The sequence below is a fragment of the Peromyscus californicus genome, unplaced genomic scaffold (assembly GCF_007827085.1).
Source record: "Peromyscus californicus insignis strain IS unplaced genomic scaffold, ASM782708v3 Scaffold_1__1_contigs__length_55948999, whole genome shotgun sequence".
Classification (NCBI taxonomy): Eukaryota; Metazoa; Chordata; class Mammalia; order Rodentia; family Cricetidae; genus Peromyscus; species Peromyscus californicus.
In genome coordinates, this window is record NW_026294492.1 from 52,858,834 (window position 1) to 53,147,191 (window position 288,358).

At 40.4% G+C, this 288,358-nt stretch overlaps 3 protein-coding genes, 1 long non-coding RNA gene and 2 pseudogenes across 9 annotated transcripts; 1 reads left to right on the plus strand and 5 right to left on the minus strand.

The window, feature by feature from the left end:
* Positions 1-13,335: 13,335 nt before the first annotated feature.
* LOC128115874 (uncharacterized) lies at positions 13,336-34,875 on the minus strand. Its single transcript, XR_008220313.1, has 3 exons — positions 34,584-34,875; positions 28,601-28,690; positions 13,336-16,865 (listed from the first exon to the last, which is right to left on the minus strand). It is a non-coding gene; the product is annotated as an uncharacterized LOC128115874 (long non-coding RNA).
* A 2,180-nt stretch (positions 34,876-37,055) lies between these two features.
* LOC128115869 (zinc finger protein 431-like) lies at positions 37,056-77,811 on the minus strand. 4 transcript variants are annotated; one of them, XM_052747001.1, is made up of 4 exons: positions 77,049-77,766; positions 43,180-43,306; positions 42,834-42,894; positions 37,056-42,292 (listed from the first exon to the last, which is right to left on the minus strand). In XM_052747001.1, the coding sequence occupies exons 1-4, from the start codon at positions 77,049-77,051 to the stop codon at positions 39,817-39,819; spliced, it is 2,667 nt and encodes an 888-aa protein (XP_052602961.1). In that variant the 5' UTR covers positions 77,052-77,766; the 3' UTR covers positions 37,056-39,816. The 4 variants fall into 4 exon arrangements, 3 of the variants coding, with proteins under 3 accessions (XP_052602961.1, XP_052602962.1, XP_052602963.1); XM_052747002.1 differs by lacking the exon at positions 77,049-77,766 and adding an exon at positions 76,696-77,030; XR_008220312.1 differs by having other exon boundaries at positions 42,180-42,292; positions 42,694-42,894; positions 77,049-77,811.
* A 34,347-nt stretch (positions 77,812-112,158) lies between these two features.
* On the minus strand, positions 112,159-193,241 carry LOC128115871 (zinc finger protein 120-like; annotated as a pseudogene).
* Positions 171,404-192,698, minus strand: LOC128115870 (zinc finger protein 431-like; annotated as a pseudogene).
* A 17,582-nt stretch (positions 193,242-210,823) lies between the features above and the next one.
* On the plus strand, positions 210,824-224,523 carry LOC128115872 (zinc finger protein 431-like). Of its 3 annotated transcripts, none has more exons than XM_052747005.1 (5): positions 210,829-210,933; positions 214,606-214,759; positions 220,153-220,279; positions 220,418-220,478; positions 220,999-224,523. In XM_052747005.1, the coding sequence occupies exons 2-5, from the start codon at positions 214,697-214,699 to the stop codon at positions 222,536-222,538; spliced, it is 1,791 nt and encodes a 596-aa protein (XP_052602965.1). In that variant the 5' UTR covers positions 210,829-210,933; positions 214,606-214,696; the 3' UTR covers positions 222,539-224,523. The 3 variants fall into 3 exon arrangements, with proteins under 3 accessions (XP_052602967.1, XP_052602965.1, XP_052602966.1); XM_052747006.1 differs by having other exon boundaries at positions 221,020-224,523; XM_052747007.1 differs by lacking the exon at positions 214,606-214,759 and having other exon boundaries at positions 210,824-210,933.
* A 49,455-nt stretch (positions 224,524-273,978) lies between these two features.
* Positions 273,979-283,537, minus strand: LOC128115873 (zinc finger protein 120-like). The gene is made up of 4 exons (XM_052747008.1): positions 283,443-283,537; positions 278,100-278,226; positions 277,836-277,896; positions 273,979-277,285 (listed from the first exon to the last, which is right to left on the minus strand). Exons 1-4 carry the CDS (start codon positions 283,443-283,445, stop codon positions 275,857-275,859), a joined length of 1,620 nt encoding a protein of 539 aa, XP_052602968.1. The 5' UTR covers positions 283,446-283,537; the 3' UTR covers positions 273,979-275,856.
* Between the last annotated feature and the right edge of the window lie 4,821 nt (positions 283,538-288,358).

Below are 288,358 nucleotides of genomic sequence, written 5' to 3' on the forward strand. Positions count from 1 at the left end.
TTAAGCTTTGCTGGCTGTGGGCCTTCAAGGAAAACTGTGCAGGGTAAGAAGACAGTGGAAGTCACAAGGAAGAAAACATCACTGAGACTTTACCATTAGTACCCAGCTGACCCCATTATAACACCACTTCCTATACTCTGGGCCTCTGATTCCCATCACTTTCCAATACCTGGTATGTTACAACTTTCTTGTATACCATCAACATAACCAGTGTCTATTCTACGAGTTCAGTCTGTATACAATGGCCAAACCATGTTTTTTAATACTGTCATAAACATTTAATTGAATAACAACAGCAAGCTGTGTAAGTTTAAGTCAGTGAGTGGCAGGAATCTCTATAAGAAATAAGGATCTGATGTGGTAGGGTAAGTGCCTTTCTGTGTATTTTCCCAGCATGCATTAATTCATACCCTACAAATGACAGCAAACTAAATTTGTTAGTGTACAATTTGGGAAAGTCACCTTGAGTCAATGAAATTCCCATTTAGGAAGGCCTATCCATTTCTCTGTGGTAGGCCCACACCCACTTTTCCCCCAGGGTACTCTTTAGGAGGGAGAAGTGAGAAATACTAGGTAGAAGCATAGAGGAGAGAGAAACAGAAACACAGGATAGCCTCAGGAGGGCCTGGATCAAAATCCACCAGCCCTTTCTGTCTCTTCTAAAGGGTTTTTTATAGAAATGCCAAGGGGTGGAGCAAGAGACCTCCCCCTACCTCAACCAAGTATAGACCCTTCCAATCACCTAGTAACCATGCACATAGTCAAGCAATCCTCTAAGGCCACCGTGCTGGGTAAAGCAAGTTCAGATCTCATTAGGAAACCTTTGTCAGCCTCCACAATTTCCCCTTCTTGATATACTAAAGGACCCCCCAGGCCCTTCAGATAGACTGTGCCTGTCTTAGTTCATCCTTCTTAAATAATCTTCCTTACCCATCTTGGAGATACACTATCCATCAAGCATACCCATCTTGGAGAGACACTTTCCATCAAGCATACTCCAGCTTAGGTTGGAAGCTATCAAGAAGATAGTTGCCTGTCGTTGGCTACTAGCCTCTAGTGTGTGTGTGTGGGGGGGGGTTACAGAGCTTAACTCAGCTCTGACCCAGATCCCTACTAAGACCTTGCAAACATCCACAGTATCTCCACAGCTGCCACACCTCACAGTAAAGAAGCAGAGAATAATAAATATGGAATATCCTTTTTGAAAAGGGTCTAAGGTGACTACAGCTTCACCAAGCCTTTTTCTAAGTCAAAACTCTTTCCTAACAGTTGTTCAATAAAATTTTCAAGAGACTATTTTGATTCCCAGGAGAAAACAGTCATTTCAAAACACTTTAAAGTATCCACTCAAGGAAATGAAAACCCATGCTAATTGTAAAATCACTTTTAGCTCTTTAGTAAGCTCATATATACATGTGTTCCTACGACAGCAGTAGAATTTCTGTACAAACTAACTCAAATATGGGAGGCCTTCCCCTTTGTGGGAGGCCTAACCCATTCTAAACAGAAACAGAGGAGGAGTGGAAACTTTTAGGAAGAAGACAGAAAAGTTCCCCTAATTATGAAACCTTCACTTAAGTTTTCCAGGGGCCACTGAGACCATAAAATTATATTTTGAGCTATCATAAAAAGTGTTCAAATATATCTAAAGCTAAAAGAGTAATAAAACTTCAAGATGCTTCTAATGTGGTTGATTTGGTTTATCCTTTAAAATTTAATGTTACCTGCCAGGCGGCAGTGGCATACACCTTTAATCCCAGCACTTGGGAGGCAAAGCCAGGCAGATCTCTGTGAATTTGAGGCCAACCTAGTCTACAGAGCAAGCTCCAGGACAGGACAGGCACCAAAACTACACAGAGAAACCTTGACTTGAAAAACCAAAATAATAATAATAATAATAATAATAATAGTTATCTAATTTGTCCAGACTAGACAGATATTGATGGAGTAATAAAAACAATTCTAATATGAAAATCACTATACAAGCTTACATCCAACATTTACACTTACATTCAACATTTACACTTTCTACAAACTTATGTTCAAAAGGAAACTCTATAGGACTATTTTAGAAACTTTAGCACATATCTAGAAGAGATTTTTTTAAAAATAACTATTTACCAAACTTATATTCAAAAGGAAGCTTTATAGAACTATTTTACAAACTGTAGCAAACATTTAGAAAGACTCTCTTAACTGAACTAACTTACACTAGAAAGAATCTCTTGACAGAAATATTGCATTTTCTTCCAACAAGATAAGAAGTACACAAATCATCCTTTTTTTAAAGATTTATTTATTTATTATGTATACAGAAGAGGGTGCTAGATCTCATTACAGATGGTTGTGAGCCACCATGTGGTTGCTGGGAATTGAACTCAGGACCTCTGGAAGAACAGTCAGTGCTCTTAACCTCTGAGCCATCTCTCCAGCCCCCACAAATCATTTCTAAAGTTTGGAGTTTATAGTCAGTTTTGATATCATTCTGAAAGTTTTGTTGAGAGTTTGAAGTCAGAGCCTAATTCATCAGTGACTCTAAGCTTGACTGAGGGTAAAATTCCTTCTTCTTAATTTTTTAAAGCTACTTTTTTAGACTTCCATGAGCTCTTTCAACAATTCCTTGTCTTTGATAGATTTTTATTAGCCCAATGTTTCTGACAAGGTTATTTGTTCACAGAAACTGCTACTATTCAAAGGAGTCAAGAACATAGATGGGTTGTTTTATTTATCATAAAACACATCTTTCATTAGCTTACTCTGAGGAAGAACATTTTCATGATTTAGTATTTTCACTTCATTCACTAGCTTCTCAACCCCTAATACCATTTTACTGGTAGCTGTGATACACTCTGATCATGAGTCATTCAGCTCCTACTGTAGTTGTAACTTTTCAACATTCAGTGCTTGGCACATTTTCCTGTCCTCACAAACATCAGTGCATTCACTAAGCTAGCATTCTAATTTAGCATTGTTTTCTTGTAGGGAACTTTCAAGTGAAGTAACTCTTTTTGTAAGAGAGCTAGATTTTTTTTTAGTTTGGTCCCCATCTACAAAGCAGTCACTCCTTTCTGAATCCATGCTTCCTTTTTCCCCTTTAGATTTGCAAAGGAATCACTCATTACAGGCTGCTGTTCAAAAGGCAAAGAACTTGTCTGGTTATCCTCATTTGTTAAGGGTTTCAAAATGACTTGAGAAGCATCATTAGGATTTTAATTGCCTCCTGACAAGCTTCACCTGTCTCTAATTTCCAGGAACCAGAGCCAAACTTTCCAGTAGAATTTTGGAAAATTTGATGCTTTGAGGTGAGAAGGCAGAGTTTTTTGGGCAGTGCAGTACCAGCATCTCTGTTACTAACTACATTTCCCAAACTGCCTTTTTCCATATTGTCACATTGTTATAAACTACATTATGGACTATATTACCCAAGCTGCCATTCTTTATATCATCATGCTGTTATTAAGGAACTACATTTCCTACGCTGCCTTTCTGGGTCCAGAAAGAAACTTCTGCTCACATGGTCTGTGTTCATGCTGAAATCAAAATCAAGCTTCTGCTTTTACCATGGGAGATTTTTGTCTTCCTTAAGCTTGCATTAGCATGCCTGTGTTACCAATTGACAGGTGTACCTCTCTAGTCAGATTCTTCACCTAACACTGTTCCCAGAGCCAATTGCATCTGTCCACCTGCATGCACTCAGACAGGGATTTGGTAACCCTTTCCCCCCCACACCTTACCAGGTCAGTGAAAAAGTAAAAAGAGTACTTGAAAAAAGAGCTTTCTTAGAAAGATCCCCCCATAGACATCCTGCTTGTCCCTGCTAGACCCTTCCCCAAAAATGCAGAGTTCCTGATGCCTTGGCCACGGGTCCAGCCCTGTTCTTTCTGTTTTAGGGGGGCTTATGTCCCCAGTTCTGTACAGTCAACATTTGTGTTAGCTTTTCTCATGCTGTCATTACTGCTAGCAACTTAGACCCTGCCTCCTTCAATTGCAGGGACAATTTCAAAGCCTCCACTGCTGCCTTCACATCAGCAACTTTTCCTCAGCTGCCATTCCACCCTGGGGAGTTTCTGTCCCTGCTCTGCTCTCTGCCTGTACTCTCCTGGGTGTCTATTGCTAAGTTCTAGCCACTGGGGACTCTGACTAGGGTCTAAAGTATCTGCTGTTTTTCTAATACCATCTTGAAGGGAAGAGAGGACTAGCAGAGAGGATATGCCATGTTCCAAGAGGTTTTTGTTTTTTCTAGGGCAATTGCAGGTGATTTTCCCATTCTGATACATATTCTTTCCAGGTGAATCTAATTTTGCCCTTACAGAAAGGAAAACATCTGAAAAGGAAAGACCTGAAAAGCTTCCAGTTTTTTAGAGGGATATTACTATTTTTTTTTTTACCAAGACTTCTGTTCCCTAAACTTGACTTCATGGGCAAGAGGAAACTAATTCTGATGGTACAACGTTTTAATACAGTGGCAATGTCAGCAAAGTGAAGGGTTTTATTTGATCCACATCCACCTCAGGGAAAATTCCACAGGAATCTTTTTCTGCCCGATTTTTCATGGTATATTTTCATTTCTCCAATTCTTCCCCAGGAGTTTTTAGTCCTGTGTTTATAGTCCCATATTTGGAAAATCAAGAACATAGCTCCTCTGTCTTGTTGCTTTTCTTACCCTAAGTTTTTTTGACACTGTATTTCTATATTCTACTCTTTTTTCCTTAATTTTTATAGATAAAAATTAAGAGAGAGAAAAAAAGAAACCTAGAGAGAGAGAGAGAGATACTCACTTCAGCCTACTTTTTTTGGAGCCAAGGATCGAACCCAGGGCCTTGCACTTGCTAGGCAAGCACTCTACCACTGAGCTAAATCCCCAACCCTAAACAGCCTACTTTTTACTTTGGCATTTCTTTCAGCCACCTTACTTTATCTATAATCCCCAAAATAGAATACCCCTGCCTTAATTTTACTACAAAATCAGACATGCCCAACTGCTTCCTACAGGGCCCTCAACCCTCCTTTTGCCAAGTCCCTGGTCTCTGTTTCTGATGCCATCTGTTAGAAGACCTACCCATTTCTCTGTGGGAAGCCTGCTCCCACTTTTTCTCCAGGTTACTCTTGAGAGGGGAGAAGTAAAAAAATATTAGGTAGAAGGATAGAGAGGAGAGAAACAGAAACACAGGATAGCCTTTGGAGGGCATGGATCAAAATCCACTGGCCCCTTCTGTCTCTTCTAAAGGGCTATTTATAAAAAGCCAAGGGGTGAAGCAAAAGACCTCCCCCTAGTTCAGCCAAGTGCAGACCCTTCCAATCACCTGATAACCGTGCACATTATCAAGCAATCCTCTAATGTAGCCCTGCTGGGTAGAGCAAACTAAGATTTCACTAGAAAACCTTTGTGGACCTCAATAGGAAATACTCTTATACTGTTAAGTGCAAACCAGGTGGGCTCACTTCAGCTACATGGTATTTGGCTATCACCTGTGTGTCTCATACAGCACTCAGCAGCTAACATTTTACAGGAGACATGCTCATATAGTTCTTTGTTATTGATGGCATTCCTTTTTCCAGAAAAAGGCTTAATCTTCTTCAAAATCAATATAGCTAAGTGTTCTATTAGTTATGTTCATCTCTTTTAAAAGTCAAATATTGGTATCAGTCTTAGTCAGTGTTCTATAGCTGAGAAAAGACACTGTGTCCATGGAAACTTTTATAAAGTAAAGCATTTAATTTGGACTTGATTACAGTTTCAGAGGTTTAGTCCACTGTCATCATGGTGAGTAGGATGGGGTCATGCTGGCAGACATGGAAGCTGAGAGCGCTTCATCTGGATCCTATGCTTCAGTCAGAATTTTCCCAGGAAAATGGATTATTTAAGGGCCACTGAGGAAATGCTGCAAGACTTACAGATCTTGGGCTACAGAAGTTCAGCTCAGAAAACCCAACTTTGTGCATCAGAGGCTACCTATCCTGGGTACCAGCAAAGGGGAGACAAAGGAGCAAGGCTCTGAAGAGGATTACGACTGTTCTTCAGATCCAAGCTTTAAAGACTAAGAGACAAGTTGGAAGGTTCCTCGGTGCAACTAGGTATTGATGCCTCTGGATACCACAGTTTCTGGATATAGCAAGGCCTCTTATCACAGAGCCCCTAATCTGGACTGAAACAACAAAAAACATTTGAGGCTTTCAGGATGTTTTGAAACATTTTTATATGATTTTCCATGGAACAAAACACTAAAGGAGTTTTAACTCAAATATTGGTCCACGGAAATGCTCCAGGACATACCTGTCCAAAGGACTGGACCTGAGAGCTATAGGATGGCCCATGTGTCTAAGAGTTGTGGCAGCTACTGCTAGTCTAATGAAAATTAAAATACAACTCTGGGTCATGATCTTATACTCACAGCACCCCATAATGCAGTTGAGGCCCTCCTAAAGGAGCACCAGAACAATGGTTCTCTACTTTCTGTATGACAAAATACCAGGCCCTATTCCTTCACCACCCTCAAGTCTGGGTTGAGAATCCCTTCACCATGTACCCTGCTCTTCATTGTTGACTGCCCACAGGGGCTCTACCTCAACTAACATAAGATGAAAGATGAAACCAGGTACATGAGACCTGCAATAACTACTTTAACTGAAACTATTTGGTCTCAAGCCAGGTACCTCAGCATAAAAAGCAGAAATGATCAATCTGACCCAAACTTTCAGATGGGGAAAAGGAAAGTTCTCCATCATATACCTGGATGATAACTATGCATTTACTACTGGCATGTCCACAATAGAGAAAGATGGGTTATCACAGCTGGGAAAAGTGGCACTAAAAATCTTGGTCCTCCTAAAGGCTACTTGGCTTCCCCTATGAATTGCTATCCTCCTCTCTGGGCCACTGACCTGGCTGCCCAACAAATGGCTCTAGGGCTGGTGGGGCCTATTGATATTCTGATAATGTATCCTGACTGGATACTGCCTGAGGCTCCATGGTAAAAAGAAAGGTACAGCTCAAAGCCACATGTTGATGGAGGACACAGAGGGAAAGATCATTCTCTCAGAAACAGCTGATAGGACTCTGGTAACTGACCTTTACCAGGCTACTCATCTGGGATCCTCAAAACATTCTGAGTTGCTCAGACCAAGGTTTGTTATACCTGGACTGGGGAGCCTAGGAGAGGCAGTTTCACCCAGATGAAAGGTGTATGCTCAAGTAACTCCTAAAGAGGATTCCTTACCCAGAAAGAGGTCCAAATGTGAGGACAACTGTGGTGGTACTGTGTTCCCCAAAATATTGTGCACCCTAATAAACTTATCTGGGGCCAGAGACAGAACAGCCACTAGATACAAAGGCTAGAAAATGGTGGCACTCACAACTTTAATCCTAGCATTCCAGAGGTAGAAATCCCTCTGGATCTGTGAGTTCAAGGCCACATTGGAAACAGCCAGGCATGGTGACACAGGGAGTGATGGCAAAAACAGGAAGATATATAAGGCATGAAGACCAGAAGCAAGAAGCATTTGGCTGGTTAAGCATTTGGCTAGTTAAGCTTCAGGCATTCAAGCAGCAGTTCAGCTGAGAGCCATTGGGATGAGGACACAGAAACTTCCAGTCTGAGGAAACAAGACCAGCTAAGAAGTTGGCCAGGTGAGGTTAGCTGTGGTTTGTTCTGTCTCTCTGATCTTCCAGTGTTCACCCCAATAACAGGCCTCAGGTTTGTTTTTATTAATAAGACTCTTTCAGATTCATGCTACATCTGGTGCCCAACATTTGTGGTACAAATTCAGGAAAAAAGCCTCTTGCCTGTGGTCTTGAGGGTCCCAGCTCAAACCCAAGCTACACTCAGCCAGTTGTGGTGGCACACTGGTTGGATTTGCTGAAGGAGGCAGAGGCAGCAGGATCCCGAGTTTGAGGCCAGCCTAGGAGGCTTGCTAAGGAGGAGCTTCAGCCAGGACCCAGCCACAAATGGTGACGAGACCATGGAGGCAGTGGCTGCTGCTCCGAGTTGCTGCCTCCTTCTCATTGTGTTGATGACTGCTGTGATGCTGCTAGCTGGAACAAAAGGTTTACTGCTGTTTGTTCAGAGAAGAATTGTCAGGACCATCATGTTACAAGAAAGCATTGGCAAAGGTCAGTTTGGAAAAGTTTGGCAAGACAAATGGTGGGAAGAAATTGCTGTGAAGATTTTCTCTTCTAGGGAAGAACATTCATGGTTCCAAGAGACAGACATTTATCAGACTGTGATTGCTGCAAACCACAGAGGAGGCACAAAGTCTGCAGGGAACCATGGCCATGCCTAACAGCAACTTTGAAATCTTCAAAAGGATGATGGGACCCCACAATGATGATTCTACATGGACTATGGTAAAACCATTAAGCCGATTAATACCACGGAAAGATTGATTTTGGCCTACAAACTGCTCAGGACAGTTTTGAGATGGCTAGCTGAGATGATCCAGACTGACAGACTACTTGAAACAAGCCCTGCACTTTCTCATTATGCAGAAACTGGACAAATGATACAGGACTTGACAATTAACCTAAACATTTTCTTTTCAGTATCCACTAAAGACATCTTCACCCTAAAAAGCAGGAAGTAATTTTAAGAAAACAATGCCCATATTTCCAAGAGATGGGATGGGAGGTTTTTGGTCATTTAATGAGTCATGGATATTGTCATTGTTTACAATGTTTGGTTACAAGTTGTTGATTGTTAATGGTCAGGAAAAAAAGCTGAACAAGGAGATCAGATTCAGAGGTTTTGTTTAAAAAAAAAGAAAGAAAAGGAAAAAAGAGAATATAAATATGAAGTAGATCAAATCTACTCTGAGAAAAAAGATAAAGAAATAATAGGATAAATGGGTAGATTACTGAATCTATTATGAAAAGAAAAAATACTTTTAAAAAGGAATTACTCGTTTTAAATAGGATAAGTAGTGAAATTTTTTGTCTGAGTTTATCAAATGTTACTGAACTGGACACTGTTAATATATACAATGGAGTTTTTATCTGAATCTGTCAAATGTTAATGGACTAGACATTGTTAATGTAATCTTGACTGTGTATATATTGTATATACTTATTGAATAGTTTTTCTTGTATTAGTTATAAGCTTTTTTTAATTTTAGACAAAAAGAGAGGAAATGTGGTGGTATTGTGTTCCCCAAAACATTGTGCACCCTAATAAACTTATCTGGGGCCAGAGACAGAACAGCCACTAGATACAAAGGCTAGAAAATGGTGGCACTCACAACTTTAATCCTAGCATTCCAGAGGTAGAAATCCCTCTGGATCTGTGAGTTCAAGGCCACATTGGAAACAGCCAGGCATGGTGACACATGCCTTTAATCCCAGGAAGTGAGCCTTTAATCCCAGGGAGTGATGGCAAAAACAGGAAGATATATAAGGCATGAAGACCAGAAGCAAGAAGCATTTGGCTGGTTAAGCATTTGGCTGGTTAAGCATTTGGCTAGTTAAGCTTCAGGCATTTGAGCAGCAGTTCAACTGAGAGCCATTGGGATGAGGACACAGAAACTTCCAGTCTGAGGAAACAAGACCAGCTGAGAAGTTGGCCAGGTGAGGTTAGCTGTGGTTTGTTCTGTCTCTCTGATCTTCCAGTGTTCACCCCAATAACAGGCCTCAGGTTTGTTTTTATTAATAAGACTCTTTAAGATTCTTGCTACAGACAACATGCTGGTGAACTCTGGGAAACTTACTCCATTAAGATCCACCCTACCAGGGCAGTATATGATGATTGCTAGTTTTTTGAGATACCTTTTCTGTATAGGTAGAAACATTCCATACTCAGACTGAAACTGCCTGAATAGTAGCTTTAAAAGCTCCTCCAGAACCTGATACCTTGATTTGGCCTCACCCTTTAAATGGGATCTGATAATGACCTGGATTTCATAGCCAAAATCTCTCAATTAATAGCTAAGGCTTAAGATGTAAATTGAAAACTTCCTTATGCATACAGACCTCAGAGTTCTGGGCATGTAGAAAAAATAAACAGGGTGTTAGAAAAACTCTAACAAAACTCTCATTAGAGTCCAGCAAAGTGTGGATAGGCCTACTTCCCTTGCTATGCTTTTGGCATCCTGGCCTCCATATAGGAAAGGATTCACTGCCTATGAAGTATGTTTGTAAGATCTCTCCCACTGCTTCCCAGGCTCAGAGTCCAGCACTGAGCAAATCTGTGTCACCCTTCCTTTCTCCAGTCACTGCAGGCCTTCCAGTTCTCTGCCATGGGTATTCATTGACTACCAAAGAGATTCAGACAGTCTCTGTGTCCACCATCTGTTTCCCCTGGCTTTGCGTCTAATGATACAATCTGGGTCAACTGTGTAGTCAAATGCGCCCAAGAACCAACACAGAAAGGACCATGTATGGAGATTCTCTCCACTACTATGGATGTGAATATAGTTGTCATTTCACCATGGATCCACCACACCCTGGTCAAGAAAGCAAAAGACACAGACACTGATCACCAAAGGACTATCTCTGGACAATGGGTGCATTGAATTAAGGTTTTATTGGGCTCCAGGCCCTTCTACTCCCTGCCCCTCTATCTCCTGCTGAGTCTTGTATTTTCTCCTGTGGTTGTGAGTATGGAGTCAGCGTCCAACCCCCACTGCCCTCAGGCCTGGACTGGAAAGTGAGGAAGAAAGATAGAAGAAAGTTATTAGCTAGTATGACTGCAGGCCAGCAACCCATATTCCATCTTGACCTTTGCTTCTTCATGCCCACTTTCCACATCTGCTTCTATTGCAAAAGGGGAAAATGTAGGGGGATTGCTTCTCTTTTGATGTTGGAATACAGACTTTACAATTTTATGCATGCCTTTTACTCGACCCCCTAATTACCACTAATAAGAGAGTTCCCATTGCAAAAATTGGGGTTTTGTAACTGAGACTTCCTAAAATAGCCATTACAAGGTTCTGGCCTTTGAAAAACAAGAAAAACCTGGGGAATCAGACTCCATTCCACAGGAAGGGGAGCTAGGGACAGAGTTAATCACTTCCATCTGCAAATTGGCCAAGATTGCTATGGTACTTAGACACCTGGGCCCTATAGTAAGTACATAGGGATAAGAACTAACTAGACTATCTGACCGTTGACTGACAAAGTTCATCAGAACTGAGGGCTGCCCATATTAACTTTAGAGGATTTATCCTGGGCAGATCCCCCTCATATTGATGTTTGCTATTCTGCCTTATGGATTAATTCATCTGGATAACAGCAATATACTGAGCCACTGAGACTACTTGGTGGGCATGTACTTAGGGATTGACTAAATGTGTGTCATCTGATGCTTTCCAAACTATATAGACAGTGTAATCAGGACCTAGAGGAATTAAATGTTTCTAATTCTGTATTAAAGCAACAATTAGATTACTTGGAGGAATAGACTTACTTCTCATGAGATAAAGAAATTATGTATGGCTTATGGATAAATCTGTTGTTTCTCTACTAATTGATAAGGAGCAATTAGCAAAAATCTAGTTATGACTGGGGAAAACTTCAAAAGAGAAAGTGATAAAGACATAAATCTGATCATTGGTATCAATCTTTGTTCTTTTGGTGCCTCAGGCTAACTACTCTGCTATTATCATTAGCTAGTTCTTTACTTCTTATTCTGGTCAGAACATTGGGGCTCAGCATCTTAAACTGTGTGGCTAACTATACATCAGTTCATTAAAATCAGTGGTTTAGGACCAACTACACCTTTTTAGAGCAGGATGAGTCCACGATTGGACTCATTTACTAAGACCAGTGGGAAATGTAACAGGGCCACATATCTTCATATGTTCCACACCTTAACATAACTGACTCCATGATGGAAGGCCATTCATGATGTAAAACTCAGCAAGTAGACAGCACTATCAGCCAAAACCAAAGTAAAGGCCAAATCCATTAACATCCAGAGTTCTTAGTCTCTGAATGTACTAAGCTTGCTTTTTGGCTCCTGTACTTCTGCTTTTATCAAACTGTTCTTGTTTATGCACACTGAGAAAGGCCTGGGGCTGCACTGGGATATGATTGCCCAGGGTAGTCACTGGATGGCTAATAATGACTTACTGTAGACTTAAACAGCTGACTGAGCAGTGTCCTCTGGTGGAAACTGTACAACATTTGGCACCTATGGCCTCTGGCAAGGATGAAGCTGCTAAAAGTCCCAATGACATTTCTGGCTTTTAATTAAGAAAGCAACTGGTTCATATTCTTTTTGAGGTCTTCTTTTTCTAAACTGCCTATCCAATTTCTACCTCCTGTTCCTATCTGACCCCATCTGAAGAGGTCTACTGGAATGGAACAACAACTGACCTGGTTTCTTCCAGCTATATCTGGCATGTCAGGTGGCAATTTTGGGGCACCCCACCAGTGGTCTTCTCTAAAAGATCCCAACTGTCAGATATAGAGAGGAAAGGTGGTCTTCGTTAGTGTCTTGAAAAGTTTAAAATATCCAAAATCCATTATGCTTTCTTGATAGGCTCACAAGAGCCCCATCTATTAAACTCCTAATTTTCCTTTGACTTCTAAGATTATTCTCCAGAGATGATGATGATCCCTCAATCATGTTCATGTCCTGCGATGGCTCTTCCATCAGCCAGAAGTGTGTATGATGCCCTTCCCATGTGGATTCTAGATATGGGAAGATAGATATTTACCATCATTTCACGTTTATGTTAAAACAAAACTGGCTGGTCTTCCTTGGCTGGAGGGAACTGCTTCAGAGAGCCAAAGAGTAACGTCTTACATATGGGCAACATGTTTTCATAAAAAAAATAATGAGAAATATTTGTGTAAGTAACATATCCTTCAGAGTTACATCTTATATATCAGTACTTTGATGCCTTGGGTTAACCATTTTTTAGTCTTTGGTTAAACTATCCTGCTGAGTGCTGAAGACCATGTAGATGATTAAAATTAATTTTTCACTCTGTATTCTCAAGTAGGTTGTGCAACTGATCCCCAGCTGTCTCATGGGATTGAAAGAGCCCTCAGATTTCTATAACCTTTTTTTGTTGTCCATCAATGTGAGGATAAGTCAAAAGCCTTGCTTCACCAACTGTGGCTTCATTTGAAACTGGCATTCATTGTCATTTTTTATAGACTGGACAATGTTTCAAATTCATTGAGTGAGCTCTACATTGCCTCTGAGTACAAGAGAATATGTGACTTTCCAGACTTAATAGCACATTGATCAGTGGCCCACAGCCCACTGGGACCTCTTTGACCCTGATGTGGAAATATGAAATGGAAAATATTCTTGCTGTTAATCCCTCTGACCACATTAGAATGGCCTCCAAGTGTGGGTACTGAATATCCAGAAGATCAGAAAGACACAAGTCCAGTACTTTTAACTATTCATAATATTTCAATAGTCAGACATTTTTAATAAACTTTGATTTCACATACATTTTGGCCAATCTTTGAAATACTTGATCTCTGACATTGACAACTTTAATTCACAGTACATCATGTCTAAGTTTCATTTTTTTATGTTCCTTCAATAACTTATTCAGAATCTCAAAACTTACAAAATGTTTTCTAATCTTTTATTCTGGAAAAATCCAACCATCTGCATCTTCATCCATCTAAATCCTTCATTACAAAGGCCATTTCCATATTCAGATATTTCTAACATTTTCTTTTACTTATAGTTTCTTTTCTGCATAACTATCAGACATAGGAATATTAACAAATAAATTTATGATCTGTTATGAGATTTAATCCTGTGCATGGAAGATGAAGGAATGTCTTTCACCTCCCTGTTAAATTCCAATTAGAAATAAAGGCACACTTTCACCAGAGTCTACCTTGTGGAACCAGTGAGTTTTTTGGGCTTACTTACTGATAATGGATGAGGGGATACTGACAGGAGTGTGAGTAACCAAAGGCAACCACATGGGAATGTCTCCACTTTGTTTGTATACTGACTTTTCTACAGTGGCGGGTGTGGAACATTTGTCTTCCCTACATATAAAGCCTAGCTGCTCCTAAACCCCATGATATCACATGAATCAGGGCAGAATTATATTTAATTTGTTGGGAGAGATGCTGGGTGCTCTGAATGATGGTCCAGTGAACCTCATTACCAGACATTGTTTTATAAAAGAAAATCAACAATCAACAAACCTGGTGATGGTCATCTCTTATACACAGGCATGGCTGAATTTAGGAAGATGGCAATTATTAGACTTATGATGACTCTGTGAAATACCACTTTAATAAAAGACAGCTAAAGAGAAAATACATAATAAGATAGGGAAATAAATTAAAGTTTCCTTGCTACATACATTTAAAATAAATCAGACAGGAAAAACAAGACATTGTCCATATAATACATGGCATCTTTATCATAAAAATGATTACAATTTTTAATTGTTGTCTATAACAGATACACAGAAGCAACAAATATATACCAAAACATCATCAAATTGATGTTTACAACATCCAACAAAACTCCACTATAAAATTCAAAATAAAAGTACAGTTGTTTTTACTACTGACATATTTATCTTGCATGTGAAAAATAGCAATATACAAAAGGGAATTGTCTCCTTATAAATTTCACCAGTTTAGTTTACATTCACCAAGAGGCTTGCTATTGAATTCAGAAACAATTAGTGGGACTGAATGAACATGTCTTCCTATTTCCTTATAACCTTTGTAGATTTGTCTAGATGAGTGTTATCATATGTTGTGTTGTGAATGGTGTACAGAGATTACTGTAATAAAAGTTAAAGTACTATATCAGACAAAACACTTGAATGTGAAGAGTCACCTCATACTTTTTTTAAATTATGCTGTGTGGCAGTCAGCACTCATGATCAAAGAAGTCAAAGCACATGAAACCACACAGGCTAAATTCTGCTTTTTAGAGATGGCTTTCTAAATAAATCAGGCTGTCCAGGTAAGAAAAGGTTCAATATAAATTACCATAAGTAATGTGGAATTAAGCAGTCATAGTTTAGAGATTTCAGGATGCAGAAAATAGAAAAATAAAATAAAATAACTGAGAATAGACAGATTTTTTTAATGTATGAGTTCCCTGTCTGCAGGTATGCCTGCAGGCCAGAAGAGGGCATCAGATCCCATTATAAATGGTTGTGAGCCACTATGTGGTTGCTGGGATTGAACTCAGGTCCCCTGTAAGAACAGCCAGTGCTCTTAACTGCTGAGCCATCTCTCCAGTCGCAATAACTGAAAATAAACAACATTATAATGTTCTTTTTCTGAGCAGGGTGGTCTTGACACATGCCTTTAAGCATAGCACTCTGGAGTCAGACGCACGTGGATCTCTACAAGTTCAAGGTCATCCTGATCTACAAAGTGAGTTCCAGGACATCCAGGGCTGCTGTGCGATGGTCTGTATGTCAAGTGTGTTGCTGATTGGTCAATAAATAAAACACTGATTGGCCATTGGCTAGGCAAGAAGTATAGGTGGGACAAGGAGGAGAATAAAGCTGGGAAGTGGAAGACTGAGGCAGAGAGACACTGCCAGCCACCATGATGAGAAACAGCATGTGAAGATGCCAGTAAGCCACGAGCCATGTGACAAGGTATAGATTTATAGAAATGGATTAATTTAAGCTGTAAGAACAGTTAACAAGAAGCCTGCCACGGCCATACAGTTTGTAACCAATATAAGTCTCTGTGTTTACTTAGTTGGGTCTGAGCGACTGTGGGACTGGCAGGTGAGAGAGATTTGCCCTGACTGTGGGTCAGGCAGGAAAACTCTAGCTACATAGGGCTACATATAGAAATCATTTATTGAAAAAATTATTTTCCATAGCTTGTTTATGTCAAAGAAACAAGAAAATGGAAATAAAAGCATGGGTTCCCAGGGCATGCTTGGGCAGACACAAGAATGAACATGAAAGGTACCAGTGCAGTCGCAAGAATATTAAGGAAGAACAGGCATGGTGATTCTAAGTAGGGGACATGGGCATGATTGGAGGCAATAAGACCCAGGATAGCTTCAATCTGTAGCCTCTGGATGTCCTAGATTCTCACTGGCAGAAGCTTGTCTAGCGCCCTGCAATCTATTCTTTTGACTCTCTTGGGATGGGTGATTTCCCAGGACTGGCTCAAGACTAATGCAAATTCACACGAGCCTTCTGACTGTAACCATTGCAAAGTGTTAGAAACTTCCTTTGATACTTGGCTAGTGCTGAAAGGACATGGTTAAGAAAAATCTTCACTCCCCTGTGTAGACCAGTAAATATATTAGGTAATACAATGTGTCAACAGTAAATCAAAACTAACACATACCACTGAAGTCAGATGTCATCTTCAGAGTCTAAATGGGGTAATCCCCTGAGAGCTAAGTTTCCATGATGTTTCTGGATGTTTTCATTTTGGTTCATTCTATGTGGTTTCAGTAACAAAGTAATCAGATGGCATTGGCCTGTTTTTAAAATTAAACCATTATCAAAAATGAGGGCCATGTCACATTACTGCATCCATACTAATAAGATCACAAGCCAATATGACAGCAAATCACATGGTTGCTTTCTGGTCAAGGTTAACTCAGCTTCCCACTCAAGTGAGTTCATCCTCAATTGGGTAAAAGTCTAGATGTGTTCCACATAGCTCAAGGGTTAAATGTACAGTGTTTTATCCATTTCTTTACAATGTCTCTATAGTGAGGTCAGCATAAATATAGGAGATGGCCCCTATGGCTTAGGCAAGTAGGCTCTAAACAGCAAAGGATGAGATGGTAGAATTTGTTGGCATCAAGCAGAGACAGTTGAGTCCATCCATATGTTACCGTAACTGTGGAAGCAAAGAGTTGTCATCCAGCTGTTCACCTCCTTCTCAGTCCCCAAGCACAAGATGTTGTCTGGAACCATTTTAACCCAGTTTCTTAAGCTCTGCTCTGAAATCAGTAGAAATATCATGTTGGTTATAGTGTTTCTTCACAATGAAAAGGTAAGGTGATTCCTAATTCCAGAAAACAACTTCATACAGAACCTGCTGCTGCTCTGCTCCAATGAAATCTGTTTAATCCAAAGCTAGAAGACTATATGGTAATATCATCTACATGCTATTTTTGGTCCTTGAAATGAGAAAGATACAAAATTTAAAGGTAACAGACTCTTCCACTGTGGCTTCATTTCAGCACTGTTTCTGCCACCTGTTTTGCAAAGTCATAGCCCCAGTGAAGAGACTCAGAGTTCATTGCACCAAGTCATGAGCATGAAGTCTGAGTTGCATTTTGAGACCACAATTATGTTGAGATACCAAACCGATGAGACACCTGCTGTGAATAGCTGCATGTAGGGAGTGGAAATATGCAAAGATAAGATGTGTTAGAAATTGCAGAAAGAATTTGAAATTTACTTTGAAAGTAAAGCCCCTGGGAACCTTTACCCATTTCTGCCCCAGTTACTGGCCAGCAGGAAAGATCCTGTGGGCAGGCTCCCCACCAAAACCTCCCACCAGACCCTGTAATCTACAAGACTCATGCCCAACCCCAAATCTACCCATCCCCCTGTGATCCTAGCAGCTTACTGAGACACAGAATCTGCCAGCTCCAATTAGACCAAGGGCTAATATTTGACCCAGAGTGGACCTCTGAGACACAGACACAACAAGCATAATTGGACCAAGAGCAGCTTCCACAGACACAGGCACCTCTTGCACCTGTTGGAGGAAGGGATGGGTAGACACCAGTGCAAAAATACATACAGCAACATAGAGAGCAATATGGCATCACCAGAACCTAGTGATTCTACAACAGCAAGACCTGAACATCACAACATAGAAGAAGCAGAAGAAAGTGACCTTAAAAATAACTTTATCAAGATGATAGAGGCCTTTAAAGAGGAAATGACAAATTCTCTTAAAGAAATTGAGGAAAAGGCCAACAAAAAATATTGGAAGAAATCAATAAATCCCTTAAAGAAAGCCAAGAAAACCATGAAAAAGCAATTAAACAGGTGAAGGAAACAGTTCAAGACCTGAAAATTGGAACAGAAAAAATGAAGAAGACACAAACTGAGGGAATGCTGGAAATAGAAAATCTGAGTAAACAAACAGGAACTATAGAAGCAAGCATAACCAACATAGATTTAATAACATAGATTCTTTTTTTTTATAACTGAGACATGTCTGCTCCTGGAAGCACCAGTCTCCTTCAGAGAAGATGATGAGCATTGAAGAAATTCCTTATGGAGTTTCCTTTCAGTGTGGCTAAAGTTAGCCACAGAGCAAGAAAGTGCCCTTGCCTAGACTGTCAACAGTATGCTGTCTAAAATGGACAAGAAGGACACAAAAGAAAGGAATGCCAATCCTTGCCAAGACAAGGTAGGAAGACTCATTAGAAAATCCTGCTTCACAGAAGAGTCTGTCAGATATGCTAAGCCTGTAAGCCAAAGATAGATGCCCCAATATTGTAGAGTAATCTTGGGTGACTTTTCAGGCAGCTAGCTGTTTCTGTCATTTCTCACATTTTTTGGAAGTCGCTTATTTGTACTTCCTGCTTACTTAGTTAATATTGTTTTCTTCTTGGGTCTCTGAGGGAGTTGAAGATTAGATAGTTATAGTTACAGCTTTCCTTGTTAACAAATTCAGAAAAGAAACTCACTAAAGAGGTGTAAAATATATAAATTTAAAAGACATCAAAAGGCAGTTTTCAATTAGCAATACAAGTTAGGGTAGAGACTCATGCCAGGGAAAGATGCACCCAACTCAACCCCAGTTGCCGGCCAGTGGGCAGGGCTCCTGTGGGAAGGCATCCCTTCTCCAAGACCCCCCAACAGACCCTGCAATCTACACACCCTGCCCCCACATCCATCCGCTCGAGACACCTGCCACATCCTGAGACTTAGAGACCAACCCCGAGCTCCCATCCGACCCAGAGCTCCCATCCGGCCCAAGACGTGAGTGACTCGGTTCATACCCAGGGAGGCCTGCCCCTAGGTCCCATCTCTGGGCCCAGCTGTTCCCGGGGAAGACCGGCCCAACTCAGCCCCAGTTGCTACCAACAGGCCAGCTCCTGTGGGAATGTTCCCCTTCTCCAAGACCCCCCAGTGGACCCTGTAATCCACATGCCCTGCCGCAACACCCATCCACCCGAGACCCCAGCCACTTTCCTGAGGCTTGGAGACCAACCCCCAGCTCCAATGAGGCCCACAGCACCATTCTGGCCAAGAGAGAGCTCCAATACAGCCCAGAGAGCTCCCATCCAGCCCAGAGCGCTCCCACCTGGCCCATAGAGCTCCCATCTGGCTCAGAGAAAGAGAGAGATCTCATTAGACAAAGAGCCATCATTGGACCAAGAGTAAACTCAGGAGACAGGGAATCTGCCAGCCCTGATTAGACCAAGAGTGGCTTTCTGAGAAGTAGAATCTGCCACCTCTCATTGGACCAAGAGAGGCTTCCTGAAATAAAGAGTCTGTCAGCTCTGACTGGATCAAGAGCCCTGATAAGACAAAGAATGAATCCGTGAGTCACAGAATCAACTAGCTTGGGTTGAGCCAAGAGCAGCTCACTGAGACACAGAAGCTGCCGGCTCCAATCAGACCAAGAGCTAAGATTAAACCCAGAAGGGCCCCCTGAGACACAGACACAACAAACACAGAGTGGACCAACAGCAACTCGCTCAGACACAGGCACCTCTTATACCTATTAGATGAGGAGGTGGGCAGATGTCAAGGCAGAAGTACATACAACAACATAAAGAGCAATACAGCATCACCAGAACCTAGCCCTCCTCCAAAAGCAAGACCTGAACATCACAAGGTGGAAGAAGCAGAAGAAAGAACCTTAAGAATAGCATCATGAAGATGCTAGAGGTGTTTCAAGAAAAAATGAAATTAAGGAAAAGATAAACAAAAAATGGAGGAAATCAATAAAGAAAATGAGAAAAAGTCAAACAAAAATGGGAAGAAATCTATAAAGAACTAGAGGACAAATAAAAAAGTAGAAGAAAACAATAAATCCCTTAAAGAAAACCATAAAAAAGCAATGAAACAGGTGAGGGAAACAGTTCAAGACCTGAAAAGGGAAATAGAAACAATGAAGAAGACTCAAACAGAGGGAATGCTGGAAATAGAAAATCTGAATAAATGAACAGGAAACACAGATGCAAACATAACCAACAGAATACAAGAGATGGAAGAGAGAATCTCTGGTGTAGAGGATACAACAGAGGAAATGGATTCGTCAGTCAAAGAAAATATCAATGCCAAAAAAGTCATAACACAAAATACCCAAGAAATCTGGGACACCATGTAAAGATCAAACCTAAGAATAATAGGGATAGAGGAAGGAGAAAAATACCAACTCAAAGGCACAGAAAATATATTCAACAAGATCATAGAAGAAAACTTTCCCAACTTAAAGAAGGAAATGCCTATGAAGATACAAGAAGCCTATAGAACACCAAACAGACTAGACCCCCCCAAAAAAAGTCCCCTCGCCACATAATAATTAAACCACTAAACATACAGACTAAAGAAAGAATATTAAGAGCAGCAAAGGAAAATGACCAAGTGACTTATAAAGGCAAACCCATCAGAATAAAACCCAATTTCTCAATGGTGACTTTGAAAGCCAGAAGGACCTGGACATATGTAATGAAGACACTAAGAGACCAGCCTAGACTAATATACCTAGCAAAACTTTCAATCATCATAGACGCAGTGAACAAGACATTCCAAGACAAAGCCAGATTTAAACAATACTTATCCACAAACCCAGTCCTACAGAAAACACTAGAAGGAAAATTCCAACCTAAGGAAGTCAGATACACCCATGAAAACACAGGCAATAGATAACACCACAGCAGTAAACCCCAAAGAAGAGAAGTACACACACACTACCACCAAAAAGATAACAGGAATGAACAATCACTGGTCATTAATATCCTTTAATATCAATGGACTTAATTCACCCATTAAAAGACACAGGCTAACAGAATGGATATGAAAGCAGGACCCATCTTTCTGCTGCATACAAGAAACACACCTCAATTTCAAAGATAGACACTACCTAAGAATAAAAGGCTGGGAAAAGTCTTTCCAATCAAATGGTCTTAAGAAGCAAGCAGGTATAGCCATCCTAATATCCAGCAAAATAGACTTCAAAATAAAATCAATCAAAAGAGATAAAGAAGGACATTATATACTCATCACAGGAAAGATCCACCAAGATGAAGTTTCAATTCTGAACATTTATGCCCCAAACACAAGGGCACCCACATATGTAAAAGAAACATTACTAAAGCTTAAACCACATATAAAACCCCACACATTAATAGTGGGAGACTTCAATACCTCTCTCACCACTGGACAGATATGCAAAATTGAAACTTAACAGAGGAATAAAGGACTTAACTGATGTTATGACTCAAATGGACTTAATCGATATCTACAGAACATTCGATCCTAACAAAAAAGAATTACCTTCTTCTCAGCACCCCATGGAACCTTCATTAAAATCGACCACACACTTGGCCACAAAGCAAATCTCAACAGATTTAAAAAAATTGGAATAACCTCCTGTGTTCTATCAGACCACCATGGTTTAAAGTTAGATTTCAACAATAACAAAAACTACAGAAAGCTTACAATCTCATGGAAATTGAATAATGCTCAACTGAATCACCAATGCGTCAAGGAAAAAATAAAGAAAGAAAGTAAAGACTTCCTAGAGATCAATGAAAATGAATATACCACACACCCAAACTTATGGGACACTATGAAAGCAGTGCTAAGACGGAAATTCATAGCACTAAATGCCCACATAAAGAAGTTGGAGAAATCTCACACTAGTGACTTAACAGCACACCTGAAAGCTCTAGAACAAGAAGAAACAAAGTCAACCAGGGGAATAGATGCCAGGAAATAATCAAATTGAGAGCTGAAATCAACAAAATAGAAACAAAGAGAAAAATAATACAAAGAATCAGTGAAACAAAGACTTGGTTCTTTGAGAAAAGCAACAAGATGGACAAGCCTTTATCCAAACTAACCAAAAGGCAGAGAGAGCATCCAAATTAGCAAAATCAGAAATGAAAAAGGAGACACAACTAACACTGAGAAAATCCAGAGAATCACCAGGTCATATTTCAAAAACCTCTACTCCACAAAACTGGAAAATCTAAAAGAAATGGATAATTTTCTGGATAGGTACCACATACCTAAGTTAAATCAAGACCAGATAAACTATTTAAATAGTCCAATAACCCCTAAGGAAATAGAAACAGTCATTAAAAGTCTCCCAACCAAAAAAAAAAAAAAAAAAAAAAAAACCCAGGACCAGATGGTTTCATCACAGAATTCCACCAGCTCTTCAAAGAAGAGTTAATACCAATACTCTTTAAATTGTTCCACACAATAGAAACAGGAGGAACATTATCAAACTCCTTCTATGAGGCTACAATTACCCTGATTCCCAAGCCAAACAAAGATGCAACAAAGAAAGAGAACTACAGACCAATCTCCCTCATGAACATTGATGCAAAAATACTCAATAAAATACTGGCAAACAGACTCCAAGAACACATCAAAACAATTATCCACCATGATCAAGTAGGCTTCATCCCAGGGATGCAAGGGTGGTTCAACATACGAAAGTCTGTCAATGTAATACACCATATAAACAAACTGAAGGAAAAAAACACATGATCATCTCACTAGATGCTGAAAAGGCATTTGACAAAATCCAACACCCCTTCATGATAAAGGTCTTGGAGTGATCAGGAATACAGGGAACATACCTAAACATAAAAAAGGCAATTTACAGCAAGCCAACAGCCAACATAAAAGTAAATGGAGAGACACTCAAAGTGATTCCACTAACATCAGGAACAAGACAAGGCTGTCCACTCTCCCCATACTTATTCAAAATAGTACTTGAGGTTCTAGCCTGAGCAATAAGAAAACATAAGGAAATCAAGGGGATACAAATTGGAAAGGAAGAAGTCAAGCTTTCTCTCTTTGCAGATGACATGACAGTATACATAAGTTACCCCAAAAATTCAACCAAGGAACTCTTACAGCTTATAAACACCTTCAGCAATGTAGCAGGATACAAGATTAACTAAAAAACATCAGTAGCCCTCCTATACACAATTGACAAACAGGTTGAGAAGGAAATCAGAGATATATCACCCTTTACAATAGTCACAAATGATATGAAATACCTTGGGGTAACTCTAACCAAACAAGCGAAGGACCTGTATGACAAGAACTTTAAGTCCCTGAAAAAAGAAACTGAAGAAGATGTCAGAAAATGGAAAGATCTCCCATGCTCATGGATAGGCAGGATTAACATAGCAAAAATGGCAATCTTACCAAAAGCAATCTACAGATTCAATGCAATCCCCATCAAAATCCCAGCACAATTCTTCACAGAACCGGAAAGAACAATACTCAACTTTATATGGAAAAACAAAAAACCCAGGATAGCCAAAAGAACCCTATACAATAAAACAACCTCTGGAGGCATCACGATCCCTGACTTCAAGCTCTACTATAGAGATAAAGTAATAAAAACAGCTTGGTACTGGCATAAAAACAAACATGTGGACCAATGGAATTGAATTGAAGACCCTGACATTAATCCACACACCTATGAACATACAATTTTTGACAAAGAAGCCAAAATTGTACAATGGAAAAAAGAAAGCATCTTCAACAAATGGTGCTGGCATAACTGGATGTCAACATGTCGAAGGCTGCAAATAGATCTATATCTGTCACCATGCACAAAACTTAAGTTCAAGTGGATCAAAGACTTCAACATAAATCTAGTTACTCTGAACCTGATAGAAGATAAAGTACGACGTAGTCTTGAATGCATTGGCACTGGAGATCACTTCCTAAATGTAACACCAGTAGCACAGACACTGAGAGAAACAATCAATCAATGGGACCTCTTGAAATTGAGAAGTTTTTGTAGAGCAAAGGATATGGTCAACAAGGCAAAGTGACAGCCTACAGAATGGGAAAAGATCTTCATCAACCCCACATCTGAAAGAGGGATGATATCCAGAATATATAAAGAACTCAAGAAATTAGACATCAAAATGCCTAACAGCCCAATTAAGAAATGGGCTACAGAGCTAAACAGAGAATTCTCAACAGAGGAAACTCAAATGGCTGAAAGACATTTAAGGAATTGCTCAACATCCCTAATCATCAGGGAAATGCAAATCAAAATGACTCTGAGATACCACCTTACACCTGTCAAAAAGGCTAAGATCAAAAACACTGAAGACAGCTTATGTTGGAGAGGATGTGGAGCAAGGGCAACACTCCTCCACTGCTGATGGGAATGCAAGCTTGTACAGCCACTTTGGAAATCAATATGGCACTTTCTTAGAAAATTGGGAATCAATGTCACCCAAGACCCAGCTATACCACACTTGGGCATATTCCCAAGGAATGCTCAATCATACCACAAGAGCACATGCTCAGCTATGTTCATAGCAGCATTGTTTGTAATAGCCAGAACCTGGAAACAACCTAGATGCCCTTCAACTGAAGAATGGATAAACAAAATGTGGTACATATACACAATGGAGTACTACTCAGCAGAGAAAAACAATGACATCATGAAATTTACAGGCAAATGGATGGAATTAGAAAATATCATCCTGAGTGAGGTAACCCAGACTCAGAAAGACAAACATGGTATGTACTCACTCATAGGTGGATACTAGATGTAAAGCAAAGGATGACTAGACTGCAACTCACAGCTCCAGGGAGGCACCTAGTAAAGAAGACCCTAAGAAAGACACAGGGATTGCCCAACAACAGAGAAATGGATGAGATCTACATGAGCAAACTGGTCATGGGGGGGTAATGAAGGACAAGGGTGGGGGGAAGAGAGCTTAGGGGAGCAGCAGATGCCTGCTGGATCAAGAACAGAGAGGGAGAACAAGGAAAGAGTGACCATGATAAATGAAGACCCCATGGGAATAGGAAGAAGCAAAGTGCTAGAGAGGTCCCCAGAAATCCACAAAGATACCTCCACAATAGACCTCTGGCAATGGTCGAGAGAAAGCCCGAACTGACCTACTCTGGTGATCAGATGGCCAAACACCCTAACTGTCATGACAGAACTCTTATCCAGTGACTGATAGAAGCAGATGCAGAGATCCACGGCCAAGCCCCAGGTGGAACTGCAGTTGTCCAATCAGCTAGAGAGAGGAGGAATTATATGAGCAAGAGATATTGAGATCATGATTGGAAAAATCACAGGGACAAATAGCCAAACTAGTGAAAACACATGAACTATGAACCAATAACTGAAGAGGCCCCATGGAACTGGATCAGGCCCTCTGGATAAGTGAGACAGTTGATTAGCTTGAACTATTTAGAAGGCCCCCAGGCAGAGGGACCGGGACCTGTCCTTAGTGCATGAGCTGGCATTTTTGGAACCTAGGGCCTATGCTGGGATACTTTGCTCAGCCTAGGTGAAGGGAGCAGGGGACTGGACCTGCCCCAACTGAATCTACCAGGCTGAACTGAATCCCCAGGGGAGTCCTTGCCTTGGAGGAGGTGGGAATGGGGAGTGGTTTGGGGGGAGGTGGGGGAGGGGTAGGAGGAGGGAGGACAGGGGGAATCCATGGCTGATATGTAAAATTAAATTAATTATAAAATTAAAAAAACAAGTTAGGGTAGAATGTGATTTAGGTACAATGTTTTGGACTCATCAAGATATGATAAATAATGGAGTTTTTGTTTGAATTTGTGAAAGTTAATAGACTAGACATTGTTAATGTAATTTTTGACTGTATATATTGTATATACTTATTGAACTTATTGTATATAGTTTCCTTATATTAGTTATAACCTTCTTTTATTATTTTAGACAGAAAAGGGGAAATGTGCTGATATATAGTGTACCCTAATAAACTTATCTAAAGATCGGAGGACATAGCCAGCCACTAGATTAGACATAGAGGCCAGACAGTGGTGGCACACATCCCTAATCCTATCACTCAGGAGAGAGATCCATCTGGATCTCTGTAAGTTCCAGGCCACACTGGAAACAGAGCCAGGCATGGTGGCACACACCTTTAATACCAGCACTTGAGATCTCAGGCCTTTGCTAGGGAAACACACATGCCTTTAATCTCAGGAAGTAATATGACATGACACAGAAAGGTATATAAGGTATGAGGAAACAGGAATCCACTCTCTTTTGGTGGAGGATTTTGTAGGGGTAAGAAATAGTGGATTGCTCTCTGCCTCTCTGATCTTTCAGGTTTTATGACAATATCTGGCTATGGGTTTTTTTATTAATAAAACCTTTGAAGTCTCCCAATATTAATGTGTGGGATTCAATGTATGATTTATGCTTCATTAATTTTTCTTTTATGAATGTGTGTCCCCTTGCATTTGTGGCATAGATATTGAGAATTGAGATGTTTATTGGTGAATTTTTCCTTTGGTGAGTATGAAGTGTCCTACATCTCTTTTGATTAATTTTTGGATGGAGGTCTCTTTTGTTAGATGTTAGGGTAGCTACACCAGCTTGACAGTTTATAAATTAACATGAATGAATACAGCCAGTTCCACTTGTTGAGCTCAGGAAAAAGAAGTATTAATAGATTGATGAATATCTGGACTATGAATCTCTCCTAATTCATTAGTGAGCAATCAATAAAATAATAAGTTTCAGGCTGTAGAATGAGAGAAGTTTGGACAATTTTTGTAATTACAAATTAAGGCCACATTAGGAAAACCCTATATTGACAGCTAGATAATGATTTCCTATCTTTCCATAGTAATGTGCAAATGATTTGAAAGTCCATGCAATTCTTTAAAACACTTCAACTGATTGTTATCTAATGGTAATATAATACAGCAACAACCAAATCTGTATAACTTTTGACATTTGGTCCTGCCCTGATTTACTAATTGAGCAAGAAATGTAAGGTAGGCTGCTAGTATTTTTACCCCTTATGGTATAAATAAATCCATTTCAAAGGTTCTCCTCTTGTGCTTTAATAAGTGTATGAGACAATTTGGTGGGTCAAATAAGTAAGTTTAACAGGGACCAAGGATACACAGGATATACAAATGCCCTTCTTAGTGTGGATAGGACTAAACAATGTGGCCTATCCTTCAACAATTTTAAATAGAAAGGTTAGTGTATCATTAGTTACTCCTAATGGAGAGCACAGCCAATTAATAGCCCCTAATAATTTCCAAAGTCATCAGATGTTTTTAAGTTATCTTCTCTAATGGACATTTTTGTGTTTGTGTGGTTTAACAGTTGTTCTAGTAACTAGTTTATCTAAATATTAGACAGGGCCTGATTATTGTACCATTTTGATTCAACAATAAATCCATTATTTTGTGTTTGTTTTCTGGCATCCCCTGAGTCATGTCATATATGAATTGTAGCTCTTCCTCTTTGGATCAAGTCACCAGGATATCATCTATATGCTGAATAATCTAAGACTAATGGAAGGCCTGCCACACAGACTCTAACATGTTTCCTATGTAGTCTTTATACATAGTAGGGGAGTGTGTCATGCCTTGAGAAAATAAAGCCCATTAACATTAGAGTAGATGTCATTATGTTTGAATAATGGAACAGAAAAGAGAAAATGCCTTTCCAAAGGTTTATTCTCTTGTGCTATAATACTTGTATATGACAATTCAGTGGGGTAAATAAGTACATTTGAAGGCAAGAAAGGATCCAAAGGATACACAAATACATCTTTGGTCTGGATTGAAATAGCTGTAGTTATTTTTTGCTCCTTGAGATAGTAAGCTAGAACAGTTCAATGCCATCTCTTGGAGTTTAAATGGATTGGTCAGTGAATAATTAGATGTTAAACATTTTGATTTTGCTGAAGTTTCACTAGAAATCCCAATTGCACCTCATGGAACCAGGATGGATTGGCAAATGAAGTCAACTTTATCATAGGCTCTCCTAAGTCTTCACCAAAATGGAGAGAATTCAAGATTAGATTTATCAGTAAATTACTCACACCATGCTTCAGGGTCATTTTCAGAAAATGGAGGATATGTATGTAAAGGAGGTTCCAGTGAGGGAGCTGAGGGAACTATCCTCTGCACACATATATGCGATGATATTTTTACTTTTGATTTTGCCTGAACAAGAAAAATCACCTCTTTGCCTCTTTTGCCAATTTAAAAGTTTGATCATGAAGTTTATATTCATTGAAGGAATTCACAATGAGTCCTATATGATTTATGTCCTCCTTATCTTTCTTAGTTTGATAGCAGTCCATGTTAATGACCAAAGGACACAAAATTGAACAGGGATTTTTTCATTTTTCTATGCCTTTTCAATATCGTTTTGAGCTTTACCCCATACTTCATCTAAAATTCCATCTTCTGGAAACCATGAATAATAATCATAATCAATTTTCAAGATATCTAACATTTCTATTTTTAATACTTGTGTGCCTCCTTTCTTTGAAAACATGATGCACTGAGGGTGAATGCTGGGGGAGTGGGAGGAAGGATGACAGGGGAATCCGTGGTTGATATGTAAAACAAATAGAAAATCTCTTAATAAAAAGAAAAATATGTACAGACACACAATAAAAAACCATGATGCACTATTTCAACATAAGGCAAAGCCTTCCCTAGTTTCTTCCCCATGATTCTCACTCACCTTCACTGAGTGTCATCAATCTCTTAATTTGTAGATGACTTCTGGTTTCTTCTCAAGTGCTACTTTTCATTGCTCTAGAGGTGGCAGGATCTGGAAGAATGGAGTTGATAAGTGAGGAGGACTAAAATATCATAAAATATCCAAATTTACTTATTAGCAAAAACAATTTATACTCTGTGAATTAAGAAAGGTTAGATGAGTCAAGTTCTCATGAGTTCAAGCTGTATACAATGATAAAAGTAGTTCACATGGGACAAAAAACATGTTTTTCCATTCAGGCATATAAAGAATAGCTTCAACATTTAACCAAATAAAACAGCAAGTAATATTAAGAAATCTGAAGTCAGCTCACATAAACATTCAGAACTCTCCTCAAATGACTCCTTTCCAGGACCATGCTCTGACAACACACCTAAATTAAATTTATTTTTTTTATTTTAGAAAAAAAACAAAAAATATACATGAATTCAAGCTTTTTTAAAAACATGGAGTCACATATGCATGCAGAGTGAGAAAGAGAGAAAGAAGTCCATCTTTTGCCATTTGCATAACTGGTGCCCAAGGAAGCCAGAAGAGTGCATCAGATCTCTAGCTTTATAAGTAGTTCTGAGCCATCAGATGTTGATGCTAGGAACCAAACTTGGGTACCAAAAATCACCTTTACTACTGAGTCAAATTCCATACTCCCAAATATGTCATTCTAATGTAGAAGATGAAGATGTACCAGTACTCTTTCTGTCTTCGATCACTTGGAGGTGCTGAAATTCCCTATTTGGTCACTGAAGGGTTGAATGAGTCCTATCCCTCTGTGAAGGGTCTCTGCACATTGCTTATTATATTGTTAATTGTTAATACGGTTCTCTTGATGTAAATGAAGACAACAAAAAACTTAGTTGAGTAAGAATGAGTCCAGATTATATTAAGGAAGATTTTGTAATGTGATATATTCTCTTTTAATAATTTATTTTTATTTTACATGCATAGGTGTTTTGTATGTATGTCTGTGTGAGGGTGTTGGATACACTGGAACAGGACTTACAGTTTTCAACTTCAATGTTGGTACTGGGAGTTGAAACTGTCTCCTCTGGAAAAATAGCTGTATGTTTAATTGCTAAGCCATTTGACCACAACCCTGATTTTGGATTTTTGAGACAGGAAGTCTTAGTATTTGGGCAATGTAAAGACCACAACAAAGAAGCAAGATAGGATAGAAGAGATTTATTTGGCCTACACTTCCATATTACTCTTCATCAGTTAAGGAAGTCAGGACAGAAGCCTAAATGGGGCAGGAACTTGGAAGCAGGAGCTAATGCAGAGGCCATGGAGGCATGCTGTTTACTGACTTGCTCCCCATGGCCTGCTCAGTTTCTTTTCTCATACAACCTAGGACACTTGCACATCAAACAATATTAGGAAAAGCCATTATAGCCAGTTCTAATGGATGCTTTTTCTTAATTGACTTTCCTTCCTTTCGGATAACTCCAGTTTGTGTGTGAAACTGACATAAGACTAGCCAGTACAATTGACCACTTGTCAACTTGACACACAAAACACATCACTGTTAAACCACAACCTTTCCTTCCTTATTCATCCACAAGATCTCACATTAAAAACAAAAATGATTTTAATAAGTCGAACAATCTTTATAAATTCAAACACATTAAATTTTCTCTTTAAAAAAATCAATTCTCACTAAAACTCCAAAATTCTTTTTCAAAGTTCAAAGTCTTTAGACTATGGCTCATGTAAAATTCAAAATTAAATTAAAATACCTTCAAGACCAAAGAAAAAAGGCAGTCACAATCTGAAAAAAGTAAAAACAAATTCCAACAGCATAAATAACTCTATATCTAATGATGGGATCCATTCATCATCTTCAGGCCTTCTCCAAAGGATTTGGGTCACTTTTCTGGCTCTGCCCTCTGAAGTACACACAAGTTTTCTTCTATGCTCTAAGCAGTTCCACTTCACCATGGCTGATGATCTTGGTAGACACCCAATGGTACTGAAATCTCTAAAATAATGGAGCCTGGTTTGCAAAGCTTTACCTCATTGGTTAAGTAAATGGGATTTTTCTCTAGTCAGTATTCTTTCATGTCTGTGAAGAATATTTTTATATGCAAAGGCTTTATCACATTGACTACATTCATAAAGTTTCTCTCCAGTGACTTCTTTCATGTTCTTTAAGAAAACTTGAATGTGTAAAGATTTTACCACATTGATTACATTCATAGGATTTCTTTCCAATGTTGTTTACGAATACTAGGATGTGTAAATCTTTATCACATTGGTTATTATTCATACTGTTTCTTTCTAGTATAAGTTCTCAGTACTTGAATACAACTGTTGAATACAACTGCATTTAGGCTATTGGTGAAATTATTAAGGCCACTCCATGTAGTTAAAAGGGAGTTTTATTTTGTGGGGTAACTTACAAGTAAAGGGATAGGTAACAGGGTCTGGGAAAGGTATAGCGAAGTCCAGCAGTGTTCTCTGGAGAACTCTGCTTGGTCTACCTCCAGCGTCCAGGGTCCAGGAACCAAGAGAGCCAGTGCATCCAGATCTTGGGTCTTCAGGGTCCTCTCTAGGGCCCGCCTTGTAGGCGTGACAGTTACTGAAGCCTTAATGGGGGTTGGAACTTCCAGATCAAAGCTGGAATGGCTACCCACTACAAAAGGCTTTATTACTTTGATTATATTCAAAGGGTTTAATTTTCAAATGTGTTCTTTAGTGTGATTGTAAGGAGCAATCAGATCTAAATGTTTTATCATATTGTTCATATTCATAGGGTTCCTCTTCATTATGGGTTCCTTTGTGTATTTAAAGATACCTGTGATGGTTCAAGCCTTTAGTAAATGGCTCACATTTATCACTTTCTGAGTCCTATTCATCATCCTGGATATTTGGGAGGGGGTCCCTGTGGCTTCAGCTTGCAGAGGTTGAAAGATGAAGGCTGAACAGCTGAGCTTTGTCCTCAGGGACCCTGTGCCTACAGCAGCTACATCTACAGGATCTAGTATGTACTTGCATGTCCTCATTGAGGTGGGGGCAGGGTGACAGGGCAGAGACACACCCTGGGGCACCTGCTGGATGATCCCCTGTCCCTGCAAGTCTCCTTAATCAAACCCAAGGGAGTCAAGAGTCCATAAGGTAGGTTCATGCACTGGGATGTTCCCAGAAATCACAAGGCTGTCCCTAAATATAAGGGGAAACTGAGGCTGAAGAATTGGCAGAGGAATGCTGAAGGAGGGTGGGCACCCCAAAATGGAGTCAGGAGTCAGGGGACTCATTGAATAGCATACAGGAGATGGTTTTGATATAAAGCCAGAATAACACCATGCTCCTGAGCCTCCTGTGGACACAGGGTGGAGGAAGGCAGAGGGACGAGGGGTTCAATGTTATCTTAGCTACATAGTGAATTTGAGGTCAGCCTGGGCTACAAGAGACCCCCATCACAAAAGAAAGGTGAAGAAGGAAGAAAGAAGGAGGGGAACAGTTGGGGAGCAAAGAGGCAGATGGGAAGAGTAGGGGAAGACGAGAGAAAGAAAAGAGGGGAGGGGAGTAAAGTAAAGGAATTGGAGGGAAACCTCTTTGTGTCCTAGCTTCCTCACTCAGTGGCACTGACCTGTATTTAGGAGGCTGAGACAGGAGGATCAGGAGTTCAAGAGCAGCCCAGGCAACTTAGACTATCTCAAAACACACAAACACAATTGCTGGTAACTAAGTTTTGTTGTTGTTTTTTATTGTGGTTTGTTTTTGAGATAGGATGTCAGTGTGCAGTTGTACATCACCAAGTCCACTATATCAATGTTTTCAGTTCAGGTGGGTCTCAGTGGGTAGAGGGCTGGCCCAGCATTCACTAGGCCTCTGCATAAACAGGGCATGATGACACTAGTCATCCAAGTACTGGGGAGGTGGAGGCAGGAAAGTCTTGAATTCAAGGTCTATCTGGACTACATGAGCCCATTATAAATATAAACTCTAGTTGGGCAGTGGTGGTGCATGCTTTAATCCCAGCACTTGGAAGGCAGAGGCAGGTGGATCTCTCAGTTACAGGCTAGCCTGGTCTACAGAGCAAGTTCCAGGAGAGCCAGAGCTACATAGAGAAACCCTTTCTTGGGGGCAGGGAGGGGAGGAAGAGAGTTGCCTAATTGGAAATTTCAGTGTCTCAAGGTTAAGCCTGTACTGCCCCCCAAAAAAATGGTTTAAAAAAAAAGACCAAGGCTCAAGGGATGGCTTAGTGGGTAAAGGCTCTCACAACCAAGCTGGATGGATGTGGTTTGGTTCTCAGAATCCATATGGTAGGTGAGAACTGGGTCCCACAGGCCGCCATCTGACTTTTGCACCATATGAGGGGAAGCATCCAGTGGCCTCATTTTTACCCATGCAGCTGAGGATGATCTCAAATTCCACAGCCCTCCACTGAGTGTTAGGATGACAGTCATGAGTCGTCATGCTTGGATGGAACCCAGGGCTCTGAGCATACTAGTCAAGCAGTCTACAAACTGAGCCACAGCCACAGCTTCTGGTTTCTTTCATGTGTTAATCTTAATGCCTCTCTCTGCACATCCCTCTGTTCCTCACACAGTGTTAATGTACCACACTTGGCCAAGGACTTCATGACAAATTCATTTACATTCTGGGGTCTTTTTATTTAATACACAAATGATCAAATATAGAAGTAGTCCTCCCTTAGGCTATTAGTCTGTTAGTTTTCAGGGACAAAAATAGGCACCTTGGCTCATGTCTCTAACATCATCACTTAGAACACTGGGGCATTTTACATATATTTATTTTTATTTAAATTGTATTTATTCCCTGTGGGCATATGTGTGTTCACACATGTATCAGGGTGGGAAGAGGCATCATTCCATTCCTGGGCTATGTTCCATCATCTCCCCCTTTTTATTTTTTAAACACAGGATATCAACAGTGCCTTTCATTAGGGATGTAGGTTAATTTTGGCTGGAGGCAAATTTTAAAAAATTGAGAGTAAATAAATGCAAGAATACCTTTTGGTGCTCCCCTTTTTGTTTTTATTACATTTTTCCATTTTTTTGAGACAGGGTTTCTCTGTATAACTCTGGCTGTTCTGGAACTTACTCTGTAGACCATGCTGGCCTTGAACTCACAGAGATCCACCTGCCTCTGCCTCCTGAGCGCTAGGATAAAGGGTGTGCACCACCACTGCCCAGTCCCCCCCTTTATTTTTAAATAATCATTGTTTTAATGTTCTATATGTTCTTTCAATTATATCCTGGCCTTGAAGATTATAAGAAATGCCTGTAATATGATTAACATTCCATTCTTTACAGAAGTTCTTAAATTTCTGTACTATACAAGAGTCCACTGCTAGATTTTATACAGGTAGGCACTCTCACAACAGCAAAAGTTTGTATAAGAGAAGAGCAAAATGCAGAAGCTCTTCTCTGAGGATTGGGGAACTGCCCAAAGAATCTTAGAAATAGTTAACACTGTATGCAGGTATGAGGCACAAGAGGAAAGTGGATGACATCCATATGCCTTAATTCATTAGTATTTTTAACTCTGGGAATAACTGAATTTAGCTACATGGCCATGACAGTGTAAGAGAGCACAAATAGGACATTCCTGCACAATTTGCCTCATTTGTTTAAGCATGATGTGGCACCATACGTGAGGTCAATTAGTATTAGTGTGTAGGTGTTGATGCCCCTGTTCTGGAGAAGTAAAAATCAGGCAGGTTAATACATAAACTTGCTTATTTCTCTCTGCAACAAAAACAGGGAGGTTAAAGTGTGCATGAGCAGATTAATAAACAAGGGATGTGTGGAGATGTGAACCTGATGTAGTTCCTGTAGTTATGGGAGCATGACAGGATGTGAAGACAAAACTAAAGCAGTTTCTATTGCAGGAAACAATCCAACTATATAAGCAGAATCTGAAACAGTAATTAAGGGTTAATGAATTAACCATAACTGATTAATCAAAACACCAGTTTCACCTGTTGAGATCAGGAAAAAGAAGTATTAATAAACTGATGAGTATCAGGACCATGAATCCCTCCTGTATCATTAGATAAGCCATCAAAATAAGTTTCTGCCTGTGGAATGGGAGAAAGTGGAAAATTTTTATAATCACAAATTCAGTTCTTAGAAGAAAATCTAATTGCTGGCCAGATGGATAATGATTACCCTTCTTTGGTAATCAACAAGTAAAATCTGAAAATCCATAAATTGTATAACACTCTTTTTAAATATTTTTTATTATTAAGAAATTTTCTGTTTATTTTACATACCAACAAAAGATCCCTTCCCCTCCCTCCTCTCACCCCCCAGCCTTCCCTCCCATTTCAACCCCCATTCCCACCTCCTCCAAGGCAAGGCCTCACATGGGGAGTCAGCAGAACCTGATACACTTAGTTGTTTACTGTGGATATCTGTATCCTGTGAATGTGTTGCTATGACTGATTGATAAATAAAATGCTGGTTGGTCAGTAGCCAGACAGGAAGTATAGGCAGGACAAAGAGAGAGGAGAATTCTGGGAAGTGGAAGACTGAGGCAGGAGACTCCCTCCCGCCATCCAGGGAGCAAGTAACAGGCACACAGGTAAAGCCACGGAACATGTGGCCACTTATAGATTAACAGAAATGGGCTGAGTTTATATGTAACAGCTAGGCATTGGTAGGCCTGAGCTAATGGCCGAGCAGTTTTAAATATTAACCTGTGTGTGTTTATTTGGTTCTGAGTGGCTGCGGGCCTGGGCAGGACTGGAGATAACTCCAGCTACAGTTGTTCTTCAATTTCTTTAAGGAAATTTTTCCTTTCCTCTTTGAAGGCCTCTATCATCATGGTGGTAGTCCAGCCTGCCTGTAGGAGAACTGCCTGCTGGCCTGAAACTGGGTCTCTTAGTCCAATCAGAGCTGGCAGGCTCTGTCTCAGGGAGAAGCTGCAGTCTGGGAGGGTGGGTGGGTTTGTGTGGTGGGGTGGGGAATGTTGGTAGTCCAGGCTGCCTGCAGGAGACCTGCCTGCTGGCCTGAGACTAGGTCTGCAATGGTTGGTGGTGTGGGGGCACAGGGTTGTACCCCTGACCCCAAAGCCTAGAGGGTGTGGTGATCATCTATGAGGACAAAGATTCACCTCAGTCTAATTGGCACTGGCAGGCTCTGTCTCAGAGAGAAGCTATGGTCTTGGAGGGTGGGTGGGTTGGGGGTGGTGGTGGTAGTCTGGCCTGTCTGCAGAACTGCCAGCTGGCCTGAGATTAGGTCTGCAATGGGTGGTGGTGTGGGGGTGCAGGGTTGTGCCCCTGGGCTCAAAGCCTAGAGGCTGGAGTGATCTCTGTATAACACTCTTAAACACTGATTGTTAGGGGTAATATAACATAGCAAGAAGAGTAAGGAGAGCACTTAATATTTTCTGACCAATATGGTATAAATATTTCCATTACAGAGGTTTATCCTCTGGTGCTCTAATACCAATAGGAGACAAGTTAGTGGGGAAAATAAGTAAGTTTAAAGGCAGCAAAGAATCCTCATAACACAAAAATGCCTCTTCTACTTTGGATTCAAATAGCTGTAGTTGTTTTCTTGCCTCACTGATATGTGAGGAGCACTGTGCAAGGAAACCTTCTAGGGTTTTAAATAGTTTTGGTAGTGCATAATTGGGCATTCCTAAAGTAGGATGTATCCAATTAAATACCACTAATAATTTCTGAAGGTTAACTGTTTTTAAATTGTATTGTCTATGGATTTTTTTTGTGGTTTAAGTCATTCTAGTAACTAGTTGTCCCAAATATTGCACATTATCTAATCTTTCAACATTTTCAGTGTAATAATGAGCCCATTTTTATGTAGCATATCCTGAGTCATGTCATATATGGACTGTAGCTCTTCCTCTTTGGGGGTATCTAAGACAATATCATACATATTGAACAATAGAAGCCTGAAAGAAGGCTTTTCACTTAGTTCATATTTCTTTTTCAATATTATTTCTGACTCTGTCCCACACTTCATCTAAAATTCCTTCCGGAAACCAGGGATTATAATCATAAGCAACTTGCAAGCAAGTTTTAATCATAGCTATGGTTTTGATGCTTGTGCTGCTCTTTTCTTTAAAAAATGATGCACAAGCTTGGCAAAGTCAGGGGCTAGAAAGATGGCTCAGTGGTTAAGACCACTGACTGCTCTTGCAGAGGACCCAGGTTTGATTCCCAACAGCCATGTGGCAGCTCACAACTGTAACCCCAGTTCCAGGGGACCTGACACCCATGGCAAAACTCCAATGCACATTGAAAGAAATTATTCACAAGCTTGAGAAAATAAGTCTTCCCTGGTTTCTGCCCCATCATTGTCACTTCCTTCTGTGAGGGTCCCCACACTCTTCTGTTGTAGTTGACCTGGCCCCTGATCAGGTATAACTCATCACCATTCTAGAGGGGATCTGGAAGAATGGAGCTGATAAATGAGGCAGACAAAAGTCTCACACCATAGACAACTTTATTCATGGCCCAACACACTTCATACTTGTAACTGAAAGTTTTCCTGTGCCCAGCTGGCTCCCATGTCCTCACAGTCCTGCAGCTGCTCAGACCCAAGTAAACACACAGAGGCTTATATTAATTATTAACTGTATGGCCTATTGGCTCAGGCTTCTCGCTAGCTATATCTTACAACTTACATTAACCCATTTCTATAAATTTATACTTTGCCATGTGGCTCATAGCTTGCCGGTATCTTTACATCTTGCTTCTCATAGCGGCGGCTGACAGTGAGACTCTGTTCTGCCTTTCTCCTTCCTCCTCTCTAGTTAGAATGTCCTGCCTAACCCTATTCTGCCTCACCATTGGCCAAACAGCTTAATAAATTGATTGATCAATAATCAATCAATCAGAGCAACATATTTTTACAGCACACAAAAAGATATCCCCCTATTTAAGTGTTAAGAAGGTCATAAGAATAAGGTTCTCATAACTTCAGCTGTATACAATGATAAGGACAAGCCAGACATGGAAAACATGTTTTTCCATACAGGCATATAAAGAATAGTTTAAACATTTAATTGAATAACAGCAAGCAATAATTAGTAATCTGAAGTAAACTCACTCTTATCTGCCACAAAACAGTTTCAAGAACAATTTTGTGTTTTGAGGAAACTGAAGTCACAAGACTCATTTCTTTTATTATTGGGAGTATTCTCATAAGCATTCAGAAATTTCACATGATTCAATTCCAGGACCATGTTCTGACAATATACCTAAGTTAAATTTTTATTTAAATTTGTAAAAAAAGAAAAAAAATGAAGAGAGCCCTTTTTACAATATGTAGTTTTTCTCACAGATGTATTTGAACTATACATAGATATGAATATATGTGTGTGTATGTGTATATATGTGTATATATATATGTATACATACACACACATACACACACACACATATATATCACACACACACACACACACACACACACACACACACACACACATATATATATATATATATATATATATATATATATGTGACTCCATATTCTTAAAAGGACTTTCTTCAAGTTTCATAATAGAAAAATTACAATATATAAAAAGTTTATATCTTTACACCATTTGCATATTTGGTGCCCAAGGAAGCCAGATGAATGCATCAGATCTCCTAGAACTGGAATTACAAGTAGTTCTGACCCATCTGATGTGGGTGCCAGGAAACAAAAAGGTGCTTGAATACCTTATACCATAAGTACTGAGGCAACTGTTCATGACCCAAATATGTCATTATAATTCAGAAGATGAACATGTCCCATGACTCCTTCTATCTTCTCTTACTTGGAGGTGATGAAAATCCCTGCTACATGGTCATTGAAGGACTCAATGGGTTTCTTTATTTCTGAGAATGGACTCTGCACATTGCTTCTTATAGTCATTTTTAATAGTTCTCTTGATGTGAGTGAAGACAATGAAGGGTTTAGTTGAGTAGAGATAAAGCCAGATTAAGTTAGGAAAATTCTATAATGTGATATATGTTACAGTTACTTAAATTTTCTTTTGGGTTTTTTGAGACAGGATCTCAATATATGGCCATGAGTATCCAGGATCTCATTATGTGGACCATGATAGCCTCAAACTCAGCAAGATCCATCTGCCTGTCTCCAAAATGCACCACTACACCCAGTTCAAATATGTTTATAAAATGACCTATCTTTCACTCAGAGACAAATAATGTAAGATGAAAACAGAAACTATCATTTTATTAAACAGTGACATGTCATGCAATGCTACAATGTATTTGTGTTCTCAATATTTTGGTTATTTTCTTTGCTTGTTAATTTCATCTCTTTAGAAATTTTTACCAGTATGTAAACACTTGTGCCATGTTGTGCATGTGCTAGGCAAAAGACAACTTACAAGTGTGTATGCGCTACTTCCACTATGTCACTACTAGAGATCAAACTGAGGTAGTCAAGTTTGGGAGCAAATGCCTTAAGCAGGTGAGTGATCTCACTAATTTCTTATTTCAATTTCAAAAATATTGATGTGTGTGGGTGTGTGCTGTGCATATGACCCAGCCCAAGTGTAGTAATCAGAGAAAAACTGGTATGAGTAATGTGTGTATCCCAGAGACTGAACTCAGGTCATCAGTCTTAGCAGCAATGACCTTCACACACTAAGACAATTCTCTGCCATTCATGTGTGTATCTGAGCAAGTGTTAGGAACAAGCATTTAGTCCTTAAAATAAACTAACACAATTAAAAAACTGGATGGCGGGATAAATACTATTTTCATTTGCAAAGAAGTGAAGTTGACACTTCAAATAAGTTTTATTATTCAATAATAGCAATTATTCTGTACTCCTCTATCCTTGGATGACAATTTGTTTACAATTTGAAAAAAGACAATATTTGACTGATAGAATGCTTCTACTAATCTTACTTGAGCACCAGTGAGACAGCTCAGTGAGAACAATGTATGTGGTGTGTGAAGCTTTACTTAATTTACTAGATTCATGATGTTTCTCTCCAGGAGTAATCCTGTTGTGCCTTTGAAAATGACTGTAACATAAAGAGGCATGATCACATTGATATTTATAGGGTTTCTCTTCACTATTACTTCTTTGATGTGTGAAGATTACAATGACCTGCAAAGTTTTACTGCATCAATTACATTCATTGGGTTTTTCTCCAGTATGACACCTTTCATGTTTTTGAAGGCTTTTGTGACTTGCAAAGGCAAGTCACATTGAATACATTCATAGTTTGTCTCCAGTATGACTCCTTTCATGCCTTTGAAGATAAATAATATGTGCAAAGGCTTTACCACATTGATTACATACATAGGGTTTCACTCCTGTATGAGTGCTTTCATGTATTTTGAGATTACTGCGACTTACAAAGGCTTTGCCACATTGATTACATACATAGGGTTTCTCTCCGGTATGACTCCTTTCATGTGTTTGAAGATTACGACGACTAACAAAGGCTTTATCACACTGATTACATATATAGGGTTTCTCTCCAGTATGAATTCTTTCATGTGTTTGAAGATTACTGCGACTTCCAAAGGCTTTACCACATTGACTGCATTCATAGGGTTTCTCTCCACTATGAATTTTGAAATGTTTTTGAAGACGACTGAAATGTGTAAAGCTTTTCCCACATTGATTACATTCAAATGGTTTGTCTCCAGTATGACTTCTTTCATGCCTTTGAAGATAAATGATATGTGCAAAGGCTTTACCACATTGATTACATCTGTAGGGTTTCACATCTGTATGAGTACTTTCATGTATTTGAAGATTACTGCGACAAACAAAGGCTTTACCACATTGATTACATACATAGGGTTTCTCCCCAGTATGAATTTTTTCATGATTTCGAAAACTAGTGAAATGTGCAAAGGCTTTACCACATTGATCACATATATAGGGTTTTTCTCCAGTATGAATTCTTTCATGTATTTTAAGATTTCTGCGACTTACAAAGGCTTTACCACATTGATTACATACATGGGTCTTCTCTCCAGTATGAATTCTTTCATGTGTTTGAAGTTTACTGTGACTTCCAAAGGCTTTACCACATTTATTACATTCATATAGTTTCTCTCCACTATGGCTTTTATAATGTTTTTGAAGATGACTAAAATGTGTAAAGCCTTTCCCACACTGATTACATTCAAATGGTTTGTCTCCAGTATGACTTCTTTCATGCCTTTGAAGATAAATGATATGTGCAAAGGCTTTACCACATTGATTACATCTGTAGGGTTTCACATCTGTATGAGTACTTTCATGTATTTGAAGATTACTGCGGCATGCAAAGGCTTTACCACACTGATTACATACATGGGGTTTCTCTCCAGTATGAATTTTTTCATGATTTCGAACACTAGTGAAATGTGCAAAGGCTTTACCACACTGATTACATTCATAAGGTTTCTCTCCTGTATGAGTTCTTTCATGTATTTGAAGATTACGGCGACTTACAAAGGCTTTATCACATTGATTACACATAAAGGGCTTGTCTCCAGTATGAATTCTTTCATGTGTTTGAAGATTACTGCGACTTCCAAAGGCTTTACCACATTGACTGCATTCATAGGGTTTCTCTCCACTATGAATTTTGAAATGTTTTTGAAGATGACTAAATTGTGCAAAGCCTTTCCCACATTGATTACATTCAAATGGTTTGTCTCCAGTATGACTTCTTTCATGCCTTTGAAGATAAATGATATGTGCAAAGGCTTTACCACATTGATTACATCTGTAGGGTTTCACATCTGTATGAGTACTTTCATGTATTTGAAGATTACTACGACAAGCAAAGGCTTTACCACATTGATTACATACATAGGGTTTCTCCCCAGTATGTGTTTTTCCATGATTTCGAAGACTAGTTAAATATACAAAGGCTTTACCACATTGATTACATACATACGGTTTCTCTCCAGTATGAATTCTTTCATGTATTTTAAGATTATGGCGACTTACAAAAGTTTTACCACATTGATTACATACATAGGGTTTCTCTCCAGTAAGGATTCTTTCAGGTATTTTAAGATTATGGCAACTGGCAAAGGCTTTACCACATTGATTGCATTCACATGGTTGCTCATCAGTATGTATTCTATGTACTTGAAAGCAACTGTAATGTTCAAAGTCTTTTGCACCTTGATTATATTTATAGGATTCCACTTCCAAATGAGTTCTTTGGTGTAACTGTAAAGAGGAATCAGATCTAAAGTCTTTATCATGTTGATTATATTCATAAAGATCCTCTTCATTATGGGTTCTTTTGTCTGTCTGAAGATACCAATGATGGTTCAAGTCTTTAGTAGGTGGTTCATATTTATCACTTCCTCTTCCCATATGAGTTTTATAACATCTTTGAACACAACTAGGAGAACTCAGAGTTTTACAACACTGATTGCATGCATAACATTTTTCTATACTGTGGGTCACACTACATTTGCAAAGTGAACCAGCACAGACAGAAGAATTCCCACATTCCTTGTAATCATAAGGCTTTTTTCCAGTGTGAGTTTGTTGATGTATTCCCAGTTTAGTTGGAAAACCAATTAATTGTAAACTTGTATCACATTCACCAAGTCTACTCATAGTGGGCACTCCGACATATCTTCTAACTGTTGTAGGAGAGAGAGAAGTACATTGCTTCTTCCCATATCCCTTATGTTCAAATGGTTTGTAGCCAGAAGGACAGATGAGATACCTATTAAAGGAAGAATAACAAAGAAAAAGTTTTCACATTGCATTCACACAATCTAACTTTTTGTTCCTCATAGAGATGTGGTATAGAGATTAAAGTTTCTCCACCATGACAACCTTCTTGGCTCTCATAAACTGCCCCTCTCAATAAACTACTATAAGTTTCTATAAGTATATGAGCAACACTAGCTTTACTATGGACTATTTGCTTACAAAAGGCCTTGGACATACATTGAGCCCCCTAATCAATGTGTGTGCCTATATGATACTTAAATGGTATGAAAGGGATAGACAGTTCTACAAAATGAATCTCATGGGGCTATGATTAAAGTAGTGCCATGTGTTAACACATTGTTTTATTGTCTTCTTTCTTACAAGAATGCCTTGGAAACATGGATCACCTACCTGACATTGAGGTGCATTGGTTTGTGAGAATTTATAGTCATCATAAAGCTGTGCTTACAGTGTTGTCTTTCCTTAAAGCTTCAGGGCACACTGAAATTTCTTCAGAGATGCATATGGATCATCTCACATATGTAAATTACCTTTCATGTCTTCTAGAACTTTGATAATGTTCTTCAATATTCTGGTCTTCCCATTTGTAGCCTAAAATACAGTACCACAAAATGTATGATATATTATAGGAAATTATACAAATTTTAAGTCACTATCTTTTTTGAACCTGAGAACCATGCCTGACTTATTCACCATGATATATTATAGGAAATTATACAAATTTTAAGTCACTATCTTTGTTGAACCTGAGAACCATGCCTGACTTATTCACCACGTTCTTCCTTTATCACAACTGAAATCACAGGAAAGCATCAATGATCAAGAAATGCTTGTCCCCTTCTTGGAAAAAGTGACAAAAAAAACTAGCATTCCTACCTATAGCAGTGAGGTTCCTGCAGGTTTCCAGCATCACATCTTCATACAGACTCTTCTGGGAAGGTTCCAGCAAAGCCCACTCATCATGGGTGAAGTTCACATGCACATCCTCAAAGGTCACTGTATCCTAAAGTATCCCACATATGTATGTAATAGAAATGATGAGACTGGCTGAAGTGTAAAAATACATTTCATTGAAAGTACATTTACATGATTCTGTGGGCTCCATACATTTATTCCATGTCACAGAATTTCAAATGCAGTCACCAAGTCATTTTATAAGGAAACAGAAAAGGAAGATCACACCTCTAGATTCTGTGCCCACAACAGTACATGGCATTGCAAGAGAAATGACTACTAACAGATATATAGACAGACATGCAAACACAGCAACACTACTCAGCATACATCAGCAAAACTGTATCAAAATTCCTAACTTCAAAAAAGAATGAACAAGATAGGCATGGTGGTATATACATTTAATTCCAAACCTCAACAGGCAGAGACAGGTGAATCTCTGTGATTTTGAAGCCAGTCTGATCTATGTAGAGATTTAAAAGACAGGCAGAGCTACACAGTGAGACCCTGTCTCTAACAAACAAACAAATAAATAGAATGATTAAGAATAAATAACAAATAAAAATGATTAAGAATAAAGAGAGATTAAGAAAAACCAGCATCACCCTCCAAGACCCCAGCTGCTCTCTAGGCTTTGGGCCCAGGAGCACAACCCTGTGCCCCCACACCACCACCCATTACAGCCTGTTTCAGGGCAATAGGCAGGCCTCCTGTAGGCAGGCTGGACTACCACCATGCCCGACCAGACTCTGTAACCTACAAGTCCCACCACTCCCAAACCCACACATCCTTTGAGACCATAGCTGCACCCTGAGACAGAGTCCACCAGCACCCATTGGACTAAGAGGTAAGTCTTTGTTCTCCTAGACAATCACCCCAGCCTCTAGGCATTGGGCCCAGAGGCACAACCCCGCACTCCCTTACCACCACCCACTGTAGCCTCAGTTTCAGGCCAGGAGGCAGGACCCCTGTAGGCAGGCCAGACTATCATCATCCACCATTGGACCCTGTAATCTACAAGCTCCACACCACTCCTCAAACCAATCCACCCTCCAAGGCCGCAGCTGCTCCCTGAGACATAGATTACACCAGCACCAATTGGACTAAGAGCTCCAATTGGACCAAGAGCCTCAATTAGACCAAAAGCTCACATTGGAGGAAGAGTTCACATTGGACCAAGAGCTGCAAATGGACGAAGAGTGTCGAGTGGACCAAGAGAGGCTCCCTCAGACACAGACACCACTTGAACCAAGTGGAGGAAAAGATGGGTAGATGCCAGTGCAAAAATACAGTAAACATGGCCAGCGGTGGTGGCACATGCCTTTAATCCCAGCACTCAGGAGGCAGAGGCAGGTGAATTTCTGAGTTTGAGGCCAGCCTGATCTACAAAGTAAGTTCCAGGACAGGCTCCAAAATCTACATAGAGAAACCTTATCTCCCAAAACCAAAAAAAAAAAACCAAAAAACAGTAAACAACCTAAAGACCAATATGGTACCACCAGAACCTAGTGGTACTACATCAGCAAGACCTGAACATCCCAACACAGAAGAAGCAGAAGAAATCTGCCTTAAAATGACTTTAAGAAGATGATACAGGTCTTTAAACAGGAAAAGAAAAATTCCCTTCAAGAAATTGAAGAAAAGACAAACAAAACATTAGAAGAAATCAATAAACCCCTTAAAGAAAACCAAGAAAAGGCAATTAAAGATGTGAAGGAGACAGTTCAAGATTTGAAAACTGAAATAGAGACCATAAAGAAGACACAAACTGAGGGAATGCTGGAAATGGAAAGTCTGAGTAAATGAACAGGAACTACAGATGCAAGCATAACCAACAGAATGCAAGAGATGGAAAAGAGAATCTCTGGTGTTAACGATACAATAGAGAAAATAGATTTGTCAGTCAAAGAAAACATTAAAGCCAACCAAGTCATAACACAAAATATCCAGAAAAAAAAAGTTATCTTTCCAATAGAGAAAGGGGAAGGAAAGGAAGCTAAAAAAGGTACCTTCACAATAGAGAAAGGTTAAAGAAAGAAAATTTTAAAAAAGAAATTTTCCCAGAAAGAAAAGGAATGTTCCCCATAGAAGAAAGGGAAATGCTTAATTGAGAACCTACAGTGCCACTTTATGAAGGAATAAAGGAATGGCGGCCTAAGGTAATACTAGCATCTCCACAGATTTTTCCCATTACTTTGCAGCAAAAGATCAATATCCACAAGGCTTTGTTCAGATTGATTGGAAACCTACAGACATGACAGATTTAAGGTGATTTAAGGAAGTAGTGGTGGCATATGAAATGCATTCACCTCAAATAAGACAGTTTTAAGTAACCGAGCCATACAGAATAGAATTATTGCACAAGATTGAAAGGACCACATGAATGCTATACTGGAAGCTGGTCCTCAATTACAATGACTCACCTGATGCAAAAAAGCAACAACAGTCACAGAACAGCATAATCAGGCTAGAGGAGGAAATAAACTGAAGGACCAATTGTTGGGTGAGGGTCAGGATGCTGACTTACAAAGACAAGTACTGTTTGATGATGCAACTATTGTACAATGTCATCTAACAGCTTTAAGGGCTTGGGATAAGGTTGAAGAGCCAGGGAGAAGAACTACCTATTTACAAAATTTACACAAAGTTCAGGAGAAGCTTACACTGATTTTTTTTTTTTACAAAGAATAACCTTAGCAGTGCATAGAGCAGTGGCTGATCCTGATGTTAGAAAGGTTTTGGCTGAGTCTTTGGCTTTTGAAAATGCAAACACAGACTGTGAGAAAGCCATAAATAAGGCCTTTGAAAGCTCAGGGAGCTCCTCTAGAAGATTAGATTAAGGCCACTGCTGATATTGGATCTACTACTTGCAATGCCAATATTATTGGGCAGGCCTTGGCTAAAAGACTTTGATCTCACACTGGGAAATTGGGGCATTTAAAGAAGGACTGTCAGCAAGGATTTCAAAAGGAAATGTTTCCCTTCAACGTAATCAAGGAAAAGGTTCTTAACTTTGGGAAGTTTGTAAGAGGTGTAAAAAAGGCAATCATTGGACTAATATTCTTAGATCAGTCAGAGATGTACATGGCAATCTTTTACCATTGGGAAACCAGATAAAGGGCTTAGCTTGGGGCCCAGGAATAAACAACATGAGCCAGCAATATATGGCTCAATATATGTCAGCAATAATATGGCTCACCAATAGAGCAACCAGGGAACTTAGGCTCAGTATTGGAGATTTAATGTATGCTACCTCAGGAAGTGCTGCTTTGGATTTAGTGGGTAAACATTTAACATTATCTCCACAAATTGCTTGTTACAAAATAACCACTGGAGTGTATGGTCTTCTTCCCCCAGAGACAACTGGAATTATTATGGGAAAAAGTAGTGTAATATCTTAAGGATTTATTTTTTCACCCAGGAATTATAGATGAAAATTACCAGGGAGAAATTAAAATTATGACTTACATGAAAAAAAAAAAGACTATGGAAATAGAAGCTGGTGATAGAATTGCTCAATTACTATTGCTTCTGTATCTTAAAGGTAAAGCAGCTCCAGTGTACAGAACAGGAGGTTTTAAAAGTACTGGAAAGAAAGTATTTTCACAAACTGTTATTAATGATGAAAGGCCAAAGCTAAAATTATAAATAATGGCACTGAGATTTCAGGCCTAGTAGAGACTAACACTGATATATTTATAATTTCTCAAAAATGAAATCCCAACTAGCATTTATGTCTCAAATCATCATGGCATGGGTGTGTGGGTTCAGTTGAAACTATGGAAAGAAGACTCAGAGGCACCTTAAGAAAGAATTTAGCCTTTCTTGGCTGCAGGGGGAATCCAGCCTCTAAGGACTGAAGCACTTTCCCTTTGCCCAGGGCATTTTTATTTTTCTCTATATTTACTGTTTAGCCATTTGATTTCCATATGTTCAAAACAACCTGAAAGAAGCTCCCAAAGATACAATGCCAAGTGCAAATTCCTCAATTCATCAAGTACCATGGTTCTTCAGGTTTCCTGAGCCAAGTTTTGCATAGGCCTTTGTATCCTTGGGAGACTCTGAGACAAGATTCACATAAGCAACAAGAGAAACAAAAGGTGTCTGCTAAACAAAAGATGGGTTAGGGCTAGGTGCCACTCTCTGGTGCCCAGGCCAGGAGTAGCCCAGTGGGAGTGCAGTCACAGATCCCCCTTTCTATATACAAAAATCAATTATCTTGAAAGTTATGTGGCCTCACGGTAAATATAGCCTTTTTTCTATCTTCTCCTTACAATCTTATGTAAGTAGACCAAAACACATTTTAAAGCAAATAAAGTTACTATTGCTAGAACAAGAGCAACAACTGCTAGGGTAAGAAATCTATTAAAGTGATTCATAGAATTGAATGAGACTACAGTATCTGCTAGACTTTCCATAATGTCTGTTCCTGTTGTATCAGGTAACTTTTTCGCAAAAGTTTCTTTAATTTCTTTCTGTAAATCATAAACCATTTGAGAAAAATTAGGGTGACCCAACAAATGCATCCTAACCTTATCCCAATCATATTTGCTTTCATTAAATCTTAAGGTGTGATACAATAAGAAGGAACATTCCAATCACATTTTATCTGCACCTTCAAAATTTCTAACTGATTCCCTAACAATACAGCAGCTTGTCTTAACTTGGCTAATTCATTTACTATCTCATTATCAGTCTTATTTTGTTCAGTCCAAAGTTCTTCTGTGTAGTAGGACAGGCCCATAGGGTCGAGGAAATTGGCTCAGACCAGCTGTCAAGGCATGCATATAACATACTCCTTAAGAGCCAACCTGGAGTTTGCCTGAGGGCCTAGCAACAGGAGCTGTCAGAGTTCCTGGTCACTGTCAGAGTTCCTGATCATGCCAGTCAATGAGGGAAAATCACATAGACTGGGTGCTGGGAGGATATATAAAGGCTTCCCTGGTATTGAATAAATGAGTTCATTATTTGCCTTCAATAGACTCCCCGTATCTATGTTGTTGATGTCACGACTTCTCACCCCCTCGTCCGAGGGAGCCATTAGAATCCAAGCAACTGGTGCTTGAACATGGGGCTTCTGTTACTTTGTTTCTCCCAGTGCAGGTTCTGACCGTCTCCCTTTCTTCACTCTCCAGTGCTTGACAGTGACCCCAAAATAGTGTGTTTTGGTGAGAAGGCCTCTCAGTGTCGTGTTCTTTCAGTCCCTTTGGTAGGTAAACACAGATCCCCATTTATTTCCTTCTTTTGTGTTCTCTGTCATGTTTGTTTGCCCATCCCATTAGCAAGGCACTTTTTTTTGTTTTGGTCCGCCAGCACCTCCATGTAAGGACTGACCCCCCAGGAGGTGGAACCAAGGCTCGGCTCCCAATCGCCATCCCTCATCCAGAAACACCATGTGGACATAAGGTCACGGCCTACAAAACCACAAAAGTCCCCCCACTGAGCACAGGACATAAGGGTCTGACATAAATTTTCATCCCATTGAAAAGATGGGTAATCTTTTCATCACCCCCACCATTTCCCTATCAGATATTTCTATGATATATGATGATAAGGAGACAGACAGTTTGGGCCAGACAAAATCTGTCAGTTTAGGCCCCACAAAATCTGTCAAGGAGAATGTAGCTGTCAGTTTGGGCTCCAAGCAATCTGTCCGTTTAAGCCCTGCAAAATCTGACAAGAGAACTTAACTGTTAGTTTGAGCCCCCTGAAATCTGTCAAGGAGAATGTAGCTGTTAGTTTGGGTCCCACCAAATCTGTCAAAGAGAAGGCAGCTATCATTAAGGCATGTGCAGCTATCCCCTCTGCTCCACCACTGCTGGCAGCTACCCCTCTGCCACAGTATTCTTAGGACAATCTACCCCAATACTAGCCTGCCTCAGGGGCAGCTACTATTCCATGATGCCAGATGTCTTACAACACTCGCAACCTGCACCACTGACAGTCCGTAGACCCATAGAAGCCTTCAAAGTCAATATGGGCCCAAATGCCGATGCCCAGCCTTGGGTTCCCACCCCCACAGCTGATCTCTCCCTCATCTGGAAGGCAGCCAATGAGTCAGGCCCAGATTCCTCCTACTTTCAGCAGGTCACTGCTCAATGGTCCGTGCAGTTACAAACTTATTTCGATTGGTACCATTTGCTTAAAACTGTGTTGGAGCCTGCAGTCTATGATCATCAGGCAGAATCCCAGGCCCAGATGAACATCTTAATGTTTCAGTGACCTATAATATGCTAAAAGGGCATGGGCAATATGCCCATCCTGTGCACCAGGCAGAGATTGGCTTGAATGCCTATTTTCAACAGGTCTTGGACCTGGTCCTCAAGGCCCTCAGAGCCTCCACTCCCCAGGACCCCTCAGCTTACTTTTGCAATTTTATCCAACAGCCCAGGGAGCTCTTCCTGACTACCTGGCCTGTGTCAATGAGGCAGTAGAGTGCAGAGTGGATGCACGCCCCAACTAGAGATATGCTGATTAAACAACTGACTTGGGAGGGGCTCAATGCCCAAACCCATAATGCAGTTGCAGCCATGAGGAATGAGGGCATACACAAATTGGTGCAGGCCATCAGAGATCCTGACCCCAGCACCAGTCCCATTGCCACTCTTACTGCCTGCCTGGATGCTCTCCTCACTGACAGGCAGCATGCTAATGACACCCCCAAGGGCCCCCAGGTAGATAGAACTTGCTGGGGATGTGACAAACCAGGCCATTTGCGGCATGACTGCCCTAGGGCAAAACCAAGGACCTAATGCTCCAGATGCAATAAAGGATTTCATTGGGCAAAGGATTGCAAGTCACAACCTGCTGAAACACCAGCCCCTTTAAACTCCAGGTATGGCACTCCTCAGCCCCACTAGTAAGAGGAGGCTCTAGTAATAAAAAAAATCTATTGGACAATGACCATTTTTCCACACCCCCCAATGCTAACCATCTTACCTTGATGGACAAGCTTCAAGGGTTTGGTTGACATGGGTGCAGAAGCTACCATTTTAACCAAGACTGAGATACTTCACCTCCCTCATTTGAAGTTTAAACCCATCCCCCCCATCAGTGGTGTGGGAGGCCAACAAGATTCTAAGTTATTTGGAAGGATCTTGATGGCAATTGGGGAGCCATTCACTCTATCATTTCCAATGTACCTGTGTACATTCCAATGTAGGAACCTGTAGGACAGAGATATTTCGGAGGATATAGGTGCTATCCTAACTACAGATAACAGGGCCTTTTTTTTTGATGACATCAAGGTCCATGAAAAGGCAGGTCTTGAAATTCACGACCCTGCACGAGATCTGCACCCCCAATTCTAACAGTCACTGTTGTCCCCATGCAATTCACCACCATCGAGCCCCCTAGCCCCATTTCATTGGCTTTTGGATCAAGAAGTATAGGTAGAACAGTGGCCTATAATTGAACCCAAGCTGTCAACCCTAAAGGAATTAGTTACAGATCAGTTAGAGATGGGGCACATTGAACTATCCACAAGTAAACATAATACCCCCATATTTGTTATCCCCAAGAAATAGGGATGCTATCGCCTCCTGCAGGATCTTCATGTAGTTAATGGTCTAGTGGAAGAAATGGGGTCTATACAGCCAGGCCTCCCCCACCCTAGAGCAATTCCTCCATCTTATTATATATTAGTTTTAGATATTAAGGATTGCTTTTTTCAAATTCCCCTGGTGCCACAGGATCCAGATCATTTTGCCTTTACTGTGTGGGAACCTAATATGCATAAACCAGCTAAGAGATATCAATAGACTGTTTTGCCCCAAGGACTGAAGAATAGCCCCACTATTTGCCAATTATACGTTTCTCAAGCGTTGGTCAATGTCCCCAGGGATGTTCTTTTGATTCAGTATACAGATGATCTCCTTTTGGCACACCCAGATGCAGCCTTTCTGCAAAAGACTGCCAAGGGATTATTAGAAGATATTGCATTGTTACATCTGATGGTGGCTCCAGATAAAGTCCAAATAGTACCCCCCTTTGCCTTTTTAGGATTTTCCATTGCTAAGCAGGTCTGCCCCTTTTCCTTTAAATTGGAATTGAAGGAACTGTACTCACTGTCAGAATTACAACAATTATGGGGCATGGTTAATTGGCTTAAAACTTTCTTACCCATCCCTGACCAAGAGATGAGATACCTATTTTCATTGCTGGAGGGACTCACCTGTCCTTCCACTAAGGTGAGGCTTACCCAAGAAGCTAAAGAGTTGCTACAAAAGGTTTTGGCCATTCTAGCCACCTCCAGCCTACAATGCCATGATCCCCAAAGACCTTATTGGCAATAGTCCTCTGGACACCAAGGGGGTTTGGGGGAGTATTATGGCAATCTGGGCCTCTTCTATGGATACATCAAGCACATTCTGACCTGAACAAGGTCACCTCTAAGTTTGGTCTGTCCTTCCAACTTGGCCATAAGGCACAGATGCTGGCATGGAGAACATATGGACAAGAGCCAGATAATCTTGTCTTCCCCTTTTCTTTAAAGAATACCCAGTCCCTCTGGGCAGATTCTATCTCATTCCAGGAAATGGTTGCAGGATTCACAGGAACTATTGACAATCATTTGCCAGAAAACAAGATCTTAGCAGAACTCCCCACACTTCTAATGCAGATACAGCCCCATGTAGCCCCCTCCTGCACTCCCATTCTTCATACCACTCTGGTCTTTTCAGATTCTAATAAAAACAGATATGGTGTTCTTATCCAGCATCCTGGCTTCAAAGACGTTACATATGTTATCCCTAACCCTGGCCCTGTTCAATTGGGTGAGCTATTGGCCCTCCTCAAAGTTCTAGTAGAGTGCCAGATCAAGCCCATTAATATTTTTTTTTCTGACACCCAATATGCTTTACAGGCAGTTCATGTGCTGGCCTTTTCTCAGGTCAAAGACTCAATGACCCCCATTGCCAGCACCACGTTGCTCATACAAGATGTCCTAAATCAGAGGACTGAGCCTTGGTACCTGTCACATATTAGATCTCATTCCAAATTACCCAGAATATTGTCTCAAGGAAATGAGGTCATAGACACCATCATATAGATCTCCTAGAGCAAGCCAGGTCTCTTCACCAGCAGTTCCATCTGTCTCCATAGAATTTGCACAGACTTCTTCCAGAATTTCCTGTTTCCCAATGTAAACATTTGTCCCAGGCATGTGCCACTTGTGCTCCTCTTGCCCCCTTGAAGGACCACTTCAACGTGCAGGGGTTAATCCCTGGGGCTTGTTGCCTAACACCATCTGGCAGATGGATGTCATGTATCATTCCCCCTTTGGCAATCTTAAATATGTTCATGTGATAATAGATACCTGGTCCTCCTTTGTTTATGCCCTCACCATTTCTGGGGAGAAGGCCATCAATGCTACCAAGGCCCTTAAGTCAGCCATGGTAGTTATGGGGGTACCTTGGGCACTTAAGATTGACAATAGCCCTGCTTATGCCTCTCAACAATTTAATGACTTTCTAGGACTTTAATGGGTCCTAGAAGATTTCCCATACCACTAGGATCCCCTACAATCCACAGGGACAAGCCATTGTGGAGAGGACCAACAGAGCTCTTAAGGAGCTGTTGATTAGGACTATCTCGCCAGAGGCTAGAAGAGATCCTCATCTGGTCTTAACAGAGGTCCTTTTCCATATGAACTTTCTCAGATTTAATGACAAGGGTCTCAGCCTGGCCTACAAGCACTGGGTGTCTCTGCCAAGGAACACCCAGTCTCTCCCTCCAATGGCAGCTTGCAGCCCCCCTGCTAACCCATGGGAGAGGGTATGCTTGTGTTTTTCCTCAGAGTGCCACTGCACCAATATGGGTCCCAGCAGGAGATGCGCACTTGGCCATAGATCAGCCTGCTTCCACCAAGGAGAAAATCACCCAGGATGGGTAATGTATATACTCCCCTTTCTTGTTCTCATTGTCCCTCTAAAGGCTGAAGACTTGTGGAGCCTTGTTTTTCTTCATTTTGTATGATGCCTTTTGAGATGAGGAACATTAATTAGTTTAGCAGGCCGGGAGCTAACTAAATATATTAAGGGCCCATGGTCAGCTAAGTTTCTATATTATCCATTACAGCTAACATGAAATTTTCCAGCAAGAGCGCAGGTTATAGGCTTTGACTCTTTTATTTTTTAAAAGGTTTGGCATGATATAAAGAGGATGTTTGATCCCTCCTGGATTTCACTTATGTTTTGATTGATGGGGCGGTGCTTTTGATCTTTCTACTTTTTAAGTGTCTCCTACAGCACTTCCAACAACAGGTGACCACGAAGGCAACTCTATGGGTGTTAATTGCTGTGGAATGGTCTGTATGTCAAGTGTGTTGCTGATTGGTCATTAAATAAATCACTGATTGGCCAGTGGTCAGGCAGGAGGAAGTATAGGCGGGACGAGGAGAAGAATTCGGGGAAGTGGAAGGCTGAGTCAGAGACACTGCCAGCTGCCGCCAGGACAAGCAGCATGTAAAGATGCCGGTAAGCCATGAGCCACATGGCAAGGTATAGATTTATAGAAATGGATTAGTTTAAGATATAAGAACAGTTAGCAAGAAGTCTGCCATGGCCATACAGTTTGTAAGCAATATAAGTCTCTGTGTTTACTTGGTTGGGTCTGAGCGGCTGTGGGACTGGCGAGTGACAAAGATTTGTCCTGACTGTGGCCCAGGCAGGAAGACTCTAGCTACAGTTAATGGCTCTTAAACATCTAACTCATAGCCCTCCACAGGAGGTTATGCATGTCTGGCTTTCTGAAATTCAAAAGGCTACTACCTGAAACTCCCCACCCAGGGTGAATCCCCAGGGATGGATGCTCTTTGAGGGTTGGCAGTCAAAGATGAGTAAGAGCTTGTTTGGGGAGCCAACCTAAGTCAGGCACAGTCCAGTTGCTGAGCACCCCTGAGGCTGGGTCAATAAGGCTGGAGTAAAGAACTCTGACTCCTGCTGAGTGCCCATGTAATAAAAGGGTAGATATGTAGTAGGACAGGCCCATAGGGTCGAGGAAATTGGCTCAGACCCCTTGCCAAGGCATGCACATAATGTATTCCTTATGAGCCAACCTGGCCTAGCAACAGGAGCTGTCAGAGTTTCTAATTGATATCAGAGTTCCTAATCATGCCCAGCCAATGAGAGACGACCATACAGACTGGGTGCTGGGAGAAGGGTATATAAGGCCTTCCATGTTATTGAATAAATGAGTCCATTATTTGCCTTCAATGGACTCCCAGTGTCTATGCTGTTGATGCTGAGCCTTCTCACCTTCTCACCCCCTCCCCTGAGGGAGCCATCAGAATCCAAGCAACACTTCTGAATGTTTATTCCAATCTCTAGCAAATTCAGTGGTTTGGATTTCTTTATTAAGTGTCACTCCACTGTTGCTGCTGTAGCTGTCAATGCAATGATTCCCATAATAACTGCAATGACCAGTCCAAGCATTTGATGTATTCTTTTTAATATTCTTTCAGTGAGCTTCTGTACCAGGATTATCACAGTAGAGTCTTGGCCTTGACATGGCCTTGACAACTTCACTGGTATCCAGGCCTTCTGTCAGTATATATAAACTTTGAAAGGTCAAATTTTAAAATATACAAGAATTAACACAGATATGAAGGATATAGCATTCACAAGTGATGCTGTAATTATTAAGGAGCCATTGTACAGGCCCTTTCAGTAGCAAGTAAGGTAATGGTACACATGCCATAAAAGGATCACTTTTAGTCTAAAAGACAGAGTGTATTTATCATCCTTGATGTTTAATTTTCCTTCCCACACCTTAAGAGCATGGAAAGCACTTGCCAATTTCCACAAGTTAGTCTGAAGTGACTTGCCAAATTGCAGGAAAGAATTTGTCATTCTAACTCCATGCCACCAAATATGTTCATTAATAGAAGCACTGATTTTCACAGTTCCATTTAAATTATACCATTTCCACCTTAACTCTGAGTGAGAATATCTCCCCTTGAGGGGAGCTGTAAGGGCTCCAGTCAATGATGTCTCCTTTAGAGATATTAATGAGCACTCATGGTTTCTCACTCTTACACTGTTGCCAATGTATCCAGTCAAGATTCCTTGTTGGAAAACCTCATCTCACAAAACGGTAGATTTATGGGACTAGTAGCATTAATCTCCTGTCCTTTAAAACCAGATGCATGAAGCATATAAAACTTATTATGATAATCTTAGGTAGTATTGACTATGAATAGCCATACTTGAGAGGTTATATTTAGGCACTGAATTCCATTTCCCAAGCAAATAGGAACTCCTCATACTCCAACAGTGTAATTGTTAATCACTTTACCTCCCTCCATTGGCTGAGCAGGACCTTGGTTATCATAAGGACCAGGTAGCCAAGAATATTCATTAACCATTACAGGAATATTCATTAACCATTACAGGAATATTCATATCTCCCCAACTTACTGCTAAGTTAATTGGAGGATTGGGGATAAATGCCAGGTAATTATGACCCATCCCTTTTACTTGTACCATTACCACATAAAGTATGGCAAGAAATAAGTTTGTAGCATTCAGAGGCTTGTGAGTCATGCAAAGTATCATCTCTCCTTTGTCACACAAACTCTTAAGCTATATCCAGGTGGGAGGATTAGTTGTTTGTTGCAAAGGTATCCTGTGTCTGGGTTTTGGCAGAGGCATCCCTGCATCTACAGCATCTTGGAGATGTCTTTTGCTCATGGTAGGTTTTTATCAATTTTGATGGAATCCACAATTTATTATCTCCTGTGGAAAAATAAGTACAACCCCAACCCCATCATAATACCTCCCCCTTTTTCCAAGCAGAAGTCATGGCATCCTTGTAGTACACAGGCTGATTTAAATCAGCAGTTTTTACTACAGTCCAATGCCTTTCTGCTGCTGTTGTCTCTGTTTCATTAACATTTAGAAAATTTAAGGTTAATATGTCATTATGCAGTCTATCTCTGGGGGTCCTCTTATGTTTAGCAAGCATCTCTTTTAGGGTGAGGTTAGATATCTCAACAACTGCTTGTCCTGTAGGATTGTAACCACAGATGTTACAGTATGGTTTTCAGTAACATGTTTTATGTTGTAACATGCAAAAAAAAAGTTTCAGTTTATTGGAAAGATAAGATGGGGCATTATCAGTCTTAATTTGTACTGGTATGCCCATTACAGCTATTGTTTCTAATAAATGTGTAATTATAGAATCTGCCTTTTCAGAACTTAAGGCAGATGCCCACTGGAATCCAGAATAAGTGTCAATGGTATGATGAACATATTTTAATTTTCCAAAATCTACTAAGTGAAATACATCCATTTGTCACATTTCATTCCTTCGTGTACCTTTAGGATGAGTTCCTGCAGGTAAAGGAACTTGATTATAAAAAACAAAAAGCAGGACAGTATTTTATAATTTCCTTAGCTTGTTGCCAAGTAATAGAAAATTTTTTCTTTAAGCCTCTACTATTAACATGGTGTTTCTTATGAAATTCTGAGGCTTCTAACACAGACCCTATCAATAATTGATCTATTTCCACATTTCCTGCTGCTAATGGCCCAGGCAACCCAGTATGAGATCGAATATGGGTAATGTAAAGTGGGCAATCACTTCCTTGGATTGTCTGTTGCAGTTGTACAAATAATAAAGCTAATTCTGAATTATCAGAAATTAATTCAGCAGTCTCTATATGCAATACAACCCTTTTACCATACTGAGAATCAATAATTATGTTAAGAGGTTCCTTAAAGTCTAACAAAACCATCAGAGTGGCATACAGCTCTGATTTTTGAACTGCATCATATGGACTTTGAACAATTTTACTGATATTTGCTGCCTCATTACCAGATATTCCTGGTTTATTTGCATCAGTATAGAATGTAAGAGCCCCAGAAATAGGTGCCCTTTTTATTATGTGGGGACGAATCCATTCAGTTCTTTTCATAAACTGAATTCGCTTACTTTTTGCATATTTGTTAATTTCTTCTAAGAAATTACTACAAGCTCTTTGCCAATCATCAATCTCCCACAATTGCCTAATTTCAACATTGGTATAGGGTACCACAATCTCAACTGGATCCATATCCGACAATTGACAAAGTCTTAACTTTTCCTTTATGATTAAAAGTTCAGAAACTTTTTCTACATAAGTTTTTAATTTTTTTTACTGTTTGTGAGCTAAGAAAATCCACTCTAAAATATAATCCTCTCTCTGCATAATGAGTCCAGTACTGGAATGATTTGAAGGTAAAATTACTAAAACACACCTCTTTGTGAGGTTTAATCTATCCACATAGGCATTTTGTAATTTTTGTTCTAATTCTCTTTCAGCCTCAGCTGTTAACTGTCTTGGACTGTTTAAATCTGAGTCATCTTGCAAAATTTGAAACAAATTAGTTAATTCTGGGGTACACAATCCAATTATAGTCCTCAACCAGTTAATTAATATCAACCAATAATTTTTGAAAATTAAGAGTTTGCAGTCAATCTCTCCTAATCTGCACCTTTTGCGGCTGAATTCTCTGTTTACTGAATTTCTAGCCTAAATACCTATGAGAATCTAGTCTTTGTACTTTTCAGGAAAAAAAATTTGTAATTCTCTATAGGGTAAAGTTTTCTGTACCATATTAAACATTTTTCTAAGATATCTGTATCTGAAGCAGCCAATTAAATATCATCCATATATAACTCAATTTAAACATCAATTTATGAGCTGTTTCTGAAATTGTAGTAATATTAATTTGAGCTCCCCCATTGTTGTAACAAATCTCTCCCCCATAAATTCATGGCTATATCAGCCACATCAGGCTTTGATATCCCTTCCTGTCCCTCCAGTACTATACATTTAATCCATTCTACATTCTTGTTTTACTTGAGATAAAGTTATGCCAACTATGTCATGCCTACAAATTGAGTGGAGACTTCTTGTAAAGGCCCATTGGGATCCCAGGATTCTTGTGAAATTATAGATACATCAGTATCAGAATCCAATAATCCTTCAATCTCAATCCCATTTAATTTTGTTTAATTTAGGCCATTCATCATTAATGGTCATTTGCCAAAATACCTTTTTCCCCAGTATTTCCAAAACCTCCTGTCCTACTCACTGGAGCTGCTTTGCCTTTTAAATATGGGAGTAATAACAATTGAGCAATTCTATAACCAGCTTCTATTTCCATGGTCCTTTTTACATATGCCATCTATAAAAGCATTAAAGACAATCTCTATAGGATTTTAAGAGGTAACTTTAGGCAATACACTGGATTATTTTTATAAAAATCTTTAAAAGATGCTATTTCATAGATCCCAAGTAACACATTAATGTAACTGGCCAATTATTAACAGTGTGGATCAAACAATTTACGTGGACAGATGTAATGCAGACACTAAGAAACCACAGACGCCAGCCCAGACTACTATATCAAGCAAAGCTTTCAATCACCATAGATGGAGAGAACAAGATATTCCAAGACAAAACCAGATTTAAACAATATATATCCACAATCCAGGCCTATAGAAAGTAATGTAAGAAAAACTCCAACTCAAGGAAGTTAGCAGTACACACGAAAACACCAGCAATAGATAACCCCACACCAGCATATCTCTAAGAAAGGAAATCAGCACACACACTACCAACAACAACAAAACCAAAAATAACAAGAATTAATAATCACTGGTGATTAATATCTCTAAATGTCAATGGACTTAACTCGCCTATAAAAAGACACAGGCTAACAGAATGGGTACGAAAACAGGATCTACATACAAGAAACACGTCTCAACCTCAAAGATAGACATCACCTCAAAGTAAAGGGTTAGGAAAAGATTTTCCAATTAAATGGACCTAAGAAACAAGCTGGTGTAACTATTCTAATATCTAACAAAATAGACTTCAAACTAAAATTAATCAAAAAAGATGGAGAAGGAAATTTCATATTCATCCCAGGAAAAAGCCATCAAGATGAAGTCTCAATTCAGAACATATATGCCCCAAATACAAAGGCACCTACATTTGTAAAAGAAACATTATTAGAGAATCCACCAGCTCTGACTGAACCAAGAGGTAAGTGTGCCCCCACCCCCACCCATGGCTTCCCCAGTTGCAGGCTATCCCACCAACACGTCTCATTGAACCCTGTAATCTACAAGACCCACTCCCTACCCTAAACCCACCCATCCCCCTGAGACCTCAGTGGCTTCCTGAGACACAGAATCTGCCAGCTCCAATTAGACCAAGAGCTCCGACTGGACCAAGAGTAGCCCCCTGAGACACAGACACAGCAAGCACCAAGAGCAGCTGCCTCAGACACAGACACCTCCTGCATCTATTGGAGAAAGAGTTGGGTAAGCGCCAGTGTTCCTAGTGCACCACCAGAACCTAGTTCTAGCTAGAGCAATAGGAGGACAACAAAAGGAGATAAAGGGGATAAAGGGGATACAAAGTGGAAAGGAAAAAGTCAAACTTTCGATATTGGCAGATGATATGATAGTATACATAAGTGATCAGAAAAATTCTACCAGGGAACCCCTACACCTTCAGAAATGTGGCAGGATACAAGATTAACTCAAAAAAATCAGTAGCTCTCCTGCATACAAATGATAAATGGGCTGAGAAAAAAATCAGAGAAACCTCACCCTTTACAATAGCCACAAATTATGTAAAATAACATGGGGTAACTCTAATTAAGCAAGTGAAAGACCTGTATGACAAGAACTTTAGGTCTTTGAAGAAAGAAATTGAAGAAGATATCAGAAAGTGGAAAGATCTCCCATGCTCTTGGATAGGTAGGATTAACACGGTAAAAATGGCAATCTTACCAGAAGCAATCTACAGATTCAATGCAATCCCCATCAAAATCCCAACACAATTTTTCATAGACCTCATAAGAACAATACTCAGCTTCATATGGAAAAACAGAAAACCTAGGATAGCTAAAACAATTCTGTACAAGGCAACTTCTGGAGGGATCACCATCCCTGACCTCAAGCTCGACTATAGAGCTATAGTAGTTAAAAACAGCTTGGTATTGGCATAAAAAACCGACATGTGGACCAATGGAATCGAATTGAAGACCCTGACATTAATCCACGTACCTATGAACACCTAATTTTTGAGAAAGAAGCCAAAATTGTACAATGAAAAAAAGAAAGCATCTTCAGCAAATGGTGCTGGCATAACTGGATGTCAACATGTAGAAGATTGCAAATAGATCCATTTCCATGGCCATGCACAAAACTCAAATCCAAGTGGATCAAAGATCTCAACATAAATCCAATTACACTGAACCTGACAGAAGAGAAAGTAGGAAGTAGTCTTGAACACATTGGCACAGGAGACCACTTCCTAAATATAACACCAGTAGCACAGACACTAAGAGCAACAATTAATAAATGGGACTTCCTGAAACTGAGAAGCTTCTGTAAGGCAAAAGACACAGTAATAAAACAAAACATCAGTCTACAGAATGGGGAAAGATCTTCACCAACCCCACAACAAACAGAGGGCTGATCTCCAAAATATATAAAGAACTCAAGAAACTAGACATCAAAATAACAAACAATCAATTAAAATATGGGCTACAGAGTTAAATAGAGAATTCTCAACAGAAGAATCTCAAATGGCTGAAAAATATTTAAGGAATTGCTCAACATCCTTAGTCATCAGGGAAATGCAAATCAAAATGACTGAGATACCATCTGACACCTGTCAGAATGGCTAAGATCAAAAACACTGATGACAGTTTATATTTGAGAGTATGTAGAGCAAAGGGAACACTCCTCCACTGTTGGTGGGAGTGCAAACTTATACAGCCACTTTGGAAATCAGTATGGTGGTTTCTGAGAAAACTGGGAATCAATCTTCCTCAAGACCCAGCTATACCACTCTTAGGCACATGCCCAAAAGACGTTCAACTGTACCACAAGGACATTTGCTCAGCTATGTTCATAGCAGCATTATTCGTAATATCCAGAACCTAGAAACAACCTAAATGCCCCTCAACAAAAGAACAGATTTTTTTTAAAAATGTGGTACATTTACACAATGGAGTATTTTTATACAGTAGTAAAAAAACAATGACAACATGAGATTTGCAGGCAAATGGATGGAACTAGAAAAAAATCATCCTGAGTAAGGTAACCCAGACCCAGAAAGGCAAACATGGTATGTACTCACTCATAAGTGGATATTAGATGCGAAGCAAAGGATAACCAGGCTATAATCCACAACCTCAGAGAAGCTAGGTAAAGAGGAGGACCCTAAGAGGGTCACACATGGATCACTCCAGGAAGGGGAAATGGCTAAGTCCTCCTGGGTAAACTAGGAGAGGAGTAGAGGGGAGGGGAGGGAGATGGGGACATGAGGGATCAAGAAGGACGAGTTGGCAACATCCTTAGTCATCAGGGAAATGCAAACCAAAACGACTATCAGAATGGCTATGATCATGAACACTGATGACAGTTTATGTTGCAGAGGATGTGGAGCAAGGGGAACATTCCTCCACTATTGGTGGGAGTGCAAACTTGTACAGCCACTTTGGAAATCAGTATGGTGGTTTCTGAGAAAATTGGGAATCAATCTACCTCAAGACCCAATGATAGCACTCTTGGGCATATACTCAAGGAATGCTCAATCATACCACAAGGACACATGCTCAGCTATGTTCATAGCAGCATTATTTATAATAATCAGAACCTGGAAACAACCTAGATGCCCCTCAACCAAAGAATGAATGAAGAATATATATATATAATATATATATAATATATATATATTATATATATATATAGTGTGTGTGTGTATATATATACATATATATGTATATGGGGGATGAGAACATAAGGGAGTGTGTGTGTATATATCACACACACACACACACACACACACACACACACACACAATGGAGTACTATTCAGCAGTAAAAAACAATGACATCATGAAATTTGCAGGCAAATGGATGGAATTAGAAAATATCATCCTGAGTGAGGTAACCCACACTCAGAAGGACAAATATGGTATATTCTCACTCATAAGTGGATACTAGATGTAAAGCAAAGGATAATCAGACTACAACCCACAGCTCCAGAGAAGCTAGGAAACAAGGAGGACCCTAAGAGGGATGAATGGATTGCCCTGGGAAGGGGAAATAGATGAGATCTCCATGAGCAAACTGGGGGTGAAAGGAGCCAATGGAGAGTAAGAGATGGGGGATGAGAACATAAGGGAATGTGATGTTCAAGCTGGAACAGGGACAGAGTGGGAGAGCAAGGAAAGAGATACCATGATAGATGGAGGCAGCATGGGCATAGGGAGAAACAGGGTGCTAAGGAAGTTCCCAGGAATCCACAAGGATGAGCCCACCTTAGACTGCTACCAATAGTGCAGAGGGTGCCTGACCTGGCCTACTCTGGTAATCATATTAGTGAATACCCTGTCATCATAGAGCCTGCACCCAGTAACTGATGGAAGGAGATGCAGAGATCCACAGGCAAGCACCAGGCTGAGCTCCAGTAGTCTAGTCGATGAGCGAGAAGAGGGATTCTATGAGCAAGGGGCATCAAGATCATGATGGGGAAATCTACAGAGACAATCAAACCAAACTAGTAGGAACTCATGAACTGTGGACCAACAGCTATAGAGCCCCCATGGGACTGGACTAAGCACTCTGCATAGCTTGAACTGTTTAAGAGGCCCCCTGGCTGTAGGATCAGGATCCATCCCTGGTGCATGAGCAGGCTTTTTGGAGCCCAGTGCCTAAGGTGAGACACCTTACAAAGTCTTGGTGCAGGGGGAGGGGCTTGGACCCACCTCAACTGAACGTACCAGGCTCTGCTGACTCCCCATGCGAGGCCTTGACTTGGAAAGGGTAGGAATGGGGAGTGGATTGGGGCAGAAGGCTAGGGGGGTAGTAGGAGGGCAGAGAAGGGGATCTGTGGTTGATATGTAAAATGAATGGAAAAATTAATAATAAATAAAAGAAAAAGAAAAAAAAGGCCAAGTTGGGAGAGAGACTAAGAGGAAGAGCAATCAAAGAGATATCTTGACAGAGGGAGCTATGATGGGGTTAAAGAGGAATCTGGTGCTAGGGAAATCCCCAGGAACCCACAAGGATGACCCCAGCTAAGACTCCTAGCAATAGTGGAAAGGGTGTCTGAACTACCTTTCCCCTGTAGTCAGACTGGTGACTACCCTAATTATCATCATAAAACCTACATCCAATGACTGACGGAAGCAGATGCAGAGACCCACAGCCAAGCACTGGGCCAAGCTCCTGGAGTCCAGTTGAAGAGAGAGAGAACAGACTACATTCAGCAAGGGGGGTCAAGACCATGAAGAGGAAACCCACAAAGAAAGCTGATCCAAGCTAGTGGGAGCTCATGGACTCTGGACTGAAAGCTGGGGAGACTGCATGGGACTGAACTAGACCCTCTGAATGTGGGTGACAGTTGTGTGGTTTGATCTGTTTGTGGGGCCCCTGGCAGAGGGACCAGGCTTATCCTGGGTACATGAACTGGGCTTTTAGAGCCCATTCTCTATGGTGGGATGCCCTGCTTAGCCAGGATCCAGGGGGAGGGGCTTGGTCCTGCCCACTCTTGGTATGTCAGCCTGTGTTGACTACCCAAGGGAGGCCTTACCCCCTATGAGGAGTAGATGGGAGGTAGGGTGGAGGGGAGGGGAGGGGGACTAGGAAAGGAGAAGGAAGGGGGAACTGTGGTTGGTATGTAAAATGAAAAAAATTTTAAATAAAAAATACATTTTTTTAATAAAAAAGGAAATGGCTGACTTGAGGCAAGCTGTATTACTTTTAGAACATCAGTTAGAGACTTTAAAGGAACAAATCACATTAAAATGTGATTAAAATGTTACAACTTATTCTATTACACTATGGTGATATTTTATTTGTATTAAAATGTTATTTGTATGTTAATAAATAAAGTTGCCCGGGGGTCAGAGCTATTAGCAAGCCATAGGAAAGCAGGGCAGTGGTGGCGTACGCTTGTAATTCCAGCACTTGGTAGGCAGAGCTGGGTAAGTCTCTGTGTGTTCAGGGATACAGCCATTATTGGATACACATGCCTTTAATCTTAATACCAATCATGGAAAACCTGGAGGCCTATACAGACAGGCCGTGAGGAGGCGGTCATGTGGTTGGGTTTATAACCAATGAGAAGGCAGGACAGGAACTCTATATAAAGACTTTAACACAGGGGTAGCTCTGGTTTGGAGAGGTAGGACCACCGCAGGAGGAAGGGTAAGGTTTTAGCTCTTAGCTCTGACCTCTTGGCTTTCTTCTTTGCATTGGTTGTGTGTTTCTTATTTAATAAGAAGGTTGGATACATCTACATTTGGCGCCCAACGTGACAAGATTCATTAAAAACCACTTGGCTTAGCGGTAGGTCTGGTTTCCGGCCTGGGTGGCCCGGGTGCCTAGCTCGGGCCCAGGCATGACTGACCCGCAGCTGGAGCTACTTGCAACTGCTACAAACAACTCAGGCCTGCCCTGCCGAACAGGGCCCCTGCCTGTAAAGCCAAGGCTTGACTCGGCTCAAGTGGCTACACTTTCTTGCTCTCTCTCTCTCTCTCTCTCTCTCTCTCTCTCTCTCTCTCTCTCTCGCTGGATTCACACCTCGAACACCAGGTGGCTGTGAAATTCCCTGGGATTCTACTGTTCTACCCAGACTTGGTAAGTCAATTAACATATCTATTTAAAAGAGAATTTTTTTCTACATTAAAAAAAATGGGCTTTATGCGTACATTGGAAGAAAATTGGGCTTTGTTTGAAATTTTAGGCACTCTGACAATGGAACAACTATATGAAAAGATTAATATTGATCGAATTATTCAGTTTATTACTTTTCTTATCCTCATTTTACTATTTAAAAAGATCGTCAACTTAAGTGCCAGGATAACAGTCTTAGAAAAACTTGTTAAACAGGTAAAAATGAATTATAGAGAAATTCAAATTCAGACAGAAGAAATAAATAGTGAAGTTGTTTCAAAATTGGATCATAAGGTTACAGAAAGAAAGCCAGTTTTCACACAATCACCCTTAATTTATCCAGTAGCCGTACAGCAGCTACCTGATGAAGAGAATGAACAAAATACTTGGGTTCCAGTTGAAATGTTAGACTTACGAAGATTTAAGGAGGCAATAGCATCTTATGGCATGCACTCCCCATATGTAAAGCAAATGTTAAACACCTGGTCAACTTGTAATAGGATTCTACCAAAGGACTGGCGGGAATTGGCACAGGCTGTTCTTGAACCCGGACAAAATCTCCAGTGGAAAATGTGGTTCAATAATGAGGCTAAAAATATAGAAAGACAATGGAGGGATAGCGGAATACAAGTCTGCCAGGATCAGCTTATTGGAGAAGGCCAATATGCTTCAGTACAAACACAATGTTCATATGATGTCCAAACCCTAGATCTATGTCGAACGGCAGCTTTGAATGCATGGGACAGAGTTGAAGAACCAGGAAAAAAACCTGAGTCATTTACAAAGGTTATACAGGGCCCCAAAGAATCTTTCACAGATTTCTTACAAAGATTGACTTCAGCAGTACAAAAAATGGTCCCGAATTCAGAGGCTAGTCAGATAATAATTGAATCTTTAGCCTTTGAGAATGCAAATGCAGCGTGCAAAACAATAATCAGGCCGTTAAAGGCAAGATCTGCACCTTTGGAAGATTGGATTAGAGATACAGTTAATGTAGAGGCTTATGACCATGATGATATGTGGGTAGGAAAAGCAATTTCAAAAGGTTTGAGCAATGTTAGATGTTTTGGATGTGGAAAGCAAGGACATTTGAAAAGGGATTGTAAACAGGTCATTCCTAGAAATAATGTTTCTTCAAGGAACACTGGCAACAGAATGCCCCTTCCTTCTGGAGTATGCAGAAGGTGTGGTAAGGGAAAACACTGGACCAACGAATGTAGATCAACAAGGGACAGACAGGGTAACCCTCTGCCTCAAGCTTCGGGAAACTCCCAGAGGGGCCTCAGGCAGACCCCCACAGTAAATCCAGTTCAAACCTTTCCTGCAGTTGTAGAGGAAACCCCTACTCAAAGCAAATAAATAACCAAATGTCTATTGGAATAAATCATGTTAGTCGAGATGATGAAACAGAGAAAATAGGAAATACAGGAAAAAACATAAAGAAAATTTTTTGGCAAACTTCTATTAATGAACAAAGACCAAAACTAACAATAAAAATAAATGGTGTTGCCGGGCGGTGGTGGCGCACGCCTTTAATCCCAGCACTCGGGAGGCAAAGCCAGGCGGATCTCTGTGAGTTCGAGGCCAGTCTGGTCTCCAAAGCGAGTTCCAGGAAAGGCGCAAAGCTACACAGAGAAACCCTGTCTCGAAAAACAAAAAAAAAATAAATAAATAAAAATAAAAAATAAAAAATAAAAAATAAATGGTGTTTTGTTGTCTGGTCTGGTAGACACAGGTGCTGACATTACCATAACTGCACCAGAATTTTGGCATCCAACTTGGACTCTTCAGGAGGTAAACATTCAACTCTTAGGAATTGGGACATTATCTCGAGTGAAACAAAGTGCAAGATGGCTTGAATGTATAGGTCCAGAAGGACAGAAAGGAAAATTAAAACCATATATGGCTAACATAGCTATGAACCTGTGGGGTCGAGACTTGTTACAACAATGGAATACTCAGATTCACATCCCTCCAATCTCAGAAACAAATCATAAATTAGTACATGTTTCTGAGAGAAATATTAAAAGATATTATTCTAATGAGTTCTCACCAGCCATCCATGTCATACAAGAACAGGGCACAACAACTGATAATCTTCCAAAAACACTAACAGCTCTACCTTTAAAATGGTCAACAGACAAGCCTGTATGGGTTCAGCAATGGCCTTTAACAACAGAGAAACTCCAGGCTTTACAAGAGCTGGTAGAAGAACAGTTAAATGCTTATCATATTGAAGAATCAACCAGCCCTTGGAATTCTCCTGTATTTGTTATAAAAAAAAAATCTGGGTAAATGGAGAATGGTAACAGACCTTAGAGCAATTAACAAAGTAATTCAGCCAATGGGCTCTTTACAATCTGGAATTCCTTTGCCTACTCTGTTACCAAAAGGATGGCCTCTCATAGTTATTGATTTAAAAGACTGTTTCTTTTCAATACCCTTACAAGAAAAAGACAGAGAAAGATTTGCTTTCACAGTGCCTACTTACAATAATTCTCAACCGGTTAAAAGATTTCAATGGAGGGTTCTCCCACAGGGAATGTTGAATAGCCCAACTTTGTGCCAATATTTTGTAAAACAGCCATTAGAAGTGGTACGTAAAAAATTTCCTAAATCTATAATTTATCATTATATGGATGACATTTTATTAGCTGATTCAAATGCAGATACTTTAGAAAGAATGTTTGAAAAAGTAAAGAAAATTTTACCTTGCTGGGGATTACAAATTGCTTCAGAAAAGGTACAAAGAGGAGATTCTATTAATTGTTTAGGATATAAAATAGAACTTCAAAAAATTAGGTTGGATACATCTACATACCTTTACATACCAACTGTGGTTGGTATGTAAAATGAAAAAATTTTTAAATAAAAATAAATTTTTTTAATAAAAAAGGAAATGGCTGACTTGAGGCAAGCTGTATTACTTTTAGAACATCAGTTAGAGACTTTAAAGGAACAAGTCACATTAAAATGTGATTAAAATGTTACAACTTGCCGGGCGGTGGTGGCGCACGCCTTTAATCCCAGCACTCGGGAGGCAGAGCCAGGCGGATCTCTGTGAGTTCGAGGCCAGCCTGGACTACCAAGTGAGTTCCAGGAAAGGCGCAAAGCTACACAGAGAAACCCTGTCTCAAAAAACCAAAAAAAAAAAAAAATGTTACAACTTATTCTATTACACCTTTAAAGTTTAATGAAAGCAAGTATGATTGGGAAAAGTTAAATTGCATTTGTTGAGTCACACTAATGGTTTTCAAGTGTCTTATAATTTACAACAAGAAATTAAGGAAACCTTTTCAGTTAAGTTTCCTGATGTATCTGGAATGGATGTTATGGAACGCCTTGCAGATACCACAGCTTCATTTAATCCTATGACCTTGAAGAATCCTTGTAGAAAATAGTGATTGTTTTGCTGAAAGGGCTTTGCAGTCATCCCATAATTTTGGTCACAAGACACCTCAGGCACACTTGAAGCTCTTGGATTGTGTATTGCACATGATACATAATAAAGGACTAGAGTCATGGGGGCATGTAATGCTCTCCTTCAGTAAGAAATGTAAATTACATTAGGGACCTTGGTATGAGGAACTACTTTGTGCAACTTTCAATAAATATACCTTTGTTCGACTGTGGGGTTCAATCTATCAGAAGAGACTGGACCTTCCTGTAGCCACATAGGCCTTAAAATTTGATCTTGGGAGTGCCTTCTTTCTTCAACTGACCTGCTCTCCATGATGCACCCCAACACTAGACAAGCAGCTGTCAGTGAGCACCGAGGACAGCTAGAGGCTGCAGACACAGGCTACCCTGGGTCTTAAGGCCTTACCTCATTCTCCCAACCTCATCTTGGAACATCCATACCTTTTTTTGGGGGGGGACTCTTCTGGTTCACTTTGATGTCCATTCTTGTATCTCCCCAAGCATGCCCTGGGAACCCATGCTTTTACTTTAATTCTGTTTGCTTTGAAATAAACAAGCTATGAAAAAAGAACATTCTAATATTGCTTTTCTCAGTTATTTTATATGTTTTCTGTTGTATATCAGGTGTGGGTGTACAAGAAGGTCGCTACAATCAATAGACAGAGGCACCTCAAGGATGACTGTGGCCTTTTCCATCTGCGGGGGGCGGGGGAGGGAGGAGAAGGGGGTCGTCTCTCCAGACTGAACCACTATAGATTACCAAAGTGCCCTCCAATTTACACCTTTTAGCAAGTTAATCTTCGCACCCTGATACCTTTCATGTAAGCTTCCCAAAAGAACAATGCTAAATGCAAATTCTCAGCCAAAAAATACCTGTGGTGTTCCAGGTTCTTCAACCAAATTTGCATAGGCTTTGCACTTTCAGAAAGACTCTCAGAGAAGATTTACATAGAAGATACTGAGAAACAAAAGGTAGCAATCACAAAAGGCAAATTAAATCTAGGTGGAGTCAAACCAGGTGTAGCTCTGTGGAAATTCTCCGAATAGTTTTTGGTGTCCTATAGTCTCTAAACTATGAGTACTTAATCCCACATTGCATATGATAAACTATACTGTACTTTTTCTAACACAGGCAGCCCGATGTATACAAAACCATCTCTAAAAGGGGACTTTAGTCTGAGTCATTTCATGTTCAACCTCTATTTAGATTGAGAATATGACACAGATATATTGAGAAACATAAGAGATTGATAGATTATAAATGTGGAGAGCAGGGAAACCCCACTCAATGAATTCAAAACACTGTCAAGTCTACCAAAAGGAGGGTCAATCCAGGTTTCAAAGTAAACAAGTTTGTCAAGCAAGGCTTTGACTCATTCTCACATTGATGGACAATTAGTAAAAGGGCTACAGGAGCCTGAAGGTCTTCTCAAGCCCACATGAGATCAGTTGCACAACTGTCCTTGACAAAGAGAAGAAAAATTACTTTGGCCACCTGCACAGTCTTCAGCACTCAGCAGGAAAGTTTAAATAAGACTAAAAGACTTGGTAACAACCCAAGGAATCACACACCACAGATACTAAGTGTAAGTCTACAGGAGATGTTAATTAGACAAATATATTTCACTAATATTTTCTTCTTGATAAAAAGATGTTGTCCAGATGTAAGACATCAGACTTTGGCTCATTGAAGCATGTGCCTATAGCCAAGGGAGACCAGCCATTATTGTTTTAACATCAACATGAAATGATGGTAAAAATCTCTTCTCTCCTATCTAGAAGCCGCATAAGAAGGGCATCATGCTAACTTTTAGCTCATGCAAGAACTTTCAAAGGATGTGGGTTCATTGCTCTGGAGAATAACCTTAGAGGCCAAAGGAAAACCAGGAGTCTAATGGAAGGGCTCCTGAAAGCCTATCAAGACAGTCTAATGGACTTTTGACATTTTAATCCTTCAAGACACCAGCCATAGACCTCCTTTCCTCTCTATATCTGACAGTTGGGATCTTTGAGGGAAGATCCCTGGTGGGGTACCCCAATACTGCCACGTGACACCCCAAATACAGTTGAAAGAAGCCAGATCAATTGTTGCTCCAATACTGGTAAGGTTAATTCTTCAGAGAGGGTGAGATAAGAACTGGCTAAACTGGTGAGGGTAAAAAGTCCTCAAACAAAAGGAATCAGTTGCTTTCTTGACAAAAAGCCAGAAGTGTCACTGGAACTCTCAGCAGTTTCATCCTTACCAGAGGTCAAAGATGCCAAACGTGTGTGGGAGCTCTGATGTCTGAGCTAAGGGAGTCTACGGGCTTTAGAAGGGAGCAAAGTTAAAAGTAGTAACTAAGGCCTGCTACTAGAAAAAGCCCTGTGGTCAAGAGAACAGAACCTCTGGCCTGCATGAAGGTCTAAAATTAAATGGAGGCAGGTGAATGTCTCCACCTAGAAACCACCCCTACAAAGCAGGGAGATTCAACTTAAGCCATACTAATGAAAAAGATGCAGTAATTAATTCTATGTACTAGGGGCCTACCTTGGTATTGTGGAATCAAGCAATAATAAACAGGTACAGTGGGCTGGTGAGATGACCCAGCCTTGAAAGGCTAGGCTCACAACCAAAAACTAAGCAGGTAGACTCCTTCCCATTGCAGTTTCTCATTCAAAGATAGGACAGAGTGCCTCTTAATGAGTTTGAAGAAAAGGGTGTTTTTAAAAAAACTATAAGTCAGGGGGCTGGAGAGACGGTTAAGCAGGTGAGAGCACTGGTTGCTCTTCCAGTGGACCTGGGTTCAAGTCCCAGCACCCACATGGCAGCTCATAGCTGTCTGTAACTCCAGTTCCAGGGGCCCTGATGCCAATGCACACAAATAAAGTTTAAAAAGTTTTTTAAAAAGTTAAATAAGTTTTTAAAAAAGCTATAGGTCAAATTTAAATAGGAACAACAAAACAAAAGGAGGCCATGAATTTGAAGGCAAGGAATGGTTTAGCGGGGGCTGGGAGCGGGGAAAGGCCAAATGATGGAATTATAGTCTCGAGAAATTATTTGAGAACACTGAAACAGGTTTTACAGCCCCATGCTAGGGGACGAACAATTTATGTTGGAGCACACCAAGGATCACCCAAACCCTTTCTCTTGGGCTATACATTTTCAACCAGCAAAATAACAGGCCAATTAAGCAGGACCACAGCAATTAATCCAGCTCTCTGTTCTGGTTGAACTACTGAACTATGGCAATTTGGTTTCTAGAAGGAAATTCACTTCTTTATCCAAAATCTTGGTTGCCCCGGTGGCGGTTGTCTGTGGAACCCAAATAAACATTGATCAGGACATTTATCAATCACCTAAAACTGATTTCCTAACTGCTCACTGGCAATTTCAACTGCAGAAAAAACAGGAATCCTTGCAACCTCATCCCTTTCTCTGCTGTAACTACACCAGCGCCCAACGTTCGTGTTACAAATTCACAAAAAAGCTACTTGCCTGTGGCCAAGCTACACGTTGCCAGTTGTGGTGGCACATTGGTTGGATTTACTGAAGGAGGCGGAGGCAGGAGGATCCCAAGTTTGAGGCCAGCCTAGGAGGCTTGCTAGGGAGAAGTTTCGGCCCCGGGACCTGCCCACAAACAGTGGCGGTGGAACTATGCAGGCAGCGGCTGCTGCTCCGAATTGCTGGCTCTTTCTCATCATGTTGGTGACTGCGGTGATGCTGCTACCTGGGACAAAGGGTTTACTACTGCTTGTTCAGAGAAGAATTGCCAGGACCATTGTGTTGCAAGAAAGCAACCACAAAGGTCAGTTTGGAAAAGTTTGGCCAGACAAATGATGGGGAGAAATTGCTGTGAAGATTTTCTCTTCTAGGGAAGAACATTCGTGGTTCCGAGAGACAGACATTTATCAGACTGTGACTACTCCAAACCACAGAGGAGGCACCAAAAAAAAAAAAAAAAAAACCTATAGGGAACCATGACCACGCCTAACAGCGACTTTGAAATCTTCAAAAGGAAGACAGGACTCCACAAAGATGATTCTACATGGACTATGGTAAAGCCATTAAGCTGATTAACACCAAGGAAAGATCGACTTTGGACTACAAACTGGTCAGAACAATTTTGAGATGACTAGCTGAAATGATCCAGTCTGACAGACTACTCGAACAAGGACTTGAAACAAGCCCTGAACTTTCCTATTATGCAGAGACTGGACAAATGATACAGGACTTGACAATTAACCCAAAAATTTTCTTTTCAGGATCCCCTAAAGATGTCTTCACCCCTAGAAAGAGGAAGTAATTTTAAGAAAACGACACCCACATTCCCAAGAGGTGGGATGGGAGGTTTTTGGTCATTTAATGAGTTTTGGATATTGTCATTGTTTATGGTTGGCTACAAGTTGTTAATTGTTAATGGTCAGGAAAAAAGCTGAACAAGGAGATTAGATTCAGAGGTTTTGTTTAAAAAAAAAGAAAGAAAGAAAAAGAAAAAAGAGAATATACGTATGAAGTAAATCGAATCTACTCTAAGAAAAAAGATAAAGAAATAATAGGATAAATGGGTAGATCACTGAATCTACACTAAAAAGAAAATGAGGAAGATATAAAAATGAAAAATGGTAGATTACTGAATCTATTATGAAAAGAAAAAATACTTTTAAAAAGGAATTACTTGCCGGGCGGTGGTGGCGCACGCCTTTAATCCCAGCACTCGGGAGGCAGAGCCAGGCGGATCTCTGTGAGTTCGAGGCCAGCCTGGGCTACCAAGTGAGTTCCAGGAGAGGCGCAAAGCTACACAGAGAAACCCTGTCTCGAAAAACCAAAAAAAAAAAAAAAAAAAGGAATTACTTGTTTTAAATAGGATAAGTAATAAAATTTTTGTCTGAGTTTATCAAATGTTACTGGACTGGACATTGTTAATATATATAATGCAGTTTTTTGTCTGAATCTGTCAAATATTAATGGACTAGACATCGTTAATGTAATTCTTGACTGCATATATTGTATATACTTATTGGATAATTTTTCTTGTATTAGTTATAAGCTTTTTTTAATTTTAGACAAAAAAGGGGAAATGTGGTGGTATTGTATTCCCCAAAATATTGTGTACCCTAATAAACTTATCTGGGGTCAGAGAACAGAAACGCCACTAGATACTTAGGATAGGCAGTGGTAGCACACGCCTTTAATCCTAGCATTCCAGAGGCAGAAATCCATCTGTTCAAGGATACAGCCAAGCATGGTGACTCAGGCCTTTAATCCCAGGGAGTGGTGGTAGGAGGCAGAAAGGTATATAAGGTGTGAGGACCAGAAACTAGAAGCATCTGGCTGGTTAAGCTTTTAGCTGGTTAAGCTTCAGGATTTCAAGCAGCAGTTTAGCTGAGAGCCATTGGGATGAGGACACAGAAGCTTCCAGTCTGAGGAAACAGGACCAGCTGAGGAAGTGGCGAGGTGAGGTAGCTGTGGCTTGTTCTGTCTCTCTGACCTTCCAGCATTCACCCCAATAACTGGCCCCAGGTTCGTTCTTATTAATAAGACTCTTTAAGATTCATGCTACACCAGCCTGCAGGTAGGAAATGGATGCAGATTCCTACACTGCTTCCTCTGCATCAGAAATCCCTAATAAAAGCCTGGGCTCCATGAGGACACTCATTCCTTGTCTTTTTCCTTCTGACCTGCATATCTTTATTCTCAGCCCTGGGTGGCAGAGGCAGGTTTAGATGTCCAAGGCAATTCTCAAGGACATAGTATCAGGCAAGCCTGGGCTACATGGCACATTGCTCTCAAAATATATACATGAATAACCACTTGAGAAACATCAAATCAAGTCTGTTCTTTTTCTGGGATGTTTGAGGCAGGGTTTCTCAGTGTATCCCTGGCTGTCCTAGAACTCACTCTTAAACCAGAATGGCCTCAAGCATAGAGATCCACCTGCCACTGCCTCTGGAGTGCTGGAACTAAAGGCATGTGCCGCCACCATCACGAATAAAGTTCTTAGTAACTGGGAGTCACTGGAGAACAGAAGTGACATTGTGGTGTTTGAATGAGAATGGTCCCCATATGCCCTGTGACTGAGTACTTAGTCATCAGGGAGTGGCACTATTTGAGAAGGATTAGGTGGTGTGGTCTTGTTGGAGGAAATGTGTCATTGCAGATGGGCTTTGAGGTTTCAAGGGCCCAAACCTGGCCCAGTGGCCTTCTCTCTTCTTGATGCCTGCAGATCCAAATGTAGAACTCTCAAGCACTTCTTCAGGACCATGTCTGCCTGCATGCCACCATGTCCCTCACCATTATGACAATGAATTAAACCTCTGAAAATGTAAGCCAGCCCCAATTAAATGCTTTCCTTTATAACAGTTGCCATGGTCATGATGTCTCTTCAAAGCAATATAACACTAACAGAGATTCCAACAAAGGAGGTAAAAATAAACCTTAAAAACACCTACCTATACTGACTGTGAAAGAGTAGGTCCTTTCCTGGTAGAGGGAATGTCATAAATAACTGATTGTATGGTCTTCTCTGTGTAAAATGTTGGCTGCTGACTGCTGTACGCTGACACACAAGCCACAGCCAGATGCCCTGTGTCTCAATTCTCACCTGACTGAAGTGAGACAACCAGGATTGCACTTATCAACACCAGACAGTTGCCCAATCGGAAATTTCAGTGGCTCAAAGTAACATCCACAAACCGTACATACACCAATTTGGTTTTCCTTCATTCACATGGTATGAATTAACAGACTGGGAAATACAGAGAAAGGCACTCGCCCTGTCCCATCAGATTCTTCTTCTGAAACCCCTGCAGCTCACTGTCTTAATATTAAACAATTTGTAATCCAAGCCATTGCCTAGTCTGTTTCCTCTGTGATGTATATAATAAACTATTCCCTCTATTCGGGCCTCAGTGGAGAACAGACCATGCTCCAAATACAAACAAGTTTCCTGTTACTGAAATGGACATCCCACTCTGTGACTCAAATGGGTAGATTTCGCACTGTGAGGTGCCAAAAACTTTTAATCCAAGAATTGAGGAGTGGATTTAGGGGGACAGTAATGTCAATGGATTGTGTAGCTACACACTGGGATCCAGGCAACCTTAGAGCACACTATTAGACCTTAACAAAGAACATTCTCTTCAATAATTACAAGCCTCCAGCTCTACCTAACACACAAAGAGGAGCTGGCCACGAACAGATTTGCTAACTCAGATACACCATAGGCTTATACATTCCACATATGTCAACCTGGAGCAATGCTGCTTACTGCCCTCCTGCTAGCATGGCTTGCTCAGTTTGACCCTTATAGAACTCAGGACCACCTGCCCAGGGTAGCACCAACCACAGTGGGATGGGCCCCATCAATCATTAAGGAAGAAAATACCCCATAAGTTTGCCTACAGGCCAATCTGACTCTAGCTTGTGTCAAGCTGACCAACCCTAATCAGCATAGCTCCTGAGTCATCTATCTCTCAGCCCCCAAAGACAGATTGTTAAGCAAACCTCAACTCTCTTAACACTGGCTTTTCAGCATGTACATGTGCACACACACATAAAGTTTTGAAAATCTGTCATGTTTAGGACTGGAGAGATGACTCAGCAGTTAAGACACTTGTTGCTCTTGCAGAAGTCCTGGGTTTGGTTCCCAGCACTAACATGGTGGCACACAATCATCCCTGCATCCTGTTGCAGGGGATATGATGTCCCCTGCTTTCTTCTGTGGGCACCAAACACATAGGCGATGAACAGCCATCCATTCTAGGAAAACACTCATATACATGAAATAAATAAACTTGGTAAATAAAAAACACATACCCTCATATCTTTCATGTGTCACCATGGATTAAACAACCAGAAATACAAAAGAAATGTAACAAATATCTGTAACCAAAGCTATTAACTTCACAGTTGAAAGAATCAAGGGACTGGAACAAAGGAAAGAAATTCCACGACTGTGGACAAGAAGCCTCAACATTATTTCAATACAGAATTTGTGCTATAGATACAACAAACGTCCAATAAGATGTCTAACAATTTAAAAAATTATCAACACAATATTGAGTAAATAGCATACACACAGTGACATCATCTGACTTAAAAACTTTTCATACAACTGCAATAAAGACTGGAATGTCTGGGAAAGAATAAAAAGATCAATAGAACATAAGAGGAAATTTAGAAATAAAGACATAATTAATATAGAGTCAATTGTGACACATGAGGCCAGGAATCACAGTAAGGCTGGCCTTACTAACACTCGTGACTGGACCACCCTGGCATCTACATGCAAATGAGTTAATGACACAGAATTGACGCCATGCACAGAATTAACTGCAGACGGATCTATACCTGAATGTTCAGTGCCAAGTGCAGAACTTCTAAAAGACAGTAGAGAGATTAATGCTCAGAGAGTTAGCCAATCCGCCTTCCATAGACGACGATGAAAACTGCTCATGCGCGAGCACTGCATGGTGACGTCTACAATATTGACAAATCCTCACATTGTACCCCACCATGTTCTGCGCAGCCGCGAGGTTAGCCGCGGTTCTAAGTCATTCAGAAGCCACAGGACTCCGGAGTTCCGGGGACAGCGAGGACCTCAGGGACCTCAAGGGGCGCCGCGTCCGCCGGTTCCCACAGCCCCGGGACCCCACTCCGGTTCCCGCGGCCCCTTCCCGCGGGGACGGCGGCCCCTCGCTCACCATGGCGGATTCCGAGCTCGCCCCGCTCTCCTCACAGCTCCCGGCAGCGGGTCACACCGCAGCACACGGAACAAGAGAGTCTCCCTCAGTCCCGGAGCCGCCGAGCCTGCAGCATGGCGTACCGGAAGTGCCCGCCCTATTCTGACTGGTAGTCCATCTGGAGGCCCTGATTGGCTACTGATGCCTGAGTGACAGGAGCAGCTCCCTTAGGGACAGAGTGTTGTGAAGAGACACAGCACAGTGTTTCCCATCCCTGGCTTCCACCCTAAGCACAGAAATCCCAGAAAGCTGCAGAGACTGGCATTGCAGCAGAACTTGGGGCTGGACTGCAAAGACTTTCCTGAACTATTCCTGCACTTAGTAGGACTCTTTTCTGGGGCATTAGTGAGGTTCTGCTATGAAACTGAGAAAGAACAAAGAAACCTGCCATTTTCTGGGCTAAGCAATACCTCAGGCCAGCAGTGGAAAACATGATACGATTTTCATTTTTGTAGAAAGTTTGATTTAAAAAGTTGTACCAGAAATCTATGGTCTCTTAAACAATTATTCTATAGAAAAGGCCCATCAATGTAAATAAATATAGGATTTAGTGAACTAAACCCTATGGAGTTTATTTTTACTTAATCATTCCATATTTACTAGAGAGTCTCAATATTCTGATGACTAAATATACATATTTTACTGCACACTTGACATATGAGTCGACAGATTTTTTTTCCTCTGAATTCTGCATCATTAGGGAAAATAAGTGAGCCACATTAAGAATACTTATTTTTACATCTTGCTCTGATTATTTCATTTTCTTCTTCAAGGTCTCACTCTGCAGCCCTTCCTGGTCTTGAACTCACTATGCAGACCAGGCTAGCCTCAAGATCATAAAGATCAGTTTGCCTCTGCTGCAGAGTGCTAAGATTAAAGGCCTGCACCCCCATGCCTGAATTCTAGTAATTCTGCACATTTACTCATTAAATAATAGAAGTTAGGGGTGGCACACAACTCTACTCTGTACTGAGCACACTGTTGCAGGGAGACCACAGTGAGGTTTAGATAAGCCTGGGTTAAAAGAGAGACCCGATCTCAAAAGAGCAAATGGCAAACTTGTGCAGGCTCTGCCACCCCAGCTTTTGGGACCATTAGTGTCAGTCTTTGTCTGGAGTCCACATGGGTCTATAGCAGCCTGGCCTTTGTCCCCCAGTCCACTGTCCACTTTTTGACACCCTGTTTGGAATCTGTGACGATGCTGAAGCAGCAGCCAGCAGCAGTGGCAATGGCATGAAGAATACCTGTCCAGCTGTGTTACTACTGTGCTCCACTGTTCGGTGGAGGAATTTCATCCTGTGTCCTGCCTGCAGGCCTTCCACTGAGGATTCTTTAAAGACACACGAAAACTTGACTGGCATGTTCAGTCTGGCTCACTATATGATTTCTATCTCAGGTAATGTCCTTTCCCAGGGCTACTCATTTGTACCTGAACTTGGAAAATAGCAGGTGGAGTCACATGCTAACTCTGATTACAGAAGTGGTTGGCCAGTCAGTGACAGCCCCTGGATGGATTAGAGGTGCATGTTTTATATTGACACATCTTATAAACAATTGCTAAAGAGACTGAAAGCAGTAGGTGATGGGTGACTGAAGATGGCTTTCCCTTCCAAGATGACCCTGCTGGGGTCAAGTATCGTCTTCACAATCCAGCACACTGAACATCTGACAATTTCAAAGCATAAGCTTATGGTTTATTTACAACATCTTACTTGTGAACGTGAAGACTGCCATGATGACCATGACTAAGAATTTTATATAGACTTTTGCTCTTTTTTGAGGGTTCATTGAGTGAGTGCTCTTTGGCTGCCATGTTTTTTTATTGCTAGAAAAGTAAAATTAAATAAAACCATCATTCAAGGGTACTGGCTCATCAGCTTCAGAAACCTGTAGTGCCTGCAGAGAAGGCTGGGCTGTCCAGACTGTGCTGCTCTTGCAGACAACCTGAGCCTGGTTCCCAACACACAGCATGGTTGTCTCACATGCCTATAACTCCGACTGAAAGGGATCTGACCCCTCTTCTGTCCTCTGGGAGAACTAGTCATGCAGGTACATACATTCAGGCATGCACAAAACACACATAAACAAACCTCAATAAAGAAATTGAAACAAGGAGAGAAGGTCCAGACAATGTTAAAAAGAAACATACTATGAACACGGTATATTTATTTGAGATCTAGAATTCATTTTTTTCTTATTCACCACTCAGCTTTGATATATTGTGTAGATAGATGTTATGTAAAGAGCATAAATATGGTCTTGTATGGTGACATGTGCCTTAATCCTAAACCTTGTGGGGCAGAGACAGATGGGTCTATGACTTCTAGGCCAGCTAGCACCACACAGTGAAACCTGGGCTCAAAAATAAAATTAAACATGTAAGGAATTGAGGTGACAAATAGAAACTCTTCATTCTAGGAAGACTAGTCTCTTGAATGTAATTCTTGAAGATCACTAGTGTGTCATGTGAATTTATTTTTCTCATAGAGATGATCCTCATAATTATTTCAATGCTTTGTGGTGATAAAGTATCAACTTTTAAATGTTTGAAAAAGTGAACCTGTTGATTTAAAACTGCAGAGATTTAGTACTTGGATTTTTGGGGGAAGAGATGGCACAGCTCCTAACACTCTGCTGTCACAGGGAACTCAGGTCGACCCAGCACCTATATCAGGCAGGTACTTAGAGAGACCATGAATCAAAAAATATAAAAAAAAGTAAACATATCTATTTAATTAAGTTTTTTTTCTTTTTGAGACAGGGTCTCTTTGTGTAGCCAATGTTGAACTTGTTCTGTAGAACAGGCTGATCTTGAACTCACAGAGATCAACGTGCTCTGCCTACTGAGTGCTGGGATTGAAGGCTTGAGCCACCACCACCCAGCTTCTTTAAGGGTTTTTGTTTGTTTACCTGTTTTTTTGGGGGGGGGAATTTGGGTTGTTTTTGTTTGTTTATTTTGAGGAAGGCTCTCACTCTGGAGCCCCAGTTGGCCTGAAGCTCACTCTGTAGCTCCAGTTGACCTCAAACTCACAAATGTCTCCTTCCCTCAATCGGTTGACAAGTGAATAATAATGAAAACTACAGTCGAACACGAATAGAAATGGAGGTGCTGTTTGTAAGCACTACTGTTCGCCAACTTCATTGGTTCCCATCTTCCTGAATGTGAAGACAAATCAAACACAGCCAAGACACATGAGCTAAGAAAGACTTCTTCTCTGAAGAGGGTGGGATAGCATGGGACTCATTTCCAAAGCTATGCTTTTCCTCAGCCAAGGAAGCATGGGGATTTTACTGAGGGAATCTGGACACATTCATGTGAAGGTCTGCCTACACTTAAGGATGCTCTGTTAACAAGTCCAATTCTGAACATGAGTATAATGCAAAAGCAGAGACTTTTAGGAGCAGTTGTAGCTCAAAGTTGTGTAGGAGCAAATGTATAATATAAAAGTCATGGACAGAAATGCTTCTAGAATGTTCAGCTTGTACCACAAACTCTTAGCTGAAAATCTAGTAAATGATACATAAAAGTAGACTGCTTAGGAGCCAATGTTACCTGTCAATCAAAATATATGATACAAAGATTGACGTATCAATGCCAGAATTCTCACAAATATAAAGGACAGAGAGCACAAATACAGAAAACATCATGGAAAAGTCACCGCTCAGCACTGAGAATGCCACTGTGACACGAACACCTCTACTGTGCTATTCTAATGTCAGAACAAGGCTGATTTGCCTCTGCACAGACTCACTCAGAGGAAGGCTATAGCGATTTCTATACAGTACCAGAAAGACATCATTTGATGTAACCCTGATGGCTGGATGGCTCAGGACAGTGACATTATAGAGAATTTCATTCTTTTATTTAATTTAAATTTTATTTTTACTCATTTTCATGTAATTACATCACTTTCCCCTTCCCATTGTTCCCTCCAACCCTTACCATGTTCCCTCCCTCCAACTCCTTCTCTGCCTCCCAAATTTCAAATTGATGGTCTCTTTTTCTTTATTTTGTTACATATGTAAGGTTAAATGTGTACAAGTATCAATGCAGCATGCTAAGTCTGCTTTTGTTGTTTGGGTATATTTGATTTTTGGGTTTACCACTTTGTACCACATGACCAAGTAGGGAGCTTATCCATGCTGGAGGCTAAATATCACACTTGCAGTTCACTCCTGCTTGATCCAGAAAGCCCCATTCCTGTCTCTCTCCAAGCCCCGCCCTCTCAGATAATCTTCAACAAAGAAAAGGCATCAAAATGCCCAGTTCTGCCTTCTTGGTGACTATTGCAACTTCCTCCCACATTGCCACCTGCAGCCCAAGTCCCCGCCTAAGACTCAGCTTTTGTCCACACTTGGGCACAAACCCAGCTTGTGGCAGACATGTCACCTCTAGCCTACAATCTATGTAATCTCCCTGCTTTTGTTGGGTGTGCAGCTTCTCTGTCCTTGATCTTTGGGACTGGAGAATCTGCCCAGGAATTGCTTTGCTCAAATAAACCTGTTGTTATACTTTTCCCATTAGGCTTGATCTGACTTACTGTGTTGGCGAAGAAACCTATTATCAGGGGACAGAAAACCTATTATCTTGGCTGAAACCCAGGAGGAGTTGAGCCTTCCTGCCAGGTGGACTGGGCCCTATGGCCATGTGGGGGAGGGGCAACTCCTCTCCCTTTAACTTTCTCTCCGCCAGACATGATCTACTTTCAACTCATGGTAAGTCCCCTGTTTTCCAGTCACCAACTAAAGAGGTCCTGGGTATCTCTTTCTAGGTCCAGGATTCCTGGGATTCCCTGCCCAGCCAGGGCAAGCCTATCTCTGTTCCAGGGGACCTTTGTGTTGAGAGATGTCCTTCCCAAATGCTACCCCATCCTCACTGCTTGACCCAGGCTATCGTGTGGGACACCTCTCCCTAGTCTATACCTTTGCCCTCTGTCAAAGTCTTGGAAATGGGCAACGCTGATCTAAACTCAATCCTCAGTCATCCCTAGGGTCTCTGCTGCAAAATTTATCCAAAATTGGGGCTGTTTGACACCATACGCTCAAAAAAATGGTTTGAGCTCCCTTATGTCCAGGGTTTTTGAGCTCTGCACTCCCACCCCTCCCTATGCACCCAGTGCTCAGCAACCCACGTTTTGTTAGCTAGGGCTGTAGTGGCTCCAGATACCTTTTCACCCAGGGACTGATCCTGAGCCCTCTGCCCCAAATGATCTTTCTAAGTCCCTGGCACCCCCCAACTCTCTTCTTCCTCTTATCTCTCTCTTTTTTTAATTACAAACTATATGGCCTATGGCTTCAGCTTCTTGCTAGCTAACTCTTTCATCTTAAATTAATCCATTTCTATAAATGTATATGTTGCCACATGGCCGTGATGTTACCGGTCTGCTGACATCTTGTTGCTCCTTCCACAGCAGGCTCACATCTCCCCTGACTCCACCTTTCTTCTCTCTGTATCTCTGCTTGGATTTGCCACCTCCCTGTAAGCTTTCTTGCCATAGGCCAAAACAGCTTTATTTATTATCCAGTGGGAGCCACACATATTCACAGCATACAGAAAGACATACCACAGGAAAGTACCCACTTTGTCTTCTTAAAAAATCTTTCATTGGTGTCAAAGACTCACTAGGCTTTCCTGGCATTTTGTCTGGCCATGCTGGGATCATCCCTGCCCACTCCACCTGCAATAGATCTGCTCTTTTTGTTTGTTTCTGTCTGCTCTCCCATCCTACACTTCATAAATGCCCCATCCTTACATTTGTTACAACATGGGAGTCAGAGCTGGAGAGGCCAGCTGCTTCATGCCCAGCACACAACTGTTCTCCCTTACAGCATCTACTGATTTAACCCTCAGTAAGCAACTTGCCTTTTCCACTTCCTCCAGGAACAGATTTGTGAGGTCTTCATGGTGGCAGTAAAGTGAATATGTCTTCTCCCTTACCTTCTGCTGAGCTCCCAACTCACCAATTTCCCATTCCCTCTCCCCACATTGTACCATGCCATCAGGAAGTAGCCAGATTTGAACCAGTGCCCATATACCTAAAAAAGCCAGAATATTTGATTGGAACCTCCACTTTTTCCTGCATGATCTGAGAAACCACATTCCTGTCTCTTCAATCCCCACCCACTCAGAGAATCTCCAAACAAAGGGAAGGCACCAAATAGCCTAGTTCCAAGTTCTTGGAGATTATTGCAACTTCCAGTATAACAACAGGCTTACTTGAGCAAATAAACTCCCAGGCAGATTTTTTAGTTCCAGAGATTGAGGTCCGAGAAGCCACTCACCTGAACTAAAGCAGGGAGGTTATATAGGTTGTAGGTGAAGGGTGATGACATGTCTGCCAAAAGCTAGGTTTGTGTCCAAGTGTGGACAAAAGTTGAACGCTTTAGGCAGGGACTTGAGTGACTGGCAACTTCAGGGGAGAACGCTACCATAGCCACCAAGAATGAAGAAGTAGGTTTGGGGGGGGGGCCTTACCTTGTTTGGAGATTGTCTGAGTGGGTGGAGTTTGGAGAGACAGGAATGAGGCTACTCAGACCATGCAGGAGAAAACTGGAATTCCAATCTAACAAATTCCTCTCTTTAATGACCAATAGGACTCTGACTCCTAGTGATCCAGTCTGCCTAGGTCAGGAAAACTTGTCCAGAATGGAGAAGCTGGCCTGGAGTAATAGCTCAGCAGTTAAGAGCACAGGCTGCTCTTCCAGAGGACCCAGGTTTGATATCCAGGATGACATGGTAGCTATCAACTGTGGTGTAACTCCATTTCCAGGGTATTTGGCTCCCAATCAGGCCTCCCTGGCCACTGAACTTGAACATGGTACACAGACAGTTATAGAGGCAAAAAAGTTCAATGTAGATGAAATAATAATTTTACAAAAATAAAAAAGAAAGTAGAGACAATTCACACCATAAAACTTCTTTTTCCAGCTGGGCATAGTAGTCCACACCTTTAATACCAACACTTCTGAAGGAGAGGCAGGAGTATCTCTGTAAGTTCTAGACTATCCCAGTCTACACAGTGACATCCAGGATAGTCAGGGTGATGTAGAAACACCATGTCTCAAATAACAAACAAACAAAAAACTTATTTTTCTGCAAATTGATATACTTTCTCCCTAGCAATCTAGATAGGAGCCCCACAGAGGTATCCTGTCAGATCAAATCTAAACAACCAAGATGCTGTGATACTGAATCAGTGTTTACAGGCCTACATAGAGACCTCCTATGAGAGGAGGCTCTAGCCTGTGGGGGACCCTACAGGTGTCAATATGGGGCTGCCATCCTAGAAGAGATATGAATGGAAACCTAGTGTAGATTGACTTTGTCAACCTGCATCAGACTTCTGGGTGTCTAATGCCAGGCAGATAATAGTCATCATATTTCAAACATGGTTCAATTTGGGAAAAGATTCCCAGGGTACAATTAGTTCAATCAGTAGAATTCCAGTTGTGCCATAAAGCTTAGGCTGTGACTACATAGAAACCCTTTGATAAAGTTCACGTGACCATGAAAGGGGGTTCTATAGCCAAACGGCCTAAAATCTAGTGTGGCCTCTGTCCAAGATAACATAGATGTCAGCGGGCCATGGAGCACGTGTGACATCTCCCTTAAAGACGAATAATGGCCTAGGGAGGGAAGAGTCTGGGATAATCATTCTGAGGAATTTGGGTGAGGTCTACTTCCACAGACAGCCAAAAGGTCACCAGGTCATTAACAAAACCCACTCTTAGCTTTCTGGATGGAATGCAGGTGTTTGATTTCATCTCCTCCATTGAGGAGACACCCCTGTGTGGTTAACATTCCTGGTTCTCTTAGTGTATCTCCGTGAGTACAAGGCCCTCTTGCCCTCTCCACCAGATGTCCCCCTGAGAGCTTTTCTCTATTGTCTGACCTCACTGTGGAGCTACTACAGCTTACACAACGACAATGCTTCTTCTGTTCGCTTACCTTCTTATTTTAAAATTATACTAATTTATTTGTGTATTTGGGTGCACATGTGCCTCTCAGTGCAAGTTATCAAAGTCGGGATAACTTGCAGGAGTTATTTTGTGAGTGAGTGGGGGAGTATGTGCGTGTGCACACCTTCACATACCACAGTGCACATGGAGTGATCAGGGCACAGTTCACAGGAACTGATTCTCTTCTTCAACATATGAGGCCAGGACATGAATCTCATGTCATCAGGCTTCATGGCAAGTGCCTTTGCCTGATAAGCCATCCCACCTGTCCTATGTCTGCTTATCTCAGAATCTGGTGAATATGTTCACTGCCATATCCCCTCATAGTCACTGCCATTTCACATAGAAAATACTACTATTTTCATTATTATACATTTCATTATTTCACCCAAATATATTGTCAAACACATGAATTTGAGAAAATTTGCAATGGATGTAACATTATTCAGCAAAAACCATTAAGAAGGGTTAGCAAGCTGGGCAATGTTTTGCACGCCTTTAATCCCAGCACTCGGGAGGCAGAGCCAGGAGGATCTCAGTGAGTTTGAGGTCAGCCTGGGCTACAGAATGAGATCCAGGACAGGCACCAAAACTACACAGAGAAACCCTGTCTTGTAAAACAAACAAACAACAACAACAAAACAACAAAAAGAAGGGTTATCTAGATGATTCAGAGTAAAAATGTGTGAGCCAAGCCTGAGGACCTAGGTTCAGTCCCTGGTATCCATGGCAGAAGGACAAATGGGTTCCTGGAAGTGTCCTCTGCCCTCCCATGCTTGCACAGTAGCATGTACACATAGACAGACAGACAGACAGACAGACAGACACACACACACACACACACACACACACACACACACACACACATACACAGAAGTCGGCAGAATTCTCCCAATAGATTCCCTGACCTGTCCAGTTAAGGACTATCAAGTTTGGAAAGTCTAAATAGACTCTTTTAGAGTTGTGTCTTCCAAGGAAAAGAGTGAGTCAAAACTAGCATTGCATCCCTGGAGGAATTGCAGAAATCAGTTTTACCATGAAGGATTGAAAGATTCAGAGTGGTGGTTCACATCATGTAGCTAGAGTTTTCCTGCCTGGCCCATGGTCAGGGCAAATCTCTCTCACCTGCCAGTCCCACAGTCGCTCAGACCCAACCAAGTAAACACAGAGACTTACATTGCTTACAAACTGTATGGCCATGGCAGGCTTCTTGCTAACTGTTCTTACAGCTTAAATTAATCCATTTCTATAAATCTATACCTTGCCATGTGGTTCGTGGCTTACTGTCATCTTCACATGCTGTTTGTCATTGTGATGGCTGGCAGTGTCTCTGACTCAGCCTTCCACTTTCCAGCTTTATTCTCCTCCTTGTCCCGCCTATACTTCCTGCCTATACAGGAAGTGATTTATTTATTGACCAATCAGCAACACACTTGACATACAGACCATCCCACAGCAACATCACCTCCCCCTTTAACTCTGGTCAGTGCATATAACAGGTGCATCATGAAGAATGACAGTTGACTATCAAAAACTCAATCGCATAATGACTATTCATGTTGTGAAATGGTGCTTGAGAGGCCTTGGTGTGTTTGGACCAAGGGCCCCACGGTGGGTGAGACACACCATACTGGTGCAGCGAATGGTAGCATGTCACAGTGGAAAGTTACTAACATGGCAGACGCAATGTCCATGTGGCAAGTTTTATTATTAAAGGAAGAGAGGAGAGAGAGAAAGAGAGAGAGAGAGAGACAGACAGACAGACAGACAGACACAGGGAGAGACATACAGAGAGAGACAGAGAGAAAGAGAAAGAGAGAGAGGGAGAGAGAAAGAGAGGTGTGCACTACCTCTGGCGAGAGAGGGGGAGAGAGAGAGTAAAGGGGGAGGAACTTTTTTTTTCTTAATAGAAACATAGGATGGAGTTGGGACTCTGGGTGGGTCAGAATACTAACAGGGACATCAATGCATCTGTTGTACAAAATGTGGTGATTTTGCTTGAGCAAATTAACACATCTCCTGTGACATGGTATGCAGCTATTGATCTGGCTAATGCCTTTTTCTCAGTGTCTGTCCATAATGACCACCGGAAGCAATTTGCTTTCAGTTGCCAAGGCCAGCAGCATAGCTTTACTTCAACAATATGTTACCTCTACAGCTCTATGTCATAACTTAGTTTAGAAGGGTTCTAGATCGTGTGTCTCTTCCATAAAATATCACATTGTTGTACTGTATTAATGATGATATATTGAATGGACCAAGTGAGCAGGAGGGAGTAACCACATGAAACTCATTGGTAACACATATGTGAATCAGAGGATGGGACATAAATCCAATCAAAATTCAAGAGCCTTCTACCTCAGTGAAATTCTTAGGAGTTCAGTGATGTGAGACATATAGAGATATTCCATCTAAGGTGAAGGGTAAGTTATTGTACCTGGTCCCTCCCAGCACCAAGAAAGAAGCACAACTATCATTGGGCCTGTTTGGATTCTGGAGACAGCACATCTCTCACTTGGGTTGGTTTTTCTGGTACCTGCACCAAGTGACATGGAAAGCTGCTATCATGTGTGGCCTGGAACAGGAGAAGGTTCAGGCTACTGTGCTACCACTTAAACCATGATCCAGCAGACTGGATGGTACTTGACATGCCAGTGGCAGATTGGGATGCTATTTGGAGCCTTTTGGTGTCCCCTATAGGTGACTCACGGAAGACACTTTTGAGATTTCAGAGCAAGGTTCTACCTTCATCTGCAGACAACTATTCTCCTTTTGAGAGTTTGGGGCTGCACTGCTCTTGTGTCATAGAAGAAGCTGAACCTTTTAAAATGTGCCACAAAGTTATCAGGCAACCTGTGCTGCCTATCATGAGCCTGCAGCAATCTATTATCAAATAAATCATCATGCCTTTAGATTCAAACTTCTTAGAATAGTTAAATGAAAATTAAAATCTTAGTAGCCTTCTGAGGTACTTCTACACAGTTAATGCAGCTTCCAGATGACATCATCTGCCACAGTCACACTTACCCACACCAAGGGGCTGCCTTCTTTGCTTCCACCATATCTAGTCCAAGATTTCAAGGTTTCCTGAGGGAACTATGTAGTGAGGAAAACAATGGATAATACCACACACTCACAGAAATGATAGAGACTGAAACCTAAGCCTGGAGGTGTCACATTATTTAATATCCTCTTAGATGGGATAGGGAGGGTTGTAATGGTATTTGTTCTGCCCATGACCTTGGACTATATGGCCCACAGGAGGAGGTAATCTGTAATCGTAAGTGTATTTTCTAAATTTATATCTTAATAAATTGTTATGCATTTAATAGACTCATGTGGATTGATCGTAATAGAGGGGTTATATTAAGGAAGTATATTGCCAAGCCAGAGGGACTGGATCCACCCTAATTCTGGGAAATATTTGCTTCCTTTGGTCTGTTTTTCTCTCTCTCTCTCTCTCTCTCTCTCTCTCTCTCTCTCTCTCTCTCTCTCTCTCTTCCAACATCTTTCACTCTCTGTCTTTTCCTATACTGCTCTTTCTACTTAGGTTACATTGCTTTCATGGTTTATATTGTGCTCTCCACCCTCAGGCTCCAATATTCAAATGTTTGGTGTAACAGTAGGAGGTGTGTCCTTGTGGAAGTTGGTGTGTCCTTGTTTGTTAAGGTGTGTCACTGTAGGTGGGATTTGAAGTTTCAAGAGCCCAGACCAAACCAAGTGTTTCTCTCAGCCTCCTGCCTCTGTATCAGTATGTGTGACTGAGTACCATGCCTTCCCACCATGATGCTGCCATCCAGGATAATGGTGGCCTATTCCTCTGTCATCAAGCCCCAAATTAGAAAACTTCCAGTGTGAGTCACCTTGGTCATAATATTTCCTCACAGCAACAGAAAAGCCACTAAGACAGGTCGTCTGTGTAATATTTTGGCATATTATCTCTCTATATTGTGCCCATGTCCAGTGATAATGAGTAAGGCTGAATTAAAGAGGAATGGACTGTCTTGACAAAACATATGGTTTGATGACTCCTGCAGGTCCATAGAGTAAAAGAGCAACCATGGGGGGTGGGAGTTAATGCAACCTGTGTCATCTGGAAAGAAAAACAGCACTAGATAGTTTCAGAAGGCAGTATGTGCTGAAATAGAGGCAGTAATTACCAGGGAGATTAGGGCCATTAGAGAGAAGACACTTGCTCTTTTTTGGAAATATAGAAAAGGTGTTGTAAAGGAACTGCCTACCCAGCCAAGCATTTAACTATGAAAGGAAAAGGAAGGTGATTCCTAGTCCCCCAAACCAACTTCACACAGCATCTGCTGCTGCTCTGCTCCAGTAGGGCCAGTTCCATCCAAAGCCAGGACCCTGCATGGCGGTATCATCTATGTTCTACTTTTTCTTGAAAGAAGAAAGATGCAACATTTTAAGGTCATGCATTTTTCCCCCTCTGTGCATTCAGCCCTGTTGCAGCCATCTGTTTGGCACAGTCTAATCCCCAGTGAAAAGACTGTGAGACTTCATTCCAACAATTCATGATGATTAAGTCTGGGTTGCATTTTGAGACCATAACATGTTGAGATACCCAAGTGCTGTGGATATCGCTCTGTATAAATAAACACTGATTGGCCAGTGGCCAAGCAGGAAGTATAGGTGGTACTAACAGAGAGGAGAATTGAGGGAACATGAAGAAGGAGGGAGACACTGCCAGCCGCCACGATGACAAACAGCATGTGAAGATGCCGGTAAGCCACGAGCCACGTGGCAAGGTATAGATTTATAGAAATGGATTAATTTAAGCTGTAAGAAAAGCTAGCAAGAAGCCTGCCTCGGCCATACAATTTGTAACCAATATAAGTCTCTGTGTTTACTTGGTCGGGTCTGAGCGGCTGTGGGAGTGGCAGGTGAGAGAGATTTGTCCTGACTGGGCCAGGCAGGAAAACTCTAGCTACAACCCCAAGCTACACCCAAGCTTTGAGACACTGCCATGAAAAGTTTCATGTAGGGAGTGGCAGTAGGCAAAGAGAGAGCTAGCTGTATGAGAAGTTGCAGTGAGAAAGAGCCATCTAAGCCCTTTGAAACTGAATCCCCAGGTGTCTGAAACAGAGCTGCAGGATTTGGTGTTTGCCCTGGAGCATTTCAGTCTTGCCTTGGTTCGATCTTTCCTTACCTCTTTGAAAGGGAAATGTGTATTCTGTGCCATTGTGTGTTGGGCATATATAAATTGTGTTTCGACTTTACAAGATGCCACATTCTCTTAAGTCATTGCTTAGATTTTCAGAAGAAACTTTGTACATTGGACAGTGTTGGGACTGTTAGATAAAATGGAGATCTTTGAAATTCTGCTGCATGCCAATCTCTGCAGGTCTGGGACAGTTCTGTGCCTGGGGTGGAAGCCAGGGCTCGGAATCATGGTGCTGTGTCTCTTTACAACACTTTGAACTGCTCCTGTCATTCTGGACGCACTAGCCAATCAGGGCCTCCAGAAGGACTGCCAGTCAGAATGGGGAGGGTACTTCTGGTCCACCATGCTGCAGGCTCAGCGACTCCGGGGCTGAGGAGATTCTGGTGTTCCGAGTGCTGCGCTGTGACCCGCTGCCGGAATCCGCCTTGGTGAGCACAGGGCGGTCCCTACCTGGGGAGGAGTCAGGGGAGCCAGGGTGGCTTCATGGGGCTGTGGGAACCGGCAGCTGGACGCAGCGTCTGGTGTGATCATGTGAGTCCCCTGACATTCCAGCAAGTTACTTGTTAAGGCACACCAATGGGTTCAGTTTTAAAAGGTAGTATACAAATTCAGAAGGAGGCAAATCAGACAATGTCGCATAAGAGGAACACAGAATAACTCAAGGACATTATAACAAAGTCCACAGTGGCCTTGGGACTGATAACCACAGGCCCATGTGTAGAAAGAGGTGGATTCTCATGATCAGAAGCCACCCCCCACCCCAAAGACTCTGGCCCCAAACATTTACCAGCTCTACAAAGCATATTCCCTGTTTTAGAGAAGGAGCTGTTTCTTTCTCAATACATCAGGGCCATAAAGAATCCTTCCAAGGCCTACACAGGCTGCCAAGCTCAAAGAGGGAGGCCTAGTTTTTAGTGTTTACTAGAAGTTCTGCACTTAGAATTTGACATTTAGATGTAAGATTCATTTGAAGTTAAATACTGATCTCATATACTGGGTAGCATTCTACTTCTAAGTTGTGATATATAAGGGTGGAATCAGTAATATAAAGGATTTACCAGTGATTAGGAGATAGTCACACAAAGTAGAAGTTAGCTAAAATAACTTCTAAAATAACCCAAATATAAGTAGTATGTTAACCAAGGCTGTTAGAGATTAGGATGCTAGGATATAAATATTCACTCATCTTCTTTTGTATACTGTTATTTGTCACATGTCTGTAATAAAAACAGGTAATGGGGCTGGGTGGTAGTGATGCACAGCTTTTATCCCAGCACTCGGGAAGCAGAGGCAGGCAGATCTCTATGAGTTCGAGGCCAGCCTGGTCTACAGAGTGAGTTCCAGGACAGCTACAAAGCTACACAGAGAAACCCTGTGTCAAAAAACCAAACCAAAACAGGTAATGGGATGCTCTTCCATGGCGAAGATAGAGAGACCCTCTGTGTAAAGATTTCTCTATCATAAGCTAGAGTATTATAGTTTAAAGAAGGATTTTTAGTTGTGTTTTACTGGAGGCTGTACACGTCAATTTGATGTTTGGTTGTGTATTTGCTGTTTCTTTGTATTGTCAACACATACCCATTAAAAACTAAAAGCATGGTTGTTGTAGTGATGCCATGTATTATATGAAGACTATCTTGTGTTTTTGTCACTGTTGTGGCAAGGGTGTGTGGGTTCACATGGATCTGTGGAGAGAAGACTCAGAGGCATCTTAAGAATGAATCTAGCCTTTCATGGCTGCAGTGGGGTCCTGCCTCAAAGGACTGAAGCACTTTCCCTTCACCGAGGGCATTTTTATTTACTCTTTATTTGCAGTTTAGCCAGTTAATTTCTGTACCTTCAAAGCAACCTGAAAGGAGCTCCCAGAGATAAAATACAGAGTGCAAATTCCTTGATTTCTCAGGTACAACGGTTTTCTGGGTTTCCTGAACTAAGTTTTGCATAGGCCTCTGATCCTTGGGAGGCTCTGAGACAAGATTCCCATAGGGTGATAATAGAAACAAAAGGTATAAGAGAAACAAAAGTAGGCCAGCTGGAATGCAGCCACAGATCCACCTTTCTACATAAAAAAGAAAAAAAATGAATTATCGTGTAGGTTATGCAGCCTTATAGCAAATATAGCCTTCTTTCTATCTATTTGTATTACAATCTTATACAAGTATAACAAAACACATTTTAAAGCCAATAAAGTTACTATTGTAAAAACAAGAGCTACATCTGCCAGGATCAGAAATCTATTAAAGTGATTTATAGGACTGAATGAGGCTGTGGTATCTGCTAGATTTTCCATAGTGTCCATTTCTGTCATATTGGGTAACTTTTTTTGCAAAGCTTTCTTTCTGTAAATCAAAAACCATTTGAGAATTAGGGTGACCCAACAAATGCACCCTAATGTTTTCCCAATCATACTTGCTTTCATTAAGTCTTAAGGGTATGATACAATAACAAGAAACATTCCAATCACATTTTAATTTTATCTGCTCCTTCAAAATTTCTAACTGATCCCCTAACAATACAACAGCTTGCCTTAATACAGCTAATTTACTGTCTCATTATCAATCTTATTTTGTTCAGTCCAAAGTTCTCTGAATGTCTATGCCAGTCTCTAATGAATTCAGCAGTTTGGGGTTTTTTTATGAGGCACCACTCCAGGAATTGCTGCTGTAACCATCAATGCAGTGATTCCCATAATAACTGCAACCACCAGTCCAACCATTTGATGTGTTCTTTTTAATATTCTTTCAATGAGCTTCTGTACCAGGATCATCACAGGAGAGTCTTGCCATGACCTTGACAACTGCACTGGCATCCAGATTGCTGGCCTTGCTCTAAGAATGTATAAACTCTCAAAGGTCAAATTTAAAAACATATTAGAATTAACACAGGTATGAAGTTACACCATTCACAAGTGATGCTGAAATTATTTGGGTGCCATTGTACAGACCCCTTTAATAGCAGGCAGGTAATGGTACACATGCCATAAAAGGATGGCTTTGATTTAGTCTAAAAGACAGAGTGTACTTATCATCCTTAATGTTTAATTTTCCTTCCCACACCTTAAGAGGGTAGAAGGCACTTGCTAATTTCCACAAGTTAGTCTGAACTGAATCATCAAATTTTAGGAGAGGATTTGCCATTCCAACTCCATGCTACCGAATAGGTTCATTAATAGAAGCACTGATTTTCACAGTTCCATTTATATTATACCATTTACATCATAACTCTGAGTGAGAATATTTCCTTTGAGGGGAGCCATAAGGGCTCCAGTCAATGACGTCTCCATTGGAGATATTAATTAGCACTCCAGGTTTCTCACTCTTACACTGTTGCCAATGTACCCAGTCAGATTGCTTGTTGGTAACCCTCATCTCACAGAACGGTAGATTTATGGGACTAGTAGCATTAATCTCCTGTCCTTTAAAACTAGATACATGAAGCATATAAAACTTATGATAATCTTGGGTAGTATTGACTATGGATAACCATACTTGAGAGGTAATTTTTAGGCATTGAATTCCATTTCTCATGTAAATAGGTATTCCTTGTACTCCAACAGTGTAATTGTTAATCACTTTACCCTCAGTCTGTTGGCTGAGCAGGACCTCAGTTGTCATAAGGACCAGGTAGCCAAGAAGATTCATTAACCACTACAGGAATATTCCTGTCTGCCCAACTTACTGCTATGTTAATTGAAGGATTGGGGATATAAGCCCAATAATTATGATCCATCCCTTTCACCTGCACTGTAACCATGGAAAACATGGCAAGAAATAAGTTTGTAGCATTCAAAGGCTTCTGAGTCATGCGAAGTATCATCTCTCCTTTGTCACACAAACTCTTAAGCTGTCCCCAGGTGGGGGGGTTAGTTGTCCACTCCAAAGGCCTCATGTGCCCTGCCTTTCACAGAGGCATCTCCATAGCCACAGTATCAGGGAAATTTTTCTTGTTCATGGTCGATTTTTATCAATTTCAATGGAATCCACAATTTATTATCTCCCGTGGAAACATAAGAATAACCTTGGACCTAACTTAATACTTTCCCTGAACTATTTTGATGTTAAAATATTTATAATACATGGGCTGACTTGATTCATCAATTATTTCCATGACTCGATGTTGCTCCTGTTTCATTAGCATTTAAAAAAAATTTTAAAGTTAGTAGGGTATTATGGAGTGTATCTCTGGGGGTCCTCATATCCCCCTTCTGTTTAACAAGTATCTCTTTTAGTGTGAGGTTAGATCTCTCAACAATTGTCTAATTTCAGTATTGGTATAGGGTACCATAATCTCAGCTGGATCCATACCTGACAATTGACAAATTCTTAATCTTCCTTTTATGATTAGTTCAGAAATGTTTTTTAAATATAGGTTTTTTTAATTTTGTACTCTGTTTGTAAGCTAAGAAAATCCATTCCAAAATATAATCCTCTCTCTGCATAATGAGTCCAGTAAGGGAATGATTTGAAGGTAAAATTACTAAAACACATCTCTTTGTAAGGTCTAATCTATCCAAATAGGCATTTTGTAATTTTCTTTCTACCAGGGCTAATTTTTTGGCCTCAGCTGTTCACTGTCTTGGATTGTCTAAATCTGAGTCACCTTGCAAAATTTGAAACAAATTAGTTAATTATTGAGTAGACAATGCAATTGTAGACTGCAATCAGTTAATATTACCCAATAATTTTTGAAAATCATTAAGAGTATGCACTCATGCTCTTGATCTCTCCTAATCTGTACCTTCTGCAGCTGAATTCTCAGTTTACTTAGTTTATAGCCTAAATAGCTAAGAGAATCTCCTCTTTGTATTTTTTCAGGACAAATTTATAATCCCCAACAGGGTAAATTTTTCTGTATTACATTAAACATTTCTTCTAAGGTATTCTGTATCAGAAGCAGCCAATAAAATATCATCCATATAATGATAAATAATAGACTACAGAAATTGTTTATGAGCCATTTCTAGTGGTTGATTTACAAAATACTGACACAACGTTGGGCTGCTGGCAGTGGTCCCTACTCTAAATTTGGATAGCCAATTCCTGTCCTATCTAGCATTTGTACAACCTTCATAGCCTGTGACCTTCCCTTATAATCTTTTCCGAAGCCTCTTCCAGGAATATATCCCAATTTAAACATCAATTTACAAGCTGTTTCTAAAATTGTAGGAATATAATTTGAGCTCCCCGTTGTTGTTACAAATCTCTCCCCATAAATTTATGGCTATATCAGCCACATAAGGCTTTAACATTCCTACCTCTCCTTTAGGCCCTATGCATTTAATCCACTCTACACTCTGTTTTACTAGAGATAAGGTTCCAATGCCTACAAATTGAGTGGAGACTTCTTGTAAAGGCCACTTGGGATCCCAGAATTCTTGTGAAATTATAAGTCTGTCGGTATTGCAGTCCAATAATCCTTAAATCTCAATCTTATTTAATTTTACTTTTAATTTAGGCCATTTATCACTGTTTGTCAAAACATCTTTTTTTCTGTACTTCCAAAGCCTCTGGTTCTACATACATGTGCCATTTTCCCTTTAAGATACATATGGAAGTGATAACAATTGAGAAATTCTATCACCAGTTTCTATTTCTATGGTCCTTTTCATATATGCCAATTATAAAAGCATTAAATACAATCTCTATAGGATTTTAAGAGGTAACTTTAGGTAATACTTTGGAGTATTTTTTATAAAAAAGAGGATCCTTTTTTATAGATCCCAAGTAACATGTTAATGTAACTCGCCAATTATTAACAATGTGAACCAAACAATTTACCTGTATTTTATTCTGTGGAAAAATAATCTTGTAACCTCTTTATCAGTAAGACATTATTTTCTATGGGTTTTTATACGAGCAACCATATTATTTAATAAGCTAACAACCCAATCTGTTTTAGGCATTACATTTCTATAGAATTTAACCAAGAATTTCTAAAAAGCAACTTAAAGAACAGAGCCAAATTCTCAGTAATGATCAACAGACAAGAGCATACCTAATATATAGGTCAAAATTATGAATTCTGTTCCTTTAGTTTATCTATCATGAAAATCAAACATTCATCCAAACATTTATTAGACAATCAAATGAAGAGAACATCCTCTATACACTGATTGATTAATATCTCTGGAAGTTCAAACAGAATCAACATAGCATTCCATGTCCTGACCACAACCATTCTTCACCAGAAATTGGGTCCATTTAAACTTCCTCTTTCACCCATCAAGGGACTATTAATGAGTTATTCCCACCATTAGAGAAAAACACAGAACATTTCCCACAAAGGGATCTTTAATAGTGAATTATTCCGCTCTGAGGGAAAAATAAAAAACATTTAAACCAAAGTTAAGCAAACAGACAACACATTTCTAAGCTCTGGGCTTGCTGTTCAGGCTGCAGCAGTGAGGCCCACCTGCTGATTCTTTGTAATTCAGATGTTGCCGCTCTGTGCTGGCAGGCAGAAATTGCTCAGAGTTTTAGGTATCCTCAGTTTCTTATATCACAAAGAGCCTTTTCTCCCTCTATTTATATTGGGAAGAGGCTTTTATCTTTCCTTTATTTTTCTTTTATGAGACTTTTTAATTTTTAGACCTAGTTTTAATATTTTTTTCCTTTTTAACAGGAAAGTCTTTTTCTTGATTAAAAAATTTTTCCCCTTTTTTAATGGGAAATTTCCTTTAATTTCCTTCCCTTCCCTCTTCTCTATTGAGAAGATTCCTTTATTTATTTATTTATTTATTTATTTATTTATTTATTTATTTATTTATTTGGTTTTTTGAGACAGGGTTTCTCTGTGTAGCTTTGTGCCTTTCCTAGAACTCACTCTGTAGACCAGGCTGGCCTTGAACTCACAGAGATCTCCCTGCCTCTGCCTCCCGAGTGCTGAGATTAAAGGCATGCGCCACCACCACCACCACCACCACACCGGCTTGTTTATTTATTTATTTATTCTTTCCCTTTTTTCTATTGAGAAAGGTCTTTTTTATTTATTTCTTGTCTCAGAAGCTATTGTATTTCCATTTTTAAAAAATATGTAGTTACCGCTTTTTATTTTGATGAAGATTTTAGCAACTGTACATTTGTTGCTCCTGAGATGGGGAGTTTAAATTCCCCATGACCCTGATGATCCTGGAGCCCTCTTACCCTGAGAGCACTCCCTCCAGTTCTTAAGATGGCCAGCTCCTCTGTCCTTCTTCAGTGGATCCTTTGTCCTTCATACCACAAGCCTCACATTGGGTGACAATTGTCACTGTTTGTCATGGCACGGGTGTGTGTGTTCATGAGGATCCAGGGAAAAAGACTCAGAGGCATCTTAAGAATGAATCTAGCCTTTCATGGCTGCAGGGGGTTAAGCCTCAAAGGACTGAAGCACTTTCCCTTCACCAAGGGCATTTTATTTACTCTTTATTTTACAGTTTAGCCAGTTAATTTCTATATCTTTAAAGCAACCTGAAAGGAGCTCTCAGAGATAAAATACCAAGTGCAATTTCCTTAATTTCTCAGGTACCATGGTTTTCTGGGTTTCTTGAACCAAGTTTTGCATAGGCCTTTGATCCTTGGGAGGCTCTGAGACAAGATTCCCATAGGGTGATAATAGAAACAAAAGGTATAAGAGAAACAAAAGTTGTTGGTAAAACAAAGAATGGATTAGGGCTAGGTGCTACTCTGTGGAGCCAGGCCAAGAGTAGGTCAGCAGGAACGCAGTCGCATGTTTTCTCTAAAGTTTAGGTTGACAGATTATACCAAGAAAATAGTAATTTATTTCATTATCTTATTCAGTTTTTATTCAACTGTCTTTTATTAAATTCTTGTTGCTCAGCAAACAACTGGCACCTTCCTTTTTTTTTTTTTTTTTTTTTTTTTGGTTTTTCAAGACAGAGTTCTCTGTGTAGCTTTTGTGCCTTTTCTGGAACTCACTTTGTAGACCAGGCTAGCCTCGAACTCACAGAGATCCACCTGTCTCTGCCTCCCAAGTGCTGGGATTAAAGGTGTGTGCCACCACCACTCGGCTAAATTGGCACCTTCCTATGATCAGCTGTGCTTGTTTAAAACGGCGGCCACCGCCAGGTTTGCTGACCATTGATATTCCATCATAGAAAGAGCTCTTCTTTCCTGCTGAGATACAGCCTCTTTCCCAACCAACTGTAAGCAATTCAGCCATAATGACATGTGACCTTGTGGTTTGGGGGAGGAGCTAGAGTACATAGCCTGGGAAATACTAGGGAGAAGGTAGATTCTGTATTTGCATATATGACAAGGTCATCTACAAAGTGGGATATCCTTTGAGTGCTTTTAGTCTTACCTCCTTTGTTCACTGAGAAATGTGATTTAATGCTAGATTATATGGACAGTGGAACAGTAGAGAGAAGGTGAATAACACATATGCAACTATGGGAGAGCCATTGTATATACTGAGTGGAGGCATTCCTATGTGGCCACTTTTGGGTATCTTAGTTAGAGTTTTTATTGCTGTTAAGAGATTCCATGACTATGACAACTCTTATAAAAGAAAACATTTCATTGGGGCTGGTTTACAGTTTCAGAGAGTTTAGTCCATTTTCATCATGGCAGGAAGCATGGTGGCATGCAGGCAGACATGGTGTCAAAGAAAGAGCTCAGAGTTCTACATCCAGAATAGTAGGCAGCAGATAGTGAATGTGACACTCTTCCTCCAAGACCACACCTACTCCAACAAGGCCACACCTCCTGATATTGCCACTCCATATGGAACTATAGGGGCCATTTTTATTCAAATCACCTCAGTAACCAACTCCTTTAAGAATCTCCTCACTCGTGTTCATTAAGTATGAACTCATTGGTTTCCCAGAGTGGGACATTGGTGAAATTGTATTTGCATTGTCATTGGGACTTATGGGGATGGGATAGACATTGCCTTGTCCTCCTCCACTGGGGAGAAAATTCTCATAACACATCATAAATATATTTGCTAATGTTCCTACGTCTCATGGAATTAGAGAAAGGAACTGGTACATTAAAAAAAAATTAGAAAAATGTAAATATGGAAATGGCATTGGGAAAGAACTTAGATAAGAATAAAGTAATGCCTATGAAGATACAAGAAGCTTATAGAACACCAAACAGACTAGACCCCCAAAAAAAGTCCCCTCGCCACATAATAGTTAAACAACTAAACGTACAGAATAAAGAAAGAATATTAAGAGCAGCAAAGGAAAAAGGCCAAGTGACATATAAAGGCAAACCCATCAGAATAACACCCGATTTCTCAATGGAGACTTTGAAAGCCAGAAGAACCTGGACAGATGTAATGCAGACATTAAGAGACCATGGATGTCAACCTAGACTAATATACCCAGCAAAACTTTCAATCACCATAGATGGAGTAAACAAGACATTCCATGACAAAGCCAGATTTAAACAATACTTATCCACAAACCCAGCCCTACAGAAAGCACTAGAAGGAAAATTCCAACCTAAGGAAGTCAGATACACCCTCGAAAACACAGGCAACAGATAAAGCCACAGCAGTAAACCCCAACGTATAGAAGTACCCACACATCACCACCAAAAAATAACAGGAATGAACAATCACTGGTCATTAATTTCCCTCAATATCAATGGACTTAATTCACCTATAAAAAGACATAGGCTTACAGAATGGATACGAAAGCAGGACCCATCTTTCTGCTGCATACAAGAAACACATCTCAAATTCAAAGATAGACACTACCTAAAAATAAAAGGCTGGGAAAAGACTTTCCAATCAAACGGTCTTAAGAAACAAGCGGGTGTAGCCATCCTGATATCCAGCAAAATAGACTTCAAACTAAAATCAATCAAAAGAGATCAAGAAGGGCATTACATACTCATCACAGGAAAGATCCACCAAGATGAAGTCTCAATTCTGAATATTTATGCCCCAAACACAAGGGCACCCACATATGTAAAAGAAACATTACTAAAGCTTAAATCACATATAAAACCCCACACGTTAATAGTGGGAGACCTCAACACCCCACTTTCACCACTGGACAGATCTCCCAAATTGAAACTTAACAGAGAAATAAAGGACTTAACTGATGTCATGACTCAAATGGACTTAATCGATATCTACAGAACATTCCATCCTAACAAAAAAGAATATACCTTCTTCTCAGCACCCCATGGAACCTTCTCTAAAATTGACCACATACTTGGCCACAAAACAAATCTAAACAGATACAAAACAATTGGAATAACCTCCTGTGTTCTATCAGACCACCATGGTCTAAAGTTGGATTTCAACAACAACAAAAACTACAGAAAACCTGCAATCTCATGGAAACTGAATAATACCCAACTGAATCACCAATGGGTTAAGGAAGAAATAAAGAAAGAAATTAAAGACTTCCTAGAGATCAATGAAAATGAAGACACCACATATCCAAATTTATGGGACACTATGAAAGCAGTACTAAGAGGGAAATTCATAGCACTAAATGCCCACATAAATAAGTTGGAGAAATCTCACACTAGAGACTTAACAGCATACCTGAAAGCTCTAGAACAAGAAGAAGCACAGTCTCCCAGGAAAAATAGACGCCAGGAAATTATCAAAGTGAGAGCTGAAATCAATAAAATAGAAACAAAGAGAACAATACAAAAAATTAATGAAACAAAGAGTTGGTTCTTTGAGAAAATCAACAAGATAGACAAGCCCTTATCCAAACTAACCAAAAGACAGAGAGAGAGCATCCAAATCAACAAAATCAGAAATGAAAAGGGGGACATAACAACAGACATTGAGGAAATCCAGAGAATCATCAGGTCATACTTCAAAAACCTCTATTCGACAAAACTGGAAAACCTAAAAGAAATGGATAACTTTCTGGATAGGTACCACATACCTAAGTTAAATCAAGACCAGATAAACTATTTAAATAGTCCAATAACCCCTAACGAAATAGAAACAGTCATTAAAAGTCTCCCAACCAAAAAAAGCCCAGGACCAGATGGTTTCAGCGCAGAATTCTACCAGATCTTCAAAGAAGAGTTAATACCAATACTCTCTAAATTGTTCCACACAATAGAAACAGAAGGAACATTACCAAACTCCTTCTACGAGGCTACAATTACCCTAATTCCTAAACCAAACAAGGATACAACAAAGAAAGAGAACTACAGACCGATCTCCCTCATGAACATTGATGCAAAAATACTCAATAAAATACTGGCAAACAGACTCCAAGAACACATCAAAACAATTATCCACCATGATCAAGTAGGATTCATTCCAGGGATGCAAGGGTGGTTCAACATACGAAAGTCCGTCAATGTAATACACCATATAAACAAACTCAAAGAAAAAAACCATATGATCATCTCACTGGATGCAGAAAAGGCATTTGACAAAATCCAACACCCCTTCATGATAAAGGTATTGGAGCGATCAGGAATACAGGGAACATACCTAAACATAATAAAGGCAATTTACAGCAAGCCAACAGCCAACATCAAATTAAATGGAGAGAAACTCAAAGCAATTCCACTAAAATCAGGAACGAGGCAAGGCTGTCCACTCTCCCCATACTTATTCAATATAGTACTTGAAGTTCTAGCCAGAGCAATAAGACAACATGAGGAGATTAAGGGGATACAAATTGGAAAGGAAGAAGTCAAGCTTTCCCTATTTGCAGATGACATGATAGTATACTTGAGCGACCCCAAAGATTCCACCAAGGAACTGATACAGCTTATAAACACCTTCAGCAACATAGCAGGATACAAGATCAACTCAAAAAAATCAGTAGCCCTCCTATATACAATGGACAAAGAAGCGGAGAAGGAAATCAGAGATACATCACCCTTTACTATAGCCACAAACGACATAAAATACCTTGGGGTAACACTAACCAAGCAAGTGAAGGACCTATATGACAAGAACTTTAAGTCCCTGAAAAAAGAAATTGAAGAAGATGTCAGAAAATGGAAAGATCTCCCATGCTCATGGATAGGCAGGACTAACATAGTAAAAATGGCAATCTTACCAAAAGCAATCTACAGATTCAATGCAATCCCCATCAAAATACCAACACAATTCTTCACAGACCTGGAAAAAATAATACTCAACTTCATATGGAAAAACAAAAAACCCAGGATAGCCAAAGGAATCCTGTACAATAACACAACTTCTGGAGGCATCACGATCCCTGACTTCAAGCTCTACTATAGAGCTACAGTAATAAAAACAGCTTGGTACTGGCATAAAAACCGACATGTGGACCAATGGAATCGAATTGAAGACCCTGACATTAATCCGCACACCTATGAACATATAATTTTTGACAAAGAAGCCAAAAACGCACAATGGAAAAAAGAAAGCATCTTCAACCAATGGTGCTGGCAAAACTGGATATCAACATGTAGAAGGCTGCAAATAGATCCATATCTATCACCGTGCACAAAACTTAAGTCCAAGTGGATCAAGGACCTCAACATAAATCCAGCTACTCTGAACCTGCTAGAAGAGAAAGTAGGAAGTAGTCTTGAACGCATTGGCATAGGAGACTACTTCCTAAATAGAACACCAGTAGCACAGACTCTGAGACAAACAATCAATCAATGGGACCTCTTGAAACTGAGAAGCTTTTGTAGAGCAAAGGATACGGTCAACAAGGCAAAGCGACAGCCTACAGAATGGGAAAAGATCTTCACCAACCCCACATCTGACAGAGGACTGATATCCAGAATATATAGGGAATTCAAGAAATTAGACATCAAAATGCCCAACAGTCCAATTAAGAAATGGGCTATAGAACTAAACAGAGAATTCTCAACAGAGGAAACTCAAATGGCCGAAAGACATTTAAGGAACTGCTCAACATCCCTAATCATCAGGGAAATGCAAATCAAAACAACTCTGAGATACCACTTTACGCCTGTCAGAATGGCTAAGATCAAAAACACTGAAGACACCTTATGCTGGAGAGGATGTGGAGCTAGGGGAACTCTCCTCCACTGCTGGTGGGAATGCAAGCTTGTACAACCACTTTGGAAATCAATATGGCGCTTTCTTAGAAAATTGGGAATCAATCTCCCCCAAGATCCAGCTATACCACTCTTGGGCATATACCCAAGAAATGCTCAACCACACCATAAGAGCACTTGTTCAGTTATGTTCATATCAGCATTGTTTGTAATAGCCAGAACATGGAAACAACCCAGATGCCCTTCAACTGAAGAATGGATAAACAAAATGTGGTACATATACACAATGGAATACTACTCAGCAGAGAAAAACAATGGCATCATGAGGTTTGCAGACAAATGGATGGATCTAGAAAAAATCATCCTGAGTGAGGTAACCCAGACTCAGAAAGACAAACATGGTATGTACTCACTCATAGCAGGATACTAGACATGAAACAAGGATGACTTGTCTGCTACTCACATCACCAGGGAGGCTACCTGGAAAACAGTACCCCAAGAAAGACACAGGGATCACCCAATGACAGAGAAATGGAATGAGATCTACATGAACAGCCTGGACATGAGTGGGGGTAATGAAAGGCGAGGGTTGAGGGAAAGAGAGCTTGGGGGAGCGGGAGATCCCAGCTGGATCAACAACAGAGAGGGAGAACAAGGAATAGGAGACCATGGTAAATAAAGACCACATGAGAATAGGAAGAAGCAAAGTGCTAGAGAGGCCCACAGAAATCCACAAAGATACCCCCACAACAGACTGCTGGCAGAGGTCGAGAGACAGCCTGAACTGACCTACTCTGGTGATGGGATGGCCAAACACCCTAATTGTTGTGCTAGAAACCTCATCCAACTACTGAGGGATCTGGATGCAGAGATCCATGACTAGGCCCCGGGTGGATCTCTGGGAGTCCAATTAGCGAGAATGAGGAGGGTTTATATGAGCGAGAATTGTTGAGACCAAGGTTGGATAAAGCACAGGGACAAATAGCCAAATGAATGGAAACACATGAACTATGAACCAATGGCTGAGGGGTCCCCACTGGATCAGGCCCTCTGAATGGATGAGACAGTTGATTGGCTTGATCTGTTTGGGAGGCACCCAGGCAGTGGGACCAGATCTTGTGCTCATTGCATGAGTTGGCTGTTTGAAACCTGGGGCCTATGCAGGATTGTTTGGCTCGGCCTGGGAGGAGGGGACTAGACCTACCTGGACTGAGTCTACCAGGTTGACCTCAGTCTGTGGGGAAGGCTTTGCCCTGGAGGAGATGGGAATGGGGGGGGGGTTGGGGGGAAGGTGAGGGGGACGGGAGGGGGGAGAACAAGGGAATCCGTGGCTGATATGTAGAACTGAATTGTATTGCAAAATAAATTAATAATAATAAAAAAAAAAGAATAAAGTAGACAGGAAAGGTTTTGCAAGTTATGAAGGTATGAGTGGGTTGTTTAAGGTACACAAAGAATGAGATTTTGAGGTCATATATGATACTAAAGTTGGCAAGGTCAGATATCAACTATTTCAGGGGCTGGCTAAAATATATGTCAAACAAGTTTATTGGGTTATACTTGGCCATTGAAATAGTATACAGTAGTTAAAAGTACCAAATTGGTGTAAAACTGATCCTCTGGGTGTTTCATAATCATTCTTGGAGGCTATTCTAATGTGGTTAGAGGGACTAAAAGGGAAATATTTCTCCCCTTTCCATACAAGACCAGTGAGTTCCCTGGGAATAATTGATCAATTGTATTGTTCATGGAGGCCATAAAGACACCACTCAATGAATTTGAAACATTGTCCAGTCTACAAAAGGAGGGTCAATATGAGAAAGATATACTCAAGGCTTCAAAGGAAGCTACAGTACTTAAAGCAAAGCCTTTGACTTATCCTCATGTTGATGGAAGACTGGTAAAAGAAAGACTAGAAGAGTCTGAGATTCCCCTCAAACTCAAGTGACCCCTGAAGACTAGTTGCTCAACTGGTCTTGACACCACAGAAAGAAAAATTAATTTTGGTCACTTGCATAGTCTTCAGCACCTAGCAGGAAAGTTTAGCCAAAGGCTAAGAATAGGACACAACAACCCAAGTGATCACACTCTACAGGCATTAGATTTAAGTCTACATGAGATGTTATTTAGACAACCAACCTCACTGATATTTTATTTTTCACTGAAAGATGTTGCCCAGATGTGAGACCTCAGATCTTGGCTCAGTGAGCACCTGCATATAGCCAAGGAAGACAAGCCCAGGATTGTTTTAACCCCCAAATTAAATGATGTTAAATACCTATTTTCTTCCTATCCAGAAGACACATTGGAGGACATCATGCTGACTTTTGGCTGATGAAACAGCTATGAAAGTGTGTGAAAGCTGATTGTGGGCTCATCACTTGGGAGACCAACTACGGATGTCAAAATTTAATATCTAATACATGGAGGTTATTGTGAGCCCATCAAAAAAATGTCTTTTGGACTTTGTACATTTTCGTCCTTAGCAGACACCATTAAAGGAATTCCTTTTCTGTCTTTATCTGAGCATTTGGTCTTTACAAGAGTCTCTCTGGAAGGAGATCCCAATACTGCCACCTGGTATCCCAAATTCATCTTGGAGAAGCCAGATCAGTGATTTTTCCAATCCCATCATGCCAGTGTGGTCTACACCTTCAGAGGAGTTGGGGTAAGAAATGGAGGTAGGGGGCTGGAAAGATGGCTCAGAGGTTAAGAGCACCAACTGCTCTTCCAGAGGTCCTGAGTTCAATTCCCAGCACCCACATGGTGGCTCACAACCATCTGTAATGAGGTCTGGCACCCTCTTCTGTGTACATAATAAATAAATAAATAAATCTTTAAAAAAAAAAAGAAATGGAGGTAGAAATTCACCAAGCAGTTTAGGGTAAAAACCTCCAAAGAAAAGTAACCAGTTGCTTTCTTGACTAAAAGCCAGAAACATCACTGGAATTCTTAGCAGTATCATCTTTGACAAAAGCAAAGGTTGCGAAAGTGTTTTGGGATCTCGGATCTCTGATGCTAAGTGATTCTGGGGGCCTTAGGAAACTGAAAAGTTAAAAGTGGTTATGAAGGCCTGTTACAAGAAAAGGGCCCTTGGTCAAGAGAATAGAATCTCTGTTCTGAGTACAGAACTAATATTTCAATGGGAATTGGTCAGTCTCCTGGCCAAGGAACCAATTCTGTGGAGCCCAAGAAATGGCCATTCAGGACATTTATCAATCGTCTATAATTGATTAATTGGTTGTACATTGGCAGCCCAAACTGCAGACAAAACTGGAAAATTTTAAGGCTCCTTCCCACCCCTCCCTTTCTGTTCTGTGACTGTAGCTGAAGTTTTCTCCAGTTCTGCCTGGCCCACAGTCAGGACAAATCTCTCTTCTGCCAGTCCCGCAGCCGCTCAGACCCAACTGAGTAAACACACAGAGACTTATATTGCTTATAAACTGTATGGTTGTGGCAGGCTTCTTGCTATCTAGTTCTTCTATCTTAAATTAACCCATTTCTATTACTCTATGAGTTGCCACGTGGCTCGTGGCTTACCAGTATCTTTACATGTTGCTTGTCATGGCAGCGGCTGGCAACGTCTCCCTGCCTCAGTCTTCCACTTCCCAGAATTCTCCTCTCTCCTTGTCCCACCTATACTTCCTGTCTGGCTACTGGCCAAACAGCATTTCATTTACACAGAGTGATATCCACAGCACTTCCCCTTTTCTTTTTTTTCAAAAAGGAAGGTTTTAACTTTCACACAGTAAAATTACATATAACAAAACAATTATCAAGCAAGAATTACAGTTACAATATCTAGTCTATTTGTATTTGGCAAAATTAAAGAAAATCCTATCTATCTTATATTTGTGAGTCTAAGGTTTTATATCTAACTTATCTCTTATCATAACTAAGGAAATTATAACTGTATAGTCTTCAACTGCATCAAGGACTTCAGAAGGATATATTACCTGAGAAATGGGAGAAGGATGCAAGCAACTTTCGGGAGTCTTGCAAGAGTAGACAGAGACAGTTGGCAGCCTGGACAGTCATCCAAAGTTTTTCTGTTTGGCTGTGTCCGTGACCACACAGAGACTCTGCTTGGCATGTGATTGGATTAAGGGCGTGTGCTGCCACCCAACTCAGCCCCAGTTGCTGGCCAGTGGGCAGGGCTCCCACGGGAATGTCCCACTTCTTCAAGACCTCCCAGTGGACCCTGCAATCTACATGCCCTGTCCCCATACCCATCTGCCCAAGACCCCTGCCACTTCCTGAGACTTAGAGACCAGCTCCCAGCTCCCATCTGGCCCGGAGCTCCCATCTGGCCTGGAGCTCCCATCTGGACCAGAGACCTCCCCAGCAGACCTTACAATCTACACGTCCTGCCACCACATCCATCCACCTGAGACTCCTGTCACTTCCTGAGAATTGGAGACCAGCCCCCAGCTCCCATCTGGCCCAGAGCTCCCATCTGGACCAGAGATGAGTGTCTGGGGTCATACCCAGGGAGGCCTGCCCCTAAGTCCCATCTCTGGGCCCCAGCCATTCCCAGGTAAGACCCTCCCAACTTGGCCCCAGTTGCCAGCCAGTGGGCAGGGCTTCCTCAGGAAGGTTCCCCTTCTCCAAGACCCCCCAGCAGACCCTGCAATCTACACGCCCTGCCCCCACATCCATTCACTCAAGACTCACGCCACTTCCTGAGACTTAGAGAACAGCCCCCAGCTCTCATCTGGCCCAGAGCTCCCATCTGGACCAGAGAGCTCCCACCTGGCCCAGAGAAAGACAGAGCTCTCATTGGACAGAGAGCTGTCATTGGACCAAGAGTAAACTCAGGAGACAGGGAATCTGCCAGCCCCGATTAGACCAAGAGTGTCAGGAACAAGGACAGAATCTCTAATTAATGGAAAAATACGGACCCCTGATAAGACAGGGAACTAGAACATCTTACGGTCAGGTTGCCTAGCAACAGGACATTGAGTCAGAGCCCTTGACCTTTTCACCCTGTCAACATCCTTCATAAACATCCTACACAAACATCCTGTTAGCTTGCCCCACCCTATGCAGATAACAGCTTCCTGCTCCCCTCACCCTGCAGGAACTATATAAACCCTCCTGGAGAAAAATAAAGTTGCACCTTGATCAGAATCTTATCTTGGTGTATTCCTTTGTGTCTCCTGTCCCTATCATTCAGTCCTTAGGGTGGTTGAGTTCCCATTGAAGCCCTGCTGGCTGGGGCACAAGAGTGGCTTTCTGAGAAGTAGAATCCGCCACCTCTCATTGGACCAAGAGAGGCTTCCTGAAATGCCGAATCTGTCAGCTCTGACTGGACCAAGAGCCCTGATAAGACCAAGAACGAATCCATGAGGAAATGGGCAGACATCAAGGCAGAAGTACATACAACAACATAAAGAGCAATACAGCATCACCAGAACCTAGCCCTCCTCCAACAGCAAGACCTGAACATCACAAAGTGGAAGAAGCAGAAGAAAGCAACCTTAAGAATAGCATCATGAAGATGCTAGAGGTGTTTCAAGAAAAAAATCAAAAATGAAATTGAGGAAAAGATAAACAAAAAAGTGGAGGAAATCAATAAAGAAAATGAAAAGTCAAACAAAAAATGGGAAGAACTGTATAGAAAACTAGAGCAAAAGACAAAGCAGAAGAAAACAATAAATCCCTAAAAGAAAACCATGAAAAAGCAATGAAACAGGTGAGGGAAACAGTCCAAGACCTGAAAAGGGAAATAGAAACAATGAAGAAGACACAAACAGAGGGAATGCTGGAAATAGAAAATCTGAGTAAACAATCAGGAAACACAGATGCAAGTATAACCAACAGAATACAAGAGATGGAAGAGAGGATCTCTGGTGTAGAGGATACAATAGAGGAAATGGATTCGTCAGTCAAAGAAAATACCAATGCCAAAAAAATTATAACACAAAATGTCCAAGATCTGATGTTCTATGACAAATTAATGTTTAGAGTGAGTTCTAGGTCAAGCAGGGATTCATAATAAGACTATTCCAAAAAGGGAAGATAGAAAGGAAGAGAGAAAGAAAGAAGATTTGGAAAGAAAAAGAAAGCACATTATTAATGAACACTGAAAACATGATATTTATTCAGTTTTAGTAATTTGGAACAGTGATGGAATTATAAGGTAAGTAATCCTTGGGGTCCTAAGAGGTTTAGATAGAAGGCAAAAGATAAGCAAAAATAAGTAATCTAATAAAGCTATATAATTAATTTTTCCCATGTCTAAAACCCTCCCCAATTTTCAACTTGTGTCTCTCTTGATATGTGGTCATATAAGGAGTAAATGTTTCTTCAGTAGAGACATTCTCATCCTGAAAACTTAAGTCTTTTTCCACCACAAGATTCCCAGTGAAATTGGAATATCATGGGTTGTACTATTTTGCTAGGTGTTAGCATGGGTTGTACTATTTTGCTAGGTGTTAGCAAAGGAAATGATATAAATCTCTATGTAGACTATCCTTATTTTTACCATGCAGGCATGTTACAGGAATACCAGTTTAGGAACTGAGGAGTCTTAAAGTCCAAATGGGGGCCAAAATGTGGGGGCCACAGGGTACTGTCATTGATAGGTACATAGTTGCCAAAAAAGGAAAGAGTGTAAGACCTAGCCATGGCTAATCCACCAGAGATGAGTGGATATAGAGAGCACAGTAGGAGTCAGCTTGTCCCCAGGTACTCCTCAAGCATTGCACTCTGAACATTTGATCTTTTGGTTCTTACACCCAAAGCTTCCTCCCTAAAAATTTCTTCATACTCCATAGCTCTTTGTAATTTCCTGAGTGCCCTACCCTTGGAGTGACTTCTGTATAAGTCTCAGGATTTCCTGAGAACCTGGATGTCATCTAGAGTCACCACAATTCTGGGCTCCTAAATGAAGGTTGTGCAGGCATCAGGGAAGAAGACTATCTCCCAAATGCTGGGATTACAGGCATCCAACTCTAAGATCAACTGAGGAATGTTTTTAAAATGACCTATCTTTGGATCAGAGAATTTAACGATTAAATAAGATTTTAAAAAGAACCATCAGTTTTTGATGAACAGTAATACTTCTTGAAATTCTATAATTAATAATTAAAACTGAAAACCTTTTTCATTTGTTCTCAGTAACTAGGTAATTTTGTTTTGCTTTGTTACTTACATCCATGTAAAAGTGTTTGAACTGTTTGTGTGTACATACCTTTGCCATGATGTGCTGCTGCTGGCCACAGGAGAACATAATGGAATTCAGCTACTATCACAAAAGCTACTACTTGGAAAAGTCAAGGATTTTTCTGAAGGTCAAGCCATGGCTTAAGAAGTCTTGGTAAAGCTGGGCAGTGGTGGTGCATGCCTTTAATACTAGCACTCATGAGGCAGAGGCAGGCAGATCTTTGTGAGTTCAAGGCCAGCCTGGTCTACAGCATGAGTTCCAGGAAAGGCACAAAGCTACAGAGAAACCCTGTCTTGAAAAACCAACCTCCCCTTGCCAAAAAAAAAGTCTTGGTGATATTTTGGCTTTTGTATATATATATATATATTAGCTGGTTTCTAAAATGATTTTCTTGTGTGCTCCCAAAAACTAACAGCATATTTACCTAAAGTACCTATCAAGCATCCAAGGCCAAATGAAACAACACCTGTCTCCTAGGTCAGGATAGCTTTGTTTCTTGTACAATTTAGGGTGAGACCCTCCTTTCTTATACAACCATACAAATAGATCCCTAACTTACCTAACCAGTTCTAGGAATGTAGATTGAGCACATAGATCCCCTTTTTAATATACTAACTAGTCATTAGCTCAGTTGACCTCCTCTTTTACCACTCCCATTTTGGGTTGTAAAAAACAGCCTGATGGTCACTGCCTGAGGAAAATTCTAACCTGCTTTTATGACCCTGTAAGAATTCAAGCCTGATGACCTTACTCTGTTATCTCAGATCACTATTGCTTGCAATTATAACTGAACACCTCAGAGACTTGAGAGGACTGAGGTATAAGAACTTGAGGATGGAAAACTGAGAGGGATGTGGGAGCTCATTTTCAGGTTCCTTGTGGCTTTATCCACCAGGTCCGCATAGAGGATGATTAGGACTATGGGCTTCAGTGCAGGTGTCTGAGAATGTCTGCAATTGGCTGTAGTGGGGGGGGGGTCTTTTGCTCCACCCTGGCTGCAGGCCGCAGGAATATATCATAAGAACTCAGCTGATTATGGCAAAGTCACTACCTGGAGGAATCAGGGAATTCCTCCAGTGGAAGCCAAATCCCAAGGAGTTTTTGGTGTTACTTGGCTTGTTGTATATCAGCTATATTCTGTTATGAAAATCATGTGTGCCTTCATAGTTTTCCGAATTGACTTTTCCCTAAGAAGTGCTAACTCTCTGGACATAAACATTCAAGGTATTTGGAGAACAGCCTCAGGAAAGGCTTTCTCTGGAATCAGATTATCTCCCTTAGCCACTTTCAAGAACTACAGGAAACACCGCCCAGGGGGGCATCCAACTTTCAAGGACTAACAATGATAGCCCACAGGCAAGTCTCCTGACTTAAGGTAAATTCCACAAGGAGACACCACCTAGGAGAGGTGGGCATTAAGTAATAGATTTACACAATTTAGCTCGGACCCTCCCTATATATACCGGGACTTCCAGGGCAGAGGACTGCTGTGGGATGGTCTATATGTCAAGTGTGATGCTGATTGGTCAAAAAATAAATCACTGATTGGCCAGTGGCCAGGCAGGAAGTATAGGTGGGACAAGGAGGAGAATAAAGCTGGGAAGTGGAAGGCTGAGAGACACTGCCAGCCGCCACGATGACAAACAGCATGTGAAGATGCTGGAAAGCCATGAGCCACATGGCAAGGTATAGATTAATGGAAATGGATTAATTTAAGCTGTAAGAACAGTTAGCAAGAAGCCTGCCATGGCCATACAGTTTGTAACCAATATAAGTCTCTGTGTTTATTTGAGCATCAATGAGACAGCTCTGTTGGAAATGTCTGTCGTGTGCAAGACTATAATCTCATCTTGATCGCCATATGAAGTTGAGCAAAACCACAAAGTTGTCTTCTTTTCTCCACACATCTGTCATGGCCTAAAAATTCCCATAGTTACACAAACATACAACAGAATTTTGCAAAAACTAAATCTCATGGCCATTACATTACCTGGCATCTCTGGATAATTTCCTTAGGAGGCAATACTTCAATATATTATGCCAAATGGATAACTGATGAGGACATGAAGATGTATGGAACTTCAAATAATATATACATATCCATAGTACATCAAGTTATATTGTGGAAATATACAGTTGATTGCTGATTATCCTACTTTATTACATCACTTCCACATAGATGAAAATGTTACTTTGGATACACATGAGACATTCAATGTTTCTTATATTCTGGTCTATTTTTAATCATTTTAACATTAACATTCTTAATGTGTTGACAAAACAGCAAACATTGGGAGTACATTATCTACCCTTACACTTGTACTCTGGAGATTCACACATGAGGATCATGATTTCAATTTTATCTTTGACTAATTACTACCATCCAAGTGGGGCTGGATAACAAAAAACATTTCAAGGGAATTTGAGAAAAAATAAAACCAGGAATAGAAACCCATCACCCTTTCACAGACCCACTTGCTTGAAAATATGATCACATACTGCCTAATATTTAAATAAAGATGTACCACTTAGATGATGGCCATCCCATTTTATACACTGTAGCAGAAAAATATCTCTCACTAACTGAAAGCACAATAGAAGATGAACAAAAGCCACAGAAGGAATATAAGGACCACAAAATAAACTTCAATAAATGAATTTGCTACACAGAGTACAATATAATATCTACCTCAAATGTTGCAAAATAGAAACCACAATGTCTTTAGTGAACTTTGTTAATAATTTACTTATTTCAAGGCTATGATGAAAAAGTTTCTTTTCTTGAACCTGAAGACAATTGTGATGTCTAAAGTTTTTACCAAATTATTTATGTACACAGGGTTTTTCTTTTGTATGAGTTCCTCCCTGTTTTCTGATATCAAGATGATATAAAAAAGTTTTAGAATATTTACAGGGCTAGAGACATGGACAAGCCCTTAATACAAGTCCATTCCCAGGACTAAGGTCAGGTTTATAACAACTTCCAGTAATTCCTGCAATAAAAAGCTCCAAGGGTCTAATCTTTATGAGAACCAGAACGCACATGTACCTACCCACACAAAGACACTGACATTGAAATTAAAACAAATATTTAAGCTAATATTCACTCATGAATGTTTATCTCTTATAATTTCTGTATCATAGGTATTGAGGCATCTGAAGGCTTACAGAGTTTTTCTCCATCATGAATTGGTTCATGTAACAGAAAGCAAACATGTAGACCTAATGTCAGACACTTGTTTCTATGCCACTTTCATGGTGATCCTGTATTGCTCTGGAACCACGGGCCAAATTAAACACTTTCATAAGTTCACATTGATATTATGTTATATCACAGCAATAGAAAAGGCAATATTACACCTGGATTCATTATCTCATGTAATTGCAGAGAAGTATGAAATCTAAAAACCAAATACAGAGGGACACTATAATCCTCAAAGCCTAATGTTATATTCACAGGCTTTAACAAACCAATTCCACACTAATAGTATTACTCTTATAGGGTTCCTCTCCAGCATGTGTTTTTTTATGTATTTTAAGATGACTGTGTTGTGAATAGGCTTTACCACACTGATTACATTCATATGGTTTCTCTCCAGTATGTGTTCTTTTATGCAATTGAAGACTACTAAGGCGAGGAAAGGCTTTACCACATTGATTACATTCATAGGGCTTCTCTCCAGTATGTGTTCTTTCGTGTCTTTGAAGATCACTGTAACGGACAAAGGCTTTACTACACTGATTACATTCATAGGGTTTCTCTCCAGTATGTATTCTTTCATGTCTTTGAAGATCACTATGAAGGGTAAAGTTTTTACCACATTGATTACATTCATAGGGCTTCTCTCCAGTATGCATTTTTCCATGTCTTTGAAGATGACTATGACAGACAAAGGCTTTACCACACTGATTGCATTCATAGGGTTTCTCTCCAGTATGTGTTCTTTCATGTCTTTGACGATAACTGTGATGGGCAAAGGTTTTACCACACTGATTACATTCATAGGGTTTCTCTCTAGTATGTATTCTTTTATGCAACTGAAGATCACCAAGACAAGCAAAGACTTTACCATATTGATTACATTCATAGGGCTTCTCTCCAGTATGCATTCTTCCATGTCTTTGAAGATCGTTGTGACGGACAAATGCTTTACCACACTGATTGCATTCATAGGGTTTCTCTCCAGTATGTCTTCTTTCATGTTTTTGACGATAACTATGATGGGCAAAGGTTTTACCACATTGATAACATTTATAGGGTTTCTCTCCAGTATGTGTTATTTTATGCAATTGAAGATTACTAAGACGAGGAAAGGCTTTACCACATTGATTACATTCATAGGGCTTCTCTCCAGTATGTGTTCTTTCATGTCTTTGAAGATCACTATGACATGAAAAGGCTTTACCACACTGATTACATTTATAGGGTTTCTCTCCAGTATGTATTCTTTTATGCCTTTGAAGATGACTGTGTTGTGCAAAGGCTTTACCACATTGATTACATTTATAGGGTTTCTCTCCAGTATGTGTTCTTTTATGCAATTGAAGATCACCAAGACAAACAAAGGCTTTACCACATTGATTACATTCATAGGGCTTCTCTCCAGTATGCATTCTTTCATGTCTTTGAAGATGACTGTAACGGGGAAAGGCTTTACCACACTGATTACATTCATAGGGTTTCTCTCCAGTATGTGTTCTTTCATGCATTCGAAGATGACTGTATTGCACAAAGGCTTTACCACATTGATTACATTCATAGGGTCTCTCTCCAGTATGTATTCTTTTATGCAATTTAAGATCACCAAGACGAGGAAAGGCTTTACCACAATGATTACATTCATAGGGTTTCTCACCAGTATGTCCTCTTTTATGCAATTGAAGGGAACTGTGACAAGCAAAGGCTTTACCACATTGATCACATTCATAGGGTTTCTCTCCAGTATGTGTTCTTTCATGCATTCGAAGATGACTATGTTGTGTAAAGGCTTTACCACACTGATTACATTCATAGGGTTTCTCTCCAGTATGTGTTCTTTCATGCATTTGAAGATGACTGGGACGATCAAAGGCTTTACCACATTGCTTACATTCATATGGTTTCCCTCTAGTATGCATTCCTTGATGTATTTGGAGACTACTATGACATGCAAAGTCTTCACTATAATGAACACCTTCACAGAGTTTCTTTTCAGTATGAATTCTTTCAAACCTTTGAAGATGACTCTGATATGCAAATGCATTAACACATAGAGTCCATTCAGAAGATTGGTCTCCTATATAACTTCTTTCATGCCTGCAAGAATAATTTGCAAATGTGAAAGCTTTACCACATTCATTACACTGTTAAACTTTTATTTCTGTATGAATTAATTTTAAAATTTGGTGAAAATGTAAAAAGGAGTCAGACCTTAAGGTTTTATCACTTTACTTACACTCATGTTTTCCCCCAAAAAATTAAGGATTATTTTGCTTTTTTGAAGATGACTGTGATGATATGAGCCTTGATTACATGGCTCACACTTATGGCTTTTTATTCTCTATGAGACTTTTAATATATTTGTAGAGAACTGGAAGAATTCAGAATTTTACCCCCTGATTTCCATTGACAGATTTTTCTATACTGTGAATCCTACTACATTTGCAAAGTGAACAGGGACAAATAGAAGTATTTACACATTCCCAGTGCTTTTCTTCAGTGTGTTTGTTGACATATCCCCAATGAAATTGGAAAACTAATTACTTTTAAATTTGAATCACATTCAAGAAGTCTACTCAACATGGGGCTACTACATATCTTCTAATTGGTCTCAGATGGAGAGGGATACATTGCTTCTTTCCATATCCCTATGTTCATATGGCTTGTATCCAGAGTGACATATGATATACGTAGTAAAGGAAGAATAACAAATAAAAGGTTTCTACATTGCCTCCACACAGCTTAACTTTTTGTTTCTCACAGATATGTGGTATAGGTTTCTCCACAACAACCTCGCCTTAACTCTTGATTCTAACTACCTATCTCACTAAACTTAGCAGAGACAGAACAACTATATGAGTAACACTAGATTTACTATGGACTATTTGCTTATTAGAAGGTTTTGGACATACACTTATCACATACTCAATGTGTATACCTTTTGTAATATGAGTGGTATGAAACTAGATGGATTGGCAGTTCTACAGCATAGCTCTGATGGAGCTATGATTCAAATGCTGATATCTCTTAAGGCATTGACTCCTTGTCTTCCTTCTAAAAAGAATGACTTTCAAACACAATTCACTTACCTGCCTTTGAGGTATATGGGTTGTGAGTATTTAATGATCATGAATTCACTTTAATCTGTGATCATTTATACTGCTGTATTTCTTTAAAACTTCCAGATACATTAAAATACATCCAGAGGCACATTTGTATCAGCTTGCACATGAAAATTACCTTCCATGTCTTTGAGAACTTTGACAATGCTCTTCAACTTTATGATCTTCCCAATTGTAGCCTAAAATATAGTATGAGGAAATGTATGAAATATTACTGGAAACTGTTCAAAATTTCAGTTACTATCTTCAATGATCCTTAGAACCATGCCTAACTTATTCACCTCATTCTTTCTCTTTCTCAATAGGAATAACAGAAGAGCATCAATAGCCAAAAAATAGTTGTCCCCTTATTTTAAAATGTGAAGGAAATTTTTACAGTATTACCTATAGCACTGAGGTTCAGATAGGTCTCCAGCATCACATTGTTGTAGAGACTCTTCTGTGAAGGATCCAGCAATGCCCACTCCTCCTGAGTGAAGTCGACATGCACATCATTATACGTCACTGCGTCCTAAAATATGCCATACATGAGTCTAAAACAAAAAGCATGATACTCACAACATTGTAAATGTGTGCTTCTTTGAAAATAGTCACATAAATCTGGTGCTTTCTACATTTATTCTATAACCCAGAGAGTACAATATAATCATCAAGTTACTTTAGAAGGAACTGAAATAGGAGGTTTACTTCTATTATTTCTGAATGCTTTTAATGGGCTAACATCTTGCAAAAGAAATGCCTATTAGCAAACATAGAGACAAGCAAACATATCAACAGTACTGAGCACACATCAGAGAAATTGTATGAACAATTACTAACTACAAAAAAGATGAGTAAGCTGGGTGTATTGGCTCATGCATTTAATCCCAGCACTCAGAAGGCAAAAGCAGGAATATGTGCTTCTGAGTTGAAAGCTAGCCTAGTCTATGCATTCAGTTCAGGACAGTAAGAAGCAAATATTAAGAACCTGTCTGCACTGCAAACATCAATCAAACAAACAAAAAAGATAGGATGAACTCAGGCATTAACTTCAGTTCTGTATTCATCTTCCAGAAACCTGAATTGCTCCAGTTTAAATTGTACTTTAATAAATCTTACTAAAGGGAACTGTGCATTTAAACAGTTACACATAGTCAGATGATAACATTAGCAATATCAATGTTGATCATAAATAATCAACACAGGGCAGGAGAGATGGCAGAGAAGTTAAGAGCTCTTGATGGTCTTGTATATAGATGGTCTCAATTGCCAGTACTTACATGGGGGAACCCCACAACTGTTCATATACCAAGTTCATGGGTTCTAAGACCATCTTTTGACTACTGTGAGGACCAGGCATATATGTGATGGATATCCATGTATACAGGGCAAAAGAATCATATTCATAAAAAAATCAAAACAAACACAACAAGCAGGAACAATGTCACACACATGTAATCTAATGACTCAAAAGGCCCAGGCAGTATTAATATGATGAATACTGCATCCTGGGAAAGAGAATGATATCCTAATTTCAAAATTCAAGCTGGGGGTAAAGCTCAGTAAAACAGCATATGCTTGACATGTACTAAAACATACACTCTAGGCCCATCACCCAATAATAGATATGAAAAAACCTGGAATGTGGGTCAACCTTTAATCTCAGTATGTGGGATAAGGAGTCAGGTTAATCTCTGAGTTCAAGGCCAGCCTGGTCTACAGAGCCACTTTTAGGACAGGATTACTCAGCCAAAGATTATCTTGTTAGAAACAAAAATAAAAAGACAAAATTTTAAAAAATCAGGCTAACAAAATGGCTTAGCATTGGATACCAATTCCTTCAATTGTATCTTATGTGATTTAGTGATACCATCTATAATGGTGGTGAAGTCAAGACAGCACAAGAAGGAAGCTGGCTGATTTGTTTCAACTACAACATAGTAGAAACATAGAAAAGGAAATGGGTTAAGGCTATAGAGACACATATCACACCCCCCAGTGAGAAATTTCTTCCAGAGAGATTCCTCCTACTAAAGGTTCCACAAGCACCCCAAATAAGATGCCAAGGAGAGACAAATGTTCAAATACCTCATCCTATCTGGGAACTTTTCATTCAGTTGACTACATTCTGACCCAGGTTACTATAGGCTCATGATCATCCATGTAGAAAATGTACTTAGTCACCTCAATGATCCTCATAGTCTGCAAGAGCCCCCTACACTGTCCAAATGTCCAAAGTATCTTTTGACACTCAAGACAAATTCTTCACTGTGTCATCTTATAAAATCAGAAAACAAGTTAAATCTTTCCAACATACAAACAGCACAGAAAACCCATTCCCATTCCAAAGGAGAGGAATTGAGACATAGTGAAGAAAGGTTGGACAAAGGGAAGACTGAAACCCAGCAGGGTAACCATCAAATCTAGTAGTCATGTGTCAGACACATGGAGCTTCATTTTCAAAGGGCTTAGATGGCTCTCTCCCCACAATTTCCCATACATCTTTCTCTTTGGTTACTTCTACTCCATATATGCAGCTTTCCATGGAAGATGTCTCATAGCTTAAGTATCTCAGCATCTTATGTTCTCAAAATACAACCCAGGCTTCATCCTCATAGCATCATGCAATAAACTCTCACAGTCTCCTCACTGGAGCGCTTACCATACCAAACACAGATGCCTACAACAGTGCTGGACTGAAAACATAGACTAAGGAATGAATGATTTTAAATTTTGCATCATTCTGGTTTCCAGAACCAGTTCAACATCAATGATTCCCCCAAATTTGGCTTCTAAGATGTGAATGACCCCTGTCATGCTTGGACCAGAATTGCAGCAGGCTTTGTATGAAGTTGCTTCCTGGGACTGGAAATCACTTTGCCTAATCCCTCCATTAACTGAGGCATAGAAGGATGGATTCTTACACTTAGGGCACCTTGCTAGGCTTCCAATGTAGAGTAAGGGCCTTCTTTTTAATGGTGATAATCTCCCTGAAAACTCCTGCCTCTGTTCAGCATTTGACTGCCATCTGAAAATACATAATGTTGTTTTTCTCTACAACCCATAGACTTTTCATTTATTTATGATCCACTTATTGATTTTTTTCCACGGTAGTCTAAATAGCCCCTAGGGCTGAAAGAGAACTCCAGCTGCAGTTTCTCTTCTCCCTTTCCATGTCTCCAGTAGATTCCAAAGACCATCCCCACCTACTCTTCCCTACTCACCTCCTATCTGAATCCTATCTCCCAACTGGGGTAGACGCTCCCTGCACAATTACTTGCCACACCTTCCAGAAGACTAGTTAGGATGTCTGCAGATCTACCACATTGTCTCTTACCCCAGACCTGATTTTAAAAGTTGCCCCTATCACTGGAGTAGAACACCAGAGGCAGCTTCCTCTCTTTCCTCTCCATGCCTCCTGAGGATCCCTAAAGATCATCTCTCCCACCTTCCTCTTCCCCCAGTTTTCAACACCATCAAGCATTTGCCCTTGAATACACCAGCCAAGAAGGCCATGAAAAAAGGCAACACTCAGTCAACACATACTCTGAAACCCCAGAGAACAAAAAGAAACCAGAAAACAAAACTCCCATCCAACCAAGTTAAAGTCAGAAACAAGCACCTAGAACTAGCGTCACCCCAAACCCAGATGCTGAGCATAGGAACATTATAACAGTCAGGGCAATATGTCACCCAAAGAGCTCAGCTATACTATCACAGCAGGCCCTGAGTATTCTAACATAGCTAAAATACAAGAGAAAGACCTTAAAACAAACTACATGGAGATGATAGAGGGCCTTAAAAAGAAAACAAATAAATCCCTTAAATAAATTCATGAAAGCACAAACAATTGGAGGGAATCAATAAATTCTTCCAAGAAAGTGAGGAAAACACAAACAATTGGAGTAAACCAATAAGCAATTTAAATAAAGCCAAGATAAAACCAGTAGTTGAAGGACTCAAATAAAACTGTTTAAGACCTGAAAATGGAAATAGAAACAATAAAGAAAACAGAAACTGAGGGTATTCCAGAAATGAAAAATTTAGGACTACAAACAGGAAGTATAGTGGCAAGGTTCGCCAATACAATAGAGAGATGGAGTAGAGAATCTCAGGCACAGGAGATATAATAGAAGAAATGATACATCAGTTAAGGAAAATGTTAAATATAAATATTTCCTGATGCAAAACAACCAGGAAATCTGGAACATTATGCAGAGACCAAACCTATGAATAACAGGAATAGAGGAAAGAGAAAAAACCCAGCTCCAATGTCCTGAAAATATTTTCAATAAAATTATATAATAAATTTTTCCTAATTTAAAGGAGGTGCTGATGAAGGTACAAAGAAGCAAACAAAACATCAAATAGATTGGGCCAGAAAAGAAAGTCCCCTTGTCACATAGTAATCAAATCACTAAACATACAGAAAAAGAAAGAATATTAAAAGCTGCAAAGGAAAAAGACTAAGTAACATATAAAAGCAGACCTGTGAGAATTACACCTCATTTCTCAATGGAGATTCTAACAGCCATAAGGGCTTGGACACATGTAACCACAGCTGCCAATCCAGATTACTATATCCAGAAAATTTTCAATCACCATGAATGGGGAAAATAAGATATTCCATGATAAAGTCAAATGCAAATAGTATCTACATACAAATCCAGCCCTACAGAGGTACTAGAAGGAATAATCTGCTGTGGGATGATCTGTATGGCAAATGTGTTGCTCTGATTGGTTGGTAAATAAAGCACTGATTGGCCAGTAGTCAAGCAGGAGGAAGTATAGGCAGGACAAGGAGAAGAATAAAGCTGGGAAGTGGAAGGCTGAGTCAGAGACACTGCCAGCTGCCATGATGACAAACAGCATGTGAAGATGCCGGTAAGCCACGAGCCACGTGGCAAGGTATAGATTTATAGAAATGGATTAATTTAAATTGTAAGAACAGTTAGCAAGAAGCCTGCCACGGCAATACAGTTTGTAAGCAATGTAAGTCTCTGTGTTTACTTGGGTGGTCTGAGCTGCTGTGGGACTGGCAGGTGAGAGAGATTTGTCCTGACTGTGGGCCAGGCAGGAAAACTCTAGCTACAATAATCCAACCCAAGTAAGCTAACTACACACATGAAAACACAGTAATTAAATAATATCACATCAGTAAAACCAAAAGAAGGCAAACATGCACACAAACAAACATACCTTCATACACATACCACCACCACCACTAATAACAACAACAAAATAACAGGAATTAATAAACATTATTCCTGATATCTCTCAATATCAATGGCCATAATTCCCCAATGAAGACACAAATTAACACTATGGATTCAAAAACAATATCCATCCTTCCTCTGCATACAAGAAACACACTTCAACGTCAAGGATAGAGATTACCAAAAGGTGAAGGCTGGGCAAAACACATTTAAAGCAATTGGAACTAAGAAGCAGGCTTCTGTAGCCATTTTATTATCTACAAAAATAGACTTCAAACAAAAATTAATCAAAAGAGATGGGGAAGAACACTCTTTATTCATCAAAGGAAAACTCCACCAATATGACATTTCAATTATTAATATCTATGTCCCAAATACAAGGTCACTCATATTTGTAAAAGAAATACTTGTACAGATTAAATGACACAATGAGTCTCACACAGTGTTTGATAGTGGTAGACTTCAATGCCCCATCTTCACCAATGGAGAGGTTATCCAGATGAAAACCAAATGGAGAAATATTGGAGCTAACAGAATTTATAAGGCAAATGAACCTAACAGATATTGCAGAACATTCCACCCAAAGAAAAAGAATACACTTTCTTCTCAGTATGACATGGAATTTTCTCCAAGGATGATGACACACTTGGACACAATTCAAGTCAACAGATACAAGAAAATTGAAATAAGTTCTTGCATCCTATCAGACCACCATGGATTATAGCTGGATATTAAAAAAAAACAAAACAAAAAAAAACCAGAAAGCTTAAAAACTCATGGAAACTGAACAAGACTCTACTGAAGAAAATGGGTCAAGACAGAAATAAAGAAGGAAATTAAAGAGTTTCTAGAATTCAATGAAAATAATTATACAACATATCCAAATTTAGAGGACACAACGAAAGAAGTGATATGAGGAAACTGTATAGAGTTGACTGTCTACATAAAAAAAGGAAAAAAAGCCAGGTGGCAGTGGTGCACACCTTTAATCTCAACACTTGGGAGGCAGAGCCAGGTGGATCTCTGAGTTTGAGGCCAGCCTGGTCTACAGAGCGAGATCCAGGACAGGCACCAAAACTATACAGAGAAACCCTTTCTCAACCCCACCCCCCCAAAAAAAAAACCAGGAAAAAAATGAAAAGATCTCATACTAGCAACTTAACAGCCCACATGAAAGCATAGAACAAAAAGAAGTAAATATATCCCATAGGAGGAGACAGAAAGAAACTATCAAGTTGAGGGATAATTAACAAAATAGAAACAAAGAAAAATAAAAGGAATCAATGAAAGAAAAAGAGTCAGTTCTTTGAGAAAAATCAACAAGACAGGCAAACTCTTATCCAAACTACCTAAGAGACACAGAGAGAATATCCTAATTAATAAAATAAAAAATGAAAGGGGGCCCATAACAACAGAGAATGAGGAAAGTCAGAGAATCACAAGGAAATACTTTAAAAACCTATACTCCACCAAATTGGAAATTTTAAAAGAAATGGATAAATTTCTTGGTAGGTACCACTTACCAAAGTTCAATCAACATCACACAATTTAAATAAACATATAGCACCTAGTAAAATAAAACAAGTCATTACAAGTCTCCCAACAACAACAAAAAACAAACCAAACCAACCAAAAAAAACAACCAACCAACCAAAAAACAAACCAAGGGCCAGATAGTTTTAGCACAAAATTTTACCAGACTTTCAAAGAAGAGTTGAAACCAATACTCTGCAAATTATTCCACAAAATTGAAACAGAAGGAACACTACCCGATTCATTTCATGATGCCACAGTTATACAGATATCCATAAATTCAGGCTCTTGTTTTTAAATGATCATAGATAATTTATATCAGATGCTGTTACATCAGATATGTTGAATCTGAGACAGCGGACAGTGGAAAATTGGGTTTTTGGACTTGCCCTTAACAATCTGGAGATTGCAATAGTATAGAGGTAGACAGACTCTGGGGATTCCAATTTGAGGTATTCAATGGATTGTAAATGGAGGTAGAGCTTTCTGTCTTGTCTACCTGATTATATTTAGTAGTCACTTCCCAAATTACCACACAGCAGCTTACATTAATTATAAATGCTTGGCTGATGGCTCAGGTTTATTACTTCCTAGCTCTTACATTTTTTTTTTTTTTTTGGTTTGTCGAGACAGGGTTTCTCTGTGTAGCTTTGCGCCTTTCCTGGGACTCACTTGGTAGCCCAGGCTGGCCTCGAACTCACAGAGATCCGCCTGGCTCTGCCTCCCGAGTGCTGGGATTAAAGGCGTGCGCCACCACCGCCCGGCAAGCTCTTACATTTTAATTAACACATTTCTTTTGATCTATGTATTGCTACGTGGCTTGTGGCTTATCTGTTCTCTGGCATCTTGTTTCATGGGCAACTGGCCAGAGTCTCCTGACTCTGTCCTTTCTTTTTCTTGTGTCTATATCTGGCTTTCCCACACAGTCTTATTCTACCTGACTTTAGGCCAAATCATCTTTTATTATCAACCAATGAAAGCAACAAACATTTACAACATACAGAAGGATCCTCCCACAGCATTTCTCCTTTTCTGTCTAATCAAAGAGGAAGGTTTTTAATTTTAACATACTAAAATTACAAATAACAAAATAGTTACCAAATTAGAATTATAGTTACAATATCTACTCTATTTGTATTTTGACAAAATCAAAGAAAACATTTAATTATCTATCCTAGCTTGGTGAGTCTAAATTTTTGTCTAGTTTATTCTTTATCTCAATTAATGAAACTATAAATATAACTATCTTGTCTTCAACTCCATCAAAGACCTTAAAAGGAAATTATAATAGCTGAGTATGCAGGAAGTGCAAGCAAGTGACTTACAAATAATGTAAGAAATGACAGAAGCAGCTGGCTGCCTAGAGAGTCACTCAAGTTTCCTTTGCAACACTGAGGCATCCAACTTTGGCCTACAGGCTTAGCATATCTGACAGACTTTTCTGTAAAGCACAGAATTTTTAAGGACTATCCTACGTTGTCTTGGCAAGGTTTGGTAGTCAATTTTCTTGCATCCTGTTGCTCCAGTTTGGACAATAACTGTCAGTAACTGAGGCAAGAGAAATTTCTTTGCCCACATGGCTAGCTTTTGCCATAAAGAAAACAAACCTCATATGGAGTTTTTTCAATGTCCATTATCTTTTTGGAGTATATTGGTGCTGCCAGGAGCAGATGTGTCATGAAAAGTCTAAATTATTAAAACATTATAAATGCCATATCTGTAGGTCTTTGAAGTGTCTGAAGATTACCTATGTGAAATATAACATTGCATATGTAGAAAAATCTAACTAAAATGACTATAAGTCTGATTTATGACTATTAATCTGAATTTTTAACTATATATTTTAATTGAGATATATAAACATAATACCTTAAACAAGAGAAATATATAGAGAATATAATAAATATGGCTTTAATTTGTATCAATAAACTAAAATCCATACCAATAAAATATTTTGAGATTAACAGTAGTTTTTTGGATTAAAGTAGATTCAACAATCTAACCTTTTTACATCATTTTTATATCATATCCCCCTTTCTCCTTAGAAAGAGATTGAGTATGACCAATAACAATTTAGAACCAACCACCCTTAAATGAAAACAAACATTAATAAACAATATTTTGGAAATTTGGGTATAGTTCTCTAGACCACTTCCTGCTGATTGTGTGTGCTGGTAATCTTATGGGAACCCTGAGAAACTTTAGAAATACAGTCAAGTCCTGATTGGAGTATTTGTGTGGTTGGTCCATCTCAAGCAGCAGCCTTGTAGCTGTTTTGTATGCAGAACTCAGAGCAAACTGTAACAGAGGTGTATTGAAATGTTGGATCATCTGGGCCATCCATTTTTATTGGAGACTGGTCTCCTTGTTCTGAAAATATATAAACCTTTAAAGGTAACATATATATCTGTATTAATATAAATATAAACTGTATTTATACAAGGAAGCCAAAGATAATTTTTTGTTTTATATTTGAGCAGGTAAAACATGTCACATGTCTTGTAGATACTTTAGGTTTATTTTCCCATGTGTGTATTCAGGATTTTCAGGGGATCTTCCTTAATCAAACCTGATTTTTCTTAAACCTGGAATGAATCCATATCATCTCATTTTCTGTGGAAATAAAAGCTGAACCTCTTTCCCAAAGAAACATATCTATTTTAGCAGCTTTTATAACCAAATGTCTTTTAGCAGTTAGCTCATTAACAGTCAAAAATCCAAAGAAAATGCAATAAAAAATAAAATCTAGACTCTGTGTATTTCCCATTTTTATGTAGTTTATTTTATTTTTTATTACTCTATTTCTCTTGTAAGGACTTTACCATTATTTAATCTATCCATTTTCTTCTCTTTCCCAAGCCTACACATTTTTTAAATATATTGTAACCTGAACACATCAAAAGATCAAACTAAACAAGTAGGCTTCATCCCAGAGAGGCAGTGATGGTTCAACATGCAAAAATCAGTAACTGTAATCCAATGCAAAAATAAACTATAAAAAAACACAGTATCATCCTATTAGATGCTGAAAAAGCCTTTGACAAGATCATACATCATAAAAGTCTTGAAGAGTTTAGGGATACAAGGTACATACATAAACATAATAAAGGAAAAGTACAGCAAGCCTATAGCTAAAAACAAATGAGATGGAGAGAATTTCACTAAAATCTGGAACAAGATAAGGCTGTGAACTCTCTCTATATCTATCCAATATAGTACTTGAAGTTCTAGATAGGCCAATAAAACACTGAAGGACATCAGTGGAATATAATTTGTAAAAGAAGAAGTCAAAGTATTGTTATTTGTAGATGATATGATCATATACATAAGTGACTCTAAAAATTTGACAAGGAAAGTACAGATGATAAACACTTTCAGCAAAGTGGCTTAATACAAGAGGAACTCAAAAAAATCAGTAGCCCTCCTATATAAAATGAGAAATAAATAAGGGAAACACCCTTCACAGTAGCCTCAAATAATAAAATATGTTCAAGTAACTCTAACAAAGCAAATGAGATACCTGTGTGATTAAAAACTTTAAGTATTTGAAGAAAGAAATTGAAGATGCCAGGACATGGAAAGATCTCTCATGCTCATGAATCAGTAGGATTAACACAGTAAAAAGGCCATCCGACCAACAGCAATCTAAAGATTCAGCACAATCCCTATCAAAATTCTAACACATTTGTTTGAAGACCTTGAAAGGACAGTGTGAAATTTGATATGAACAACAGAAAACAGGATAGATAAGCAACCATGAACAATAAAAGAACAGCTTGGCACTGGCAGTAACACAGATACATTGAAAATGGAATCAAATTAAAGACCCAGAGATAAATCCAAATACATGTGGACAGCTGACTTCTGAAAAGGAAATTCAGAATTGTAAAATGGTAAAAAAGACAGCACCTTCAACAAATGGTGCCTGTTAATCTGAATTTCTGGATATAGAAGAATTCAAATAGATCCACATTCATCACCCTGCACAAAATGTCAATGACCCCAACATAAAACCAGACACATTGAAACTGATAAAAGACTAAGTGGGGGAAGGCTTTGATTGCACTGGCACAGGAGACAACTTTCTGAACAGAACACCAAGAGTGCAGGCACCAATTAATAATTAAAATGGGGTATGAATCTTAGCAGAGAATTCTCAACAGAGGAATCTCAAATAGCTGAGAAACACTTCAAGAAATGTTCAGCATCCTTAGCCACCAGGGAAATCTGAATCAAAACTACTTTTAGATTCCATCTTATACCTGTCAGAATGGCTAATGTCAAAAACCCAAGTGACAATTCATGCTGGTGAGGAAGTGGAGCAAGGACAACATGCCTCCACTGTTTGTAGGAGTGCAAACACAGCCACCATGGAAACCAATATCATAGTTCCTGAGAAAACTGGGCATCTATCTACCTCAAGACCCAGCTATACCACTCTTGGGCATATACCATATGAACTCTTCTTGCTCAACTGTGTTCACATTATTCACAATAGCCAGGAACTGGAAAATAGCCAAGATGTCCCTGAACTGAAGAATTATAAAGAAAGAATGTATAAAGAAACTGTGGGACATTTATACAACACAATATTACTCAACTGTTAAAGCAATGACATCATGAAAAAAATGGATACCTCACTACTCAATGCTAGTATCAACTACTGTCAAAGCAGAAAAGTAAAACTCCTTCTTGTCCCTCCCTTTCTGTGCTGTGAATAAACGCGGCTTTACTGTTCATCAGTGAACTCAATTCTTACACAGATCCCTCTTCATTTTAAGTTCCCAATAAAAGTCAGAGAGATTAGAGGACACTCATTCACTGTTTTATCCTTTGTTCTCACATACCAGTCTAGGCCCAGCCTGGGAGCAGTTGCAGGGCTGTCTTTCCAGGACTAGGCAGCAGAGTCAGCATTAAATTGTAAATCAATTCTCAACCATGTAGTGTGATATAAGCCTGAGCTGCAAGAGACATTGATTTGAAGCAGTGGTTCTCAAGCTTTCTAATACTATCACCCTTAAATACATTCTTCACATTGTAGTGACCCCCTGACTATAAAATTCTTTTCACTACTACTTCATAACTATAATTTTGCTACTGTTATGAATCATAATATAAATATCTGTGTTTTCTCATGGTCTTAGGCAACCCCTGTGATAGGTTTGTTTGACCCCCCTCCCAAAGGGAGCTATGACAGCATTCCTGCTGAGCTGTACCTGGCCTGGCTCCAGAGAGTGGCACCTAGCCCTAATCCATCTTCTGTTTAGCAGACACCTTTTGTTTCTCTTGTCCTATGTGAATCTTGTCTTAGAGTTTCCCAAGGATACAAAGGCTTATGCAAAACTTGATTCAGGAAACCAGGAAAACCCGAGGTACCTAACAAATTGAGTAATTTGCACTTGGCATTGTATTGTTGGAAGCTCCTTTCAGGTTGTTTTGAGCATATGAAAATTAACTGGCTGAACTGTAAAGAAGAGAAATAAAACCACCCAGGGTGAAGGTATAATGCTTCAGTTATTTGAGGTTGGACCCCCTGCACCCATGAAAGGCTAAAGTTCATTCTTAAGATGCCTCTGAGTCTTGATTCCAGGGATCTGCATGAACCCACACACCTGGGCCGTGACACTCAGTGACCTTTGACGCCCAACATGGGGTTTGAAGAAGGAAAAGAATCCCCTGAGGAAGGACAGAGGAGCTGGTCATCTTAAGAACTGGAGGGAAATGCTCTCAGGGTAAGAGGATTCAAGGATCAGTGGGGTCATGGAGAATTTAAACTCCCCATCTCAGGAGCAACAAAATGTACAGTTGCTAAAATGCTTGTCAAAACAAAAAGTGGTAACTGCACAATTTTTAAAGATAGAAATACAATGGATCCTGAGACAGGAAATAAAGGAAAAAGACCTTTCTCAATAGAGAAAAGATAAAGAAAATAAATGAAAAAAAAAGATCTTCCCAATAGAGAAGAGGGAAGGAAATAAAAGGAAATTTCCTGATAAAAAAGGGTAAAAATTTTAATCAACAAAAAAGGATGTTCCCAGTAAAAAGCAGCAAAGTATTAAAACTACGCCTAAAAATTTAAAGACCCCATAAAAATATATAAAAAAAAGCCTCTTCCCAATAAAAATAGAGGAAGACAAGGCTCTTTCCTATCTAAGAAATTTCAGGATAGCTAAAACTCTGAGTTCTTTCTGCCTGCCACCACAGAGCTGCGGCATCTGAATTACAAAGAATCAACAGGTGGGCCTCACTTCTCCTGGCTGAACAAGTAAACAAGCCCAGAGCTTAGAATTTTGTTGTTTGTTTGCTTAACTTTGGTTTAAATGATTTTTATTTTTCCCTCAGAATGGGAATAACCCAATATTAAAGATTCCTTCATGGGAAATGTTTTCTGTTTCTCCCCATTGGTGGGAATAACTCATTATTAATAGTCCCTCATGGGAGAAAGAGGAAGTCTAAATGGGCCCAACTTCTGGTGAAGAACGGTTTTGGTCAGGACATGGAATGCTAAGTCAATGCTGTTTGAACTTCCAGAGATATTAATCAATCAGTGTATAGAGGATGTTCTCTTCTTTTGATTGTCTAATAAATGTTTGGATCAATGCTTGATTTTCATGGTAGATAAACTAAAGGAACAGGATTCATAATTTTGAACTATATATTAGGTATGCTCTTGTCTGTTGATCATTACTGAAAATTTGGCTCTGTTCTTTAAGTTGCTTTCTAGAAATTCTTGGTTAAATCTATAGAAATGTAACATGAAACAGGTCGGGTTGTTAGCTTATTAAATAATGTGATTGCTAGGATAAAAACTCATAACAAATAATATGTTACTAATAAAGAGGTTACAAATCAACAAAATCAGAAATGAAAAGGGGGACAAAACAACAGACATTGAAGAAATCCAGAGAATCATCAGGTCATACTTCAAAAAACTCTACTCCACAAAACTGGAAAACCTAAAAGAAATGGATAACTTTCTGGATAGGTACCACATACCTAAGTTAAATCAAGACCAGATAAACTATTTAAATAGTCCAATAACCCCTAAGGAAATAGAAACAGTCATTAAAAGTCTCCCAACCAAAAAAAGCCCAGGACCAGATGGTTTCATCACAGAATTCTACCAGATCTTCAAAGAAGAGTTAATACCAATACTCTCTAAGTTGTTCCACACAATAGAAACAGAAGGAACATTACCAAACTCCTTCTATGAGGCTACAATTACCCTGATTCCTAAACCAAACAAGGATACAACAAAGAAAGAGAACTACAGACCGATCTCCCTCATGAACATTGATGCAAAAATACTCAATAAAATACTGGCAAACAGACTCCAAGAACACATCAAAACAATTATCCACCGTGATCAAGTAGGCTTCATCCCAGGGATGCAAGGGTGGTTAACATACGAAAGTCCATCAATGTAATACACCATATAAACAAACTCAAAGAAAAAAAACCACATGATCATCTCACTAGATGCAGAAAAGGCATTTGACAAAATCCAACAGCCCTTCATGATAAAGGTCTTGGATCGATCAGGAATACAGAGAACATACCTAAACATAATAAAGGCAATTTACAGCAAGCCAACAGCCAACATCAAATTAAATGGAGAGAAACTCAAAGCAATTCCACTAAAATCAGGAACAAGGCAAGGCTGTCCACTCTCCCCATACTTATTCAATATAGTACTTGAAGTTCTAGCCAGAGCAATAAGACAACATAAGGAGATTAAGGGGATACAAATTGGAAAGGAAGAAGTCAAGCTTTCCCTATTTGCAGATGACATGATAGTACACTTGAGTGACCCCAAAGATTCCACCAAGAAACTGATACAGCTTATAAACACCTTCAGCAACATAGCAGGATACAAGATCAACTCAAAAAAATCAGTAGCCCTCCTATATACAATTGAAAAACAGGCTGAGAAGGAAATCAGAGATACATCACCTTTTACATTAGCCACAAATGACATAAAATACCTTGGGGTAACACTAACCAAGCAAGTGAAGGACCTATATGACAAGAAATTTAAGTTCCTGAAAAAAGAAATTGAAGAAGATGTCAGAAAATGGAAAGCTCTCCCATGATCATGGATAGGCAGGACTAACATAGTAAAAATGGCAATCTTACCAAAAGCAATCTACAGATTCAATGCAATCCCCATCAAAATACCAACACAATTCTTCACAGACCTGGAAAGAATAATACTCAACTTCATATGGAAAAACAAGAAAACCAGGATAGCCAAAAGAACCCTGTACAATAAAACAACCTCTGGAGGCATCAAGATCCCTGACTTCAAGCTCGACTATAGAGCTACAGTAATAAAAACAGCTTGGTACTGGCATAAAAACCGACATGTAGACCAATGGAATCGAATTGAAGACCCTGACATTAATCCGCACACCTATGAACATATAATTTTTGACAAAGAAGCCAAAAGTGCACAATGGAAAAAAAGAAAGCATCTTCAACAAATGGTGCTGGTATAACTGGATATCAACATGTAGAAGGCTGCAAATAGATCCATATCTATCACCGTGCACAAAACGTAAGTCCAAGTGGATCAAGGACCTCAACATAAATCCAGCTACTCTGAATCTGCTAGACGAGAAAGTGGGAAGTAGTCTTGAACGCATCGGCATAGGAGATCACTTCCTAAATATAACACCAGTAGCACAGACACTGAGAGAAACAATCAATCAATGGGACCTCTTGAAACTGAGAAGCTTTTGTAGAGCAAAGGATACGGTCAACAAGGCAAAGCCACAGCCTATAGAATGGGAAAAGGTCTTCACCAACCCCACATCTGACAGAGGACTGATATCCAGAACATATAAGAAACTCAAGAAATTAGACATCAAAATGCCCAACAGTCCAATTAAGAAATGGACTATAGAACTAAACAGAGAATTCTCAACAGAGGAAACTCAAATGGCTGAAAGACATTTAAGGAATTGCTTCAACATCCCTAATCATCAGGGAAATGCATATGAAAACAACTCTGAGATACCACCTTACGCCTGTCAGAATGGCTAGGATCAAAAACACTGAAGACATCTTATGCTGGAGAGGATGTGGAGCTAGGGGAACTCTCCTCCACTGCTGGTGGGAATGCAAGCTTGTACAACCACTTTGGAAATCAATATGGCACTTTCTTAGAAAATTGGGAATCAATCTCCCCCAAGATCCAGCTATACCACTCTTGGGCATATCCCCAAGGAATGCTCAATAAAACCACAAGAGCACTTGTTCAGCTATGTTCATATCAGCATTGTTTGTAATAGCCAGAACATGGAAACAACCTAGAAGCCCTTCAACTGAAGAATGGATAAACAAAATGTGGTACATATACACAATGGAATACTACTCAGCAGAGAAAAACAATGACATCATGAGGTTTGCAGACGGACGGATCTAGAAAAAATCATTCTGAGTGAGGTAACCCAGACTCAGAAAGACAAACATGGTATGTACTCACTCATAGGAGGATACTAGATGTGGAACAAGGATGACTGGACTGCTACTCGCATTACCAGGGAGGCTACCTGGAAAACAGGACCCCAAGAAAGACACGGGGATCGCCCAAGGATGGAGAAATGGAAGAGATCTACATCAACAGCCTGGACATGAGTGGGGGTAATGAAGGGCGAGGATCGAGGGAAAGAGAGCTTGGGGGAGTGGGAGATCCCAGCTGGATCAACAACAGAGAGGGAGAACAAGGAATAGGAGACAATGGTAAATGAAGACCACATGAGAATAGGAAGAAGCAAAGTGCTAGAGAGGCCCACAGAAATCCACAAAGATACTCCCACAACAGACTGCTGGCAATGGTCGAGAGACAGCCTGAACTGACCTACTCTGGTGATGGGATAGCCAAACACCCTAACTGTCGTGCTAGAAACCCCATCCAACTACTGAGGGATCTGGATGCAGAGATCCATGGCTAGGCCCTGGATTGAGCTCTGGGAGTCCAATTAGCGAGAATGAGGAGGGTTTATATGAGCGAGAATTGTTGAGACCAAGGTTAGATAAAGCACAGGGATAAATAGCCAAACGAATGGAAACACATGAACTATGAACCAATGGCTGAGGGGTCACCAACTGGATCGGGCCCTCTGAATGGGTGAGACAGTTGATTGGCTTGATCTGTTTGGGAGGCACCCAAACAGTGGGACCGGGTCCTGTGCTCATTGCATGAGTTGGCTGTTTGAAACCTGGGGCCTATGCAGGGTTGCTTGGCTCGGCCTGGGAGGAGGGGACTGGACCTGCCTGGACTGAGTCTACAAGGTTGATCTCAGTCCATGGGGGAGGCTTTGCCCTGGAGGAGGTGGGAATGGGGGGTAGGCTGGGGGAAGGGGAGGGGGGCGGGAGGGGGGAGAACAAGGGAATCCGTGGCTGATATGTAGAACTGAATTGTACTGCAAAATAAAAAAAATAAAAGAAAAAAATGTAAAGAAAAAAACTCATAACAAATAATATATTACTAATAAAGAGGTTACAAAATTTTTTCCAGTAAATAAAATACAGGTAAATTGTTTAATCCACATTGCTAATAATTGACGATTTGCATTAATATGTTACTTAGAATCTATAAAAAGATCCTCTTTTTAAGATTTTATTGCCTAAAGTTACCTCTTAAAATCTTATAAATTATATTTAATGCTTTTATAGATGGCATATGTAAAAAGGACCATAAAAATAAAAACTGATGATAAAATTGCTCGATTATTATTGCTTCCATCTCTTAAATACAAAATGGCACCTATACGTAGAACTGGAGGCTTTGAATGTACAGGAGGAAAGGTGTTCTGGCAAACAGTTATCAATGATAAATGGCCTAAATTAAAAATAAAATTAAGATTAAAGTATTGGATTCTGATGCTGGATGTATCTATTATTTCACAAGTATCCTGCAATCCCAACAGGCCCTTACAAGAAGTTTCCACTCAATTTGTAGACATTTAAACCTTATGTCAAGTAAGACAAAATTTAAAATGGATTAAATGTATAGAGCCTAAAGAACAGATAAAATGTTAAGGCCTTATATGGCTGATATAGCCATAAATTTATGGGAAAGATATTTGTTACAACAATGAGGATCTCAAATTAATATTCCCACAATTTCAAAAACAACTAATAAATTGATGTTTAAATTGGGATATATTCCTGGAAAGAGCATTTAAAAAAATTGTAAGGATAGGTCACAGGCTATTCAGGTTGTACAAAGACAAAATAGGACAAGATTTGGCTATCCAAATTTAGAGTAGGTTCCACTGCCAGTAGTCTAACTTTATGTCAATATTTTGTAAATCAGCCAATGGTAATAACTCATAAACAATTCTTTATGGATCCAATTATTATATGGATGATGTTTTATTGGCTGCTTCTGATACAGATATCTTAGAAAAAAATGTTCAATGTAATACAGAAAAATTTACCCCATTGGGGATTACAAATTTCTCCTGAAAAAATACAGAGGAGATTCTTTTAGCTATTTAGGCTATAAATTTAAGTAAACCGAGAATTCAGCTGCAGAAGGTACAGATTAGGAGAGATCGACTACACGTTTAATGATTTTCAAAAATTATTGGGTGACATTAACTGGTTGTGGCCTACTATTGGATTGTCTGCTCAAGAATTAACTAATTTGTTTCAGGTTTTGCAAGGTGACTCAGATTTAAACAGCCCAAGACAATGAATAGCTGCCCAAGGTGAAGGGATAGTGTTTCAGTCCTTTGAGGCTGAAGCCCCCTGAGTCTTAAGATGCCTCTGAGTCTTCATTCCACAGATTCCCATGACCCACATGCCCCAGCTTATTATCCTAAGCTGACATTAATTAGCTAATTTATTAATTACCTTGCACTTAATGAAAAATAGAATGAAATTCTTGATGACTGGAAAACATTGAAAAATAGAAACAAATAGGTATTAGAGCAGTAATTCATTTAAAGGAAATGAATTTTATTTCTCTCTATTACTCTTCAGCCAGTTAATTTCCATATGCTCAAAACAACCTGAAAAAGGCTTCCAACAATACAATGCCAAGTGCAAATTCCTCAATTTGTCAGGTGCCATGGTTTTCCGGATTTCCTGAACCAAGTTTCACATAGGCCTTTGTATCCTTGGGAAACTCTGAGACAAGATTCACATAGGACAACAAGAGAAACAAAAGGTGTCTGCTAACCAAAAGATGGATTAGGGCTAGGTGCCACTCTGGAGCCAGGCCAGGTGCAGCTCAGCAGGAATGCTGCCACACATCCCCCCTTTTATTTAAAAAAATTCAACTATCTTGTAGGTTATGCAGCCTTATAGCAAATATAGCCTTCTTTCTATCTATTTGTCTTACAATCTTACACAAGTATAACAAAACGTATTTTAAAGCCAATAAAGTTACTATTGTAAGAACAACAGCAACACCTGCTAGGATAAGAAGTATATTAAAGTGATTTGTAGGATTGAATGAGGCTATACCTGCTAGATTTTCCATAATATTCATCTTGTCGTATCAGGTAACTTTTTTGCAAAAGTTACCTAAGGTGACACAACAAATGCATCCTAACCTTATCCCAGTCATACTTGTTTCATTAAATCTTAAGGGTGTGATACAATAACAAGAAATATTCCAATCACATTTTAATTTTATCTGCTCCTTCAAAATTTCTAACTGATCCCCTAACAATACAACAGCTTGCCTTAATTAATTCATTTACACTTTTAACACATTAACCACTCCCCAAAGTTCCTAGCCCCCCACCTCTCCCAAGCATATTCCTGGATTTAGAGGAGGAGCTCTGTTTCTTATCTATACATCAGGGCCTTAGAGAAATCTCCCAAGGCCTAGGCACATTGCAAAAACTCAAAGGCCTAATTTCTCAAGTATCTTCTAGAAGTTCTATACTTTGCATTTGATAATTAGGTGATCGATCCATTTGGAGCTAATTTGTGGAGGTTGCAAATAGCATCTCTTGTGTTGGGTAGCACTCCACTACTACACTGTGATGTAGAAGAATAGAACTGGTGATATAAAGGATTTACCAATGCTTAGGAGATAGTAGGTCACAGAAAGTTTAACTAAAGACTAAGAAAATTGGTAACAACCCAAGGTATCACACTCCACAGACATTAGATGTAAGTCTACTTGAGGTGCTATTTAGACAACCAATATCACTGATATTTTCTTCATTAAATGATGTTGCACAGATGTGAGACATCAGACTTTGGTTCCAAATGACGCCAAATACTTTTTCTTTCCCTACACAGAACCCACATGGGAAGGGCATCATGCTGACTTTTGGCTGATGAAACAGCTATGAAGGGGTATGAAAGCTGATAGTGGCTTCATCACTCTGGAGACCAACACTAGAGGTCAAAGGGCAACATCTAACAGATGGGGGCTACTGTGATCCCATCAAGAATGTCTTATGTCAAAAACACTATTGACAGTCTATGTTGGAGAGGATGCAGAGCAAAGGGAACACTCTTTCACTGTTGGTGGGAGTGCAAATGTACAACCACTGTGAAAATCAGTATCATGGTTTCTCAGAAAATTGGGAATCGATCTACCTCAAGACCCAGCCATACCACTCTTGAGCATATACCCAAGGAATGCTCAATCATACCACAAAGATATATGCTCAACTATGTTCATAGCAGCACTATTCGTAATAGCCAGAACCTGGAAACAACCTAGGTACTCGTCAACTGAAGAAGGAATTAAGAAATTGTGGTACATATATACAATGGAGTACTACTCAGCAGAGAAAAACAATGACAGCATGAAATTTGCAGGCAAATGGATGGAACTAGAAAATATCATCCTGAGTGAGGTAACCCAAACCCAGAAGGACAAACATGGTATGTACTCACTCATAAGTAGATTCTAGATATAAAGCAAAGAACAATGAAACTGCAACCCATAGAACCAGGGGGGGCTACATAGCAGGGGGGACCCTAGGATGACTGTGGCTTATAATAGGTTTTGGTATTACTCAACCACTGGGTAAGCCTCAGTGAAACATTTCACTATTAGGATAAGAATTTGTACTGTATCAAGCTGATAATAGAATAAATAAATTTTAAAAAAAGAATGTCTTATAGACTTTGGAAAGTTTAATTCTTTCTGGATACCAGTAAAAAAATTACTTTCCTGTGTACATCTGACAGTTTGGACTTTACAAGAGGACCAATGGAATACCAATACCCAATACAGCCACCTGGTAACACAAATTTAACTGGAATAAGCCAGATCAATCATTGCTCCAATCCCATAATGTCAGTTAGTGTTACCTCAGCAGAGGGAGATGGGATAAGAACAGGAGGTAGAATTCAACTAGTCAGTTTAGGGTAAAAAGACCCCAAAGAAAATTAATTAGTTTTCTTGACTAAAAGCCAGAAGTGTCACTGGGACTCTTAGCAGTTCCAAGGGTTTGGGAGTTCTGATCTCTGATGCTAAGTGATCCTAAGGGCTAAGAAGGAGGACAGTTTAATGAAGGAAAGAAGGCCTGTTAGAGAAAAAGGCCCTTGGTCAAGAGAACAGAATCTCTGTCCTGGGCACAGACCTAACATTTCAATAGGGACATGTAAATATCCTGGTTAAAGAACCTGATCTATGGAGTCCAAGAAACGGCAACTTGGGACATTTATAGATTACCTATAAGTGATTAACTGATTGCATATTGGTAATACCAAATGTAGACAAAACAAAAATTTTAAGGCTCCTTCCAACCCCTCACTTTCTGTCCTGTAACCAGCTTGTAATGTGTGGACAACGAGTGCACGTTCTCACACAAGAGCTTCTGCACAGCCACTTGCCACCAAAAGCCAGGGCTGCATTAGCACATTCATTCCCCGTCTCTTTTTCTTTCTCAGTGACCAGTCAAGGCCCAGCCTGGAATGACTGACGCTCTTGGACTTGGAGGCAGGAAAGAGAAGGTGGAAGTGATGCAATTATAATCCCCAAAAATTATGTTAAAGTTGAAACAAGCTTTATGACCCATGTGCTCAAGAGACTAGTGACTCCTATTACAACACACTAAAGAATATTCACACCATTTCTTTCAGGCTGCACAAATCTCAAACATGGAAAATAACAGTCCTGTTAAGCAGGGCCACAATTTATCCAGATCTTCTATTTTGGTTGAACTAGAGTAACTACACTAATTTGGTTTCATGAAAGTTCACTTCTTTATCAAGATTCTTGATTGCCTGGTCTGTGGCCACTCAGGACACTTACTGGTCTTCTAAGGTTGATAAATGAAGTACTTATTGCTAATGTCAACTACTGTCACAACAGGAAAGCTTTCACCTCTTTCTTGCCCATCCCTTTCTGTGCTGTGACTATGCCTGCTTTAAAGTTGGTCAGTGAACACAATTATTGCATGGGTCCCTCTTCATTTAAACATTCCCAATAAAAGCTAGAGAGATTGGAGGATTCTCATTCACTTGTATATTTTTCCTTCTCACTGACCAGTCAAGGCCCAGACTCGGAGTGGCAGGACTGTCTTCGCAGCCCTGGGCAGCAGAAGCAGGATTAAATGATCAAAGTAATTCCCAATTACAAAGTGTGAGGCAAGCCTGAGCCACAGGAGAAACTGCTCTAAACAGAAATAAATAACCAACAGCATCTGAGAAAAATGGAAAGAAATTTTCAATAACTGGGAAACACCAGAGAATAAAACAAATAAGTGATGCACTTGAAGAAAATTTTAAAAAGTAAAGGCAATAATTGACATACTCTGGTAGAGCAAATTGCATTAATAAAATACTCTTTGACCTTGCCCCTATGTGAAACGTTAGCTGCTGAGATCTATAACCTGACACACACAGCTGCAGTCAATGACTTGTCTCAACCCTCTGACCTGACATATATGTAAAGAGCCACCTGCCTGGAAACTTAATGTTCATTAACCTACCAATATTGTACATCTACCAATCTGGTCTGCCTTCATTCACATGACATGATTAATATCTGAAGGGAAATTAAAAAATCATTAACCCTGCCACAATCAGGTCATTTTCCATAACTGTAACTCCAGCAACGGATTGACTTACATTATTTATTCCATGCAGTATATACAATAAACTATTTGTCCTATTCTGGTCTGAAGGCAGAAGCCATGCTCCACACAATTTTTTTTTCCTGTGACTATAATGAATAGTTGACCACAGGACTCACAAAAGTAATTTTAAACCTCAATGGTGGAACAGCTGGTTTAATTTAAGAATTTAGTTGGTTTAATCAAGAGGAAAGTAAGGTCATTGCCCTGGAGAGCAATAAGCTAGAATAAAAGCCACCTGAGTCAACATAGGAGAGCTTGTAACAGAAACATTTTCTGAAAGGCTGGATGTACAGCTGTTCTAGAATTCAAATGCCCTCCCACAGAGAATTCACTCCACACACTTAAATGACTAATAAACAAAAATCTGTTTAATAACAGCAGAATCAAGCTTTGGCTAATGCTCAAAGAGGAGTTGGCTTAGAACAGATTTTGCTTTTCATATATGATATCATTGTTATATCTCTTTTAGTAGCAGAACCCAGGTTATACTTTGAACAATTTAAATAGGGATAGGAGACTGTGAGTCTAGCCAATTTGACAGATGAAGATTTATAGAGAAAATCTATCTTTTAGATCATATATTACGATCTACAGTTAAAAGATATATCAATACATTTAAAAGATGTATCACACCTTTCATTCTCACACATACAAAGGGCAGAGAACACAGATACATAATACATCAAGGAAAAGTCACATATCAGCACTGTGGATGCTGTTCTTAGGTGAGCTATATTAACCTCAGAATAAGGCTGCATTTTGCCTCTGATCATTCTCCCTCAAAGGAAGCAGACAGTTGCTTCCATGAAGGACTGGAAAGAGCTCACTATAAATAGTCATGCCTGCTGTCTACCTAAGAGCTGTGACATCACTGTAGAGAATTCTATTTTAAGCTTTATTTTATTCTATGTATATAGGTGTTTGCCTTCAGGCATCTGTGTGCACTATCTGAAGAGGCCAGAAGAGGGTATCAGATCACATGGAAATGGAGTTACAGGAGATGGCTAGCTACCAGGTGGTTTCTGGGAATGGAACCTGTGTCCTCTGTAACAACACCCAGTGCTCTTAACTGCTAAGCTATCACTCTAGACAGCTTCTTTATTCAAAATTCCTTCCTTCCTCAGTTTCCCCCTTCCTTGTCCTCTCTCCATCCATTCCCAAGTTCTTCCCTTCCAATATCCTCCTTGTTAAGCATGTGTGAATATGTATGCACAAATATATGAATAAAAACTGCTGAGTCCATTTATGTTGGTTGTTTATAGGGTTTCAGGGCTGAACACATTGTATTGGATATGCAATAAGGGAGCTCATCCCTGCTGAGGTTAATTCTCCCACCTGCAGGAGAACTCTACTCTTTAATGAGCAACAGAAGTATGACCCCAAAGTGATCTAGGCTGCCTTGGACAGGAAACATTATCAAGAATAGAAAATATTATCATATAGAATAGAAAACTTGGGGTGGTAAATACCTCAGCTAACAATTGCTGGTGCCATGGCTCTGAATTTCTGGAGTTGCAGGAAAGAGTATGGACCTTTTCCTGAGCAAATCACAGTCTTCCTTGGTTCTGTGGTCCTCTCATCATATACCATTGACGATTCTCATTTTGCATGACTTTGAAATCCTGAAATACCTACGTCCACATTCTAAGTAACATGATTACAGGCCTGTGCCACCATGCCTGGGTTAGGTGACCTAAACTGCATTTAGTGAGGCATTATAATGACAGATGAGTAACATGAGCAGTAAGTACACTTAACTATATTCAAAAACTACTTATCCCTGTGAGCCTAGTTTCACCATCTGCAGAATAAGGACAGAACTTTTCCTAGGTCCTTTGATGAGTTATAACAGACTCAATGATTAAAAAAAATTGCTCATAGCTGGAAGACACTGAACATTAAGGCAGGAAAGCTGCATTTGATGGGAACCTTCATCTGTTACTAGAGTTAGGAACAGAACCTGTGCCCTGGCTACCCTAAATAGCCAGGCTCAGCCACTCATCCTTAGTAAGCCAATTAAATGAACCAAGTTATCCAGAGAGTGACATGCACACCTATAATGTAGGCACTCTGGAGGAAGGTGGAGAGACCTCTCTGATGTCCTAGAACAGCCTAGTCTGTACTGTGAGTTCCAGGCCAGCCAGGGAGTCATAGTAAAATTATTTTATTTTAAAAAAAGGAAAAAAGAAAATAGAAAAGGGAAAAAAGCAAATTATTAATGAAAAATTTAAACATGGTATTTATTCAATTTGACTAATTTGTAACAATAATGAAAACATATGGTAACTAATCTATCCTTGGGATCCTAACAGGTTTAGATAGAAGGAAAACGATATGAAAAGTAAGTAATCTGGTGAAGCCATATAATGAATTTTTCCCATCTCTAAAATCCTCTGCATTCTCAGCTTCTGTCTTTCCTACAAGGTGGTCAAATAAGGATTAAATGTTTCTCCAGTATAACATTCTCATCTAGAGGATTCAGTCTTTTCCCACAACGAGATTCCAAGGGAAATGAGAATTTCATGGGGTCCACTGCTTCACTAGTTGTTAGCCAAAGAAAGAGATATATCTCTTTGTAATATCTTTATTCTTACCAGGAATATAGGTTACAGGGACTGACAGGGTGGGGACTGAGGAGCTTTAAGGCCCAAGTGAGGACCACAAAGTTGAGGCCTGCAGGAAATTGTCACTGACAGCTACATGTTGTTGTCAAAAAAACAGGAAAGAGTGGAAGACCTAGAGTGCACTGATTTACCACAGCTGAGTGGATACAGAGAGCACAGTAGAAGCCAGCTTGTCCTCAGGTACACCCCAAGCATTTCTCTCTGGTCATTTGATTCTGGCCTTTCACACCCCAAATTCCCTTCCTTATAATTCCTCCATACTATGTAGCTCTTTGAAAAGGTCTGATTGCCCCAGCCTTAGAGTGACTTCTGTTTAAGTCTCAGGATTTCCTGACAACCCAGATGTTATTTGGAGTCACCACCATTCAGGGCTCCTAACTGAAAGTTTTACAAGGATCAAGAAAGCAGAATACCATCCCATTCAGACAAGTCAGTCTTCATGCCTGCTATTTCCTCTTCTCTCCTTACAGGAATTATGACTTCAGCATGGGTACACCTGACAATTGTCCTTGCAGGCTTACACTGCTGCTCATTTTTTTTTGGCATTAGAGATAAACTCAGTCTTGTGGCTTTGGTCAAGCCATCAGACACTTTAAAGACTTGTCAGTGTCTGCTGTGGAATGGTCTGTATGTGTTCTGATTGGTCAATAAATAAAACACTGATTGGCCAGTGGCCAGGCAGGAAGTATAGGTGGACTAACAGAGAGGAGAATTGAGAGAACAGGAAGGAGAGGGGAGACACTGCCAGCCGCGCCATGACAAGCAGCATGTGAAGATGCTGGTAAGCCACATGGCAAAGTATGGATTAATAGAAATGGGCTAAATATAAGAGTAAGAGCTAGACAATAATAGGCCTGAACTAATGGCCAAACAGTTTAAATAATGTAAGAGTCTGTGTGTTTATTTTATAAGTGGGCTCCGGTACTGGTGGGACTTGGCAGGAGCTGGAGAGAAATTCTCCAGCTACAAGTGTCTCTCATGATCATTTTTTGTACTCTTCTCTCATTTTCTGGAGATTTGGGCTTGGGAACTTCTTTAAGAACCATGTCTAAGTTAGGTTTGGATGCTGTCAATCTTGTATTTCTTTTGGGTGATCAGGGCTAAGGTAAAGATGAAATCAGGTGCATCCATCACACCATATTGCTACAATGACATGTTCATGGGGCTGAATAGATTGTTCAACACATGAGAGCACTGGCTACTCATCCGCAGGGTCTGACTTTGATTCTTAGCATGAAGATGACAACTCACAATTATCTGTAACTAAATGGCACTGGGGATCAGACACTCCCTTGTGATATCCACTGTTACCTGGCATGCATTTGATATACACACTGGCAAAACTTTTACACATAAATTAAATTGCATACATTTTGAAAATAACGTATACATGAAGAAAACCTTTTTTAAAGTATGGAATCACATATATATCTGTTTTTTCACCATTGGTATGTCTGGTACCATAGGAGGCCAGAGGAATGCATTAGATCTCTTGGACCTGGAAATACATGTAGTTCTGAGCCATCTGATGGGGGTTAGGAACCACAGTTGGGTACCCAAGAGGAGCATGCCTATTCAGTGTACTCTCTATCTTCCAAATATGTCATTAAAGTGTAGATGAAGGTGCACAATTACTCCTTCTGGCTTCTATCACTTGAAGGTGATGAAAGTTCCCTCTAGATGGTTGTCAAAGGATTCAATGGCTTTCTAGCCTCTCTGAATGGTCTCTCCATTATGCTTTTTATTTTCATTGTTAACACAATTCTCTTCATGTGAGTAAAGATAATAAAAGAAAACAAATCCAATTTGCTGAAACCAATCAGGGTCCAGTCAGATTATATACGAAAAGACCCATAATTTGAGATATGTCTTTTTTGGAATTTTTTTTTAGACAGGATACCTCTACATAGCCATGGCTGTCCTGGAACTCACTATGTGAACCAAGCTGCCTTCAAACTCAGAGAGATCAGCCCGCAACTATCTCCCAAGTGCTGGTATTACAGGTGTGGACCTCTAAGCCCAGCTCAGATAGGTGATCTTTGAATGAGAGAATTAAAGGATACAAGATTTTAAAAGAAACCATCAATGTTTTCATGAACAGTATTACCTCTTGAAATTCTGTAATAATAATGTAAACTGGCAAATCATTTCATATATTCTCAATAACTGGGTTATATGTTTTGTTAATTTCATCCATTTAAAAATGTCTGAACCATGTTTGTGTGTATAGAACTTTGCCATTGTGTGTATGGGGCAATGAGTGGACAACTGATAAGTGTCTCTTATCTACTATGTGAGTTCTAGAGATGAAACTCAGGGAGTCAAGGACTGCAAGTGACCTCAATGACACTTATTTTGGTTTATAAATAATTTATGTATGTGCCAGTATGGGAGTGTGCATATGCCAAAGCCCGAATGCAGAAATAAGGGGAAAATCTGTAGTAGTTATTTGAGTCTTCAAGTGACTGAACTCAGGTCGTTAGCTTTAGCAGCTTCCAACATTACCCACTAAGACAATTACACGGCACTCATTTGTGCTTCTAAGAAAGTATTATGAACAAGTGTTTAGTTCTAAAAATAAACTAACACAAGCCAAAAAAGAAAAAGGAAAACAAGAGACCGCAGTATATTATTTTCATTTGCAAATAGGATCTATTACTCAAATTGTCCCGTTTTCCTCTATCCTTAGATGACAATGTGTTTACAATCACAAAAGAGGACAATATTTTACTGATGGAACGTTTCAACTATTCTTATTTGAGCACCAGTGAGACAGCTAATTGGCCAATGCCTCTGCAAGGCTGGGACTTGACCTTGATAACCATATGAAGAGGGACAAAAGTAGATTCCACAGAGTTGTCTTCTGGTCTCCACATATCTGCCATGGCCTAAAAACCCATAGTCACATTACACACACTTAACAAATCAATTTATTTTTGCCTATTTGTTTTAATAAGTCTCACTGACATTACATCTCTGGCATCTCTGGATAATCTCCTTAGAAGGCAGTACTTCATGATGAAGTGCCAAATGGACAGCTAATGGGGTTATGAAGAAACATGGAACTTCAAATAATACGTACATATCCTTAGCACATCAAACTGTTGTGAAATATTGGTGTGGAAGGCATGGCAACCATTGCTGCTTGACAAAGTTGCAGCATTTTGACATTGCGGACCACACTTCTTCAGCACCATTTTACTTTTATTTTTAATGATTTTCTCTATTAATGCCTTTCCCTTTGGGAAATTTTATGTAGGCTTAGGTAAAGGACAAAAATGTATATACTGGAAGTCTCTCTAAACAAAATAATTGTTTGGAAAAAATTCCTGCCACTGTGGAACCAGGAATTTCATTGTGACCTCCTAATTGCACCAAGAACAGGAAAATTAGAGATTCACTAGGCACACCTGATCCCAAGGATGAAATGCCTACTATTCAAAACCAGAGTCTGAGGCAATTAAGGGCAAGAATTCACTTAATGAATATAGAGAAATTAGAATAGTGTGGTATAATAGGAAAAGAGTAAGACATCAGGACCTTCCCTTTGGGGAGCAAAATGAGGAGAACAGGCCCATATAGTAAGACTAAGAAATTGTAGCATAATGTCTGCTCCCCAGAAGAAGTCATTTTCCCAAGGTCAGGCATTTGGATAAGGTTCTCCATTCCCTTAGGAGCTAGAGGAGAGTTCCAGCTTGCTAATGCAGTAATTCTCCTTATCTCTGGCAGGAGGAACTTGTGTCCCTTTCATTAACATATGACTGGTGCCTATTGTCAAGGTCAAGGCTATCTTCCTCAACCCATGACTTCAAGGCACACTCCAGCTCACATGCTGCCTTTTCTCCTGTTTAATCATCCATGGAACTACAGAGCATAAAAGGTGTAGTCTTTTTTTCAATTAAACATGGCTGGTAGCCATACATTTCACCCTCAGATCCTGTCAGTCTCCTTTTCTCTCACCTTTAGCAACTCCACACACCATCTTTGGGACCTGAACCCCCTCACCAAGCAGGTCTCTGGCAAAATATACAATTGATTTCTGGTTACCCTACATTACTACATCTCTACTAGACAGATGAAAATGATGCTTTGGATATACACAGGGGTATTTAATGTTTCTAATATTTTCTTCTACTAAGCATTTTAACATTAACATTGTTGAAATGTGTTGACAAAACAGTACACATTTAGAATAAATCATCTACCCTGGAGGCTGACCCTGGATGATGTGTTCAAATATATCCCTGACTAATTACTGATATCCATGCCAGGCAGAATAACAAACAACATCTCAAGGGAATTTGTGAAATTATGAAAACTAAAACCAGGAACAATTGCTCACAAACATTGCAGTTTTTGGTTATGAATATAGTTGAGCAAGTATTCTTACTGTAGGATGGAGAAGCATCGTTTGGATATATGCCCAAGAGTGGTACAGCTGGGTCTTGAGATAGATCAATTCCCAATTTTCTGAGGAACCACTGTATTGATTTCCACGTTGTACAAGTTTGCACTCCCACCAGCAATGGAGGAGTGTTCCCTTTACTCCACATCCTTGCCAACATGAGCTGTTACTTGTGTTATTGATCTTAGCCATTATGACATGTGTAAGATGAAGTCTCAAAGTATTTTTGATTTGCACATCTTTGATGGCTATGGGTTTGAACATTTTTTAAGTGTTTTTCAGCCATTTTAGATTCCTCTGTTGAGAATTCTCTGTTTAGAACTGTACCTCATTTTTAGTGGATTATTTGGTTTGTTGATGTCTAGTTTATTGAGTTCTTTATTACCCTTAGTGAGGCAACCAAGAGCCACATAGAAAAACATATTTACTCACTTAATAGTAGATATTAGCTGTTAAGTAAAGAATAATCACAGTAAAATCCATATACCCAGAAAGACTAAGTAACAAGATCAGCTGGGGGGTGGGAGGTGGTGGCACAGATTCATTCCCTAGGAAGAGGAAACAGATTTTGTGGAAAGACTGGGGGCAGGAACAGGAATGATCAGGTAAGGAAGGTAAGGACAGAGGGAGAGAATACTGTCAGAGATTGGAATAGGGGATATTTTAAGGGGCAATGTGGAAACCTAGTGCAGTGGAAACCTAGAAGCTATGAGTGTGACAAAAGTGAGGAATCCAAGTAATTGAGAAAAGAGAATCTGAGCTGGCTGGCTTCTGTAACCACACAAGGCTCCCAGTGGTGGGAATGGGACACCAACCCAGCCACAAGATATCTGACATACTGTCCTGTCTGCAAGATATACCTGGTCAATGGCAGTTCAGAGCTTGTCTAGAGGCCAACAAATGACTGGTCTAATTTGAGGCCCCAGCCAAAAGAGGGAGCCCATGCCCAACACTGCCTGGATGAACAGGAACTAGAAGTTGAATGGCTCAGAGAATTAAGGTAGAAACAAATACAATTGACCAAAAAAAAAAGTCTATGAAATGATTCCTAACTACATACTACTATAATCAGAGAACGGTACCTAGACCAACTGTCATCAGAGCGGCTTCTCCCAGCAGTTGATTGGAGCAGATGATCCTCATTAAACACTAGCTGGAGCTCTGGAAACCCTGATGAAGATGAGGGGAGGAGGAACTGTAGGGCCAGCAGGATCAAGGACACAAGGAGAATATAGCCCACAGATTCAACTAAACAGGGATCACAGTGGCTCATGGAGCCTGAAGCAGGCATCATGGAGCCTCCATGGCTCTGTGCCAGGTCCTCTGCCTACATGTTATGGTTGGGAAGCTTGGTGGTTTTGTGGGACTCCTAACAGTAGGAGTGGGGGTATCTCTGACCCCTTTGCCTACTCTTCAGACCCTTTTCCTCCTACTGCGTTGCTTAATCCAGCCTTAACATGAGGGTTTGAGGTAGTCTTATTGTATCTTATAATGGTGTGTTCAGTTGATATCCCTGAGAGACGTGCCCTTTCCTGAAAGGAAACAGAGGAGCAGTGGCTCTGGGTGAGTGTGAAGGTGGCAGGGAGGGTGGACTTGGAGTAGAGAGAAGGGAGGCTGTGGTCAGGAAGTATTGTATGAGATAAGAATAAATAAAAAGTTAACAATGAAATGAAAATGCATTTAGTCTAACTTCAACAATCCTCATAGCCTGCAACAGCCACAACACTCTTCAGATGTCCAATGTCTCTTCTGAGACTCACAATCTCCTGACTGTGACATCTTGTAAAATCAAGAAACAAATTAAACCTTTCCAACATAACAATGGCACAATATATGTAGTCATTCAGATAGAGAGGAAAGTGACTATGTTCCAGCCTCCAGCCTGGACAGAGAAACCTCATGCTCATGTGTAGGCCACACCAGCTAGAAGTATAGGTAGGTCACCAGTCCATGGAACTTCCCCATTCCTTCAGATTCCACAGACACAATACCCCACCAATTCTCCAGCTACCATCCCTGTAGCCATGTCCCTGCCTCCAACTCACTGGACATCCTCTGCTTAAGTGCAGGACATAACAGCCAGAAGAAAAGGTAGGAAAACTCAGGTGAAGACTCTCTGCTGGACTAGAAGCCATGGCAGCCATCAGAAATCCAGGTAGGCTGCTCACACATGGACCTCCTCCACTCCATCAGGACTCCTCAACACTATACCCAACCCCACTTCTTTCCTCCTCACAGTGTCCTAGGCTCCAGTTTGGGCAGATAGGCCCTGCTGGAACAAAAGACACACCAGCTGCCAGAAGTCCATGTAGGTCACCTGCCCACAGACATTCCCCACTCTCAAAATGCCCCACTGCACAATCCAGTTTCTCCTCCCAACTTTGGCTTCTCTCAGCCCCCAACTTGGATGGACACTCCCTGATGGAACAGAGGACACACCTGACACTAGATTTCTAATCCCCAATTTGGGGGTTGGGGAACCTCTGTTCAACCATAGGCCATACAGAGCAGAATATCAGAGAGCAAATATAAACCAAGGAACAAAGCACCCATTCAACAAACACAAACTGAGAAATAGGCACCTAGACCCATAATCACTACCAACCCAGATAGGTATCTAGACATCAGCTTCAGAACACAATCAACAACTGCCAGGTTAACATGTCACCACCAGAGCTCACCTACCCTACTATAGCAGACTCTGAATATTCCAATACAGCTTAAGCACAAGCAAAAGACCTTAATACCAATGTTATGAAAATGATAGAGGTCCTTAAAGAGGAAGTGAATAAATCCCTTAAAGAAATCAGAGAAAGAATAAACAATATAGTATAGGAAATGAATAAATCCCTTAAAGAAAGCCAAGAAAATAAAAACAGCCAGTTGAAGAATGCTTCAAGAATTTGAAACTGGAAATGAAAGCAATAAAAAAAAAGCACAAGCCAAAGGAATTCTGCAAATAAAGGCAACAGGAACTACAGAGGCAAGATTCACCAAAAGAATAAAAGAGATGGGCCGGGCAGTGGTGGCGCACGCCTTTAATCCCAGCACTCGGGAGGCAGAGCCAGGCGGATCTCTGTGAGTTCGAGGCCAGCCTGGGCTACCAAGTGAGTTCCAGGAAAGGCGCAAAGCTACACAGAGAAACCCTGTCTTGAAAAACCAAAAAAAAAAAAAAGAATAAAAGAGATGGAAGAGAGAATCTCAGGAATTTAATATATGTTAGAAGAAATGGATAGATTAGTGAAAGAAAATATTAAATCTAAAAATTCCTGAAACATAAAATCCAGGAAACCTGGAACACTATGAAAAGACCAATCCCAGGAATAAGAGGACTAGAAGGAAAAGAATCCCAGCTTGTAGGCCCAGGAAATATTTGAAAAACAATCATGGTCAAAATTTTTCCTAACTGAAATAAGGACACCAGGAGAACACAGCCCACAGAAACAACCTGGCAGGGATCATTGGGGCTCACTGAAGCAGGAATCATGGAGCCCCTATGGGTCCTGGCCAGGTCCTCTGCATATATGTTATGGTTGTGTAGCTTGGTGTTTTTTAGGACTCCCAACAGTGTGTATGAGGGAGTGTTCTTGAATCTTTTGCCTGATCTTGGGACCCTTTTCCTCTGACTGGGTTGCCTTATTCAGCCTTGATTATGATGGTCTGTGCCTAGTCTTATTGTAAGTTATTATGTCATGTTTGGTTGATATCCTTGTAAGACCTGCTCTTTTCTGAAGGGAAATGGAGGAGTGAATCTGGTGGAGATGGGAGCAGTGATGGGGACTAGGTGGAGTAGAGGGAGAGAAAACTTTATTATATGAGGGGATATATTATATGAAAGAATAATAAATTTTAAAAAAAGAAAAGAGGGGAATGTGGACACAGTGAGGGAAAATTGGACCAAAGCAAAAGAAAACTCAGCAGAGCAAACAGCAAATCCTATAGCTCTGTCTCAGACATGTGGGCCTTCATTTGCAAAGAGCTTAGCTGGCTCTATCCCTGAAAAATTTCATACAATTTTCTCCTTTGCTTCCACTGCTATATTCAGTTATCCATGGCAGATGTCTCATAGCTTGTGCATCTTAATATCAAATGGTCTCAAAATACACACAGGGTTCATCTTCACAGCTTCATGAAATGGACTCTCAAGAGTCTCCTCACTGGGTTTCTGACTGATGCTAAACAGTGCTGAACTGAAACCACAGAGAAAGAATCCATGACCTTTACATTTTGCATCTTTTTTATTTAGAGAACAAGGACAACAAAGGTGATCCCCTCAAACTCCCCCAATTTGGCTCCTAAATTCTAAGTTGTGATGGATCCTACAATGCTTGGACTAGAGTTGCAGCAGGTTCTGTATGAAGTTTATTCCTGAGACTAGGAATTGCTTTGCTTACTCCTTCAACAAATTGAAGGTTTATATGGGAGGAGTCTTACCCTTAGGACACCTTTATAGGCTTCTATTGTAGATCAAGTGCTTCTCTTTATTGTTGACAATCTCCTAAAACTTTCCTGCCTTTTTCAACATTGAACTGCCATCAGAATCTCCCTAGTGCTTTTCTCTACAAAACAGATTTCTTTTTTCATTTTTTTCTTGTTTCTTTTCACTGGAGACCTAAATGAGTAATCAGTAATAACCATCCAACAAAATCAATGTATTGTCTAAGAAATCAGCCCATTACCTTTTAATTCTGGCTTACTCAATCTCTCAGGGAATGGAGAAAGTAAGAATGACTTGGGGCCATTACACTATGACATCAAGCTAAATAAATTTCTCATGGAGTCTATTTCCTGCTGAAATCCTATGACCTTGAACTCCACTATCTGCATTATAAACGAACATAAACGAACAGGTTTATTTGGCTGATATTGCTGTATCTCAATCCATCATTATGAGAGCTTAGGATAAACTCAAGCTAGCAACTGAAGGCAAAATCCATGCAGAAACTTTTTTACTGGCTTTTTTTCTTGCTTGGTCACTGTCTTGTGCTCAGCTAGCTTTCTTATCCAGCCTAGTCACACTTGCGTAGGGATACTGCCATGCTCAGTGGAAGAGCCTTCCCACATTAATCACCAATCAACACAATCTCTCACAGACATAGTAACAGGCAATTCTGATTTGAGCAAACCCTCAATTTATAGTCCTTCATATGACTCTAGGCCACATCATGTTGACAGTTGAAGATAATTAAGACAAAGAGGCAATAATATATCAGAAGGTTTTAGAAACTCAAAACCAAAGTATTAACGACATCAATCACTTAAGCAGAAAAAAATAACACGAAGATAGCAACAACGGGAAAACACAGGTAAGTCCAGAATTAAGGACAGGCAAGCCTGTAAGATCAAGAAAAGAAATCTAAAACCGTCTCTCCACAGAAACTTTCAAAACCAACAAAAACTCAAGGAACTCTGTGGTGGTATTGTGTTTCCCAAAATATTGTGTACTTTAATAAACTTATCTGGGGTCAGAGAACAGAAAAGCCACAAGATACTTAGACTAGAAAACGTTAGCACACGCCTTTAATCCTAGCATTCCAGACACAGAAATCCCTCTGGATCTTTGTGAGTTCAAGGCTGCATTGGAAACAGCCAGGCATGGTGACTCACACCTTTAATCCCAGAAAGCAGCCTTTATTCCCAGGGATTGGTGGTAGAAAGCAGAAAGGTTTATAAGGCGTGAGGACCAGAAACTAGAAGGATTGGGCCTGGTTAAGCATTTGGCTGGTTAAGCTTTCAGGCTTTGGAGCAACACAGTTCAGCTGAGAGCCATTGGGATGAGAACTCAGAAGCTTCCAGTCTGAGGAAACAGGACCAGCTGAGGAATTGGCAAGGTGAGATAGCTGTGGCTTGTTCTGGTACTCTGACCTTCCAGCATTTACCCCAATAACTGGCCTCGGATTTGATCTTATTAATAAGAACTGTTAAGATTCATGCTACAGAACTCCTAACAAGAAATTTTCTGAATACAAAATTGGTGAAGGTTTATCATTTTCCAGAGAAACAACAATATAAAGAGATGGCAGTAAAACAAGCAACATTGATGGAACCACTGAGGAAAAAAAAAAAACAAGACACAAAGACATATTTACAAATGTATATCATGGTCCTTTAACAAGACCTACAAGATTATATCAAAGTCAAACTCCAAGAAATCACAGCCCATCACTCATCCTGTGCACCCCAGTTCCCTCCTTTACTAATAATAGAAAAATGGGTTAGGTGAGGAGGGGTGTTCCACCAAAATTGGAGAGATTTGCTTGAAACCTTCTGATATTTTAACTTTGCAGAAATAGTTTTGACTACTAAGAAGATCTCATTGTCTTATGATAAAGAAAAGGATATTTGCAGGGAGACACCAATTTAGTTCTTTTGATGGATGATTAGATGTAACTCTGAATCAGTGAGGAAATGAAAACTTTTCCAAACCAAATGCAAGGTAACAGACTTTTAAATAAACAGTGTATGATTTCTATTATACACTTCAAGTAACTTGTTTTGCTCTAATTGCTTTATAAGTCACAAGAACTTTTGAAAACAAATTTATCCCCATGTTTTTATGTATGTTTATATGTGAAAGAAAGAATATCTTCCAATCATGTACAGGTGACACACCAGAGAAGAGAATGTCAGACCCCTTGGATCTGGAGCAGCAGATGTTTATGAACCTCCCAACTTGAGTGTTATGATATGAACTCACATCATCCCCAAGAAGAATATGTGTTGAGTCCCTAGCCAAGCCCCATAGTACCTTTTAACTAATAAACTAAAAGTCTTTCACAGATTAACAACAAGAACAACAAAACATAAATAAATACAGAAGTTAATAAATGATCTTTGGGAACATGATGCATCAATATTAAGATAATAGTATGTAAATTTGCAGCATGAATTGAATATAACCCAAAGAAAATTTCCAACAGTTTATAATAGGATACCTGATTCCAAAGCCACATGCAAAGTGGTAACTCTCAGAAAGCTCAATAGGATTATGAAAAAATAGTACACATATTGACAAATTGTGACTTCTGTATTTACCACAAACTTCAGCCATCAATAGAATGTACAATATTTATGAAACAATAAAGAGGATGGAGAGAAAATGCTAAGAACAAAAGCAGGAAAACAGTACTAACTTTTATTCAAAAGACCAAAGGAAACTCAGCTAAGAAGTATGCTCTTGACCAGTATCACCCAGCTACCTATGATTGTATGTGTACAAAGATTAAATGAACACTGATTTCACAACTCCCACAAAATTAACTCAAAGTGACCCTTAAACTGTTAACTTTCTGACCTTCCAGCTACAGAGATTTCTTCCAGATAGGCCACAAGCTCCAGAGCCCACTCTGCAAATGGCGGTGATATCCTCCAGAGCCTACTATGGCTCCACAGCCCCTCAAGTTGCTTGTGGTTTCAGGCAAACCCAGCCCCAATGATTCCCAATCACAAAACAATGTTGAACAATAATTTAACGTAATGTCTGCTTTCTGCCACATAGATTATGTCACAAGATGTGTGGCACCTGCCCTATTCACCTGACCAATATTACGTAAACCTGAGATACCGCTGTAGCTCAGAAACTCATTTCTGCCCTGGAACTGAATTTCACAGAATCACACCTTGGTGGTTGGGAGTAGCAGAAAGTTGAATACATTCTAATCATGTATTGCTGAAAAATGATGCCCATCACCTCCTTTCTACCAGTAGTTCAAGTTATCCTCCCTAAACTGTACAGCAACCAATTCTGTCTGTCTTCATTCACATGGAAGGAATTAATACATGCAGGGAAATTACAGAGAAAGTCACTCACCATGCCCCATGAGTCCTCTGTAAAGGAGACCCCTGCAGCTCACTGCCTTAAACATCACTCTCTGAGCTAGGTATTGACTAGTTTGTTTCCCCCTAAGTGTACAAAGTACACTGTTGCTATTCTTCTGGTCAGAAGGGAGAAGCCATGCTGCACACACAAATCCTTTTTCTGTTACTGATATGGACAGCCCACTATATGACTCAACCTTATATTTTAGAGCTCTGTGGTGTTGCTGGCCTGTAATCCAAGAATTTAGGATTGATAGTCAGGGGTTATGTCCTATGGGGCTGCTGACAGGGTCCAAGTTCACCTCTGTCAATATGGAAGTCCTTAACTCAAAACTCCTTTGCAAAAAGGCTGGAGAGGTAGCTGTTGTAGAATTATTATATCTTCATGGCACACGGGGATTTAATGTTGGTTGTGACCCTGTAATGGCCCCTTGAGCAGGACGTTAGAGCCCTTAGATGGGGAGGTGGGCCTTTTGGCTAGTTGTAAAACAGGGTTGTCTCATTTGTTATCAGAGGGTAGCTTAACAGGTGATTAATCCCAGTGAACAAACATTTACATCTTATCACACTAATTTCTAACAGGCATGGTTAGCATACTAATGTTTGGGGTATTTGGGATGCAGTCCTCCCTTACCTACATTCTATTTTGTGTGACTTAATGTCTCCTAAAAACTGGTAAATCCTAATACCATCAATTCTACTACCATCAATTCTACCCTTCTACATCACAGTTTAGCCATGGAACGCTACTCTACACAGGAGATACCATTCACAAGCTCCACAACATTAACTCCAGATGAATCCTAAGCCTAATAGTTAAATACTAAAAGTTCAGAACTTCTGGAAGGTATTAGAGAGACCAGTATCCTCTGAATTTGGCAAATCTGGTGATGTTTCTCCACATATGACAATATAAGCAACACAGGCACCAGAATTTCACAGTGATGTTAACAACAAAGAAAGTTCTAAGCACAGATCTGCTCCCAATGCTCTGTGAAGATACAGCCCTGGGAGTGAAGTTATTCGGAGGATGCCAATCCAGCCCAGGGACTTGCAAGGACCACATAGGACCAGGCTAGACCAGGCAGTACTAGGCAGGAAAACAATGAACTCTGTCTTGGTTTTTTCGAGACAGGGTTTCTCTGTGTTGTTTTGGTGCCTGACCTGGAGCTCACGCTGTAGCCCAGGCTGGCCTGGAACTCACAGAGATCCGCCTGCCTCTGCCTCCCGAGTGCTGGGATTAAAGGCGTGCGCCACCACCGCCCAGCTGAACTCTGTGTCTGGCTCCCACCCAGCTAAGGGAGGACCCACCAAACCAGTTCCTGAGCCTCAGTCAGCTGCCGCTCCACCTAGTCTGCGGAAAGCAGCATCTCACTCACCAACACCAGCCACTCCTCCCTGCATGGAGACAGCAGCCCCTCACTCATCTTGGCTCACTGCTTCTCCCCATATTTGGAGAGCAACCCCTCACTCACCATGGTGCTGCTGAGCTGACTTGCTCTCTTCACAACGGAGGCCAAGGCACAGCATACGTGTCAACTTCCGACTTCCTCTGGAGAAGAGCTGAGCCAGGAGCCTGGCTCCTGGAAGAACCCACCATCTGACTGGCGGTCCGTTGGAGGCTCTGATTGGCTAGTGAGGTCTGAGTGACAGGACCAGAAGGGATGAACAGAAGGGATGAAGCACAGTGGTTCCCAGCCCTGGCTTCCAATCTAAGGACAGACCTATTCCAGATTGCCTGAAGATTTGTGCCAAATTCAACAGCAAGTCTCTTGTAGTGTAAATCAATGGATTCAGTTTTAAAAGGAAGTGTACAAAATTCAGAAGGAAGCTAATCAGACAACGTTGCACAAGAGGAACATGGGGTAACTGAAGAACATTATAAACAAAATTCACAGTAGTGTTGGGACTGATAACCACTGACTCTTGTGTGGAAAGTGTTGGGTTCTGAGGATCTGAAGAAACCCTTTCAAAAGGTCCTTGCCCAGATTATCACCAGCTCTTCCAAGCATATTCCTAGTATTAGAAATGGAGCTCAGTTTTTGCTCTATACATCAGGTTTTTAGAGAAACCTCTCAAAGCTCATGCAGGTTGCCAAACTCAGAAAGGCCTAGTTTTAAGTTTCTTTCTTTCTTCCTTTCTTCCTTCCTTTCTTTCTTTCTTTCTTTCTTTCTCTCTTTCTTTCTTTATCAATGCCTCTTTTTTAGAATTTATTTATTATATATAGTGTTTTGCCTGCATGCATGTCTGCATGCCAGAAGAGGGCACCAGATCTCATTACAGATGGTTGTGAGCCACCATGTAGTTGCTGGAAATTGAGCTCAGGACCTCTGGAAGAGCAGCCAGTGCTCTTAACCTCTGAGCCATCTCTCCAGCCCTCAAGTATCTTCTTGAAGGTCTACATTTTTCATTTGACATTTAGGTGTAAGATCCATTTAGAGTTAATTTGTGGAGGTTGTAAATGGCATCTCATGTACTGGGTAGCACTCCACTACTAAACTGCAATTGGTGATATAAAGGATTTACCAATGCTTAGGAAATAGTAATTCACACAAAGTAGAATTTGGCTAAGGGACGGTTGCCTCTAAAATATCCCAAAGATAAATAGTATGTTAACCAGGGCTGTTAGAGATTTGGATGCCAGGTTGTAAATGTTTATTCACCTTTTATGTATGGTCATATGTCTGTAGTAAAAACAGCGAATGGGTTGCTCATCCACAGAGAGGATAAAGAGACCATCTGTGTAAAGATCTCTCTATAGTAAGCTGGGTCATCATATTTTTGTTTTGTTTTGTTTTTCGAGACAGGGTTTCTCTGTGTAGTTTTGTCCCTTTCCTGGAACTCACTCTATAGAGCAGGCTGGCCTCAAACTCATAGAGATCCACCTGGGTCTGCCTCCCAAGTGCTGGGATTAAAGGTGTGTACCATCACCGTCCAGTTTGGGTCATCATACTTTTTCTTTTCTTTTTTTTTTTTGGTTTTTCGAGACAGGGTTTCTCTGTGCAGCTTTGTGCCTTTCCTGGAACTTGCTTTGTACACCAGGCTGGCCTCGAACTCACAGAGATCCGCCTGGCTCTGCCTCCCGAGTGCTGGGATTAAAGGCGTGTGCCACCACCGCCCCGCGGGTCATCATACTTTTAAGAGGGATTTCTTAGTTGTGTTGTACAGGATGCTGCAAACACCAATTTCATGATATTTTGTTATCTATTTGCTGTTCCTTGGTATCAACTACATACTTGTACTAAAATCCAAAAGCATGACTATAGTACTGATGCCATGTATTATATAAAGACTGTCTTGTGCCTTCTCTAAGGTTTAATTTAACAGATTGTGCCTAAGAAATATTAATTTATTACATTATCTTATACACAGTTTCTATTAAGCATCCTTTTATTTGTTGTTGCTCAGCACTATCTTAAGGCACACAATTGTCACCTTCCTATGATCTCCTGTGCCTGCTTACAAAGGATGACCACCACCAGGTTTGCTGATTGTTGCTATTCCATCACGGAAGGAGGGAGCCCCTCCTTCTGTGTATACAGCCTCTTTTTCAGGCAACTCTATGCAATGCATCCCTAATGACATGGGACCTTGTGGTTTTAGGGAGGAGCTAGAGTGCATAGCCTGGGAAAGTCTTGGGAGGAGGCAGATTCTGTGTATGCACCTATGAGAAAGCCAAATTTAAAAGTGGGCATTTACCTTGAGTGCTATCAGGCTTACTTGCCATGTCCACTAAGAAATGTAATATGATGGACAGTATATGGGCAGTGGAAGAGTAGAGAGAAGGTGAGCTCCACATTTGCAGCTAAGGGAGAGCCATTGTACATACTGGTGGAGACATTCCTGGGGTGGCTGCTTTTGGGTATTAGAGTTTCTATTGCTGTGAAGAGACACCATGACTACAGCAACACTTATAATGGAAAACATTTCATTGGGGCTGACTTACAGTTTAAGAGGGTTTAGTCCATTATCATCATGGCAGAAAACACAGCATCATGTAGGCAGACACAGTGCTAGAGAAAGAGCTGAAAGTTCTACATCTAGATCAGCAGGCATCAGAAAGTGACTGTGGCCGGCTGTGGTTCTTAGAGGTTAAGAACACTGGCTGTTCTTCCAGAGGTCCTGAGTTCAATTCCCAGCAACCACTTGATGACTCACAACCATCTATAATGAGATCTGTTGCCCTCTTCTGGCCTATAGGCAGAATATTGTATATATAATTAATAAATAAATAAATCTTTTTTAAAAAAGAAAGACAAGAAAAGATAGTTCTTGGTTGGTAATAAAAATTAGGATAGAAAGTGAATGAGGTACATTTTGGACTCACCAAAATAGGATAGATAATGGAATATTTTCTCTGAATTTGTCAAATGCAAATGGACTAGACATTGTTGATGTATTTATTGCCTGTATATATTGTATATAGTTGTTGTACTTATTGTATATAGTTTTTCTTATATTAGTTATAATTTTTTTATTTTAGACCAAAAAAAGGGGGAAATGTGGTGATATTTTATTTGTGCTCTAATAAATAAAGCTTGCCTGGAGATCAGAGAATAAGCCAGCCACTACATTAAATATAGAGGTCAGGCAGTGGTAGCACACACTTTAAATCCTAGCATTCAGGAGGCAGAGATCCATCTGGATGTCTGTGAGTTCAAGGCCACACTGGGAACAGAACTAGTAATGGTGGCACATGTCTTTAATCTCAGCACTAGTTAACCATAGAGGTCTGGAGGTCTGTACATACAGACAGAAAGTGATAGAGCTGGGTGGAAAGAGGAAAGTGATGTAGCTGGGTGGAGAGAAAGTGTGATGGCAGAGCACAGAAAGGTATATAGACATGAGTGTACAGGAAGTAGCTCTCTCTTGGGCTGAAGATTTCCTAGCAGTAAGAACTTGTCGCTTCACTTCTTCTATTCCTCTGATCTCTCAGTTTTCACCCCAATATCTGGCTCTGGGTTTGTTTTTTTATTAATACGACATCTAGCAGTTTGTCTTACAAAAATCCATAGATCATTTGTTTCATTGTTCATGGAGGCCATGGAGACCCCACTCAATGAATCTGAAACCTTATCAAGTCTCCAAAAGGAGGGTCAATGTGGGAAGGATTTCCCCCAGGCTTCAAAGTAAGCCACAGCACATAAAGGAAAGCCTTTCACTTATCCTTATGTTGATGGACAACTGGTAAAAGAAGGAGTAGAAGAGTCTGAGGTTCCTTTCAAACCCGAGTGACCCCTGAGGACTAGGTGCTTAACTGGCCTTGACACACAGAAAGAAAGATTAATTTTGGCCACCTGCATGATCTTCAGCACTAAGAAGAATTTTTAACCAAAGATTAAGAGAATTGATAACAACCCAAGGGCTCACATTCCACAGACATTAGATGTAAGTCTATATGGCATGTTATTTAGACAATCAATCTCACTAACGTATTCTTCTTGATAAAAAGATGTTGCCCAGATGTGAGACTTCAGACCTTGGTTCCCTGAGCACCGGCCCACAGTCAAGGAAGACAGGCCCATGATAGTTTTAACCTACAAATTAAATGATGCTAAATACCTTTTCTCTCTCAATCAAGAAAGCAAAATGGGAAGGGCTTCATGCTGATTTTTGGCTGATGAAACAGCTATGAAAGGGTGTGAAACTTGGTTGTGGGTTCAATCACTCTGGAGAAAAACTGTAGAGTTTAAAGGAAAACATCTCATAGATGGGGGCTATTGTGAGCCCATCAAGAATGTCTTATTATTAATCCTTCCCAGACACCAGTAACGGAAATCCTTTCCTGTCTACAATTGTGAGTTTGGTCTTGACATGTGGCCCTATGGAAGGGTTTCCCAATACTTCCACCTGATAACTCAAATCCAGTTGGAAGAAACCAGATCAGTGATTGCCCCAATTCCATAATGGCACTTGGGATTACCCTTCAGAGGGAGGTGGAATAAAAACTGGAGGTAAAAATCAACTAGACAATTTAAGGTAAAAAGAAACCTCAAAGAAACAAAAGCAGCTGCTTTTTAAACTAACAGCCAGAAGTGTCACGGGGACTCTGAGGACTTTCACCCTTCACAGAGGCCAAAGTTGCCAAAAAAGTGTTTTGGGATCTTGGATCTCTGATGCTAAGTGATTCTGGGGGCCTTAGGAAGCAGGAAAGTTAAAAGTGGTTATGAAGGCCTGTTACAAGAAAAGGGCCCTTGGTCAAGAGAATAGAATCTCTGTTCTGGGTACAGAACTAACATTTCAGTGGGAATAGGTCAACCTCCTGGCCAAGGAACCTAGTCTGTGGAGCCCAAGAAATGGTCACTCAGGACATTGATCAATCACCTATAATTGATTAATTGATTGCCCATTTGTAATCCCAACTGTAGACAAAACTGGAAAATTTTAAGGCTCTGACCCACCCCTACCTTTCTGCACTGTGACCCTAACAGCTTATAACCTATGGGCAATGAACTCCCATTTTTCCACAAGCATATCTGCACTGCTACTCCCCAATAAAAGCATGGGCTGCATTAGGATGTTCATTCCCATCTATCCTTCTCACTGACCAGTCAAGGCCCAGCCTGGAAGCCGTCACAGGACTGTCTTCCCAGCACTAGGCAACAGAGGCAAGATTGGGTATTCAAGGAAATTCTCAATTGCATAGCATGAGGCAAGCCTGGACTGCAGGAGACACTACACTAAACATAAACAAATAACAAACAGCGCTTGAGAAAAAAAGGAGCCAAACTATTAATGACCTAGAAACATTGGAGAACAGACACAAATAGAGATAAGAGCTGTAATGCTTTTAAGCAAAATGAAATAAAAATAATACCAGTAATAGGCTTTTTAAAAGGATAAATATAATTGAAAAAACACATAGCTATCGTGACTTTGAAAAAGAGCAGGCCATTCTCTGGTAGAGAGAATGTTATAAATAATATATTGTTTGACCTTGCCACTGTGTGTAATGTTAGCTGCTGAGATCTGTAACCTGACACACACAGCTCCAGCCAATGGCCTGTGTCTCACCTCACTGAGCTGACTTAACTGTGCCAACCAGGATTGAACACACCTGCAAAGTAGTGAGTGCCCCAGTTGGGAAATTCAGTATTCATTGGCTCAAGCTAACCTTCCCAATCTGTGCACCAACCAATCTGGCCTGCCTTCATTCACACGACATGAATTAATGTATGTTGGAAAATCGTAACAAGCAGGTCCTTTTTCATAAGGGAGACTCCAGCAGCTGATTGCCTACTCTGTTCCCCCTGCAGTGTACACAGCAAACTTTCCTCCTAGTCTGGTCTGAAGGCCGAAGTCATGCTTCACATACAAATCCTTATCCTGTGACTGCAATGAGCAGTTGACTACATGACTCAGAGGGATAATTTTAAAACTCAGTCATGCTACAGACCTTTAATTTAAGAATTTTGTTGGTTTAATCAAGAAGACAGTAAGGACATTGCCCTGGGGAACAACAGATTGGGATCAAGGTCAGCTGAGTCAGCATAAGAGAGCTTGTTCCAGAAATAGTTTCCAAAAAGCAGGAGGTACAGCTGTTCTAGAATTAATATGTCTTTATAGGGAAAAATTACTCCACACAGTTAAGAGATTAATAAACAAAAATCTGTTTAATAAGAGCATGCATCCAACTCTGGCTAATGCTAAAAGAGGAGCCAACCTAGAACCGATTTTCCATTACATTTATGATGTCATCCTTAAATTTCTTTTAGGATCAGGCCCCAGGATATACTTTGAACAATTTAAATAGGGACAGGAGTATTGTCACTTACACACATGAAGATTTACAGAGAAAAATCTATCTTTTAGATCATACACTAGAATCTATATTTAAAAGATGTATCAATACTTTTAAAAGATGTATCATTGTCTTTAATTCTTACACATACAAAATTATGAGGGCACAAATACAGAATATATCAGGGAAAAGTCATGTATCAGGAATGTGGATGCTGTTCTTAGATGAACAATCCTGCTGAGATATTCAAACCTCAGAATAAGGCTGCTTTTGCCTCTGAGCATGTTGCCTCAGAGAAAGTAGACAGTTACTTCCATGCACGACCAGAAGGAGTTCATTTTAACTAGCTTTGCCTGCTTTCTGTCTCAGGGCTGCGACATCATGATAGAGAATTCCATTATTTATTTATTTATTTATTTTTATAAATTTTATAATTAATTTAATTTTACATATCAGCCATGTATTCCCTCTTCCTACCCTCTCCCCGCCCTCCTCCCAATCCACCCCCCATTCCCACCTTCTCCAGAGCAAGGACTCCCCTGGGGATTCAACTCAGCCTGGTAGATTCAATTGAGGCAGGTCCAGTCCTCTCCTCCCTTCACCCAGGCTGAGCAAAGTGTCCCAGCATAGGCCCAAGGCTTCAAAAAGCCAGCTCATGCACTAAGGACAGGTCCCAGTCCCACTGAATGGGGGCTTCCCAAACAGTTCAAGCTAATTGACTGTCTCACTTATCTAGAAGGCCTGATCCAGTTCCATGGGGGCTCCTCAGCTATTGGTTCATAGTTCATGTGTTTCCACTAGTTTGGCTATTTGTCCCTGTGCTTTTTCCAATCATGGTCTCAACATCTCTCACTCGTACAATCCTTCCTCTCTCGCACCGATTGGACTTTTAGAGCTCCACCTGGGGCCTAGCCGTGGGTCTCTGCATCTGCTTCCATCAGTCATTGGATGAGAGTTCTACCATGGTTAGGGTGTTCAGCCATCCGATCACCAGAGTAGGTCAGTTCAGGCTTTCTCTCGACCATTGCCAGTAGTCTATTGTGGAGGTATCTTTGTGGATTTCTGGGGGACCTCTCTAGCACTTTGCTTCTTCCTATTCACATGGAGTCTTCATTTATCATGGTATCTCTTTCCTTGTTCTCTCTCTCTGTTCTTGATCCAGCTGGAATATCCCACTCCCCTAAGCTCTCTTTCCCCTGACCCTTGCCCTTTATTACCCCCCCCACACTCATGTCCAGTTTGCTCATATAGATCTTATCCATTTCTCTGTCATTGGGCTATCACTGTGTCTTTCTTAGGGTCCTCTTTTCCCTGGAGTTGTGAGTAGCAGTCTAGTCATCCTTTGCTTTACATCTAGTATCCACTTATGAGTGAGTACATACCATGTTTGTCTTTCTGAGTCTGGGTTACCTCACTCAGGATGATTTTTTTCTAGATCCAACCATTTGCCTACAAACCTCATGATGTCATTGTTTTTCTCTGCTGAGTAGTACTCCATTGTGTATATGTACCACATTTTATTTATCCATTCTTCAGTTGAAGGGCATCTAGGTTGTTTCTAGGTTCTGGCTATTACAAACAATGCTGCTATGAACATAGCTGAGCAAGTGCCCTTGTGGTATGATTGAGCATTCCTTGGGTATATGCCCAAGAGTGGTATAGCTGGATCTTGGGGTAGATTGATTCCCAGTTTTCTAAGAAAGCGCTATATTGATTTCCAAAGTGGATATACAAGCTTGCATTCCCCAATGGTGCTGGCATAACTGGATGTCAACATGTAAAAGGCTACAAATAGATCCATATCTGTCACCATGCACAAAACTTAAGTCCAAGTGGATCAAAGACCTCAACATAAATCCAGTTATTCTGAACCTGATAGAAGAGAAAGTAGGAACTAGTCTTGAACACACTGGCATAGGAGATCACTTCCTAAATATAACACCAGTATCACAGACACTGAGAGAAACAATCATCAATGGGACCTCTTGAAACTGAGAAGCTTTTGTAGAGCAAAGAACACAGTCAACAAGACAAAGCGACAGTCTACAGAATGGGAAAAGATCTTCACCAACCCCATATCTGACAGAGGGCTGATATCCAGAATATATAAAGAACTCAAGAAATTAGACATCAAAATGCCCAACAGTCCAATTAAGAAATGGGCTATAGAACTAAACAGAGAATTCTCAACAGAGGAAGGTCAAATGGCTGAAAGACATTTAAGGAATTGCTCAACATCCCTAATCATCAGGGAAATGCAAATCAAAATGACTCTGAGATACCACCTGACACCCGTCAGAATGGCTAAGATCAAAAACAATGAAGACAGCTTATGCTGGAGAGGATGTGTCGCAAGGGGAACTCTCCTCCATTGTTGGTGGGGCATGCAAGGGGAAAATTTTTATACAGAGTATTTATTTGAAACTTACAGGCCGATGGTCCTAGTAGTTGGGGGAGGAGAGTCCCAAATACAAGAAAGAGACGGGGGAGGGAGAAAGAGAGAGAGAGAGAGAGAGAGAGAGAGAGAGAGAGAGAGAAAGAAAGATCACATCCTCAGGAATAGGCAGATTGTGAAACTAAGGAGTACTTACTTATCTGGAGTCCATTTGACTTGCCAGAGGTAGAGTCAAGTCAACACCCTGAAGCTGACAAGATTTTTTGAGTTTACAAAAAGACAGAAAAGTTTTAGATATGTTATCACTACCACTGTTTGCAATCTGTATTCAATTCCACATTGTACAAAAGACAGTAGACTCATGCATTTGATACATAGAAGCTTGGGGACCCAAAAAATGATTCTGGATTAAAAGCATGAACACTTTGTCTGGAGGGATGGACATATATATTTGACAGATGTTTTTAGCACAATTAAGAGCACTTTTAAGTCTATACTTAGAAGACAGTCAAAGCAAATATAAAATCCTGTGACTTATAAAAGCTTGTGGCTTATAATAGTATTCTGTGCTTTACTAGCTTGACAAAACTCCATTGATTGATGCTGAAATTTTGAACTATAGACAATTTGGTATAACAACAGCATAGAGAAGGAAAGAAATTTTAAAGTTTTATACCTTTATAACTTGTACACTTAAGCTTTCATATCTTCAGACCTATATATACTGTGGTAATTTGAATAAAAATGGCTCCCATACGCTCACAGGGATTGGCACTACTAGGAAGTGTGGCTGTGTTGCAGGAAGTGTGTCACTGAGGGTGGGCTCTGAGGTCTCAGATGCTTAAGCCTGGCCAGTGTGTCTTCCTGCTGCATGTTCATCTGGATTTAGAACTCTCAGCTGACTCTCCAGCACCATGTCTGCCTCCATACTTTCCTCCATGATGATAATAGACTAAACCTCTGAACTGTAAGCCAGTTCCAATGAAATGTTTCCTTTGTAAGAGTTACCATGGTCATGGTGTTTCTTCACAGTAATTAAAAACCCTAACTAGGACAGAAGATGGTACCAGAGACTGGGATGTTGCTGTGATAGGCCAGACCATGATTTTGTTTGGAGGAATATAGACATTGAGACTTTGGTTAGAAAAGCTGTTGAATGCTTTAAGTGTTGCTTCTTGGGCCATTCTAGTGGGAGCTTGGAAGACAATGGTGCTGAGGGTGATTTGGACTATGGGTGAATTGCTCAAGAGGTTCAGAGAAGAACATGAATATGTGGTTTACAGAGCATTCTAGAGAATAGCTTGAAAAGAGACCCTTATGATGAGCAGTTCTAGTATCTAATAGAATATAAGCCCATATTACCTTTAATAGGAATACTAATGTGAAAGTGTCCTAGGCAAATGGGAAGAGATTTGACTCCAAAGGAAAAATTGAATACAGTCCCTTCTTCAGATTGATGAGTCTATTATTGTCCCAAAGTCCAGTCATAAACACAGAGACATTAGTAAAGATAACAGGAGCTGGACCTATTCAATCTACAAATTGAAATAGAGGAGGATGAGGAATGAAAGACCAATACACATGATCAGAGGCACTCACCACAGACACACAGGTCAAAGCAGGTCATATTACCAGAAAAAGATTCTCAGGTAACATAAGGCTCCATGTATTTCATAGAGTAACTACTACTCCCTTGGTGTACAGGGCCTTAACTTGGCCCCAGGTGGGCAGACATGAATGCTGATGATATGCTCCATATCTGCTTTCACCCTTTAGCTGGAGGTGTGCTATCTTTCTGGTGACTTTCACTATCTCCTTACCCTCTGTCATCGTCCTTGATGGCCAGGAGCCAGAGGAGCTAAAGAGGAATCTGTAATGATTCAGTGGATAAGCTGGTAATGACAGATGCACCCCCTTCCCAATTTTCTTCAACCAACCGGGATTCCAGGTCTCAAACTGTTTAAACTACACAGGCCAATTTAAAGGCAGTTCAGAATGCTCTGTAGAGAAATGATTTTTAGCTCTCAAACATACATCACCAGGAGGTGAATTTTAAAAATCGAGAATAAATAAGTGCAAGAATACCCTTTGGTGCTCCCTTTTTTATTTTTTTATTTCATTTTTCAGATTTTTTGAGACAGGTTTTCCTCTATGTAACTCTGGCTGTTCTGGAACTTGCTCTGCAGACCAGGCTGGTCTCTGCCTCCCGAATGCTGGGACTAAAGTCCTAGACCACCACCTCTTAGCCCCCATTTTATTTTTTAATAATTGTTGTTTTAATGTTCTATGTGCTCTTTCAATTATATCCTGGCCTTGAGGATTACGAGGAATGCTGGTAATATGATTAACATTTCATTCCTTACAGAAGTTCTAAAATTTCTGTACTATACGCTGGTCCACTGTTAGATTTTTATAGAAGTAGGCACTCCTGCAACAGCAAAAGTTTGTATAAGAGTGAAATGCAGAAGCATTCTCTGAGGATTGAGGAACTGCCCAAGAAACTTAGAAACAGGTAATGCTGTATGCAGGTTTGAGGCACAAGAGGAAAGTGGATGACATCCATTTGCCTTAATTCATTAGTATTTTAAACTCTGGGAATAACTTCAGCTATATGGCCATGACAGTGTGAGAGAGCACAAATGTGACATTCTGCACAATTTGTCCCACTTGTTTAAGCAGGTTGTGGCACTATACATGAGGTCAATTAGTATTAGTGTGTAGGTGTTGATGCCCCTGTTCTGGAGAAGTAAAATTCAGGCAGGTTAATGCATAAGCTTGCTTATTTCTCTCTGCAACAAAACGGGGAGGTTAAAGTGTGCATGAGCAGATTAATAAACAAGGGATGTGTACAGATGTGAACCTGATGTAGTTCCTGTAGTGGTGGGAGCATAACAGGATGTGAAGACAAAACTAAAGCAGTTTCTATTGCTGGAAACAATCCAACTACATAAGCAGAATCTGAAACGGTAATTAAGGATTAATGAATTAACCATAACTGATTAATCAAAACACCAGTTTCACCTATTGAGCTCAGGAAAAAGAAGTATTAATAAACTGATGAGTATCAGGACCATGAATCCCTCCTGTATCATTAGATGAGCCATCAATAAAATAAATTTCTGCCTGCGGAATGGGAGAAAATGGACAATTTTTGTAGTCACAAATTCAGTTATTAGGAGAAAATCTAATTGCTGGCCAGATGGATAATGATTTCCTACCCTTCATGGTAATCTACAAATAAAATTTGAAAATCCATAGAATTGTATAACACTTTCAAACACCAATTGTTAGAGGTAATATAACACAGCAAAAGAGTAAGAAGAGCACTTAGTATTTTCTGACCATTATGGTGTAAATATTTTCATTCCAGAGGTTTATTTTCTGGTGTTTATAATAACTATAAGGAGACAAGTTAGTGAGGAAAATAAATAAGTTCAAAGGCAGTGTCTTAGTGTTTCTATTGCTGCAATGAAACACCATGACCAAAGAGCAAGTTGGGGAGGAAAGGGCTTATTCAGCTTATACTTCAGCATTGCTGTTCATCATTGAAGGAGTCAGGACATGATCTCAAAACAGGGTAAGATCCTAGGAGCAGGAGCTGATGCAGAGGCCATGGAGGGGCGCTGCTTACTGGCTTGCTTCCCCTGGCTTGCTCAGCCCACCTTCTCATAGCACCCAGGACCACCTGCCTAGGCATGGCACCACCCAGCATGGGCTGGGTCCTCCCCCATTGATCACTAAATGAGAGAATGCCTTACAGCTGGATCTTGAGACATTTCCTTGACTGAGGCTCCTTCCTCTCTGATGACTCTAGCTTGTGTCAGGTTGACAGGAAACCAGCCAGTATAGGCAGCGAAGAATCCTCATGACACAAAAATGTCTCTTCTACTCTGGATTCAAATAGCTGTAGTTGTTTTCTTGCCTCAGGAGATAATATGTGAGGACTGTGCAAGAATACTGCAGGCCGCAGGAATATATTATAAGAACTCAGCTGGTTATGGCAAAGTCACTACCTGGAGGAATCAGGGAATTCCTCCAGAGGAAGCCAAATCCCAAGGGGTTTTTGGTGTTACTTGGCTTGTTATATATCAGCTGTATTCTGTTATGAAAGTCATGTGTGCCTTCATAGTTTTCCCAATTGACTTTTCCCCAAGAAGGGCTAACAGTGTGGACTGATCACTCTCTGGACATACACATTCCAGGTATTTGGAGAACAGCCTTAGGAAAGGCTTTCTCTGGAATCAGATATCTCCCTTGGCCACTTTCAAGGACTAGCAGTAATAACAGTCCACATGCAAGTTTCCTGATTTAAGGTAAATTTCACAAGGGGACACCACCTAGGTCAGGTGGACGTTAAGTAATAGCTTTACACAATTCAGCTTGGACCCTCCTTTCTTATAGCCTTACTAACTTTATAGACTGCTAACTCCTTACCTAACCACTTCGAGGAATATTTAGATAACCTTCTGTGCTGACAGCTATGCTCAGCCCAAACCCCAGTTCAAGCCTCCCTGTAATTATCATCCTTGGCAGTATCCGGCCACGTCCATCCCCAGATGGAGGAAAGTACCTTATCAGAGATACCTCTGTACTTTCTAAGAACAGACTTAAGCATCCAGGCTACCCATTTGAGAAGGCCTGGCGGATATGCCAATTAAGCTTTACTTCCTCCTTTCCCAAACCTTACCTCTGGTTCCAGATATCCCTTTAACTATCACCAGAGGCATATAGCTGTACACAGGTTGCCTAGCGACTGAGCACACTTTCCCCCACCCTGCAGAAAAACGGCAGATAGCTTGGACAGATAGGAGCCACAGGAAAGACGAAGACAGTTTTATTTTCTCCCATTGACCTAGCAACTTATAGATTCTTAACATTTTCTACTAATCACGTTTAAGACTATAGTTGAGCACATAAGATTCCCTCTTCTTAGATATTACCTGAATTTAGCCTTTAGTTAATTCATTTCCCCATTGGTCACTTCCCTTTGGGGTTGCAAATGATAATTAATGGTTATTGGCTCCCTATGTGATTCTTATCACCACTCCGTTTGACCCTGGAAGCCTGGCTTTATATACCAGGACTTCCAGGGCATGGAGAACAGAGAAGAGAAAAGAGAATGGAAGAATTAGACGGGTAAGAACTTGAGAGGAACAAACTGAGATGGGGAAGAATTAGATTGAAGGGCTAGAGGAGAGTACCAGAGGAATGAGATGGAAGATGAGGAAGAGTCAGATGGGGAAGTACTAGCTGGGTAAGAACAAGATGAAAAGGATCTAGATGAGGCAGAGTTAAGACAAGAGAATTAAGATAGAACTTAGAGGAAGCAGTAGATAAGTATAGAGAGAAATCAGCCAAGAAAGGAGCTAGATATGAGAACAGAACTGAAGCTGTGTATATGTGGATGTTATGCCAGAGGAATTAAAGCAAGTGGACTATAGAGCTCGGTGTGCTGAGATTCTATTTCCTGAAAATAGTCCTCGCCGTTAATAGTTCTCTCTCCTGAGCCCCTGGGATGTATAATATTAAGGCTGGTCCCTCTAATATTATACAAGACAAGGAAACCTTCTAGAGTTTTTTTTTCTTTCTCGAGACAGCGTTTCTCTGTGTAGCTTTTGGAGTCTATCCTGGAACTCGCTCTGTAGACCAGGCTGGCCTGGAACTCACAGAGATCCACCTGCCTCTGGCTCCCAAGTGCTGGGATTAAAGGCATGTGCCACCACCACTGGCCCTTCTAGAGCTTTAAATAGTATTGTTAGTGAATAATTGGAAATTCCTAAAGCAGGATGTATCCAATTAAATACCCTCTAATAATTTATAAAAGTTAACTTTATTTTTTAAATTGTCTTGTCTATGGACATTTTTTGTGTGTGTGGTTTAAAAGTTGTTCTAGCAACCAGTTTTCCCAAACATTGCACACTTTGTACCTTTTTAGTGTAATAATGAGCCCATTTAAAAATAGCATGTCCCAAGTCATGTCTTATATGAATTGTAGCTCTTCCTCTTTGGAAGTGAGTAACAGGTTATTATCCATGTTGAATGATAGGAGCCTTTTTTTTCTAGTTCATGTTCCTTTTCAATATTATTTTGGACTCTGTCCCATATTTCATCTAAATATTCTAAAGTTCCTTCTTCTGGAAGCTAGAGGTTATAATCATAAGCGACTTGTAGGCAGCTGAATGTAGCTAGAGTTTTCCTGCCTGGCCCACAGTCAGGACAAATCTCTCTCACCTGCCAGTCCCACAGCCGCTCAAACCCGACCAAGTAAACACAGAGACTTATATTGGTTACAAACTGTATGGCCGTGGCAGGCTTCTTGCTAACTGTTCTTACAGCTTAAATTAATCCATTTCTATAAATCTATACCTTGCCACATGGCTCATGGCTTACCGGCATCTTCACATGCTGTTTGTCATTGTGGCAGCTGGCAGTGTCTCTCTGCCTCAGCCTTCCACTTCCCAGCTTTATTCTCCTCCTTGTCCCGCCTACACTTTCTGCCTAGCCAATGGCCAATCAGTGTTTTATTTATTGACTAATCAGCAACACATTTGCCATACAGAACATCCCACAGCAGTTGAATAGTTGTGATACTACTGCTTGTGCTTCTCTTTTCTTTAAAAAATGATTCACAAGGGCTGGAGAGATGGCTCAGTGGTTACGAGCACCGACTGCTCTTACAGAGAACCTGGGTTCAATTCCCAACACCCAAATGGCAGTTCACAACTGTCTACAAGTAACTCCAGTTCCAAGGGACCAAACACCCATGACAAAACACCAATTACATTAAATAATTGACAAACTTGAGAAAATAAAAGCCTTCCCTGGTTTCTCCCCTATTGTCACCTCCTTATGTGAGGGTCCCCACTCTCTTCTTTTGTAGATGACCTGGTCCCTGCTCAGGTGCAACTTGTCACCATTCTAGAGGGGGATCTGGAAGAACACAGCTGATAAATGAGGCAGACAAAAGTCACACATCATAGACAACTTTATTCATGGCCCAACACTTTATACTCTGAGGGTTAACAAGGTCATATTAATAAAGTTTTCATGACTTCAAGCTATATACAATGACATAGACAAGCCAGACAGAGAAAACATGTTTTTCCATACAGGCATATAAAGAATAGTTTAAACATTTAATTGAATAACAACAGCAAGCAATAATGAGTTATCTGAAGTAAACTCACTCTCATCTGCTGCACCTGGGAGGAGCATAAAAATTTTTCTAAGAACTATTTTGTGTTTCGAGGAAAGTGTGGACACAAGACTCTTGTATTCTTGGGAGTGTTCTCCCAAGCATTCAGAAATCTCCTTACGTGCTTCCATTCCAGGATCATATTCTGACAATATACCTGAATTAAATTATTTTTATTTAAATGTTAAAAAATACATAAGAAAGCCTTTTTTATAATATGTAGTCTCTTTCTCTCTCAAACACACATGTATTTAAACCATATCTATAGATAGATAGATAGATAGATAGATAGATAGATAGATAGATAGATGACTCCATATTTTTAAAAGGACTTTCAAGTTTTTATTTTTATACTTGAAAATTTTATTATATAAAAATATATAAAATGTTTATATCTTTACACCATTTGCATATGTGGCATGCAAGGAAGCCAGACAAATGCATCAGATCTCTTAGAGCTGGAATACAAGTAGTTCTGTGCCACCTGATGTGGGTGCTAGGAGCTAAACATGGGTATCTTACAGCAGAAGTACTGAGGCAACTGTCCATTACTCAAATATGTCATTATAATTCAGAAGATGAAGACGTCCCATGACTCTTTCTATCTTCTCTCACTTGGAGGTGATGAAAATCCCTGCTACATGGTCATTGAAGGACTCAATGGATTGCTTTCCCTCTGTGAATGGACTCTGCACATTGCTTCTAAATGCCATTCTTAACATAGTTCTCTTGATGTGAGTGAAAACAATGAAGGGTTTAGTTGAGTAGAGATGAAGCCAGATTAAGTTAGGAAAAATTCCATAATGTGATATATGCTACAGTTACTTAAATTTTCTTTTCCTTTTTTTTTTTTTTTGAGACAGGATCTCTCTACATGGCAATAAGTATCCAGGATCTCACTGTGTGGACCATGATAGCCTCAAACTCAGTAAGATCCATTTGCCTCTCTCCAAAATGCACCAGTACACCCAGATGAGATGTTTATAAAATGACCTATTTTTGAATCAGACACAAATAATGTAAGACAATCATGAACCATCTATTTTATTGAAGAGTGACATATCATGAAATACAATAATGTATGAATTTCAATTGGAAAATCATTTCCTATGTTCTCAATATTTTGGTTATTTTCTTTGCTTTGTTCATGTCATCTCTTTAGAAATTTTTACCAGCATGTAAACACCTGTGCCATGTTGTGGATGTGACAGGCAGAGGACAACTTACAGGTGTGTATTCTCTACTTCTCCTATGTCAGTACTAAAGATCAAACTGAGGTAGTCAAGTTTGGGAGCAAGTGCCTTAAGCAGGTGAGTGACCTCACTAATTCCTTACTTTAGTTTCAAAGATATTCATGTGTGCAGGTGTGTGGTGTGCATATGCCACGGCCTAAGTGTAGTAATCAGAGAAAAACTGGTTTGTGTAATGTGTGTATTCCAGAGACTGAACTCAGGTCATCAGCCTTAGCAGCAATCACTTTTATACACTGAGATAATTCCCTGTCATTCATTTGTGTTTCTGAGAAAGTGTTAGGAACAAGCATTTACCCCTTAGAATAAACTAACGCAATTGAAAAAAAACTGGATGGCAGGATAAATACTATTTTCATTTGCAAATATGTGAAGTTGATACTTCAAATAAGTTTTATTATTCAAATTATTCTGTGCTCCTCTATCCTTTGTTGACAATTTAAAAAAGACAATATTTGACTGATAGAATGCTTCTACTAATCTTACTTGAGCACTAGTGAGACAGCTCAGTGAGAACACTGTGTGTGGTGTGCAAAGCTTTACTGAATTTACTAGATTCATGGTGTTTCTCTCCAGGAGTAATCCTGTCATGCCTTTGAAGAAGACTGTAACATAAAGACGCATTATCACAGTGACATTTGTAGGGTTTCTCTTTACTATTACTTCTTTGATGTGTGAAGATTACACTGACCTGCAAAGTTTTACTACATCAATTATTCATTGGGTTTTTCTCTAGTATAACAACACCTTTTATGTTTTTGAAGGCTTCTGTGACTTGCACAGGCAAGTCACATTGAATACATTCATAGTTTGTCTCCAGGATGATTTTTTTCATGCCTTTGAAGATAAATGATATGTGCAAAGGCTTTACCACATTGATTACATCCATAGGGTTTTACTCCTGTATGAGTACTTTCATGTATTTGAAGATTATGATGACTTACAAAGGCTTTACCACATTGATTACATTCATAGGGCTTCTCTCCAGTGTGAGTTCTTTTATGTTTGAAGATTACTGCTACTTGCAAAGGCTTACCACATTGACTGCATGCATAGGGTTTCTCTCCAGCATGGTTTTTGAAATGTTTTTGAAGACGACAGAATTGTGTAAAGCCTTTCCCACACTGATTACATTCAAATGGTTTATTTCCAGTATGACTTCTTTCATGCCTTTGAAGATAAATAATATGTGCAAAGACTTTATCACATTGATTACATTCATATGGTTTTACTCTTGTATGAGTACTTTCATGTATTTGAAGATTACGATGACTTAAAAAGGCTTTACCACATTGATTACATTCATAGGGTTTGTCTCTAGTATGGCTTCTTTCATGTGCTTGAAGATTACTGCGACATGTAAAGGCTTTACTACATTGATTATATTCATAGGGTTTTTCTCCAGTGTGAATTTTTTCATGACTTCAAAGACTAGTGGAATGTGCAAAGGCTTTACCACAGTGATCACATATATAGGGCTTTTCTCCAGGATGAATTCTTCCATGTATTTGAAGATTTCTGCGACTTACAAAGGCTTTACCACACTGATTACATGCATAGGGCTTCTCTCCAGTATGAATTCTTTGATGTGTTTGAAGATAACCGTGACTTCTAAAGGTTTTACCACATTGATTACATTCATATGGTTTCTCTCCTGTATGGATTTTGTAATGTTTTTGAAGACGACTGAAATGTGCAAAGGCTTTACCACACTGATTACATTCAAAGGGTGAGTCTCCTGTATGACTTCTTTTATGTGTCTTAAGATTACTATGACTTGAAAAGGCTTTACCACATTGACTGCATTCATAGGGTTTCTCTCCAGTATGGTTTTTGTAATGTTTTTGAAGACGATGAATTGTGCAAAGACTTTATCACATTGATTACATCCATAGGGTTTCACTCCTGTATGAGTACTTTCATGCATTTGAAGTTTACAGCGAGTTACAAAGGCTTTACCACATTGATTACAAACATAGGGTTTGTCTCCAGTATGACTTCTTTCATGTGTCTTAAGATTACTGTGACATAAAAAGGCCTTACCACATTGACTGCATTCATAGGGTTTCTCCCCAGCATGAGTTTTTTCATGATTTCGAAGACTACTTAAATGTACAAAAGCTTTACCACACTGATTACATATACAGGGTTTCTCTCCAGTATGAATTCTTTCATGTATTTTAAGATAATGGTGACTTGAAAAGGCTTTACCACATTGATTACATACATAGGGTTTGTCGCCAGTATGAATAATTTCAAGATACTGGAGACCAGTGAAATGTGCAAAGTCTTTTGCACCTTGATTATATTTATAGGGTTCTACTCCCACATGAGTTCTTTGGTGCAATTGTAAAGAGGAATCAGATCTAAAGTCTTTGTGTGTTTGAAGATACCCGTGATGGTTAAAGCCATTAGTAGATGATTCACATTTATCACTTCCTCTTCCCATATGAGTTTTTTCACATTTCTGACCAGAACTGCAAGAACTCACAGTTTTATCACACTGATTGCATGCATAACATTTTTCTATACTGTGAGTCACACTACATTTGAAAGTGAACCAGCACAGACAGAAGAATTCCCACATTTCTTGTAATCATAAGGCTTTTTTCCAGTGTGAGTTTGTTGATGTATTTCCAGTGTAGTTGGGAAACCAATTAATTGTAAACTTGTATCACATTCACCAAGTCTACTCATAGTGGGCACTCCGACATATCTTCTAACTGTTGTAGGAGAGAGAGAGAAGTACATTGCTTCATTCCATATTCCTTATGTTCAAATGGTTTATAGCCAGAGGGACAAATGAGATACCTATTAAAGGAAGAATAACAAAGAAAAGGTTTTCACATTGCATTCACACAATCTAACTTTTTGTTCCTCATAGAGATGTGGTATAGAGATTAAGGTTTCTCCACCATGAAAACCTTCTTGACTCTCATAAATTGCCCCTCTCAATAAACTATGGTAAGTTTTTATAAGCATATGAGCAACACTAACTTTACTATGGACTATTTGCATATACAAGATCTTGGACAGACACTGATCCCCCTAATCAATGTGTATGCCTATATAATACTTAAATGGTACGAAAATAAAGGGATGAACAGTCCAAAATGGATCTCATGGGGCTATGATTAAAATAGTGTCACGTGTTAACACATTGTTTCATTGTCTTCTTTCTTAAAGAAATGCCTTGGATTACATGGATCACCTACCTGACATTGAGGTATATTGTTTTGTGAGTATTTAATAATCATCATAAACTTGTGCTTATTTACAATGTTGCCATTCCTTAAGGCTTTAGGGCACATTGAAATTTCTACAGAGATACAGATGTATCAGCTTATATATGAAAATTACCTTTCATGTCTTCTAGAACTTTGACGATGTTCTTTGATATTCTGGTCTTCCCATTTGTAGCCTAAAATACAGTACCAAAAAATGTATGATATATTATAAGAAATTATGCAAAATTTAAGTCACTATCTTTGTTAAACCTGAGAACCATCCCTGACTTATTCACCATGTTCTTCCTTTATCACAACAGAAATCCCCTGAGAGTATCAACGATCAAGAAATGCTTGTCCCCTTTGTAAACCATGACAAAAAAAACTTGCATTCCTACCTATAGCAGTGAAGTTCCTGCAGGTTTCCAGCATCGCTTCTTCAGAGAGACTCTTCTGGGAAGGATTCAGCAAAGCCCACTCTTCAGGAGTGAAGTTCACATGCACATCCTCATAGGTCACTGTATCCTAAAGTATCCCACATATGTATGTAATAGAAATGGTGAGACTGACTGAACTGTACAAGTATACTTCATTGAGAATACATTTACATGATTCTGTGTGCTCCATACATTTATTCCATGTCACAGAATTTCAAATGCAGTCACCAAGTCATTGTAGAAGGAAACAGGAAAGAAGATCATGCCTCTCAATTGTGTGCCCACTGAATAGGTTATGACGTTGCAAGAGAAATGACTACTAACATAATATAGAGAGACATACAAAGAGAGCAATGCTACTGAGTATCCATCAGCAAAATTGTATCAAAATTCCTAACTTCAAAAAAGAAATGAACAAGGGTGTGCATGGTGGTACACACATTTAATTCCAAAACTCAGGAAGCAGAGACAGGTGAATTGTTGTGATTTTTTAGGCCAGTCTGGTCTATGTAGAGATTTTTAAAGACAGATAAGAGCTACATAGTGAGACTCTCTCTCTAACAAACAAACAAAAACAAAGGAAAAAACCACTCAGGGGCTCAATCAAAATTCCTCCAAAGACTCAAACATTCATTCCACTTCCATACTGGTCTTCCAGAAAACTAGAGTGGGCCAGTTTAAACTGTAATATGATATTTCTGTGAACAAATTTCAATAAGTTACTGACTGACATGTAAAAACGTTTAGCAAAGGAAATGCTGAATCAGAAAAAAATTAGAGTGTAAAGTTGAACCAACAGCTAGGATAATGTGCTGCTCTGCAGAAGACTTTAATCAATCCCTCACACTCATCTGGAGACTCACAACCATCTGTAACTCCAGACCAAGAGAAGACAATATGTTCTTCTGACTTCAGTGGACTAGACATTGTTGAGGTATTTATTGCTTGTATATATAGTATATAGTTATTGTACTTTTGTATACAGTTTTTCTTATATTAGTTATAACTTTTTTCCTTTTTCCTTTTTATTAAAATAGAAAAGGGGAAATATGGTGATATTTTATTTGTACTGAAATGTGATTTTATTTGTATGTTAATAAATAAAGTTGCCTAGGGGTCAGAGCTAATAGCAAGTCATAGCAGAAACTGGGCAGTGGTGGTGGTGCACACTTTTAACCCAGATCACATGACAGGCAGATCTCTGTGTGTCCAAGGATACAGCCAGCATGGAGACACATGCCTTTAATCTCAATACCAACCATAGAAGACCTAGAGGTCTGTATAGACAGGCAGTGGTGAGGACGTCATGTCGTTGGGTTTACAACCAATGAGAAGGCAGAACAGAAAGTCAATAAAAAGACAGACACACAGGAAGTAGGTCTCTTTCTGAGGGAAAGGACAGCAGCGGCAGCAAACGGTAAGAAAGGGTTTTTAGCTCAGCTATTACTCTGATCTCTTGGGTTTTCAACTCTGCATTTGGCTCTGTGTTTCTATTTTAATAAGACAGTTACATCTACAGCTCATGCTTGGTTCACATTCATATATATCGGCAAGAGACTCAAGCATGTATAATTTTTTAAATTCAAAAGACTTGCCTGATGGATGGTGGCACACACCTTTAATCCCAGTACTCAGGAGGCAGAGGCAGGCAGATCTGTGAATTTGAGACCTGCCTGGTTTATAGAGCTAATTCCAGGACAGTCAAAGCTGTTGTATAGTGAGACCCTGTCTCAAAAAACCAAAACAGCAATAACAACAACTCACACCAAAACAAAACAACAAAAAATTTAAAAAAACTTAAAAACATACAGAAAGGTAGGGAGAATGTTAAGTACCTGTAGTCCAATGTGTGCTGGCTAGTTTTATGTCAACTGGACTTAAGTTAGTTATCTGAGAGGAGGAACCCCAAGTAAAGAAATGCCTCAATAAGATCCAGCTGTAGACAAGTCTGTAGAGCATTTTCTTAATTAGTGATTGGCAGAGAGGGCCCAGCCCACTGTGGGTGGTGCCATCCCTGGACTGATGGTCCTGGACTCTATAAGAAAGGAGGCTGAGCAAGTCATGGGGAGCAAGCCAGTAAGCAGCACCCCTCCATGGCTTCTGCATCAGCTCCTGCCTCCAGGTTCCTGCCCTGTTTGAGTTCCTGCCCTGGTTTCCTTTGATGTGCAGTGATATGGAAGTATATGCCAAATAAACCCTTTCCTCCTCAACTTCTTTTTTAGCTATGGTGTCCTATCACAGCAATAGAAACCCTAAATAAGACAAGTTGGTACCAGTATCATGGGGTATTGCTTACAGACCTGACCATGTTGTTTGGGGAGGACTGTGAAAGGACTTTGGAACTCTGGGCCAGAAAGGCCATTGAGTGCTGAGAGCTCAGCGAACTGTTCTGTTGGAGCCTGGAAGATAAGAATATTGAGAGCAGTGCAGAAGATGGAGGCCTGGCTTCTGACATTTCAGAAGGAAGTAAAGACTCTACCAGACCTTTTGTGTGAAGAAACTATGCTCTCTGGTCCACTGGAGCTAAAAAATCTACTGTGATTAACAAGAGACCAGAACCACTGAAGTAAAACCTTTGCCTTTTGAGACAACTGATGCTGGTTAGCTGGAGCTGAGAAATTTGCAGCGATTAAGAAAAGACCAGCATCACTGAGGTGAAATCTTCTGGGCAGTGTTTCTTCAGAGTCAGTACACAGAAGCTGTGTTCCAGAGGTGGCTCTTTTCGTTAGAGTTTTGCTGAGAGCTGCTGGTAGCAATGGCTTTACCAGAGGTCATGGGAATACACAGCAGGTGACAACCAGTGTTCAGCAGATTGACTCATTAGATAATTCTCTGATGAGGAGCCCCACTTGGCAAAGCCCCACTTGGCAAAGCCCCACTTGGCAAAGCCCCACTTGGCAAAGCCCCACTTGGCAAAGCTGTGGGGTGATTGACTATAAATGACTGGTTGCTTCTCTCTGTAATTTTTCTCACCTGCCACATTTCTTCCCTTAAAACAGCTATGAATATTTTCCCCACTGATTGTGTTTGGACACACATATAGCTGTGGATGGTCAGGAAGATGATTTCTGCTTAAGCTGTATAATTTTGATGAATAGAAATAATACTAGGTTATTTTTCATAATTGACATAGGCAAGTAACAGTATTCTCAGTCACAAAGACAGCTAATTTTAGATTTTAGAGCAAATTCAAAACGGACTAGCTGCCCCTGCAGAGAATACACAAGAACAAGTTCCCACGTGTCTGTTAAAACAAAGTCTGGCTGACAACATTAAGACATAACCCCCTAAAGTAATTGACTTTTTGTACATAGCCCTACCACTCAAGGTTCAGCCAACTAATTATTTATTGTTAAGTCCTGAATTTCAATGTCACTTTCTGTTTGAGAACCCTACCACTCAGATATATGTGCTTACTTTACTCACCATGACCAGTTGGCGTGACTTCTCTAGCCTGAGAAAAACTGTGTGGTATGAGAATGGGTCAGACCCTGAAAATATTTAACAAATAAATGTCCAGAGTTTGACTGTTGAAGGTGTGTGTGTGTGTGTGTGTGTGTGTGTGTGTGTGTGTGTGTGTGTGCTGAAAGAGAGATGTATCTGACTATACAGAGGGAGAAGTGTGCATGAGGGATGTAAGAAGGAGTATGAAACAAGAGATGTAGTTATATGAGAAAGAGATGTAAAGAGAGATAGATGTGGAGAATGTAGAAGAAGCATGTGAAGAGATGTAGTTGCATGCAGAGATACATGGCTGTGTAGAAAGAGATGTTACTGTGTGGAGAATATAGCTGTGTGGAGAGAGATGTAATTCATATTTGTCCTAGTTATGTGTGTGCAGAGAGATTTTTCAAGATCAACTAAAAGAGAAAGTTATCATCAGAGGGGTGAGTGCTTTTTTTTCCTACCCCTCAGATAGAAAAAGTCTAGCCCTCACCCTATTTGTGGATTTTTTTGCATACTCTGGAGATGATCTTGGAGCAGGCTCTCCAAAGAGTTTCTATTGCTATGAAGAAACATTCTGACCATGACAACTCTTATAAAGGAAAACATTTAATTGGGGTGGTTTGCTTACAGTTCAGAGGTTCAGTCCATTATCCTCATGGTGGGAGATGGTGGCTTGCAGGCAGACATGGTGGTGCAGAAATAGCTGAGAGTCCTATATCTTGCAGGCAATAGGAAGTGGTCTGTGTATCAGATTGAGTGAGGCCTGAGAATATATGAGACCTCAAAGCCTGCCTCCAGAGTGACATATTTCCTTCAACAAGGCCATACCTATTCCAACAAAGCCACACCTCCCAATACTCCTATACCCTTTGGGGGTTATTTTCTTTCAGAACACCACAGTGGCCAAGGTTGTACCTTGCACTGGCAGGTGCACTTAGTAGTTGTAATAGTCACCCAGGCAGTACTGGTTTTAAAGGCATGAAGGAGTCATGAAGGGCAGCTGAGGCTTGGCATTGTGAGAGGTCATTTGAATGGAGTCATGCAGAGAACTTGAGGTTTAGCACCACAAAGAAAGCCTAGGAGAGGCTATTGTGAAACTGCAGCCCAGTTGCAACAAGAGACCTGAGCACAATGGAGATGCCAGTACCATGGGATGACTACCAAGAACAGCAGCAGCAGTGAACTGGAGGCAGCTGGAACCTAGAAGACAGGTGTGTGTGCTGCAGAGGGCAGAGCTAGAGAAGTGACTGGAGTCCCTTGGAGGAGCCCAGAAGACAGTGAGTCCGAGATAATTGGACATTGAGTTATTTACACTGTTGACATTTGTTTTTGCTTTGTTCAGACTGTGACAGTGACCTAGCTCTTCACAAGTGGGCTGATGGTGGATCCACACCTCTCCTGTTCTCCAGATCCAATCTCCCCAGACTCATCCCCAGCTTTGTAGCAGAAAACCTGCTGTGTTCCTCCCTTTCCTCTCTGACCCCATCCTCAATGGATCACAAAGATCTCCTCTAACCTTCCTTCCCCAACACATCCCAGTACCCCAGCCTGCAACACCATCAGGCATTCACCGTAACACACCAGCTGAGCAGGCTGGGGAAACAGGTAAGCCCACTGAAGACCTTCACCTCCTTTCCTCTACTCCAAACCCAATACACCAGGTCTCATCTCTACCTCTGCAACAGGACACCAGCTGCAGACTTCCTCCCCCTCTGCCCACACCTCCTGTGGATCCTGCAGATCTTCTCCCCTCTAACCTCCCTCTCCACACTTGTTGATTTATCCCAGCCCCCAATTCCAGCAGGCATGTCCTGTTAACCAACAGACACATCCAGCTAACCAACAGACCACTCCCACCAGGGAAGCAGGCAGGCTGTCTGTATATCTTACCCTCTCCTTTTGTTCCTCTAGATCCAACCCATGAGTCTCATCGCCAGGACCAGAGAAGACCCTCTGGAGTGGCCTATTTTCTCACTGTCTCCCTCCATTCCAAGCGGATGAAATAAGCAGATCCTCATGGAACACTCTACTCTGCTCCCTACTGTGAATCCCTTCCGATCCCTAGCCTATCCCTGTTCTTAAGTGTCAGCTCCCAATACCCAGCAACACACTTTACCTGGAACCACATTGGCCAAAACTATCAGGTCCAAAGAAAATGTCCTACCAGGCAACACATAGCCAATCCACTCCCTGGAAATGCAGAGAGGAAACAGAAATCAAGAAACAAAACACCCACCCAACAAAGACAAACCCAGAAATCAGAACCTGTCCTAGATCTATGATAGACCCAATCCTAGATGCCTAGATGACGTTGTAAAAAGACAATCTAACAACAGTCAGGGCAATAAGTCTCCACTAGAGCCCAGCTATTCTACCACAGCAGGCTTTGAATATTCCAACATAGCTGAAATACAAGAAAAAGACCTTAAAACCACCTGTATGAACTATAGAAGTCCTTAAGAGGAAATTAATAAATCCCTTATAGAAATCCAGGAAAACATAAACAAGCAGTGTGGGGAGAAGAATAAAAGAGTCATCCCTGGGCTAGTGGTCTTGGGTTCTATAATAAAGCAGGCTGAGCAAGCTATGAGGAGCAAACCAGTGAGCAGCAACCTTCCATGGCCTCTGCATCAGCTCCTGCCTCCAGGTTCCTGCCCTGTGTGAGTTCTTGTCCTCACTTTCTCCAAAGATAAACAGCAATGTGGAAGTGTGAGCCAAAGAAACTGTTTCTTCTGCCAACAAGTTTTTTGGTCATGGTGTTTCATTGCATCAATAGAAACCCTAACTAAGACACAATGATTCAGGAGACTCAGAATTAGTGTTATGAATACATACCATCCTGGAGGGAAAAAAATGATACCCTCTGCCGATACTGAGAAGTTAAGATGTGAGTAAAGCTCAGCAGAAGAGCAAATGCTTCACATGTACAAAACCCAAATCCATAAGCCAAAAAATATAAAATAAAAGTATCAGGCCAGAAAAATGCCTTTGCAAGGAAAAGCAACTGCTTACATTTTATTTCATATTATTTAGGGATGGCGTCTGTAATGGTGGTGATGGTGTGGCTGCGTGAGAAGGAAGGAAGCTGCTCACTTTCAACCACCAGAAAACATACATAGATGACAAAGTGTGCTGATCAGATAAACACTCAACGCCCATCCCCAGGAACTACCTTCCTCCAGGAAAGTCCTCCTCCTAAAGGTTCCATAAGCACCCCAATGAAAGCCACAAAGCAGAGACAAAGTCATCCTACCTGGGAGATTTTCAATTCAACCCACCACATGTTCACATGCCATGACAGACTCACAGTCAACCCATGATGAAAATAAAGTGCATTGAGTCTAACTTCAAAGATCTCTGTATTCTGTAATAGTCCCAACACAGTTTGAATGTCAGTTTCTTCTGACACTGAAAGCAATCTCTTGACTGTAGCATACTGTAAAATCAAAACACTAATTATACCTGCCCAACATGCAATAGCATAGAATACACATTTCCTTTCCAAAGAAATAAGGAAATATTGGACCAAGGCAAGCCTGAACCCCTGCTGGGCAAACACCAAATCATGCAGCTCTGTATCAGACACCTAGGACTTCAGTTTCAAAGGGCTTAGATGGCTCTTTCTCACTGAAACTTCTCACACATCTTACTCTTTAGCTAAGTTCACTCCATACATGAAGCTATTCATGGCAGGTGTCTCAAAGATTGAGTATCTCAACATCTTGTGGTCTCAAAATGCAAACAAGACTTCATCAACATGGATTCATGCCATTAAAAACTCATTGTCTCCTTACTGAGGTCTTGACTCTGCCAAACAAATGGCTGCAAAAGTGCTGAGCTTTAAGTCTAGAAGAATTCATAACCTTTAAAATTAGCATCTATCTTCTTTCAAGAAAAAGTAGCACAGATGATACCATCACACAGGGTTCTAGCTTTGGATGGATCTGGTCCCATTGGAACAGAGGAGCAGCAGGTTCTGTATGAAGGTGATTTCTGGGACCAGGAATTACCTTCCTTTTCCTTCCATAGTCAAATGTTTGGCTGGGTGGGCAATGCCCTTACAACAACTTTCTATATTTCCAAGGAAGAATAGGTGCCTTCTCTTTAATGGTGTTAACCACCCTGGTAACTGTTACCTCTGTTTCAGTACATGACAGCCACCTGAGCTACCAAGTTCTCTGCCCCTCTTGTTGCTCTTTTTCATTATGGATCCTCATGAGTTGTCAGTAATAACCATGCTACAGACGGACTGTTTTGTCAAGAAATCAGTATATTATTTTCATTCAGCCTTACTCAATTTCACATGACATGGGCAGAATATAGGCAGATAATATGCTAAAGTATTACTCAAACAACCTGTCTTAGTGACTGTCCTATTCCTGTGAAGAAACATTATGACCAAGGTGACTCTTACAAAGGAAGGTTTCTAATTTGGAGCTTGATCACAATGCCAGAGGATTAGAGCATGATCGTGAAAGGATGCATCAAGGTAGGCAGGCATGGGGCTGACAGGTACATCCTGATACACAGGCAAGAGGCAGAAAGAAACACTTGCCTTGGTGTGGGCTTCTGAAAACTCAAATCCCACCTACAGTGACACACCTTAACAAACAAGGACACACCTACTCCCACAAGGACACACCTCCTATTGCTACACAAGCATTTGAATATAAGAGACTGAGGGTGATAAGCACAATATAAACCATGAAAGGAATATAACCTAAGGAGAGAGAGCTCTAGAGGAAAAGACAGAATGTGTGTGTATGTATGTGTGTGTGTGTGTGTGTGTGTGTGTGTGTGTGACAGAGACAGAGACAGAGAGAGACAGAGAGACAGAGAGAGACAGAGAGAATACAAAAGAAGGAAACATTGCACAGTAACAGGAAGGAGTCAACTCCTCTGGCTGGGTTGCAGGCTTCCATAATATAACCTTCTCTACCCCATCTAAGAAGAGATTAAACAATATAGTACCTCCAACCTCAGGTTTACGTTCCTATCTTTTCTCGGACTGCATGGCATTATCCCTTGTTTTCCTCCCTACCCTGTTCTCTCAGAGAACCTGAGAACCTTGGATCAGGTGTGGTGGAAGCAATGAAGGCAGTCAGTCTCTTGGTGTGCTGAAGTGTGACTGTTGTAGACAATGACATCTGGAAGCTGTATATCTAACTGGGTAGAAGTGCCTCACAAGGCTACTAAGGTTTTAAATTTGATTTAACTATTTTAACAAGTTGGATTCTGAAGGTCTTAAATCTGAACCAACATGATCACAGCCCAGACCAGACTCAACTGGGATAAAATGGGCTCAAGTAACATCCTGTGTCTGGGGACTGAGGAGCAGCTGAAACACCTGGATGACAACGCTTGGCTACCACAGTACAATCTGTGTGGGAAGACACATGGAAGGACTCAACTGTCTCTGCTTGAGGCCAACAAACTCTTTTTTCCCGTGTTACTTTGCTGTGTGGGGCCTCCATGCCTAGGCCATAGGGACCATCTCCTCTATAGTCACGCTGACCTCACTAAAATGTCATTTTAAAGAAGAGGGTAGAGAGCAACCTTGTGGTTTGCTGCCAACTTGGCTTGTGACCTCATCATGATGGAAGCAGCCATGTGACTAGGCTATCATCATTTCTAATGGTTTCAGTTAAAAAAGGTAAATGCTATATGACTTCTTGGTTACTGCAACCACATGGCACAAAAAAAAATGGTGACACCCATAAAATTCCCGAGTCTTCAGGTGATTATACCATTTAAACTTATAAGGTGGCATTAGAGTTCCATGGTGTGCTTGCTTTGATTTTTTTTGTTGTTGTTGTTCGTTTGTTTGATTTTCTTCGACACAGGGTTTCTCTGTGTAGCCTTGGCTATCCTGGAATTCACTCTGTAGATCAGCCTGGCCTCGAACTCACAGAGATCTGCCTGCTTCTGCCTCTCAAGGTCTGGGATTAAAGGCATGCACCACCACTGCCCATTGCTTTGATTTATTTTTAGCACATTGCTTCATCTGATGTATTCTGGCTTCCATAGGGGAGTGAAGAATTTTCTTAGTTACATGCCTCCAACACTAGCCAGGAATCCAATAAAGTTCCTAATTCTCTACAATGGTTAGAATTGGAAGGCGAATTTGCATCAGCCTAGAGCCAATCTTGGGAAAGCATACATCCCAACAGAATCAAAAGACTAGAAGGCAGGGTGCTAGATAAGCTACAGCCAGTGAGCAGCTAGAGACTGCAGACACAGGTTACGCTGGGTCTTAACACCTCACCTCATGCTCCAACCCCATTGTGGAACATCCATACCTGCTTTTTTCCCCCAAAGACACTTGGGACTCTTCTGGTCCACTTTGATGTCCATTCTTGTATCTCCCCAAGCATGCCCTGGGAATCATACTTTTACTTTAATTCTTCTTGCTTTGAAATAAACATGCTATGGGAAAAGAACATCCAAATATTGCTTCTTTCTTCAGTTATTTTATATATTTTCTGTGTCCTGTAGTCTCTAAACTATGAGTACTTAATCCCACATTGAATATGATAAACTATAACGTACCTTTTCTAATCCAGGCAGCCTGACATAGAAAGCCATCTCTAAAAGGGGACTTTAGTCTGCGTCATTTCATGTTCAATCTCTATTTAGATTGAGAATATGACAAGGATATATTGATAAATACAACAGGGATTGACAGGTTATAAATGTAGAGAGCAGGGAAACCCCACTCAATGAATTCAAAACATTGTCAAGTCTACCAAAAGGAGGGTCAATCCAGGTTTCAAAGTAAACTAGTTTGTCAAGCAAGGCTTTGACTCATTCTCACATTGATGGACAATTGGTTAAAGGGCTACAGAAACCTGAAGGTTTTCTCAAGCCCACATGAGATCAGTTGCACAACTGTCCTTGACAAAGAGAAGAAAAATTACTTTGGCCACCTGCACAGTCTTTAGCACTCTACATAAAAGTTTAACCAAATACTAAAAGACTTCATAACAACCTAAGGTATCACACATGACAGATATTAAGTGTAAGTCTACAGGAGATGTTAATTAGACAAATATATTTCACTAATATTTTCTTCTTGATAAAAAGATGTTGTCCAGTTGTAAGACATCAGACTTTGGCTCACTGAAGCATCTGCCTATAGCCAAGGGAGACCAGCCATATTGTTTTAACATAAACATGAAATGATGGTCAATGTCTCTTCTCTCCCATCTAGAAGCCACATGGGAAGGGCATCATGCTGACTTTTAGCTCATGCAAGAACTTTCAAAGGATGTGAAAGCTATGGTGGGTTCATTGCTAATCCTAACCCTGGAGAATAACCTTAGAGGCCAAAGAAAAACCAGTAGTCTAATGGAAAGGGCTCTCGTGAGCAGATCAAGACAGTCTAATGGACTTTTGACATTTTAATCCTTCAGGACACCAGCCATGGACCTCCTTTCCTCTCTACATCTGACAGTTGGGATATATGAGGGAAGATCCCTGGTGGAATACCCCAATATTACCACCTGACACCCCAAATACAGTTGGAAGAAGCCAGATCAATTGTTGCTCCAATACTGGTAAGGTTAATTCTTCAGAGAGGGTGAGATAAGGACTGGCTAAACTGGTGAGGGTAAAAAGTCCTCAAACAGCCGGGCGGTGGTGGCGCACGCCTTTAATCCCAGCACTCGGGAGGCAGAGCCAGGGGGATCTCTGTGAGTTCGAGGCCAGCCTGGACTACCAAGTGAGTTCTAGGAAAGGCGCAAAGCTACACAGAGAAACCCTGTCTCGAAAAACCAAAAAAAAAGTCCTCAAACAAAAGGAATCAGTTGCTTTCTTGACAAAAAGCCAGAAGTGTAACTGGAACTCTCAGCAGTTTCATCCTTACCAGAGGTCAAAGATGCCAAACGTGTGTGGGAGCTCTGATGTCTGAGCTAAGGGAGTCTAGGGGCTTTAGGAGGGAGCAAAGTTAAAAGTAGTAACTAAGGCCTGCTAATAGAAAAAGCCTTGTTGTCAAGAGAACAGGACTTCTGGCCTGCATGAAGGCCTAATATTAAATGGAGGCAGGTGAATGTCTCCACCTAGAAACCACCCCTACAAAGCAGGGAGATTCACCTTAAGCCACACTAATGAAAAAGATGCAATACTTAATTCTATGTACTGGGGCCTACCTTGGTATTGTGGAATCAAGCAATAGTAAACAGGTACAGTGGGCTGGTGAGATGGCCCAGCCTTGAAAGGCTAGGCTCACAACCAAAAACTAAGCAGGCAGACTCCTTCCCATTGCAGTTTCTCATTCAAAGACAGGACAGAGTGCCTCTTAATGAGTTTGAAGAAAAGGGTGTTTTAAAAAACTATAGCTCAGGGGGCTGGAGAGACGGTTAAGCAGGTGAGAGCACTGGCTGCTCTTCCAGTGGACCTGGGTTCAAGTCCCAGCACCCACATGGCAGCTCATAGCTGTCTGTAACTCCAGTTCCAGGGGCCCTGATGCCAATGCACATAAATAAAGTTTAAAAAGTTTTTTAAAAAAGTTAAATAGGTTTTTTAAAGAGCCATAGGTCAAATTTAAATAGGAACAACAAAGCAAAAGGAGGCCATGAACTTGAAGGCAAGGAATGATTTAGGGGGCGCTGGGATCGAGGAAAGGGAAAGTCCAAATGATGGAATTACAGTCCCGAGAAATTATCTGAGAACACTGAAACAGGTTTCACGGCCCCATGCTGGGGACGAACAATTTATGTTGGAGCACACCAAGGGTCACCAAAACCCTTTCTCTTGGGCTGTACATTTTCAGCCAGCAAAATAACAGGCCAGTTAGGCAGGACCACAGCCATTAGTCCAGCTCTTCTATTCTGGTTGAACTAGTGGAACTACAGCAATTTGGTTTCTAGAAGGAAATTCACTTCTTTATCCAAAATCTTGGTTGCCCCGGTCTGTGGAACCCAAATAAACATTGATCAGGACATTTATCAATCACCTAAAACTGATATCCTAATTGCTCAATGGCAATTTCAACTGCAGACAAAACAGGAATCCTTCCAACCTCATCCCTTTCTCTGCTGTGACTACACCAGCCTGCAGGTAGGCAATGGACGCAGATTCCTACACTGCTTCCTCTGCATCAGAAATCCCTAATAAAAGCCTGGGCTCCATGAGGACACTCAATTCCTTGTCTTTTTCCTTCTGACCTGCATATCTGTATTCTCAGCCCTGGGTGGCAGAGGCAGGTTTAGATGTCCAAGGCAATTCTCAAGGACATAGTATCAGGCAAGCCTGGGCTACATGGCACATTGCTCTCAAAATAAATACATGAATAACCACTTGAGAAACATCAAATCAAGTCTGTTCTTTTTCTGGGATGTTTGAGACAGGGTTTCTCAGTGTATCCCTGGCTGTCCTAGAACTCACTCTTAAACTAGAATGGCCTCAAACCCAGAGATCCGCCTGCCACTGCCTCTGGAGTGCTGGGACTAAAGGCATGTGCCGCCACCATCAGGAATAAAGTTCTTAATAACTGGGAGTTGTAGCACGAATCTTAAAAAGTCTTATTAATAAAAACAAACCTGGAGCTAGGTATTGGGGTGAACGCTGGAAGATCAGAGAAGCAGAACAGGCCACAGGCACCTCACCTCACCATTTCCTCAGCTGATCCTGTTTCCTCAGACTGGAAGTCTCTGAGTCTTCATCCAAATGGATCTCAGCTGAACTGCTGCTCAAAAGCCTAAAAGCTTAACCAGGCTCTAGTTCCTGGTCCTCACGCCTTATATACCTTTCTTCTTCTGGCCATCACTTCCTGGGATTAAAGGCGTGAGTCACCATGCCTGGCTGTTTCCAGTGTGGCTTTCAACTCACAGAGAACTGGATGGATCTCTGCCTCCCAAGCAATACGATTAAAGGTGTGTGTGCCACCATTTTCTGACCTCTCTATCTAGTGGCTGTTCTGTTCTCTGACCCCAGATAAGTTTATTAGGGTGCACAATATTTTGGGGAACACAATATCACCACAGGGAGTCACTGGCAAACACAAGTGACACTGTGGTATTTGGATGAGAATGGCCCCATATGCCCTGTGACTGAGTACTTAGTCATCAGGGAGTGGTACTGTTTGAGAGGGATTAGGTGGTGTGGTCTTGTTGGAGGAAGTGTGTCATTGCAGGTGGGCTCTGAGGTTTCAAGGGCCCAAACCTGGCCTAGTGGCCTTCTCTCTTCTTGCTGCCTGCAGATCCAAATGTAGAACTCTCAAGCACTTCTTCAGGACCATGTCTGCCTGCAGTCACCATGTACTTCACCATTATGACAATGAATTAAACCTCTGAAAATGTAAGCCAGCCCCAATTAAATGCTTTCCTTTATAACAGTTGCCACAGTCATGGTGTCTCTTCAAAGCAATATAACACTAACAGAGATTCCAACAAAGGAGGTAAAAATAAACCTTAAAAACACCTACCTATACTGACTGTGAAAGAGTAGCTCCTTTCCTGGTAGAGGGAATGTCATAAATAACTGACTGTATGGTCTTTCTCTGTGTAAAATGTTGGCTGCTCACTTCTGTACGCTGACACACAAGCCACAGCCAGATGCCCTGTGTCTCAATTCTCACCTGACTGAAGTGAGACAACCAGGATTGCACTTATCAACACCAGACAGTTGCCCAATCGGAAATTTCAGTGGCTCAAAGTAACATCCACAAACTGTACACACACCAATTTGGTTTTCCTTCATTCACATGGTATGAATTAACAGACTGGGAAATACACAGAAAGGCGCTCGCCCTGTCCCATCAGATTCTTCTTCTGAAACCCCTGCAGCTCACTGTCTTAATATTAAACAACTTGTAATCCAAGCCATTGCCTAGTCTGTTTCCCCTGTGATGTATACAATAAACTATTCCCTCTATTCTGGCCTCAGTGGAGACCAGACCATGCCCCAAATACAAACAAGTTTCCTGTTACTGAAATGGACATCCCACTCTGTGACTCAAATGGGTAGATTTCACACTGTGAGGTGCCAAAAACTTTTAATCCAAGAATTGAGGAGTGGATTTAGGGGGACAGTAACGTCAATGGATTGTGGGGCTACACACTGGGATCCAGGCAACCTTAGAGCACACTATTAGACCTTAACAAAGAACATCCTCTTCAGTAATTAAAAGCCTCCAGCTCTACCTAACACACAAAGAGGAGCTCGCCACGAACAGATTTGCTAACTCAGAAACACCATAAGCTTATACACTCCACATATGCTCTCAACCTGGAGAAGTGCTGCTTACTGCCCTCCTGCTAGCATAGAGTTTGATTCCTTATAGAACTCAGGACCACCTGCCCAGGGTAGCACCGACCACAGTGGGATGGGCCTTATTACATCAACCACTAATCAAGAAAATACCCTATAGGTTTACCTACAGACCAGTGTGACTCTACCTTGTGTCAAGTTGACCAAAGCTAACCAGCATACCTACTGAGTCATCTCACAGCCCCCAAAGACAGATTGTTAAGGAAACCTCAACTCTCTTAACACTGGCTTTTCAGCGTGTACATGTGCACACACACACATAAAGTTTTGAAAATCTGTCATGTTTAGGACTGGAGAGATGGCTCAGCAGTTAAGACACTTGTTGCTCTTGCGGAAGTCCTGGGTTTGGTCCCAGTACTAACCTGGTGGCACACAATCATCCCTGCATCCTGTTGCAGGCGATCGGATGCCTCCTTCTGTCTTCTGTGGGCACCACACACACACAGGGTGACCACATAGATATGCAAATAAATCACTCATGCACATGAAATAAATACATTTAGTAAATTAAAAATACTACCCCCACATCTCTCATATGTCACCATAGATTAAACAGCCAGAAATACAAAGAAATTTAACAAATATCTGTAGCCCAAACTATAACTTTACAATTAAAATAATCAAGGAACTCAAACAAAGGAGAGAAATTCCACAACGTGGACAGGAAGCCTCAATATTGTGTCAGTACAGAATGTCAGCTATAGATTCAACAACAGTACAATAAAAAGTCTAACATTTTTTTCCTATCAACAACGGAAAACTGATGACTAACGGTCACCATGAATGAAAAAATTATCAACACAAGACTGAGTAAATAGTACACAGAGTGAGATCATGTGACTTCAAATCTTCGCACACAACCGCAATGAAGAGTGTACCGTGTGGGAAAGAATCAAGAGATCAACAGAACTTAAGAGCAAACTTAGAAATAAAGACGCAATTACTATAGAGTCAATTGTGACACACGAGGCCAGGAAACCCAGTAAGTCTGGCCCTGCTGACACTCGTGACTGGACCACCCTGGCATCCACATGCAGATGTGTTAATGACGCAGACGTTACGCCCTGCACAGAATTAACTGCAGACGGATCTACACCTGAATGTTCAGTGCCAAGTGCAGAACTTCCAGAAGACACGAGAGTGACCAGGGCTCTGTCAGTTACCAATCTGCCTTCCCTGGCGACTAGGATAGCGGCGCCTGCACTTGCTTTGCATGGTGACGTCACAATAAGGAACTATCCACACACAGCATACCCCCTCCCATCCCCGTGTTCTGCGCAGGCGCAGCCGCAATCCACAGATGCAACTTATTTAGAGGCCGCAGGACCCGGGAGTTGCAGGAACAGTGAGGACCTCAGGGAACTCACGTGACCCCACCGGGCACGGCGTCAGGGCGCCGGTTCCCACAGCCCCGTGAGGACCCCACCCCGGCTCCCGAGCCTCCTCCCAGTGGGGACGGCGGCCGCTCACTCACCATGGCCGATTCCGAGCTCGCCCCGCTCTCCTCGCAGCTCCCAGCAGCCGGTCACAGCGCAGGACATGGAACACGAGCGGCTCCCTCAACCCAGAGTCGGGAGCCCCAGCATGGCAGACTGGAAGTGCCCGCCCCATTCTGACTGGCAGTCCGGCTGGAGGCCATGATTGGCTAGTGATGCCTGAGTGATAGGAGCAGCTCCTTTGGGGACAGAGTGCTGTGAAGTGAGGCAGCACAATGATTCCCAGCCCTGGCTTCCACCCTAGGCACAGAGCTGCCCCAGACCTGCAGAGATTGGCAACACAGCCGCACTCACCCCTGGACTGCAAAGTCCCAGCTCTTTTCCTGCACTCAGTAGGCACGCCCCCTTCTTCCTCCTGAACACAGGATGTTAGGTCTCAAACCCAGGACAGACAGCTGAGGAACCTATTTAACGTACTGAAGCAATTTTAGGAGAAAGTATCTGAACTCAGATGTTTACCCAGTAGGGCCAGAGTGAGTGTCTGGTCTGGCAAGACCAACCTTGGCACCAAACCCTTTGTAGTGCCATGGCAGCCTGCAGAGTGGGGTGAGGGGCTCCCCCTATCCCAGCTAGAGAGAAAATTGTGGTACCTTGATCCTTTGCAGGGACCAGGTGCTCTGGTAGACGCTCCACCTCAGTCCCTGACGTCCATATCATATACCTAAAGAGTCTGGGATGATTAGGTGGAATTCTCCCCTCTCTCTCCTCAGACCAGTCCCCTCAAAGTTCCCCAAACAGAAGCTCCTCCCCCCTAGAGTTGCCCTCCTGTTACCCCCACCCCCTCGAAGGCCACCAAAAGCCAGTCCCTCCATGGGGCTACTCAAGACCATGCCTACAAGTTATTTAAGGCCTGGCAGCCATATTTGCCATGTGACTTCCCCTGCCTTTCCAAGGGTCAACCAGGATTGCTTTGCTCTGTTCATTAAACCTGGATTTATTAACTTGGCTTGATTGGCTTGATCGGCGGCAGAGGAACCCGGCAACCAAGGATTTAAAACTTATCACTAGGCACCTGCTGAGTCAGACCTCCACTTTGTCTAGCTTCTTGGGAGTTGAAGACTCATTTTGGGGACACTAGTCGGGTTTACTATGAAACTGAGAAAGGAAAAAGGAAACCTGTCAGTTTCAAGGATGGCCATACATCAGGCCAGCTGTGGAAAACGTAATATTATCTTCGTTTTTGTAAAAAGAACGTTTATTAAAAATGCACCAGAAATATGCAATCTCTTAAACTATTATTCTGTAGAAAAGGCCAATCAATGTATATACAGGATTTTAGTCAACTAAACCCTATGTGGTCAAAATTAGTTTGTAGTGCATTCCTGCTGAGCTCCTGGCCTGGTTCCAGAGAGTAGCACCTAGCTCTAATCCTTCCTTTGTTTAACCACACCTTTTGTTTCTCTTACCTTTTGTTTCTCTTACCATTGCCCTATGTGAATCTTGTTTGAGAGTCAAGGATCAGAGAGTCCCCCAAGGATCAAAGGCCTATGCAAAACTTGGTCCAGGAAACCCAGAAAACCATGGTACCTGAGAAATCAAGTAATTTACATTTGGTATTTGGTCTCTGGGAGCTCCCTTTTAGGTTGCTTTGAAGGAACAGAAATTAACTGGTTAAACTGTAAAAAAGAGTAAATAAATATGGCCTAGGTTAAGAGAAAGTGCTTCAGTCCTTCGAAGCTGGACCCCCTGCAGCCAAGAAAGGCTAGATTCATTCTTAAGATGCCTCTGTGTCTTCATTCCATGGACCCGTGTGAACCCACACACTCGTGCCATGACATTCAGTAACATTAGTTTTTACTTAATAACTCCATATTTAATATACAGCCTTGTAATATTCTGATGACTGAATTATACATATTTTACTGCCCACTTGATATATGAGTCTACAGATTCATTTTTCTCAATTCTGCACCGTTAGTAAAAAGTAAGCCACATTAAGAATAAGCATTTTTACAACATGCTCCTATTGTTTTATTTTCTTTGTAGAGCCTCACTCTGTAGCCTTGGCTGGTGGGGAACTCACTATGCAGACTAGGCTAGCCTCAAGAACATAAAGATCAGTTTGCCTCTGCTCAGAGCACTAAGATTAAAGGCCTGCACCACCATGCCTGACTTCTAGTAATTCTGCACAGTTACTAATGAAATAAACTGAAGCTAGGTGTGGCACACAACTCTACTCTGTACTGAGCACACTGTTGCAGGGAGACCACAGTGAGATTTAGCCAAGCATGGTTATACGTGAGACCCTGTCTCAAAGAGTAAATGGCAAAGTACGTACAGCCTCTAATACCCCAGCATTTTGGACAATTAGTGTCAGTCTTTGTCCTGGAGTCCATATGGGTCTATGGCACCCTGGCCTTTGCCCCCAAGTCCACTGTCCACTTTTTGACACCCCTGTCTGGAACCTGTGATGGTATTGAAGCAGCAGCCAGCAGCAGTGGCAATGGCATGAAGAATCTCTGTGCAGCTGCTTTACTGCTGTGCTCCACTGCTCTGTGGAGGAATTTCATCCTGTGTCCTGCTTGCAGGCCTTCCACTGAGGATTCTTTAAAGCCACACGAACACTTGACTGGCATGTTCAGTCTGGCTCACTATATGATTTCTGGTTCAGGTGATCTAGTTTCCCAGGGCTACTCATTTCTACCTCACCTTGGGAAATAGCAGGTGGAGTCACGGTTGGCCAGTCAGTGACAGCCCCTGGATGGATTAGAGGTGCATGTGGTATATTGTCACAAGTTGTAAACAATGGCTAAAGAGACTGAAAGCATTAGGTGATGGGTGACTGAAGATGGCTTTCCCTTCCAAGATGACCCTGCTGGGGTCAATTATCTTCACATTCCAGCACATAGAGTATCTGGCAATTTCAAAGCATAAGCTCATGTTTATTAGCGACCTCTTACTTGTGAACATGAAGACAGCCATGATGACCATGACAGATAATTTAACAATGACTCTCACTCTTTTTGAGGGTACATTGAGTGGGTGGCTTTGGCTGCCATGTTTTTATTGCTAGAAAAGTAAAGTAAAACCATCTTCCAAGGGTACTTGTAGCCAGAGTTTTCCTGCCTGGCCCACAGTCAGGACAAATCTCTGTCACCTGCCAGTCCCACAGCAGCTCAGACACAACCAAGTAAACACAGAGACTTATATTGCTTACAAACTGTATGGCCGTGGCAGGCTTCCTGCTAACTGTTCTTATATCTTAAATTAATCCATTTTTATAAATCTATACCTTGCCACGTGGCTCGTGGCTTACTGGCATCTTCACATGCTGCTTGTCATGGCGGAGGGTGGCAGTGTCTCTGACTCAGCCTTCCACTTCCCAGCTTTATTCTCCTCCTTGTCCCGCCTATACTTCCTGCCTAGTCACTGGGCAATCAGTGATTTATTTATTGACCAATCAGAGCAACACATTTGCCATACAGAACATCCCACAGCAGGTACTGGCTTGTCAGCTTCAGAAACCTGCAGTGCCTGCAGAGAAGGCTCGGCTGTCCAGACTGTGCTGCTCTTGCAGACGACCTGAACCTGGTTCCCAACACACAGCATGGTTGTCTCACATGCCTATAACTCCAACTGAAAGGGATCTGACCCCTCTTCTGTCCTCTGGGAGAACTAGTCATGCAGGTACATACATTCAGGCATGCACAAAACACACATAAACAAACCTCAATAAAGAAAATGAAACAAGGAGAGAAGGTTCAGACAATGTTAAAAAGAAACATACTATAAACACGGTATATTTATTTGAGATCTAGAAGGCATTTTTTTTCTTACTTACCACTCAGCTTGTGATATATTGTGTAGATGTTAGGTGAAGAGCATAAATATAACCTTGTATGGTGACATGTGCCTTAATCCTAAACTTTGTGGGGCAGAGGCAGATGGGTCTGTGACTTCTAGGCCAGCTAGCACCACACAGTGAGACCTGGGCTCAAAAATAAAATTAAACATGTAAGGAATTGAGGTGACAAATAGAAACTCTTCATTCTAGGAAGACTAGACTCTTGAATGTAATTCTTGAAGATCACTAGTGTGTCATGTGAATTTATTTTTCTCCTAGAGATGATCTTTATAATCATTTGAATGCTTTTGTATTGATTAAGTATTGACTTTTGAATGTTTGAAAAAGTGAACCTGTTGATTTAAAACTGCAGAGATTTAGTACCTGGATTTTGGGGAAGAAATGGCACAGCTCCTAACTCTCTGCTGTCACAGGGAACTCGGGTCAACCCAGCACCTATATCAGGCAGGTACTTAGAGGGACCATGAATCAAAAAAATGTAAAAAAGTAAACATACCTATTTAATTAAGTTTTTTTTTTTCTTTTTGAGACAGGGTCTCTTTGTGTAGCCTTGGCCAACCTCAAACTTGCTCTGTAGACCAGGCTGACTTTGAACTCACAGAGATCAACCTGCTCTGCCTATCAAGTGCTGGGATTAAAGGCTTGAGCCACCACCATACAGCTTCTTTAAGGGTTTTTGTTTGTTTACATGATTTTTTTGTTTTGTTTTGTTTTGAGGAAGTCTCTCACTCTGGAGCCCCAATTGGTCTGAAGCTCACTGTGTAGATCCAGTTGGCCTCAAACTCACAGATGTCTCCTTTCCTTAATCTGTTGACAAGTGAATAATAGTGAAAAGTACAGTCGAACATGCATAGAAATGGAGGTGCTGTTTGTAAGCACTACTGTTCGCCAACTTCATTGGTTCCCGTCTTCCTGAGTGTGAAGACAAATTAAACACAGCCAAGACACATGAGCTGAGAAATCGAATTCTTCCCTGAAGAGGGTGGGACAGCATGGGACTCATTTCCAAAGCTATGTGTTTCCTCAGCCAAGGATGCATGGGGATTTTACTGAGGGAGTCTGGACACATTCATGTGAAGGTCTGCTTATACCTAAGGTCTGCTTATACCAAGTCCAATTCTGAACATGACCATAATGTAAAAGCAGAGACGTTTAGGGGCAGTCTTAGCTCAAAGCCATGTAGGAACAAATGTATAATATAAAAATCATGGGCAGAATGCTCCTGGAATGTTCAGCTTGAACTAAAAAAAATCTTAGCTAAAAATTTAGTAAAGGATACTGTGAAAGTATACTGCGTAGTAGTCAATGTTACCTGTTTTGCTTAATTTATTTTATTTTTTTATGGTTTTTTTGAGACAGGGCTTCTCCGTGTAGTTTTGGTGCCTGCCTTGGATCTCGCTCTGTAGACCGGGCTGGCCTCGAACTCACAAAGATCTACCTGGCTCTGCCTCCTGAGTGCTGGGATTGAAGGCGTGTGCCACCGCCACCCAGTGCCAATGTTACCTGTTAATAAAAGTGAATTTACTAAAGATCAATGTATCAATGCCAGAATTTACACAAATACAAAGGACAAAGAGCAGAAAACAGAAATCATCAAGAAAAAGTCACCTCTCAGGACTGCGGATGCCATTTTCAGATGAACATCTCTGCTGACCTATTCTAACCCCAGAACAAGGCTGATTTGCCTTTGAGCAGACTGGTTCAGAGGAAGGCTACAGCAGCTTCCATGCCATATGAGAAAGAGATCATTCTAAGTAACGCTGGCTCCTGTCTGTCTCGGGTAGTGACATCTATAGAGAATTCCATTCTTTTTATATAAATTTAAATTTTACTTTTATATATTTTTCATTAAAACATAATTACATCATTTCCCCCTTCCTTTCCTCCCTCCTTCTCCTCCCATAGTCCCTCCACTCAACTCCTTCTATGCCTCCCAAACTGTTAATCCCACCTGTTGAGAATAAGACCACTACCACAATTTGAAGCCAAATTTGAAGCAAGATTTAATTAAGTACTGGCCAGGCAGATGGGCTCTGGTCAGGTCCATACCCAAGTTCCTGGGAAATGGCCCCAAGACACAGCTTGCAGCCGCTTAAGAAGAAGAAGCAATGATTCAGTGCACTTCCCACCGGGTCCAATCAGAGGCAAGCATACAACCTGAAACACCTCCATGGGAACCTCTTGCCCACATGTGATCAAGCACACCCGGTGCAGGTGGGTCAAACAAACTTGTTTAGGGGAGTACAAAACATGTGGCTTGTTATCTCCCATAAACAACAGTCTCCAGCATTTCAGGAACTATCTGTCCTTGGGCAAGGGGTTTGCAGATCAGAGGCATTTTTGTTTCACGGCTCTTTTAAACTTAAAATGTAGCTTTGGCTCTCATAACATTTCAAATGTATTGTCTCTTTTTCTTTATTTTGTTAAATGTGTATAAATAAGTATGCACAAGTATCAATGCAGCCTGCTAACTTTGCTTTCATTGTTAGTGTGTATATGATTTTAGGGTTAACCACTTTGTATTGCAAAACCAAGTAGGGAGCTCATCCTTTCAGGAAGATGAGTCTCACCCTGGCAGGAGGATTTCTCTCTTTAATGACCTACAGGAGTCTGACCTCAGTGACCTAGGCCTACTTAGACAGGAAACATTGTCCAGATTGGAGAACTTGGGCTGAAGTAATAACTCAGCAGTTAAGAGCACAGGCTGCTTTTCCAGAGGACCCAGGTTTGATATCCAGGATGATATGGCAGCTATCAACTGTGGTGTAACTCCATTTCCAGGATATTTGACTCCTAATCAGGCCTCCCTGGCCATTGAGCATGAATGTGGTACACAGACCAGTGTAGAGGCAAAAAAAGTTCAATGTATATGAAATAATAATTTTACAAAAATAAAAAAGAAAGTAGAGCCAACTCACACCATAGCACTTACTTTTCCAGCTGCGCATGGTAGTCCACACCTTTATTCCCAGCACTTCAGAAGGAGAGGCAGGAGTATCTCTGTAAGTTCAAGGACACCCTAGTCTACATAGTGAGGTCTAAGATAGCCAGGGTTATGTAGAGAGACCATGTACCAAAAAACATATTTTTCAGCAAAATGATCCACTGTCCCCCTAGAAATCTGGGTTGGAATTTGGAAAGGAGCCCCACAGAGGTGTCCTGTCAAATCAAATCTAAACAAGAAGGATGATGTGATACTGAATCACTGTCTGCATGCCTACATAGAGACCTCCTATGAAAGGAGGCCCCAGCCTGTGGGTGACACCTTCAGATGTCAATGTGGGCCATGATCCCCAGAGATAAGAATGAAAATCCAGTGTAGATTGACTAATTTTAGAAAAGGGAAGCACAGCACACTCAAAGGGGCACAGCACAGTTTCTTCCAGTAACAAAGCATTACACATGACCACATAGTCAAGAAGAGCCTTCAGTGACTTAGTGTCTAAAGCAAAGATGTTATGCACAGCTTTGTCTAAGAAACTGGTAAACACACTGCTATAAGCAGTAACTTGGACTTTCAAAATATATTGAAAAAACACAGACCAGCCTAAAATCATACTCTATGGGAAAAATTTACTATATTTAAGCTGGTATGCTTAGGTGAATAATTGTAAAAATCAGGACAATCTGGCCTCTGAATGTTCAAAACTTCAAAAGTTGAAAGAACTGAGTTGGACCCTGATGCAAGGAAGTTTGAAAAATCAAATAAAAATTATACATCTTAAGACTTAACTTTTCCCCCTTCTATTTATTTATTGGTTAACCTATTCATTTTTTAAATTAAACTCTCACTCTGCAGCTCTGGCTGACCTGGAATGTACTATATAGGCCAGGCTGGCCTTGTAGTTAGGAACATTTTCCTGCATCTACCTCATGAGTGCTGGGAAGAAAGCTGTGTGACACAAGACCTGCAAACTTTTGTTTTTTAAAGATGGCATCTTACATAATCCAACATTTTTGGAATTAGAGCAGCGATGTCTACATCAATGGCAAGCCAAAGAGTTTAAACTGGTGAATTTCACTTCCGTGAATTGTATGTCTGCTGTGGGGTGTCTTTCTGTATGCTGGGAATATGTGTGGCTCCCATTGGTTAATAAACAAAGCTGCATTGGCCTATGGCAGGGCAGAATGGAGCCGGGCAGGAAATCAGAGAGAGAGAAAGAGACAGGCAGAGTCGGAGCAGATGCTTCAAGCCACCACCCAGAGGAGCAAGATGTGAGAGAACAGGCAATGACACAAAGCCACGTGGCAAAACACGGCTTGACAGGGATGGGTTGAGTTAAGTTGAAAGAGCTAGCTAGCAAGAAGCCTGAGCCATAGGCCATGCGGTTTGTAATTAATATAAGCCTCTCCGTGTTTACCTGGGACCGAGCGGCCTGGGCGCGGGAATGGGTGGGACACAGAGAAACTTCCATCTACATATCTCAAGAAGATAAAAATCTTTATAATGAATCTTTGATTTTACTCTTTCATTTCACTGAAACTCTTTGTTTGTAGATGCCAAGAAAAGAAGAAATTTAAGATCCAATTCCTATGCCAGCAAGATTGCCTAAAGTTGCTTAAAGTCAAATCTTATAACCTGAGTTCAACTCTTATAATGCATAGCGCACCCATTCCTGCGCACTCTCCTCTGACCTCTACATGTGCACTGTTGCATGTAGATAGCCATTTCCTTCAGCATGTGTTCACACATATATGCCCACCATAAATAAATAAATAAATAAATAAACAAATAAACAAATAAATAAACAAATAAATAAATTTTAAAATATCAGTTCTCATCCTTGTGTTTGGTAATGACAATTCTCTTATTTCATGAGTAGTAATAGTCTTGACACACCAACCCCACTGCACCAGAAAAAACCAAATCCTGAGCTCACTGTTCAGAAAGGCTGAACAGTTTCCATTTTATCCATTTGTCTATTTTTTTTAAAGGAATATAACCATGTAGTCTAAAGTGGCCTGAATTTCCAATATACCCTTGAGTGGGCTGGACCTCATAGAGTCCTCTTCCCTCAGCACTCTAACTGGTGAGATTGCAGGCATGAGCCTAGATGCCCTGCTTCTATCTCAAGAACAATAGCACTAACAGACTGACAGATTAATAGCCTGAAGGAGGACCAATTCTAGATTTTTGTCATTTATGTATTTACTAAAAGACTCCAGGATATAAATGGCAAATTTGTCATGAACCTCTTCTCAACCAAGTGAGGTACATTAACATTGTATCAGCAACAGAGGGGTGTGCAGAGAGGCATCAAGACAGATATTTATGTAAGTCGTGGGTTGGAGCTGAGGCTCTGTGGCAGACCGCTGGCCAAGGATGCACAACACCCTTGGTTCTAATGAATCAGACTGACACCATCTTAATGATAAAAGTGCCTCCATTATAAGGTCAGCACAAGTTCATTTCTGTTTGCTGCAACTTTCAAGTTGACCAGCTTTAACCTGTTTATGGAATTTGACATGCTCCCTACTCTACTGAGTTTGACTGACACCCTGATAAGATATGTTCTGCGAAATAATTTTGAAATGTTCAGCCAAGTTCCTATGTAACCAAATTTCCTCTGGAAATCTCCTGAGCCTTTGAAAACCCCATAGTCCTGCTGGATTTTGGCTATAGAAACCCTACCTTCTCCTGTGTTCATTGCTACTTTCTCAAACCCAGCTTTAGGGTGATAGCCCTGTCTAACAGAAAGTAAAGCTAACTTGATTCGACCAAATAATTTTGGAAATAGTCTTTACTCTCTTTCAGTGGGATTAGTAGTTCCATCCTCAGCATGGCACAAACCAGCCATGGAGGATCATGCCTGACATCTCAGTACTCATGAGGCAGCAGTGGCAGGCTCTGGAATTTGAGATCATCTTCAGCTACAACTGCTGAGTTTGAGGCCACAATGGGTTACATCAGAGCCTGTCTCAGCACAAATAAGCAATAAAAGCCAGTTGGAAGAGAAAGACTGGAAGCCTTTCCCCACCACACATGCAAGAGAGATGTGGGATAAAGGGAAATGATGGATGTTATTTAAATAACCTGTAAGGTATCAAGAGCCAGGGAGATGGTTCACAGGGAAAAGCACTCTTATTGTGGAAAGTATGAAGCCCTGATTTCAACATTGGATCTACTGAGTGTATCCTGACCCAGTCCCTGTGTCTTGCCTACCTGTAATGGCTATTCTTGGTTGTCAACTTGACCACATTTGGAATTAACTAACATGCAACAATGGAAGGCACATCTGTGAGGGGCATTTGCCTAATTTGAAGTAAGTAGATCTACTGCTAATCTAGGTCTTTGAGGTAGGAACACTCAGGCCTTTAATCTGGATCTTTAAGGTGGGTAGGCACACCTTTAATTTGGGTCACACCTTCTGCTAGAAGCCTATATAAGGACTAAGACAAATGAAGCTTTTACTCTTTCTCTGCTTGCACTCACCTTGCTAGCAAGTCAGTTTCTTCACTGAAATTAGAATCTACTTCTTTGGGATTCCAGTGGATACTGATTGCTGTGGATATCGCTATATGTAAATAAGCTCTGATTGGCCAGTAGCCAGACAGGAAGTATAGGCGGAACTAACAGAGAGGAGAATTGAGAAAGGAGGAAGGAAGAGAGACTGCCTGGAGCCGCCGCCAGGACAAGAAAGATGTAAAGTACCGGTAAGCCATGAGCCACGTGGCAAAGTAAAGATTAATAGAAATGGACTAAATATAAGAGTGAGAGCTAGACAATGACAGGCCTGAGCTAATGGCCAAGCAGTTTAAATAATGTAAGAGTCTGTGTGTTTATTTTATAAGTGGGCTCTGGGACTGGTGGGACTTGGTGGCGGGAGCTGGAGAGAAATTCTCCAGCTACAACTGATGACCAGCTGAGATATCCAGTCTTAGGGACTGAGCAATTCCTGGAGTATTGAACTTTCCAGTCACAGCCAATTATTGTTGGATAAGCTGGACTGCAGACTGTAAGTCTTTCCAATAAACCCCAAATATCTATTTTAGTTTTCATTCTATAAGCTCTGTTTCTCCAGAGAACTATAATACCAATTTTGGCATGAGAAGTAATTCTGGAACAGTGGCTCTCATCCTTTCTAATGTAGCAACCCTTTAATATAGCTCCTCATATTGTGGAGATCTCCAGTTATAAAAGTATTTTCATTGCTACTTCATAACTATAATTTTGACTGTATCATAATGTAAGTAATGTTTAGAGATAAAGATGTACTAAAGGAGTTGTGATCCACAGGTTGAGGACTGCTGTGAACAACATAAGTGTAAGGATCAGGAATAGGTTTTCAATTCACCAACAACTGTTATTGCCAAAGCCTCTGCAGTTACTGAAGCCTCTTCTGGGAGATTGGAGAGTACTGAACAAACATGGTGTGAACTATACTACAAACTTAAATGATATAAATGCATTTGATTATCCTGATTCACCAATTGTTAGTGGCAATGCATTTGGTGACTGTGGGGCCCACAGAGGCTCCCTAGTAAGGCCTTACTCAAGGTCAGAAAGTCTGAGCTTGCTTCACCCAATAGGGATGCATAATAGGATGATTTGGCCAAAGGTGTGGTTACCAGGTGTTTTGAAGTATCAACACTTGTTGGTACTTTATACCTCGACCTTGAAAGGGTTAGGTCTTTTGCCCCTCCCCTTGCTGATGTACAAAAGGCCCATCATGAATAAACTCAGGGTGACTGGTTATTGACCCAGGGCCCTCCCAAAGTTATCCTGTGTCTCTGTCTTTCTCTCCATCTACGTCTATATTTCTTCCTATTATTTCTCAATCCTCACTTCTCCCTCCAAGAACCCTTTGACAGGCCAGGGTAGGTCCCTGACAGGTGACACTGTGTATGAAACTTTCTACAGTTTGGGGAAAAATAAGGAAAGTGATGATGCTGATGCTGGTTGGTTGCTCTTAGCACCTCTGGAGAAACTGACAAAGTTTAGGGTTGAGCTCTGTGATAACATTAACCAACTTCTAGCTTCTTATAATACATGGAAGGACAACAATGAACTTGGTGAGAAAATTGACCAGCTCCAGCTTCATATAAACAGTTTAAAGTTTTCTAATTTTGCCCTGAAAGAGAACCTTCTTTCCAGAAGCCACAGAGCTGAGGTTGTGGAAAACCAAACTGATGCCCTCATTACAAGGCTCGCTGAAGTAGAGTGAAAATTCAAGTCTCAGCCATGGCATGCCCTACTGGTTAAAGTAAGGGCCCAATTTGATAAAGAATGAGAACCTGTAACATGGGAGGGGGATGTGTGGAAGGACCCCACTGAAGCACATGACTTTGAACACTCAGATTCTCAACTGAGAAATTTATCTAAACTGGAGAAATAGTACCCTTAGTCCCACCCCTTGAAATACTGACTTTTTCATTTTTGAATGAGGACATTAATCTTTCACTGTCTGCTAAAACATCAGTGACTTTCTCTGAAGGAAATGTTAGACAAAACAGTCCTGATGTCCCTCAGGGCCCACCAATACTTGCCCCTAGAACTATAACTGGACTCAATGCAAAGCGGATTCCTAGAAAATAAATAGATCTTGTGCACACCACTGAAGAGTTTAATAAATTTGCTAATTTATTCAAGCAGAAGTCTGAGGAATATATGTGGGAATGGATTTTAGGTGTGTGGGATAATGGTAGAAGGAACGTAAAACTAGATCAGGCTGAGTTTATTGATATGGGCCCTCTGAATGGAGAGTCTAGGTTTAATATGGAAACTCTCACAGTAAAAAAAAAAGTGTAAAAAGATTGTTTGAATGGTTGGTTGAAGCATTTGTCAAAAGATGGTGTACTCAAAAGGATTTGGAGATGCCAGACACCCTTGGTTTAGTGTCAATGAAGGGATATTAATTAAGGCTGAGGGAAATTGCAATGTTGGAGTGGGCACACAGTGTAAAACCTAATCCTCCATAAGGGAAAGGCCCAGATGACATGCCCTTTGCCAATCCTATAAGATGCAAAGTGGTGTAAGGGGCACCAGCACATTTGAAGCTTTTTTTTTTCACTTTTCATTGTGCTATACCTTAGGGTTGGAAACACTACTGATCAGTTGGATGAATTAAATGCAATAGGTTGAATTGGTTCCTGAGGTAGCAGGGGTCAGGAGGCAACACTGATTGACAAAGACAATGTGATCATAGCTATCACAATGGACAGCAGAGATAAAGTCCATACTGGCCCAACCTATAATGATCAGCACAGGCAAAGTGATTTTTTTTTCTTTTGGTACGACTCATATTGACCTTTTCTTACTGGCCAATCAATCATGGTATTCCCAGGTGTGAAATAGATAAGACACCAACTAAATTTGTTTGATCTGAATAAGCAGAAAAATTCTCTAACAAATGAAAGAAAAGCTGCATTGGACCATGCAAAGTGATTCTCAGCCTGGGAGAAAGTTTTAGATTTGAGACAGTTTGTAGACCTGGAACCCTAATAATGAAGGGATACCCAGATTCCCCTGAGGAAGGATCTTGATAAAATACCTAAGTGTTTTATTGTTACCCTTTCTCAAGTCCTTCCCAAAAAGAACCTATGGCCTTTTACAAGGGTAACTGTATACTGGGGGAAAGGAAACAATCAGACTTCTTGGAGTCTATTGGACACTGATTCTGGAAGATCCCAAGAAACATTGTGGCCCTCCAGTTAAAGGAGGGGCTTATAGAGGTCAAGTAATTGGATAAAATCACACTTACAGTAGATCCAGTTGTTGGGATTCCTGGTCATTCCCCCAGCTACATGACCACACATGCACAGTTCAGTAGCTAAGCAAGGGGCCTTACGTTCGACGTAATTCATGTGCTGCATGATCATGTAATTTGCATACAGCATGATCACTCAATCTATGCACATGCATGGTGTAGCTCCGTAAGCCCATATGCGCATGTGCAGGGGAATCCATAAGAAGTGGGACACAGACTTCTCCCCCTTCTTCTCCTTCTCCTCCCCGTCTTCTCTCTCTGCACGTGTTCCTCAAGCCTGGTCACACTCTCTTCTGTCCCTCTCTTCTCCTAATAAAGCTCTGATAGTGGGTTTTGTCATGCCTCGTGGCCTTTCTCGCATGGTAACAGCACCACTTAATGAATAACACAGCTCCGCCACATTAAAACCAACACCAGTGTTTCCCTAAACTCATCCTGTGGTTATTTTCCCAATCCCAGAATTGGGAAATTGGGATAGATACACTTAGAAATTGGCTTTGCTTCTCTGACCTGTTGAATAAGGACTATTATGGTTGAAAATGACAAGTGGAAGTCTTTAGAGTTGCCTCTTCTAGCTGCACTCCACTGGGCTACACCTGGCCTGGGCACCAGAGAGTGGCACCTAGCTCTAACCCATCTTTTGTTTAGCAGACAACTTTTGTTTCTCTTGCTGCCCTCTATGTGAATCCTGTATGGGAGTCTCCCAAGGATACAAAGGCCTATGCAAAACTTGGTTCAGGAAACCTGGAAAACTGTGGTCCCTGATGAATCAAGGAATTTGCACTTGGCATTGTATTTTGGGGAGCTCCTTTCAGGTTGTTTTGAACATATGAAAATCAACTGGCTAAACTGTAAATATAGAGAAAAATAAAAATGCTCTGGGAGAAGGGAAAGTTTTCAGTCCTTAGAGACTGGATCTCCCTGCAGCCAAGAAAGGCTAAATTCATTCTTAAGGTGCCTCTGAGTTTTCTCTCCACGGATCTGCATTAACCCACACACCTATGCCACAACACTTCTTTTCGTGACAGCCTTTGACAAAGAAAATAGTGATTCAAAATTAGTATTGCATCCCAGAAGGAATTGCAGAAGTTAGTTCCATCATGAAGAACTTGAAAAATGCTGGGTGGTGGTTCCCACCACAACTACATCTCCCTTTAACTCTTCTATCTGGACAGTGCTGAAGACAGATGTATAATGAAAAATGACAATTGACTATCAAAAACTCAATCAGGTAGTGACTCCAACTGCAGCTGCTGTACCAGATATGGTGTCCTTACTTGTGTTGATATTCCAACCTGCCCCTTGGGGCTGCCCTGCGTCCTTAAAAAGCCTCTTCTTAAAGAAAAACTCCACCCCTTTCTCTCCATTCCCATGAGGTGTGCACCCCTCAACCTCCCCTCTCTCTTTCCCTCTCTCTTTCTCTCTTCTCTCCCTCTTTCCTATCTTCTCTTTGTCTCTCTATTATAATAAACCATTTCTGTGCAGATGTAGCGTCTGGGTTGTGAATGTCCACCTGTTGCCCCACTGCCATGCCTGCATGGAGTGGGTCACCCGCCAGCCCACCACTGCATCTGCCCAGCATGTCAGCATGTTTCCCTGCACTCACAGGATACCCCCTCCCCCTGCATAATAATTATGACAACTTGATCACATGAACACATTTCCTGGTGAATTATAAACAGCTATTGATCTATCAAGTGCTTTTTTTCTCAGTGTCTGTCCATAATGACCACCAGTGGCAGTTTGCTTTCAGTTGTCAAGGCCAGCAGGATAGCTTTGCTGTTTTACTTCAACAATATGTTACCTCTTCAGTCCTGTGTCATAACTTAGCTAGAAGGGATATTGATTGTGTATCTATTGCATAAAATATCAAATTGCTGCACTATATTTGATGGGCCAAGTGACCAGGAAGTAGTAACCTCATTGAATTCATTGGTAACACATACGTGAATCAGAGGATGGGACATAAATCCAATCAAAATTCAAGGGCCTTCTACCTCAGTGAAATTCCTAGGAGTTCCCTGGTGTGTGACATGAAGAGATATTTCATCTAAGGTGAAGGATAAGTTATTTCATCTTGCTCTTCCCACAACCAAGAAAGCCTTTTTGTTTATTGGGCCTATTTGGATTCTGAAGACAGCACATTCCTCACTTGGGTTTGTTTCTATGGTACCTCTACTAAGTGACATGGAAAGCATCTACAATTGTGTGTGGCCTGGAACAGGAGAAGGTTCAGGCTACTCTGCTGGCTGCTACACCACTTGAACCATATGATCCAGCAGACCCGATGGCACTTGCAGTGGCAGATTGTGATACTGTTTGGAGCCTTTGGATGTCCCCTATAAGTGAATCAAAGACGACTCTTTGGGATTTCTGAACAAGGTTCTACCATCATCTTCAGACAACTGTTCTCCTTTTGAGAGACAGTTTGGGACTGCTCTTGTGCCTTAGTAGAAACTGAACATTTGAAAATGTGCCATGAAGTTACCATGCAACCTGGGCTGCCTATCATGAGCCTGCAGCAATCTATTATCAAATAAATCATCATGCCTTTAGGTTCGAACTTGTTAATACAGTTAAATGAAAATTAAAACCTTAGTAGCCTTGTGAGGCACTTCTACCCACTTTGAAATGCAGCTTCCAAATGGCATCATCTGCAACAGTCACTTAATCACATCAAGGGACTGCCTTCTTTGCTTCCATCAGACCTGATCTAAGGTTTCCCAGGTTTTCTGAGAGAACTGGGTAGGGAGAGAAACAAGGGATAAGGCCATGCACTCAGAGAAAAGATAGAGACTTAAACCTTAACATGGAGGCATCGAATTGTTTAATTTCATCTTAGATGAGTTAGGGAAGGGTATATTAAGGAAGTGTATTGCCAAGCCAGAGGGACTGAATCCACCCTATTTCTGGGAAATGTTTTCTTCCTTTGGTCTCTCTCTCTCTCTCTCTCTCTCTCTCTCTCTCTCTCTCTCTCTCTCTCAATTTCTTTCACTCTCTGTCTTTTCTTCTAGAGCTCTTTCTACTTAGGTTATATTCCTTTCATGGTTTATATTGCACTCACCACCCTCAATCTCTTATATTCAAACACTTGATGTAACAGTAGGAGGCATATCCTTGTGGGAGTAGGTGTGTCCTTGTTTGTTAACATGTGTCACTGTAGGCAGGATTCGAGTTTTCAACAGCCCAGACCAAAACAAGTGTTTCTTTCTGCCTGCCTGTGTATCAGGATATAAGACTCAGATGCTGCTATTCATGATGATAGTAGACTAATCCTCTGTCACTCGAAGCAAGCCTCATAAGAATCACTTTGGTCATAATGTTTCTTCACAGCAATAGAAAAGTCACTAAGACAGGTTGTCTGTATAATATTTGATGTATTATCTCTCTGTATTGTGCCCATGTCCAATGACATTGAGTAAGGCTTATTAAAAAGGAATGGACTATCCTGGCAAAACATATAGTCCATGGTATGATTATTACTGATGACTCCTGCAGGACCATAGTGAAAAAGAGCAATAATAGGAGCAGAAATTAATGAAACCTGTGTGGTTTGAAATGTAAACAACACTGGGTAGTTTCAGAGGGTCATGTGCTGAAACAGAGGCTGTAATTACCAGGGAGGTTAGGGCCATTAGAGACCAGGTACCTCCTCTTCCTTAGAAATGTAGAAAAGTTGTTGTAAGGGAACTGCCCACCCATCCAAGCATTTAACTATGGGAGGTAAAGGAAGGTGATTCGTAGTCCGAAAAACAAACTTCACGCAGACCATTCTGCTGCTCTGTTCCAGTGGGGCAAGGTCCGTTTAAAGCTAGAACCTCGTGTGGTGATATTATCTATGCGCTACTTTTTTCTTGAAAGAAGAAAAATGAAATGTTTAATGGTCCAAGCACGAGTGAGGAGACTCTGAGAGTTCATTGCATGAATACATGATGATGAAGCCTGGGTTGCATTTCGAGACCAAAACATGCTGAGATACCCAAGCTTTGAGACTCTGCGTAGAAGAGAATAGCGGAGAGAAGAGAAAATAGAATAGCTGCATGAAGTTAGTGGAAGTAGCAAAGAGAGAGCTAGCTGTCTGAGAAGTTGCAGTGAGAAAAAGCCATCTGAGCCCTTTGAAACTGAGGCCCCAGGTGTCTGAGACAGAGCTGCAGGGTTTGTGTGCCCTGTAGGGTTTCAGTTTTGCCTTGGTCCAATATTCCCTTACTTCTTTGAAAGGGAAATGTATATTCTGTGCCATTGTGTATTGGGCATACATAATTTGTGTTTTGATTTTACAAGATGGCACATTCAAAATATTGCCTTGATTTTTCAGAAGAAACTTTGGACATTAGAACAGTGGTGAGACTGTTACGTAATACGGAGAACTTTGAAGTTCTGCTGCATGCCAATCTCTGCAGGTCTGAGACAGATCTGTGCTTGGGGTGGAAGCCAGAGATGGGAACCACCGAGCTGTGTCCCTTCACAACACTCTGTCCCTAAGGGAGCTGCTCCTGTCACTCCAGCCTCACTAGCCAATCAGGGCTCCAGATAGACTGCCTGACAGAATGGGGCAGGCACTTCCGGTCCGCCATGCTGCAGGGAGGCTCTGTGGTTCCTTGTGCAGCGCTGTGACCCGCTGCCGGGAGCTGTGAAGAGAGCGGGGCGAGCTCGGAATCCGCCATGGTGAGCGAGGGGCCGCCGTCCGCACGGGGAGGAGCCGTGGGAGGTGGTGTGGGGTTCCGGGGCTGCGGGAACCGGCGTCCGGACGCAGCGGCCTGTGAGGTCACGTGAGGTCCCTGAGGATCCTGCTGTCGCTGTGGCCTCTGAATAACTTCCAGCTGCGGCTGCGGCTGCACTTAACGTGGGCTTGGGTGAACTGTGTGAAGATTTGTCCTGATTTCCCACGTCAATATGCAGGGCGCGCGCATGCGCAGCTTTCATCTTTGCTGTGGAAGGCAGTTAACTCGCAGAGTCCTGGTCTCTCTAGTGTCTTCTAGAAGTTCTGCACTTGTCACTGAACATTCAGGTGTAGGTAGATCTGTCCCCTGTTAATTCTGTGCAGGGTGTAAATTCTGTGTCATTAACACATTTGCATGTAGATGACAGGGTGGTCCAGTCACGTGTAGTAAGGCCATTCTTTCTGGGTTTCCTGGCCTCGTGTGTCAAAATTGACTCTATATTAATTGTGTCTTTATTTCTAAGTTTTGTCTTAGTTTTTCTTGATCTCTTTATTCTATCCCAAATAGTACATAGAAAGTTCTAGGCCAGTTACTGCTGCACAGTGAGAGCCTGAAAGGACTAAGCAGACACCATAACAGGCTGCTCAGTCTTCTCTCAGAGATCAGGCCTCAATTTCAGTTTCCTGAGACTTGAGCAAGCAGTTTCTGGGAGGGCTATGACATAGTCCTTGCAGTAGCTCCCTTTCTGCATGTACTCTGACCCTGACCGCTCAAGGTTCAGCCAGTTTTTTACTGTCAAGGACCCCTCACCAACTTAAGAGCAACGTGCATGGGGTCAATGTGAACGTGTGAGGCCAGCCAGCCTCCATGGCAGCTCAAGGACAGTGCCTGGGCCACTGAGTCAGTTCCCACAGTCAGTATGTGTAAGGCCAGCCAGCCCCCATGGCAGCTCAAGGACAAAGCCTGGGACTTGTCCAGGCCTGCCCCAAAATGAAAACTGTAATGTAACCCCCAACCAGTAAATTCAAATATTACATACCCTCACGCAGTCATAAGATGCAAAGTCTTATACCACCCAGCTTGCAGTTTTTCCCTTTAAAAAATCCCTCATCCTGAGAACTCAGGGCCATTCTCCTCCACCTGCTAGTCAGATTGTTGGACACGGACCAAACCTGGGCTTGCTTTGCTATCAATAAACCCCTTTGTGCTTGCATCAGATATCGGCTCTGTGGTGGTGGTGGTGTTGGGGGGGGGGGGGGGTCTTGAGACATGGGCCCATCTCAGGAAACCTTAAAGAAAAGTATGTCTGTGTACTTTGTTTTGAGTCACATTCTCTCTGCCTGATAAAGGTCATGGAATTAAATTTGAGTTTCCTGCAAAAGCAGTATGTTCTTAACACCTGAGCCATCTCTTCAGCCAAAAATCCAAGTATTACATTTCTGTGACTTTGAAACATTTTTACTTTTTCAAACATTTAAAAGTTGATTCTTTAATCAGTATGAAAGCATTCAAATAATTATGAGGATCAACTTAATATGCCAGACTTTGTTGACTCCCCAAGGTGGGGGGGCAGGAGAAGGGGAGAGAGGGGGAACTGGGATTGGTATGTAAAAATGAAAAAAAAATTTAATTAAAAAAACGAAAAAAGAAAAATAAATTCATATGATACACTAGTAAAATAACATTCAAGAGGGTACTCTACCTAGAACAAAACTTTCTTTTTGTCAGCTCCATTACATTGAGACTAGGTCTCACTGCATAGTCCTAGCTGGCCTTGAATTCAAGATCTTTCTGCCTCTTTCAATCTAGGATTAAAGGCCTAAGCTACTATACCTGGCCATATTTATAACATTTATGTAACATTTACATAAACTATCATAAGCTGATAGGTTAATAAGAAAAACAATTGCCTTCTAGATCTCAAGTAAACTGCCTTCACAGCATGCTTTTTTAACATTGTCTGGAGCTTTCCCCATAGCTTTTATTTCAGTTTCTGTTAAGCTTTACTTGTTCATTTTATTTTTTGTTTGTGCATGACTCCATAAATGTATATGGTTGCTACTTCTCTCTGAGGCCAGAAAAAGGTTGGATTTATTGGAGTTATAGGCATGTAAGCCAACTGACCTGTGTATGGGACACCAGACTCAGGTCCTCTGCAAGAGCAGCACAGTCTTAAAAGCTGATCCTCCCCTGCAGGCCCTGCAGGTTTCTGAAGCTAATGAGCCAGTACCCTGAGAAGATGGTTTTAACTTTACTTTTCTAATGACATAAACCTAGCAGTCAAATAGCACCCACTCAATGCTATTTGATACTCTCAAAAAGATCAAGAGTCACTATAGAATTCTTGATCATAGTCATCTTGGTTATCTTCATGTTCACAAGTATGATGGTGTAAATAAACACAAGCTTATGCTTTGAAATTGCCAGATGTCTGTTGTGTTTAATTTTGAAGATACTGACCTCAGCAGGGTCATCTGGGAAAAGAGAGCCATCTTCAGCCACCAATAACCTGCTTTCTGGTCTTTTTAGCAATTGCTTACAAGTTGTGGCAGTAGTACCACATGCAGCTCAGGCCCATCCATGAACTGTCAATAACTGTCCAGCCATTATATAATCACCATTAGCATGTGACTCCACCTTCTATTTTCCAAGTTCAGGTAGAAATGAGTAGCCATTTTTAGTCTGGATTCAGATAGCTCTAGTTCCTTTTTTACCTCTCAAGATAGTATGTGAGTACTGTTAATGCCATCTCTCCTTCTAGAGTTTTAAATAAATTGGTTAGTGCGTAATTAGGCATTAGACATTTTGGTTTTGCTGAAATAGCACTGGAAATACCAAGCACAGCTCATGCAGCTGGGAAAGAATTGGTAAGTGAATTTCTTTTTCCTGCCATGCCCTAGCTTGCTTAGGATGTAAAGTTAGCATTTTCATAGGTTCTCATAAGTCCTCACTAGGAAATGGAGGGAATTTATGATTGGATATATTATCAAATTCCTCACCCTGTGATTCAGGGACATTCTTAGGAAATGGAGGATAGGTATTTAAAGGAGGTTCCAATAAGGAAGCTGAGGGAACTGTCACCACCTTGTAACTGGTGATGTTTTTACTTGACCTATGTTATCTTTTAGTTGTAATAATGCTGATTGGCATATTCTGCTCATTGATCATGAGGCTGTGCTCTCAGGAATGTAAAATGATATAGAGAGGAACTGTAGGAGAAAATGCAGGAATGTCCTGGTGGTTAGTCTATCTTGTACACTGCGCTTCTAAGTAACAAGTGTGGCCCACCATGCTCCTGAATATTCCCCAAAGTCAGAACATTGAATTATAAACTAGCATGGGTAGTCAGTAGCTGGCCCGCTGACCTGTCTACACTCTCCACGTCTCCTTTTATATGCTACTTCTGCATAGAGATCTGGTGGGTTGTATGACTGCTCACTTTTCAACCCAAGGTGATGTGCTAACCAATTATAGTCAATAGACTTCCACTGTATAAGTAGTTGCTCATGTGAAGTAAAGTAGATGATGTTCCATGAAACCATCCCTGGAGTGGTTCTTCTCTATGCCCTTTCCTGACCCATGGGTATTGTGGCCTTGTTGGGGGACACACAGGTAATAACTGTAACAGCAACTTGGCACCCAACATGGGTGATCTGTTTTTTCTTTTTTCTTTCAGGAAGGGTCTTACTGATTCATCCTCGCTTGCCTGAAACTTATGATGTAAAGCAGGTTCATCTCTTCCTCCCCAGTGCTAATATTAAAAGTGCATGTCACTGTGCCCAGCCTCAGTGTTTACTATTAAAATGTCACTACCTGGAGGATGGAGCTTGGTAAGGAAAAAACATGCAAGGCTAACCTCAGCTATTTACTGAACTTGAGGCCAACCTGAGCTACTTGAGACTATTTCCTCCCCAAACAAAAACAGCTATGTGCACTCATGCATAGTGTAATACCAGGACTCAGGAGGCAGAGACATAGGAGGAAGCAAATTTAACCTAATGTTTGCATAGTTCTATTCCAACCAGGTCTAAATAGGGAAACCTTGTCCCCTCAGCAAAACAGCAATAGATGTCATAACCCATGAAAATAGACTACCTACAAGTGGTTAAAGTGCTTGCTTCTGAGCCTGATGATTTGAGTTCAGTCCCCAGGACCCACATGATGGAAAAAATGACTCTCACAAGTTGTTCTCTTACTTCCACATGTGTGCAGCACTTCAGACACCATGCATGGAAGACAGGGTGCTGGGAATGTAGGTCATGGGTAGAACACCTGACCAAGCATGTGAAAGCTTTGGGTCCCATCCTAGCACCTCAGAAAAACATCTTGCTTAAGTCAGGATTCCTCTTTGCTGTCCCTGATCTTCTGCACCTCCCTGTGCAGTCCATGCTAGTCTGGATGCTAGGATTACAGGCATATGCCACCTAGTCGGCTTGATATATTATGTAAAAATCTCTAAAGAGTTGCAGTAAAGACTTCTTAATCAAACTAACAGCAGAATGCATTTACACTCCTCTTGCCCCAGGAGTTCAATCCAGCAGGGCATAGGCTCTGGCAGCTCCTTTCTGTTCTCTCCAACTTCAGAGGTTACTAATTCAGGTTTCTATTTAATCCAATTAAGGTGAATCATCAATGTACTGGATAGTTTTCTGTCAACTTGACACAAGCTAGAGTCATTTGAGAGGAGAGAGCCTCTATTGAGAAAACGCTCCCGTAAGATCTAGATGTAGGCAAGCCTGGAAGATATTTTTTTAATTAGTGATTAATTGGGAAATGCCCAGCCCATTGTGGATGGTGCCACCCATGGGCTGGTGGTCCTAGGTTTTATAAGAAAGCAGGCTGAGCAAGCCATGGTGAACAGGCCAGGGGGCAGCACCTTCCATGGCCTCTGCATCAGCTCCTGCTTCCTGGTTCCCACCCTGCTTGAGTTCCTGTCATGCCTTCCTTCCTGAGCATGGGGAGCAGGAGCCTTTGTGTGGAAACATGCTTATTGTTGACCTCACCGTGCAGAGAGCATAGCTCTACTGCTTTTATTGTCTCCATGGAAGGCAGATTTGCTGACTAGCTGAGCCCTAGTTTCTCTATTATCTTCTCAAAGTTCTGAACTTCCCACTTAACACAGGTGTAGGATCCCACTGGAATTAATTTTGTACAGATCTTAAAATCTGTGTTATTAATACATATCATAAATGCCACCATGTTCCATTCACATGTGTTAGTAAGGCCATACTTACTGTATATTCTAGTCTCATTGGTTAACACTGACTATATTTTAATTGTTTTCTTATGTCTCTTTGGTCTGGTGTTCTATTGATCTCTTTATTCTTCCCCAGACAGTAAATCTTTCTGGTAGTTAGTGTTCAAAGTTTTGAAGTCAAATGTTGTCACTGTCTGTGCTGTTTATTCAATCTTACGTTGATCTCGTTTTCATTCTTGATGACCTTTTGCCATCAGTTTTCTGTTGTTGATGGCATAAATTATTAGATTTTTATTGGATTTTATTGAATCTCTGGCTGAAATTCTCAATTTTTGTAATATTCTATTGACATAATAGCCAAAAAGGCAGCAAAGCACAAGGTTGCTTTCTTATCAAGGTTGGCTCAGCTCCCTGCTTGGACTTTCCCATCCTCCGTCAGACACATATCCCAGTGGGATCCACACTTCTCAAAGTTTAAATGTGCATTATTAAACCCTTTTCTTTAAAAAGACAGTTTAGTTAGATTAGCATGAATATAGGAGGAGATGGTACCTATGGCCTAGGCAGGTAGATCCCATGTTGCAAAGGAATAGAGAAAAGAATACTGTGATTTCAGTCAGAGAAAGTTGAGTCCATCCATATATCTTACCATTCATATTATAACTGGAAGCCAAGCATTGTCTTCCAGGTGTTTTACCTCCTCAGCCCCCAGACACAAGATGTTGCTTGACCCATTTTTCCCAGTAGAGTATGGTCTGGGCTGTGATCAGATGGATCTGTGACTCTCCGTGTTGGCTGGAATTTAAGACCTTCAGAATCCAACTTGCTAAACTAGTGAAATTGAATTTGAAGCCTTAGTAGCCTTGTGAGGCACTTCTACCCCAATTAGAAATGCAGCTTCCAGATGGCATCATATACAGCAGTCACACTGAAGACATGAAGAGACTGCCTTCACTGCTTCCAGCAGACCTGATCCAAGGTTTCCTGGGTTCTCCAAGGGAACTTGGTAGAGAGGGAAACAAGGCATAATGCAATGCACTCAGAGAAAAGATAGGGACTTAAACCTAAGTTTGGAGGTCTTATGTTGTTTAGTCTTTTCTTAGATAATGTAGGAAAGGTTATATTGATAAAGCCTATAACCAGGCAAGAAGTACAGGCCCACCCCCAATTTGGGTAAATATTTTCTTCCTTTTAGTTCTCTCTCTCCCCACTTGCCCATCCTCCACCCCTTCCCTTTCCCTCTCCCTCCCCATTGTTCTCACTCCCTGTTTTTTCTTCAATTTATTTCACTCTTTTCTTTTAGAGTTCTTTCTACTTAGGTTACATTTCTTTCATGGTTTATATTTGCCTCAGGCTCTTATCTTTGAATGTTCGGTCCTCAGTTAGTAGAACTAATTGTGTCAAATTAGGAGGTATGCCCTTGTGGGAGTAGGTGAGTCTTGTTTGTTAAGGTGAAACTATAGGTGGGCTTTGAAGTTTCAAAAGCCCAAGTGAAGAAAGTGTTTCTTTCTGCTTGTATATCTGTGTATCAGGATGTTAGTCTCAGCACCATGCATGCCTACCTTGATGCTGCCATTCATGATGATAATGAACTAATCCTCTGTCTGTGTAATCACGCCCCCATTTAAAAACCTTGCATTGTAACAGTCACCTTGGTCATAGTGTTTCTTCACAGCAATGGACCAGTAACTAAGATAGATATTTTTGTGTAATATTTTGGTGTATTGTCTGTATGTATTCTTCTCATAACTTGTGAAAATGAGTAAAGCTAAATTAAATAGTCATGGACTGTCTTAACAACATTTAGTCTGTTGTATGGTCATTACTGATGACTCATGCAGATCTATAGAGGAAAAGAGCAACAATAGGGAAAGAAATTCATGAAACCTGTGTGTTTTGGTAGGAAAAACAGCACTAGGTGGTTTCAGATGACAGTCCTGGATTCTTCCTCTGTGCTTTCAGTTCAGCGCTGTTGCAGCCATCTGTTTGGCAGACTCAAGGCCCCAGTGAGGAGACTGATTGTTAATTGTTTGAAGATGTGAAAATGAAGACTGGGTTGCATTTTGAGACCACTAGATGTTGAGATTCCCAAGCTCTGAGACATTGTCATGAATATCTGGATGTAGGATGTGGAAGAAGCAAGAGAGAGATGTGTGAAATGTGTCAAAGAGAAGGAGCCATCTAAGCCTTTTAAAACTATAGCCCCACGTGTCTAACACAGAGCAGCAGGATTTGGTGTTTGCTCTGCGTTTCAGTCTCATATTGGTCCAGTCTTTCCTTACTTCTTTGAAAAGGAAATGTGTATATTGTGCCATTGTTTGTTGGGTAGATATAATGTGCATACTCTGCCATTGTGTGTTGGGTAGTTTTTTTATTTCACAAGTTAACACATTCTGGAGACTGCCTTTAGTGTCAGAAGGAACTTTTTACATTCTAACAATGTTGGGACTGTTACAGAATATGGATATCTTTGTGGTTAGACTAATTTTGTATTTTGCATTATGGATTGAGTATGAAGCTATCATGACCTGTGTCAATACATGGTAGGTTGAATGAAAACTCTCCCCAAGTACAAAGATGTGTTTGACACCTGTGGGTTGTAGTTTTCATAGGGGTGCATATGTTACCTCTAGGATGAGCAGTCTTTCCAGAGTATGTTAGTATTTGGGGATAGGTGTTGAGTGTTTATACCCATGACCACACTTGTCTTCTTTCTGTGGTTGAAGCTGAGCAGTCCCCTTCCTTCTCATGCAGCCACGCCATTACCATCATAACAGACTCCATCCCTAAATAATGTAAGATAAAATAGATGCAATTGCTTTTTCTTGCTAAGCCATTTTTCTGCCCTGATGTTTTTATTTTTATGTATTTGATGATAGAATTAGGTTTTTGTATATGTGAAAATTTGCTTTTGTGCTGAGCTTTACCCACTTCTTTACTTTTAAACTCTGGCAGAAAGTATCATTGTTGACCACCAGGATGACATACATTCATGGCAATACTGATCTCCTGCATCATTACATTGCAGATGTGTAACTTTATCCATATAGTTATGCATGTTTTAATTTGTTTTTAGTTTTTGAAATGTGTGCATGGGTCTTTTGCATGAGTGTGTGTGTGTGTGTGTGTGTGTGTGTGTGTGTGTGTGCGTGTGTGTGTGTTTACTGTGTGTGTGCCTGGTGTTCACTGAAGTCAGAAGAGAGCACTGAATTCTCTTGAACTGGAGTTACAAATTGTTGGGACCTCAAGTGAGTACTGGGGATTGATTCAGGTCCTCAAAAGTAGCAGGTGATCTTAACTGTTGACCCATCTTTATACTGTATTAGGTTTAGTTTGTTGTTTGATTGTTTTAATTTATTAGCATCAACTTTTACTCACTAATGTTTTTGAGAAACCTTTTGATCTGTCAGTCACTCATTAAAAATGCATTTCTTCAATATGAATATTATATTACCCTTAGAGTTTAGGTGAGGCACTCCATTTTTCTGAAAGACAAGTACATTTATGAAGTGGATTTTTAACTCATTGGTGGAATTTAGTGTGAGCCCTGAGTGCTCTCTTTTTTGTCTTTGTTTGTTTGAGACAGGGTCTCACTATGTATCTTTGGCTCTCCTGGAAATCTTTATCCAGACCAGACTGGCCTGGAAATCATGAAGATTTACTTGTCTCTGCCTCCTGAGTTTTGTCATTAAAAGTGTGCACCATCATACCCATCTTGTCCATCCTTTTATGATGTCAGTAATTTTGATACAATTTAGTTGATGTTTACACAATACTATTGCTCTGTTTGCATGTTTCTCTCTATATGTAAGTTAGCATTTTTCTTGGAATGTCATATACTGTTCAGAGGGCCCAGAAATGATAGTCATGGTCCTCCTTTTCTGTTTCCTTCTAAAATGATTTGGTGATTGCATTTGAAATTCTGTTGAGCACACAGAATTATGTAAATATATTCACAATGAAGTATACATTTGAAATGTATTCAATCTCAACATTTCTATTACATATGTATATGGGGTATTTTAGGATGCAGTGACCTATGAGGATGTGCATGTGAACTTCACTCAGGAAGAGTGGGCTTTGCTGGATTCTTCCCAGAAGAGTCTCTACAAAGATGTGATGCTGGAAACCTATGAGAACCTCATCTCTATAGGTAAGAATGTGAGCTTTCTGTCACATTTTAGCTTAAGGGGACAAGCCTTTCTTGGAGATTGGTGTTCCACTGTGATTTCAACTCAAATTTTGCATAATTTTCAATAATATATCATAAATTTTTGGTACTATATTTTAGGCTACAAATGGGAAGACCAGAATATTGAAGAACATTGTCAAAGTTCTAGAAGACATGGAAGGTAATTTTCATCTGCAAGGAGATACATTTATGCCTTTGAAGAAATTTTAATATGCCCTGATATTTAATGAAAAACAACAGTGTAAATAATTATAGCTTTGTGATGATTATTAAATTCCTGCAACATTATGTACTTCTGTTTCAGGTAGCATGATCTGTTTGCAATGCAGTCCTCTAAGAAACAAAACAAGGAAACAATGCCTTAACAAATGTCACCATATTAATCATAGCCCTGTTGTAGAATTATCCATCCATACAGTTTCATTCCATTCAAGTATTGAAAAGGCATTCATATTCATTAGGGGATTTGGGTGTGTCTAAGACCTTTTATAAGCAAATAGTGCATAGTAAAGCTATTGTTACTCATATACTTGTAGTGATTTATCATAGTTTAGTGAGAAGGGAAGTTTGTAACAATCAAGAAGCATGTTGTGGTGGAGAGACCTTAATCGACGAGGAATGAAAAGTTAAACTGTGAATGCAATGTGAAAACCTTTTGTTTGTAATCGTTGCTTTAATAGGTATATCGCCTGTCATTCTAGATATAAGCCATGTGAGCATAAGGGATATGGAAAGAAGCAATGTACCTCTCTCTCTCCCAGAAAAATTGGAAGATATGTAGTATTTCCCACTATGAGAAGACATGGTGATCGTGATTTAAATGTACAATTAATTGGATTTCCAATTAGTTCATTGGGAATATATCAACATACTTACACTGGGGGAAAACCTTATGATGACAAGAAATATGGAAATTCTTCAACCTGCCCTGGTTCAGATTGCACATGTAATGTGACTCACACTTCAGGAAAATGTTTTGAATGTGATCAGTGTCGTAAAGCTCTGAGTTTTTCTAGTTCTCTTCAAAGAGGAGAAATAACTCACATAGAAAAAGGATGCTGTAAATGTGAGCCATGTACTAAAGACTTGAACCATCACAGGTATATACAAACATGTAGAAGATCTGATAATGAAGAAGAACCCTATGAATGTAAACAATGGGATAAAACATTTAGATCTGATTCCTCTTTACATTTACATGAAAGAATTCCTTTGAAAATAAAACACTATGAATATAATCAAGGTGATAAAGCCTTTGCATATCATAGTTGTCTTCAATATGGATGTCATCAGTGTGGAAAGGCCTTTCAATGTCACAATTATCTTCAAACACATGAAACAACTCATACTGGAGAGAAACCCTGTGAATGTAATCAATTTGGCAAAGCCATTGCAAGTACTGGTGATTTTTACAGGCATGAAAGAATTCATACGGGCAGGAAACTGTATCAGTGTAATCAATGTGGTAAAGCCTTTGCACAGAAGAGTAATCTTCTCAGGCATGAAAGAAGTCATACTGGAGAGAAACCCTATGTTTGTTATCAGTGTGGTAAAGCCTTTGCAGATAACAGCAGTCTTCACAAGCATGAAAGAAATCATACTGGAGAGAAACCCTATGAATGTAATCAATGTGGTAAAGCCTTTGCAAATTCCAGTAATCTTAAACAACATGTAAGAAATCATACTGGAGAGAAGCCCTATGAATGTAATCAATGTGGTAAAGCCTTTGCATATCCTAGTAGTATTCAAAGGCATGAAAGAAGTCATACTGGAGAGAAACCCTATGAATGTAATCAATGTGGTAAAGCCTTTGCACAAAAGATTAATCTTCACAAGCATGAAAGAAGTCATACTGGAGAGAAACCCTATGTTTGTAATCAATGTGATAAAGCCTTTGCAGATAGCAGTACTCTTCAAAAGCATGTACGAAGTCATACTGGAGAGAAACCATATTTATGTAATCTATGTGGTAAAGCCTTTGCACAGAAGTGTCATCTTCTCAGTCATGAAAAAATTCATACTGGAGAGAAACCCTATGAATGTAATCAATGTGGTAAAGCCTTTGCAGAGAAAAGTCATCTTCACAGGCATGAAAGAAGTCACACTGGGGAGAATTCCTATGAATGTAGTCAATGTGGTAAAGCTTTTGCATATAACAGTCATCTTCACAGACATGAAAGAATACATACTAGAGAAAAATCCCATGAACATAAGAGGTAAAACTTTGTACATCAGGCAGAGACAAAATCATTTTGGAGATGCCAGTACCATGGGGTATCCACCAAGACCGTCAGCAGTGGTAAAGTGGAACCAGTAAGAGCCTAGAAGAAAAGTTGTGGGAACTGCCAAGGGTGGAGCCAGAGAAGCCCTGAAGATTGGGAGTGGATCCCAGTCATTAGTAGTGGAGTTATTTATACTGTTAGAGTTTGGTTTTTTTTCCTTCTTTCGGAATGTGACTGACCTAATTCATCCCTTTTGAAGAGAGAAGGTATTTAACTTAATTTTGATATTTTTACAAAAGCCATAGTTGAAAGACTTTGAACTTTTAAAAGAGATTTTGGATTTATTGTGAGATTGAATATTTTTAAGGAAAAATTTTTAATGTGTTTGAATTTGTAAAGATTATAGGACTTTTATTAAAGTTATTTATGTTTTTAATGTGAGATCTTGGGAATGAATAAGAAAGGAAGGGTTGTGGCTTAGTAGTGATGTTTGTGTGTCAAGTTTGACAAATGGTCAGTTGTACTGGCTAGTTTTATGTCAATTTCACACTAGAGTTGTCTGAAAGGAGGAAAACTCAAGAAAATGCTTCCATAAGATCCAGGTATAAGGCATTTTTTTAAAAAAAATAATGATTGATTGGTAAAGGTCCTGGGATCTATAAGAAAGCAGGTTGAGCAAGGCATGGGAAGCAAGCCACTAAGAAGCACCCCTCCATGGCCTCTGCATCAGCTCCTGCCTCCCAAGTTCCTGCCCTGCTTGAGTTCTTGTCCTGACTTCCTTCAGTGATGAACAGCAATGCTTAAATGTAAACCAAATAAACCCTTTTCTGCCCATCTTGCTTTTTGGTCATGGTGTTTCATTACCAAAGTTCTAACTAAGACATCCTGTCTCCAAAAATTAATAAAAAGGGGTTTTGGACAGATGGCTCAGCAATTAAGCACACTGGCTATTCTTCCAGAGGACAGTTTCAATTCCCAGCACCCACATGAAAATTCACAACTGTCTGTAAGTCCTGTTCCATGTTACCCAACACTTTCACACAGTCTTACATACAAACAAAACACCAATGCATGTAAAATAAACTATTAAAAAAAAGACTTTATCAAATTATGAAACTTAATATAGTTTGGACTCTATTCAAGTAAATCTTTTGTTTTCTTCATTCTGTGTTTATAATTACATTAAGAAGCAATTTTCTGAGTCCATTCACAGAAGGATAGAAATCATTCAATTCTTCAATGACCAAATAGTAGAGAATTTCATCACCATTAAGTGATAGAAGACAGAAACATTAGTGTTGTAGCTTCACCTTCTACATTATAATGACATATTGGCGAGTTGGGGATTTGACTCAATAATAAAGCTGCTGTTGGGTACCCAAATTTGGTTCCTAGCACCCACATCAGATGGCTCAGAACTACTTTTAAAGCTTTGTCCTGGAGATCTGATGCACTCTGCTGACTTACTTGGGCACCAGGTATCAAATGGTGCAGATATATATGTATTTGTGTGTATGTGCATGTGCAAGTGTGCATGACTCCATATTTTTAAAAGCTTTCTTCATGTATATGTTATGTTTTTTCCTAAAATTAAAATAAATTTAGATATATATTGTCAGAACATGGTCCTGAATGAAAACATTCTACATGATTATGTTAACACTCCCAGAAGTCAAGTCCAGAAGTCTTGTGACCTTGCTTTCTTCAAAACATGAAATTGGAATGTTTTTGTGCTCTTCCCAGGTGTAGCAGATAGGTGTGAGTTGACTTCAGATTACTCATTATTGCTTGCTGTTCTTATTCGATTAAATGTTTCAACTAACCTTTATATGACTGTATGGAAAAGCGTGTTTTTGTCATACATCACTTGTTTTTTTATTATTGTATACAGCTTGAACTCATGAGAACTTTACTCATGACCTTTCTTAACCTGTCAAGTATAAATTGTATGGGACACTGAATAAAGTTGGCTATCATGCCATAGTCCTCCTCATTTATTGGCTCCATTCTCCCAAGTCCCACCATCTTTAGAGTGGTGAAAAGTGGCACTTGAACAGAAACTGGAAGTTGGCTGCAAGTTAAAGAGAAGACCCTTAGTAAAGGAGAGATGAGTGAGAATAATGGGGCAGAAATGAGGAGCGGGATGGGGGTGGGGGGTAGGTTCCTTATGTTGACCTAGTGCATCATTTTTTTTTAAAGAATGGAGCATACTACTAACATTAAAATCACAATTATTAGATTGCTTGAAAATTGATTAGGATTATAACTTCTGGTTTCCAGAAGACAGAATTTTAGATGAAGTATGGACAGAGCCCAAAATGATAGTGAAAAGGCGTATAAACAAGGAAAAGATCCCTGTTCAATTTTGTGTCCTTTGTTCATTAACATGGACTATTATCAAACTAAGGAAGACAAGGAGGATATTAATCATGAAAGACTCACTATGAATTTTTTCAATGACTATAAACTTCATGATCAAACTTTTAATTAGTAAAAGAGGCACAAAGGTGATTTTCCTTGTTCAGGCAAAATCAAAAGTAAAAATATCACCTATGTGTGTGCTGAGGACAGCTCCCTCAGTTACTTCACTGGAGCCTACTTTATATACATATACTCCATTTTCTGAAAATGACCCTGAAGGATAGGATGAGTAATTTACTGATCAATCTAATCTTCAATTCTCTGTATTTTGGTGAAGACTTAGGAGAGCCTATTAAAAAGTTGATTTTATTTACCAATTCCTTATGGGCCTCATGAGGTGTAATTGGTATTTCTAGTGCAGCTTCAGCAAAATTGAGATGTTTAAATGTTAGAGAATTGTATGAATCTCAAATATTATTAAGGACCAGCCTTCATATTCTTCCCAGGGGCTCAGAAGAGAAGCTATTAACGGTGAGAATTATTTTTGGGAAAAAGAATCTATGTACACTGTGCTCTTTGTCTACTTTATTCCTGTAGGATAAAATCCTATCTACACAGCTTCAGTTCTGCTCTCATGCCTAGCTCCTTTCTTGCCTTATTTCTCTCTACATTTATCTGCTGTCCCCACAAAGTTCTATCTTAATTCTCTTATCTTAGTTCTGCCCCACCTTTGTCTTTCTCATCTTGTTCTTACCCATCTTGTTCTTCCCCATCTAGCTCTTCCTCATCTTCCATCTCATTCTAGTTCTCTAGTCTAAATCCTTTCCAGTCAAAATCCTCAAAAATCCTCCCTAAGACTCTGAGGTTTGCAGTGATATACCCATGTAATGACAGTGCTCTAGCCAAATCAAGGTCACGAGGCTTGAATTCTTACAGGGTCATAAAGAGTTTTCCTTAGGCAGTGACCATCAGGCTTTCTTTTACAACCCAAAAAGGGAGTGGTAAGGGAGGAGGTCAACTGAGAGCTAAAATCAGTTAATATATCAGAAAAAGGGGATTTATGTGCTCAAACTACATTCCTAGAAGTGGTTAGGTAAAAACGTTAGGCATCTGTAATGTTAGTAAGGCTGTATAAGAAAGGGGGTCTCAGCTTAAATTGCACAAGAAATAAAGCTATCTGCCTGACTTAGGAGATAAGTATTGTTTCCTTAGTTCAGGAGATCATTTGGCCTTGGATGCTTGATAGGTATTTTAGATAAATACACTGTTAGGAGTTCTTGGAAGCACACATAGCATACAAGAAAATCACTGTAGGAACCAGCATATATGTATATATATATATATATATATATATATATATATATATGTGTGTGTGTGTGTGTGTGTGTGTGTGTGTGTGTGTGTATGTGTATGTGTATATATATATGTATATATATGTATGTGTGTGTGTGTGCATGTGTGCTAAAATATCACCAAGATTTCTTAAGCCATGGCTTCAGAAAAGTCCTTGACCTTTTCAAATAGTAGCTTTTGTGATAGTAGCTGGATCCCATTACATTTTCCTGCAGCTTGTAGCATATGGACTTTAAAATCATTTGCAGACTAATATGGAAAGATAGGAAATCTTTATCCAGCTGGCAAGAGAGGGGTTTTCTCATATGACCTGAATTTGTGATTACAAAAGTTGTCCAAACCTCTCCTCTTCCACAGGCAGATATTTATTTTATTAATGGATCAGGAAGGATTTCTAGTCCAGATATTCATCAATCTATCAATACTTCTTTTTCCTGAGCTCAACAGTTGGGACTGGCTGTTTTGATTCATGTATTACAGTTAATTTATAAACCTTTAAATATTGTTTCAGATTCTGCTTATGTTGTTGAAATATTTCCAGCAATAGGAACTACTTTAATTTTAACTGCAGTTTCTGTTAAGCTTCCATTACTACAGGAACTAAAACATCTGGCAAAACCCATAGACATCCTTTATTTATTATTCATACTTGGGCATATTCCAGCCTGCCTGTTTTTATTGCAGAGGGAAATAAACCGATGCATTAATCTGCCCAATTTTTATTTCTCCAGAACAGGAACATCTACACCTACACACTACTGCTAATATACTTCATGTACAGTGTCCCATCCTACTTAGAGTAGTGGGATAAATTGTTCAGGAATGTCCTATTTATGTTCCTTTACACTGTCAGTCATACAGGTGGAGTTAATCACAGAGGTAAAAATACTAATGAATTATGTTAAATGGCTTTCACTCACTTTGCTCTTGAACCTTGGATGTCATAACAGCATGTGTTCATTTGTACGTGTTCTACATTTCTGTGGGCCAGACCTCAATCCTCAGAGAACACTTCTACAAACAAACTTTTGCTATTAAGTGAGTGCCAACTTTTATACAACTTACACTAGAACAGTATATACTAATTTTAAAAAACTACACCCCTTCCCCCTGGGCTCCACATTCCATCCCACAACTCTGGAAGACTTCTGCTTTACCACAGAACAGGCTTGTTCTATAGACTCCAAGTAAAACACCTCCCACTATCCACTAATACTCACTTAAAGCCCATCCAACAGAACCCTGCTCTCCTGGGCTCCATATTCTGGGCCAAAACTTGGGCAGAAGACCTGCTTTCCTGGAGGCCATGCCAGTACTAGGAATCCCAGGTAAGATATCACCTACTGCCAGTTAAGACCCCCAAGAGCCCACCCAACAGCCCCCAAATGCACACATTCCCCTGGGCTCCATATCCCAGCCTACAATTTTGACAGAAGGTTTTTGCCTTACCAGAGGCCATGCCTTACTAGGAACCCTAGAGGCCACACAAGTACTTGAAACCACAGAGGCAACATTGGCACACAAGAGCCCAGAGGCCATGCAAGATGCAAAAACTTCAGTGGAGACACCCCACTGGATCTGCCACCAGAACCCAAGACCACTCAGGCCAGAAGACCAGAGAGGAAACAGAAACCAATGGGAAAACATCCAAAAATATCCATCTAACAAAGATAAAATCAGAAATCAGCACCTTAACCTATAATAACCCCAAACCTAGATGACTAATCAAAAACAGCCACATCAATATGGTACCACCAGAGTCCAACTATCCTGCAACAGCAAGTCCTGGATTCCAACACAGCTGAAGCAAAAGAATATGACCTTAAATTCAATCTTATGAAGATGATAGAAGTCTTTAAAGAGGAAATTAATAAATCCCTTAAAGAAATCCAGGAAAATACAAACAAACAGGTGAAGGTAATGAATAAAACTGTTCAAGTCCTGAAAATGGAAATAGAAGCAATAAAGAAAACCAAGTGAGGGAATCCTGGAGATGGAAAATCTGGGAAAACAAACAGTAACTACAGGCACAAGCATCACCAACAGAATACAAGAGATAGAAGAGATATCAGGTATAAAAGATACAATAGAAGAAATTGATACATCAGTCAAAGAAAATGTTAAATCTAAAATGTTCCTAACATAAAACATCCAGGAATCTGGAACACTGAAAGGACCAAACCTAAAACTTAATAGGAATAGAAGAAGAATCCTAAGTCAAAGACCCAGAAATCATTTTCAATAAAAGCATAGAACAAAATTTCTCAACTAAAGGAAGAGATGCCTATAAACATACAAGAAGCTTACAAAACACCAAGTAGATTGCACCAGAAAAGAAAGTCTGTCTGGCACATAATGATTAAAACACTAAATTACAGAACAAAGAATATTAAAAGCTGAAAGAGAAAGGAGCCAAGTAACATATAAGGGCCGACTTATTAAAATTATACCTGACTTCTCAACTGAGGCTCTAAGAGCCAGATGGACCTGGATAGATGTCTTACGAGATCTAAGAGATCACAGATGCCAGCCTAGACTGTTGTACCCAGCAAAACTTTCCATCAACTAGATGGAGAAAACAAGATACTCTATGACAAAACCAAATTTAACAATATCTATCCACAAATCCATTCCTACAGAATGATACTAGAAGGAAAACTCCAACACAAAGAGGTTAGTGACACCCAAGAAAACACATAAAATAAATGATTTCACAACATCAAAATGAAAAGAAGGGACACACACACACACACACACACACACACACACACACACACACACTACCTCCATCACTACCAACATCAAAATGACAAGAATTAACAATCACTGCTCCTTAAAATTTTTTTTCAGTATCAATGAACTCAATTCCCTAATAAAAGGTCACAGGCTATCAAAATACATGTGAAAAGAGGCTCCATTATTTTGCTGCACACAGGAAACACACCTCACCTCAAAGATGGACATTACCTCAGAGTAAAAGGTTGGAAAAAGGTTTTTCATACCATCACCCAAGAAGCAAGCTGGTGCAGCCATTCTAATATCTAGCAAAATAGATTTCCAAACAAAATAATCAAAATGGATGGAAAGGGATACTTCATACTCATCAAAGGGATAATCCACCAAGATATCTCAATTCTGAACATCTATACCCTAAATGCATGGGCACCCACATTTGTAAAAGAAGCATTACTAAAGCTTAAATCACACATCAAATCCTACACATTCATAGTGGAAATTTCAGTGTCTCACTCTCACCAATGGACAAGTTACCCAGACATAAACTAAACAGAAAAGTCATAGAATAAACAGACATTATGACTCAAATGGGCCTAACATATCTATGGAACATTTGCCTCAAAGAAAAAAGAATATACCTTTTTCTCAGCACCTCATGGAACCTTCTCTGAAGTTATACTCAGCTACAAAGCAAGTCTCAATAGATAATTTGAACTAAAAATTTGAAATAAGCTTTGTATCTTAAGACATCACCATGTTCAGCAGGGAGGAGCTTGGACCTGCCTCAGCTGAGTGGGCCAGGCTCTGCTGAATCCCCATGGGAGAAACCTTGATTTTGAAAATGTGGGGATGAGGGGTGGCTTGGGAGGGAAGGCTGGGGGTGGGAAGAGGGAAGAGGTGGGATCTGTGGTTGGTATGTAAAGTGAATAGAAAATTTCTTAATAAAAAAATGAGGAAAAAAAGAGATCACCATGGATCAAAGTTGGACTTCAACAACAACTGAAGCAACAGAAAGTCTACAAACTTGTGGACACTGAGCAACTCTCTACTGAGTTGCCACTGGCTCAATGAAGAAATAAATAAAGACTTCCAGGAATTCAATGAAAATAAATGCACAACAACCCAAATTTATGGAATATAATAAAAGAGGATGCCAAGAGGAAAGTTCATAGCACTAAGTGCCTTCATAAGAGAATTAGAGAAATCCCACATTGGCGACTTAACAGAACACCTGTAAGTGCTAGAACAAAAAGAAGCAAATACACTCAAGAGGAATAGATGACAGGAAATAATCAAACTTAAGGCCAAAGTCAATAAACAGAAACATGAGAACAATACAAAGAATCAATGAAACAAAGTGTTGGTTCTTTGAGAAAAATCAACAAGATAGACCAACCCTTATCTAAATTAAAATGCACAGAGAGAATACTCAAATTAACAAAATCAGAAAAGAAAGGGGAGCACAACACTAGACACTGAGGAAATTCAAAGAATCATTAGGTCATACTTCAAACACTTGTACTCTACAAAATTGGAAAATCTAAAAGAACTGGTTACCATTTACCAAAGTAAAATCAAAATCAAATGAACAACTTAAATAGAACTATAACCCCTAAGGAAATAGAAGCAATCATTAAAAATCTCTGAACCAAAAAAGCCCAGGTCCCAAATGGTTTTAGTGCAGAATTCTACCATACCTTCAGAGAAAAGCTAATACCAATAGTTCCATAAAATAAATTATTCCATAACATAAAAAAGAAGGAACATTGCCAAATTCATGTTATGAGGCCACAGTCACCCTGATACGCAAACCATATAGAGACTCAAAACAAAAAAAAGAATTACCCTCATGAACATTGATGCAAAAAAACTCAATAAAATACCCACAAGCCAAATCCAAGAACACATCAAAAATATCATCCATCATGATCAAGTCAGCTTCATCCCAGAGATACAGGGATAGTTCAACATATGAGAATCTGTCAATGTAATCCATCATATAGACCACCTGAAATAAAAAATACCACATACTCATCTAATTATATGCTAAAAAGGCCTTTGACAAAATCCAACACCTCTTCATGATAAAAGTCTTTGAGATCAGAGATACAAGGGACATACCTAACTAAACATAATAAAGGTAATATACAGCAAGCCTATAGCCAACCTAAAATTAAATGGAGAGAAATGTAAAACAATTCCACTAAAATCAGGGACAAGACAAAGCTGTCCACTCTCTATATATCTATTCAATGTAGTACTTGAAATTTTAGCCAGAGCAATAGGACAACAAAAGGAGATCAAGAAGATACAAATTGGAAAGGAAGAAGTCCAAGTATTACTATGTGCAGATGACATGATAGTATACATAGTCAATCCCAAATATTCTACCAGGGAACTCCTACAGCTGATAAACACTTTCAGTGAAATGGTTAAATACAAAATAAACTAAAAAAAAATCAGTAGCCCTCCTATATACAATTGACAATCAGACTGAGAAAGAAATCAGGGAAAGCACATTCTTCACAATAGCTACAAATAGTATAAAATACCTTGGTGTTACTCTAACCAAGCAAGTGAAAGACATGTATGACAAGAACTTCAAGTCTTTAAAGAAAGAAATTGGAGAAGATATTGGAAGATGGAAAGATTCCCCCATGCTCATGGATAGGTATGATTAACGCAGTAATAATGGCAATCTTACCAAAAGCAATCTACATATTCAATGCAATCCCCATCAAAATTCCAACAGAGTTTTTTACAGACCTTTAAAGAACAATACTCAACTTCAAAAACCCATGATAGCTAAAACAATCCTCTACAAGAAATGAACTTCCAGAGGTATCACCATCTTTGATTTCAAGCTGTGTAGTACAGAGCAATAGTAATAAAACCTGCATTGTGCCAGGTGGTGGTGACACATGCCTTTAATCCCAGCACTTGGGAGGCAGAGGCAGGTGGATCTCTGTGAGTTCAAGGCCAGTCTGGTCTACAGATCGAGTTCCAGGACAGGCTCCAAAACTACACAGAGAAACCCTGTCTCTAAAAAAACAAAAACAGAAACAAAAAAAAAAAAAAACCTGCATAGTACTGGCATTAAAACAGACATGTTGATTAATGGAATTGACTCAAAGACCCAGAAGTAAATCCCCAAACCTATGGGCACTTGATTTTTGATAAAGAAGCCAAAATTATTCAATGGAAAAATAAAGCATTTCAACAAATGGTGCTGGTTTAACCAAATGTCAGTATGTCGACTACAAGTAGATCCATATCTATGACCCTGCACAAAACTCAAGTCCAAGTGGATCAAAGACCTCAAAATAAAGGCAGATAAACTGAACCTGATAGAAGAGAAAGCCTTGAATGCATTGGCACAGGCGACAACTTCCTGAACAGAACACCAACAGTGAAAACACTAAGATCAACAAATAATAAATGATACCTCATAAAACTGAAAACCTTTTATAAGGCAAAGGACACTGTCAAAAGAACAAAATGGCAGCCTACAGAATGGAAGAAGATCTTCACCAACTCCACATCTGACAGAGGGCTGATATCTAAAATGTATAAAGAGCTCCAGAAACTACCACATAATATAATTTAAAATGGGGTATAGATCTAAACAGAAGATTCTCAACAGAAGAATCTCAAATGGCCAAGGAGCCCTTAAAGAAATGTTCAACATTCTTATCCTTCAGGAAAATGTAAATTAAAATGATTCAAATTTCATATTGCATCTGTCAGAATGGCTTAGATCAAAAATACAAATGGCAGCTCATGCTGGGAGGATGTGGAGCAACAGGAACATTCCTCAATTGCTGGTGGGAGTACAAACTTGTACAGCTACTTTGGAAGTCAGTGTGGCAGTTTCTCAGAAAATTGGTAATCGATCTACCTCAAGACCCAGCTATACAACTCTTAGGAATGAACCCAAAGAATGCTCAATCACACCACAAGGACATTTGCTCAACTATGTTCATAGCAACTTTATTCATAACAGCCAGAAAGTGAATATGACATAGATGTCCCTTAACAGAAGAATGAATAAAGAAGAGGTGGTACATTCACACAATACAATATTACTCAGCTGTCAAAAACAATGACATCATGAACTTTCAGGCCAATGGATGGAACTAGAAGAGATTATCCTGAATGAGATAACCCAGACACAGAAACACAAACATGGCATGTACTCACTGGTAAGTGGATATTAGCTATAAAGTAAAAATAACCTGGGCTGGAGGGGTGGCTCAACACTTAAAAGTACTGACTGCTCTTCTAGAGGTCCTGAGTTCAATTCCCAGCAACCACATGGTGACTCACAACCACCTGTAATGAGATCTGGTGACCTCTTATGGCCTGCAGGAACACATGCAGGCAGAACACTGTATACATAATAAATAAATAATAAATTTTAAAAAACATGTTATAATCCAGAGACCCAGAGAAGTTAGGTAACAAGGTGGGCTCAAGTGAGGGGGGGGACACATGAATCTCACTGTGAAGGAAAAATAGAATTAACATCACTAGTGGAAGGGGGAAGGGGTCTGCACAGGGATGGGGATGGAAACAGAAGTGATTGGGTGTAAGTAGGATAGAGAAAGAGAGCCCTGGGAGAGACAACTGGAATCGAGAGCCATCTCTGGGATGAGCTAGAAACCTAGTGCAATGGAAACTCCTAGGAATCTATGAGGGTGACCCTAGCTAAGACCCCTAGTAATGAGGGATACAGAACCTGAACCAACCAGCTTTTGTGATCAGGCAAGACTTCCCGTGGATAGACTGACACATCAACCCAGCCATAAAATCTTAGACTTACAATGTGTTCTGCTTACAAGATATGCTGGGGTAAAAGTGGCACAGAAATTATGGGAGGGGCCAACCAATGACTGGTACAGCTTGAGACCCATACTGTGAGAGAAGCCCACTCCTGACACTGCCTGGAGGGCCAGGACCCAGAGACTGGATATCCCAGAGACCTAGAATAGAACCATGACTGCCAATAAAAAAAATCAATGAAATGATTCCTAATGATATTCTGCTATACTCATAGATTGATACCTAGCCAATTGTCATCAGAGAGGCTTCACCCAGCAAGAAACAGAAACATGCAGAGACCCACAGCCAAATATTAAGTAGAGCTTGGGAAATTCTGAGAAGAGGGGGAGGTAGGATTGTAGGAGCCAAAAGAGTCAAGGTAATTGCAAGAAAACCCACAAAATCAACTAACCTGGCCTCATAGTGGCCCACAGAAATTGAACTGCTGAAGAGGGAGCCTGAATAAGAATGACTAGGCCCAGTGCATATATGTTATAGTTGTGTAGCTTGGTCTTCTTCTAGGACTCACAACAATGGGAGCAGGTCTCTGATCTTACCTCCTTTTGGGACCCTTTCCTCCTATTGGGTTGCTTCATCCAGCCTTAATAGGAGTGGATGTACCTAGTTTTACTGCAACTTGATATGCTAAGGTGGGTTTGATATCCATGGGAAGCCTGCCCTATTCTATAGAGATATGGAGGAGGAGTGGATGGGGGGAGAGTGGAGTTGAAGGGACTGAAAGAAGATGCAGGGGAAACTGTGGTTAGGGTGTAATAGATAGATAGATAGATAGATAGATAGATAGATAGATAGATAGATAGATAGATAGACAGACAGACAGACAGACAGATAGATAGATAGATAGATAGATAGATAGATAGATAGATAGATAAAAATTTAAGAAGTATAAGTAATAGAGGATTAATCATATTACAGGCATTCCATATAATACTCAAGGAAGAATATAATTGAAAGATGACATAGAACACTAAAATAGCAATTATTAAAAAATAAGAAGGGGTACTGGAGAGATGGCCTTGAGGTTAAAAGTACTGACTACTCTTTCAGAAGACCCGGGTACAATTCCCAGTACCCATATGGCAGCTCGCAACTTTCCATTACTCCTGTTCCTGTGGATCCAATGCCGTCATACAGACATTCCTGCAGGCAAGACAGCAATGTACATAAAATACAAATAAATAAAAAAAAAGAGTTTGGATATGGTGATATTTTATTTGTATTAAAATGTTATTTGTATGTTAATAAATAAAGTTTCCCGGGGCTCAGAGCAATTAGCAAGCCATAGGAAAGCAGGGCAGTGGTGGCGTACGCTTGTAATCCCAGCACTTGGTAGGCAGAGCTAGGTAAGTCTCTGTGTGTTCAGGGATACAGCCAGTATTGGATACACATGCCTTTAATTTCAATACTAATCATAGAAAACCTGGAGGTCTATACAGACAGGCCGTGATGAGGCAGTCATGTGGTTGGGTTTACAACCAATGAGAAGGCAGGACAGGAACTCTATATAAAGACTTTAACACAGGGGTAGCTCTGGTTTGGAGAGGTAGGACCACCACAGGAGGAAGGGTAAGGTTTTAGCTCTTAATTCTTGCCTCTTGGCTTTCTTCTTTGCATTGGTTCTGTGTTTCTTATTTAAAAAGATGGCTGGTTACATCTACATTTGGTGCCCAACATGACAAGAATCCATTAAAAACCGCTTGGTTTGGCTTGGCGGCAGGTCCAGTTTCCGGCCTGGTCGGCCCGGCTCCCTAGCTCAGGCCCAGGTCTGACTGACCCACAACTAGAGCTACTTGCAACTGCTACAAATAACTCAGGCCTGCCCTGCCGAACAGGGCCCCTGCCTGTAAAGCCAAGGCTTGACTTGGCTCAAGTGGCTACAATTTCTTGCTCTCTCTCTCTCTCTCTCTCTCTCTCTCTCTCTCTCTCTCTCTCTTTCTCTCTCTCTCTCTTGATTCACACCTTGAACACCAGGTGGCTGTTTTGAAATTCCCTCGGATTTCTACTGTTCTACACAAACTTGGTAAGTCAATTAACATATCTATTTAAAAGAGAATTTTTTTCTACATTAAAAAAAGGGGCTTTATGTATACATTGGAAAAAAATGGGCTTTGTTTGAAATTTTAGGCACTGTGACAATGGAACAACTATATGAAAAGATTAATATTGATCGAATTATTCAATTTATTACTTTTCTTATCCTTATTTCACTATTTAAAAAGATAGTCAATGTAAGTGCCAGGAAAACAGTCTTAGAAAAACTTGTTAAACCTATAAAAATGAATTATAGAGAAATTCAAATTCAGACAGAAGAAATTAACAGTGAAGTTGTTTCAAAATTGGATCACAAGGTTACAGAAAGAAAGCCAGTTTTCACACAATCACCCTTAATTTATCCAGTAGCCATACAGCAGCTACCTGATGAAGAGAATGAACAAAATACCTGGATTCCAGTTAAAATGTTAGACTTACAAAGATTTAAGGAGGCAATAGCATCTTATGGCATGCATTCCCCATATGTAAAGCAAATGTTAAACACCTGGTCAACTTGTAATAGGATTATACCAAAGGACTGGCGGGAATTGGCACAGGCTGTTCTTGAACCCGGACAAAATCTCCAGTGGAAAATGTGGTTCAATAATGAGGCTAAAAATATAGAAAAACAATGGAGGGATAACAGAATACAAGTCTGCCAGGATCAGCTTATTGGAGAAGGCCAATATGCTTCAGTACAAACACAATGTTTATATGATGTCCAAACCCTAGTTCTATGTTGAACAGCAGCCTTGAATGCATGGGACAGAGTTGAGGAACCAGGAAAAAAAACTGAGTCATTTACAAAGGTTATACAGGGCCCCAAAGAATCTTTCACAGATTTCTTACAAAGATTGACTTCAGCAGTACAGAGAATGGTCCCGAATTCAGAGGCTAGTCATATAATAATTGAATCTTTGGCCTTTGAGAACGCAAATGCAGCATGCAAAAGAATAATAAGGCCATTAAAGGCAAGATCTGCACCTTTGGAAGATTGGATTAGAGACAGGGTTAATGTTGAGGCTTATGATCATGCTATGTGGGTAGGAGAAGCAATTTCAAAACATTTGAGAAATGTTAGATGTTTTGGATGTGGAAAGCAAGGACATTTGAAAAGGGACTGTAAACACGTCATTCCTAGAAATAATGTTTCTTCAAGGAACAATGGCAACAGAATGCCCCTTCCTTCTGGAGTATGCAGAAGGTGTGGTAAGGGAAAACACTGGACCAACGAATGTAGATCAACAAGGGACAGACAGGGTAATCCTTTGCCTCAGGTTTCGGGAAACTCCCAGAGGGGCCTCAGACAGGCCCCCACAGTAAATCCAGTTCAAATCTTTTCTGCAGTTGTAGAGGAAACCCCTACTCAAAGCAACTAAATGCCTATTGGAATAAATCATTTTGGTTGGTCTGGTAGACATAGGTGCAGACATTACCATAATTGCACCAGAATTTTGGCATTCAACTTGGCCTTTATATATAACTCACATCCGATCCCATACTGGTCTGCCAGGCCCTCTAGCACAAGGCAATGATGAGATTGATAAATTATTGATAGGAAATGTGCTGGAGGCCTCAGAGTTTCATAAAAAACATCATGTCAATAGTAAAGGTTTAAAAAAGGATTTTTCCATAACCTGGCAACAAGCCAAAGAAATAGTAAAGAAATGTCCTACTTGTTCCTTCTACAATCAAACACCATTATCAGCAGGATGTAACCCAAAGGGTACTCAGAGGAATGAAATCTGGCAGATGGACGTGTTTCACTTTGCAGAATCTGGAAAGTTGAAATATGTACACCACACCATCGATACTTATTCAGGATTTCAATGGGCAACTGCTTTGAGTTCTGAAAAAGCTGATTTTTTAATCACTCATTTGCTAGAAGTTATGGCCATTATGGGTATACCTGCACAAATCAAAACTGATAATGCTCCATCATATGTCTCTGTTAAAATGAAACAGTTTTTTGCTTATTGTAATATAAACCATATTACAGTTATACCACATAATCCTACAGGTCAAGCAGTTATAGAAAGATCAAACAGAACTCTAAAGGATATGCTAAATAAACAAAAAGGAGTAACAAAAACCCCCAGAAATAGACTACATAATGCTCTATTAACTTTGAATTTTCTCAATGCCAATGAGAAAGGAACAATAGCTGCAGAGAGACATTGGATAATAGAAAAAAACCACAGAATTAAATCAACCTATATACTTTAAGGATGTGCTGACCTCAGAATGGAAACCAGGATATGTGTTACACTGGGGACGAGGTTTTGCTTTTATTTCTACAGGAGAAGATAAGCTGCGCGTACCATCAAAATTGATAAAGGTTCGATTTGAACAAGAGAGACCTCTTAATTAGAGGAGGTGATAGTTAATCAACTATCATGAACATCCAATTTAAACTAACTTACACCAGTAACACATGCCTTTTCATTTAATCAGATAATAACTTGCCAAAAAGGAACATCCCCAAAAAACCTTGGGGAAAGGTTTTTGTTTTTGTCTTTTAGGAGAATGAAGGTTAAGGAATTTGAAGAACACTGGACAAATGAGACAACTGAAGAAAAGGGACAAATCGTCTATCCTAAGAAACAGAGTGAAATGGCGTATGGGTATGTTACCTAAAAAAATTTTATGTCTTCCTAAATGTTTGTTTCTGCTTTTCTTTAAAGATTTAACACTATTTAACTTCTAATAGTCCCAGTTCAATTAAAATTTAAAGCTGACTTTGGAGTTGGAGAATGGCTCTCTCCTTCTTTAAACTCAAGCATGTTGTTAAAAGGAAAATGCAAACTCCCTGTATCATGCCAGAAGAAAAGAGCCATCTTCTGCTATGGGACAGGAGAAAAGCCAAATTAATTAAGGGACTATTCTATTACTAATCTTAACTCTTTGATTCTATTCTGATTCTTTAAACTTTTCTTAAAGTATGAATTTTATATCAAAATTTACAAGATTAATATATATAGATATATATACATTTTAAACTTTGTTAAGATATAAATGGTCATATAGAGTACTAACTAATTCTTAAAAAGTCACATATATAGTCTTTGTGTTCGAGTCTCTTATCAGTTTTTTGCAGGAAATCACGGCCAGGCCTAACATCAACTGAAGTCTCCAGGAAGAAGATGGGGCCCCACAACAACAACAATTCCATGTGGACAATAATAACATCACTAAGCTGACAAACATCATCTACAGATCAGCTTTGAACTACAAAGTGCTCAGAGCAATTTTGAGAGAGCTAGCTGAGATGATCCAGTCTCAAAGACTACTTGAATAAGGATTTGAGATAAACCCTGAACTTTGGCATTATACACAGACTGGATAATGAAGGATATATTTACCTTTCCTAGAATTTGACAATTAACCTAAAATTTTTCTTTCAGGATAAAGATACCTTCGCCCATACCCAGCAGGAAGCAATTTCAAGAATATGACGCCCACATTCCCAAAGAGGTGGTGTGGGGCGGTTGGGTTTTTTTTTGGTCTTTTAATGGGTTTTGGATCTGGGATAATTTTCATTGATTAGGGGGTTGGTTACAAGTTGTTGTCAAGGGTGAGGAAAAGGGCTAAGCAAAGGAGACTAGATTTAAGGTTCTTATAAAAGAAAGAAAGAAAGAAAGAAAGAAAGAAAGAAAGAAAGAAAGAAAGAAAGAAAGAAAGAAAGAAAGAAAAGAAAGAAAGAAAGAAAGAAAGAAAAGAAAAGAAAAATGTAAATACTTTACATTGGATTGGATTGTTTTATATTGTATACAAATTATATATATTGAAATTGATATTGTTAGAAAATGTTATATGTATATTTCTAATTGTACCGTTCATCTAACAATGTAATGCAATTTTCTGATCCTTGAATGTTATTACCAACTATTAGGATATAAAGAAATGAAAGTTAGTAGTTAGACATTATAATAGAACTTGTAGTTATATTAGGTATGTTTTCAAGATTGAGTAGATATATTTTAGATAGACAGGTTATCTTCAAACCCTTCAGAGATCTACAGAATATGGCATTTAAAATGTTTTAATAACTTAGAAAATTTTTCTTTTTTGTTATGACTATGAGACATGTCGGCTCCTGGCAGTACCAATCTACTTCAGAGAAAATATGGGCATTGAAAAAACTGCAATTGGAGTTAACTTTCATTGTGGCAAAAGTTAGCCACTGGACAACAAAGTATCCTCAAATCAACTGCTGACAAACAGGACAGACAGGACACGAAACAAAGGACTACTGATTCTTGTCAAAACAAGTGTGGTTATGGGTTTTCAAAAGGCATCTTCTGAGGCCAGGACAATATGGCACCATCCCTGAAGTGGTCTTCACAATCCGGGAAAGGTACAGTGCCCTTTTCTTCAAAGGCAGCTTAACAGGTAGTGGGCCGATGGCTTCTAATGTGCAATGGGAAGGTAGTTGAAACAGTTATTTTTGAAGAGTAATTAAGCTCACACCTCTCAACAGTAGAATGACATTTAATAGAGGGATGTGGAGAAGAACAGGATGCTGAAATGAAGCCACATACACACATAGCCAAGAAGAATGGACAGCTGAATTAAAAAACCATCAACAATTTCCAGAATTTAAAATCCTGAATCATGACATGACACTAGTGGAATTCAGGTGTTTCTGGTATATAGACTGCTCTCACTCAATGTGAGGTTGAACTGTTGACCTTGTGTACATCCTACTTCACAAATGAGTCTGTCAGATACGTTAAGCCTATAGGCTGAAGATGATGCTCCAACACTGCAGAGAAACCTCAGATGATTGTCCAGGCAGCTGACTGTTTCTGTCAACTCACAATTTCTTGAAGTTCCTTGCATGTACTTCCTGTTTTTATTTTTTGTTAGCTAATATTATTTCCTTCTTGGGTCTCTGAGGGAGTTGAAGATTAGTTAGTTATAGCTGAAGATTAATTAGGATAGAAAGTGAATTAGATACAATAGGATAGATAATGGAATTATTTTCTCTGAATTTGTCAAATACAAATTTATTTATTTGTATTTATTTATTTATTTATTTATTTATAGGTATTTATTACTTGTATATATTGTATATAGTTATTGTACTTTTGTATATAGTTTTTCTTATATTAGTTATATCTTTTTCTTTTTTTCCTTTTTATTAAAATAGAAAAGGGGAAATATGGTGATATTTTATTTATATTAAAATGTTATTTGCATGTTAATAAATAAAGTTGCCTGGGGGTCAGAGCTATTAGCAAGCCATAGAAAAGTAGGGCAGTGGTGGCATACGCTTGTAATCCCAGCACTTGGTAGGCAGAGCTGGGTAAGTCTCTGTGTGTTCAAGGATACAGCCATTATTGAATATACATGCCTTTAATCTCAATACCAATCATGGAAAACCTGGAGGCCTATACAGACAGGCCTTGAGGAGGCAGTCATGTGGTTGGGTTTACAACCAATGAGAAGGCAGGACAGGAACTCTATATAAAGACTTTAACACAGGGGTAGCTCTGGTTCGCAGAGGTAGGACCACTGCAGGAGAAAGGGTAAGGTTTTAGCTCTTAGCTCTGACCTCTTGGCTTTCTTCTTTGCATTGGTTCTGTGTTTCTTATTTAATAAGAAGGTTGGTTACATCTACACTCTTCAAATTGTTCCACACAATAGAAACAGAAGGAACATTACCAAAAATTTATGAGGCTTCAATTACTCTGATACCCAAACCACACAAAGATGCAACAAAAAATAGAGAATTACAGACCAAGCTCTCTCATGAACATTTATGCAAAAATACTAAATAAAATACTGGCAAACTGAATCCAGGAACACACCAATATAATCATCCACCATGATCCAATAGGCTTCATATAAATAAACTGAAAGAAAAAACCACATGGTCATCTCATTAGATGCTGAAAAAGCCTTTGACAAAATTCAACACACCTTTATGATAAAGGTCTTGCAGAGGTCAGGAATATAAGAAATATACCTAAACATAATAAGGCAATTTACAGTAAGCCAACAGTCAACATCAAATTAAAGGGAGAGAAACTCAAAGAGATTCCACTAAAATCAGGAACAAGACAAGGCTGTCCAAGGCTATCCACTCTCCCTATATTTATTCAATATAGTACTTGAAGTTCTAGCTAGAGCAATAAGACAACTAAAGGAGATCAAGGAGATACAAATTGGAAAGGAAGAAGTCAAATTTTTGATATTGGCAGATGATATGATAGTATATATAAATGACCCCAAAAATTCTACCTGGGAACTCCTACAACTGATAATCACCTTAAGTATTGTGACAGGGTACAAGATTAACACAAAAAAATTAGTAGTTCTCCTATATACAAATGATAAATGGGCCAAGAAAGAATTCAGAGAAACACCACCCTTTACAATAGCCACAAATAATATAACATACCTTGGAGTAACTCTAACCAAACAAGTAAAAGACCTGTATGAGAAGAACTTTAAGTCTTTGAAGAAAGAAATTGAAGAAGATATCAGAAAGTGGAAAATCTCCCATGCTCCTGGATAGGTAGAACCAACAAAATAAAAATGGCAATCTTACTAAAAACAATCTACAGATTCAGTGCAATCCCCATCAAAATCCCAACACAATTCTTCACAGAACTGGAAAGAACAATACTCAACTTCATATGGAAAAACAAAAAACCCAGGATAGCTAAAACATTCCTTTACAATAAAGTAACTTTTAGGGGCATCACAATCCCTGACATCAAGCTCTACTCTAGAGCTACAGTAATAAAAACAGCTTGATATTGACATAAAAACTGACATGTGGACTAATGAAATTGAATTGAAGACCCACATACCTATGAACACCTGACTTTTGACAAAGAAGCCAAAACGGTACAATGGAAAAAAGAAAGCATCTTCAACAAATGGTGCTGGCATAACTGGATGTCAACATGTAGAAGATTGCAAATAGATCTATATCTGTCACCATGCACAAAACTCAAGTCCAAATAGATCAAAACCGCAACATAAATCCAGCTACATTGAACCTGATAGAAGAAAAAGTGGGAAGTAGCCTTGAATGCATGTATTTCCTCAATTTATATCCCAATAAATTTCTTAATACTCCTTAAGCAGACTCCTGTAGATTTCTCATTTTATCTGGTGCCCAACCACGTGAATCTGAGCCCCACGTGCCCCTCCTGGGGCTACTTGAGTGACCAACCCTAATGCCTGTGGGCAGCTGCTGGTAAGTTTCACTGCCCTGCAGAGCCCACATGCAGCCCAAACCCCCACAGGAGCTGCCTGACCCCTGCTATTGTGACCACCTGCATACAGAAGTCATGCAGAGAGCCTGTAGGGCAGGCAGCTCACAGGGTGTGTAAGCCAGGCACTCCCACGCCAGTCGGCTCACAAGGCAGCAGTTCTTGTAACCACTGCCAGAACCATGCGTGGTCAGTGGTGAATAGAGCATCCTGTCACAGAGAAAGGTGCCCACACTAGGCGCCTTCCTAGTTCTGTGGCTGTAGCTGCTGGATCAGATCAAAGCCTTCAGCCTGATACAAGTGGCGCAGATCCCTCAGCAAAGCATACCTGCTTTGCAGTCTGAGCACATCAGTAGCGTTTCTCCCACTGCCCCCTGCCCCACTCTGAGAAGGCTCCAGTGGCTGCTGCGAGACCACTGTGGGAGTCACTGGTACATTCCACTTGGCTGCCAGCAACCAACTGCAAGTGTTAGTGCCCTTATTTTAAATCTGTCCCATGTAGTTGCTTAAGCTCACAGGTCAAACAACTTCAGAGCTTGAGTCAGAGTGAGGTACAGTGCTTCAGGACTTGCCTTGGTGCTACACCTGTGACACCTGCTGGCCAAATATTGCTACTACATCCAAAAATCATCACATAAACCAGCTATTTGTCCTACCAGGTTATTAAGAGCCTGGGGCACCTGGAGCACCTAGGATACTTAGGATAATCTCTCAAGGACCTTGTCTGAGGTAAATTACTTGATAATTTTACACCTTAAACTTATAAATAAATAAAAATTTTCTTTCCTTTACAAATTTTAAGTATTTATTACACCATGGCAGATAATACAATCATTCAGAAATTTAAAAACTTCTTTGTTTATATTATGGATGAAATTTTACAAGACATATATGACCTTCCTGGGACATATACAATTTTTGCCATAATGGCGATTAGCATAGTAATTCATTTCATATCATTATAAACTGGTTTAATAACAGCACCAAATATGAGACATTAATGGGACTGATACAGACTTTGCAAAGTGGTAATGAGAACTTAAATGAAAGGATTCATTCTTTGGAATCTGCTAATTTACCACATGAACTTCAGTCAACTAATAATATATGGACAACTAGATCTAATTCTGTGAAAATAAATGTGAAGATTTTTTGGGTAAAACATTAAGTCTGCAAGGCAATCTTAATGCCATACAGATAATTTCTAAGGAGAAATGATCATCATTAATTGATAGAATAAAATCTTTTGAATCATATATTTATTTTTATTAAGAAATTTTTTATTCATTTTACATACCAAACACAGATTCCCCCTCTCTTCCCTCCTCTATTCCTCCAGCCTTTCCCCCATGTACCCCTCAGCCTCTCCTCTGACAAGGTAAGACCTCCAATGGGGAGTCAACATAGCCTAGTACAGAATCATGTATTTATGATGAACATAAAAACATTTTTGATTCCATGAAGTCATCAGAATCATTTATGATACAAGAGGTACAGAATTTAGAAAAAGTCGTGGTTAATCAATTTCAAACTTTACAGGACTCTGTTAGAACTGATAATAAAACTGTTAATTTGCAGAAGGAGCAGGTTAGAGAGGTTATAACATTACCAGTGCCTTATAGAGTCAGAGATGACTTACCAAAAGTCACAAGCCATGATGTGTATCCTGTTACTGTTTATGAAAAACCAGCAACTGATAAATATCCTGAAAGGATAAATGGGAGTCTATATATATGAGAGATTTAAAGAACATCAAGGATGCTATAGTTACCTATGATATACATTCAACATATGTGAAACAGATGTTAAATGCATGGTCTTCTAGAAATACAATCGCACCAAATGACTGGAATCAACTAAAATCAGCTGTATTAAAATATAGCCAGCAATTACAATGGAAAAGCTGGTTAAAAGAAGAAGCTAAGGCCCTTGAGCAACAGGGTAAGATTAGAAGTTTTCAGATCTTCCAAGATCAAATTCTTGATGAGGGCTGTTTCACTGATATAGATGCACAATCTACCTTTGATGAACATACATTATCCATAATGCCATACAGCAGCCTTAAATGCTTGGGAAGATTCCAGAACCAGGGAAACCAACTGAGCTATATACCAAGGTCATGTAGGGGTCAAAAAACTGTTTACTGGTTTGTTTGTTTGTTTGTTTACAAAGTTTGACTAAAGCTGTAAACAACACAATATCAGATCAAGAAGTTAGATGAGTACCAAATCAATCTTTGGCTTTTGAAAATGCTCATATAGAATGAAAAAAGATAATTGCACCTTTAAAGATCAGACCAGAACCCATAGAAGAACAGATCCAACACACAATCAATGTTGAGTCTCTTAACTATGGTGATGAGGCTTGGATAGAAGAGGTAATTTCCAAAGGTATAAAGAGGCATCAAAGTGCCAAATGTATTAACTGTGGTAAAACAGGCAAACCAGAAACTGTACACAGGGCACTCCTACAAGCAATGCTTCTTCTAGAAATGACCCAAACAGGAGACCCAAGCTTCTGGATTATGCAAAAGATGTGGCAAAGACAGACATTCGACCAATGAATGCAGATCAACAAGAGACATATGAGGCAACCCTCTACCATTGGGAAATGTGTCAGGGGGCCTCTCACAGGCCCCAAAATCAAATGTGGTCCAGTCATTTCCAGTCAATGTGGAGGAAACTCCTTCCCAGGACAATTATACAATCCAGTGCCTAACGTAAAAGACCATACTGAACTGGATGATAGAACAGCATTGATAGATGGATCAAAAATTTTGAAAAACACCATAAAATAAATATGTTGACACACTTCCATAAATGAACAAAGACCAAAGCTTAGGGTATGAATTAATATTCTTATACTTGAAAGCTTAGTGGACACAGGTACAGATGTGACTATAATTAAAACAAAATCATGGCATCTGCATTGGCCTCTTCAAGAGGTAGATTCCAATTTTTAGGGATTTGAACCCTATCTCAGGTAAAACAAAGTACAAGATGGGTTGAATGCATAGGGCTAGAAGGACAGAGAGGAAAGCTGAAGCCATATGTGGCTAATGTAGCCATGAATCTTTGGGGCCGTGATACATTACAGCAATGGAATACCCAGATTAATATCCCTCTAACCTCAGAAGCAGACCATAGACCAATTCATGTTTCTGGGAATAATATTATTAGATACTATAAACTGCCACCAACTATTCAGGCTGTACATAAACAGAGCACAACCACTGTTGAACTCTCAGAGGTACCAATGGCCCTACCTTTAAAATGTCTAACTGATAAACCTGTCTGGGTTGGGCAATGCCTATGACACAAGAGAAACTACAAGCCTTAAAACAGCTGGTTAAGGAGCAGTTAAATGCTCAGCATATTGAAGAATCTTCCCACCTATGGGTTCCCTACAGAATGGGATGCCCTTACCCTCTCTATTACTTAAGGAATGGCCTATTATAGTTACTGACTTAAAAGACTGTTTTTTTAACCATACCTCTACAAGAAAAGGCTAGATAAAAATTTGCCTTCACAATACCTACTTATAATTCCTCGAGAGTCAATAGATATCAGTGGAAGTTTCTCCCATAGGAAATGTTAAATAGCCCCACCCTTTGCCAATATTTCATGCAAAAACCATTGGAAATAATTTGTGCACATATTCCACAATTTATAATTTATCATTATATGGATGATACCTTATTAGCTGATCTGAAACTAAATACTTTAGATAGTATGTCTGAAGAAGTAAAGAAAGATTTACCTCACTGGTGATTACAAATTGCTCCCCCCCAAAAAAAAATACAAAGAGGAGATTCTATTAATTACTTAGGATATAAGATAGACCTACAAAAAAAATAGACCCCAAAGGGTACAACTCAGGAGAGATTGATTGTAGACTCCTAATGATTTTCAAATATTGTTATGATGCATTTCCAACTTACAGACCATCATTGGAATACCTAAAGATGGACTAGTAAATTTGGCCAATATCCTAAAAGGGAACAAGGACTTAAATAATCCAAGAGAACTATCAGCTGAAGCTGAGACAGAATTGGACCTACCAGAAAAGAAAATGTGAGAGGCATGTGTGGATCATGTGAATCCAGAGCTTAACTGTATTCTGGTCATATTGCCCTCCAGACATTCCCCTAAAGGGATTTTCATGCAGAGAGAAGGTATTATATTGGAATGGATATTTCTACCACATAAACTGAGTAAGAAGTTAAAGACATATGTGGAAAAGATCTCTGACTTGATTTTAAAAGGAAAATTAGCACCTCATCAATTGACATGAATGGACCCAACAGAAATTGTAATACCCTTAACTAATGAGGAAATTTCCTCTTTGTGGAAAGACCATGAATATTGGCAAAGAGCCTGCAGTAATTTTGGGGAGAGATTAACAACTGTTATCCCAAAAGCAAGAGACTAGAATTCATAAAAAGAACTGAGTGAGGAAATCCTTCCTCACATTGTATGGCAAAAACCAAGCTCTGGAGTCCCCACATACTATACTGATGCAAATAAATCAGAAAAGGCAGGATATAAATCAGGAGACTTAAGTAAAGTGGTTCAAAGCCCTTACAATTCTCTACAAAAGGCAGAACTATATGCCATTCTTATGGTACTTATGGATTTCACAGAATCTCACAATATAGTTACTGACTCTCAATATGCAGAGAGTTGTTTTACATATTGAAACTGATGAATTTATTTCTGATAACACAGAATTAACTTCACTATTTATACAATTAGAGGAAATCATCAGAAATAGGGAACATCATATATATATATATAAAACCCACATCAGATCCCATACAGGCCTGCCAGGTCCTCTAACACAAGGTAATGATGAGACTGATCAGTTATTAATAGGTAATGTGCTGGAAGCCTCACAGTTTCATAAGAAACAACATGTAAATAGCAATAGTTTGAAAAGAGTCTTTTCCATCACTTGGCAACAATCCAAGAAAATCATTAAAAAAATGTCCTACTTGTTCCTTCTATAACCAAACTCCATTATCTGTAGGAAGTAATCCTAAAGGTTTACAAAGAAATGAAATTTGGCAGGTGGATGTGTTTCATTTTGCAGAATTTGGAAAATTAAAATATGTATACCATACCATTGACACCTACTCAGGACTTCAATGGGCAACTCCTATAAGTTCTGAAAAGGCTGATTCTATAATTACACACCTATCAGAAGTTATGGACATCATGGGAATACCTGTACAAATTAAGACTGACAATGCTCCAGCATATGTCTCAAGTAAAATGAAATAGTTTTTGCTTATTACAATATAAAGCATATTACAGGTATACCACACAATCCCACAGGCCAAGCAGTTATAGAAAGATCCAATCAAACCTTAAAGTATATGCTAAATAAACAGAAAGAGGTAACAATGATTCCTAGAAATAGATTGCATAATGTTTATTAACCATGAATTATCTTAATGCTGATGAGAAAGGGACAACAGCTGTGGAAAGATATTGGATAACAGAAAAAAACTCCTGAGCTAAACCAACCTGTCTACTTCAAAGATATGTTGACCTTGGAATGAAAAGCAGGATATGTCCTACATTGGAGAAGGGGTTTTGCTTTTGTTTCTGCAGAAGAAAAAAGCTATGGATGCTAACAAAATTAATAAAAACTATATTTGAACAGGAGAATTCCCTTGATGAGGAGTAGTGATAGCTCATCCACTGATGTGACAACTCTACAAGTTGTAAGAAAAGCTCAACAAACAAGGGTCAGGGCAGGGTTCTTTTTTGTCTTTACAGGATAAAAGAAATACCCATCTTCAAGAAATCAAAAGGCCTTGAACACCCACACATCTACAGGAGAAGGGAAGGACCTATTGGTATCAATATAATCTACAGGGTAATATCTCACTGCCTAACATCATTATCTCTTTAAGCTAACAAAAGTTGTGGTCCCAATTCAATTATAAATCAAGCTGGCTTTAGAGTTGGAATATGGTTCTCTCCTTCTCTAAACCCAAGCATGTTGCTAAAAGAAAAAATTAAAAGATTCTGTCTCATATCAGAAAAGCCAACTGGTATGGATAGAAAACCAATAATCTAGGGACCATTGTTGTCAAGATTCTATTTCTCTCAAAGTTTATTCTTGATTCCTTGGTATCCTTCCTCACATGTCATGTCATCCTAAAATTCAAACTTTCCATTTTGATATTAACAATGTTCAAGTTTTCCACAGTGAAAATTAAATCTTTCTAGTAGCAATCCTTGAAGTCTTCAGAAGGAAGATGGGGCTCCACAGTGATGACTCTACCTGGTCCATAATGATGCCATTGAAGCAAAAATCACCACTCAATGATCAGCTTTGGACTGAAAACTCTTCAGGACAGTTCCAAGATGAGATGGTCCATCATATTATGCTGCTAGCCAGAACTTCAGATAACCTTACCCATTACTCTGAGACTGGCTATAAACTTTCAGCAAGTCCTTTTGAGACTTAGCCATTTAGCTTTCTTACAGGATCCCACAGAGATACCATCACCCCCTAGACAGAAGCAAGCAATTTTAAGAAAATGACTCCCCTTCTCACAAAATGTTATATTTTCTTAGTGTTATGGGTAAGATGTAATAGGGTTGGCAGTGAAGCAAAAAAAGTTTAGACTCAAGATTCTCTTTCAGAAAAGAAAAAAGAGAGAATAGATAGGATAGGCTATTAAGGAAGATTATTGTATGTACTAGAAAATTGATTTAGCAAACTACCAGTCTTAGATAATTTGCACTGATATGGATTATTGTATATTGATACAAATTTAAACTATTTTTCTATTTCTATTTAAGATAATTTGTGTATTGATACAAACTCAAAACTATAATTGTCATATTGTACACATATTCCTACTCCTATTTGAAATATTTTGTATATTGATATATACTGATCCAAATATAAAATAATGTTTGTCATACTGTCTGTATGTTCTACCTCTGTTTAGGATATTTTGTATATTGATACATATTAAGGATATTGTTGTCATATTGCACTATACATTTCTACCTCTGTTTAAGATATTTTGTACATTGCCACAATTTTGAGGTCATTGTCCTTATACTGTACACCTGTTTTCAGATTGTTTACCTTGTTAATGTGAAGTCTTAGTACTTATTTAGGTAGATAAGACTTACAGATAAATAGTCACACATCTTTGTCATATCTATAGTTATGTTAGGTTTTCCAGATTTACAGAAAAATGTATTAGATGGATAGGTAATCTTCAAAAACTTCATAGACCTAGAGGATATGGCATTTAAATGTTTTGATAACTTAGAATTATGTTGGTATGAAAAACAATTGCTCCTGGCAGCACCAATCTACTCCCAAGAGAATGTTGGGCTTCAAAGACACTCCTTATGGAAGTTTGTCTTCTTCTTGGCAAAAAAATGGCCTGCTGGGAAAAGAACTGCCCTTGCTTTGACTGCTGACAATACATACACTGTCCTTTCTGGTTGAACAGGACACAAGGAAAAGTGACTGCTGAACCTTGCCAAGACAGGGTAAGATGGTCTTTCAGAATTCCTGCTTCTGAAAATGGTCTGTCAGATATTCTAGGTCTGTAGCCAAAAATGGATGCCCAGTGGTGCTCAGAAAATTAGGTAACTGTCCAGGCTGTCAGCTGTCTCTGTCAATTCTTGCAATTTTTTGGAAGTTGCTTGCTTGTACTTCCTGTTTTCTCAGGTAATATTATTTTCCTTCTCAGTCTTTGATAGGGTTGGAGACTAGATAGTTACAGTTACAATCCTCTTGTATCTTAGTTAAGAATATATTAGGTACTAGAGTTAGCTTCTTCAGGATAGTACAGTTATTGTAGTAGTATCGATAATTTGCCATTTACCTATGATCTGGACATTTCTGGGCATTTAGCATGTGTTTCTTGTTTGATGTTGTTCTTGTTGGTTGTAGTTCCTCTTTGTTTATATTATTACTCTTTGTTTCTCCTGGACAATACTTGATATTCATTCTTATTGTATATAGTTTGCATTAGGTTTAGAACCTTCTTATTTAGGCAAAAAGGGGAAATGTAATATTTGCTCCACTCATGACCTTGGGCTATATGGCCTGAAGGAGGCAGTGCTTCTTGCCACCATATGTGAATTCTTAAAAGGAAAGGGAAAGTAGTCATGAAGTCCCTTCACCCTTCTTCCTGCTTCCTGATGTTATCAGATGTCCAGGTGGATTCGCTTCTGGTCAGAACAGAGGATGACTTCAACTGTTTATTTGGTTCTGTATTTGTGAGTATATTTCCTCAATTTATATCCAAATAAATTCTCTAATATTCCTTAAGCAGACTCCTGTGGGTTTCTCATATTACTTGGGCATATGCCCAAGGGATGCTCAATCATACCACAAGGACACTTGCTCAACAATGTTCATAGCAGCATTATTCATAATAGCCAGAACCTGGAAACAACCTAGATGCCCCTCACCTGAAGATTGATAAAGAAAATGTGGTACATATACACAATGGAATATTACTCAGCTGTTAAAAAAAACAATGACATCATGAAATGTGAAGGCAAATGGATGGAACTAGAAAATATCATCCTGAATGAGGTAAAACAGACTCAGAAAGACAAACATGGTATGTACTCACTCATAAGTGGATACTAGATGTAAAGCAAAGGATAATCAGACTACAACCCACAGCTCCAGAGAAGCTAGGAAACAAGGAGGACCCTAAAAGGGACATGTGGATCACCTTGGGAAGGGGAAACAAATAAGGTCTCCATGAGTAAATTGGGTATGGGGGCGGGGAATAAAGGGGAAGGGATGGGGGATGAGAACATGAGGGAACAGGATAGTCAAGCTGGGGGAGGGATGGAGTGGGAGAGCAATGAAAGAAATATCTTGATAGAGAGAGATATTATGGGGTAAGGTATGCTATGGAAATTCCCAGGAATCCACAAGGATGAGACCAGCTTAGACTAGTAACAATAGTGGAGAGGGTGCCTGAACTGGCGTACCCCAGTAATCAGATTGGTGAATACCCTAACTGTCATCATAGAGCCTTCATCCAGTAACTGATGGAAGCAGATGCAGAGATCCACAACCAAGCACCAGGCTGAGCTCCAGAAGTCCAGTCAAAGAGAGGGAAGAGGGATTACATGAGCAAGAAGGGTCAAGATCATGATGGTGAAATCTACAGAGACAACTGAACCAAGCTCATAGGAACTTACAAACTTTAGACCAGCAACTGTTGAACCTACATGGGACCAGACTAGACCCTCTGAATACAGGAGACAATTGTGTAGCTCAGTCTGTTTGAATGACCCCTGGCAGTGGGCTCAGGATCTATCCCTGGTGCATGAGATGGCTTTCTGGAGCCCATTACCTATGATGGGACACCTTGCTCAGCCTTGATGCAGGGGGGAGGGGCTTGGTCCTGCCTTAACTGAATGTATCAGGATTTGCTGACTTCCCATGGGAGGTTTTACCCTTTTGGAGGAGGGATAGGGGATGGGTCAGGGGAAGGCTGGGGAGGAGCAGGAGGAGGGATGAAAGGGAGATCTGTGGTTGGTACGTAAAATGAATAAAAAAATTTAAATAAAATAAAAGAACCCGTACACCAAGGGAAAAGATATTCTTTGCACACAGAGCCCTGTCACTTGCAAATCTTTTTCTGGCAGTGTTAGCTGCTTTGACCCATGCATCTGCAGTGAGTGCCACTGAATGAGTGTATTGATCTAACATTACTCATCCTTCTTTGCTTTACCTTGAGGATTGTTTGGATTCAGGCCCTGTATTCAATACTAATGACTCTGTGTTGATGACTGGACCTTGGGACCATAAGATACTCATTCATCCATCTGATAAAGGGACTGTATTGAATTTTTCCTTGGGATTTGAATCACTTCCCATTTCCATAGCACATCATAACATTTGAATTCCTATTAAAGGCAAATATGGGCTTATGTTCTATGAGATACCAGAACTACTAATCATATGGTTCCCTTATCAAGATATTCTCTAGATTTTTCTGATCACTATGATAATGTAACCAATAATACTCAAAATAGGTTGGATCCCTGTTCTTGGTTACAGAGTATTACACACAATCCTTTCAATGTTCTAATATTATTCATTATGTTTATAATTTGCTTAAAGAATACTCATGCATTCTTCGGCCTCACCTTGGCAGAGGTGAGTCAATGCATCTTTGCTTTTAAATGGGCAGATGCAGAGGGAAGTTCCACAAGGCAACACACCTGGATCAGATTGACCCCATGGACTTAAAGACACTAAATGCTGATATCCTGCCCTTCTGTCAGAGGTTTCCCAGGAAAATAGATTATAAAAGAGCCACTGAGGACCTGCTTCAGGAGGTAGAAAACTTGAGCTACAGACTGTCGGCCAAAAAAAACCAACTTTGTACATTAGAGGCTGCGTACCAGTTGGTGCCAGACAAGGGAGTAAGTCTCATAGTGGGCTTGTTCCCATCCTTCAGATCCCAGCTTCAAAGACTAAGAGACAGGTTGGGAAGTTCCTCGGTACAGCTAGGCATTTTTGCCTCTGGATACCAGAGTTTGTGGGACCAGCAAGGCCTCCAATCACTGAGCCCCTAATTTAGACTGAGATGGAAAAAAAACTTCAAGGCTTTCTAGATGTTTCAAATCATTTTTAATCTGTTTGTCTCACTTGAAACAAAAAACAAAAGGGGGTTTAACTCAAACTTTCTGTCCATGGAAATGCCTGATGGCGTATCTGTCCAAAGGACTGGACCCAGGAGCTACAGGATGGCCTACCTGTCTAAGAGCTGTGGCAGCTACTGCTGGTCTAGTGAAAATTTTTTTTAAAGTTAAGTGTGGGTGAAGATCTTATACTCACAAAATCGTACAACACAGTTCAGGCCTCCTACAAGGAACATCAGAACTCTGGCTCTCTAATGCCTGTGTGATGTAGTACCAGGCACTACGCCGTGAGTTTGGTTTGAGAAACCCATCACCATCAATCTTGCTCTTCCCTGTTGACTACCCACAGGTTCTCCTCCATGACAGTCATGAGATGAAAGATGGAACCAGGTACATGGGACCTGCAATCGTCACTTTAACTGAAACTCTTTGGGCCTAAGCCAGGTACCTCAGCCTAGAAAGCAGGACTGATCGGTTTCACCCAGGTTCTCATATGGGGGGAAAAGGAGCTTCCCACACACACGGACAGCACTTATGCTTTTACTACCAGACATGTCCCCAGAATGATGTGTAGAGAAAATGGCTTCCTACAGCTGGGAAAGGGGCATTAAAAACCTCGGTCCTCCTAGGGGCTATTTGGCTTTCCCTATGAATTGCTGTCCTCTACTGTGGGCCACTGACCTGGCTGCCCACCAAATGACTCTAAGGCCAGTGGGGCCTGTTGATATTCTGATAATGTATTCTGACTGGATACTGCCTGAGACTCCATGGTAAAGAGGAAAGGCACAGTTCTAACCCACTTGTTGATGGAGGACACAGAGGGAAAGATCATTCTCCCAGAAACAGCTGGCAGGACTCTGGTAACTGACCTTTACCAGGCTACCCATATGGGGTCAGAAAACATTCTGAGTTGCTCAAACCAAGGTTTGTTATAACTAGACTGGAGAACCTAGCAGGGGCAGTGTGGTGATATTTTATTTGTGCTGAAATGTGGTATTTTATTTGTATGTTAATAAATGAAGTTTGCCTGGAGATCAGAGTCAGCCATAAATAGAAGCCAGGCAGTGGTAGCACATGCCCTTAATCTGATCACATGGCAGGCAGAGTATCTGTGTGTTCAAGAACACAGCCAAGCATGGTGACACATGCCTTTAATCCCAGTACCAACCATAGAGACCTGGAAGTCTGTATAGACAGGCAGTGATGAGGCAGTCATGTGGCTGGGCTTAGAGCCAATGAGAAGGCAGAACAGGAAGACAATAAAGGTACAGGTGAGACAGGAAGAGGCTCTCTTGGGAAGCTACGGTGAGGTGGTAAGCTAAGGTCATTTGCTGGCTATTGCTCTGATCTATATGGCTTGCGCCTCTGTATTTGGCTCTGTGTTTCTTATAATAAGAATGGAAATTCATCTACAGGGCAGTTTCACCCAGATGCAAGGTGTGTGCTCAAGCTAAAGAAGATCCCTTAGAATCTAAAGAAAGAGGTCCAAATGTGAGGACAACATGCTGGTGAACTCTGAGAAACTTACTCCACCAAGATTCAGCCTGCCAGGGCAGGATACAATAATTGCTAGTTTTTACAGATACCTGTTCTGGGCAAGTAGAAACACTCCACACCAGGATGAAACTGCTCAAATAGTAGCTTAAAAAGCTCCTCCAGGAACTGATCCTTTGATTCGGCCTCCCCTATCAATGGGATCTGATAATGACCTGGCTTTCATAGCCAAAACTTCTCAATTAATAGCTAAGGTTTAAGATATAGATTGAAAACTCCCTTATGCACACAGACCTCAGAGTTCTGGGCATGTAGAAAAATAAACAGGATGTTACAAAGACTCTGAAATCTCTCATTAGAGTCCAGCAAAGTGTGGATAGGCCTACTTCCCTTGCTATGCTTGGCATCCTGGCCTCCATATAGGAAAGGAATCACTGCCTACAGAAGTATGTTTGTAAGATCTCTCCCACTGCTTCCCAGGCTCAGAGTCCAGCAGTGAGCAAATCTGTGTCACCCTTCCTTTCTCCAGTCACTACAGGCCTTCCAGTTCTCCATAAATGCTGTTCATTAGACTACACAAGAAACTTAGCCAATCTCTGTGTCCAGCACATGTTTCCCCTTGCTTCAGTCCCATGATACCATCTAGGTCAACTGGGTAGTCAAATGGGTGCTGGAACCAACATGGTAAGGACACTGCATGGACATTTGCTCCACTCCTGTGGATGTGAATGTACCTGACATCACCGCGTGGATCCATCACATCCAAGTCAAGAAAGCAATAGCCACAGACACTGCTGCCCAAAGGACTATCTCTGACCTATGGATGCATTGAAATTAAGGCTTCATTGGGCCCCAGGCCCTTCCACTCCCTGCCCCTCTATCTCCTCCTGAGTCTTCTGTTTTGTCCTGTGGGTATGAGTATAGGGTCATAGCCCAACCCCCACTGCCCTCCGGCCTGGACTGGAATGTAAGGAAGAAAGATACAGAAAAGGAATTAGCTAATGTGACTGCAGACCAGCAGCCATATTCCATCTTGACCTTTGCTTCCTGATGGTGTCTCTTCAGAGCAGTAGAAATCCTAAGACAGCTGTGCTGTGGGATGGTCTGTATGTCAAGTGTGTTGCTGATTGGTCAATAAATAAAACACTGATTGGCCATTGGCTAGGCAGGAAGTATAGGCAGGACAAGGAGGAGAATAAAGCTGGGAAGTAGAAGGCTGAGTCAGAGAGACACTGCCAGCCGCCACAATGACAAACAGCATGTGAAGATGCTGGTAAGCCACGAGCCATGTGGCAAGGTATAGATTAATGGAAATGGATTAATTTAAGCTATAAGAACAGTTAGCAAGAAGCCTTCCATGGCCATACAGTTTGTAAGCAATATAAGTCTCTGTGTTTACTTGGTTGGGTCTGAGTGGCTGTGGGACTGGCCGGTGAGAGAGATTTGCCCTGACCATGGGCCAGGCAGGAAAACTCTAGCTACTCTAGCTGGGGTAGAAAGAGTCTCCAGGTCTGTCTAGACAGAGGAACAGGAAGAAAGGTATGCTATGCAAACACAAGAGCTTGGAGAGAGGTAAGCACATTTGAGGCTTTTTCTCACCTTATGCTTCAACCTATCCATTATCTAAAATTTTTTTAATTGAAATAAAGTTTGGCTGTTGTATAACACTTGGCGAAAGTTTGACAGTGAAAAATTTTTTAATAAACTTGAGACTAAATTTATTGTTCCCAGCCCCCAACTCCTGTGAAGGCACCCTGCTTGACCTGAGGCTATGCCAGCCACCAGAACTACGGGTAGGCTGTCAATCCACTGAACCTCTCCATTGTGCCTAGTCACACGACCCCCAATCCTTGCTCCCCTCCTCATCAGCATGTCCCAACCCTAAACTCAGGTGGAGACCACTGCTCAACCAGGGGCCACGATTGCTGCCAGAACTCCAGGGAAGCCATCAAACCACAGAACTTCCCCACTCTCTCAGTGCCTGCACACCCTACCTCCAATCCACCCTCTACTCCTAGTAGCGTTGTCCCGGCCTGAATACAGACAGAGGCCCCTGCTTGACAGGAGACCACGCCAGTGGTATGCCACCTGCCAGTGAACATCCATCACTCTCTGCATGACCTGGGAGGGGCTTCAGAATGACGAACTTGATGAAGCTTCATAGGCCACTTGGTTTTTTATGCAGTCTCTCCTTGAAATTATTGCCCAAGGTAGACAGGCTGTCTCGGCAGACATTCCTCTCAGGGATGACCCATAATGGTTGAGCAGGGATGACCATATTCTCAGGAATGCTGTGTTGCAACCCAGGCACTCTATCAAGTATGGTGCTCATTTGTACAGTACTATTACTGGCAACTCACGGACATGAATTTTTAATTTCTTTACCATTGGAGGTTGTCATTATCACCATTTTTACCCTCTTGCTTGGGCTCATTTCTAAGTAATTTTTTTCATGTTACTCTGAATGGGATTTTGTCAGTGATTTTCTATTTGACCCTGGTGTTGATTAGAGAAATGTTATTGTTTATTGGATATTGATATTACATCCTGTTATTTAGTGAAAGTATCAAATGGTTGAAAAAAGTGGATACATTTTACAATTTCCTCTGTGTTTTCGTGTAAATTATTGCTCAAATTGCAGCAAATATTAGCGGTATACTAGGTAATTCTAACTAATGATAGGCAAAATAATTGTATATGAGATAGGAAGATCAACTTGAAGTGTTAAATACACTGTGTATGAAAGAGTACACTATTATATGAAAGTGTAGACACTTCAGAAGTATGAAATGGTGAGTGAGTCTTGTGCTCCTGGAATCTTTGTTGGCAGTTTGGGACACTAGCAACTTTGGAGCTATGTGGCGCCAGCACTTGGAGTTTCCCCTGGTGTTGGGATATGGAGTCTGACAGCCATTCCTATGTGCATGTGTACTTGAAGTGTGCAACCCACAGGCGGCCTCGAGCCCAGAGTCGCATCCTGTTCTGTGCTGATGAAGCTGCTTCCTCGAAATCCCCAGTACTCTTGGGTGAGTCCTTTCCATGAACATTACATAGACATTAAAGAGATGGCAGGTTGGTGATGCTGAGTCCAGACTGTGTCCTGAACTCTAACACTCTAACACCTCGTCTAGTATGATTTTGGCATTTTTCCTTTTTTTTTTTCCGAGACATGGTTTCTCTGTGTAATTTTGGTACCTGTCCTGGAACTCACTCTGTAGACCAGGCTGGCCTCAAATTCACAGAGATCTGCCTGCCTCTCCGTTCCAAGTGCTGTGATTAAAGGTGTGCACCACCACCACCTGGCCTTCCTTTTTTTAAAAAATGATGATGTGCAACACTTTTTTCTTGTTCTTCCTTCTACAGTGGTCAAAATTACTGATCTGAAGAAAGAGAAATTTCATTTGCTTCACATTTTGTTTGTTTACAGTGATTATTTTTAAGGTTAAAATTGGAATTTTAGAAAGTATTCCCAACATTGCTAAATATGAAATGAACCAGGCAGTCATGTGCAGAGCTTCACGGAACTGGAATTGTATTTGTTGCTGCTCCTTGTTTTGCTGTAGGCTGCTTGAAACAGAAGGAATTGGGAGTGGGAATTCTGTAACGTAATTTCCGGGATTGCAGTCCTTGATGTCTTTTCTGTTGCCTTCAGATAGTTGGTTTTGTAGGTGGTGTAATTTCTAACTGTTGGGAAAGCTGCAGAAAGTTCACATGGGAGAAAGACAAATGTGCTTCTTACCTGCTGGAGATGTTTTTTAACTGAAAGTTGACGTGAGTGTGCAGTACATTCATGACACATTTATTACTCTTGTGTTTGTAGTTACATTGATGTTTATTTACTTTTAATTCATATTTAAAACATAATTTATTATTATTTGTTCGTATTGTTTTGGGTTCTCTGTATTGCTCTGGACATTTCTGTGTTGACCAGGCTAGCCTTGGACTATTAGATCACCCTCCTCTGCATCACTCATTCTGAGTAATGTCTTGCACCTTTATGTCTGATTTTTTTTTAGGCAGAGACACTTGTGTACCAACAGTGTGATCCAAAACTCACTGCATAGCTGAGGATGATCCCGAACCTTGATACTCAAAACTCTTCTCTTCCCTTTCCTCTTTTTGGTCCTCCTATATCCCCCACTCTACTTGCATATCACATGCCTACTACTGTACCTGTATCACCCCCCCCACCTACACACAGATCGTGGAACCTTTCTTCTCCATGCTCTCTATGGACACTCAGTCCAGTTTTGAAACAGATGGGTAAGAGGATGGGTAAGAGGTTAAAGATAGAATTCATATAGAAGAGAGAACAGACAGCCTTTGACTTTGAGCACTTTGGTTAGCTATATTTAACTATAATTATATTTCTAGTTAATACACTTCCAAATTTCATTTCAGATTTCTTCATTGCAGAATTGAATTCTAATGTGTTTATTGCCACATTTCATTAAATGAACATCAGTTGATGCACATCTAGGCTGATTTTTTTTGCCAATGAAAATATTTTTTCTTTTTTATTAAGAAATGTTCTATTCATTTTACATCTGAACCACAGATCCACTCCCCTTCCTCTTTCCACCCCCCCCCCCCCAGCCTTTCCTGCCCATTCCCACCTCCTCCAAGGCAAGGCCTCCCTTGGGGAGTCAGCAGAGCCTGATACACTCAGTTGAGGCAGGTCCAAGCCCTACCCCCTGGACCAAGGCTGTGTAAGGTGTCTCACCATAGGTAGTGGGCTCCAAAAAGCCTGCTCATGCCCTAGGAATAGATCCTGATCCCACTGCCAAGGGGCCCTTTAAGCACATCAAGTTACATAACTGTCTCACCTGTGCAGAGGGCCTAATCCAGTCCCACGGAGGCTCCACGGCTATTGGTCCAAAGTTCACGAGTACCCACTAGTTTGGTTTGGTTGTCTGTGTACGTTTCCCCATCATGATCTTGATGCCCCTTGCTCATAGAAACCCTCTTCCCTCTCTTTGACTGGACTCCTGGAGCTCAGCCAGGTGCTGGGCTGTGGTTCTCTGCATCTCTTTCCATCAGTTACTGGATGAAGGCTCTATGATGACAGTTAGGGTATTCACTGATCTGATTACTGGGGTAGGCTAGTTCAGGCACCCTCTCTGCTATAGATAGTAGTCTAAGGTGGGGCCATCCTTGTGGATTCCTGGGAACTTCCCTAGCACCTGGTTTCTCCCTATCCCCATGGTGTCTCCCTCTATCATGGTATCTCTTTCATTGCTCTTCCATTCCATCCCTGTTACGGCTCAACCATCCCATTCCCATATGTTCTCATCCCCCATGCCCTAACTTCTATTGCCCCGCTCACTCCCAGTTTACTCATGGAGATCTCATCCATTTCCCCTTCCCAGGCCAATCCATGTGTCCCTCTTGGGGCTCTCCTTGTTAATTAGCTTCTCTGGAGCTGTGGGTTGTAGTCTGGTTATCCTTTTAGGCTGATTGTTTTTTAGGTATTGGAACTGGAGCAACATTGATCATGTGTGTGCATGTATCTGGGGTAGATGTTTGGACTCTTCATTATATGTGGAGAGATGTATAGTTTGGTAAAATAGTAATTCCGTATTTTACTTTTGAGGCAAGCTCACACTGATTTGCTTGATAATTGTAACAGTTTAAACTTCCACCAACAGTGAGAAAGTATTCACTCTTCCCTCATCCTTGAGCAGGTGTGAGGTCTGCAGGCTTGCGCGGCAAGGTTTTCACATTCTTACCCATATCCTAGCCCTATGGACATCTGTTTTAATGTTTTGTTAATAAAAATCCAAACAAAGCCGGGCGGTGGTGGCGCACGCCTTTAATCCCAGCATTCGGGAGGCAGAGCCAGGCGGATCTCTGTGAGTTCGAGGCCAGCCTGGGCTACCAAGTGAGTTCCAGGAAAAGGCGCAAAGCTACACAGAGAAACCCTGTCTCGAAAAACCAAAAAAAAAAAAAAAAAAAAATCCAAACAAAACCTTTTAAATATGTGTGTTTTGGGAAATTTTCTACATATAAATGGTGTGTTTTTATTGTTTCTAGCCTTTACACGCCCAGCACACTGGGAAATTTTCTACATATAAATGGTGTGTTTTTATTGTTTCTAGCCTTTACACGCCCAGCACAGCCATCTGTTCGATTACTTTTGTGTGTGTTTTGTTTTTGTTTTTTTTTTCATCTTTTTTTTTTTTTTTTTTTTGGTTTTTCGAGACAGGGTTTCTCTGTGTAGCTTTGCGCCTTTCCTGGATCTCACTCTCTATACCAGGCTGGCCTTGAACTCACAAAGATCCACCTGGCTCTGCCTCCCGAGTGCTGGGATTAAAGGTGTGCGATACCACCACCCGGCCTTGTTTTTGTTTTTTATTGCACACTGAGTTCATTTACCGCTGTCCAAATGTGTGTGGCCATCCACAGGGCATGAGAAACCTACTGTTGGCCATATTCCTGAAGAAAAACAACTCGCTTTCCCTTCAAAGCCATCAGTTGCCAATACTTTCTTACCTAGGAGCTGCCTTCTCGGGGGCCAATCCCATTCTTCGCAAATTGTTGACTGACATGATCTCAAGTGTTTTGGGAATTTCAGGATTTGGCACGTGCACTGTAGAATACTTTTTTGTGAAATTGAGTTCATCTCAATGAGAGTCCTCTTCTTTCCTTGTGTCTTTGTCCATTGAATTTCTACAAAAATGCAGCGTTCATATTCATCATGGACAACTGTTATTGTGTAACAGATGTAGTGTCAAGTCAGGAAGATTTCAGTCCATTTCCAGCTGGTGTTCCGAGTGACACAGGAAGAAAAAGAAAGCAAAGGAGACAAAAACAAGATACTTCCCATCAGTTCCAAGAGACTGCAGACCTGGGCCGAGGAACTGTCCTCAGTTGACCCTGAGGAGTCCTGCACTGTTTGTGCTTTGGCAGAGTCACCTAGTGACCCACTTTCCGCGTATTTCTAATGATGGATCCAATCCTGGTGGACAACCTGACAGAGGCAGTCCATTATCAGCCAACCTGTGGTGGAGGGCATGGAGGCCTCAGGTTGATGATTGTTTTTGACAAAACTGATTAGTTTGCTGAGCCTTGAGGACATAAATATCACAAAGGGGGTAGAAAGTAGTGAGGAAATTTTTCAGTAACAATAGAGGAATTTTTTTTTTTACTTCTGTAGGGAAAAGGGGCTGGCTGAAGAAACCCACCCTGACCCTGGAGCCCAGAACTAGGGAAAGATGGCTCAGATCAGGGCAGAAAGAAACACAGTTTGGCTCAGTCAGATCAAAGCCATCTCTGCCCCTGGCCAACTGACTTGTGAAACCAACCAATCACAGAGCAGGATAGTAGAACCCTGGGCCCGGGGTTGACTCCACCCCCTCGACTTCCTGTGAAAATCACCCTGCCTAGTCAGTTAGAAAGAAAGGCTGTTCTCTCTACCCTGGTAGAGGCAGCTACTCTCCTGGACTCCCCCTTCCCAAATAAACCTCTCCTCAAAAGAGTTTTTTGGGTGTGAAGATCTTCATTCACTGGCGTAGAGAAGATCCTTGCTGAGATGTCCCCCAGCGGACAAAACAAGAGAGAGAGCTGAAAGAGCAGGGCAAGGAGCAGTTGAACAGAAGATCTTTGCTGAGACATCCCTCAGTGGACAGAGAGAACTGTAAGTAACACTTTTCTCCTAAGCCAGAGATTGCTACATTTCTGCAGGGGTTTCCCCTTTTGCAGAGTGAAGCAAAAGAAACATCTTAGGCTGGAGAAGCAGAGCTCTGCTAGGAAGTCCCCTTAAGTGGACTTCCAGGAGAGGAGCAGGATTGCTATATCCTACGGGGAGATCATCCCCCATCACACCAGGTATACCTTGACTTTCCCGAAGAGTCAGGATACCCTTCCCTGCTGAAACAGTTCCAGGCTTGACTCTCCCCAGAAGTCAGAAAAATCGCCCTCCGGGGCTGAACTGTCTCCTTGCAGTTTCAGCCATCACAGCTGTGCTGCACAGCTCCAGGTGTCTGGGACACCTTCAGGGCAGAGCTGTTGTTCTGAGCAGCTCAAGGTGTCTGGGATACTTCACCCTCCAGGCCTGAACTGTCTCCTTGCAGTTTCAGCCATCAATTTACTAACATTTTGGTGCTGAATCGGGGACACCAAACCCACAGAGTTGCAAAACGTGCAATTTAGTAACAACTTCCCTCTACCTGCCTCTTCACCAACCTGTTTCTCTTCATCTACATTTTGCCTTGGGGCTTTCTACCATTTCTGTATGTCCCACTCCATCAAGCTGACTGGTGGCTACATGGCTGGCTGGTCCCAGGCATCTCTGTTTCTTTCTCCCTCTATCTCTCCTTTCTTCTTCTCTACTTCCACCTAGTATTCTCCTCCTACTTATTCTCTCTGCCCACCAGCCCCATCTATCCCTCTTCTGCCTCGCTATTGGCCACTCAGCTCTTTATTGAACCAATCAGATGCCTTAGGCAGGCAAGGTGAAACAGCAGCACATCTTTTCATAATTAAGCAAATGCAGCATAAACAAATGTAACACATTCTCACATCATTAACAAAGGCAGCAGAAACAACAGTTAAAGTAATATTCTGCAGGATAAACAAATGTAACAACATATCTTTACATAGTTAAATATTCCACAATAGACTCACTCAGATCAAAGCAAAACTAAAACTCTGCAGTGAAAATTATGACCTCTAGCCCCATATCCCATATTTTGAATTCACTCACAATGTTTCAGTTTCCTACATCTCTTGCATGACCACCCTTTTGGCCCTGCCATGCACAGAACACATAACTTGTCTGATAGTCTCAGACTCACTGCACTTCACAGTTGCTTCAGTCCTTGGAAATCTTTCCATGGTACTGGTCTCTCTAATATGCTAGAGGCTCCACACATGCTCCTTGGGATATTGTCAGGGACTCCCAAACTACCATATTGAGCCAAGTCTCAGCTTCTCCAAACCCTCCTCTATCTTGATGTTTCCAATTCAACTAAACCTGCACCTTCAGTAATGGTCTCCCCTGGCCTTTTGTGATGTCATGCTCAGTTTCTTTCCAAGACCCCTGCAATCCAGCAGCTCTCATGATGCCAAGACCAATATTGCCTGGAAAAAAGCTCAGAAACCATCATACTCTGCAGCCAACTTGAGATGCAGCCTTGGCACCCTCTAGGCCACCTATCTGTGTGCTAACTGAAATCCCTGACTGATATTTCTATTAAATGATGCTGTTTTCTTGTTAACCCCAAATCATTCTTAAAGCCAAGCTGGCAAGAAAGCAGAGTCATAATATAAAATGTCACAGAAACTGCCTCAGTAGAGTCTTTAGTGTAACAATCATCATCCTCGAAACTCTATAAGCCAGATTTCCATCTTTTCTTTGTTCTCTACATTCCTATCCTCAGATCTCCAGTAACAGCTCATTGACCTCTGAGCACTCAATGCCTTTTCCAGATCAATGTTCTGGGCATTCTCCCAGTCCTCATTAAAACTACAGTCATCTCTGTCAGCATTACTTCATGAACCTGGTAGCCAAATTCTACTGTAGAGTCTTCCCTGCTCCTGTGATAAACACCATGACCAAAGTCATCTTTTGGGACAGTGCAGCTTATTTTGGCTTACACTGCCATGTTACATATAGTCCATCAGTGGAAAGAAGGGTAAGAGCTAAAAAGACAGGAAGCTGGAGGCCAGAACTGAACTGGAGACTATAGAGGAATGCTGCTTACTAGCTTGCTCCTCATGGATTACTAAAGTACCTTTCTTATAAACTCACACCCACCTACCTAGGAGCACATCACTCACTATGATCTGTCCTGCCTCATCATTAAGAATGAGAATATGCCCCTAGAGTCTTGAATACAGGTCAATCCCTTGGGGCCATTTTCCCAATTGAGGGTCCCTATTCTCAGATGACCCTAGCTCTGGTTGAGTTGATAACTAACTAGTCAACACAGGCTCAGTATTTATAATGCAAAAATGCCAGTGTTTGACTACTTTCTGTGGTTGTTGTGATTCTCTGCTAAGACCAGTGCTTGGCTTGAAGGTTTACTCCTTTTATTTCCCTTAATTACTTTATGTGTATTGTATGTGTACAATCACCTTTGCGAAAACCGTCTGTGTAGGCCAGAGAGGACAAAAGATCATTCAGATCAAGAGTAACAGGAAGTATTCCATATAATACTGATCATCAAACTCTGGCCTGTTAGGAGAGCAAAATTGTTCTTAACCCCTCAGCCAATGATACAGCCCCTTCATAATTCTTAAAGATGTAAAGTCAACACTCTTTATACTTGCCAAGGGCTTTTCATGTGCTCCATATTGTCCTTAACATTGCTGGCATTCGGCTGTTGCCTCTGCAATAGTATAGTTGTCCTGGTCCGCACAAGCCAGCTTCCATCATTTCCCTTGGCTACAGTAATGCTCTTCTCATTTTATGCAGAACTCAGGTAATTGAGAAAATTTATGCATATTAATGTGATAGTCAGTGTGATGAAAATGAGGAAACAATTCTAGAGAATAAGGTTAATGAAGCCATGCCTCCCACAATAGGAGTGTGTGAAAGCTGATTGCATGTAAGATACATTGTTCATTTATCCTTACGTGTGCATCTCAGAGACACACTAGAGGGAAACTATCTGAATATATAGAAGCTATGGCAAAGGCTTTTACACATCAGAAACATTAGAAAGATATCAGTCATTTTGAATCACTTCGGGTACTAGAAATTTCTCCTAAAGAGAAACCCTGTAAAAACTAAAGATATAATCAAGGCTGTAGGAGTCTCCCAATTGTTTATCCTCGGGAAAGAACTTATACTGGAGATAAACTCAATGAGACTATATTAAGGAGACACACGGCCAGAATAATGAAGGAATCCATACAGAAGTGAATCCACTTATGTGTAAGCACCATGAAAAATCCTTCATTGATTCCAGATACCTTAGCAACCATGAAAACAAGTCGTAGGGGGGAGAAAAGCTACATTTGTAAGCAAGCAATGTGGGAAACATTAAAATATTTGAAATATTTTGAGAAACATAAAGTAATTCAGAGAGGAAAGAAACCTATACATGTAAGCAATGTGGCCAAAGCGCTACTGTTTTGACGTTATATAGCCCTCCTGAAAGAATTCACACTGGAGAGAAGCCTTATGCATGCAAGCATCATGGGAAAACCTTCATCTGTGACACTTCTTGATACGTTTGTGAAAAAATTCACAGTGGAGGAAAGCTTTATGCATCAAAAGCATTCTGGAAAAACCTTTACCAGTTTTACTCATTGTAACATTCATGAAAGAACTTACTTAGGAGAGAAATCTCACCCATGTAAACATTGTGGCAAAACCTTGGCTGTTTGGAGTTCTTGTAACAATAGAAAGTAGGGGAAGCATGTAAGTATTGTGGGAAGGCCTTCATAAGTTCCACTTGCCACAAGAGTCATAAAAACATTCACAGTGAAGAGAATCTGTCACTGAGAAGGAAGAAAGGGAAACCAGAGAGGCTGGAGGGCAAGAGAAGGGACTGTGGGTGGAGGCTTGTTACTGTGTGTGACTGAAAATAGTGGAAGAATCATCTGGTTTGGGCCACACAGCTAGGAGGAGTTATTTTTCCTTGGATGGCTTATGTCATGTGGTCACTTTTATCAAGATGGGAATGAGGTCACATGGCAAAGTCCATCATTTCCAACACTAGCCAAAGAGAGCTGTCAGCCACGTGGTTACCTCCATTCCAGTGGGGGGCGGGGGACAGCAGCTAAGGTGGCAGCAAGCCACATGTGTCCTTTAAGGCTACCTGTGTATACATTTTCAACTATCCACCCTGGTGTTATGAGTTTTAAATAACACTTTCGTCACAGATTTTCACACAGTTTTAGTGAGACCCAACCGAACAGGATACAGGGCTTATATGGTTTTTTGGGAAGGGGTGGGTCTTTTCAGGGTGAAGATTGGTGGGATTTCACATCCAGAGATTGGGTTTTTTACTCTGTAGGGTGGGGGCAGGGTCCAGCAGTTAGAGGTCCTCAGGGGAGGGGCCAGGCCACTTGTGTGGTTCAAGTGGCCTACATTAACCAATAAATGAAGTGGACCACAGTCTCGTGCAATTGCCAATTGTAATCAGGGCCTCAGACAATTTATACTCTGGGGGTCAGGGGGGTCAAGAAATAGCACAGCTCTGGAGGGAAAGGTATCCTGTTTGGGAAGTTAGGATATACCTGGAGCTGTGGTATGGTGGGGGATAATCTCCCCGCAGGATACAGCAACCCGGCTCATCTCCTGGAGAGCCACACTACAGCTGAGCTTTGCTCAGGCTCAGGCCCAGCTGCTTCTTTCTCTGGGCCAAGATGTTGCTTCTTTTGCTTCACTCTGCTAAAGGGGAAATCCCTGCAGAAATGTAGCAATCTCCTCCCGCTCCAGCAAAAAGTTGTTACTTTGTCTGCCCCAACCTTGCTCAGTCCCCTAAGGTTCTTCTTCTCTGTGCTGGTGAATGAAGACCTTCACCCAACACTCTTGAGAGATTTATTTGGGGAGGAGGAGTCTAGGAGAGTGACTGCCTCTGCCAAGGTGGGAAAGAACAGTCAACAACTGAACAGGCAGGGTGGTTTATATAGGGTTTCTTAGGGGCAGAGCTTCTCCAGGGAGATTTTCTGTTCAGGGATTGGTTAGTTTTTCCTGCTCAGAGACTGGTTAGTTTCGTTGGTGTCAGAGGCAGAGATGGCACTGATCTTAGAGCCAAACTCTTTCTTTCACTGGCCTTTTTTTTTTTTTAAGCTTTTTGGCTCTAATTCTAAGGCCAGGGCATATTTCTTTCACTGGCTCTGATTCTCGGGACAAAGTGTGTTTCTTTGGCACTGGTTTCAGAGTCAGGGCATGTTTCTTTGGTTCTGGGTTCAGGAATAAAGTGTTTCTTTCACTGGCTCAGGTCTCAGATCCAGGCTGTGTTTCTTTCACTGGTTCTCGGTTCCAGGGTCAGGATGGGTTTCTTTAGCTGGCCCCTTTTCCATACACTTGGGGTGTTCTCACAAGCACTCAGAATTCTCCTATGACTTCATTATTGGATTGTGTTCCATCAGCTCCCCCTTTTTTATTTTTTAAACACAAGATATCCAGAGTGGTTTTAATTGCTGCGTATAAACCTAATTGTCATTTGATGCATGAATATCTTATGAGCAAGCAAATTATAAATGTAATGAATAATATTTAAATTGTGAAAGAATTGTCTGTCACCAAGAACAAGGATCCACATCCCTAGTGCATGAGCTGGCTTTTTGGAGCCCACTACCTATGGTGGGACACCTTGGACAACCTTGATGCAGGGGGAGGGATTTGGACCTGCCTCAACTGAATGTACCAGGCTCTGCTGACTCCACATGGGAGGCCTTACCTTTTCGGAGGACTAGATGGGGGGTTGGGTTGAAGGGGGAAGACTGGGGGGGGCAGGAGAAGGGAAGAGATGGGGATCTGTGGTTGGTATGTAAAATGAATAAAAAATTTCTTTATAAAAAATAAAATAAAAAAACAAGAATCCAAACTATTTCAAGTAGTATTGGTTACATTATCATATTGATCAAAAAAAATCTAGAGAATAGCTCGAAGAGACCCATATGATTAGCAGTTCTGGTATCTCATAGAACATAAGCCCATATTTGCCTTTAATAGGAATACTAATGTTATGTGCTATGGAAATGGGAAGTGACTCAAATCCCAAGGAAAAATTAAACATAGTCCCTTATTCAGATGGGTGAATGAGTCTCTTATGGTCCCAAGGTCCAGTCATCAACACAGAGTCGTTAGTATTGAATACAGGGGCTGAATTCAAACAGTCCACAAAGTGAAGCAAAGATAGATGAGTAATGTTAGACCAATAAATGTACTCAGTGGCACTCACTGCAGATGCATGGGTCAAAGCAGCTAATATTGCCAGAGAAAGATTAGCAGATGACATAGGATCTGGGTGTCCTTAGAATATCTTTTCCTTTGGTGTATAGGTTCTTACACTGGCCCCGGGTGGGCCAAACAGAGTTCTGATGATATGGTTGATATCTCCTTTTGCCCATTAGCTGAAGAGTTGCCATCTTTCCTGTGACTTCCACTGTCTTCTAACCCTGTTCTTGATAGCCCACAATCAGAGCTGAACAGAAATCCATAAATTTTCAGTGGATCTATCTGCAATGAAAGACGCATATCCCTTCCCAAATTTTCAGCCAACTGGACTTCAAGTCTCAAACTGGTTAAACCAACAGGCCTATCGAAAGGCAGTTCAGAACACTCTGTAGAGAAATGATTTTGAGCTTTCAAACATATATAACCTGGGGATTAACTTTAAAATTTAAAGTACCCCTTGGTACTTTCCCTTCTTAATTTTTTTAAAAATTACTGTTTTAATATGCTATGTTCACTTTCAATTATATCCTGGCCTTGAGGATTTTAAGGAATGCCTAATTAATACTCCATTATTTACAAGTCTTAAATATTGTATTAGTATATGCTATTCCATGGCAAGTTGTATAGAAGTAGGCACTCCCATAATAGTAAAGGTCTGTATAAGAGCATACTGCAGAAGCATTCTCTGAGGATTGAGGTGTAGCCCAAACAAATTTAGAATATGTATAAATGAACACATGCAAGTAGGGCAAACAAGGTCCAAGAAAAAAGGGCATGACAGCCATTTGCCATAATTCATTAGTATTTTTAATTCTGAGATTAACTCAAGCTATATGACTCTGATAGTGCTTTTAAAAAAAAATAAAAGGACATTCCTGAACAATTTATCTCACTTCTCTACCTGGGGTGGGGCACTGTACATGAAGTCAAGGAGCTTTAGTGTGTATGTGTTGATGTTCCTGTTCTGGAGAAGTAAAAATAGGGCAGGTTCATGCATCAGCTTGCTTATTTCCTCCTGCAATAAAAACACAGGGAGGTTAAAGTATGAGTAATAAACAAAAGATGTGTGCTGACTTCAACCAGATGTTGTAGCTCCTATAGTAATGAGAGAATAACAGGAAGTGAAGATAAAATTAAAGCTGCTTCTAATGGTAGAAATATTCCTACGGCATAAGCAGAATCTGAAACAATATTTAAAGGTTTATAAATTAACTGTGTTGTATTTTAAAAACGGTGCCACGGTGGCTTTGGCACATGGGGCCAAGGTGCCCCACAGCGGGTGAGGGAGACATCATGCAAATATGTGCCTGTGCCAAAAGGGGGCACAGCAGAAAGTCACTCATACCATGAAGATGGCACCCACGTGGAAAATGTTATTGGGGGGAAAGGGAGAAGGGAAGAGAGGGAAGAAGAGAAAGGGAAGAAAAGAAGAGAAAAAATGTGCACTACCTTATGGCAAGAGAGAAAGAGAGAAGAGGGAAGGGAGGGAGACGGAAGAAGGGGGAGGGAGAGAGGAGAGGGATTTTTTTTTCTTTTAAACAGGGTTTCTATGTGTAGCTTTGCACCTTTCCTGGAACTCACTCTGTAGTCCAGGCTGGCCTCAAACTCACAGAGATCTGCCTGGCTCTGCCTCCTGAGTGCTGGGATTAAAGGCGTGCACCACCGCCACCCAGCTGAGGGATTTTTTTCTTAAAGGAGACTTTACGTAAGATGACTAAGATAACGTGGTCAGGATGCTGGGCAGGTGCTGTGGGATGTTCTGTATGGCAAATGTGTTGCTCTGATTGGTTGGTAAATAAAACACTGATTGGCCATTGGCTAGGCAGGAAGTGTAGGCGGGACAAGGAGGAGAATAAAGCTGGGAAGTGGAAGGCTGAGTCAGAGAGACACTGCCAGCCGCCATGATGACAAACAGCTTGTGAAGATGCCGGTAAGCCACGAGCCATGTGGCAAGGTATAGATTAATGGAAATGGATTAATTTAAGCTGTAAGAACAGTTAGCAAGAAGCCTGCCACGGCCATACAGTTTGTAACCAATATAAGTCTCTGTGTTTACTTGGTTGGGTCTGACGACTGTGGGACTGGCAGGTGATAGAGATTTGTCCTGACTGTGGGTCAAGCAGGAAAACTCAAGCAACAGGCAGGTCCCCAAGGGGCAGGTCTGAACGCCAACATTTCTGAACAAACTGTAATACATGAATCACAACAGCTGGATCCAGCTGTTAAGCTCAGGAAGAAGAAGTATTAATAGACTGATGAATTTCTGGACTATAAATCCTTCCTAATCCATTAGATGAGCCATCAATAAAGTAAGTTTCTGCTGTGGAATGGGAGGTGTTTGGACAATTTTTTGAACCACCAGTTCAGGTCATATGAAAAATCCCATAGCTTGTCAGATGGATAATGATTTCCTAGCCTTTCACAGTAACCTGCAAATGATTTAAAAGTCCATAGAGATCTTTAACATGTTCAAGCACTCATTGTTAGTTAAGGATAATATAATACAGCAAAAATCAAATCTATATAATTGTTACTCTAAGGTCCTGAGCAAGAAGAGTAAGAAAAGCCAATAGTATTTTTTGCCCCTTATGGTGTAAATAAATCCATTCCAAAGGTTTATCTTTTGGTGCTAGAATACCTGTAGGAGACAATTAGTGGGAAATATAAAATATCATGAAGAATCCATGATACACACATGTCTCTTTTAGTCCGGATTCAAACACCTGTAGCTGGAGTTTTCCTGCCTGGCCCACAGTCAGGACAAACTCTCTCACCTGCCAGTCCCACAGCCTCTTAAACCCGACCAAGTAAACACAGAGACTTATATTGGTTACAAACTGTATGGCCGTGGCAGGCTTCTTGCTAACTGTTCTTACAGCTTAAATTAATCCATTTCCATTAATCTATACCTTGCCACATGGCTCGTGGCTTACCGGCATATTCACATGCTGTTTGTCATTGTGGCAGCTGGCAGTGTCTCTCTGACTCAGCCTTCCACTTCCCAGCTTTATTCTCCTCCTTGTCCCGCCTATACTTCCTGCCTAGCCAATGGCCAATCAGTGTTTTATTGACCAATCAGCAACACATTTGACATACAGAACATCCCACAGCACTTCCCCCCCCCTTTTTTTTTTTCAAAAAGGAAGACAATTTTCAAAAAGGAGACAATTAGTGGGAAATATAAAATATCATGAAGAATCCATGATACACACATGTCTCTTTTAGTCCGGATTCAAACACCTGTAGTTCTTACTTTGCCTCTGGAGGTAATATGTGAGGACTACCCAATGTTGCCTTTCCTTCTAGTTTTAAATAGAATGGTTAGTGCATTATTAGGTACTCCTAGAGGATGACACAGCCAATTAATACCCCAAATAATTTCTGAAACTCATTGTTCTTAAGTTGTCTTGTCTAATGGACTTTTGTGTGTGGTTTAATGGTTGTTCTTGTAACCAGTTTTCCTAAATATTGCAATTCTGATCTTTGTACCATTTCAGTGCAATAATTTCATTTTTTTGGCATATCCTGAGTAAAGTCATATATGAACTGTAGCTCTTCCTCTTTGGAGCAGGCAAACAGGATATCATCTATATATTTAATGATATAAGGCTAAGAGAAGGCCTTCTTCACAGGCTATGACACCTTTCCTATATAGTACTTATACATAATAGCGAAGTTTGTCATACCTTGAGGTAATAAAGTCCATTGATATTGGAGCAGAGGTTCTTTAAGATTGAGTGAGGGAACAGAAAAGGTGAAATGCACATTATCATCAGGATGAATACATATAGTATAAAAGCAATCTTTTAAATTCAAAACTATTGAAGGCCAATATTTAGGAATACCTGTGGGCATGAGTATAAACATGGCTGTAAACCTCCCATTGTCCAGTTAGTGTTTTGTGTCCTTTATGGTGTAAATAAATCCATTTCAAAAGTTTATCATTTTATGCTATATCTGTAGGTGAAAATTTAGTGGGGAAAATAAGTATGTTTAAAGACAATAAAGGATCTATACAATAAACAAATGTCTCTTTGGTCTGGATTCAATAGCTGCAACATTTAGATTTTGCTGAAGTTGCATTGGACATAACCAATTACAGCGCATTAGGTCAGGAAGGAATTGGCAAAGGAAGTTAGCTTTCCCACAGACTCTCCTAAGTTCTCATCAAATGGAGAATTCAAGATCTAGTTGATGAATAAATTACTTACCCCATGCTTCAGGGTCATTTTCAGAAAATGGATGACATATATCTAAAGGTGGCTCCAATAAGGGAACTGAGGGAACTGTCACCTGCGTAGATGTTGGTGATGCTATTTTTTACTTCCAATTGTCCCGGAACAAGAAAAATCAGCTTTTTTGCTTCTTTTACCCCTTTTGAGGTTTGATCATAAAGTTTACATTCATTCAAGGAATTCACTATCACTTCTTCATGAATATTATCCTCCTAATCTTCCTTAATCATTTTGATAACAGTCCAAGTTAATGAACAAGTGGCCCAAACTTGAACAGGGATCTTCCCCCTTGTTTATTAGCCTTTTCAATGTCCTTTTGGATTCTGTCCCATACCACTTCATCTAAAATTCCTTCTTCTGGAAACCAGGAATTATAATCATAAACATTTGCAAGCAATCCAATAGTTGTGGTTTTGATACTTGTGTTCCTCCTTACTCTAAAAAATGATGTGCTATATAGATATAAAGCAAAGCCTCCCCTGGTTTCTGCCACTTTATTCTCACTCACTTCCTTTTCTGTGGATCTTCACTCTCTTATCTCATAGCTGACTTCTGGTTCCTCATCAAGCACCACTTTTCACCACCCTAGAGACAGTAGGACCTGGGAGAATTGAGCCCATAGATATGGAGGACTAAAGTCTCATACAATAGCCAACTTTATTCGGAGGCCCAGAAAATTTATATTCTGCAGGTTAAGAAAGGTCACATGAGGAAGAAAGGTCTCATGAGTTCAAGCTGTATACAATGATAAAAACAAGCCACATGGGACAAAACATGTCTTTGCATACAGGCATATACATGATAGTTTAAGCATTTAATAAATAACAAAGCAAGCAATAATGTGTAATCTCAAGTGAACTCACTCCTACCCACTACACTTGGGAGGAGTGCAAAAACACATTCCAAGAACAATCTCATGTTTTGAAGAAACTGAGGTCACAAGCCTCTTGTCTTTTCTTGGATTGTTAACATAAGCATGTAGAATTCTCATCAATGACCCCTTTCTGGAAACCATGTTCCAATGGTACACCTAAATTAAATTTATTTTAATTTTAAGAAAAAACATAACATATACATGAAGAAGCTATTTTAAAAATATGAAGCATACACATATACAGATACATATATATCTGTCTTTGCACTACTTGCATACCTGGTGCCCAAGGAAGCCAGAAGAGTGGATCAGATCTCCAGAAAAAAGCTTTATAAGTAGTTCTGAACCATCAGACGTGAGTGCTAGGAACCAAACTTGGGTACCCAACAGCATCAGTACTACTGAGTCAAATCCCCAACTTGCCAATATGTCATTTATACTGTAGAAGATGGAGTTACACCATTACTGTTTCTGTCTTCTATCACTTAGAAAGATGAAATTCTCAACTATTTGGTCATTGAAGGAGTGACTGCTTTCTGTCGCTCTGTGAATGGACTCTGCACATTGTTTCTCATTGTTAACACAGTTCTCTCGATGTGAATGAAGACAACAAAAAATTTACTTGAGCCGGGCAGTGGTGGCGCATGCCTTTAATCCCAGCACTCGGAAGGCAGAGCCTTCTGTGAGTTTGAGGCCAGCCTGGACTACAGAGTGAGTTCCAAGAAAGGTGCAAAGCTACACAGAGAAACCCTGTCTCGAAAAACCAAAAAAAAAAAAAAAAAAAAATTTACTTGATTAGAGATGAGTCCAAATTATGTAGGGAAAGTTCCATAATATGATATTATGATATATTCTTTTTCAAAAAATACTTTATTTTTATTTTACATGCATAGGTGTTTTGTTTGTATGTACATATGTATGAGTGTGTTGGATACTTGGAACAGGACTTAGAGTTGTGAACTTCCATGTTGGTGCTGGGAATTGAAACTGTGTCATCTGGAAGAACAGCCAGTGTGTTTAAGTGCTGAACCATTCATAACCACTTTTTTTAAAATTTTTTGAGACAGGATTTCTTCATTAGAATTTCAACAATGAAACCAAAAAGTAAGCTGAGAAGAAAGAGGATTATCTGGCCTACACTTGTATATTGCTGTTCATCATTAAAGGAAGTCAGGACAGAAACCTAAATGGGGCAGGAACTTGGAGGCAGGAGTTGATGCAGAGGCCATGGAGGGGTGCTGCTTAGTGGTTTGCTTCCCATGCCTTGCTCAATCTGCTTTCTTTTAGATTCCAAGACCCTTCCCCATCAGTCTCTATTTTTAAAAATGCCTTATAGCAGATATTATGGAGGTATTTTCTCAATTGAGTTTCTCTCCTTTCAGATAACTCGTGTCACTTTTGTCAACTTGACATGCAAACACATCACTATTGAGCCACAACCCTTCCATTCTTATTCATTCCCAAGATCTCATATTAAAAACATAAATAGCTTTAATAAGTCCCACAATCTTTACAAATTCAAACACACTAAAATTTTTCTTTAAAAATATCCAATCTCACTAAAAATCCAAAGTCTCTATTAAAAGTTGAAGGTCTTTCAATTATGGCTTTTTTAAAAATCAAAGTTAAATACCTTCTCCCTTCAAGAGGGAAGAATCAGGGTAGTCACATTCTGCAAAACAGAAAAACAAACTCCAACAGTATAAATAACTCCACTATTAATGACTGGGATCCACTCACAACCTTCAGGGCTTCTCCAAAGGGTTTGGGTCACTTCTCTGGCTCCACCCTCTGCAGTTCCCACAACTTCCCTCCTAGGCTCTGACTGGTTCCACTTCACCACTGCCGATGATTTTGGTGGACACCCCATGGTACTGGTATTTCCAAAATGGCGGCGTCTTTGCTTCGTATGCAAAGTTTTACTTCTTTTATGAGGTTCATGGGATTTTTCTCTAGTATGTATTCTTTCATGATACTGAAGATGAGTCTTACGTGCAAAAGCTTTACCACATTGATTACATGCATAGGGTTTCACTCCAGCATGACTTCTTTCATGACTGAGAAGATTACTGCGAGATGAAAAGGCTATACCACATTGATTACATTCATAGGGTCTCTCTCCAGTATGACTTCTTTCATGCCGTTGAAGGTGACTATTATGTGTAAAGGCTTTACCACACTGATTACATTCATAGCGTTTCCCTCCAGAATGACTTCTTTCATGCCTTTGAAGATGACTGTTATGTACAAAGGCTTTACCACACTGGTGACATTCAAAGGGTTTCTCAACAGTATGATTTCTTTCATGCCTTTGCATACTACTAGGATATGCAAATGTTTTACCACATTGACTACATTCATAGGGCTTCTCTCCAGTGTGACATCTTTCATGTATTTTAAGTTCACTGGGACGTGCAAAGGCTTTTCCACATTGATGACATTCATAAGGTTTCTTCCCAGTATGAATTCTGGGCACTTGAAGATAACTTTGACATGCAAAGTCTTTATCATCTTGATTATAGTCATAGGGTTTCATTTTCAAATGCATTCCTTGATGTAATTGTAAAGAGCAACCAGATGTAAATGTTTTGTCACAGTGTTTACATTCACAGGATTCCTCTTCATTATGGATTCTTTCATGTGTTTGAAGAAACTTGGGATGGTTCAAGCCTTTTGTACATGGTTCACATTTACAACATCCTTTTCCCATATGAGTTTTTTCACTTCTCTGAAGAGAACTGGAAGAACTCAGAGTTTTACCACACTGATTGAATTCATAACATTTTCCTATAGTGTGAGTCACATTACATGTGCAATGTGAACCAGGCCAGACAGAAGAATTTCCACATTCCTTGTACTCACAAGGCTCTTTTCCAATGTGAGTTTCTTGATGTGTTTCCGGTGAAGTTGGAAATCCTATTAATTCTGTCCTTGTATCATGATCACCATGTCTTCTCATAGTGGGCACTACTACATATCTCCTATTTTTTCTGGGAGAGACAGAAGTACATTGCTTCTTTCCATATCCTTTATGTTCACATGGCTTGTATCCAGAGTGATAGATCATGTACCTATTAAAAGAATAATAACAAATAAAAGATTGTCACAATGGATTGACACAGTTTAACTTTTTGTGTCTCATAGAGATGTGGTATAGGGATTAAGGTCTCTCCATCACAACAACATCCTTGACTCTCATAAACTGCCCTTCTCACTAAACTTTGGTAAGTCTCTTCAAGTATATGAGTAACGCTAGCTTACCTAAGGGACAATTTGCTTATAAAAGGCCTTGGACATACCTTAATCCCTTAATCAATGTGAATGCCTTTACAATACTTGAATGGAATGAAATTAAATGGATATATAGCTCTACAACATGGATCTCAGGGGACTATGATTAATATGGTGACATCTGTTAGGACACTGTTTCCTTGTCTTGTTTCTCAAAGGACCACCTTGCAGACATAGACTACCTACCTGAAATCAAGGTACATGATGCTGTAAAAATTTATTAATAATCACAAAGCTATTATTATTTATACTGTTGCTTTTCATTAAATATCAGGGCACATTAAAATTTCTTCAGAGATACAAATCTATCACCTTGCACAAGAAACTTACCTTCCATGTCTTCTAGAACTTTGACAATGTTCTTCAATATTCTCGTCTTCCCATTTGTAGCCTAAAATATAGTACCAGAAAAGAATGATACATTATTGGAAATTATGCAAAATTTGAGTTATTATCTTCAGTGAACCTTAGAACCTTGCCTGACTTGTTCACCATATTCGTTCACTTTCACAGTCAAAATCACAGTGGATCACCAATGTCCAATAAAGGCATGTCCCCTTAAGTTAAAAAGGGAAGGAAAACTCACATTCTTACCTACAGCAGAGAGGTTCCAGTAGGTTTCCAGCATCACATCTTTGTAGAGACTCTTCTGACAAGGATCCAGCAAAGCCCACTCTTCATGGGTGAAGTTCACATGCACATCCTCATACGTCACTGCATCCTAAAGTATCCCAAATATGTACATAATAGAAATGTTGAGGCTGACTGCACTGAAAATGGACATTTCGTTGTGAATATAATTTCATAATTCTGTGTGCTCAACAAATTTATTTCATATCACAGAATTTCAAATGCAATTACCAAATCATTTTAGAAGAAAACAGAAAAGAAGGACCATGACCTTTATTTCTGGGCCCTCTGAACAGTACATGGCATTGCAAGAGAAATGCTGACTTACATATATAGAAAGATATGCAAACAGAGCAATAGTACTGAGTAAACATCAACTAAATTGTTCAAAATTACTGACATCAAAAAGTGATGGCTAAAATGGGCATGCTGGCACACACTTTTAATCCCAAAAACTCAGGAGGAAGAGACAAGTGAATTTCTGTGATTTCCAGGACAGCTTGGTCCATGTATTGACTTCCAGGACAGCCAAAGGTACACACTGAGACCCTGTCTCAAACAAAGAGAAAAAGAAAAAGAGAGCACTCGGGGCTTACTCTAAATTCCACTAATGAGTTAAAAATTCACTCAAGATATGTTCTTATCTCTCAGAAAACTGGAATGCCTCATTTAAACTATAAGGCTAATATGATAGCCTTGAGAAGAAATAAATTTTTTATAAGTTATTGCCTGACAGATTGAAGGGTTCTCAAAAACATTAGTGAGTAAAGGGTTATGCTAGAGAGAGAGACAGAGACAGAGACAGAGAGAGACAGAGAGAAAACAAACATGGTAGAGTATACAGAGGGTCAACAGTTAAAAATCATCTGTTGCTTTCACAGAGGACCTGCATCAATCCCCAACACTCACTTGGAGGTCTCAACAATTTGTAACTCAAATTCAAGAGAATCCAATGCTCTCTTGTGATTTCAGTGAACATCAGGCACACACAAGGTACATATGCATATATCTCTACAGGCAAAAGACTCACACACACATTTCAAAAATTTTTTTTAAAAATTAAAACATGCATAAAGATATGGAGAAAGTTAAACGTCTGCAACGTAATGACTCAGGAGATACGCATTAATGTCATGAATGCATGCCATCCCAGTGGGTAAAAAAAAAAAATGATATTTTCTGCCAAAGTTGAAAAGTAAAGAAGTGGGTAAAGTTCAGCACAAGAGCAAATGCTTCACATGTACAAAAACCTAATTCTACCAGGCAAAAATATGAAACTGAAAATATCAGAGCAGAAAAATGGCTTAGCAAGGAAAAGCAATTGCTTCTGTTTTATCTTATGTAATTTAGGGATGGAATCTGTTATGAGTGTTATGGCGTGGCTACATGAGAAGGAAGGGGGCTGCTCAGTTTCAACCACAAAAAGAAGACAAGTGTGGTCAGGGTAGAAATACTCAACATTCATCCCCAGAGACTAACATACTCCAAAAAAGCCTCTCATCCTAGAGGCACCTTGATGAAAACCACAAACCAGAGACAAAGTCTCAAATACATCTTCGTACTTGGGAGATTTTTCATTCAACCCACCACATTTTGACACAGATCATGATAGGCTCACACTCAATGCATACTGCAATTAGTCCACCACAAAGATCCCCATATTCTGAACAGTCCCAACACTGTTAGAATGTACAAAGTTTCTTCTCACACTGACAGCAGTCTCTTGACTGTGTTATCTTGTGAAATCAAAACACAAATTATAGCTACACAACACAAGGTACAGAATACACATTTCCTTTTCAAAGAAGTGAGGAAAGACTGGACCAAGGCAAGACTAAAACCCTGCTGGGCAAACACCAAAACCTGCAGTTCTGTGTCAGATACCTGGGGCTTCAGTTTCAAAGGGCTTAGATGGCTCTTCTTGTTTGAAACTTTTCACACATCTCTCTCATTGGCTACTTCCACTCCCTACATACAGCTATTCATGGCAGGTGTCTCAGAGCTTGGGTATCTCAACATCTAGTGGTCTCAAAATGCAACCCAAGCTTCATTTTCACACCTTCATATAATGAAGTATCACAGTCTCCTCACTGGGGATATGCTATGCCAAACAGGTGGCTATAACAGTGCTGAACTGAAAGCACAAAAGAATCCATAACATTTAAATTGTGCATGTTTACTCTTTCAATAAAACATGACATATCAATGATGCATCTACATGGCTTCTAGCTTTGGATTGACCCTGCCCCATTGGAATAGATCAACAACAAGTTCTGTATGAAGTTGTTTTCTGGGACTAGGAATCTTGTTTCCTTTTCTTTCCATAATTCAATGCTTGGCTGGGTGTGTTGTACTCTTGCAACACCTTTTCTATATTTCCAAAGTGGAGCAGGTGCCTTCTCTTTAATGGCCCTAACCTCCCTAATAATTACAGCCTCTGTTTCAACATGTAACTGCCACTGGAAACTACCTAGTGCTGTTTTTCTCGCCACACCACATAGGTTTCATTAACTTCAGCCCCTTTTGTTGCTCTTTTCCTCTATGGATCTGCATGAGTCATCAGTAATAACCAAGCCAAGAACGAAATGTTTTGTCAAGACAGTACATGACTTTTTAATTTAGCCTTACTCATTTTCACAGGACATGGGACGAATATATACAGCCAATATGCCAAAATATTACACAAAACATCTATCTTAGTTACTACCATTTTCCTGAGAAGAAACACTGTGACCAAGGTGACTGTTACAATGCAAAGCTTTTTACTTTGGGACTTGATTACACAGACAGAGGATTAGTCCATTATCATCATGAATGGTAGCATCAAGGTAGATAGATATGCATGGGGCTGAGACTAACATCCTGATACACAGACATGGAAGCAGAAACACTTGTCTTAGCTTGGGCTTTTTAAACCTGAAAGCCCACCTATAGTTTCACCTTAACAAAGAAGACAACCTACTCCCACAAGAGCATACCTCCTAATTTTACACAGTTAGTTCCACTAACTGGGGACCAAGCATTCAAAGATAGGAGCCTGAGGGTCTTGAGGAACTATAAACCATAAAAGAAATATAACCTAAGTAGAAAGAGCTCTAAAGGAAAAGAGTGAAAGAAACTGAAGGAAAATGGAGTAAGAACAAAGGAGAGGGAGAGAGAGAAACAAAAGGAAGAAAATAATTACCCCAAAAAGAGGGGAGCAGTACTTCTTGCCAGGTTACAGGCTTTATCAATGTAACCTTCCCTACCCCATGTAAGAAGAGATTAAATAATGCAAGACCTCCAAAATTAGATTTAAGTCCCTAGCTTTTCTCTGAGTCCATGGCATTATCCTTTCTTTCCCTCCCTATCGAGTTATCTCAGAGAACCTGGGAAACCTTGGATCAGGTTTGCTAGAAGCAGTGAAGTCAGTCTCTTGGTGTCTTCAATGTGACTGCTGTATATGATGCCATCTGGAAGACGAATTTTTAACTGGGTAGAAGTGCCTCACAAGGCTACTAAGGTTTTAAATTCAATTTCACTAGTTTAGCAAGTTGGATTCTGAAGGTCTTAAATTCCAGCCAACCTGGAGAGTCACAGATCCATCTGATCACAGCCTAGATCATATTCTACTGGGATAAAATGGGGCCAAGCAACATGTTATGTCTGAGGACTGAGGAGAAGGTGAACACCTGGAAGACAATGCTTGGCCTCCACAGTTATAATCTGAATGGACTCAACTGTCTCTGCTTGAGGGCACAGAATTCTTTCCTCTACTCCTTTGCTGTGTGGAGCCTACAAGCCTAGGCCATAGGTGCCATCTCCTCCTATATTCATGCTAACCTAATTAAAATGTCCTTTTAAAGAAATGGTGTAACAGTGCACATTTAAACTTTAAGAAAGGTGAGTCCCACCTGGACTTGTGCGTGATGGAGGATGGGAAAGTCTTAGCAGGGAGCTGAGCCAACCATGAAAAGAAAGCAACTTTGTGATTTGCAGCCATCTTGGCTAGTATATCAATAGTATATTATAAAAATTCAGAATTTTAGCTACTGATTCAACAAAAGACCAATAAAAGGTCAAAAAAATTATGCTACCAACAACAGAAAACTTATGGCAAAAGGTCATCATGAATAGAAAAGAGATCAACATAAGATTGAATAAACAGCACACACAGTGACATCATCTGACTTCAAAACTTTGAACACAACTACAAGATTGTATTGTCTGGGAAAGAATAAAGAGATCAACAGAACATGAGAGCAAACAGACAAGATAACAATTAAAATATAGTCAGTGTTGAACAATGTGACTAGAAAACCCAGTAAGTATGGCCTTACTAACACAAGTAACTGGAACACTGTGTAATTTATATACAAATGTATTAATAACACAGATTTTAAGATCTGTACAAAATTAATTCCAGTGGGATCCTACACCTGTGTTAAGTGGGAAGTTCAGAACTTTGAGAAGATAATAGAGAAACTAGGGCTCAGCTAGTCAGCAAATCTGCCTTCCATGGAGACAATAAAAGCAGTAGAGCTATGCTCTCTGCAAGGTGAGGTCAACAATAAGCATGTTTCCACACAAAGGCTCCTGCTCCCCATGCTCAGGAAGGAAGGCATGACAGGAACTCAAGCACATCAGGAACCTGAAAGCAGGAGCTGATGAAAAGGTCATTTTTTTCTATCACGTGGGTCCTGGGGTTGAACTCAAGTCATCAGGCTCAGGAGCAAGCACCTTAACCGCTTGCAGGTATTCTTTTTTTCATGAGTTATGACATCATATGTTGTTTTGCTGTGGGGTCAAGGTTTCCCTATATAGGCCTGAGTGGTCTGGAACTCTATGCAAACATTAGGTTAAACTTGCTTCCATCATTGTGCCTCTGCGACCTGAGTCCTGGTATTACACTGTGCACAGGCACACACAGCTGCATTTGGTTTAGGAGGACAATGTCCCAAGCAGTTCAGGCTGGCCTCAAGTTCAGTAAACAGCTGAGGTTCGCCTTGCATTTTTTCCATACCAAGCTCGGTTAGTTAACGATCTGCCTTCCACCAGGCGCAAGGAAAGCGGCGCATGCGCGCTCACAACATGGTGACGTCACAATAAGAAACTATCGGAGCACAGTACCCACATCCCTGTGTTCAGCCCCAGGTGGAAGTTATTTCAGAGGCCGCAGGACCCGGGAGTTGCAGGGACTGCAGGAACGTCGGGGGACTCACGTGATCACACCAGGCGCGGCGTCCAGCTGCCGGTTCCCACAGCCCCGGGACGCCACCCCGGCTCCCCCGACTCCTCCCCCGGTGGGGACGGCGGCCCCGTGCTCACCATGGCGGATTCCGGCAGCGGGTCACAGCGAAGCACTCGGAACACCAGAGTCTCCTCAGCCCCGGAGCCGCCGAGCCTGCAGCATGGCGGACCGGAAGTACCCTCCCCATTCTGACTGGCAGTCCTTCTGGAGGCCCTGATTGGCTAATGCGTCCAGAATGACAGGAGCAGTTCTCTTAGAAACAAAGTGTTGTAAAGAGACACAGCACCATGATTCCCAGCCCTGGCTTCCACCCCAGGCACAGAACTGTCCCAGACCTGCAGAGATTGGCATGCAGCAGAATTTCAAAGATCTCCATTTTATCTAACAGTCCCAACACTGTCCAATGTACAAAGTTTCTTCTGAAAATCTAAGCAATGTCTTAAGAGAATGTGGCATCTTGTAAAATCGAAACACAAATTATGTATGCCCAACACACAATGGCACAGAATACACATTTCCCTTTCAAAGAAGTAAGGAAAGATCGAAAAAAGGCAAGACTGAAACGCTCCAGGGCTAACACCAAATCCTGCAGCTCTGTTTCAGACATCTGGGGATTCAGTTTCAAAGGGCTTAGATGGCTCTTTTTCACTGCAACTTCTCATACATCTCTCTGTCTCTTTGCCTACTGCCACTCCCTACACGAAAACTTTTCATGGCAGTGTCTCAAAGCTTGGATATCTCAACACGTTATGGTCTCAAAATTGTTGGAATGAAGTCTCACAGTCTCCTCACTAGAGATTGGACTAAGCCAAACAGATGGCTGCAACACGGCTGAATGCACAGAGGGGGAAAAAATGCATGACCTTTAAATGTTGCATCTTTCTTCTTTCAAGAAAAAGTAGAACATAGATGATACCACCATGCAGGGGCCTGGCTTTGGATGGACCTGGCCCTATTGGAACAGAGCAGCAGCGATGCTGTGTGAAGTTGGTTTGGGGGACTAGGAATCACCTTCCTTTCCCTTCCATAGTTAAATGCTTGGCTGGGTAAGCATTTTTTTACAACACCTTTTCTATATTTCCAAAGAAGAGCAAGTGTCTTCTCTCTAATGGCCCTAACCTCCCTGATAATTCCTGCCTTCTGTTTCAGCACATACTGCCCTCTGAAACTATCTAGTGCTGTTTTTCTTTCCAAACGACACAGGTTGCATTAACTCCCCGCCCCCCATTGTTGCTCTTTTACTCTATGGACCTGCAGGAGTCATCAAACCATATGTTTTGTCAAGACAGTCCATTCCTCTTTAATTCAGCCTTACTCATTATCACTGGACATGGGCACAATACAGAGAGATAATATGCCAAAATATTACACAGACAACCTGTCTTAATGGCTTTTCTGCTGCTGTGAGGAAATATTATGACCAAGGTGACTCACACTGGAAGTTTTCTAATTTGGGGCTTGATGACAGAGGAATAGGCCACCATTATCCTGGATGGTAGCATCATGGTGGGAAGGCATGGCACTCAGTCACACATACTGATACAGAGGCAGGAGGCTGAGAGAAACATTTGGTTTGGTCTGGGCTCTTGAAACTTCAAATCCCACCTACAGTGACACACCTTAACAAACAAGGTCACACCAACTCCCACAAGGACACACCTCCTACTGCTACATCAAACATTTGAATATTGGAGCCTGAGGGTGGAGAGCACAATATAAACCATGAAAGGAATATAACCTAAGGAGAAAGAGCTCTAGAGGAAAAGACAGAGAGTGAAAGATATTGAGAGAGAGAGAGAAAGAGAGAGAAAGAGAAACAGCCCAAAGGAAGCAAGTATTTCCCAGAATTAGGGTGGATCCAGTCCCTCTGGCTTGGCAATATACTTCCTTAATATAACCCCTCTATTACGATCAATCCACATGAGTCTATTAAATGCATAACAATTTATTAAGATATAAATTTAGAAAATGCACTCACAATTACAGATTACCACCTCCTCTGGGCCATATAGTCCAAGGTCATGGGCAGAGCAAATATCACTATAACCCTCCCTATCCCATCTAAGAGGAAATTAAACAATGTGACACCTCCAAGCTTAGTTTTAAGTCTATCATTTGTCTGAGTGCGTGGTATTATCCCTTGTTTTCCTCACTATACAGTTCCCTCCGGAAACCTTGAAATCTTGGACTAGATATGGTGGAAGCAAAGAAGGCAGTCCCTAAGCGTGACTGTGGCAGATGATGCCATCTGGAAGCTGCATTAACTGTGTAGAAGTACCTCACAAGGCTACTAAGGTTTTAATTTTCATTTAACTATTCTAAGAAGTTTGAATCTGAAGGTATGATGGTTTATTTGATAATAGATTGCTGCAGGCTCATGATACACAGCACAGGTTGCCTGATAACTTTGTGGCACATTTTAAAAGGTTCAGCTTCTTCTATGGCACAAGAGCAGTGTAGCCCCAAACTCTCTCAAAAGGAGAATAGTTGTCTGCAGATGAAGGTAGAACCTTGCTCTGAAATCTTAAAAGTGTCTTCCGTGAGTCACCTATAGGGGACACCAAAAGGCTCCAAACAGCACCCCAATCTGCCACTGGCATGGGAAGTACCATCCAGTCTGCTGGATCATGGTTTAAGTGGTAGCACAGTAGCCTGAACCTTCTCCTGTTCCAGGCCACACACGATAGCAGCTTTCCATGTCACTTGGTGCATGTACCAGAAAAACCAACCCAAGTGAGGGATGTGCTGTCTCCAGAATCCAAACAGGCCCAATGAAAGTTGTGCTTTTTTCTTGGTGCTGGGAGGGACCAGGTACAATAACTTACCCTTCACCTTAGATGGAATATCTCTATATGTCTCACATCACTGAACTCCTAAGAATTTCACTGAGGTAGAAGGCTCTTGAATTTTGATTGGATTTATGTCCCATCCTCTGATTCACATATGTGTTACCAATGAGTTTCATGTGGTTACTCCCTCCTGCTCACTTGGTCCATTCAATATATCATCATTAATACAGTACAACAATGTGATATTTTATGGAAGAGACACATGATCAAGAACCCTTCTAAACTAAGTTATGACATAGAGCTGTAGAGGTAACATATTGTTGAAGTAAAGCTATGCTGCTGGCCTTGGCCACTGAAAGAAAATTGCTTCCGGTGGTCATTATGGACAGACACTGAGAAAAAGGCATTAGCCAGATCAATAGCTGCATATCATGTCAGAGGAGATGTGTTAATTTGCTCAAGTAAAGACACCACATTTGGTACAGCAGATGCATTGATGTCACTGTTAGTATTCTGACCCACCTAGAGTCCTGACTCCATCCTACGTTCCCATTAAGAAAAAACTTCTCTCTCTCTCTCTCTCTCTCTCTCTCTCTCTCTCTCTCTCTCTCTCTCTCTCTCTCTCTCCACTCTCACCAGAGATAGCACATACCTCTCTCTCTATCTCCCTCTCTCTGTCTCTGTCTCTGTCTCCCCCCCTTTAATAATAAAACTTGCCAAATGGACATTGCATGTGCCATGTTAATAACTTTCCACTGTGACATGCTACCATCCACTGCACCAGTATGGTGTGTCTCACCCACCGTAGGGCACCTTGGTCCAAACCCACCAAGGCCTCTCGAGCACCATTTCACAACATGAATAGTCATTATGTGATTGAGTTTTTGATAGTCAACTGTCATTCTTCATGATGCACCTGTCATCTGCACTGACCAGCGTTAAAGGGGGATATGATGCGAACCACCACTCTGAATCTTTCAAGTCCTTCATGGTAGAACTGATTTCTGCAATTCCTCCAGGGATGCAATGCTAGTTTTGATTCACTATTTTCCTTGGAAGACCCAACTCTATAAGAGTCTATTTAGCCTTTCCAAACTTAATAGTCCTTAACTGGACAGGTCAGGGATCTATTAGGAGAATTCTGCCGACTTCTGTGTGTGTGTGTGTGTGTGTGTGTGTGTGTGTGTGTGTGTGTGTGTCTGTCTGTCTGTCTGTCTATGTGTACATGCTACTGTGCAACCATGGGAGGGCAGAAGACACTTCCAGGAACCCATTTGTCCTTCTGCCATGGATACCAGGGACTGAACCTAGGTCCTCGGGCTTGGCTCACACATTTTTACTCTGGACCATCTAGATAACCCTTCTTTTTTGTTGTTTTGTTGTTGTTGTTGTTGTTTGTTTGTTTGTTTGTTTGTTTGTTTGTTTGTTTTTCAAGACAGGATTTCTCTGTGTAGTTTTGGTGCCTGTCCTGGATCTCACTGGCTGACCTCAAACTCACAGAGATCCTCCTGGCTCTGTCTCCCGAGTGCTGGGATTAAAGGCGTGCACCAACACTGCCCAGCTTGCTAACCCTTCTTAATGGTTTTTGCTGAATAATGTTACATCCACTGCAAATTTTCTCAAATTCATGTGTTTGACAATATAGTTGTGTAAAATAATGAAGTGTGTAATAATGAAAACAGTAGTATTTTCTATGTGAAATGGCAGTGACTATGAGGGGACATGGCAGTGAACATATTCACCAGATTCCGAGAAAAGCAGACAAAGGACAGGTGGGGTGGCTTATCAGGCAAAGGCATTTGCCATGAAGCCTGATGACATGAGATTCATGTCCTGGCCTCATATGTTGAAGAAGAGAATCAGTTCCTGTGAACTGTGCCCTGATCACTCCATGTGCACTGTGGTATGTGAAGCTGTGCACACACACATAACCCCCACTCACTCATAAAATAACTCCTGCAAGTTATCCCGACTTTGATAACTTGCACTGAGAGGCACATGTGCACCCAAATACACAAATAAATTAGTATAATTTTAAAATAAGAAGGTAAGCGAACAGAAGAAGCATTGTCGTTGTGTAAGCTGTAGTAGCTCCACAGTGAGGTCAGACAGTAGAGGAAAGCTCTCAGGGGGACATCTGGTGGAGAGGGCAAGAGGGCCTTGTACTCACGGAGACACCCTAAGAGAACCAGGAATGTTAACCA

What these genes read in the sequence shown, in the direction of transcription:
- LOC128115869 (XM_052747001.1), bottom strand. An exon ending in CAGGAACCTCACTGCTATAG is followed by an intron (nt 42,895 to 43,179) that starts GTAGGAATGCTA and finishes ACTGTATTTTAG; the next exon opens with GCTACAAATGGGAAGACCAG. An exon ending in AGTTCTAGAAGACATGAAAG is followed by an intron (nt 42,293 to 42,833) that starts GTAATTTACATA and finishes TTCCTTTAATAG; the next exon opens with GTATCTCATCTGTCCTTCTG.
- LOC128115873 (XM_052747008.1), bottom strand. An exon ending in CTGGAACCTCTCTGCTGTAG is followed by an intron (nt 277,897 to 278,099) that starts GTAAGAATGTGA and finishes ACTATATTTTAG; the next exon opens with GCTACAAATGGGAAGACGAG. An exon ending in AGTTCTAGAAGACATGGAAG is followed by an intron (nt 277,286 to 277,835) that starts GTAAGTTTCTTG and finishes TTCTTTTAATAG; the next exon opens with GTACATGATCTATCACTCTG.
- LOC128115872 (XM_052747005.1), top strand. Translation starts at nt 214,697, where the DNA reads ATGTCACTGTGCCCAGCCTCAGTGTTTACTATTAAAATGTCACTACCT. An exon ending in TACCTGGAGGATGGAGCTTG is followed by an intron (nt 214,760 to 220,152) that starts GTAAGGAAAAAA and finishes GGGGTATTTTAG; the next exon opens with GATGCAGTGACCTATGAGGA. An exon ending in AGTTCTAGAAGACATGGAAG is followed by an intron (nt 220,479 to 220,998) that starts GTAATTTTCATC and finishes TTGCTTTAATAG; the next exon opens with GTATATCGCCTGTCATTCTA.